This window comes from Spermophilus citellus (genome assembly GCF_964194105.1).
Source record: "Spermophilus citellus genome assembly, chromosome: 10".
Taxonomy (NCBI): Eukaryota; Metazoa; Chordata; class Mammalia; order Rodentia; family Sciuridae; genus Spermophilus; species Spermophilus citellus.
This window is the reverse complement of record NC_138197.1, coordinates 97,690,275-97,978,632: the sequence shown is the minus strand read 5'-3', so window position 1 is coordinate 97,978,632 and position 288,358 is coordinate 97,690,275. Positions and strand designations below refer to the sequence as shown.

Below are 288,358 nucleotides of genomic sequence, written 5' to 3'. Positions count from 1 at the left end.
CCTCCTCATACCTCCTTGTATTTAAACTAATAGATTTTTTTGGGGGGGTGGGGTACTAGGGATTTAATCCAGGAGTACTCAACCCTGAGCCACATCTCCAGCCCTATTTTGTATTTTATTTAGGGACAGGGTCTCACTGAGTTGCTTAGCACCTCACTTTTGCTGAGGCTGGCTTTGAACTCAATATCCTCAGGCTTCAGCCTCCTGACCGATGGGATTATAGGCGTGTGCCACGGTGCCCGGCTTTATTTTTATTTTGAGATAGGGTCTCAATAAGTTGCTTAGGGCCTCGCTAAGTTGCTGAGGCTGGTCTCAAACTTGCAATCCTCCTGCCTCAGCCTCCTGAGTTGCTGTCATTACAGACCTACACCACTGTGCCTGGCCTAACAGATAAGGGCTACATTAAATGGTTCAGACACTAGATGCTGTTCATGAGAATGTTTTTAAGAAAGTTCATGAGAATGTTTTCAAGAAAAGACTGGAAAAAAGAAAGTATTTTTCATAGAAGCAGTAGAACTTGAGCTTGCTCTTTAAGTCTGGGCAGGAAGTTTGGTAGGCTGAGGGAACTGAAAGTGGTACAGTCAAGGGAAACTTTGTGGATGAAGTGAGAATTGGGGAGATGGATTTGGTGTGGTCCAGGTCTGGGATAAGACCACAAAGACTCTAGCTAAAGTTCCTGTTGGAGTGGAGGGAAGTCAGGTAAGACAGGTAATCCAGGAGGAAGGTATGGACAACTCTAAAAAGGAGTATGTAGTTGATGGAGAAGGAAATTTGGAACTGTTGCGAAAATATGGTGTTTTTCACAGATTATTCTGGAGAAAGCATTATTCCATGATTTTTCACTTGCATGGGCCAGTAGATTCCTTTTTCTGCTTCATCCAGTTAAACTAAATTGCACTAACACTTCCCACTGAGGATATAGGAAACTGATTCTTAAACTTTTGGTGCATGGGGCTTGGGTTGTAGCTCAGTGGTACAGCGCTTAACTGGCATGTATGAGGCACTGGGTTCGATCCTCAGCACCACATGAAAATAAATAAAGGTATTGTGTTCATCTAAAACTAAATAATGTACTTTTAAAAAAACTTTTGTTGCTTTAGAATAAACTGAAGGCCTAGTTAAACTGAAGATTGCTGAGCCTCACCTCCACTGTGTCAGATCCAGTACATTTAGGATGGGACCCAAGAATTTTCATTTACAGAAAGTCTCAGGTGATGCTGATGCTGCTGGTCCTTGGGACTCGCACTTTGTGAGTCACTGGGATTAATGTGGGCCTGTGATGAATCCTGTCTAATTTTGGACAAATGAATGAAATGAGAATGAATTCCCTAAATCATATAATAAGAGATTAGATGAAATGGTCTCTGTGGTCTTTCTGAGTCTATTTCTGAGATTCTAAGTAACATAATATCCTTTTCATATTTGGTTCCCATATAGTAAAAAGCTTAGTGTTTACTGACAATACCTTCATCTCATTTTACAGAAGGGGCTCCTGTCATCTAGGTGTGAATCTGAAGGCATGTGATTGGACTCAAGATGCTTTCTTAAGAGGGAAGAAGACCCACTTAACATGGGTCTTCCATATTTCTAGACACAAGGGGAAAAAATGTAGCAACTGATTCAAATCTTTCCCTTACTACTTAAAAGGTAAAAAGAGAAGGGATGAGACATTGTCTCTAAGGAAAAGCACCAGACCCAGCACCAGAAACTTTAGAGAACATTTACTCAAACTATTAGAAAATTTTAGACTAAAGAAAATATTTACTCAATTCAGCTAGATGGCTGACCCAGAGGTCCAGGCTTCCTGGTGGGCTCATTCTCAATCCCTGAGTCCCACGTAGGCCAGTCCAGTCCTGAATTTCATTTTGAGTGATCTTACATCATTTGCATAAATTTCCATCTAAACCCATTATATTGTAAATTGCTTTGAGGTTGGGCTGTATTTTATTCAATTTATTTCCTCTTGACTTCCACACTGTGAGTACATGTCAATAATATTCTCCATACATATCTATATTCTTTTTTCAGAGAGAGAGAGAGAATTTTTTAATATTTATTTTTTAGTTTTTGGCAGACACAACATCTTTGTATGTGGTGCTGAGGACCGAACCCGGGCCGCACGCATGCCAGGCAAGCGTGCTACCACTTGAGCCACATCCCCAGCCCATATATCTATATTCTTTAAATTAAAGAATTAAACCCTGGTACTACTTAATCACTGAGCTACATCTCCAGCCCATTTTATTTTTTATTTTGAGATAGGGTCTCATGTAATTGCTGAGGGTCCTGCTAAGTTTTAGAGGCTGGCCTTAAACTTGTGATCCTCATGTCTCAGCCTCCTGAATTGCTGGAAAATTACAGGCATGTGCCACACCAAACACATACCTATATTCTAAAACAGTGCTGGTAGTTGTAAGCAGAGTTCATAATACCTAAGGTCATAATCTTTTGGAAAGAGAAGAGAGGTGAATTAGAATCATATTATTAACATAAGGTTTTTATTCTATCTTACCCTGTTCATTTTGATCCCATTTGCTTAAAATGGCCTTTAACTATGTCTGCTGATAAATTCTTATTCATTCTCAGAAACCAAGTTCAGTTACTGCCTCCTCTATAAGTTTTTCCTTTTTCTAATTCTGTCCTTTAAGTATCCTTGTAATTATTTAATGAATGAAAAATTGTTTACATATCTGTAAATTATGAGCTACATAAAAGAACAGTCTGTTTTTGAAGTTTGTAACAGAACTGATCACCACAGTGTAGGTGAAGCAGGCAGCTGCTGAGTGGCCCAATGTCACAGGCTCAGAGAGACTCCCCTGTAGTCCCCCGACCCCTTCACTTATTCTTGAAAACAAACTGTTTCAAAGCTCTGATTCCTGTTTGTTCTCCTAGCTCCTTGACAAAGGTCATCCTTGAAGTTTCTAGCAGACATTTATTTTAGTGCTAAGGAATTCAAATCTCTTGCTTTGAGGTTGTTTTGATAGGGAAAGAACTTGAGGGCTAAAGAGGGACAGAAACATGGGAGAGAGAGGAGATAAAGGGTTTATCTTGGGTCACCAAAGATAAACTTTGCCTAGTTTCTAATTTCTCCAAGACTTGAAGTCTCTTAATGAGTTAGTTCACTGAAAAACCTAGTTTATAATGAAGCTCAACTTCAACTCATGGAAGCTGGGGAAGGGAAGGATAACACTATTTTCATCCATCATATGTTGAAAACTAGGTCCAAAATGATTTTAAAATCTTAGATAGTAAAGTGGTGGATGTTAAATCAAACTATGCAATGTATTAAGTTCTAAAAAATGTTAAAATATTTCTGGGCTTTTTTGGGAGAGATCATTAACTAATTTCTGCACCCCATCTCCTGGAAACTGAGCCAGCTGGACATTGATTAGGTCTTGATTTGATGTTACTTGTAACTATTGGCAGCCTCATGAATGACCTTTTGTCCCTAGGCAAGGATCAAAGGATGCTAGTTAGTGAAAAATATTCTTTTTCTTTTAAAAAAAAGGCATTGCTGCCTCTGGTAGTAGCTGAATCTCATCCATCTAGATATAGGAAATCATTTACTTTTAATTGTCTCATTTCTGGGTCTGACTAGAATGAACTTTGTGTTTTGTGTTTGTGATTTTTATATGTGTCACAGTGTCTACTGGCAGAGATAAAATACCTAAGAGAGAAAATTGCTAAACAGTTTTAAGTCTGCTATAGAAATCAGACGTCGGAAGATGGGAAGGAGAGCAAGTCAGTCATCAAATACTTACAGGTCCTGATTATTATTTAATAGTTAGAGATTATTGTATCCAATCTAAATAAGAACCAAATGCTCTATCTTTTGGATATTATGCATGTGTTTTTTACAGACTATAATTTCTTATACTTAGTTTCCCAGATCATCTTGGTGGTCTCATAGGAAGCATTACTTACCTTGTATTGTCTCTCTTCCTTGTTTTTCCACAGAGTGGAGCTGTAGCTGCACTATGGTGAAGCAGACAGGTTTCCAAAGATGAAAGATAGAGCAAATGATAGTGAGAATTGACCAGAAGTTTCTGTTTATCAATTGTCTGGAGAGAAGAAATAATTCATACTGTTTAGTTTGAAGAGCTCAGGATGTTGAAATCAGACTTTTAGATCTTAATCCAGTGGGAATGAAAGATGGATGACCTGTAGTGTCCGCCCATGACAAGTCATTTCTTTACTTTGGGATACAAATCTTATCACACAGTGGCTTGAAATATTCCTTTCAAAGAGATAAGTTGTTTGTTTTCCAAAACAGTGCCTTCCAGGTGTGCCAGTTCTCACAACATTCACATCTAGTATTTGTTAAAGAAGGCTCTTTGGTGGGTATAGGATTCAGTGAGTTGGCAGATGTTTACTGATGTATGCGTTGTGCCAGGAACTGTTCTGGTCCTGAGAAAAGACCTGAGGATCCATCAGCTGAGTCCTTGCCCTTAAAGAGCTTCCACTTTAGTTGAAGGTGGCAGATAATGAAATTGCAACCATGAAAATGATAAATAAGCTGATGTAATAGAGATTGACTTGAGGAGTGACTTCTGAGTTTAGGTCTAAATGCTGGGGGCAAAAAGAAGTCATTTGACAATTTTGAGGGCGTGGGGGGTAAGCTTACATGTTTGATAGAAACAAGGTCAAAAGATTGGGATGTGCTGTGGACAAGGGAGATGAGGGAGAAGGACTACAGAGGAAGTCAGAGCCTGGGACACTGATAGTCTATGGGGAGAAGTCTGAATTTCTTCATATTGCAGTAAATGTCACTGAGTGTTTTATGCAGGGAAGGGATGAGATCTGATGTAATTAGGAAAGTTAATTTGTCCGCTGTGAAGAAGATGGACAAATGGGGGCAAGTGTGATGGCAGGGGACTTGTTAGTTGACTTAAATTAGGGTGATAACAGTGAGGGCGAGACATAGTCAGTTCAGAGATATTTTATTGTAGTCAGAGCTGTCAGGACATATTAATGGACTGGATATAGAATATGAAAGAGAGAATCAGGGATGACTGCTAAGTTTTTATCTGATCAATGAATAGATGGTAGTACTATTGACTAAGGCTTCTGGTGATATTGGGGAGAAAAGGAGGTTTTACAAGGAAATGATTCTTTACATATTTCTTTTCATATTTGTGTAAAGGAATCAGTCATTCTGTGCAAAACTACTCCACTGATGTAACTGTAAAGCTGAATTAATATTTTTAGCTAATGATAGCTATCCAGGACACTTTTAAGTGATAGTTTGTTTCCCAATTTTCAGTGGCCTGTAATTTGTGGCCTGTGTGATGAATTCATATTAATAATATATGATTTCTTTAGTTGATTTTTTTTCAGACTAAAATGGTACTTAGGAAGTGAATTGACATACTCATTAATTCCCTAGTCAGTAGATGACCAGATTACCATTTTATTTTCAATCAAATGGTTTGTTTAGTTGACTCCAGGAGCTTAAGGGTAAAAAAGTAAACATAAGTAAATCTATCATTTTTTTGCATTCAACAACCCCTACTGAAGAGAGCAACCAAATATACAATGCCTGATTGTGTTGGACTTTCAGATAGATAGATTCTTTGTTAGTATCAATACTGATGCGTATATATTAATTTTTCACCAATGAATATGAACTAGCAAAATTTCAATCATAACTGGACAGAATCTTATAAGAATGATGTCTTATTTATTCATTCATTTCTTTGTTCTTTGATTTCAGTGAGTAAGTAAATATCAACTTCTTTTTCTTTTTTTTAAAAGCATCAGCTGTTTTTAAGCATCTCTCAGCCTCCATGGAGAGTTAGACTTAATATAGTGTATTATTTTCCAGAAATTATTATTAACTATTATGCCAGTTAAAATGAGTAATAGTTACTATTGTAATTTGATTAGAATTATCAAGATAAGTTTTGTGCCCAATTCTGAAAAGAGTTAGACATCATGTTGAGGGTAGTCTTGAGGATGGTGGGAGCCATGTGAGAATGACCCAATCTAGACTTGCATCTTAAAGCACTATGGTAAATGTATGGAAATGAAAATTAAGTTAATAGGAGTACCCTTCACCCTCCTGGATCTGAGCCCTCCCTCCCAGGACTCCCCTTTGTGCAGAAGCTTGTGGCTCAGCCACCATTGGTGTCTTCAGTACCTTTTAGGAAAGATAGATTTGGAATATGGGCCTTCCTGAAATTCCATTAAGAAATGCTCTACATCAGAGTAAGAAAATTGCCAAGTAGGTTAGTACTAGTAGCTTTTTGTATCTCATAATTTAATTGCTATATTATAGGATATAATTCGCTATATTTTATGATATTACCTGAGTAATTATGGATATAACCTGAAGTATATGATTGACTATGTACATCACCAGCCCCTTTATTCCTCTAAGCCTTTTCTTATGGGGTCAAGCAAATGCAACTGCAAAGACTTGCAGTCGAGGTCAGGTGAGATTTCCTCCCAGAGTTTAAAGAACCCTGTCCAATTAACTGCATCTATACTAAGAATCTTTCTTTCTTTCTTTCTTTCTTTCTTTCTTTCTTTCTTTCTTTCTTTCTTTCTTTCTTTCTTTCTTTCTTTCTTTCTTCTTTCTTCTTTTTTTTTTGGTTTTGGTTCCTCTTTTTTTTAATCCTAAATAGTTTTCTGGAAATGTCTTGGAAATAGCTTCTGAATTTTCTTTCTGATGGATTGTGAATCTTTTGTTTTTTTTTTTTTTTCCTTTTGGTAGGGTTTATGGACACTATCACTCAGATAGCAGTGAGCCAGAGAGAAAGATTAAAGGAAGATTTAAAAAAATAGGAACAGTTATGTTTCAGATTTGTATTCCACAGTACTTATATACTATCAACAGGTAAAAGAATGAGAACAATATGTTTTAGTAATGGGGCCTCAGCAGCTATTTAGAAAGTGCCTCAGTATGCCAGGCAATGTCAAATGCAGTTCCTACCCTCATAGTTAATTTGGCACAGGCTTGGAAATGGTTTAGAAAGCTCCTTAAAGAAATAATTAGGGCTGGGGATGTGGCTCAAGTGGTAACTTGCTCACCTGGCGTGCCTGGGGCGCTGGGTTCGATCCTCAGCACCACATAAAAATAAAAAATAAAGATGTTGTGTCCACTGAAAACTAAAAAATAAATATTAAAAAATTCTCTCTCTCTCTAAAAAAAAAGAAAGAAATAATTAATTCCTTAAATTTCATTGGTAGGTTTTACTGTGTAAGTTTGTTAAAATACGCCAGCCAAGCCCGCACTGACCCCCGGGCTGAGTACGGGATTTCAGACGGGGAAGGAAGCGATACAGTCCCGTCCCCCACAACGGAAACTCCACCAAGGCAATCAGCGGCCACCATCTTGGAGAGCTGAAGTATCCACCGCCACTCTCCGACAGACTGCAACAATAAAACAGGTCTGTGTCACTCAGCCCATCCCCCATACATCGGGGAATCCGCATAAAACCCCTCCTAGGCTTTCCGGGGGAGGGAGTATCAGAGTGAGCCCGCATAAAGACTAGGGGAAAACTAGAGACACCTGACCTTCAACTCCCCCTCTCATCAGCAGCCAAAATGAAACCTGTCTAGCCAGCGCTGGGGGAGGGGCAAGCAGAAAAAATCAAAACGATAGAGTGCCAGGGATCCCAATAGCCAATTGTGCGACCCTGGGGATCCGGGCTGACTGATTCGCCCGGCCTTCCCCACGGCTACAGAAGGCGGGGCGCTGCAGAGAAGTAATTAATTAGCAAGCAGGGAGAAAAGTGGCTGCAATTCTGTGGAATCCTGCTGGATGAGCCTGCACTGACCCCCGGGCTGAGTATGGGATTTCAGAGGGGGGAGGAAGCGGTACAGTTCTATCCCCCACAACGGGAACAAAACAATAGAGTGCCGGGGTCCCCAATAGACACCCTCCACACCCAACAAACGGCAGTTCCAGAGTACAGTTTGAACTGCCGAGAGCCATCACTCAGGGGAAATCTGGTCTAGCAGGAGAAACTAGGGGACTAGAGGCCAGGCCCTCACGACTGGGTGGCTGGAAACCGCAGGCCCGCCGGCGACAGTTCAACCACTGCCCGCGTAACTGGGCGGTAGGAGAGCGCCCGCCCGCCGGCTACCAACCGCAGGACGGGGTGCCTAGAGATCGCCCGCCCACCGGCGACAGCCGGCCCGCTGCCCGCGGGACTGGGCGGCTGAAGTCCACTCCCCCCGCCGGCAACCGATCACCCTCCCGCTGCCTGAGATACTGGGCTGCTGGAGACTGCCCGCCTGCCTCGAAGGGGACCTGAAACCAAACAGAGACAGTCCAGTCACACAGCCCCATTAGGACACCCCAGCAAGGAGCCTGGGGCCCGTCATAGCAGAGTAGTGATGTCACTGGAGCTCGGCCATCGGAATTCCTTCCCAGCAGAATCCACGTTAGCAGGCACAGTTTAACAGCACAAAGAAGAAACAACAGAGTAATACAGAACCAAAACAAATCTATAGAAGAGAGCAGAAACACGGCAATCAAATAGAGCTGGAAAGTAACGTGGACAACATGAGAAAACAAGGGAAAAAAACAATACAGGACAACTTAATTATACAGGAGGACATAGAAACATCAGAAGCAGGGATAGGGAATGAACTCAAGGCCTACCTAACTCGAATGGAAAGGAATATTAGGGAAGATATGAGACAGCAAGTCCAAGCAATAAAAATATATTTTGAAAACGAATTAAACAAATTCAAATGGCAAAGAATGAGCTCTACCAGGAGATAGAGATCTTAAAAAAAAAAATCAAACAATAATCCTAGAATTGCAGGAAAATATAAACCAAATTAAAAACTCAAACGAGAATATTACAAACAGACTTGATCAAGTAGAAGTCAGAACATCAGATAATGAAGACAAGGTTTATCAACTTGAAAAGAATATAGTCAACACAGAAAAGATGCTTAAATCCCATGAGCAATCTATTCAAGGGATATGGGATGTCATAAAAAAAACAAATTTGAGGGTCATCGGGTTAGAAGAAGGCACAGAGACTCAAACCAAAGGAATGGACAGCATGTTAAATGAAATAATTCTAGAAAACTTCCCAGAGATGAAAGATGAAATGGATTGCCAAATCCTGGAAGCCTACAGGACCCCAAACATTCAAAACCATAATAGACCAACTCCAAGACATATAACTATGAAGATAGCCAACGTACAGAACAAGGAGAGAATATTGAAAGCTACGAGAGAAAAGAGGCAGATTACATTCAGGGGTAAACCAATTAGGTTAACGACTGATTTCTCATCACAGACTTTGAAAGCGAGAAGATCCTGGAACAATGTATTTCAAACACTGAAAAATAATGGATTCCAACCAAGAATACTGTATCCAGCAAAATTAAGCTTCAGATTTGACAATGAAATTAAAATCTTTCACGATAAACAAAAGCTAAAAGAATTCGCAGCAAGAAAACCAGCACTGCAAAGCATTTTGAGCAAAATACTACAAGAAGAGGAATTGAAAAATAGTGCCCAAAACTAACAGCAGGAGGTGTCTCAATAAAGGGGGAGGAAAATAACCAAAAAGTAAAACCAGCCAAACTAAAATAAATAAATAAAGAAGCATGACTGGAAATACAAATCATATCTCAATTGTAACCTTAAATGTTAATGGCCTAAACTCACCAATCAAGAGACATAGGCTAGTAACCTGGATCAAAAAAAAAAAAAAAAAAAAAAAAAAAAAAAAAAAAAAAAAAAACCAAATCCAACAATATGCTGCCTTCAAGAGACTCATATGATAGGAAAAGACATACACAGGCTGAAGGTAAAAGGTTGGGAAAAATCATACCACTCACATGGCCCTCAGAAGCAAGCAGGAGTGGCCATACTCATATCGAATAAAATCAACTTTAAACCTAAGTTAATCAAGAAGGATAAAGAAGGACACTATATCCTGTTAAAAGGAACCATCCACCAACAAGACATAACAATTATCAATTTGTATGCACCAAACAATGGAGCTGCAACATTTATAAAACAAACTCTCTTCAAGTTCAAGAGTCAAATAGACCACAACACAATAATTATGGGTGACTTCAACACACCGCTCTCACCATTAGACAGATCCTCTAGACAAAAACTGAATAAAGAAACTATAGAACTCAACAGCACAATCAATAACCTAGACTTAACCGACATATATAGAATATATCAACCATCATCAAGTGGATACATGTTCTTCTCAGCAGCACATGGATCCTACTCAAAGATAGACCATATATTATGCCATAAGGCAACGCTTAGTAAATATAAAGGCATGGAGATAATACCATGCACCATATCTGATCACAATGGAATGAAATTGGAAATCAATGATAAAAGAAGGAAGGGAAAATCCTACATCACATGGAAAATGAACAATATGTTACTGAATGATCAATGGGTTACAGAAGACATAAAGGAGGAGATAAAAAAATTCTTAGAGACAAATGATAATACAGACACAACATACTGGAATCTATGGGACACAATGAAAGCAGTTTTAAGAGGAAAATTCATTTCTTGGAGTTCTTTCCTCAAAAAAAGAAATAACCAACAAATAAATGAACTCACACTACACCTCAAAAACCTAGAAAAGGAAGAGCAAAACAACAGCAAACGTAGTAGAAGACAAGAAATAATTAAAATTACAGCAGAAATCAACAAAATTGAAACAAAAAAAACCATTGAAAAAATTAATAAAACTAAAAGTTGGTTCTTTGAAAAAATAAATAAGATAGACAGGCCCTTAGCCATGCTAGTGAAGAGAAGGAGAGAGAGAACTCAAATTACCAACATACGGGATGAAAAAGGCAATATCACAACAGACACTACAGAAATACAGAAGATAATTAGAAAGTATTTTGAAACCCTATATTCCAATAAAATAGAAGATAGTGACGATATCGATAAATTTCTTAAGTCATATGATCTGCCCAGATTGAGACAGGAAGACACACACAATTTAAACAGACCAATAACAAAGGAAGAAATAGAAGAAGCCATCAAAAGACTACCAACCAAGAAAAGCCCTGGACCGGATGGGTATACAGCGGAGTTCTACAAAACCTTCAAAGAAGAATTAATACCAATACTTTTCAAGCTATTTCAAGAAATAGAAAAAGAAGGAGCTCTTCCAAATTCATTCTATGAGGCCAACATCACTCTGATCCCAAAACCAGACAAAGACACTTCAATGAAAGAAAACTACAGACCAATATCTCTAATGAACTTGGATGCAAAAATTCTCAATAAAATTCTGGTGAATCGAATACAAAAACATATCAAAAAACTTGTGCACCATGATCAAGTAGGATTCATCCCTGGGATGCAAGGCTGGTTCAATATACGGAAATCAATAAATGCTATTCACCACATCAACAGACTTAAAGACAAGAACCATATGATCATCTCGATAGATGCAGAAAAAGCATTTGACAAAGTACAGCATCCCTTTATGTTCAAAACACTAGAAAAACTAGGGATAACAGGAACTTACCTCAACATTGTAAAAGCTATATATGCTAAACCTCAGGCTAGCATCATCCTAAATGGAGAAAAACTGAAGGCATTCCCTCTAAAATCTGGAACAAGACAGGGATGCCCTCTATCACCAGTTCTATTCAATTTAGTTCTCGAAGTACTAGCCAGAGCAATTAGACAGACAAAAGAAATTAAAGGCATAAAAATAGGAAAAGAAGAAATTAAATTATCGCTATTTGTGGATGACATGATAATATACCTAACAGACCCAAAAGGGTCTACAAAGAAGCTGCTAGAGTTAATAAATGAATTCAGCAAAGTAGCAGGTTATAAAATCAACACGCATAAATCAAAGGCATTCCTGTATATCAGCAACAAAACCTCTGAAATGGAAATAAGGAAAACCACTCCATTCACAATATCCTCAAAGAAAATAAGATACTTGGGAATCAACCTAACAAAAGAGGTGAAAGATCTATAGAATGAAAACTACAGGACCCTAAAGAGAGAGATAGAAGAAGATCTCAGAAGATGGAAAATGTACCCTGTTCATGGATAGGCAGAACTAACATCATCAAAATGGCGATATTACCCAAAGTTCTCTACAGGTTTAATGCGATGCCAATCAAAATCCCAACGGCATTTCTTGTTGAAATAGATAAAGCAATCATGAAATTCATATGGAAAGACAAAAGACCCAGAATAGCAAAAGCAATTCTAAGCAGGAAGAGTGAATCTGGAGGTATAGTGATACCAGAGTTCAAACTGTACTACAAAGCAATAGTAACAAAAACAGCATGGTACTGGTACCAAAACAGGCAGGTGGACCAATGGTACAGAATAGAGGACACAGAGACTAATCCACGAAGTTACAACTATCTTATATTTGATAAAGGAGCTAAAAACATGCAATGGAGGAAGGATAGCATCTTCAACAAATGGTGCTGGGAAAATTGGAAATCCATATGCAACAAAATGAAATTGAATCCCTTTCTCTCGCCATGCACAAAAGTTAACTCAAAATGGATCAAGGAGCTAGATATCAAATCAGAGACACTGTGTCTGATAGAAGAAAAAGTTGGCTCCGATCTACATATAGTGGGGTCAGGCTCCAAATTCCTTAATAGGACGCCCATAGCCCAAGAGTTAATAACAAGAATAAACAAATGGGACTTACTTAAACTAAAATTTTTTTCTCAGCAAGAGAAACAATAAAAGAGGTAAATAGAGAGCCTACATCATGGAAACAAATTTTTACCCCTCACACCTCAGATAGAGCCCTAATATCCAGAATGTACAAAGAACTCAAAAAATTAAACAATAAGATAACAAACAACCCAATCAACAAATGGGCCAAGGACCTGAACAGACACTTCTCAGAGGAGGACATACAATCAATCAACAAATACATGAAAAAATGCTCACCATCTCTAGCAATCAGAGAAATGCAAATCAAAACCACCCTAAGATACCATCTCACTCCAGTAAGATTGGCAGCCATTATGAAGTCAAACAACAATAAGTGTTGGCGGGGATGTGGGGAAAAGGGTACACTTGTACACTGCTTGTGGGACTGCAAAATGGTGAGGCCAATTTGGAAAGCAGTATGGAGATTCCTGGGAAAGCTGGGAATGGATCCACCATTCGACCCAGCTATCGCCCTTCTCGGACTATTCCCTGAGGACCTTAAAAGAGCGCAGTATAGGGATACGGCCACATCAATGATTATAGCAGCACAATTCACAATAGCTAGACTGTGGAACCAACCTAGATGCCCTTCAATAGATGAATGGATAAAAAAAATGTGGCATCTATACACAATGGAGTATTATGCAGCACTAAGAAATGACAAAATCATAGAATTTTCAGGGAAATGGATGGCATTAGAGAAGATTATACTAAGTGAAGCTAGCCAAGCCCTAAAAAACAAATGCCAAATGTCTTCTTTGATATAAAGAGAGCAACTAAGAACAGAACAGGAAGGAAGAGCATGAGGAAAAGACTAATAGTAAACAAAGACGAATGGGGGGAAAGAAAGGGAGAGAGAAGGGAAAGCATATGGAAATGGTAGGAGACCTTCAATGATACACAAAATTATAAGAGGTTACGAGGGGCAAGGGGAGGGGGGGAAAAGGGGAGAGAATTGAACAACAGCAGAGGAGATAGAGAGGGAAGATGGGAGGGGAGGGGAGGGGAGGGGGGGATAGTAGGGGATAGGAAAGGTAGCAGAATACAACAGTCACTAATATGCCATTATGTAATAATGTGAGTATGTAACAGTTGTGATTCTGCAATCTGTATTTGGGGTAAAAATGGGAGTTCAAAACCCAATTGAGTCTAATGTATGAAAGATGATATATCATGAGCTCTGTAATGTTTTCAACAATCAATTAAAAATAAGTTTGTTAAAATATTTATTAATTTCACAAATATATTTATTTTGATTAATTATTGTAGAAAAGATTCTCTAGGCTAAGTTTCATGCTTCATGAAAGAAAATCAAATAAAGATGCAGCTTTCAAAGCACTATGGAGACCACTGCATTTTGATGGTTCCTGTGGCGTCAATAAATGCATCAGTAGAGTTAAATCCAATATAATAACCAGCAGTAGTTTGAAACACTCATTTGAAATGTCCTGGAGCTAGAATAAATAATGAATCATTATTATGAAGTGCTAGGTCCCTGGGGAGTATGATCTTTAGACCAGCCAAAGATGGGATGAAAAGCATTTCTGGTCACTGAAGCCTTGTGAGAATCCAGCAGCTGTAATAAATCCAGTCACGTCTCAGGATACCTGTTAGGAGACTACTACCTCCTCTCGCATGTCTCTGACATTTTTTGTTTCTTATACACTGTGCTTTGCATTTTCTAAACCCTATCGAATTTTCCTTCCTGGCTGTGATAAACATTTCCCTCTAAAAATTTTTGATCACTATCACTCCCAGAGTCGCTGATAGATATCACAAATTTAAGGCCTGCCTGAAATGACAAACCATGTGCAAGTAAAGATGAAAAAAATGTTAATGTCAAATGGCTGTGATCCATCCAACAAAACTTTTGGTTTTGTTAATGTACAAAATAGTGCCACACCTTCAGGATTGTGAAGCTGGGAGGTACTGTTCAACATAAAAGACGTCTCTGTTCAGGTGTCAAGTGTAGAAAGATCTGGAAAATGTGCACAGCCTTTTCTGCACGAATTTTTGAAAAATAGATTGAAGGTAGAAGATGAGGCTGCAAGATTATGACTTTGAGTACCAGAGGACTTGGGGCTATGATTGAAGAAGAGGGTTGTCTCTTTTAACTCTACAAGATAGGTTGTTTAAGATCCTCATTGTATGTACTATTTCCATTTATAAAAGTAGTTGAGGACCAGGTGTGTTGGTATACATCCATAATCCCAGTTACTCAGGAGGCTGAGGCAGGAAGATCACAAGTTTGAGGCCAGCCTGGGCAAGATAGCGTAACCCTAACTCAAAAGATAGTGTAACCCTTTTAAAAAGGGCTGGGATTGTAGCTCAATGGTAGAGCACTTGCCTAGTACCACACATAAACATAAAAAACTAACTGAATTTTTAATGAAGTAAATGATTTAAATTAGATGCATGTGTCTAACAGATACAGTATAATGCTAGGAAAAACACAAACTTTCCCATTAGCTCTTTTTAAAATCATGGCCAAGCTGCTTACTAGAATTATGTGATTATGGTTGAGTTATTTTGTTTTTTGTATCTATGAAACAGACTTAAAAAACCTGTGCTGTTACTGGAGGAAGTTCATCTTATCCTTTGGATAAATGGAAGGAGACTGTTACGACAAAGAGAAAAAGGTTATAAAATCTTTATCTGCCAAAGGTAACAAAAACTGGGCATATATTAATTAAACTGGATATTAGGGATGGTCCTAGAAAGATTTAATAACCTTCCCCCACACCCAACATTTTTTTTCTCAATATAAAATATACATGGTTGATTTAATAATTCAAAACATTCACTAGTGTACAATTCTGTTCACTAATATGATCTCCATTAACAGTCTAATGTACCCTTTCATCTTTTCCCACTTAAATGAAAATGTACAGTTTTTTTAAAAATGGAATCATATTATGTGCATATTTCTAGAACTTGCTTTTTAAAATATATCTTTGTCAGTTTGTTGAGTTCTATCTAGTTTTAATTTTTATTTTGGTAGCTGCATGATATTTCATATTATGATTACATAATGACTTATTTCAGTCTCCTACTGTTTGACTTTTAGATTGTCTCCAGGATTTTTTTTTTCTTGTAATAAAAGATACTGCAATGGACAACATTGTATGTTTTTCTCTAGGATATAGTCTATGAAATTCATATGGCTAGGTCAATACATTTTTAATATTATAATACATTAAAAGACATACTTAATTCAGGTTAGGATTTATTTTAACTTCCTTAAAAATAGACATATATGTTATACATATAAGCATACATATTGTATATGTGTGTATACTTGTTGTGTGTGTGTGTGTTTTATGTGTGTGTGTGAGAGAGAGATATAGTCCTCTTTGACATGGAGGACTAAAAGGTACTGTAGTTAGGCCATTGGTACCTTTTAGTCCTCTGTGCCAAAGAGAGTTGGAGATCCAGTTTGAAGTGTGATCTTGGTTCATATCCCTAAGGAGAATGTCAGGATAACGCAGGCAATTTTCTCTTGTATTTTTAAGAGTGAGATCAGCTTGGAGAAAATTGATGTGGGAGAAATTTAGCATGATTAGTTATCCATCTTGTGTAACTGCTGGTTGTTTTAACAACAGGGAACCAGAGAGTCTGTGTTATCTACATTGTTTGGAGAGAGAACTGTAGCTGAGGGTTTTCTCTTTCTTTGTCCTCCAAGTTCCCTTATCTCTCCCTGTTTTAAACACTTTCACTGCCAAAAGCCTAATCTACCTCTGTACAAAGAGAAAACTACTATAGTAATTTTACAAGGAAAAACATGGAAGCCCTTGGATCTTCTTGGGTGAAAAGCACTTGTATCAACTTGCTGATTTGCCTCAGAAAAATTCCTATTTTCTCCCCAGTTGCCTCCAAAAGAGGAAATTAATATCTAGTTTTGAATTAATTGTTAATACACATTTTAAAAACTTTTATCAAAATAATACATACACATAATTTAAAAACAAAATAGTACAAACAGACTCCTAATAAAAAGCAATATTTACCCACCTCTCCTTCCTCAGCTCTGGTCCCATTATTTATTTATTTATTTTTGGCACCAGGGATTGAACTCAGGGGCACTTGGCTCTGAGCCACTTAGAGACAGGGTCTCACTGAGTTGCTTAGCACTTCTCTTTTGCTGAGGCTGGCTTTGATCTCAAAATCTCCCTGCCTCAGCCTCCTGAGTCACTGGGATTACAGGTGTGTGCACCATGCCCAGCATCCATTATTTTTTTACATATACATACATACATACATATATGTCAATGAGCCTTTATTTTATCTATCTATCTATCTATCTATCTATCTATCTATCTATCTATCTATCTATCTATGGTGCAGAGAATTAAATCCAATGCCTCACACATGTCAGGCAAGTGCCCTACCACTGAGCCACAACCCCAGCCCTGGTCCTATTTTTAACTCATGTTTCTGTTGATCACTACCTCAATCTCTCTAAATAATATTCTTGGACTACCACTTCTTTCTGTTTAAAATCAGTTCATGCATATCATGTACTGACCTTCCACTTTTATACGTGAGAATTTGCTTCCCTTATCTTTTCTCCCCACTTTGATCTCCTTCCTTTCAGTATAGTTAGATCACCATTTTTAACTCTTCATCATATGTTAGGTTGTATTTATTGTCAGTTGTATTTCATTATTTAAGTAGTAAAATAAAAATGTATTTTCTTGAAATAGATGTCCCAAGATGCCAGGCACAGTAGTGCACACCTATCATCCCAGCTACTTTACAAGCTAAGGCAGGAGGATTATAATTTTGAGGTCAGCCTGGACAACTTAGTGTAGACCTTGTTACAAAAATAAAAATTTTAAAAAGCAGGAGAGTGGGGAGGAGGACTGGGGATACAGTTCCCTGGTAGATAGCGCTTGTCTGACATGTTTGAGGCCTTTAATTTAGTCCTTAATACTGGGGGGAAAATGATGTCTCAAGTCAGCTATAAAATCAGTTAACTCACATAATGTCTAAAGGAGGCTGTTTTGATCCCTTCTAGAAAGCCAATGCAGATTCTGCCTCCTGGCTCTGATAAACCAGCAGAATACCCAACTACTTATAACAAGGGTGTGGAATTGTCACAATTTGATTAATGGCAATTTATTCCTGATCATTCTGATCCCAAAGAATAATGTGAACAAATGAATAAAATCTGGGCTTTGCTGGCAAGCAATGGGAAGGGTGGAGAAGAGGTAGCAATAGGGCAGGTGTCGATAATGTTCACTATAATTAACTCTGCAGCTTTAGTTCACTTATACCTTTATTTATTCTTCTCTTGACTCTAAGTACCTTGAGTCCCCAGCCCTTTCCTTAAGCAGTTAGTTTCTCTATCCTTTCCACTCCCAGTATCCTCATCTGTGCTTTCTCATAGTCACTTTTACTAACAGCCACAGGCAGCTCTGTGCTTTTTTTGGAGGTGGGGTGGTGTGGTGTGAGGGTGGGGGACTAGGGATTTAACTAAAGGGCACTTGGCCACTGAGCTACATCCCTAGCCCTGTTTATTTATTTATTTATTTAGCTTTTAAGTTGCTTAGGCCCTCACTAAATTGCTGAGGCTGGCCTTGAACTTGCTATCCTCCTGTCTCAGCCTCCAGAGTTGCTGGGATTATAGGCTTATGCAACTGCACTGGGCCCATTCTGTTTTCTGTATGCATAGATTGATCCTAAAGATTGAAAATTGGTAATCAATGTTTGTATTACTATGATGTATAACTCTTTTTCTGTTTTTGTTTTTGGCAAAGGGGATTGAACCCAGTAGTGCTCAATCACTGAGCCACATCCCCAGCCCCTCCCCCCTTTTTTGTGACAGGGTTTCACTAAGTTGCTTAGGTTGAACTCTTTTTCAACATCATCATTCTTTTTCCTTAAGGGTAGACATGTAGCTCAGTGGTAGAGTGCCTGCTTTGCATGAGTAAGATACTGAGTTCAAACCCTAGTACCCAGAGGGAGAGGGGAAGAGGGAGAGGGAGGAGGAGGGAGGGAAGAAGAAGAGAGCTATTCTTTTTTCTCCAGGGATTTGCTTAAAATCATTGTGCCTGATACATAGCAGGTGCTTATACATATTTGCTAATGAATGAATGTGACTGAGTTATTTATAAATGGATTCTACTATAATGTCATGTTCAGCAGGGTGGAGAGAGGGTGGGAAAGGGTGAGGAAATGGATGTAAGAATATGCCTCAGTTTAGGAACCTGACCTTCTCGTGTTGGGTTCTGATATTAAAATAGTTATAAAAGCTACTACAGAAAAAGAACCTTTGGCAAAAGGGAGGTCTCAAGTTGCATATGTAAATTGCAATGCCATATGATTACTCTTCTCTAAAAATTGGAAGACTTTCTTTCAAAGAAGTGATCGAGCATGTGTTATTTCCTGCTGGTGATTTTTTTTTTTTTAATTCTATACTGGTGCATCCTGATGCAGGGTGCAAAATCATTCCTGAGCTTAGTGCTGACATCAGATTTCATACAGGAGATCATACAGACTTTCAATGGGGATTTCCTCTGTAGGCTACCTTTCTGTGATAAATGACAATGGGGAAAGACAAATGAAGCCTGGCACTGGGCAAGCTGTTCTCTGAGAATAACTGCTCTCCAGGTATTGTCAGTGAGAATTCCTGGTGAGGGGAAATGAATAGTGTTCAAGGAAATTAAAAAACACACACAGGAGGAGTAAGTATTACTGAGGGGACTGTGAGTAAGGAAGAGTCGATAGCAGATGGAGGGAGAGTTAGAAATGTGGGATTTATATAGAAAATCTTTGTCACTCTAATTAGAGGCAGAATATGGATTCAGCTCAGAAAGCAGATCTGAAACACTTGCCACTCTATTTCGCTATTCATGCATTTCACATGATTTAGCTTATCAGCAGGCAGAAACCCTGGTTAGGATGACGCTAATTAGAATGTTGGTACTCACACCTAGTGGACCATTTCTGAGCTTTGCATCTCAAGTAGTGAATGGAAAAGGGAATTTTAATGATGTCCTATTAAGGCAACTAAACAGTGCGACAGATAGTTCTCGGTTACTTGGCTGGCATTGTTAAGAAAATGATTTGTTCTAGTGAATTCTAGTTCTTTAACAATTGGGGGTTATTGTTGGTTCTCAAAGGACCACTGATTCAGATACCTCTTTGGATGGAAGTAAGGGAAAAAGTAAGAAGTGTGTATGTGTGTGTGTGTGTGTGTGTGTGTGTGTGTGTATTTTCTTTCTTTTTTTGGTTCACATAGAGGAGTAATTTTACTCCTCTCTTTGAAATTGTTTCCCTCCCCCTTATGATAATTATTTTGAACTAATTTTCCACCCACCATGTCCCAAATTAGGAATAACTGTGAAAATATATATATTTAGGGAAGTGGTGAGCCAAAATTCCTGCATCAATAAATTTAGTATAAGAATATATGGTTACTGTAGAAAGTAGCCATTTAAGAAGCTACTGCCATTTCAAACCAAAAATGTTTGGTCTAAGTTTAGACTGACCTTAGAGATGCAGGGCTTGTTTGATCTGGTCGTAGGGCTTGTCTGAATAGAACACTGACAACTCCAGTCCCCCTGCAGCCTAAAGGTGAAACCCATGTTAACCCTTTAGATTACTACTTCCAGCCTGGTCATCAACCTCCTGCCTTTCCTGAACTCAAAGACTGTTCTGTGGGTAGGCCACATGCTGGAACTCACTCTGATAGGACATAATATTGGAGAAGCAGGGCTGTGGATAAAGGACACAATCCACCCCAATGCCATGGTATTCACCCTGAGTAGCTAACATTGCTTGCTGTTTGTACCAGTTCCATTGCCCATGTTTCCATCCTTTTTTTTTTGTTGGTTTCCTATGCCTTTCAACATCAAAACATCCATCAAAATAGCTTCTTCCCAGTCATAATGGTGATGTCTTCCTGAAACCAGTAGGGCCCCTGGTTGGCAGGAGGACTGCAGATTTTGCTCCATTTGATGAGGGTTTGAAAGCAATTTCCTTTGTTCTTTCACTGATGGCTGAGTCATCTCTCCTCTTAAGACCCATGCCTGTCATCAGGATTTTAAATCTATCATCCTTCTCTTCTACTTTTTCTTTCTCCCTCTGCTGGCTCCTTTCTTAGACCTAAAAATGTGTTTAGGTTTCCTTTAGAATTAGCCCAAACATATTTATTTCTGTATATATCTATGTTTTTATCTCTGTCTCCCTTTCTCAACCTAATGTCTCACTGAACTATGGCCAGAATTTTGGAGTCAAGCTACATTTATCACCTTCATATTTCATCATCCAGGTCTTCCTTGACCCTTTGCAATCTGTCTTCTACCAGCCATGTTGATCCAAAATGGCTTCCTTCAAAGTAACTAGTGACTCTTTTTTTCCCGCTTTGGTACTAGGGACTGAATCCACTGAGCTACATCCCAGGACCTTTTAATTTTCATTTTGAAACAGGATCTTGCTAAGTTGCTCAGGGCCCTACTAAGCTGCTGAGGCTGGTCTTGAACTTGTGATCTTCCTGCCTCAGTCTCTCAAGTCACTGGGGTTACAGATATACACCACTCTGCCCTGCTGACTCTTTTAATTAAAAATCTTTATTATGGGAAATGTTAAAAGTAGAGATAAAAGTATTCTTCAAATGAATTCCTGGTGATTATAATATTTAAAAAAATAGTCATCACTCCCTCATAGTTACTAGTTGCCCGAATGCCTAGTAACTATAGAGATCAAACTGTACATTACCAGAGAAAGACATTAAATATATCTATATCTGTATCTGTCACCACAGTACACACAACAGTTCCTTGATATCATGTAATTCTCAATTCATGTTCAAGTTTTTCTGATACTAGTTCTCTTGGTTATTTTTTTTTTTTATTTGTTTGGTGCTGGTGATTGAGCCTAGGGCTTTATGCATACTAAGTAGGTACTATATCAGTGAGCTTCATACACTTCCAGATTTTAGTTATCTTTTGATTGTCTAAAATGATCTTTTGTCTTTATTCCTTTGATTTGTTTTAACAGTCTCTGTAGACCTTTTTAGTATAGTCATATTAAATTCTAGATGTACTAATGTCTTTGCCTCTTCTCCCATTGTGGTTGCTTTTCCTTTTCTTAAATGTGGGTTAAGGGCCAAGCATAGTCATTTCAGATGTTTTTTTTCCTCAGAGGATCTAACATCTCAAGGAAACCTTCATCATCTGCCTTCACCTAGCCAGTCCCAATCCAACTGTTTGTCTCCTTGGTTCCCATTATTTAGAGGTTCTTGAAATAGTTCCCATTGGACAGTGAGCTCACATTCATACTTGTACCCTAATGCTTAGTTGAATAGTACTTGAACCACTTAATTTTTAGCATCATTATTACTAATACTGAATATTTATTGAGTGCTTACTCTGTGCTAGGTACATGCTAAGTGCTTCACAATGCTTTGTTTCATTTAATCCTGATAAGTGTAAGTCAATCCCTTTTGTCATATTGCTGTACAGATGAGGAAGCTGAGGCTTAATAGAGTCATCTCTTGACCAAGGTAAGCAGTGGCACAGTGTAGAGAGATTGTATGGCAGAAAGGGAGGCAGAGCCAGATGACCGAGGCTTGAGTTCCTGCCCTGCTGCTCTTCACTCTTAAGATTAGGGACAAACCTTGCTAAACTGCCTGGGTCTCCACTTCCCTATTTGTCATATGAGGATTGAAAAGATAATTGCCATACCAAAAGATTAGGACTAAATGGAATAATGCATTTGTAATAACTTAGAAACTGTGGGGTTTGTGAAAAATCATGCATAACCCTTTCTTATGACCTACTCTTCCAGTTATGAAAATATTATGTTGCTCTATGTTTCTTATTGCTCTATGTTTCTTCTTTTTATTGTTAAGTATATCATATATAGAAGAGTATATGAAATGTACATATGTACATTTTATTTATTTTTTTATATGAATTTTTTGATATTTATTTCTCAGTTTTCCGCGGACACAACATCTTTGTTTGTATGTGGTGCTGAGGATCGAACCCGGGCCACACGCATGCCAGGCGAGCACGCTACCGCTTGAGCCACATCCCCAGTCCACATATGTACATTTTAAAGAATAATCTGAAAATTAAAAGTTATTTGTATGCTAATCAGGTAAAAATATTACCACACTTTGGAAGCAGTTCTGCTGTATATTCTGTATATTATGTATAGCTGTATTGCCTGTGCATGTATCTTTCAACAATATATTGTTTAATTTTAAGCTGAATGGTAATCAGAAACTTATGTGAGGAAGAGGCAATTCTCCCATTATTAGATGGAAATTTCCAAGAAAACCTAGCTTGTACTGAATCACAGGGTCAGAGCCTTCCCTGAGTTTTCCTCAAAGTTTCCAAGATCCATTTTGGGGGAGTCAGGGACATGATCACAAATGCCAAGAAATGGGGTTTGCCACAGCTGGAGTGTCTGGCAGGCATGCAGAGAAGCCAGGTGCTGGTTGTCCAGTAAGAATGAGGGAAAGGCTACCCTTTATTTTTTGCTTATGAGCTCTCTAGGCCTACCTTGAACTTTCAGGTATAGGTCAAAGCAAAATATTTCCCTGGAGACAAAGGGCTATTCTCAGCTGAACCAAGTCAGGTTGTGGAGTAAAGCATCTGCACATGGTTCAAATAAATTAGGTGCCTATGAAATTTGGCAGGGCTCTCCTTGGCCCTTCAGTCCTTAGGCAAAATGATGGCAAAAAGGCAGGAGAATCTCCCTAGTGATATCCTCAATGACAGTCTTTTGAGTAGGCTCTTCTGTACTTATATAGCTGTCATCTTCACATCTTCCTTCACTTCTCTCTGGGGAATTCCATTCTCCTCTTTCTTAACTTACTTCCTATTTTGGTGGAACATATTCATCAGTTTGACTTAATGACAGGTTTTGGAGATAGTTTTTTTTTTTGATGCTATGAATGTCTAAAAATACCTATATTCCACCTTCATGCTTGTTTGATTGATTGAATATAGAATTCTAGGCTGGACATCAATGAAGCCACTTCCACTATCAACTAGTTTCCAGTGTAGCTCTTAAGATGTCCAAAATTCTTCCAGATTCAAATTCTTTGTACAACCACTGCCTTTTCCTTCTCCTCCTTCTCTCTCTGGAAACTTGAGAATCTTCTCTTTATCCCTAATATTTTGAATTTCACCCTAATATGCATCACTCTGGATTTATTTTCATCCTTTGTACTAGCAGTTACTGGATCATTTCAGTATTGGTTTGATTTTTTTTCTAAATTATTTCATTCATAATTATGTCCTCTTTGTTTACTGTTTCTGGAACTCCTACTACTTCAGCATTGAGATTCCTGGATTGGTTTTCATCTTCTTTCTCCTATTTTCCCTGTCTTTCTGCTGTGTATATGTGTCTGTGTACAACTTATAGGAAACTTCTTCAAACCCTACCCCCCCTTTTTTTTTGCTTTTGAAATCACATTTTTCATTTGAAAGCATTTTGTTTATCCTCTGAAAATCCCCTTTAAAAATAGTTAACAAAAATAGTTTTTGTTTTATGAATGCAATATTTTATCTGATTAATAACCTATTGTTTGATGCATACTTTTTTACCCCCCCCCCTCTTTTTTTAGTTTTTCTTTTTACTAAGTTGTTTTTCTACTTTCTGTTCTGGGTCTCTATATTCTATATTCAATGAGCATGTTTTTAAAGATTTAAGGGCATTTGTATTTCCTATTCTGATCACTGTCTAGTGTTTTAAAATTGGCAATCAGTATTGGCATGAATACAGGAAAAAAATCACTCCCCAAAACTCTTGGAATACAAATTTATGACACTATTGTTGCAGACCAGTAGTTAGTATCTCTCAAAATTCGAAAGGTACATACCCTTTGATCAAGAACTCAGCACTAGAGAAATGCAAATTAAAGCATCACAGTTAGTTTTCTGACCAAGATGGAATAAATGGACAAGATTTACCTTCTCACAGTTTAACTAAAAAACTGGATAAAATATACATGAAACAACCATTTTTCAGACATTGGATAATCTTCCTGAGAGAAGGAAAATAAACAAGATTAGCTCTCTGACTATACCAGTTTAGTATCTGAAGGCAGTTTCTAAGCCACAGTACAGGGTAGGGGACCCAAGCAGAACTTCACACTCAGTCAAGTGGGAAGGCAGAGATTGGGGTATGGGAGGCTAAGATGCAAGTATTTGTGGACCAGAGAACCATAAAGAATGGAGTTGCAGATTGGTGCAGCCAATATGGAAAGCAGTATGGAGATTCCTTGGAAATCTGGGAATGGAACACCATTTGACCCAGCTATACCCAAAAGACTCAAATATAATAAAATAATCACTTCAGGGACACAGCCACATCAATGTTTATAGCAGCACAATTCACAATAGCTAAACTGTGGAGCCAACCTAGATGCCCTTCAGTGGATGAATGGACAAAAAAAGTGTGTGTGTGTGTGTGTGTGTGTGTGTGTGTGTATGTGTATATATATATAACTTTACTCAGCAATAAAAGAGAATAAAATCATTGCATTTGCAGGTATATGGATGGCGTTGGAGAAGATAATGCTAAGTGAAGTTAGCCAATCCACCCCCCCAAAATGCCGAATGTTTTCTCTGATATAAGGAGGCTGACTCATAGTGGGCTAGGGAGGGGGAGTATGGGAGGAATAGATGAATTCTAGATAGGGCAGAGGGGTGGGAAGGAAAGAGAGGGCAGGGGATTAGCAAGGATGGTGGAATGTGATATACATCATTATCCAAAGTATATGTATGAAGACACCAATTGGTGTCAACATACTTTATATACAACCAGAGATATGAAAAATTGTGCTATATACATGTAATAAGAATTGTAGTGCATTCTGTCATTTATTTTAAAAAATCAATAAAAACAAAACAAAACAAAGAATGGAGTTGCAGATATGGAGGAAGAGAGGATGGGGACATGGGGGTGAGAGAGGGTGCCAGAGAGATTTAGCAAACTAGCACACCTTGCAGAGGGGTCCTCTTGGGGCTGTGGCTGTGTATTGATTAGTGCACTTGTTTCTCTGAGATCAGAAAAGCAACCATCAGAATGGAATAAGATCAATGACTAGAGCTCTAGTAAGGCTGGGAATAATAGTTCAAGTTCCCACCAGATGCACTGGGACAGGCTTCCTATATAGAACTCATTTGAGTGGAAGCTTCAAAGAGTATTACCTTAGTCCTGGCACTGAATTAGTCCTTGACTAATGACTGCTCTAAATACACCGAACAAAACTTAAAAGTAAACCCTGAGAGCATCTGACTATCTGCATGCCAGAAAAGTTTTAAACTTTATTTAAAGGAATACAACAAACTCCAAAGATGAGGAAATAGCAGAAAAGCATCTATTATAAATATACTCCATATGTTCAAGAAGGTAGAAGAAAATAAGTGCGTTGAGAAATGGAAGATATATATTCACATTTAAGACCTAAAAGGAACTTCTAAAGATGAAAATGCTATATCTGAAACGAACAGAGATTGGATAAGACTAACAGTGGGTAGGATGAGGTGCTAGAGGAGAAAAAAATCAGTGTATTGCCAACAGTAATAGAAACTATCCAAAAGAAAGCACAGGCAGCAAGAAGCCTAAGTGATATCAAACAAGCTTCATGCACCGGGGGACTATATACAGCAGCCTAAACTGTGTGCCATTGGACTTCCAGAAAAAGAGGGAGAAAGGAGAGAAAAATATTTGAAAAAAAAAAAAGAAGGTTCAAGATTTTACAAATTGGATGAAATTATAAACCTACAGATCTAAGAAGCCTGACAAATCCCAAACATAGGAAACATGAATAAACTCATACCAACTCATAATAAAATTGCTAAAAAAGTAGTGGTAATGAGAAAAAAAATATTGAAAGCAACCAGGAAAAAAAAAGAAGAAGCATAGAGAAAGAACAAAGAAGGAGGGGAATCACATAGTAATCTGAAAGGGGAAAACTAGACTAAAACCCACCAAGGACAGGAGCTGCCCTGAGGTGCCACACCTAGATGACACTTCCAGCTCAGGCTGTGTACAGTCATTGAAGGGAGCTTAGAAAATTTCAGTATGGGGTTTCTAGTGCTCATGATCCATGGTGGACCCGGTCCAGGCTTGAAGTGAGCAGAGGATAGCTGTGTCCAGGTGGTTCCAGGTGCTAAATATAGAACATTTCAAGGAAGATGCTCCAAAGAACACGGATACCTGAGGGGCATGATTCAGGACAATGTTCCACTTGTGCTGGTCTGAAGCTGTATCTGCTTCTAACTTCTTTTGTGTTGCAGGGAAATAGCCAGAGTCACAGTATGAAGATGGCAAATGTTCCACTGGCCTGAAGGACAGCTTGCAGCAGCCTTTCTCCTCCCAGCTCCCACACTTGTCCCACTACTGCCTGCATGGGATGCAAGTGGAGGAAATAAATACATATCCTGTTAAGCCAGCAAGTTTGGGAATGTGTCTCTTACATCAGCTACTTAATGATCTCCCCCATTCATCATCCTATTTCCTCCATGTTTTAGTTCCTTATGAACTTGAATACTCAGGAGTGGCGAAGTCATTGCAATGGCCTTTTTCTGCATACTCCTTTGATTTTCCTCCTTCATTCCAGTATAGTATGATTTTTCTACTTCAAGAATGTTATATTATTTCTAGTCTGCTGATGTTGCTTTGTTCTATTTTCTTTATGTAATCCGAGTCATTTTTGGAATTTAGGGTTAAGAGAATAATTAGATTTGTGTGTTTAATCCAGCATCTTGAACCAATCTTCCTGTCACTGTTATTTCAATTTCAATTTTTTTTTGGTTCCTAGTAAGCCTGAATAATTTCCCATATGTGTGTTTACTAATTATTTCCTACTTTGTGAATTTGCCGCTCATGTCCTTTGCTTCTTTATTTATTATAATATTTATGTTTTTAAAGTTAAAAATTACTGCATGGCTGCACTCAAACTTATTATTAATTCCAGAACATGACCTGTGCATTCCTGTTTCTCTGTATTTGCTCATGGTGGTCCATGCTTTCAGCTATTCTCTCTCTTCTATTCACTTAAATCATATCCTTCACAGCATCTCTGTAGTTGCATATCATGCTGTCAGTTATGATTGCTCTAATACTTATTTATCTTGGATAGTATTTACTGCATACTTAACTCTTGCCAAATTCCACAATAAGTTTTTCACATACCTTATCATATTTAACCCTTTCATATTTAAACCTTGTGTTGTAAGTACAATTATTAAATCCATTTTACAGGTGTGGAAACTGAGGCCTAAACAGATTAGGTAACAAAAATAACCTAAATCACAGAAATGGAGCGGGTTAGAACCAGGATTCAAGCCCCTTCTACCTGTTTACAAGGTTCTTAACCACAGTACTTCACTTATTCCTTTGGATTCCTAGAATCCTTTTGGCTGTTACTTGGCTATAACATATTTAAAATCTATGTATCTTTGTTTTTTCCCCTATACTTCCCCTGTATTTCCTATTCAGTTGTAAAGTTTTTAAAGTTACATACTTTTACCATATAAATGTTTTTTCTATCTTCACAGTGTATTAGTGCTAACAAGTAAGAGCACTCAATACAATTTGGTAAATTTATCAATTACTCAGAATCTTTTAGGCCAATTAATTACTTCCCTGAAGGAGATTCTTTTTGCATGCAAAACTGAGAGGCTCCCTCTTTGTAATTTGTCTCAAGTGACTCTTGCCACAGATTGTTACCTCTCTTTGATATCTTTCTCTTTAAGGCAGGTTATTTAGAAGACTTAAGTGACAGCCTTAGCATTCTGTAGAATTCTGTTTATAATTATGAAGAGTAATATGCATGAAAATTTCCAGAATTGGGCTTGATTTCTTTGGCCCTTTTTCAGTCAGGTGAAACTTCCTAAATAAACCTGGATTCTATCTCATCGCTTTTCCACAGCTTAAAAATTTCAAGTCTCTATAGTTACCTCTGAAAATTGCAGGGCAATTTGTAGTAATGGCAATGCAGCCCATCTTTGACAGCACCTCAAGAGTAGTTTGGGTTATTGCCCTTCCATTCCTGTGTAGACTTAAAGAGTTCAGCTGTACCTTTCTTTTCAGGTGGTGAATCTGTGTTAAAAGAAGAAAAAAAGATGACAATGCTATCAAGATGATGATAATACTCAGCAATTGATATCTCCTTCATTTTACCATGTATTTTAGAGCTATCCATTTCCCAGAATTCTCAGGTCCAATCAAGCTGGGACTGGGGCGAAGCCAAATTTTCTGAGCGCCAAGAGAACAAAGTAGAAGTTGAAGAAGACATTTATCTGGATAATGGTATCCCATCCCAAGACTGTGATATTTAAGTGTGGCTATAGTTTTTACAAAAGGTAAAATTCTTACCACAAAATAGTTTTCATTTGTTTCAATCAATGTATAGAAATGTATTACAAACATAATTTATAGGAGGTTACTTCTATAAATTAAGCAAAATGAGCAGATTTAGGTTCTTCAGTTAATATTTAGGTAGACAAATCATTACTGTTCTAGAAAGTTTACAGTGTAAAGCTTATATTGAAAATACCTAGAGTTTTTTTTTTTGTTTGTTTGTTTGTTTGTTTGTTTTTTGTACTAGGGATTGAACTCAGAGACACTGAGCCACATCCCCAGCCCTATTTTGTATTTTATTTAGAGACAGGTTTTCACTAAGTTGCTTAGTGCCTTGCTGTTGCTGAGGTTGGCTTTGAACTTGTGATCCTCCTGTCTCAGCCTCCTGAGCCACTGGGATTACAAGCGTACAACATGGCACCCAGCAAAAATACATAGGTTTTTATAGAATCATTTGTACTCTATCTACTTTCAAGAAGGGCTGGAGGTGATTTTATAATAAAAGTACAAGAATAATAAACCTAAAATGAAGATCTCATTGCAAGATAAAAATTATATGAAATCTGATCTTAAATGTGACCCTTGGTTAGGAGTGTGTTAAAAAGAAACCTTTATGGACAATGGCTTAAATAAGAAAGAATCTTACTTTTTCCAAACAAAAGAAGTTTTATAGCCCAGGCAGACCAGGTGCCTCTCTGGAGGCACCCAGGCTGTTTCCATCTTCCTGCTCCCCTCTCCTTGGAGTATGGCTTTGCATCTCAGGATTCAAGATGCTGTGCCTCAGAAGTAAGGATTGTGTTCCAGATAAGGTAAAGGGAGAGAGGCAAAAGGCTGAGTGGGCACACTGGTGGAATTAGTGCCTTGGAAGTACCATTTCAGGACACTATAACATTTGTTAAAACTTGGTCACCCATCCACAATGGAATCTAAGTTAAGCATGTTCTCAGTGGGCTAAGCATATTTTCACCTTTAGCAAAAAGTGGTTGTTTTGTTAAGGTAGAAAGGAAAGATGATTAAAAAAAAATGTACAATGTCTGCTATTTATCAACTGATTTTAAAAACAAGTTGATCTAAGACCTTTATGTCCAAGTAAACACTTTTTAGAAGAAAATTTAAATTTCACAAGAATATCCTGCCATTATTTTAAAACAATATTTCCAATGTACATTCTATGAGGAAAAAGTAGATATTAAAAAAAGACTTATGAGTCAAAATAGTTTGAGAATCTGGGTTAAGCATAATCAATTAAATAGCAACAGCCATTAGTATGATAAGATTATGCTTTTTAAATCTTCAAAGAGGAAAACTAGGATGATACAGTTCCTAAACTTATTTGGCCACAGAAATTTTTTTGGGGGGGGATAATACAAAAATTGACAAAACAAAAAGCTGGTTCTTTGAAAAAATAAATAAAACTGATAAACCCTTAGCCACCCTAACGAAAAGAAGGACGGAGTAAACTCATTACTAAAATTTGTGATGAAAAAGGAAATATTATGACAGACACTATTGAAATACACAAGACAATTAGAAACTATTTTGGAAATTTATACTCCAGTCAAGTAGAAAAGCTTGAAGACACCGACAAATTTCTAGAGGCATATGATCAACCCAAACTGAGTCAAGAGGACATACACAATTTAAACAGATCAATTTCAAGAAAGGAAACAGAAGATGCCATCAAAAACCTAGCAACCAAGAAAGCCCAGGACCAGATTGATTCAGAGCTGAGTTCTAGAAGACCTACAAGGAAGAATTAATACCAATACTCCTCAAGTTATTCCATGAAATAGAAAAGGAAGGAATCCTTCTAAGCTCATTCTGTGAAGCTAGTATCATCCTGATACTAAAACCAGGCTGAGACACATCAAGGAAAGAAAATTTCAGACCAATATCCCTGATGAACATTGATGCAAAAATTCTCAATAAAATTCTAGCAACTCACATACAAAATATATTTAAAAAATAGTGTACCATGATCAAGTGGTGTTCATTCCAGGGAGGCATGGTTGGTTCAACATGCGGAAATCAATAAATATAATTCATCATATCAATAGATTTAAAAATAAGAATCCTATGATTATATCACTTAATTCAGAGAAATCATTTGACAAAATATAGCACCCTTTCATGTTCAAAGCACTAAGAAAAACTAGAGATAGTAGGAACATACCTCAACATTGTAAAAGCTATCTATGTTAAACCCAAGGCCAATATCATTCTAAATGCTGAAAAATTGGAAGCATTCCCTCTAAAAACTGGAACAAGATAGGGATGCCCCCTTTCACCACTTCTATTCAACACAGTCCTTGAAACTCTAGCCAGAGAAATTAAACAGATGAAAGAAATTAAAGATATACAAATAGGAAAAGAAGAACTCAAACTATTTTTATTTGCTGGTGACATGACTCCATACTTAAAGGATCCAAAAAACTCCACCAGAAAACTTCTAGAATTAATTAATTAATTCAGTAAAGTAACAGGATATAAAATCAATATACATAACTAAAATACATTTGTATACATCAGTGATGAATCCTCTTAAAGAGAAATTAGGAAAACTGTCTCATTCACAATAGCCTCAAAAAAATAAAATACTTGGGAATCAACTTAACAAAATAGGTAAAAGACCTCTATGATGAAAACTACAAAACACTAAAGAAAGAAATTCAAGAAGACCTTAGAAGATGGAAAGATCTCCCATGCTCTTGGATAGGCAAAATTAATATTGTCAAAATGGCCATACTACCCAAAGCACTATACAGATTCAATGCAATTCCAATTAAAATTCCAACATTATTCCTCATAGAAATAAAAAAGCAATCATGAAATTCATTTGGAAAAAATAAGAGATCCAGAATAGCCAAAGAAATCATTAGCAAGAAGCATGAAGCAGGAGGCATCACAATACCAGACCTTAAACTATACTACAAAGCTATAGTAACAAAACAGCATGGTATTGGCACCAAAAAGACATGTAGACCAATGTTACAGAATAGGACATAGAGACAAATCCACATAAATACAGTCATCTCATAATAGACAATGGTGCCAAAAACATAATATTGGAGAAAAGATAGTTTCTTCAACAAATGGTGCTGGGAGAACTGGAAATACATATGCAGCAAAATGAAACTAAACCCCTATCTCTCACCATGTACAAAACTCAACTCAAAGTGGATCAAGGACCTAGGAATTAGACCAGAGACCCTGTGCCTAATAGAGGAAAAAGTAGGCATAAATTTTCATCACATTGGATTAGACCCTGACTTCCTTAAGACTCCTAAAGTGCAAGAAATAAAATTAAGAATAAATGGGATGGACTCAAACTAAAAATCTCTTCTCAGCAAAAGAAACAATGAGGTGAAGAAAGAGCCTACATTTTGAGGGCAAATTTTTGCCACATGCACATCAGATAGAGCACTAATCTCCAGGATATATTAAGAACTCAAAATACTTAACATCAAAGAACAAACAACCCAATAAATAAATGGTCTCAGACACTTCTCAGAAGAGTATATACATTTAATCAACAATTATATGAAAAAATCTTCAATATCTCTAGTAAATTAGAGAAATGAAAATCAAAACTACTCTTCAGAATTCATCTCACTCCAGTCAGAATGGCAGTTATCAAGAATACAGACAATAATAAATGTTGGCAAGGATGTAGGGGAAAAGGCACACTCATACATTGCTGGTGGGACTGCAAATGGTGCAACCACTCTGGAAAGCAGTATGGAGATTCCTTAGAAAACTTGGAAAGGAACCACCATTTGACCCAGCTATCCCACTCCTCTGTCTATACCCAAAGGATTTAAAATCAGCATACTATAGTAATGCAGCCACATCAATATTATAGCAGCTCAATTCACAATAGCTAAACTGTGGAAGCAACCTAGATGCCTTTCAATAGATGAATGGATAAAGAAACTGTGGTCTATATACAAAATGGAATATTACTCAGCTCTAAAAGAGAATAAAATTATGGCATTTGCAGGTAAATGGATGGAGTTGGCTGAATGTTCTCTCTGACAAGTTGATGCTGATTCATAAATGGGGGAGGTAGCATGGAAAAAATGGAGGAACTTTGATAGGGCAAAGGAGAGGGAGGGGTGGAGAGGGAGCATAGGGGCAAGAAAGTTGGTGAAATGAGATGAACATCATTACCCTAGGTACATGTATGCCTGCACATATGGTGCAATGCTACATCGTATACAACCAGAGAAATGAAAAGTTGTGCTGCAATTATTTACAATGAATCAAAATGCATTCTGCTGTCATATATACCTAATTAAAATAAATTAATTAATTAAAAAAAGAGAAATAGAAATCTAGTGAAAACAAAAACTAGTATAAAAAGACCTCTGGCTTGAGAAATATTGAGTAGAATGTAAACATATCCTTAGGGGGAAGGGGGGGGGATTATACTATTACCAAAAGGAATTCCAAAAATGGTTTGAGTAACAGCAAAATCAGTGGACTCCTTTCTTTCTCTCTCCCTGCCTTCCCCCTATAGGTTTTTCTTTTTCTTTAAAGAACTAGCCTTTCTATCTTATCCCATATTATTATTATTTAATAGCACATGCCTTTTCGTTAAGGCTTTCATCAAAGATCTCCATGTTTTCAGCTACAAGGGTCATAAAGAGAGCAATAATAACTCATAGTGAAGACAGTGACTTATAGAGCCACATAGGCTCCTAGATCCCTGAACTGCCCCCCATCCTTTTTGCAGGGAGTTGTTAAAGAGGCTTGTGTTTCTTCTCTGGCAGAGGAGGGTGTGGGAAAGTGTAGGTGAGACTGAAACATTGAATGGAAGAGGAAGGATGGATGAATAGGTAATGCCTCAGGGGATTGGGGGAGAACTGAATAAAGACCCTGGTGCCCAAGGCACTTAGCAATTAGTTAAACCTGTGGTTCCTTTATTCCCCTATACAAAGAAACAAAACACAATCCCTTAACTAGTTTTTGAAACAAATTATATGTCTTTTGTTATAAACTCAGAGCATTACCTAGTTCCTGGTACTTTTAAGCACTTAGTAATTGCTTTCATGAAATTTGACACTGAAAGAAAAGGAAAAAGTCCTTCTCTCAAGGCAGTTTAGAGAATGGCTTTTTCTCTATTTGGAATGTAGTCTGTTGGAGATGAGTAGTATATCAAGAATAACTTTAACACAGGGAGAAAAAAAAAAGAGCATTTAAATACTAGTGTGTTCGGGACTTCATCTGAGTGAATTCCATTTTTGCTTTCCAATAGAGGTATCTTATTATTATCTTGTTATTTTTAATTTTCAAAACAGTTATACATTTTAAAAAAAGCTAAATAAAAATGGAAAAAAATACCCATGAGTTCACATTTCTTCTCAAATCAAACGTAGAAACCTGTTATTATTTATTGGTAAAAACAACTCAATGTTCTAGAGAAAGAAAAGATTTTTAAAAAATTAGGAGAGGAATTTAGAAACCAAATAAGAGAAACTGAAATGTCTGGCAGCTTAAGGTTTTTACTAAATATCTAGAGTGATAATAGAGAAGGTGAGTTTTTTTACTTTCACAATCTTCAAAAACATGTATTGGATGCACATCAAAATTGAGTATCTAATTGGCTACCCATCCCCACCCCCCCAAAAAAAAAATCTGTTTGCAGCCCACTTCTCCCTGTCTACCTTACCCTGCAGAGGCTAAAGAAGCCTAGTACTTGAACACTTCCTTAGGTACTGAGCTGGTCCTGGGACTTCTTACCTTTGAACTTCATGTTATGTAAAAATGAACATCCTTATGTTTTAAGCCTCTTTTTATTGTTGTTTTGTTATTTGCAGACAGAGAATACCTAGCAATATAGAATTTGGATTTTTTTGTTTTCAAGTTATTGGATGGTTTTAAAAACACTCTAAAATTCCATGGAAATGACTATTTTCTCATATACAGAATTCTCACAAATATTTTGGTTTCTTTCTGGACTTTCTCTTTTGTTCCACTGGGGTATCTGCACAGTATGGTCACCATCTAAGTTTTAATATCTGATAGGACAGGAGTTAGTACTGCCTTAACTTATGAGTTGTGCTATTCATTTTCAACTTTGTAATACTCTTCTTAGGTCTAATTTCCCTCCTGTGATTCAATAGGACAGTTTCTTCTACTTTTTTTTTCTTTCTTTAAGGATCATAAAACTACAGTTGGATAAAAATGCAGACATTATTAGGTCAAGAGTTTATAGACAGAAGATGAAGCCTATTGATTAGAAATTTTTTAAAAAATATGATAGTTCTGCATGTCAATAAATAATGTCAAGTGTATTGCAATTTTAAGAAAAATAAAGTAATGGAAGATTGCCCTTTAATGTCTTAAACATCTGGTATTTGTGTAGGCTGAGGAAAAAAAATACATTTTGAAAGTTGAAACCCAAAACTCCAAAAGAATTAGTGAACAGAGTAATAGAGTTGTACAGTAATAAGAAAATACAATGCCCTTGTTCCCATTCTGCATAAATGATAAGCAATTAGTTTGCTCTCTGAGACAGCCTTGAGATGTGACAGCAGCCTGAGCAAAGCAGACCCTTTACTTTGCTAACTGAGGCTGTCAGTTGGGAAGGATGTTTTGCTTGACAGTTGATTAGGGGTTAAATGAACTGAAAAAAATTGGTAATTTTTTCTGCTTTCACATTTATTATAACAGCAATTATCTGCATTTTTTCTTCTGCCAGTTCTAAAGACTAGATTTAAATAATTATCCATGTAAGAAAACCGGATTTTGAATGGCAGAAAGGCAACTAGGATTTGAAATCACTAGCTCTATGAAGGATAAGATCCTTATCAGGAAATTGGCTAACATGGTTGATAGGTCTTGAAAGATGCTTTTGAAAACCTGCCAAAACTAAAAAAAAAAAAAAAAATGCAGTGCTGGGGGAAAAATATTGAACATATGTTTATCTGGCTTTTTCTTAACTATTCAGTAGAACTTTATCATTCCTTTCTGAGTCAAAGAATTTATATATTTATTGCTCAGAATTTATGGAGTTCCTACTATGTTCCAGGCAGTGTTCTAGATGCTGGGGATACAGTAGTGGACAAGCAAATGAAAGGCTTGGTCTCCATGGATACATGTCTTGAAGAAGAAAAACAGGCAATAAACATATAAGCAGGGGAATATTTAGTATGCCTGGTGGTGATGATATTTAATCAAGGACATGGATCAAGTGAAGGAATAAGGTCTGGGGTCTCTGGAGGAGGAAAGTTGGAGTAGAAGGAACAACAGGTGTGACAGGTGCAGAAGCCCTGAGATGGAGCATATGTGGCTGCCTGAGGAACACAGGGAGGCCAGTGTGACTGGAGTGGAGTGGGCCACAGAGAAAGTGGTGGGTAATGAGGTCAGAGTGGTGGCTGGAAGCCCACTGTGTAAGGCCATGTAGAGCACGGTAGGAATCTGACTTCTCTTTCTGAGATGGAAAACCATGGGAAAACTTGAAGATGAGATGTGATCTGTATGTCTTAATATGATCACTTTGGCTGAAAAGGGTAACCACATGACTAGGAAGGTGAGTGGTAGGATACTGATGAAGGGTAAGTGTTCAGTTTGAGACAAATTCCATTCTGATGCCTATTAGACTTCAAAGTGGAGATATTGAGTAGGCTGTTGGATGTATGAGATTATAGTTCAAGGGTGAGGTCTAGGGTAGAGACAAACATTTGGAGCCATTAGCAGTTAACTAGCATTACAGTCATTAGAGTGAGATCATCCAGGATGCCTGTGGGTAGAGGTCTGAGGTCTGAGGCACTTTGAAGTTCTAATACCATTATTGATTTGATCTATAATTCTTGACAAACTTCTTAATCTCTGTTTCTCAATTTATCGTCTAATTTCTGATAGAAATATAATATGAGCCACAAATGGCATTCCTAAACACAATTTAAAACTTTTTTAGTAGCCACATTTAAAAGTTTTAAAAAGTGAAATTAATTTTAATTATATATACACACATACACACATACATACATATGTATATTTGTGGTATTGGGGACTAAATGAACCCAGAGGTGCTCTACCAGCGGGCTACAGATTAGCAGTCCTTTTTATTTTTCATTTTGAGACAGGGTTATTAAATTACTGAGGCTGGCCTTAAACTAGCCATTCTCCTGCCTCAGCATTCCAAAATCATTGAGACTACAGGCATGTACCACCATGCATGACTTAACTATATATTTTGTTTTACCCGATGTGGTAGGAAGAATAATGATCTCAAAGATATCCAAGATCTTTGAAACATGAGTTTTTCTTACTTGGCAAAGGGACTTTGCAGATGTGATTAAGGGTAAAGACCTTGAGATTATGAGAGTATCTGGTATTATCAGAGTGCAACAATTTAGTTATGTGAGTCTTTAAAAATGGAGGACCTGGACTTAGTTGTGGTCAGAGATATGTGTGGATAGAGGAAGGAAGAACTAGAGAAATGAGCACTGATAAATTTGTGTTGTCTTAAGCTACTTAGTTTGTGATAATTTGCATGGCAGCAATAGGAAAATATGACTTTCAGTGTACTCCTAGAATTATCATTTCTAGGAGAAATCAATATACAAAATACTATGATATTTTATATTTTTAAATGTAATTTTTGAAACCTGGTATGTAAATTTACAACTTGGACTAGCCCCATTTTATTTTATTTATTTACAAAAATTTTTATTGGTGTATCATAATTATACAGAAGTGGGTTTCACTACAACATATTCGTAAATGCCCATAACATAATTAGATCAATTTTATTCCCTAGTACCTCCCCTTGCCTGCCCCTCTCCTCCCTGATTCCTTTCCTCCACCTTGCTTGTCTCCTTTCTTATTTTTATGAGTTCTCTTTCCCCTCATTTTCTCTAGCTTCCACATATAAGAGAAAACACAACCATTGACTCCCTCAGTTTTGTTTATTTCACTTAACAGGATGCTCTCTAGTTTTATTCATTTTCCTACAAAGGACATAATTTCATTCTTCTTTATGACTGATTGAATAAAACTTCATTGTGTATATATGCCATAATTTCTTTATCCATTCATCTGCTGATGGACATTAGGCTGGTTTCATCACTTGGCTATTGTGAATTGTGCTATTATAACATGAGAATGTATGTATTTCTATAGCATGCTGACTTCTGTTCTTTTAGGTAAATACCAAGAAGTGCTATAGCTATATATATGTGGTTCCATTCCTAATCTTTTGAGGAATCTCCATGCTGTTTTCCATAGTGGCTGCACTAATCTATGTTCCCACCAACAGTGTATTAAGATTTCCTTTTGGGGCTGGGATTGTGGCTCAGTGGTAGAGCACTCCCCTAGCATATGTGAGGCACTGGGTTCAATTCTCAGCACTGCATATAAATAAATAAAATAAAGGTCAATTGACAACTAAAAAAAATTACAAAAAAGATTTCCTTTTGCTCACATTCTCTCTAGCATTTTATTATTATTATTATTTCTATTCTCTTTTGGGGTGGGTGGCAGTACTGGATCAAACCTAGGGGTACTTTACTTTATGGATCTACATAGTAGATCAATTTTCCCCCCCACTAAATTGGTGAAGCTGGCAATCCACTTGACTCAGCCTCCTGAATAGCTGGAATTACAAGTGTGTACCACTCTACCTGGCTTGTTATTTGTATTTTTGATTATTGCCATTTTAACTCCAATGGAATGAAATCTCAGTATGGATTTGCTTTACATTTTCCTCATTGTGAACTAGCTCCATTTTAAATGTTCAATAACCCCATGTGGTTAGTTTACATTGAAGTTCTACTTAGCTCGTTGAGAAAGGGTAAAATAGTTTAGTATAAGGAAGAAATATGATAGTTTATTTGCCAATTTGGCTGGGGCACAGTGCCCAGATATTTGGTCAAATATTATTCTGGATGATTTTGTGAAAATTTTTAAAAATAATTTTTAAATTAATATTTTTAATTGAAGAGTCATAACATTTATGGGCTACAATATGATGTTTTAATATATAAAGAATATAGAATATTTTAATTAAGCTAATAAGCACATCCATCACCTTGCTTGCTTGTTTTTTGTGGTGAGACATTTGAAATTTGCTCTCTGAGTATATATGGAGATATATTATACATAATTGTTGACTATAGTTGTCCTGATGTATACATTAGGTCTCAAGGTTTATTCTTCCTGCCTGAAACCTTGTATGTAAAAGTGTTTGGGGATGAGATTAAAATTTAAATCAGTGAACTCTGAGTAAAATAGGTTATCTTCCATTGTTTAACTGGGAAGACTGACCTCCCCCCAAAGAGGAATTCTATGTGCAGACTGCCTATAGACTCGAAGTGTAACTCTTCCCTGGGTCTCCATCTTGCTAGCCTACCCCATCGACTGTGGGTTCGGCAAGCCTCCACAATCATGGGAGTCAATTTCTTAAAATCTTTCAATTTTTGTCTCTGTGTCTGTCTCTTTCTCTATATTTAGCCGCTCCACCCCTACCCCATGTCGGTTCTGTTTCACTGAAGAACCCTGACTAATTCAGCTTTCATCTGAGAAAATGAAAGATAAATGCTATATCTGACACCCCCAACCCCCATTTCCAGAGTCTAGAGTTTGTCCAATAGTGGAGAGAAAGCAGTGGATTGGGAGGTGTAAATGGGGCAGGAGAGGAGGGCACTTCAGAATCCAGGGAGTGGAGGAGTGGAGGAGGGGAGGAGGGGAGCATGGCATGTGAGGGACGGGTCTGCTGCTGCTTCTTCTGGCTGACTTTGGAAAAAAGCACATCTGTTTCAAGAGGCCTAGAGATCTGCAGCCCTAGGAAAGCTGCATTCTCTTGGAGAGAAGTATTTTGAGTTCTGTCAGGGTAAAGAGATGGGTCCTATATTGTTTTGCCTTCACAAAATACCACAGCCTGAGTAGCTTAAACAATAGAAATGTATCTTCCCTATAGTTTTGGAGGCCAGAAGTTCAACATCAACTTGATGGAGAGTTGTTTGCCCTGCAGTCTTCTCCTTGGTGCAAAGACAGTTAGTTGCCCTTTGGTTGTCTGTGGATAGGGTCATCCTTCTGTGTACACAGGCTCTTGGTGTCTCTGTGTGTCAAAATTCTTTCTTCTTATGTGGATACCAGTCAGAATGATTAGAATCCACCCTCATGGCCTCATTTCAAACACAGTCACACTTTGAGGCATTGGGGCTTCAATATATGAATTTTGGAGGAACACAATTCAATCTGTAACAGGCCCCAAATGACCCAACTTAAGAGCCTCATAGATCCCCAATCAAGAAACTGGCACTTGGTTCAGAGTATTGAGGAAATAGGTGGAGATGGTGGACCCCTTCCTACCAAACTCTCAGGATGCAAATGGGGCCTGGCTGAGTCTGAAGTCACAGGCTTTCTGGGGCATAGGGAAGCAAAAGGGGCCTCTTGGGGGCTGGGATAGTGGCTCAGCAGTAGAGCGCTGTCCTAGCACATGCGAAGCCTTGGGTTTGATCCTCAGCGCTACATAAAAATAAATAAATAAAATAAAGATATTGCATCTAACTACAACTAAAAAATAAATATTAAAAAAAAAGGAGGCCCTGTGGTGTGCCTTGCCTGGCTACCAGACATAAGCAAGGATTGTCCCGATGAGGGACAGAGTAAAGGTTCACTGATACTCTGTCCCAGACCTGCCTAATTTGGGTCACCTGGATCAGAAAGCCGAGTACTCATGGTTTTAGGGAAATGTGAGAAAATAAGGCAACTATGACAGTGACAGGAAATCAGGGACCTATCTTCCAATTCTGTTTATAAATCATCCTACTGCTGCACATTTGCTGGAGGGAGCAGGGCTAACACATTCTGAAATGTGTTCATTTTCTCCTGAATTCAAAATATTCTTTAATATGCTCAAGGGATGTGGTGAGGTTTACAGGCATTATTGTTCTAAAGGATGTTGCTGTTTGCCTAAGGGACAGTGGCATTTGGGAATACAATGAGCCATTTGTGGGCTAGAACATAGCAAAAATGAACTAGCCTTAAGACCTCAGGTTGTACTTCACAGAGAGAGTGACAACCCTGTGCATTTGGAAACAAACAGCATGTCCCTCTCCTCCCCCAAACTGCCTGTGTATGCCTCTACACCTTCCCTTCCTTCCTACCTTACTCACTCACTAACTTGCAGGATTTTATCAGGAAATGTCAGGTGGAAGGGATGGCACTAGTGTAGGCATGGAGATGTGACATTCAGAGAATTGTTTAGCTAGAAAACAGGAGAGGGCTTGAGAGAGTGTGGGGAATAGTTAATACCTAGGTATCTGGGGCCAGATTTTAACATTCCTTTTTTTGGTGTGTGTCCTTGGGCTTTAACTCCGGGGCACTTTACCACTAAGCCACATCCCCAGCAATTTTTTATTTTGAGACAGGGTCTCACTAAATTGCTTCAGGCCTCACTAAATTCCTGAGGCTGCCCTTGAACTAGCGATCTTCCTGACTCAGCCTCCCAAGCCTCTGGGATTATAGGTGTGCACTATGGTGCTGACCACCCTTTATCAATCTTGCTAAAGAATTTAAATAGAAATCTGTAAGAAACACGGAAGGATTTTGTGTGCACTACGGTGCTGACCACCCTTTATCAATCTTGCTAAAGAATTTAAATAGAAATCTGTAAGAAACACGGAAGGATTTTTTAAAAACACAATGACATGATTTGAATCTAATTACAAACTTACAATGGCCTCTATTTTGTATGGCCTGTGAGTACTAATAGTTTTTATATTTCTTAAATGGCTGGAAAGAAAGGAAGGACAGAAGGATGGACAGATAGATGCAAGGACAGATGAATAGAAGAGAAGATGTGATAGAATTTATTGCCCAAAAGCCTAAATTATTTACTGTCTGATTTTACCAATATTTGTCAAATCCTGGACTAGATTCAGAAAGATAGTAAGTACCATTTATTGAATGATTATTTTATACCAAGTTTTCACGTCCATTATCTTTTATTCTCAAAATTTAGTGATTTGTTCAGGTTTAAGCAGCTAAGTGAATGAACCAGGATTTGGGCCCAGGGCCACTGGTTCTAGAGCTATGGGCTGTCTCTCCCACAGGGCAAACTGGAGCCACCTGAGGCTGGGAAAGGAAAGCCTCTCTTACACTGGGCAGGTGTCAGGCCAGCCTGAATGCGGGTGTGATGGTAGATGTAGAGAGTAGGGAAGGAAGGACCCAAGAACCTTCTCAGTGTGAAGTCTGCAGGACTCCATGTGAAGGTGAGGTGGGGGACCGGCGGGGGTGAGGGGTCCCATTTGGCCCATCTTTGTGATCCTCTCCTTCCTGCTCCTTCTCAGGCTCTCTACCAGTGCCTTTCTTGTATCATTAATCTTTGGGTTTTGAACAAGCTACCTAGAGTAGTGAGGAGGACTGTGGGTCCAGAGTCCAGAGGTTCATATATCTGTCATTACCTAGGCACATGGCCTGGCATAGTGGCATTCATTAAAATTACCATGCCACAGCTGGAAAGCCTGTGGGGAACTAGAACACGTAGTACTAGCAGCAGTGTGTTTTGGTAGAACCTTCTAAAGGACCAAATTTGCAACTGTGAAATGGTCTTCTCCCCAACAATCTTAATTCTGGAAACTCATCCTAAGAAAATGAATAGAAAGTATATTTATGTATCTCTCTGTATCATTTACCTACCTATCTATTCATCTATCTATTGAAGTATCCATTGCAATGTTATTTTTATAAGAAATAAATTACCAACAATTTAAACAACTGATATTATAAAAATGATTGAGTAAGTTTTCTACCTGAAGAAAAGTCAGGTAGCCATAAAAATTAAAATTATAACTATTCTGTAGCAACAAAGAAAAAGTTTGTTTTTCCACATTGAGTGAAAGAAATTGACATTAATTCTGTGAGCACTATGATTGAAACTATTTACAAGGTGGATACACGTGGACCAAAAATGCGAACACATGTGTAAAAGTAAAATTTAGTTAATTGTTATGTAGAGTGATATTTTTCCTTCCTCATTTCCCTTTCTTCCTGTTTTTTATACTAATAAAATTTTCTTATGAATTCAGGAATCTAAAATTGTGCTTATAGCCAGGTGTGCTGTTGCATGCCTGAGATCCCAGCAGCTTGGGGGTCTGAGGCAGGATGATTGTGAGTTCAAAGCCAGCCTCAGCAAAAGCCAGACATTAAGCAACTCAGTGAGACCCTGAGGGCTGGGGGTATGGCTCAATGGTTGAGTGCCCCTGAGTTCAATCCCAGTACCAAAAATAAATAAGTAAATAACTGAAATAAAATTATGCTTGTGTCTCAATGCTTTTTTTTAAAAAAAGCATATATTTAAAATATATAGCAGATTATTAATTTCCCCTTGCTAAGATTAATGAATGTTTTTAGGTAATTAAAAGATGATGCATCTTTTTTTTTTTAGAGAGAGAATTTTTTAATATTTATTTTTTAGTTTTCTGCAGACACAACATCTTTATTTGTATGTGGTGCTGAGGACCAAACCCAGGCTGCACGCATGCCAGGCGAGCACACTACCGCTTGAGCCACATCCCCAGCCCGATGATGCATCTTTTTAAAATTTATTTCTTTCTTTCTTTTCTTTTCTTTTTTCTTTCTTTCTTTCTTTTTTTCTTTTCTTTTTTCTTTTTCTTTCTTTTTTTTTTTTTTTTGTACCAGGGATTGAACTCAGGGGCACTTAACTACTGAGATACAGCACTGCTTCAATTCACAAGGAAGAACATACTGCCTCTGTGGCTGACTTGCTGCCTTTTAGGGATGAGGTGTATAGGGGCCAAGGAATAGATGTATGTTGCTTTTGTCTCCCAGCCTCTACTTTTCTTATTACTAGCAGTCTGGTTTTCCTTTGAAGAACTATCCTTTCTCTGAGACAGGGACAAAGGGAAAATGCACCATGGGACTTTGACTTGTGCACTGAGAGCAGACCCCAGGAGGCTTGATGTGTACCATCCTCAACCAGTGTCAGCTTCGCATCACTGAGGTCAGGCTGCCCACTTGTATTTTACTGAATGACTGCATAGCTCATCTTCAGCATAGGGCAAAATGCCTGAGTCGAATACAACATTCCCACCCCTGCAAGTAACCAGTAAAATGAGCCCACTTCTTTCATTTGGGGAGCCAGTCTGAACCTTTCTTATTGGAGTTGTGTCTCCCTTCACAAGAGTTGCCAGTGAAAACTTGATCTGTGTATTTGTAACCATGTGACTCAATTTCATTTCTATTATCATTGAGTCAAAGTTCTTAGTAACTAGTATCAACCCCATCCATGTGGCTCTGGGTCTAGGGATATGGTATTTTGCCAAAGCAAATACTGTATCATATGGCCACAGTGGTTATTTTAAGAACATCTGACCCAAGCATACAAGCAAGGGATGGGAATTTTGATGTCTTAATTGTGAAAGAAGCACTTTCTGCAAGAATACTACACTGGAAGAATATATATTTGGAGGTGCCAAGGGCCATGAGGTGTTGCCACATGGAGACACAGAAGCTTGGCTATGAAATCAATACTGAGGATTGCAGAGTGTGAGGGTGTGTGTGGGGATTGATGACACTGAGTCCTTGGTCCAACTGTTCCTGAATGTGATCATACTGCATACTTCCTGATTAGGTGTGCTCCCTCTCCTGCCCCTCTCTTTCTCTCTTTTTTTCCTTAATGCAGCTTTTGTTGGGCTTTTGCAACTCAAGTAATCTTCTCCTGAACGGTGTCAACTGTTTGCTGAGCCCCCAATGCAGAGAAGTGGGAAGGTGGCAGAGATAAAGTGGACAGTGGAAAAGGAAGTGAGTTCTAACTTTTTCCACAGAAATGTTTTTTAACCTTGCCTGTGCCCTGCACAGAGGATAGGATTCAATGGCAATGCAGTTACTGTCAAAAGAAGAAGGATGAATGTGGGAACTCCGGAGGCGTGTTTGGCTGGGGAGGGTGAAGAAATCAGGGTGGCTGAAATGTGGATTATAAAATGCAAGGCCAGCCTCAGAACTTCAGTCACACAAATCAGCAGGCTACATGGTGCTTTTGCTACTCTTTTGATGGCTCCTCCTGCATAATTATTACTTTATATCCTCTGAAAAATTTATTTGTACATTTAGTACCAAAATATTTCTCATTGTTATTTTCTTGTTTTCTTACCTTTTGTATTCCAAAGTCACCATCTGACTGTTTAACAGTAGGGATTTGTGTGTGGCATAAACCAGTTGCTAAACATCAAAGAGTCCTGTGCATATGTAATAAAGATGGTTTGCAGAGATGGGGAAACAGCAATCATGGTTGGAATTTTCAAATCCATAAGCATAAAGTCTCTGCATAAATAGAATGAAAAGGTGATTTCTATGCATCTGTTTCATCAGGTGGGGGATAACATGTGTGGTCCAGGAACATATAAATCCTCTGAGAAAAAAACTGCTGCATTTAAAAAATGTATGCAGCTGATCAAATGTTTCCTAATGTGTTGGTCATCTGTTGCTACTGTCAGCCCACTCTCTATGTTCTGTGGTATGCCTGGAGTGGAGTCTTGGTCTTTGAATATTGTTTTATTAGAATCCCTTACCAGTTGCTGATTAGGTTCTGCCAATGACAGGCACCAGTTGAGGTCAAAGGAGGAGAGGAGAAAGGATCTTCTTTCTGCTTCTAGCTCTGTTGGCTTTCCACCAGACATAATGAGCAACTACAGATAGGGGTCTTCTTTCTAGCCTTCCTAGAGCCTTCAAAGCAAAGTCCTCCTTGGCCCCTTCAGCACCTGACAGCTTAGAGTAGTGCTATCTCCATGGGGCCTCCGTGCCACCTTCCCCAAGATTCTACCCCCTCTTATACAGCTCTGGGCTCCCTTCACGCTGCAATCTCCATTTTTTTCTTGTAGCCTTGGGGCTGGTATATACTGATATTTGTGTTGCTCCATTGACCACTTTCTCAGTCCTCCCTATGTGGTCAATTTTCAATATTACTTTTTTGAAGTATCTGAAATGGTTTTCTTTTCCTGACTAGTACGCCTAATAAATATCCTAAGTGTATGTGTATTAGACATATCAGCTTTTTGGACATTGGGAAAAGGATTGTTGATTTTTTTTAAATAATTCATTAAGAAATATTCTTGAAATGATACTGGACCTAATTTTAAGGAATTTTTTTTAAAAAACAGATTCTTTCCATTGACAACCAAACAGTTCTATTTACAATGCTGATGATTTTCTGTTCCTAACTCTTGTATGCCTGAAATTTTTCTTTTCTACCCTTATGTTTAGTACTGTTTCCTACTCCATCCTCACATAGTCAGTAATTAAATGGTATTTCCCATGGGCATCTAAGCAGTTTGGGCTTGGTCCCTATCCTTATTTGGCAGTGATAAATAGCGTTGATTGAAGGAAATATGATGTAGCTAGCCATCAAAGACCTTATTGTAAACAAACTTGTCAAATGACAAATTTTAGAAAAGTTTTGCCCACTCCTACCAGTTCCTCTGGTACTCTCCTCTGCTGTGTTACCTTCTTCAGAAAATTCTTCATGAGATCTGGTCCCCCAAAGACTGTGTTGTAGCGTGGGATTCCCCAGGATACAGACTCTGGCATGGAGCTGTATAGGAAGGGGTTTTATTGGGGAGGGCTCTTGGGAACCACACTGGCAAAGGGATGGGGGAACTGGGATGGGGGAGCTGGGCAGAGGGAGAAATTGAGCTGCAGCACAGTTGCAAAAGCAATTAATGCTACCCTTTGATGTTGCAGAGAAGTTCCAAATCAGTCATGGAATGGGGATTACTCCAGGGAAGAGGTATGAACTCGGGTGAGACAGTGTTCAGCAGTTGAGGGACTTACTGTCAGCGGTAATGCTTCTAGCATCTGCAGGATGAGCACGCAAGTGGATCAGGGTGATATAGCATGGTGTCCACTATGATTGGTCTAGTAAAAGTTCTTGGGGGCCCAATGCCCTTCCTTTTAAGTACACATGGGAGTGCATTGTGATTGTACGTTCATATGTTAGTCTAAGACCAGGCTCCAGCATCCGGAAGAAACATGGTACAGAATAGGCCCTGGATAAATGTTGAAGTTTGTGTAGGAAAGGGGTTTATTTGTTTCTCCTAGCTATTGCAGTAAGCATGGAATTTAATGTGTCCTACTATCCTCCAAAAACGGGGTCAAAACAATTGTTTTCAGTTTTGTTCTGGAGAAGCTGTGTGACTTAAGCTCTGGGGAAAAAAATCTGTGAAGGACACATTTTGGAAAAAGTGGAAAACCTCAAAAAATACCTACCAGGTGCCTTGATCATAAATAGGCACAGAGAAGCAGAGGCCGAGAGGGACAACTGCCCACAGAACTGGACGGTAATGGCCAGATGTCCCAAGACATTGTTTCCCTGCAGTTGCTCACAGGTGTGACTACTTTGGTTGGCACTTAGTGAAAGCTTCCATAGTTACTGCTTTCAAGTATCCCCAAAAGTCAACCAGTTCTTAACTCACCACCAGTCAGGTAAGAAAAAGAGTTGAAAGGCGGCAACATCAACAGGAAATAAAACATTTTTATTGAATATCCAGGTCATATGGTAAGTCATTTTTAACAACGACCAGAAAACTACTGTGGAATTCACTACACAAAGTGAAACAAAATTTAAACCACCTCATCAAAAAATGAAGGTAAAATACAGCTAAAGTAGTGGGCTCGCGGGCCACGAGCCTTATGGCAGAAGAAAACACCCCAACATTTCTACAAGACACAGAAAACCCACACATAGAAACACTCAAGCAGGCAGTAAATATACACAAAGGCAACTAGGATCTTTCTACGGCATCAGATTCTAATACTTTACACAGCTTTGTCAGAAAGGTACATGTGGCTTATCTAAAGATGAATCCTGGTCATAAAGCAGGTTTGGTCACCGACTTATGAGAGATGACATAGTACCAACTAATTCTACGGTGACAATCCCCTGTTGGCAGTGTTGCAAGAGAATGCATTACCAGTACTTTCTTGCAGGAAGTAATGTCTGCTCAGCAGCTTGAACCTGCTCGTTTTAAAGTGTTGTTTCATTGTGCACAACTCAAAGCTGAAGACGGTGAAGTTAAATGTCAGTGTCTGGTATTTAAGGAATTTTTAAAAAGTCATCTCCCCCTCTTTGGTAGGGTTTGGTCCTTTAAATTGGAACAAGTCTCATTTGAATTGTGTTCAAACTGATGTTTGATCTTACATTATGACTTGTGCATTTTCTATTATCTGTGTGTGTGTGTGTGTGTGTGTGTTTTAAAGAAGTATGAACCATCAGCAGAAGGAGATGTCATTCTCCTTTTATCCTTTGTGTCTGTTTCATTAGTTAAGAGTTTGCTGTGATGGGGTAAAAGGTGAAAGGGCTTGCCTCTTCTTTGATGAGGAAAGAAAAATGACAGGGATTCTTATTTTATTGAGAAACAGCCAACCCCATGTTTAAAGTCTACCATCAGCCCTTTTTGAATTCTCTTTGAGTTTTTTACAAAACATGGAGTGATACTCTTGAAGACTGAACATGAGACCAATGCCTGGTTCTCCTCCATTTGATTTTGGTATGTGTGAAGATAAACTCTGGCTTTAGAGCATCACTGTTTTCTATGACCTCAAAGTTCCAACTGGTCACAGAAGCAAGTAAGAGAAAAGACTAGAAGCAGCATGGGATAGATAAAAGGCTGCCCTTCCACAAGTGGCTGTCTACTATAGTGGGGGAAAATATGGAATATTGCACAGTGCTTGACAAAATGCTGTGTGTTCCACCGCAGTCGACGTGTCCTTCTTGTCCTATGCATAGCTTTTCAGTTCTGAATTGGTCCTTTGTAATGAGAACTGTTTGTGCTACACACACCTTGGGCAGTGCAGTAGAAGGGAATGGCAGTATTGTTACAATATCACTACGGAATAAATTGAGTGCTATCCACTGAGGAAACTACGTGTCTAAGCACACACGGCAGTCACAGTGTTACACAGAGCAGTCCTTTAAGACTTGTATGGAATGACTAATAGCTTCATAATAGTGCCAATTACTACATAATAACATTGCAACATTTAAAAACTCCTCCTAAATCAAGCATCTAGTGTACATAAGAGGTTGCTTCAGTTTTCTAGAACTTGTTCTTGGTTTTGTTTCACCTTTGTTTAAAGGACAAATTAAAACTTATTTAAGTAAAAAGAGTATATAAAAAGATCACTAGCTGTCTGTTTTGGCTTAATTGAAGTGCATTCAGAACTATGGCTAATTAGTTTTTTTTTTTCATCTTTGATGGGATTACAATACTGTCTGTTTACCACAAAGTAATTTTGTGTAATAAGCACAGATTGCTGTGTTAAAAATATTCTGCATTCCTTCTAATCTGGTTTTGTATAATAAAATATTTTGTTACAAAGTCTAATGTGCAAACCTTTTGGAATCATTATAGGTGTGAAATCTGGAACAGAATTCACAGGATGCACATTTTGTATAAAGGTGATAATGGAGAGCTATTTTTTCTTTTTAAATAGGCAATATTTCAGAAATTCTGACTTTTCCCCTCAGTTTCTCCTCCCCCACCCATCCCCAAACAAATGTGTGCTCCACACATGCACACAAACACTTACACTCATACGCTCATATACCCTTGCATACTCACTGAACACCATATCCTGTCATTACTCTACATGCAGTAATGTGAATTCATTGACTCCTATTCTGTTGCTTCCTCAAATATAAGAGTGAAGCCATGATTTTAGCTTTGTAGAATGTACAGACAGATGCTTTTCTGGTTTGTGGTTATGCTTCCTTGAGGTCGGCCTGGATGCTGCTCAGATCATGCTATTTTGCCTGTGAAGGAATTCTACAAAATTGGATTCACCCACCGAATATGTGGTGGAAGTGTTTCTTGGTACTCAAATGATTCAATAGAAAGCTCAGGTTTAAGTTGTCCTTTAAGATGTCAGTTTAACTGTACTAGTGCCTTACAAGTTGATATTTTTGCTGGAATGCAGACGATACTATATTTACCATATAATATATTATCAGCTCTCCTATATCTCAGTCAATTTACATAGTTTAAAATAGAACATCTTATTAAAAACATCTAGATATACACATATTAGGAAACACAACATACAAATACACAAACTAGAAATAAATCTTTAGCATACTGGTATATACAACAGTGTGATACAATAAATAATTTCCGTCATGCTCTATCTACACATCATATTGCTTAAAAGAAGAGTAGATTTGGAGGGCAGTGGTATGATGAAGGGCACAGGGGCTCTCTACACTTAAATTTGTGCAAATTAAAACAGGATTTGAAGTACCACTGAATTGTGTTAGGAATGCATGGCTGGAAAGATGAAAGGACCCATATTACTGAGGTATTTACAGATACTGGCTAAAGAGCACTATGTGGGCAAATGCAGAAAGGCTTCTTCTTCCCTTTACTTCTTGACAGCCAGCATGGCATCGACTTCCTCCTCCACCTGTAGGGTGTGCCACTGGGCAATAGGTCGCCTGGGGTTGGCCAGCATGTCTGACCAGTGTCGCAGCTCCGCGCCAGTGCTATTGTAGCCCACAAAGACTTTGCCGATGGCATCGTTCTTGCCAATCTTGTCATAGTCCAAAACAGTTACCACCACTTGCACTTTCTGAAAGAGGGCACAAAATGAATATATATCATCTTGCTGTAGAGAAACAGCCCTATTACAATGCTTCTTTGAGATCTAAGGGAACGAAAATAAGAAGAATCAATCTACAACCACCAGGATGAGACTGAAAATGACCTACCTGCACATGAAAACTTGAGCCCAATATTTATTTTTCCACTACTACCTCATCACCACCACCACCATCATCAGGGCCATAATCTCAATATTTGAATGTTCATTTTTATTATGTGCATTGCATTATCTTGAATCTCATATATATTAACTCAATTATTTCTCTCGGTAGATCCTGTTGACTTACTATTATACAGATAAGGATGTCAAGAGAAGCTATCTAACCTGTCTGAGATTGCATAAGGAATGAGTAAGTTGTTTTCCAGATCCTGGGCTGTAAACTACATGAGCCATGTCACGTCAGCCTCTAAATCTCCTATCTCGTCAGTGAGAATTCCAGTATTAGCAATAGTACATTTTTGCTGTTGCTATTAATTTGATTAAAATTCTCCAAGTAGCCATGTGTTTATTATCCCTTTTCAGGAAGGAATAGCTAGCATTTTATGTGAAATTAATATAGAATATCAGTTAATCATGATTATGAACATAAAATGTGACAATATAGTGAATGTCTTTAAAAAATGGTAACAAAATAAGTTTTTTTCCTCTATCATACATTCTCTCAATAAACAGTTATGAAGTAACTACTGTGTATCTGACATCAAATTGATATTATCTTTTAGGCCACACAGGATTTACCTCAACGATTTAATCAAATTGTAAAGATATATTTAGTTTTTTTGGACTGCCTGAATGATGAAAACAAACCCATATTATTATGGTATAGAAGATACACTTTTTAAAAGCACATTTCAGTTCTGAATTTATTTAGTCAAAATATGTGACAGCTCCTATCTAAAAACTGAGTGTAAAGGAAAAAGGAAGAGTTTAAAGTAAAATAGAACATATAACATTTTGTGGTCAGAGTCTGAGCAGAAAATGTAATTATAAACATCAGGCCCAGATGAAGATCCAACAGAGTAATAGCCCTTTGTGGACTTTGTACAGTGAAGACTGAATTATTGTCCCAATGTACTGAGAGATGACACTGTCGTACATCTTCTGAACAGAGAAAACAATCACTCTGAAAGTGGAATTCAGAATGTAAAATGCAACCCACTGGCAATAAAGGAGACAGTGTTCCTTGTGCTGCCTTGCAGTGATTCTATTGTTGAGAAAATTACTATCTACTGCTGGTACTGAAGCCAAGGACAAGGTGGTATTTGTTGGCTATCGATTCTCTGAACTTGTCCCAAGAAAGTTCATTAGGATGTAATCGTATTTCAGAGAGTGGGGTAGGGGATGTTATGCACAAAGAGTTTTCAGAGTTTGCAGTAAGTCCCGATTATTCCATTGAGTAATAAATTAGTTAGTGGCACTGAAGACAAAATATCCTTCTGATGGTCTTGATTTATTATAGCCTTGAATTATAATTATAATTTATTATAATTATAAAATAATGAAGTTTCTTTTCTTTTTTTTGGTGGAAGGTGAGGGTAACATTTCAAATGATTTTGGAAATTAGCACATTATGCTTTTTTTCATAATATATTTCAGAAGGATTGAGAAAGACAGGATACAGAGAGATAATTTTATACCCCCAGGATCAGAAAAACCTAAAACACTCTTTATCATATGAAAGACTCAATTATTTTCTCTAGGGAAATGCAAAGATTAGGAAAGAGCAATTGGCCCAAGGAGCAGGAAAGGAGAGATGCCCTCAGAAGAGATTTCCTTCTTTCCATGCCTGATGCACTCTCCATTGGGCTCAGGCTCCCCCTCTTTGCTTTAAAATGTTACCTCAAAAACCCAAAATATGTCTTGTTTTTAATATGCTTCAATTTCAATGTATTTGTATTTGCTGAGATTTGCAGTTGAAATTTATTTTTAAAGTACAGAATGTTAAAGTACAGAATGATAAAGGAGAAAAGTTTACAAGAGGAGTTTTCATCTCAGTGACCTGCTTTGTATTGTTTTGTGGAATTAAAAAATAAAGTGCCACAAGGTGTTAGTTTCCATAGGAATAAGGTCTTGGAATGCGAAAGAATTCACTAAACAAATACTGCAAAATAAATTCCTCAAGAAAATTGATGTCTTAGCAGGTTTCCAGTGGGTTCAAAGCAGTGTGGGTTCACAGGTCCAGGCTACTAAGAACCGGTGTCCCTTGTGATGTCATTTATTTATATGAAAACTCTTGAAAGTAAATAATTATGCATAATTTGCCACCATGTGAAAAATGTGTATGAGAAAGCTTATGTAAGTACATGAACTGATTTGAGGATGCCGAGGTTATTCTTATTTTTGGTCATTTAAAACTGCCCTACTTTCTCTTTGGATAATAACACTATGTCAGTTAAAAAGAACTTTTGGGAGTTTTCTATTGTGGTCAATTGTCAATAAACTTTTGCTGATTGTTTATCTTCCTTAAAAAATAAAAAAAAAATAGGGCTGGGATTGTTGCTCAGTGGTAGAGCACTTGCCTAGCATGTGCAAGGCTCTGGATTTGATCGTCAGCACCACATTAAATAAATAAATAAATAAATAAATAAATAAATAAATAAATAAATAAATAAATTGTGTTCAACTACAACTAAAAAATGAATACTAAAGTAAGTAAGTAAATAAATAAATAAATAAAACTGCTCTACTAACCACAGGTAGCTGTTGAAATTTCCTTCTCAATAAGTTGAAATTAAATAACATTCCTCAATTAGTGACTAAGTTGACAGTTGTTGGCCACCATATTGGGCAGCATGGGTCATAAAACATTTCCATCATCACAGAGAGTTCTGTGGGACAGTGATGATTTATATACTTAATCTTATTGTAAAATCCCTTTTTTAAGACAATGTTAATTTGAAAAAGAGATGACATTAATGCAGAATAGTAACAATGATGAAAATTCTTGAGAGTATTCCTATGTGCTAGATTGTTCCAAGTGCTTTTATATGTATAATCTTGCTTTGACATAAATTTTGTTATTATTCCTATATTTATATATGAGAGGGAATTCTAAGCCTCAGTTTGCTTGTCGATACAATTAGGACAGTAATCATATGTGTAAGGTTATCATAAAGATGAGATTATCTATGGAGTGCTTAACTTGGACCTAGGCACATAACATACAATAAATTGAGCTATTGTAGTACCTTTCTTCATTGAATGAAAATGTATTTCATTCATAAGATGCTATATTTTAGGAAAAGATTAAAAGTAAATGAAGATTTACTGATTTTTGTTATTCTGGATATTTAGAAGTTTCCATGTTCTATTCATTTGTGTTTGTTCTTCTCCTTTAAGTTATGGATAAATAAATAAAAACTGCTCTACTAACCACAGGTAGCTGTTGAAATTTCCTTCTCAATAAGTTGAAATTAAATAACATTCCTCAATTAATACCACTGTTAATACCACTGCAAACATAGAAACACATCAATTATTTAATAAAATGTAAAAAAATAGTGTTGTTTTATGCAGTTTGACTTCCTGATACCCATTAAAGACCAGCAAGATAGTCCACAACTATTGAATGTGACCTTTGACCTCTGACAGATGTGAAAATGGGGCAAGAAAATTTAAGTATTTTTTGAAATCCCTAAATAAAAGTATTGTATATTATCATTGTGGCTACAAATAGCATCTTATTTGTATACATTAACTATAAGATCTTTTGGGCTACTTTCTACCATAATTGTTTAAACAATTAAGTCTCCTTTGTTACAAAAATACGTATCTATTCCAAATCAGTCATAGGAAGCCAAATTTAAACAGCTAAGATACAACTTAGCCAATTTTTTTCTCTTGTTAATTATCTTTTAATAAGAATTCAAGTTACTGCATATTTAGCATCACTCAAAATTTCTTCTTATCTCTGCTTTTTTTGTTCTAAAGATGTCATAGGAAGAGTTTCTTTTTATGGCCGGAGAATAAAGACTGAAAACTCATTTTCTCTTGACTTTTAAACTTCACAGATGAACTTTTTGAGTTAGCCAAGCTGTTCTGCTGAGTTTCTTTCTTTCTTCTCTTTTCTTGTTTTTTTTTTTTTTCTTAACCTTGCTTCTGTTGAGCAGAAGGACAGCTGTTTTTGGCTGACAAAGCAGCACATTCTGTACTGTGTATTTTGTCATATATCTCTTGCTGCGGCTCAATCATCGTATGTGCAGGGCAATAGGGATGGAAATGCTAACCACGACATGGACACTGATAACAGTGTGTACCATTTGTGTGGTCTGAAGAAATGAAATTGAATGAGGGAACAAAATTATGTCTGACATTACCTGGATTTGCTCAAAAGGTACTTCAAAGCTGAAAGACTCATTGTAGTAGGGGTTAAGTGTGTTCTTTTTAATTGTTGTCTTTTTCTTCTTCAGCCTCTTGCCATTCTGCATCAGATGAATCTTCACATAAGGATCTGAAAAACAGACACAAAAACTTTAAATGACCAGAGACACAGATCATAATTTAGCTTATAAAAGGACCATGTATTTTCAACAGATAATTAATTGTATTGCATGTATTTGGTATTTTTTTAAAAAACTTCAAGCAAATTTTTATTGAAAGATTTTAAGTAACCTATGGGGTATGCTTTTTGCCATGCTGTATGAATATTTACAATTTTGAAGATGAGAGTAGCGGTGTGCTGGTAAACCAGCTCTTTGGGAAAAAATAGTCTTGACTTAGCAATTTGCAGATTTCTGCGGTATAAGTATGCTTACCAGAGCTGATTTCAAGCCACAAATGGCTTAACAACCAGCTTGTAAAGTCCCTGAAAATTTAACAATTGACTTTTTGAGTTGGCAGAGGGCTTGGCTGCTGCACACGACTGAATGGGAATAGAACTTGACTGAGGAGAGGACAAAGAAGCCATGCCATTTGTTCATTTTCCCATTTATCAACCAATATTAATTGAATGCCTAAGAAGCATTAGGTATTGTTGAGTCCCAGAGGTGCAGCAGTGTTCAGGAAAACCTTTCTCTGTCCTCAGGATGGACTTCAGACTTGTTGGGGGAATAAGAAGCTTGTAAAGAAACTAAATACATACGAATTAGAAGTGGAAGAAAGGAGCAGAGATCTGATAGCAAATATGGAGAATGATACAATGAGTGATAAGTAGGAATGAAGTTGTGAAACTGCTCAGGTAAGGCCTCTGTGCAGGTAACATTTCAGTCCAGATGTTGTGAAGGGGGAGAAGAAGTCAGCATGCTAAGATCTAGACCTCGTTCCCGTCCCCTAACTACTAAGTCCTTTAAATGGAAAAATAAGCACCTAACTGTGATCATACATGTGCTTGTGTTTGAGAGAGAGATAGAGTTAGAGACTGAGAGGAAGACAGAGAGGGATGACTGAACATTCCTAGGGAGGAAAGGGCTTCCTTCAAGTGTGCAAAGAAAAGAGAAGAGGCCACACCGAGGTAACGAGAAGAGGGCTGAAAGACTCTCTGAGCATTTTCCCTGAAGCCTTATTAGGCAAAGGTAATCATAAGCAAGTCCCTGGAGGGATGAGGGAGTTTCCACTGACAACTCTCATTACTGACAGTGGAATGACACCTTCAGGAACCAACACCCAGGATGGAAAGGAAAATTTCCCCACTGTTTTTCTTAAACATTTTTCCATTTCATGTGTAATGCGTGTTCATTATAGAAAACTATCAGAAGGCAATGATAAACAACCAAAAAAAAAAATTCATTTATATCAACCAAAATAACCACTGCTAAGCCTTCCAAATTTTCTCTCTTCTCTCTTGGAACACCAGGAGTTAGGAGAAACATTACAATTTAGTCTAATGTCCACATATTTTTAGAAGAGAAAACTGCAGATAAAAAAGGGCTGTTTTTATCTCCCCCTCCCTACTCATGTTTCCTCAGTAGAACATAACTCCTGAAGGACAGAAACTTTGCCATATTTGCTCTTTGAACTTACAAAAATAGGAACTCACACAAAGGCAGTTTGTTTGTTTGTTTGTTTGGTGGTGGGGAGGGAAGGCAGGGGTTGCAGTAGGGGTGGTGCTGGGGGTTGAACCAAGGGCCTCACACATGCAGGTGGCCCTGATCCCTTGCTTAGTTCATTGGTAACTTTTTTCCTGACATCTAGACCTTGTTCCTGTCTCCCTACCTAATAAGTCCTCTAAATGGAAATATACGCATCTAACTGTGAGTCATACATGTGCTTTGAGGACACAGATTTTTAAAAGCAAAGTTAATCTCTCCTAAAAAGCAGGCCTCAGAATAATTAAATTTGTTCTGTTTTGGGGGCTATTCCGCAAAGCTAGTTCTTGTCAGTTCACAGTTTCTTGGTGGCTTAGAAGTCCTGATGATTGTATAAGATGGCATAATTTTATGGAAATGATAAAATAGGCTGGAATGAGACTCGCTGATGTTGTGGTTACTCTTCCTGAGTATATCTGCCAGTCAACCCTCATGGCACCTCAACACCCTTGGGCTTTTTGAAAAATGTAATAACATGGGGAAGTATGCAAGCTACAAAAGTGTGCTCCTGATCTCAGCACTCAATCTCTGTGGCTTGTGGATTCCTTCTGCTCCTAATATCGAGCACATGGAAACCTTCACCACCTGTGCCCTGACAATACTTTTTCAACACCGTTTAGATAATCCATGTTGCCACCCAAATGATACAAAACCAATGCTTGGGAGAGTTGACTTCTTTCATTTGTTTAATTTATCTTTAAAAAATAGTAGAGTTGTTTTTTAAAATTTGGGTAAAAAGGTCTTTTTTTTTTTTTGATGTCTAAGATGATGACATATGACTGTAAGTTTTCCAAAAAAACATGATAAACTATGATCAGAAAGGAGGCTCTTCATTCCCAAAAGAGCGATGAGTATATTTCCTGGCCTTGTTCTGGGCTGTTTTCAGGCTGTCCCTTGGTTTTGGTATGGATGTGTCATTCCCATCCCTCGCCCACTGTTGTCAGGCTTTTTTTTATTTGTTTATTTGAAATCACATTGGCTGGACTGTGTCTTAATAGCTCTTCTGACTTGGAGGTTTTCAGAATGCAGCACTGACATCATTCTTAAACTTTTGTTATTTGGTAAGCCTTTTTAATATCACAGGTTGAGGTTTTTTTTTTTTTTTTTTTTTTCCTAACATTCACAATTATGGAAGGCAGTTCTCCTAAAGATGCTACATTCTAACCCTCAGAGCCTGGGAATGGGTTATATGGCAAACACAACACAAAACAAAAAAGAACCCACAAAAAACCCCAAAACAAAAACAACAAAAAACAAAACTCCCAAACCTAGATAAACAACAAAAACAAAACAAACAAATGAAAAAAAACAAATCCAAACCTTTGCAAATGTGATCAAGATCAAGGATTTTGGGATGATATCATCCTAGAGTATCTAGGAAGGCCTGATCTAATCTCCTGAGTCCTTGAGAAAAAGAACCTTTCCTGGCTATGCTCAAAAAGAGATATGATAATAGCAGAAGGGTCAGATCTGTGGGTAGGTAGGAAGAGTGGAGGGGGAAAGTGGAATGAGAGTGGTATTGGTCAAATTATATAGTTATATTATGTGCATGTATTAATATATAAAAAATTCCACCATTATGTACAACTATAATGCACCAATAAAAAATGCTTCTGATAAAGCATCAGTTAAAAAAAAAAAGTGTCAGAGGCATGCTATACTGTTAGCTATGAAGATGGAGGAAGGGGCCCATTAGCCAAGAAATGTAGGTGGCCTCTAGAAGCTAAAGACAAGGAAATAGATTCTGCCTTAGAGAATTCCAGAAAGGAATGCAACACTGCTGACATTTTGATTTTATGGCAATGGGACTTATGTCAGATTTCTTTTAAAAAAATAATTTAAAAATGATTTAATCTTTAAATTGACAAATAGAGATTGTCTATATTTATTGTATATAATATTATATTTTGAAAAATATATGGAATAGCTAAATTCAGCTAATGAACATAGGCATATTATCTCACATGCTTATTTTTTTTATGATGTGAATACTTAAAATCCATTCTCTTAGCAATTTTTAAGAATACAATACTTTTTTTCTTCTTTTTTCCTTTGGAGATTGAGTCTAGTACTATACCACTGAAATACATCCCCAGCCCTTTCTATTTTTTATTTTAAAACAGGGTTTTGGTAAGTTGCTTAGGGTCTTGCTAAATGGCTGAGGCTGACCTTGAACTTGGCTCCTCCTGCCTCAGTTTCCCCAGTCCCTGTGATTACAGGTGATTACATGCCTGGTTAATGCTTAGTCACTATGTTGATATGGTGACTATGGTCACCATGTTATACAATAGATGTCTTGAACTTTTTCCTCCTATCTAACTAAAGAACTAAAGATAATAAATATGTGTTGTTTTAAGCCACTGAGTTTGTGATAATTTGTCATGGCAACAATGGAAAACTGATACAGCAACCAAATTTGAAGAAATAATTCTATTGTTTAGCTAAGTGTGAGAAAGAGAGTCAATTTTTAATAGGTCTAGAAAATGATCTTTTGAAACAATTGTCAATATTTCCACTCTTAGAAAAATGATTATTTTGTCCTTCAAAGAAAAATCTTCAAAAAGTTCAAGTCTTTTCAATTAAAAAAGAAAGAAAGGAAAATAACATAGAATGTACCACCCGAAGATGATAGTAATATACTTTTCAAGATTATAGTAAAACAAATGGCATATAAGTTGAGAATGAGTTTTACAAGGCTTATAAATAATAATGTTCCTTTATATTTGTAGAACACTTTATTGGTAGGTATATTTTTAAATGATATCATCTCCTTTAATCCTACAACTGAGCCTTAGAAAAGCTGAATTTTTTGAAGAACTCAACTCCATGTCTTCTGTCTCCAAACCTGGTGTTCTTTGTGCTGTGTTGGGGAGACACTTTAGTATAGAGTGTACAGGTAAAGACTCCAGAGCCACGGCCACTCAGATCTTGGCTCTGCTACTCACTAGCTGTGTGGTCTTGGACAAGTTATTTAACCTTTTTGGGCCATAGTTCCTTCAAATCTAAAGTGGTGAACATGAAAATACCAAGCTCACAGTCGTGAAGATGAAATGGAGTTACTTCATGCAAAGTGCTTGAGAGTGAATCTGGCACATATTCCTGTTGGTTATTCTGATAGTGCGGTGGAAATGAAAACCTCTAAGACAGATGTGTGAATCTGACTCCCCCAACTCACTCTGCTGACCTGGTAGCCACCCTTAGTAAACGGGGGGGTGGGGTGGGGGGGGGGGTGCCTCTTTTCATTTGCTTCACAAATAAGACAAGCTCTGCTAGTGTCAGTTTTTTTTTTTTTTTTCTGGAAAGTAATGTACCCATTCTAAGCAACTGGCTCACTGATGAAGAATTTAATCACGTAGGTGATAAAAGACAGAGAATGTCTTTCTCTACTGCCATATGAGGTAGTTCTGAGGGGTGAGATCTGAAGCAAACTCGACATACTGCACGGTTTCCTCCCACTCTCAGAGTCAAATTACGCATAGCTGAAAAGTTAAGCTTAGAGTTATAAATGGAATCTTATTTTTGAGACTCTTGGACAGTGTGAATCAAAATTATGATTTATTAAGCTTTCTTTCAAGATTTTGAGTCCAGCTTGTGTTGACACATTTGGATATATTATGTATGAACTGTCTACTTTCCTTCTGCGGCTAAACAGGAGGACATGGAGAAAAGGAATTCTTCAGCTTTGAGATTTGTTGTGTTCTCAGGGATGAGGTAATATCCCTTTTGGGGAAGAAGTAATATACATATACTTCTTCTCTTACTTTTCTTGTTAACTCGTTTCTATTGTGAAAAACTTTAGTCTTATTTCTTCTTTCTGGTTTCCATTTAGCCATAGAGTTGATCCATTCATCCTTCCTTCCTTCTTGCTTTCTTCCCTCCCTTTCTTTTTCTTTTTTTTCCCCCACTGTTTCCTACCCAGAGTGAAGGACAGGAAATCACTGGATGAGAACACTGGTCAAATCATTTATAGTACTTCAGCACCAAGACAATGGAAACTTAGAACATTGACTCTGAACCCATGTAAGAGGGCAGCAGAGAATCCAGATAGTGACCAGATAAATGTTGTGGTTTTGCTAACTATTTTCAAGGATTGGAATATAGACCTTGTTTGACAAGTTTTAGAATTGCTTTGTCAACTCTAGCCTATATAAGAAACTCTGAAGATGAAAAGGCAATTTTATGGCTCTGCCTGTTGTGCAGCCCATTCTGAATGTATCATGGGGTGGACAGTGTGTGGTCTAGTGCCATTGTTTTTGTTTATTGTGAATACATTCAAACATTAATTTTGAGTGAAAGACTTCTCACATTTATCCCTCATGTAAATGTAGGAGTTTTCAATGTACTGGTTTCCAATAACCAATTTCTAGAAGGTTGATCTAGCCCTGATGCTCTAATATCTAGCTCCAGGTGGAATGAAATATCACCTCCACATAATCCTTGAAGCATTGCCGTCCATTCCACCCACCTATACCTGTTATGTCCTGGATGCACTATGTCTGCTATCCTATCTTGGTCAGGGAGTAAGAGAGGCCATGACACATATATTCCTCTATTTCTAATTACTCCTGAGTACTGTGCTTCTCAGCCACACAACGAGGTTGTACAAAGGCTTGGTTGGTTTGATGAATTTGTCTTTGGAAGGGGTGGAGCTTGGAAGGAGCTTAGGGTTGGGGATCAAAGGACCTCTCCAGAAGTTCCCTCTCTTGGTAGTTGCCATACTACTCTTCCTGCTAACTCGCCCTTGTTCCTTGATTTCTCTCTTTGAGCACGAGCGGATACCCTTTCATTTCTCCTTTCCTCTTTCCCAATACCCTTAAGGACATATTTTATGAATTTGTCAAACTTGATGTCATTTTAACACATTTAATAGAATTTTTCTCTGCTCTTTTTCTCAGACATTCTACAATACAACCTTATGCTTCCGTTATAATTGCTCCCTCTGTTAAACAAAGTTTCTGACCACAGAATCTGACACTGGAATGCATTGTCTTTACCAACTCTGGTTTACTGGTGCCAGTGTCAACATGTAGGGCTATGTCTCCCCAAAACATATAAAATCAACTCAGAGATAAGTACAAAATTCAGTATAATTAGTTTTATTCAGTTATAGACACCCAATGGGCAAGTTTTGCTGAAACTGAAGTGTCGCCCATGTGCTGTACACATGGCCACAACAGTCTTGGATCTTCTATCCTTTAGTGTAACCACTGAGCCTATTCTCTTTCCTTTAAGCTTATCTAGTGCTATGATTTCAGCTTCCTGGACCACAAAGTTACAAAATATGGGGCTACCTTTTATTCCTTCTCTATCTTCCCCAAATAGCCATCCAATCTCTGTTGTAATTATGTCCTCAATTTCAAAGCATTCTTCACATAACTGTTAAAGCTATGTTTAATCACACCATCCTCTTCATTAAAAATCTTGAGTGGCTTGCATATCCAAACCCCACGATGGCATTCATAGTCCCATCCTGAGTTATGTGTCTCCTCAACTCATGCTAGATACTCATTCTTCCTCACAGGAAATTTTAAATGCTGTGTCTTCGATTGCTATCTGAAATACGTCTCCTTTCCTTTTCCCTTCCCCACTTGAAGTTTGCTTAAGGTTGCCTCTTCCCTGAAGATTTTACTGATGATTTTCTCAATTAGAACTTTCAGACAAATCTTTCTTGGCCCTGAAGCATTTTCTTTTGTACTATATTACTTTTTTGGTATTGGAAAACTTCTGTGGTACTATGATAACTGAAAAATTATATTCCTATAAGAAAATGCATTTTGAATTCAGAACTATGGGCTTCAAGATGAACTTTGGAAGCCCATTTACTTGCAAAATGGGAATGTCCTCCATTACTATTCCCTGCTCTTAGATCCTAGAACAATGTCATCCCCTTCTTCCCTTAGGCAGTACTAATGTCAAATTATACTAACTCCACAGAAATATAGTTGCCAAACAGCTGGCTGTAAGTAAGGATCCTTTTGTGTGAGATATAAAGGAGCCATTAAAGACTTTTTATATTTACAATGAGCGCTAGAAAGCAGCAGTTCAAAGCAGAATAATGCAAGATGCCCACAGTTTTTATCTTTACAATTTTGCATAATGATAGTGTCTTCTTTCATAACCACCACAGTGACCTTGGGCCCTGGTACTCATGGCCTTTCCTTTCCAGCCAAAGATAAGAAATAGACTCATTTCAGCACTGTCTTTCAAACCCTCTGGGCCAGGAAGCAGCTTCTAAGTAACTTCAGGTATTATTCTTTTCATCCTTTCTTCTTTGGGTAATGTTCACTGAATTTCAACTTACAGTATTAGATAAAGAGAGTACTAATTATATCAATTAGGACTCGAAACTTCAATGGACTGAAAGTACATTTCAAACTGGTATAAATTATTGGCTTAGAAGACGGAAAAGTTCAGAAGTGGGGCTTTGTGGAAGAGATAATGAATATCCCCTTAAATCCCCCCCCCCCTTTTTGCAATAGAACCTCTGATGTGTTATCTTGGAGCTAGTTTATCCATTTCACAAAATTTCTCCTAGATTCTCTGGCTCAGCATAGCCAACTGATCTCCTCTGGCTCTTAGATGTGAGCAGAAGTGATGTGTGTAACCTCTGTAACGTATCTTTAAAACAGTTGTTCTCAATGTGGGCATTTGGGGACATTTTTAATTCTCATAACTTGGATGCTGGATGTTATGGAAATCTAGGGGTAGAGGCCAGGAATTCTGCTAAATATCCTACAACATACATAAGAGACCCCAATAGAAAAGAATGATGAGGCCCAGATTGTTAATAGAGCTGAGATCCACAAACTCTACCTTAAAATAAACTCTTGTTCTCCACTCTTCTTTTTTCTTATAACTGAAACAAGGATGTGATAGTAGGGTGGTGAATGAGTTTTTGCCTAGCAATATCAAGACAATACTCTAGGGGACAGCAGAACAGATCCTGGGTCCCTAAATGACCTCCTGGCTCCAAACTGCCTACTAGTCTTGGCTACTCACCCTGTGGGCATGAAGGAGATAAAGAATTTTTTTTTAAAAAATTGTCCTTTTGAGTTCCTGTATTTTGGGGTCTCTTTGTTACACCAGTTCAGACTGTTCCCTATCAAATTTAATAAAATTCAAATTTAATAAAATAAACAAGTTCCAGGTTTGCCTGTATCTCTGCTCTGTTTTCTATAGAATCCTCCTAAAATTCCACACGGTTGCCTTCCCATCTTTCTAGTCTTTCCTCTTCAGAAAGCAAATAACAAATAACAGCACCAACTGCAAAACTCATACCATCACACAATACTATCTAAGGGAAAAGATAGTTCACACCCAGACTTCCCAAGGACAGTCCCTAGTTTACTCTAACTGAATTAACATAGATGAAGTGTTTGCTCTGTATTAATCCCTGTGTCAAAGAGAATGTGATGAGCCAGGTGTGACTGGACCTCAGTTGTGTGTCCATCCTCAGATAGATTAGGGGAGCCAGGAAGACCTACTTTGAGTTTGGGGTATGCTCAACTCTATTTGAAGGTTAAGGCTAAGAGTAGAATAAAAGGAACAGTAATTGGAAGATTTTTACCAAATGAAGCAGGAATGGAAGATAGGAGTCAACCAATTAATGTTTACATAGTTTCTCAACCTACGGTTGCCAGGATTCTATCTCTGCCTAAACTTGAAAATGTGCATATATTTATTTGCCAAGAGACTTTTTTCCCACTTTAAATCAGATTCCTAGAAATGAACCATCAAACACTTATATGTAAGTGGCCAAGCAGTAGCAGAGACAGCTGAGTTAAAACATGGTAGATTTAGGATTCAGTTTCTTTTGCCAACTGTGGTTTTTTTCTTACGCACTTATCCACTAACCCTTATTCCATCAGGAAGCCAATCATTGAACAGTACACAAATAATTAAATAGCAATAAGATTCACAGAGCAAACAATTTCCATTTCTGTCTCTGACAGTTTCAACATATTTACTTGAGGGGATCTTTATAAATAATTTACAAGTACTTAGAGAAGACTACATTAAAGAGTTTATGTGTCTTTATAGTCTAAAATGTCTGTATAGATTAAAATGCTCCATGTTATGCTATAGTAAGGTTGCAGCATTAAAAATATATTCTGGGAAAATTTTCTACATGAGCAAACAATTTAAAACTAAATTTACGTTAGTTAAGTGCAGTGCTCCCTAGAAGAAAAGAACATTACATAAGTGACTACCACAGAGAAAATCAACCCCATTTTAATGAGACAGATCATAAAATAGCAAAGGCTGATTTAGTTCATTAATGGTGGCAGAGGGCTTTGAAGAGACAAAAGACATTAATGCAAAATACTGTTATTATGAACTAAATGGAAAGCATTTCTCATGGTGGTGGGGGAAACCACTAAATTCCAACCATCATTTCTAACATTGTCAAATGGTCTTCATGTGACTGCAAGTCTCTTGGCTAAAAATGTGGGAATAGATGTACAAAAAGTGGAGAATGAGGAGACTCAAAGAAAGGTTTTGCAGACAGGGCGGGCTGATGGACAAACGAGATAGCAGTGTGTGGTTTGAGCTCCTCACTTGGTAGAGGAAGCAGTGTGTTATGTTTACATAATTTGAATTTCTTCTGTCTCAGTTTTAAGGAGAAATTTCTCATCTGTAATTCAAGCTTATTTCTCCTGTACTTTGGAAAATCTCTCAAGAAGGGCAAACATATGAGAGTAGGAACAGTAGTAATTATGTTTAAGGCTTTTTGGATGACTCCAAAGAGTTTGGTGGAACGACCAAGGATAAACTGTTTGCATGAACTGATTAACAAAAACCAAAACCAAACAAAAAAGTCAGATGATTCAGTAAAGCAAGAAAAATTTCAAACAGCAAATTCGACTTGATTTTTATTCCCCCTCTGGTGATTTGAGTTTAGCCTCTTATTTATGCCAGAGGAAAGGTCACCAGTGAGATGGTTCTTAAAATAAATAGATAAATATTTCGATTTGATGAAACAGCCCGGGTAATACTGCAGGATTTTTAAGTACATGTAATAGGACAAATGGCTACCACTCCTGATGCACAGTTTCCAGGAAATTCAACATGAATTCAAAATGAAATGAAAACAATTGAGAACAGAGGTGCTCTCACACATTCATGCCTAACTGAGGCCCATGCTCTTCAAGGAAGTTACCCCAGCCTCACCCAGTTCTTAGGTTGCTTTAGCCAGAATCAGTTGCCTCTCATTAGCTTCCCATTCCTTGCAGGTACTTGCTTCAAAATGTCTACACATCTTGTAGACATTGTGCCATCTAAGCATTAGGAAATTTATGGACAGAAATGATCTTAGGATAATGTTGTCAATACTTTTAGAAGGAGTTTAGGAATCTCTCTTCACTTCTTCATTTTGAATTGTTTCTAGAACTAGTCCTGGTTCTGGGTCAATCTAGGTGGGAGGTAATGGCCTCCAAGTTTTCTTAATTGGAAATCTCTCAGTGCTGCTTTCTTGGCTTAAAAAAGAAAACATATTTATCTTTCAGGGGACTTGTTTGTTTTCCCTTTTCTTCCCTGCTTCCTGTCCTAAAGTGACACTGCTGAGCCTGTGGACCTGAAAGAGGATGAACAATTGCACCTTTGATTTCCCCATTAGAAAAAGAGATGATTTTTTTTTTTAAGATGCATAGGATTATTGATAATGCACACATCCTTCCTTTGGTTTGGGATTTTGCAGTATGAATAATGCATATTCTATGCTAAAAAACAAATTTTGAACACCTTGGTTGGCTTGTTATTAAGTTTTTTTATTTTATTTGAACGCTGATTTCCCTTATCCTTCCAGAGAGATATTTCATTTGGTTCATTGATGGCCAAATATGGTTCTCTTCATAGAAAACTGCAAAACTCTGAAATAAGCTAGCAGTCTGCACATCAAGAAGATAAGTAGCTTTGCAGGAGATATCAACATCTAGAAAATAAAAATAAACTATGGCTTCAATATTATACTGTGTATAGGAAAATTACATGGAATAATACAATTCTGTGGTGATTTTACTGTTTTTCATGAAGCAAATTTGTGATGAAAGTCAATCACCTCACATCAGTATTTCAGATCTCAGTAAAAACTTCAGTAACGTTATTGTATGCACTTATTTCTCTGGAATTGACATTATATAAGGTACTTTGTCCCTGGGTTGTGAGGGTAGGAGTGTTAGTCAAATTCCTTATATAGAAAATTTGGTGTCTACGAATGGTTTAATTCTTGGCAAGACTCACATACTAAATGGCCACAGAGATGGCCCAGAGGAATGAATGTTAGAACAGGTCATATCTTTCCCACATTTTCCACTTCCTTTATCACAGACATCTGCCAGGCTAAGATAGGTTAAATGGTTGTTCCATTTTTCTTGATATTTCCCCTACTTCTGTGGTACAGAGCTAGCTCACTCACTTGTTCACTCATTCAGGGTCCATTATGTGCCAGGTACTTATTTTTTATCCAGTGAATTGGACAGAAATGGTACTGGGGATTGAACCCAGTGGTGTTTAACCACTTAGCCATATCCCCAGGATGTAAAGAAATCAGGATGTAAAGAAGAGTTCAGTTAGTTCTTTAAAAAAAAATAACAAAAACAAACAAACAAACACACACACATACACACACACACACACACACACACACACACACACACACAAAACACTTAGAATTTAGTTGGGAAGAGAAAACATAAATTCCTGAAAACCTAAGCTTAAATTGACCTGCCTATTTATGTAGTAGGAACCATACCCTAGGACAGTGTATATTTCCTTGCTAAATGATTTATACAGCAATAACTGCAAGAAGCATTCAGAGTAGGCAGACCCCTTTCACTCAATGGAAATGCTTAATTTGAATTTGAGGCTCCACATATTGAGAGTCTAAGAAAAATTTCATAAAGAGAGAAGTAATCTTTTGATAATTCTAAAAGTCATCAACTTTCATGTCTACTTCTCCTTCCACCTCCACATAGGGATGTACAATTTTATGAAACATAAATGCAGTGACATTTGGCTAGTGTTTATGCCTAAGGAGGGAGGAACAGAGGTCATGAGATGGAGTGTCTTCCTTTGAACTTGTTTTTCTCTTGGCTTTTCCCATTCTTCCTGTTCATAATAGAAATTTATGATTTACCCTAATGTGATTTTCATGAATAGGAAATCCATACATCTTAAGATAGTTTCAGTGAAATGGGATTTTGTGTGATGATGTGGAATTTCATAAGCTATAGGATCAAACCTGCCTGTAATATTTACCCAAGGCTAAGAATACAAAGGCAAGCCTGTGTGCCACAAGACTAACTCGTTAAAAATCATAAATTAAAGATGCAAACTGTTAAAATGTATATTTTCTATTTTCATATTTTGACAAATAAACATTTATAATGACCAGGGAGTGCAGCTATGCATAGGGAATGCTCAGGCACCTGGGCCACAAAGGCACTTGATGTATGGACAGAGTTCACTGTTGGCCCTGCCTGTCCCTCTTCTCTCAAAGTCAGATCCCGTGTACCCTATAATAAGTTTCACATACATATATGTGGACACGCCAGCCTGCATGTGTCCTCCCCTCTTCCTTAGCCACCCCTGAGATATCTCCGTAGACATGGAGTATGCGTATTCTTGGGCCCTCATGCTCTTCCTTAGGCTTCTACTCAACACCTCTTTAATTAAGCTCAGTTCTAATATCACTTCTTCATGGAAATTCTTTTTTTTTTTTTTTTTTGCTACTGGGGATTGAACCCAGTGGGTTTAACCACTGAGCCATATCCCCAGCCCTTTGTATTTTTAATTTTGAGACAGGGTCTTGCTAAGTTGTTTGGGGCCTCACAAAAAGTTGCTGAGGCTGGCTTTGAATTTGTGATCCTTCTGCCTCAGCCTCCCAAGCTGCTGGGATTACACCTGGCACCACTGCACCTGTCCTTCAGGGAAATTCTTTTGACTGCTCATTCAGCCTCCTCTTTGATAGTCCTCATAAAATCTTACTTCATTCTTGCATCTGTGTGATTTATATTTTTTTCTGCAATAAGCCCTAGGCTTCGTAAGGACAGAGATCATTTCTCCTTTTAATATTTTTCCCCACCATATCTTGGCACAAGCTGTGATCCTTATGGTGCACACATAGGATAGGTCTACAATATACACTTCTTGAGTGAATAAATGGTTTCTGGTTTATCCTTTTCTCGTTTGAGTGAAGGCTCTAAGTATTGTGGGGACTTCTTGAATGCCGTCCCTGGAAACCTGAAATCTCACAGGGATAATTTGTTCACTGGACACTGAAAAGATGGCTGATGGGACTTGATAAAAATAGCTAATAGTCCCCTCCCTGAACTTCTCATTAGGAATACTCTAACAGGTAATTGAATAGACCTTGATGAAAATGACCAGCTGAAATAATTGCAGGGAGTTAATATTTTTAACCAGAAATCTTAAAAAAAATTTTTGTTAGAAACATAAATGTTAATGTTCTGGGAGGTGACTATATTTTTTTCACCTGCCTTATCACTTTCTAGATGGCTTCCTGGAGTGAGCAGTTCTGCAGGTTATCAATATTAGATTACCACCATCATGCAACATCATAAATCATAGAGGGTATCAATAACGTGAATCAGATAACTAGTAGTTAAGGACATTTGCTGTTTAAACAGGAAATAAAACACTGGAATCTTCCAGAAGAAAAGCTGTTCCACCTCATTTTCAGAAGATCATGCCCTATTTGTGAAGCAAATTTATCTAATGAAAGGCTGTGAAATGTGTTTTTTCCCCTTGAATAAGTGCCTGTGGTATGGATGAGGTTAGAACACTCTGTTCACATTCTTCCCAGTTTAGCTTCAGGGTGGGAAGGGTTGCTAGGGCTAAATGCTGAGCAGAGCCATCTCTAGGAGTGAAGATTAGACAAGGAAGAAATATCTAAAGCAAGCTCATGATTAGCCTGGAAAGTTCATCTAAGAGAGCGCAGTGAATTAACTTCATGCAGTTGGGCAGAGGCAGAGGTCTGATTTTGAATCTTTTCTGGAGCTACTCTGGGTGATTGGGATTCCAAGTCTGGTTTCAAAAGGCTAATTTTCACGAGGCAGTGCTGGATGTGGACATACTCCAATAACTTACAACTTGTTACTTAATCTAAAGGCCACTTTAGAAGGACAATTTAAAATCTTTATTGAATAAGTGAATAATACGGTTGACATAATGTTCTAAGAGAAGCTACCATTTATGGGTTCTGAATTACAAGTTCTCTGTTTTTAATGCCACTTTCAGGTAACAATACAAACGAGTCAAAGGCCATATGCAATAAGCATTATTAATGCCTTTTAGGTAAAACAGTTCCTATTCAACTCTGATTGATGGAAGGAAGTCAACATTTTACACAATCAACTTGACCTATTTTGGATAACACTTGGCTAATATTGTTACTTACTGCTTTCTTTGAGCATAATCAAAGAATGGAATTTTAAAAGTGCACATTAAAGCAGCATCAAAAATTTCTTAAAAACAACAACAACAACAACAACAGAAAAGGAAGCGGCTAAAGTATTAATCTCTGTGAAGAACAGAACAGTGATTAATGGAAAACACTTAAAATTTCAAAAAGCCAGATCTACATGTAATCACAAAAACACATTTCCCAGAAAAATAGGAGACCAAATAGAGGTTAAAGTGTAGACATTGTGGAATAATTTTGAGGGGGGAATCAAATAGCTATTGAGTAGTTATAGTTTCTTTATGAAATATTAATGGCCACTTTATAAAACTTGGTCCTCACCAACCACTTGTCAGTCACACTTCAGCACCCTTAGGAAATGCTCAAAATACAGATGCTGAGCAAGGGAAAAAAAAAACCCACCAAAAAACAACTGTGCAAATGGAAAAAATGTTAGCACTGCTGAAAAATCAATATAATCATGGTCATGCATTTAAACTTGCAGGAGAGGAAAGACGTCAATGTATCTATGCCTGGTGTTTTTACTGCCTTTTTTTTTTCTCTTGAAGTGCTTAGAGACAGCTAGAATTTCACAAAAACCTTTGCAAATCCTAATTATGAGCAAATTTACATGCACCCCCCCCCACACACACACAAACTACAGTACAGCTATGGCATTTGTTTGTAAAAGCTTTTTCAGGGAAAGAGTGTGATTCATTTGTAAGGCTCTCTCTGTGGCTAGTTGTTTTCTGGCAATGCAGAAATTCCTCTAAATAGGTCATCATAATACTGATAGTCATCTCTACAGTAACCAGCTTTCAAAGCAACTGGCTGAGGACTGCATTTCTGGAAGGGGGAATTATATTAGAGATATGGTAGTAGCACAAGAAGCTGCAAGCTAGTGTCAAGCAATTCCCTTATAAGCACAGAATTCATCAAATATTCTCTTCATTATTTGAGGCGAGCATAATTTACTTGGTGGGACATTGATAGGTACTGCTCAGTCTTTTACTGTATGATATAAAGGGCACAAGTGTGGTTATTTCCTTTCATGTTTCGCAAATAGATCTAGGTACTTGGGGTTTCCAATGTGAACCCAGGGCCTGAATCTTGGTAGAAGTTTAGGGATAGGATGTGGCTACCAAGTTCTTAGAAGTACTCCAAAGTTTAAGTCCTTGAGCTGTCTTTTAGTCAAGAAAAATCAACTAAGTTTCTAAGTGACACCCTGCATCTCCTAACCCTGATCTCCCTCTCTGACCTCTCTCCCTGCTCTTTGGAGCCTCATTGGTGAATTTATGAAATCTTAAGATCTCACTGTTGCTCTCAAATCTGGAGAAATGCTAACTGAATGACTCTCCTTATTTCCCCCTTCTTATCTGAAGGGAGGTAGATTGGCTACTGGGCAGAAACAGCTCCTTCTTTCTGACATCACATATATCAGAAAAGATTACACATTGAGTAGAGACTCACGGGAAAGGAGAGTTTTGTCTTGTGTGTCTTGTGTGTTGGTGCCTAGAATAAGAATAGTGTCTTGTAGAGGAGAGAGACTCAATAAAAACTTGTTGAATGATTGCAAAAACCTGAACAAAATCAAACCCTAGTATGTTCTCCTTCAGGGTAGTTTGCTGTCCTGATTGAAGAGAGGGGTTAAAAAAAAATAAAAAGGTTCAAAACACCTAACACAATCCAGAGCAGGAACACCATAGTCCTGTCCCTTCCCTCTCGACCTCCTTCTCCATTCCATTCAACTACATCACAGTGGATGGTATACACAACCATGTTCTAGCTTGAGGGAAAACAAGGGAAATGGAATCAACTGAAGTCATCAGAGTTGGGGGCCTGGATAAGAACTTTTCAGGTATGAACCAGCAAGGGGAAAACCCTGACAAATATCCAACATGCCAGGGCAACAATCCCAAACAAAAGCTAACACAGCCAATCAATCCTTAAAAGGAAGGAACATGGTATTCAAAAGAATGACAAAACCCCCACTTTGAAAAAAAACATAATCCCAAGAACAAAACAAAATTCCTCAGAAGTGCTTTGGACCATGATTCAAGTTAATGAGAACACAAACAGAGAAAAATATGACCTCAAAGGTGAGACAATGGATCAACAGGAAGGGTGCAGAACTAAGGGAGGTCGGGGATAAAACCAACATTGCAGAATGAATTAATAAAGTTGATATAGCAAGGAACAAAATAAACAGGGCTGCAAATAAAATCACTGACCTAGAAGAATGGCTTGTAAATACAAGGGATCAAAGGAATTAGAAGGCAATGGATTCGAGTTCAAAGCCTGAAACAGGAGGAAAATTGTTGTCCCTGAAGGGGATTTTATAACTGCAACAGGATGGGCGAATGCTGCATGCCTGTGTTCCTAGTTGCTCAGGAGGCTGAGGCAGGAGGATTACAGGTTTGAGGCTAGCCTCACAACTTGGTGAGGCCCTCAGCAATTTGGTGAGACCCTGTCTCAAAATAAAATGGGTTAGGGGTGTGGCTCAGTGATAGAGGGCCCAGGGTTTAATCCTGTACCGTAAAGCAAGGGGACGCCTTTACAAATCTCATGCAAGGAAATTTCACTAAGGAGGAAGAACAGCCACATTTGTAGACTGAAAGAGCTGACCATGTTTTAGGAAATATCAATAACACAATGCTTAATACTACAAACATCTCTGATTGAAGATATTCCTCTAGCATTTAGGCAGATAAAACAAGTCACATATAAGGAAGCAAAAATTTGGCTGCCTTCAAATATCTCTAAAACATCCAGCATGAGGACCATATGTATGCTAAGCCACATGTCAACACAGACTCTCCATTGTGAAAACAAATTTCAGCCACGGAAGACATATAATTGAGTCTTGGGAATTTCTGGTCACAATGGTTAGGAATAATGATGTAGCCAACCTCAGAATACCTATCCTAGCATTTTCCAAAGTGCATCCTATGAACTCTAATCCTATGAGGTATTCTTTGAAACAGGGAACTGTGGTCAAACAGTTTAGAAACACAGATTCTGTAAAAGCCCTGCCTTAGAGATTTTTTTTTTTTTAAAGAGAGAGTGAGAGAGGAGAGAGAGAGAGAGAGAATTTTTTTTAATATTTGTTTTTTAGTTCTCGGCGGACACAACATCTTTGTTGGTATGTGGTGCTGAGGATCGAACCCGGGCCGCACGCATGGCAGGCGAGCCCGCTACCGCTTGAGCCACATCCCCAGCCCCTGCCTTAGAGATTTAAAAAAACACTTTTAGAAAGAATCTGAGACATTACAGAAACCTTTCTTTTAGACTTTTTTTTTTTTTTAGTACTGAGGATTGAACCCAAGGCCACTGTACCACATTCCCAGCCCTGTTATTTATTTATTTTTATTTTGAGACAGGGTCTTGCTAAACTGCTCAGGATGGTCTTGAACTTACCATCCTTCTGCCTCAGCCTTCAGAGTAGCTAGGATTACAGGCTTGGAACACATTCTTAAACTCGGTACTTTTTCTGGAAGTGACTCTTGATTCCTAGAACACCTGTTCATATCTTGTTGAAAAAGTTACAAACCCCATCTGAAGAAAGTTTTATCTACCGCAATGGAGGGGGAAAGATTTAATAACTCAAAACAGTAACCAATCTAAAAGCAATTCATATTGATGAGTGGTCCCACGCTGCAGGACAGCAATGACATTTTATGATTCATTCATCCATTTGTTGTAAAGGAATGAAATCTTAATCTGATTTCAGGAAGAGAAAAGTACTCCTGACAGAGCGGCTGTTGTAGGACCACTTTAAAATGATTAGCAGCACATTGCCTTCTAAAGCAGCTGTTTCCAATCGTTAAGCTCAGCTCCACTTCACACCTACTTTGTTTAAAGAAATGCAACTTTGAGCTCTTTGCCACCCTGGAACTCTGGGTGTGGCAGAACTTCAGCTTAGTGCAAAATGAGAGAAATTCTAGAAGGTATAATGAAACCAAACTCTTGTTTTCTCTTCCTCAGGGAACCAGGAACAATGTAACTGAGAAGGCAAAGGATTAAATACTTCTTATTCCAGAAGAAAAACAAAGCCACCCCGACTTTGCCATACCTTGCCCTCCTCCTCTGTATTTCTCCGATTTACATAAGCAGTTTATGAGGGTGTGAGGTGCCTTCTAATCAGATTATGTGCCGCTGCCCCAGAATGGTGGAACACTTGGCTGTCGACTCACATCATGTCTCTTTTATGCTACTTTGAACTGGAAAAAGAATTTCAATTCAAGACTGACTTGTCTCTATTTCCCTCCCTTCCTGTTAGAAGACAGAAGTGTGTGAGGAATGTGGAATAGAAAAGTGGGAGGGAATTTTCAGAAAGTGTTATATTCATCTGTCCTTCAACTGCCAGGAACAGACCAAGGTGAGCAAGTGGGCTGAACAGTAACTGACTTAGAAAAGGTCACAGGATTTCCAGGAGCAAAGAGAAGAGGGACCCAGGAGCTGGAATGCAGTGGAAAGGGCAGCAATTGCCAAGATATACTGCCCTCTTCAGGATTTTTAAGGAAAAAACATTTAGCAGTCTGACCACCGAGGTGGCAAGGTTGTGAGCAGTGGGCAGGCTCACATACTTCTGGTCGGGTGTTATTTGCTCAGGTCTAGAAAAGCTGACGATGTGCATATCCTCGGTCCAGCAATCCCACTGGCATGTAAATGTCTTAGAGATGCTCACCCGCATTTACATAAGGAGACAGGGGTCGGAATGTTCTTTGTTACATTTTCTGTGACTGCAAGGAACTGGAAATAGCTCAAATGTCCATAGACAGATCAGACGGGTATTCACCTGCCATAGAATGCTACATAGCAATAAGAAGTAACAAAGTTATATCAGCGCACATGGGCACAGCTCCAGAATATAGTCTGGAGAATATAATTTGGAAAATATAATTTGCAGCATAATATAATGAAACCATTTAGATTAAGTCTGAAAACACACCAAAAAACCCCATAGAGTATATATAATACTATTTATACAGGCAAAAAACGTGAAAAACAAAACAAAACAAAAACCCTGAATGTGTATGTAGTAAAAACAGGCATGGAAGTGACAGACATGATGTGAAAACAGGCCTGAGAATTGCCAATACCAAATTCAAGTTAACAGTTACCTGTGAGGAGCAAATGGGAGCGAGGAGAGAGGGTGAGGTGTGCAGGATATTTTGAGGATATAAGTTGTGTTTGATTTCTTTAGCATGGTGAGTATTCATTTAGTTCACTTTATTATTTAGACTTATGGTATGCATGACCTATTTCATTAAAAAAACTGAGGATCTCCAAGTCAGAGTCAACTAAAATTTGTTAGTGCCTATCATGTGGTCGGCACAGTGCCCGTCTGCATTCTGCAGTGCAGCAGTCATACTGGAGAAGTCTGTGCCTAGCAATGTAACTGAATCCCATTATCTGGAAACTTCCACATCAAACCTTCAGATCCTTTTGCCAATATGATTCCACCTGAGCTGTTGCCGAGCTGCTGTGAGCTCACCACTATGACTGATGGATTTGTGGAGAAAGGAGCAGGTGGAGGAAGAAGGAAAGCAAGGTAGATTATTAAGACTTAGAGGAAATGAAATGAAACTGATTTGGGATTCTCTTTTCTAAGTTAATTCAACTTCTTTCCTCACCTTACATTCTCCCTCAACTTATCAATTTCTCAACATAAGCCATATGATGGGAGATGTGGGTGGAAATAAAGAAATTCTTAGCTAATGCATCATTAGTAGTGCGAGGTCCTGGGTTCAATTCCCAGCATGGCAAAAACAAAACGATATAAAACAAAACAGAAGCATTAGTGTGTGCTGCATGGAGAAAAGGCAAAACTTGCTATTACTTTTATTTGACCTACAGTGATGAGACTCAGGCTGGCTATGAGTGGTTGAGCTAAGGCCATTTATTCTGAGGCACCCATAGGGGACTTGGAGCATCCAGTGAAGTCAATACCTCTATCCATGGCTGTCAACTCTGCCTTTACATTCTGTCTCTACTCACACCTGCTAACATCTTGGAGGTACCAGGTATTGCACAATCTGTCTATTCCTTGTGCTTTGGCTCTTTAGTCTTTTGTGGCAAGGCCAGGTGTTCTGAAAACAAGCAGGGCTGTTCTGTGCAGGGGTAGGTGATGAAGGTACACATGTGGCCACAAAGGTAATTGGGTGGACCGTCTAACAGGCCTGGGCTCTTTTAACTAGGCTCTAAACTTATACTCTGGTAAAAAGAATTAACAAACTGAGTAGCCTCCTTTTCTTCTATTCCACACAATCATAGAAGATACTGGTAATGACTTGGGGGAGGAAACCCCCATGAATTCGGGAGCTAAGAATTTAACTTTCAATTCAGCAGACAACTTTAATAACACCAAGACATGGCCACCTGGGCTTTGTGTGGTTCAGCTTTGTAGTAGGGGAGTTTTCCACAGACGGATGACAGAGTCATGTTTCAGAGACTTTTGTCAATGTGTGTTCCCAGAGTTACCTGCTAGAAATGCAGACCCTCAGGTGCTCTTCTAGACTTGCAGAAGCAGTTGTCATTATAACAAGATCCCCCGGGAAACTGAGATGTACCAGGAGGCCAGAGGAGCACTACTGTAGAGGATGAGCTAGGTTGCACTGGGGGCAGGTGGGGAGCTGGGAGGGGACAACGAAAAGAGCACCAACAATCCCCAAAGCTTTGATCTGTAAAGTTGTTACAGCTTGAGAATAAGTACATGAGGAACAAACAGGCCACTGGAGGGGTGGCCTGGGCCTTGTCATGACGGGGCTTGGAGAGCATTCTAAGGAATTTGGATTTCATCAAAAAGGCAGTGAGAAGCTCATTAAGACCAATCAAACACTTTAGACTGGAATGACATCATGAGATTTTTGGTTTAAGAAGATGTCACTAGCAATAGTGTGGAGGACGGCAGGCAGACGGAGGTGGCAGGGGCCAAGGGGACTGGGCTTCTGGCAGGGGGGGGGCTGCAGCCATCACTGGAGAGGTGGGGAGGGCTTTCACTGAGGCAGGCCCCTGGAAAGGAGACTGAGGTTGAGGAAGATATTTGGGAGGCCTGAGCAACGGGGGCATATTATTACATCACCATTCACATGGCCTTAAAATCCTGTAACAAAAATGTTGTATGTCGTTGGAAAAAGAAAAACCAACCAGTCAACAAAGAAACCTCCCAAACTCTCAAATACAAAGTCTTACATAAAAGTAAAACTTAGATTAGGAGAAAGACACAGGTTTCAATGACAAATTATAGAAGCAGAGAAGACTAAAGGAAAATGTTCATTATTCTACTGTTTTTGTGCTGCTTCAAATTGTCAGAGATACTTTTGATGACTGATGATTGATGCATGTTTTAAAATTTAGATTAAGTTAAAAATATATCACTGTTGGTATCGTAGGAAACTTGAAGAATAGAAGAATTCACACACACACATTCGTATTGAGAGTTTTGTCTCGTTTTTGTTCTTCATGAACTCCGGGTTTCAAACACAAGTTTCTTACCGACCAACAAAGAAGCTAATTCTTTTGTATTTCTTTGAAGGTGTAACCATTTCCAAGAGCATATTTTGCCTTTTATATTTTGTTTCTTCATCAATAGCAGACATTTAATAATAGACTTTATTAGTTCCAAACTTTTCTTTAAAAGCAAAAGCGAATTTCTAATGGATTTCTGTTTAAAATATTAACATGGCTGATTATTTTTTACTCACTCTTTTCGCAAAAAAAAAAAAAAAGAAAGAAAATGGGATTGAATCATTATCTTTCTATTTTTAGATTTTAGTCAATAACATAAATTATGTATGAGAAGGCACAGTACATTATTAGCTTGTTTTTAAAAAGCTATTTGACAAAATATGAAATTGAATTACCAATGACATTTGTTTAACCATCATATTTTTTACATCCTTGAAAATATAGTGATCATCAGTTATTTTAATATAAAAGTCTGAATATAAACCTAAATCCTGTTTAGAAGAGTGTTTTTATACATTCAAAAAGTGAATGTTAATGAAGGTGAAACTGTATGTGTCTGAGAAACATTTAAACATGAGATAAAAAGAGCAAAGGAACTACCCTAGGGGGTTTTCAGGCAAATATCTACCACACCTTTTGCTTCTTGAGACCTAAATGGTCACGTGTCACATAAAGTCCTTGCTTAACTTCCTAACCTCATCTGTCTTGTTTCTTTTTGCCTTCCAGACAGCAGTAGCTCAAAGTTGGCCTTCATAGTTCCCTTCTCTATTAATAAATTTGCTTTCTTATTAGAATTTTCTTTGGCTTTGGAATGGGAACACTTTAAGAACAAAAATGAACACTTCTGAAAGCAAAAACAAATATGGTGACCAATGTAGATGAAACCATGCCAACCCACAGTTCAGTCACATTACCAATGCAACTTGTTTTGAGCTATCAAATACTGAATTTATAAGCATGACTGGGATCCTGGTTGCAAATGGGTAGGCAGAGCATGAGACTGAAGCCAGCAGAACTAGTTCCATGGCAGCATAGCTCAGCACTTCCTATAAGGAAATCTTAAAGGTTGTCTTATGCATCGACTATAATTGGAGATGTTTGGGAGAGCAATTTGGCAACATCTATCAACATGGGAAATGCACATTCCCTTCCACTCAGCAGTTCTACTCCTAGGAATTTATATAATAGGTTCCCTTGCATAAGTATCCAAAGTACAAGGAGATTACAGTGGTAGTGTTTATGAAGACAAAAGCCCTACATTCAATCTGTATGTAGACTATTGGGAATGATCAAAAATATATAGTCCATTCACACAATAGCACTGTAGGAAATTATATATGGGTTATTATACAAAAATGTTGAAGTGATAAAGCCAACAATTGCTTGTTGGGACTTTTCATGTCCCCAAATTTCCAACAACCTCTTTTCTTTGATACAGATGATAGATATCATTTTATATAAGTTTCTTGAAACACACTTCTCTTTTTAGCTAGATTCCTCTCAATGAGTCCCTCCTATATCAATATTATAGCGTTACCACTCTAGCACATAAGTTCATGGGAAAAGTAAAATAGTATGATAGAATTGATACATAATATACATTATGCATATATGTGATAAGAATTTCTGAAAGAACGAACCTAAAACAGTTCAACAGTGGTTATCTCTGAGTGGAAAGGATTGACCCTTCAAGTATAGGGGAGTGGAAAGACAGACTTCATACTTTTAGTCTATTTTTACTTTTTTGTCATGAATGTATATTACTTTTATAGTTTAAAAATGAATTTTAAATAAAAAAATTGAATAATTCTACCTAAAAGGGTAAAAAAAAAAATGGAAAATCGATTAAGGGGGCATTTTCTAAGTCTTTCAGGTACATGTCTCCTAATAAGGCCCTGTAAAACAACATGGCCCTGTGGTGATCCCTGAGACCAGAGCCTTATATGTTTTGCCTGTCTTGTATCCTGACTAAAAATGGCTTCCTGAGTCTTGCTGCCACTCTTAATACTTGAGGACTTTGAAGGTGATGCTTCAAGTATGGCAGGGACAACAGACATCACCTCCTCCCAGAAGCCTCCTGTAATCCTCGAACTCCTCAAGGTCTCTGCCTTCTTCCACTCTTATTAGAAAAAAGATTCATTGCTTTATATTAGCTGCCTTCTGCCCTTTATTTATATTTATCAGATTCCTTATATCTCCAGCTCTAATTACAGCTGCTTTTAGTGTTCCCTTTGTTTCCCTGGAGATCTGCTGATAAGAAATACAGGTTTTACCTCTCTACCAAGATTGCAGATAGAGGACTTTTACGTGCATCAGAGGGGAGAAGATCATGTAGATTGTGCCCATTGGTTAGAGTGGGACATTACTTGACGATATCTGCAATGCTCCTGGGAGATTCATGCTCCAAGATAAAGTTCCATTTTTCGATAGCAGAACATATAAGGGTCTTTACATGCCCCTGCTCTGCCAGCACACTCAGAATTCCCATCTGCTGCCACTTCCTGGTGCACACCCATACTCCAGCTTTACTGAATTGCTTGTCTTTCTGGTATGCACAATGTATTCTTCTACCCACAATAATTTGTACCAACTGTGGCTCAAAATGCAATTAGTCCACATTCATTTTCTCCTTCCTTTGCATTTTGATTTAATGATTCTTGACTCTAAATAGCTTTTCCCATACAGGGAGAAAAATAGACTCCAGCGTGGAGGAGGGGCACATCCTACAATGTTTTACAGCCTTATGGGATTACAGTGTACTGTGTGCTTGCCCACTAAATTTTCACTGGGGTGTGCTCCAAGTGAGTCACTGTAAAAGAACCAGCCTAAAGTATAAACAACAACAAAACATGTGTATCAGTTTTCCTTAAGTATACGGAAAATAATTATTTGACTTACAGAGAAAAAAAATTGTAGTTCACTATTTCATTTTTTATTTTGCAGGTAGAGGTTGATATTTATTGTATTCCTCCTGTTGGCATTTGTACCTTACTATTTAGGTCTGCAATTATTTGAAGTTTTGTCCTTATACTCTAATTGGGAATTATCTTACAGTACTCACACTATTCTTATATCGCCTCTCGATTTACTGCTTAGCTTTTGGGCAAAGAATTAATTACTCCAGAGTAATTTATACCACATAGAAGCAAGACAATATATCCATCCCATTTACACATAGCATGTGCCTAGATATTTGAAATTCTACTTAGCAAACATCAGGAAATGATCCAAATAGCTGTTTGACTGGCATGTTGTGATCTGGATACTTAATGTACATCCCCTTGCCTTCAAATGTAGTGAAACATAACACATCATCAGCTAGTTAAAGGCACAATGTTGTTTTCAGCTGTTACGAATTTAGATGGGAAATAACCCATTTGGCATGAAAGTAGTTGAGCAGACAGATCTTGTGGTTTACTGCTACTTGGATTAAATTGGAGCCTCTTGGAATCTTTTGACTTGCCACTCGGCTGAAGTGAGAGCTTGACAGTCAACTCAAGGGAATAACTGTGCTGGGAGAAAACTCACAAATCAAATATGAAGCCATGTCCTTCAAGTTCAAAAACACATGAGACAAGACCAGGGTGGCGTCTTTCTTAGACCATGGAGAGAAAAGCTGGGCTACTTTCCTTGAAGAGGCCAGGGGCAAATTCGTTGACTGACCCTAGAAATGAAAGAACAAACTCTCCTTTTGAGTTTCCATTCAGTAGTTTGCAAAAGAATGACTTAAGGGCCAAAGACTGGTTTCCACAGCTGAAGTTAGTATTTCCAAATTTGAGCCCATAAGCCCTTTTCTCTCCTCTCATATCTTTTCACAGCAATGAAGACTAAATATAAGGGAGTGGTCGTGGAAATGTTAATGTAATCAAAGACATGCTAAAAATAAGACTGACCTGTTGGTCTATCAAAGTGCTAAGAACTTGAAAAAAAATATACATCATGTTCATTGTTGGTCAAAGGTCAACATACTCAGAAGGGAGGGTGACTATATAAAATATAAATTTTTCCGGGGAAGAAGTGACATGTCAAAAGCCTTAAGACATACATATACTTTGAACAGAGAACTTCCTACTAAGGAAGGTAAATGAGAATATGAGCAAAGTTTAAGTGACAAAAAGATATTAATTATACTATAGAAAAACTTGATGAAATGTTCAACAGTAGGGCATTGGTTAAATACATTATGGGATGATCATATCATGATTTGATCAATAGCAATTTAAAAATAATGTTGAAAAGACAACTGATGCAGAAAGATGGTCACAATATTTTGTTTCTAAAAATAATGTTTTGTATGCTCCAAATTTATTCAGGAAAGCAAATAGATACACATGTGTGCATGAAAACAGTCCTGGAAATATGTACCATAAGAAATGAACCCTTCTTGGGCTGGGTTGTAGCTCAGTGGCAGAGCACTTGCCTAGCATGTGTGAGGCATTGGGTTTGATCCTCAGTATTAAATAAATATGAATAAATAAAATAAAGGTATTGTTTAAGTAAGTCAGAGCCCTAATATCCAGAGTATACAAAGAACTCAAAAAATTAGACAATAAGATAACAAATAACCCAATCAACAGATGGGCCAAGGACCTGAACAGACACTTCTCAGAGGAGGATATACAATCAATCAACAAGTACATGAAAAAATGCTCACCATCTCTAGCAGTCAGAGAAATGCAAATCAAAACCACCCTAAGATACCATCTCACTCCAGTAAGATTGGCAGCCACTATGAAGTCAAACAACAACAAGTGGTGGCGGGGATGTGGAGAAAAGGGTACACTTGTACATTGCTGGTGGGACTGCAAATTGGTGCGGCCAATTTGGAAAGCAGTTTGGAGATTCCTGGGAAAGCTGGAAATGGAACCACCATTTGACCCTGCTATTGCCCTTCTTGGACTATTCCCTGAAGACCTTAAAAGAGCATGCTACAGGGATACTGCCACATCGATGTTCATAGCAGCACAATTCACAATAGCTAGACTGTGGAACCAACTCAAATGCCCTTCAATAGATGAATGGATAAAAAAACGTGGCATTTATACACCATGGAATATTAGGCAGTACTAAAAAACGACAAAATCATGGAATTTGCAGGGAAATGGATGGCACTAGAGCAGATTATGCTTAGTGAAGCTAGCCAATCCCTAAAAAACAAATACCAAATGTCTTCTTTGGTATAATGAGAGCAACTATGAACAGAGTAGGGAGGAAAAGCAGGAAGAAAAGATTAACTTTAAACAGAGACATGAGATGGGAGGGAAAGAGAGAGAAAAGGGAAATTGCATGGAAATGAAGGGAGACCCTCATTGCTATACAAAATTACATATAAGAGGTTGTGAGGGGAATGGGAAAATAAACAAGGAGAGAAATGAATTACAGTAGATGGGATAGAGAGAGAAGATGGGAGGGGAGGGGAGGGGGGATAGTAGGGGATAGGAAAGGTAGCAGAATACAACCGTTACTAATAGGGCATTATGTAAAATTGTGATGTGTAACCAACGTGATTCTGCAATCTGCATTTGGGGTAAAATTGGGAGTTCATAACCCACTTCAATCTAATGTATGAAATATGATATGTCAAGAGCTTTGTAATGTTGTGAACAACCAATAAAAAAAAAAGAAAAATAAATAAAGGTATTGTGTCCATTTACAACAAAAAAAGAATTAACCCTTCTTATCTTTAGGTGGTAAATTTTTATGGTGGCTTAATTTGTTTTCCTAATTATCTGCATATTCAGATTTTCTACAGTTCATATAGATTTATGTTAGTGAAGCAAAATGTTATTTCAAATTTGAATAAACATGACTATGTGTGGAATAGTCAAATCACTCTGTGACCCTGATCATGAGAGCAAATTAAAGAATCAGAGAACCCAACTATGAAGGAGACTACATGTCCCCTACTCCAGTACCCATCTCATCCCTTACCCTTAGTTTGAGGACCCCAGTTTATAGCTGAGTCCTTTGTCCACCCAGAATTAAAGACTATATCTTCCAGCTTTCCTGTAGGTGGTCAGGATTTGATTCTCACCACAGAACTGTAAGTGAAAGTACTATGTGGGGTTTTGAGAATTTTCAAAAGGGGGCATGAATTAACCCTTATGTTTCCCTTTTTCTTTCTCATTTGGCTACACTGACTGGAGGGGCAGCTACCACATGGTCTATGACTTGAAAGTCATGCTTTGAATGGCAGAGAAGCAAGATAGCATCCTTCTGATGGAAACTCTTGTCAGTTTCGGACTGCTTATCTTCACACTAGTTCATATTATAGAGAAGTAAATTTCTTTTTCAATATCCACACTGTTATGTTTGTGTTTTCAATTATTTTCAGGCAATCCTGGCCTTAACTAATACACTAATTGTGTTCGTGGTTGTTGCTAACTAATCAGAATCCTTTATTGAAGAGCTTCTCAAAGTTAGTTTTCCAGAAAAAGGACATATTTGAAGTGTCATTAAAAACTATACTTTTACAAGTATCTGTGTTGAATTTCAAGGATTTCTAATTAATGATTTTCTTTTGATGCAGGAGCAAATAATCTGACCTCAAATGCTGATATAATCAATTTGGAATCCATAGCTGACAAATGTATTTTTTTGTTTATTTGTTTTTTGTGTTGCTGGGGATCAAACTCAGGGCCTCACGAGGGCTGGCCAGTGCTCTGCCACTGAACTACATCTTCAGCCCTGTAAATCTTAACTATATAAAATAATATATTAAATGGGATATGAATAATGATGAAAATAGTGACATTTTGAAAGCAATGCAAATGGATCTTATTAAAGTACAGAGGTGCCTAGTAAATATACCCAGGGAAAAGGAGCCAATTACTAAATAAAAGTTCTTCATCTGGAATACATTGTTTAAGGAATTTCTACCAAATACATATTTCTGAAAAATAATTTATGACCTTTAGAGAAAAACTGTGTTGATCTCTAATCGATACGTGGGTAGGCAATTAAGTAATTTCTTTAGCATTAGTTCATATTGTGACCAAAGAGTGCAATCTGAATAGAATTGCACTGAATAGACAATATGATCTGCCACTCTCTTTCAGAGACATGAAACTTTTCTCCCAGATTCATAATTATATGACTCATTTGTGGGGCCAGGGTGCAGGGTTCTTCAAGGATTGAACCTTGATTATGATAAAAACTTTGTTTTGGTAGAATTGCCTCTGTAAAAACACTCAGACATTTCAAAATGTTTCTTGAAGTGGTTATGAAAAGAAAAGCAATAAAAGAATACAGCATTAATTCTCTCACCCCCCAGAATGAGAAGTATTATATGTGAAAGTGGCCACAAAAGAAAAAGAAAGAAAAATTAAGAGAGATATTTGCTTCTTCCTGTCCTTCATTTTCTTTTTCCTGTATCAATGCAAAGGCTCATGTTTTCATCTCTGTAGGATTCTTTCCTCACTGCATTCCACAAGCCCAAAGAAACTTGCTGGAACTCGTACAAAACCCTCTCCTGCTACCATATTAGGAATCAAAATGTGTAGCAGAAACGCACTGCCAAGTGGAGATAACCAACAAGGAATGTCTATGCCTTCAAGCCAAATGAGTGCAGGAAAATGATCAAGGCAGCAAAATAAATAATTAAACTGAGGACTGGCTTTAGATTATGGTCTTGTTATTTATCCCACTCTCTATTAAGGATGTGCTGGAAATTTCTATGCCTCTTGGCCATCCAGGTATAAGAACCTGGTTAAGTATAATTTTACTATGTATAAAACCTACTCTGGGTCACAAGGGAGCAAAGGGAAATAATCTGTCTTTACCTTATTAACCACATCAACAGTTTTGTGTGGTTTCATGCTCATAAATCTTCTACCATAATACCAGATTGAGTCTGAAATAACTCTTAAGTTTCAGGTATTTTTCCCAATGTTTTAAAAGGGGCTGAGTAGATGGCAGTTACCAGGAAACTTTCTGGTTACATTATTTTTCCTTTAAGTGAAATTGGTTATGATTAATTATATTTTCCTTTTTTTATACACAGCATTTGATCTATCATATACTTGGCTGGAAATAAATTTTTAATTAATACATGAGCCAAATTAATAGATGTTTCAAATCACAATCTCATGGTTTTAGAATCAGAGCAAGGGACAAAATGGTGGTTATATAGTGGAGGCTGAGCAATTATCTAGTGGCTTAAATAGACTCTTGTGGAACTAATGGCCTGCTTTATTAAGACAGTAATGATTACACCTGAGAATGTAATGCTGTAATGATGAGAAATTTGACCTTGCAGCCACATTTTATAAGTTTTAAAGGAGGCAGAGGTAAGAAATGAGATCAGAGAACAGAAGGCTTCATAAATCAAGACAACAGATGACAGGAGCATGGGTGAGTGCATAATTATAGACTCAGGATGAAGCAAAGAATTTAAAGCTATTACAAAGTAATTTGCGTGCCATAACTCTCTGGGAAATTGTAATTATCAGAGTAATAATAGATCCCTGGTCAAACAGCTTCTGGTCATATAACTTGGACCCAAAAAAAAAAAAAAAAAAGAAAGAAAAAAATAAAAAGTTAAAAAAGAAAAACAGTCTAGCAAATGCAGGGACAATTTAGGAAAATACTTTAAAACCAATAAAAATGCCTTCACTGGCATTTTTATAGTATATCATAATTACAAAGTAAGTTTTCCTGGTGGTGGTTGTAGTTATTATTATTATTTTTGAAGACTTCCTTATGCCCTTAATCCCTGTGAGGGTGTGGGCTGAATCACCTTGCTAAATAACTTGCTCATGATCTTGGTAGGTAAGAATGTGCATTGGGTATGAAATCCTTGCTCTTTCCAATAAATCCACTAATGTCGACCTAAGTAATAGCATCTGCTTACTTTCTGTAATGAGACTTAGTTACCGTTCCCCACCTTGTTCACTTGGTTGTTCATCCTTCCCAATTTGTACAATTTCTGATTCTTCAACAGTTGTAAGAATCAACAAGGCTGGGACCTCAGGCATGTTATTTAGCCACCTTGGGCTTTGGTAAGGCAAAGTTGCAGCCCAGAGTTGGCAATCAATGACGGGAAATGCCTTTTGTCAGGACTGGGAAAGAGGCATCCAAATCCTTGGCTGCTACTGCCATCTCCTGTTCAGAGTGGTTCACCCAGAACTGTCTTTACATACATGTGCTTTAAATTCAGTGTAATGGGCCAGGCCAAAATGATTCCAGGTGAAAGGAATATTCCCCATGCATTAGAGGTTCCTTAGTCAACCTCTTCTGGGAGCAGCATCTTTTGGTGGTGATCAGTTTGAACAGGATGGAGGGTGTGAAACTACTGTTTGTAGGAGGAGGGACCTGGAAAGAAGAGGTTGTGATAAGGGTAGAGATGTGGCTAATGACTGAGGAGAACAAGACTGCAGTGTGTTCCTCCTCTGGATATGCTGAATGAAGGATAAACACTTCCACTCTGCAACTAAAATCCTTCCTTGCTTGGGAATTGCAAGGATCATAGAACATTAGACCCTCTTCTGATTTTGAGAGGGACCGTTAATATGCCTCAGAACCACAGACTCTAGGCGGTAGAAAAACGCATCCCACCTAAAGTGAGGTCAAGAATTGGGGGTTACAATAATACACCAAAAAATGGATCTTCTTTGAGCTTAGTATTTGCATTTCTGAGAATATGACAATCGAAGCCACCCTAGTGGTATGGTAGATGGGGGTAACTATTCCAGGACTCAAGCTGTTCTTTGCTGTCACAGTTGCTCAGGGCACTAGGATATGAGGCGGTAAGTGGGTCTGAGAAATGGTAGTACATTTCTGGTGCTAAGGAGTCATGGCAGGTGTCAGTACCCTACCTCTCTCATCATCAAGTCCCTTCCACATTTGCTGGATGGCCTCTTCTCAAAACCATACAATTCGACTCTTATGAACCTATTTTCCTTCCAAGATAGCTCATGATGCTAAATTTAAGTTTGTTTTACTCAAATAATACTAATGGGAGAAGTATACAGAGTATGATTAGTCACAAGTAACAAATCACCCCAAGGGGAATTCCAGTGATAAATCCATAAAAAGAGTGAGTCATAGAAGAGGAAGAAAAAAAAAGACAAATTACCTATTTGTCAGAACCTGTGCTAAGCACTGTCATATGGCATCTTATTTAATATTTGCTGTAGCCCCATAAAGGAGGCATTATCCTCCCCTTTTAATGAATGAAGAAACTATAGCTGGGGATAAGTAATTAATTTGTCTAAGGTCCTTGTAATGGTAAGAGATAAAGTTGAGATTTGAATCAAGATCTTTGTGACTTCTAAAGCAGCGTAATTAGCCTCTGCATAGTATCAAAATGGCAGCCGTCCTAAAAATAGCAGACATTCCATGAGTGTTGACATGTGCCAGGCACTTTTCAAGAACTTTCAAGTATTAACTCACTTTCTTCCTCACCACAATTCTAAGGGTACTGTTGGGGTAACCATTTTACAAAAAGAGTACAGAGTGTGTAAACATTGCCCCAAGTTACCCTCCAGTATATGGCAGAACTGGGACTCAAACCCTTATTCTGACTCTGAAGCCTGCACTAGTTCATGAACATCATCAGAGACCAGAGTCAGTGACACTTAGCTGCTCAGTTAGCGTTTGCAACATGAGTTTTCTGTTTCTTCTATAATGTGGACAGGGCATAAAGAAGTAGCGTGACAGCAAAGATAGCACTGGAACTGGTCCCAGCTTTATCTCCTAGTTTCTTCAAACCTTTTGGCCTAAGTTCATTTCTGCTGCTACCAACTTGGCCATGAGATTGACTTAGGTAACATGGAAATTTTGGAGAGTGTACAGAATAAAGTAGAAATCAGGGCATGTGAGAGAGCATGAGTAAAGATAGATGTAAACTGATACTGTGTTCTGTAGACAGAGATGTGCCTATGTCAGGACTGTAATTTTTTATCCCAGTCTTAATTTTCAGACCTTCTTTTGGGTAGGTTGAGAGTCTGTACTGTGTAATTAATGAGAGCTCATAGGCAAAGTCTTACCCCAAAGACTTCTCTGTGCCATGGATAGTCCTTAACAGGTGGCTGCAGACACAATAGTCATTAGAGTGAGTACAATGTACACTGTTGCTCAGGTAGTGTCTGACCACCTGTCCCTGGTGTTTTTCCTTTCATGAATACCTTACAAACTAAGCTGTCCCCAACATTTCACCTAGACCTTCATGATCCTAATGCCAGAATTATATTAACAATACCCACTTGGTCCTGTAGATTCCTATTTTTCCCTCTTTCAGGGCCCCGTTAATGTTCCAAACCCTTGCTTTCCTATTCCATCTCGTACTTAGGAGCCAGCCATGATTGTCTTGTTTTGGTTTCTCATTTAGCCTTTCCAATAAAAGTGACCCTGTGTCTCTCCAGCTTAGACTCAAGGGAGATGTGAGTGGAATTTCTGGGAAACATTTTGCTTTCTATAAATGGGGAAGACAGGGCTGGAACTGCCATTGTCTTCAGTTGCTGAAGTGAGTGGACGCCCATGGGAGCAGAAGATGGTGTACTGAGGATGGAGATGCTGAAAAGAAAGAAAGAGCACCAGCCCCTGATGGTATCATGGAGACAAATGCCTGCACTCTGACTTGTTATGTCCCAAAGTTGGCTACATTACTGCTTATAGTTGGGTTTTCTGTTACTTGCAGCTTACTGCATTCTTAACTAAAATATATACAATCTACCCTCAATTCTTCCTTGAAGGCAGGAGAGTTAGTGACTGCTTATGACTACAAATGTATTAGTCAAATTCCTGTGTAATACCTGAGATCACAGCAGGGATCATAAATGTTTGTTTAATGGGTCCATATTTTTATTTCCCACAGATGGATCCATATTAGGAATTTATATAATTCTAGTTAAATTGATTGACACTTAAAAAACGAGTCTCTGCTTAAGAAGGTGCTCACTAAAAAGCCCAAGAATCCTAGGGGATATGTACTCTGGCAGGTTTGGAATTTTAGGAATTAAGAATTCTCATGTTAAAGAATACTTCTTTTTCTGTGAAATTTTATGATTAAAAAAAGTGCAAACATTGCAAAAGAATAGGTAGAGTCTTTTGCAGATTGCATTTGATCAGGAAGAAGTAAAAGAAAATTCAGATCAAATATTTCCAATTCCTTAGAAACCTGGTTACAAACATTATCTTTATTTTAAAATGATGGAGCACTGGCTTCCACAAGTGGGACTGCTCTTGTTCATGTGGCAATAGGCATCAACCTTCCGATCGATGGCCTGATGGTATAATTGCTCACTGTGAGAATGCTCTGGGTTCCATCTGGACACAGTTAAATAATGCAACTGGCAAGTAGTTCTGAAGTTTCACTCACAAAGGGCCTGCCCAAATGTATTAATTTCACAGTTGTCATTCTGTGACAGAAAGTCACAAAGAAGGTACAATTAGATTCAAGACCAAATGAGAAGGCTCCCTGACAGTCTTTTTCTTGATAACTGATATAAAAAAATAGGTTTTACAAATAATAATCTTTCATCCTGAAGACCTTGGAAACACTTGACATGTGATTTACATAAATAATCATGAGTCTTAGCTCTAGTTGCGTTATGTAATAAGCTTTAGCATCTTCTCTGCTAAGAACTTTAGGGGTCTACTTTAGTGGCATGTACCTGGTCACCAGGTAGCACATATGCCTTAAATGAAGCTGACTTCTCCAGCTTAGTTGGTCATGTGTACCCTTGTTTGCAGATCTGAATACTCACTGAGGCATGGGAATGACTTACAGGTGAATTAAAACTTTCTTCTCCAATGCTGGATTCTCAAAGGACAGGGGGGAGAGACTTGTTTATTGGTCAGTGAATTGACAGAGGCTAATGTGGTGAGGGTGTTTGGGGGCATAAGATAAGTTTGGTTCTTGCTCAAAAGTGGCCACTCAATAGTTCTATGTCTAGTGTTCCTTTTTAAAGAAGGCGAGTAGAATGCATTTTATAAAGCTCAGCCATTATAATTTAGCCTGCCATTCATGGGGGTTGCATAAGGTAATTGAGGCTTCCAACCAGACAGACAGCAATTAGACTGCTCTGGTATTTGTTAAATTAGCTTTACTGAGTACCCACAGTTTTGCTTTTACCCTGTGAAATCTGTATTCAGAGGCCAAGTTCCTTTGCAGTGTTGTTATGTTGCTTATCCTTGGAGCTCTGGCTTAATTTCCAATTTACAAGAGTAAAGTGGATCCAAGGCCCATTTAGAAAATATGACTCAGTATAGTAGTTAAACCAAAACACAGTTTAAACAATCTTTATACCTATGTGTGTTGGAAATTTTCTCAGGTAATCAAGCAAAGAAATAAGAAATTCTTGTAATCAAGCAACTTCTAAGATGGTTATACTCAAACTTTAGCCTTCTTTGGAATTACCTGGAGGACCTATTAAAATCACATAGCTGGACCCCACTCACAGACTCAGTGAATCTCAGGTGAGGTCTAAGAATTTGCATTTCTAATATTTCCCAGGTAACATTGATGATGTGGGCCTGGAACCATACTTTGAGAATCAGAGCTCCAAGGGAAGAGAAAAAAAAAAAAACAAAACAAAACAAACAAACAAAAAAACGTTACCAAATCACCTCATCTCTCTCTCTTTTTTTTCTAATTTCTAGATCATAATAAAATCCTTTCAGGTATCTTAGGGGCTGAATTATTTCTTTGCAAACTTATATGTTGAAATCCTAATGTGGAGTATTTCAGAATGGGACTTTGGAGATAGGGTCTCTGAAGAGGTAATTAATTTAAAATGATGTCATTAGGGGGACTCATCCAATCAGTTTAAGGCCTCGAGAAAATAAGATAACCCTAAACCCACAGGAGGAGAAAATTCTGCAGCAGATAGACTTGGGATGAACATCAACTCTTCCCTGGGTCTCCAGTCTATTCATTTTTTTTTTTTAAAGAGAGAGAAGGAGAGAGAGAGAGAGAGAGATAGAATTTTTTTTTTAAATATTTATTTCTAGTTCTCGGCGGACACAACATCTTTGTTGGTATGTGGTGCTGAGGATCGAACCCGGGCTGCACGCATGCCAGGCGAGCGCGCCACCGCTTGAGCCACATCCCCAGCCCCTCCAGTCTATTCATTTACTCTGCAAGTTTTGAACTTGCCAACCTCCGTAACTGAGTGCACAAGTTCCTTAAGGTAAATTTCCCTCCAACTGCCTGTCCCCACTCTCTCAATTGCTTATGTTTTTCTTGGGAGCCCTAATACAAATTTTTATTCTCAATCAAGTTCTCATTGAAGCTTGAGTTTTCTTATGAATATTTTCAAGAAAATAAAAGCATTGGGAGAATCATCCCAATAAGGTGGATTTTCTCACACACATCTGCCATTTAGTGATTATCATCTATTCAGGTGCTCTGGTTATTCATGGCATGTGCCACTGCTGTTTCCTCATGAACATGTTCATGGGGCCTCATGAACAGGCCCCAACTGTCTCTTCATCATGGGGACCATGCTTTTTTTTTTAATATTGTTTTTTAGTTGTCAATAGATCTTTTCTTTTATTTTTTTTGTAAGTGGTACTGAGGATTGAACCCAGGGCTTTACACATGCCAGGCAAGTGCTCTACCTCTAAGCTATAACCCCAGCCTGGGGACAAGGCTTTGAATTCTGTGTGTGTGTGTGTGTGTGTGGGTGTGTGTTTTAATGGTTGGTTTGTGCTCAACAATAGGACGAAATTAACTCTGTCTCTCAAGCATCTATGGAAATATTAATGTAGACTAAGGTTTAACCAGAACTAATTCAGACCCATAATATGCTGGAAAGTCATGTGGAATTTCCTTGGGGTATTTTGATCACTGAATATTTTACAAATATGCAGTATGGATAGAGATGGTGTCTTATTATCTTCATTTTGATTTTCCCTAACGCTGTCTCACACACCAAGGATTTAATGAGCTTTCACAGAGATCTAGACATTAAAACAGCTCTTGGGGAGTCATGAGCTTTACTGAGCTTTCTCTCTTCATCTTTTGTTGCAGGCTCCCCCCAACCCCCGCCCTGCCTCCGGCATTGATTTGATTGATCTTAAGGGGCTCCTGAGATTTGCAGCATTGAGGAAAACACCTATGAGAATCTGTTTCTTAGGCTGCCCATCCTAGAGGGTGTTTCTCAGGCTGGTTTGTGTTTAGTTAGATTGAAGGACAGAAATCAGAGCCTTCAGAATTGATCAATCCTAGATAACTACTATGAAAAAGATTTCATCAAACTTGAAACCCAGATTAATTTCCCCCAAAGTTTGAAACCTTGCATTTCTGCTCAGACTGGAAAATGGAGCATGTTTACAGGGCAGCACCTACTGGCCAAGTGGGATATGACAGATCTATAAAGTGGCTGCATTCTGGCATGAAGGGAGTCTGTTCCCGAGGGGCTTGCATTGTAGGTCAATGGAACTTAGGAGAAATTGCTATTGTCTGAGTAAGTGGTGGAATGTAGATCAACTCAAGCTGGAGCATCAACTCCAGTGTCAGAAGGTTCCTGAAGGGCTCCACTGTTGAGAAAGTGTTGCAATAAGCATTTGACTACCAGTGCTGAGGCACCTGTGACCAGTAAGCCCCAGGGAAAGGCTGCCTAGTAAACCACTTCCTCCAGAAGAAGCTTGAGTTTATTATGATTACTTTTAATAGCTTTCCTTTCATGTGGTAATCTCTTATTGGTAAATTAAAGAAGTTGAAAAGTAAAATTCCGTTTACAGAAATCTACTGGCCAAGAAAAGCACTCAGAAAAGACATTTATCCCAATAGTAGCAAGAGGCAAACCCAGATTTTGTCACAGGCTATTATCATCGAGGGGCACACATTCTTAACTTCATGAATGCTAGGAGAAAGCGTTGTGGGGCTATTAGGGCACATTCTCATTCCTTAGTTTATGTGAATGTGATTGACTTGCTTGTGGTTAATATCATTATTCAAGGCTTTTAGAACTTTTTATTTTTCAAAGCATTTTTTTTTCATATAATATAACAATAATGAAAGGTAGATTAGCCAGGTAGCATTGTATCCATCTTACATATGGGGTCACAGACAGGAGAAATTGAGGTTTCTTCAAGATCACATTATTTGATAGAGTCAGCACCCAGATGACCTGTTCCTAACTTCAGGAGAATCATCTTTTGGTACCTGTGGGAGATTGTCCCAAGACCTCACAGATAATCTAAAGATGCTCAAATCCCTTATATAAAATGATGTAGTATTTTCACGTAACCTATACACTTCTTTCTGTATACTTCAAGTCATCTCTACACTACTGATAATGCCAAATACAATGTAAATGTTATGTAAATAATTATTACAGAAATAATGAGAAGGAAAAACTTTTGAGTATCCTCAGCACAGATGTAATCTTCCTCTGCCCCCAGCCCAAGTTTTTGACCCACAGTTGGTTGAATCTGGAGATGTGGAACTTGTGGATACAGAAGGCTAACTATATAGGGTCTCTCAAACTTGGTAGGATTGATTATTTGAATCTGTAGATTATTGTGATTTTGTTTAAAGGAGTAAATGATAATAAGATACTTATTCTACTTTTTCTTTGTTTTCTCGAGTTCATGCATGGACCTCATTTAGATCAAAGCATGAAGCAATATTAGAGACCAGAAGTTCTAGGAGGATGGAAAGGAAGCTCCCCTTTTGCAGGTGATAGGAGAAGAGACCTCTGATGTGCTGGGCATTATGCTTGAGTCTATTCACACCTCATCTCATCTAACCACCCAATAACCCCATGAAAGGTAGGTGTTATAGATTTTTGTACCTACTTCTTTCTGTGATATCATATTATGCCTGTAAGTATAAAGGATAAATAGTTATAGAGGAGGGAGAGAATATGGAGGGGCATTTGCATTTGATGGAGAGAGCATGACTCATGTATTCTTGGAGGAAAAATAGAGAGCCAAGAGGAGCAGGAGAAAGGGAGGGGGTAGCTATGTTCTAGTCATCTTGGCTTCAGAGACAAAAGTCAGATAAACTCTACGGGTTTGCTGTAGTCAATCTGGTGTGTCCATCAGTGCTACTCATGAGCTTGATAAAAGGTCTATAAAGCCTGTAATCCCAGTGATACCTGAGGCTGAAGCAAGAGGATTTCAAGTTCAAGGTCAACCTCAGCATCTTAGCGATTACCTAAGCAACTTAGTGAGACCTTGTCTTAAAATTAAAAAATAAAAAATAAAATGGCTGGGGATATGGCCTGTGGGTTCAATAAACAGTACACTCCCACCCTCCAAAAAGGCTTCTTTTTTTTTTTTTTTTTTTTTTTGGTGGTGCTGGGGATTGAACCCAGGGCCTTGTACAAGCAAGGCAAGCACTCTACCAACAGAGCTATATCCCCAGCCATAAAGGCTTCTTTTAAGTGACATTATTCTTGTGAATATTACTGATTAGTTAAAAAAATTTAGTTCTCAACTAATAAGTGCAAAGTATCCTTTATTCCAGTGGTTCTCAAAATGTGGCACTATATCGGCCACATTGGCTTCCCATGGGGACTTGTTTAGACTTGCACATTTTTGGGTACAACCCATGCCTTGGGACTAGGCCCATAAATCTGCATTTTAGTAAGACCACAAGATGTCCTGAAGCTACACTAAGTTTGAGAGCCTCTTCTTTACTCTGTGATATCTTCCTCACTTATATATGGAAAGCCAACTTTAAAAACAAATCCCTTAGCAGTTATCAAATGTACATGAAAAGACTAGTCTGTCCTCTTTCTTGATTTGTTATGGAATATGAATAAATGTAACAGTGTAGACTGTTCTTGGTACAAACCAACCAATGAAGGTTTTATTTTTTTCCTTTTGGCAATATAGTTGGACACTTTAACTTATAAAGAAAATATTATGTCTAAATAATAAGAATATTACATCTGAAATTTTACTTTCTCTTTTATCATAATATTACTTTCTTTGAGAGTATCTGCTGAAGACAAGGATTGAAATTTTAAAAGAAATTCAAAATACCGCAATTTCTCACAATGTCATGTCATCATCTGCATTTAAGAATAACAATATCAAAAACCCTCTCAAAACTTCAAAAGATCAAAGAAAAGGATAACTATTTTCTCTTCTCTACCCTCCCCTGCTCCAATCCTCCAAGACACAGAAATGGCAAAACTTCAAAGGAGACCAAGTGCAATACTGGACCATGTATTAATGTCAACGTTGACTAATTAAATAGGCAGAAACACAGAGAAGGCAGTCAAGATTACACGCTTTGCTCAAACCTACAGTACTGGTTATTTGTATGATCATGTTGAGCTGGACAGTGATTTGGAATAGAGGTCTGGAGAGAATTGGCTACAAGGGCTATGATAAAAATATTGTAAAGGATTTGCTGTTGAACAGACAAATTGTTTTTTGGTCCCCAATATCAATTCTCTCCTCTCTCCTACTCAAATTGCACTGTTTGTAAAACATGCCCACTCCATATATGAGAACTTTTCTATTTAAAATAGAAATTTAGGTGAGTTCTCCCTGAAACATCCCTATCCAAAAATTATGTTTGTAAATGTTTTAATACATGTTTATTACTAAAAAAATTATGTGTTAATTTATGTAAGATAACATTAGTCATATTGAAAATTTATTAAATATATTAAAATTTATTAAATATATATTATTAAAATTTATTAAATATATATTAATATATTTTTTGTGGGGCAGTAAAGGGATTGAACTCAGGGGCACTTCACCACTGAGCCACATCCTCAGCCCTATTTTGTATTTTATTTAGATACAAGGTCTCACTGAATTGCTTAGCACCTCGCTTTTGCAGAGGCTGGCTTTGAACTCGAAATCCTCCTGCCTCAGCTTCCTGAGCCACTGGAATTACAAGCATGCACCACCATGCAAGGCTTAATGTATGTTTTATCCAACAGCTCTTTACTGTTTTCCTATTACATATTTTATACCACAACAGGCATAAAGATTCCTTGTCACATTAATATCCAGTCTCTGTCATCAGGAAAATTAATGTCAAGTTGGCTGATAGTACAAAGTCAAGGTAAGTTAAGAATTGAACATCATAATTCAAAAGTTAAACACTATTTGTTTAAGAGCTCAATTAATTATTAAACACAATATAGCATCTGGTAGGAACCTGGAACAAAGTTCTTAGTATTCTGTCTACCTCAAAGATGAAATTCACTCAATGATATTTGAACAAGTGTTCTTACTATTTCAGAATACCTCAGACTATCATAGCAAGGCCCTTCCTACCCCACTTTCTTCTCATTTTGTGTACCAACCCAACCTTGCATACTGACGACCCTTTCTGAAATGTAGTAGTAACAAATTTTATATAATTGGTAGAAATATAAAAAAATATTTTGTACTTAAAAATTAATTCAATGAGAAGGTTAACTTTTAGCTTTAAGCACTAATTCAGAATCTAATGTTTGTAGCATGAACATAATAACTTCATTCATAAGCCTGAAATGTTCATCAGAATTTTCTGTGGAAAAATGAAATCTTTAGGGTTTTTAATTATACATAGTAATAAAGAATTTACAGTTGACAGTGGACAACTTAAACTTTTCTTAAACTGGAAGCTCCTTGGATTAGAATATCACATATACTTAGAAAAATATACTGGGACAGGGAATAGTGGTGCATGCCTGTAATCCCAGTGACTAGGAGGCTGAGGCAGGAGGATTACAAGTTGTAGGCCAGGCTTAGCAATTTAGCAAGGCCCTAAACAATTTAGCAAGACCCTGTGTCAAAATAAAAAATAAAAAGGGCTGTGGATGTGGCTTAGTGGTAAAGTGCCTCTGGGTTCAATCCCCAATACCCTCCCCCAAATATGTGGAAGATATCCTTTTACATGAATCATGTCTCCCCTACCTCTACCTTTAAGACTTGAGGTATAGGGGTTTTGACCCCCCCCAAATGATAAAAAGATGGCATGACTTGTATTATTTAGAGAATCAATTAGGATTTTCCCAGTACCATGCCACCATTATCATGCTGCGGTAGGGATCCTGACTCTTAATTTTGACCTCCTTGCCTGGATCATCTGTCCCACAGCACTAGAGGAGCATTGCACAGTGCAGGCACATCCTGTCATCCTTTCATTTATAAACCTCTGATGGCCAGCTCCCCAGTGTTCTGGGAATGTAAGCAGCTTTCCCACGGGTCCTTCCCACCTCTGGGACCTCATTCCTTCCGCTTTCTTAGAGGTGTCTTCGCTCTGGCCACGCGGACTTCTGGGTATTCTCAAACAACATTTCTTCCCATCTCTGGACATCAACACTAACTTTTCTTGTCGTTTAAAAAATTCTTTGGGCTGAGGGATGTAGCTTAATGGAAAGCATCTGCCTTGCATTCACAAAGCCCTGGGATTGACCCCCAGTTCCAAAAAAGACAAAAAAAAAGATTAAAAAAAAAACTTAAAAAAAAAAAAAAGAAAAAATTCTTCCTCCAGGTTTTGAAATGTTGTCCTTTTGAAGAAACCTCTCTGTTCATCAGAGATAAGTCCACACCCTGCACTCACCCTGTTAACTCTGCTTGTCTTCTTCATAGCACCCCCAGCATCCAAAATCATTTTTTCATGCTTATTATCTCCCTTTATGGGAATATAAATTCCCTAAAGGTATACTATCACATAAACCTCCCTATTCTCAGAGTTGATAGTGCTTGGCACTAAATAAATGCTCAATAAATATTTGTTATATACTATCTGAAAAATATCCATCAACTAACCACACAAAGTATCTGAGTCAGAATTTTCTCCACTTAACTTATGATATGTCCCCTTAGTCTGGACATACATCTTGTAAAACTTCCATTCTTTGAATAACAAAGCTCTATTCATTTACCTTCAATCAGAAAAGAATAAGATAATTTCATTTAACACAATTTTATACTGGATTAGCATCACTTGGGGAAACTGCAAAAAAAAAAAAAATGTTGCTTCCTGTGGACTTCAGCCAACTTGGATGGAGCTCTGGTATCTGAATAAAAACCACCCAAGGTGATTTGATGTACTAAGAATGTTGAAAAACACTAGACTAACATTTAAATTAATGTACAAACATTTAATATTTAAATTAATATTTACTTTCAATATGCTGTAGGATTATCAAATATATTCTCCTAAATTTATATTCAAGTGAAATAGAAAGTCTCAATTTAGGGCAGAAATCACATCAAGCAGTCTTCCTGCTTTGAGGGTGGTGACCTCCAAAGTGGTCAACATACTACATATTTCACTAAGTTTCTAAAATATTACAGCATTCAGTTTGTAAATGGTTATATATAACTTCATGTCTAAGTATCAGGCAATTAAAATGATTTTTTATGTATAGTAACACTTAAGATACAGAATATTACTGAATATTTTGCAACCACAATATGATAATGAAAATAGTTGGGCTAGGATACTGAGTGACAGAGCACTTGGTCTAATGCTGCCCCATGAATTTAAGTGTCTTTAAATTTCTTAAAGATTAATTTAGAAAATTGTGAAATTTGGGTAATGCTTTACTAAATGTGCTATCACAATTTACATTTAATGTTATTTTTGATAAATATATCAGTTTAAATTAATCTTTCTCTTTGGTATGATCTCTGAATTCTTATTCCCCGTTCATTATACTCTTTGAGTAAGGTATATACTACACATAGGATCAAGTAGACTCACATCAAAGTCTGTAGTAAGTGCTGAGTTGTTTATTTCATTCATCTATAAATAAGAGAAATGTTTGAATTACAAACATGGTTGGTTCATGTCTCTTCCATAAAGTCTTCTTTCTTCCTCTTTTTCTTTCTTCTCTTCTCCCTCTCATTTATTTCACAAATATGTTTAATGCCTGATATGTTTCAGATCGTTTACAATTACCTTGGCATTAAAATATACAAATATAATAAAACAATGTGGTGTTTAAAAGGTTTCAAATTCTGGGATTCTCAGGAGAGTCATCTGCTTAACTTAATTCCATTCATAATGAATGGAATTAAGCATAATTAGGGAAATAATTTTAGGTGGACAAGGTAATCCATCTAATGGCCACATAGCCTTGAGAGCAAAACAACTTTCTTGTTCAGATATGTTACCAGTAAGATTAAATTTATAGACCAGATGTTTTAGCACTTGAAAGATTAATAAGAATGAACACATCTTCTTGTTTTTTGAAATGTTGTGATGGAAACCTGTTGTGGTGGATCATAGTTAGGCATTACATTTTATTGATGTGAGTTGAAATAAGTTTTCTTTAATGTAAAAAAAGCCAAGAGGATCAATTCCTATCCCAACAGTCAAGCATCTACAAATGTATGAATTCTGAGGTGCCAACCTTTAAGATGAGAATAAAGGTTGGGCGATGTGTCATCAACTTCTCTTGGGTATTGATCTCTATGAGTTTAAATGGGTTCATATTTGGATACTGAATCATCTTGCAGTCTCTGTTTTGTGTATTGTCATAGCAATCTGTCTTTATCAGTGTTTATCAATTGCCCACACAGGTTAAGCCTGTCACACTGTTTGAGATTCTGCCTGTATTTTTTTCCTAGCTGCCTCGTCACTGTTGTCAATTTTTCCTTCCCAGTAAAAGCAGTATGTCCATTTTTATGTCCATTCCACTCAAGTATATCCCACACCATGCTCATTATCTGCTGGTCTATTGGAATTCAAGGTAATATCTAGCTACACACCTTTAGCACTTACCAGGTGCTTATCACCAAGTTCTCTGGGCTACAGGAACAGTGTATGCATTTGTCTGATTTTAAATAATACACACGGCCAGATGTTAAACCACTAGAGCAAATTACAGTCAAATACATGGTAATATATTACCTCTTCAATGCAGTCTTTGCCATAGCCTCCAGGTTTGTCAGAAACAAGGAACAACACATTGACATGGTGGCATTTCTGGCCCTTCCTCTCCAGAAATGGAAGAGTATGGAGGATATAAGGGGTGAGCAAGGGAACATGTCAATGGAGTTGCTCAGAATCCATTTCTTTCCCATAGAGCAGAAGAAATCAGAAAGAGGGATGGGGTGGGAGAAGGTAGAGTGAGGCAGACAGAGAGTCTAAAGAAATGCTTTTAGAATTGCCTATACACAGGTTAGAACAGATAAATTGCTTTCTGTATTAACTGGGCCCCAATAATTGTAACTGACTGAATTATTAATTTCTTTTTGACAATAAGTATACCAGACATAAATATTTCTTTTAAAAAATGTTTGTATTAGCCTAAATTGATTTATCTATTTTGATTTTTTATGTACCCCTTTTCTTTCTCTTTTATTCTTCATATCAATTGTATACCAAACACAGGGTTAAATGGGGAGTAAAAAAGTATCTTCCATCTTCCTGGGCTCATTTACTATAAAGATCAGTGTATATAAGTGTATCAGTGTATCAACAATCTGTAGTATTGGATATATTCTTATATAATCTTTATTCAGTGGAAAATCTTATGCAAATTATGATGTATCATTACTTACTTCTTACTACATGTAGTTTTTAATATGGCAAAATGTTCATGTGGTTTTTGTAGATGTTGCTGGGAAAAGAAAAAATATTTTTTAGAAAATGGTTTGCAATTATTAGTTTATTTTCAATTTGTTGTCCAAAGTATACTTCCAAGAAACATGCCTATTTAGAATATATCAATCATATATTTTAAAAAGACTGAAATGTGGCAGTCACTGAGATACTCTCACAAAAGAATATCCAAAGTGTTCTTTGAAGACACAATGATTAATAGCAGGTGCCTATTGGTATCCACTCATCCTCAAAGAACATTAATTTTTGTGGGGATATGTGCTATTTGTGTGGTATGAATGTGGCACATTTTTTGGTAAGAGTTTAAAATATACATGGAGAACTCTCAGTAATGGAATAATATTTGCTATGTAGCTTGAAAAACTGCTGTCGTGATAGCCTCATTTTTAGTTATGACATCTAGCATTCATCCCATTGTCTCCTAAACCTTGCGTGCAGGTTTGCATTCCTTGGTATTTTAAAATTCCTTGGTTTCTAATCACAACAAATCAGCCATCGTGAATAAAAATAAATCCATTTATTTCTTTCTATGGCTTTCCCAAGAAGTATAATCATGTGTAATTCTTACTGTCTAACTGTTGGAGGATCAACTAAAGAGTCTATTTCAATGAATACAAAAGATGATGTCTCTCTCTCTCTCTTTTTTTCCCCTTTGCTTTTGGCAAAATCTTTTCCAAATTCAGAGAATAATGAAAATGGGCCACTTTAGCTCTTGGCCATCTCCCTGATACATCCTTTAGAGTTAATGACCTATGGATGATGTGTCATTCTTTATTAAATTAAGTTTTTCCATTTCTAGGGAGCTTTTCAAAAATTTTAAGTATTATGATTCTGATATCTCAAATGTGTACATTTTGGAACTGGGAAGGAAGATTTGAAGCTTCTTTAACTATTGGCTTTGAAAACCACTGTTGTCTTCCCGCCCCCCACAGGTCTTTAAACTGGTATTTCTCCTTTCCATAGAATTACCAGGAGTTATTAATATGCAGATACCTAAAGCCCTATCTCAGAGCTGCTGGGTCAGAATCACTCTGGTGGGCCTGGGCACCTGCATTTTAAACAAATATCCCAGGAACATATAATGCACTGTATTGATTAAAAACAACAGCTTTATCTACTGGGCTTAGCGACTATAACTGATCTTGAAAGCAGGAATGTATTACTTTGCTCTTGATGACATAGTTTGTATTGGGTAGCTGGAGTGAAACACATTGCATACTTAGAATTCACCTTAAAGAACTTGGAAATTAAGCTAAATGCTCTTAAATGCCACTACAATTTCATTTAAAAATGCATGTGATTACTCGTGTTTGAACTGAGTTGAATCCCTTCAACCATTAAGATGAGGTGGTAGCATTTTATGGGAAGATAGCAAAAGAAACCTGAACATAAATATGCAGCTAGGGTGTAGTGTAGAATAATGATCTGGGATTCAGGAGAAGTGGATTTGAATTCTAATTCCACTTAAAATTATGGGCACATTATTTAAGCTCTCTAGGTTTGATATTCTCATATGTATTGTGTAGGGTGTCTACTTCATAGGATTAAAAGAGAGAGCTCCTAGATCCTTATGCTGACCTAGATTTTCTTATGCATGGGGCCCCAAGGAGGCTGAAAGTGGCATGTTCTCTGGCTGGCTGAATCTACTTGTGTGTATCAGCTGATTTTCGTTTCTAGAAATTGTAACAGCTCCTGTGGGACCCATAGAGAAGCAATTTAGTGCTTTCCCCCAGTTGGATCAAATTGCATAAAATTCATTTTCCCTTTTTCTATCATTTGCCTATTTCTTATGCAGGTGAGTAGTGAATTCAGCCAGGGTACCTTGGCTTGGTTGCCAGTGATTAGGTTACTGTGGGGATTAGATGGACTATTTTATATATTCTCTATAAAATACTTAGCACAGCACTTGATTCATATGAAGTACTTCCCCAATGGGAGTATCTTAAATTTCTTTCTTAACAGAATGTTCTCAGTTTCATTGGCTATATTATTTATTTTGGGGCTTATTAAATAGGATACAATACTGTGAAAAGTATAGAAGCTCATGCTAAAATTTTTACAATGGGATATGGGTTCAGTGTCTTTATACAAATAGTTGACATATGTGTTGCCAAAAGAAACAATTAGTAAGATATCCTATAGTCCACTGAGAATGTCCCTTGAGTCTGAATTGATAGTCTACATTTTAATTTCTCATAAGGATTTGTAAATATGAATGAGAACAACTTGATTACATAGAATTCTGTTGTAAGGAGAGAAAGAAAACACCTATGGAGAGTAACAGACAAACTAGCTGACTTATTGAGCATACTTTTTTTTTTTTTTAAAGAGAGAGTGAGAGGCTTAGCTATCACCAGGCCCACAGAGAGTCCTTCACAGTCAAATGAGCAGTGCACACCTGTAAGCCAAGTGATGCAGGAGGCTGAGGCAAGAGGAGCACAAATTCAAGGCTTGAAAACTTTGTGAGGCCCAAGCAACTTAGTGAGAATAAAAAATAAATAATAGGGAGCGTGAGCCAGAAAAACACGGACCGGGACGCGGCGCGGCTGGCTAGAAGCCGGAACGCCGGGGGCGGAGAGAGCGACCAGGGCAGCGCTGGCTGTGGAGGCCGTGGAGGAGAGAGGCGTGGGAGCTCGAGGCAGAGACATATCGGAGAGAGCGAGCCAGCACCCCGCCATCATCCCGAAATAGCGAGAAGAGGAAGATGGCGGCGGGAAGTGAGTAAGCCGCTCCGCGCCCCGCACCGCCGCATCTGAAAAGCTGAGACTGACAGCTGCGACTCAGCATTAAGCCATCCAGCCGAGGCGGCTGGTCAGCCCTTCTCATCCTGCGGAGGTGGATGCCTGCCGGGCCTTAGTGGGTAGTGGCCGCAGGGTCCAGGCGGGGTTTGGGAGACAGTGGGGACCTGCCCGTGGCGTTGGTCGCCCGGCAGGGGGAGGCGAACTGTCGCCGTTTGCGGAGGACACCACTGTGGCAGAGGGCTGGAGTCGCAGGGCTGCAGCGCAGGAGATAACTTCATTGAAGCCTGCTGCTACAGGTGTGTGGACACCTGGCTTTCCCTCTCCACGCATCGGGGAAAACTTAAGAGCCCCTCCCAGCTCTCCCGTGAGTGCTACAGCCAGCCCGAGGGAGTCAGAGGTGGTGCGGGACTGCCGCTCCCGCCAGGGCTGACTGCTGAGGTCTCTTGCACCAGCTACGGGGGTGTGGCTACCGGAGGGCAAGTAAAATTCGCTGAGGATTCTCAGCACCAAGCTCTACAAAATTAGGGTCTGAGGGAATGGCAATCTGGAGGAGTGAGCCTAGTTGTTCATGAAAACAGGGCTCCCGGGAGCAGCAGACCTGGCCTGTAGCCAGTACTGTGGTGAGAGGGGCCTGGCTAGAGGAAAAGTGGAAGGGATTGGACACAAGAGGAGGCCCTAGGCACTCAGGTTTGGAGACTCGCCCAGTCTGGGAGGAGCTGCTGCACAGTGATTGGTTCCTGCGTACTGACGGGAAAGACTTGACCTGGTGGGCACAGCGCCACCTAGTGGAAGAGAAGTTAATCAAACTCTAAGACGGCATTTATTAGGTTTTTGTTTTTTTTTTTTTTTTTTCTTGATTGGGGTTTTTCTTTCATCTTCATTTTTCTATCTTGTTTTTTTTTTCTTTTCTCTTTTTTTTCTTCTTTCTCTTCTAATCTTAATTTTAATTTTTTTAATTATTAATATTTTTTTAAAATTTTTGTTCTTTTTTAGTTCCTATTTCTTTCTTCTTTTGTCTGTTCATTTTTCTTATCCCCCTTCCTTGAATTCTACCTGCCTACTCTCATTCTCCTTAGTGACTTCTTCCCTTCCCTTCTAATACCTTTCCTCCCTAGCATCAAATAAATTTATAGGAATAAACAGTAACTCAGCAGTCAATCAGAACAAGAAGCAAAATGAGCAGCTTCAAGAAACAAGGAAGAAAAGGAGTACAAACAATGCAGGATAGCCTAAATATTCAGGACGACCTAGAGTCATCAGAAAAATGGTCATATAAAGACCTCAAGGAACACCTTAGACAGATGGAATGGAACATCAAAGAGGATACAAGACAGCAAATTCAAGCAGCGAAAGAACACATTGAGAATGAGTTACATAAACACCTAAAAGAAGAAGTTAAGCATCTTTATCAGGAGATAGAGATTATAAAGAATAATCAAACAATAATTCTAGAAGTGAAGGAAACGATAAACCAGATTAAAAACTCAATTGAGAGTATCACTAACAGAGTGGAACAAGTAGAAACCAGAACGTCAGATAATGAAGACAAAATATACCATCTTGAAAAGAGTCTAGCCAACTCAGAAAGGCTGGTAAAAAATCACGAGAAAAACATCCAAGAGATTTGGGATAACATGAAGAAACCAAACTTACGAGTCATCGGGATAGAAGAAGGTACAGAGATTCACACCAAGGGAATGAGAAACCTGCTGAATGAAATAATTACAGAAAACTTTCCAGAAATAAAAAAGGAAACAGATATACAAATTGAAGATGCATACAGGACACCGAGCACACAAAATCACAGTAGACCAACGCCAAGACACATTGTTATGAAGATATCCAATATACAGAACAAAGAGAAAATATTAAAAGCTACAAGAGAAAGGAGACAGATTACATTTAGGGGTAAACCAATACGGTTAACAACAGACTTTTCATCACAGACACTGAAAGCAAGAAGGTCATGGAACAATGTATTTCAAACACTGAAAGACAATGGATGCCAACCAAGAATTCTGTATCCAGCAAAATTAAGCTTCAGGTATGACAACGAAATAAAGATCTTTCATGATAAACAAAAGTTAAAAGAATTTGCAGCCAGAAAACCTGCATTGCAAAGCATTTTGAGCAAAACACTACACGAGGAAGAAATGAAAAACAATAACCAAAACCGTCAGTGGGAAGTGCCTCAGTAAAGACAGAGGGCGAGGGGAAACATAATCACGGAGAAACAAACTAAATATTTTTAAAAAAAAAAAAAAAAAGGATAAACAATCAAACATGGATGGAAGTTCAAACCATATATCAATAGTAACTCTGAATGTTAATGGCCTAAACTCTCCAATAAAGCGACATAGGCTGGTATCATGGATTAAAAAAACAAATCCAACAATATGCTGCCTCCAGGAGACACATCTGATTGGAAAAGATATACACAGGCTGAAGGTGAAAGGATGGGAAAAAATATACCACACACACAGTTCTCGTAAGCAAGCAGGAGTGGCCATCCTCATATCGAATAAAATCGACTTCAAGACTAAGTTAATCAAAAGGGATAAGGAAGGACATTATATACTGTTAAAAGGAACCATTCACCAACAAGACATAACAATTATCAATATTTATGCACCAAACAATGGTGCTGCAACATTCATAAAACAAATTCTCCTCAAGTTCAAGAATCAAATAGACCACAACACAATAATTATGGGTGACTTCAACACACCGCTCTCACCATTGGACAGATCCTCCAAACAAAAATTGAATAAAGAAACTATAGAACTCAATATCACAATCAACAACCTAGACTTAACTGACATATATAGAATATATCAACCATCATCAAATGGATATACTTTTTTCTCAGCAGCACATGGATCCTTCTCAAAAATAGACCATATATTATGCCATAGGGCAACCCTCAGTAAATATAAAGGGGTGGAGATAATACCATGCATTTTATCTGATCATAATGGAATGAAATTGGAAATCAATGATAAAAGAAGGAAGGAAAAATCCTACATCACATGGAAAATGAACAATATGTTACTGAATGATCAATGGGTTACAGAAGACATAAAGGAGGAAATTAAAAAATTCTTAGAGATAAATGAAAATACAGACACAACATATCGGAATCTATGGGACACAATGAAAGCAGTTTTAAGAGGAAAATTCATCGCCTGGTGGTCATTCCTCAAAAAAAGAAAAAACCAACAAATAAATGAGCTCACACTTCATCTCAAAGCCCTAGAAAAGGAAGAGCAAAACAACAGCAAATGTAGCAGAAGGCTAGAAATAATTAAAATTAGAGCAGAAATCAATGAAATCGAAACAAAAGAAACTATTGAAAAAATTAACAAAACTAAAAGTTGGTTTTTCGAAAAAATAAATAAGATCGACAGACCTTTAGCTATGCTAACGAAGAGAAGAAGAGAGAGAACTCAAATTACTAACATACGGGATGAAAAAGGCAATATCACAACAGATGCTACAGAAATACAGAAGACAATAAGAAATTATTTTGAAAACCTATATTCCAACAAAATAGGAGATAGTGAAGACATCGATAAATTTCTTAAGTCATATGATTTTCCCAGACTGAGTCAGGAGGATACACACAATTTGAACAGACCAATATCAATGGATGAAATTGAAGAAGCCATCAAAAGACTACCAACCAAGAAAAGCCCAGGACCGGATGGGTATACAGCGGAGTTTTACAAAACCTTTAAAGAAGAATTAAAACCAATACTTTTCAAGTTATTTCAGGAAATAGAAAAAGAGGGAGCTCTTCCAAATTCATTCTATGAGGCCAACATCACCCTGATTCCGAAACCAGACAAAGACACCTCAAAGAAAGAAAACTACAGACCAATATCTCTAATGAACCTAGATGCAAAAATCCTCAATAAAATTCTGGCGAATCGAATACAAAAACACATCAAAAAAATTGTGCACCATAACCAAGTAGGATTCATCCCTGGGATGCAAGGATGGTTCAACATACGGAAATCAATAAATGTTATTCACCACATCAATAGACTTAAAGATAAGAACCATATGATCATCTCGATAGATGCAGAGAAAGCATTTGACAAAGTACAGCATCCCTTTATGTTCAAAACATTAGAAAAATTAGGGATAACAGGAACTTACCTTGACATTGTAAAAGCTATCTATGCTAAGCCGCAGGCTAGCATCATTCTGAATGGACAAAAGTTGAAGGCATTCCCTCTAAAATCCGGAACAAGACAGGGATGCCCTCTATCTCCACTTCTATTCAATATAGTTCTCGAAACACTGGCCAGAGCAATTAGACAGACGAAAGAAATTAAAGGCATAAAAATTGGAAAAGAATAACTTAAATTATCACTATTTGCAGATGACATGATTCTATACCTAGAAGACCCAAAAGGGTCTACAAAGAAACTACTAGAACTAATAAATGAATTCAGCAAAGTGGCAGGATATAAAATCAACACGCATAAATCAAAGGCATTTCTGTATATCAGCGACAAAACTTCTGAAACGGAAATGAGGAAAAACACTCCATTCACGATATCCTCAAAAAAAATAAAATACTTGGGAATTAACCTAACAAAAGAGGTGAAAGATTTATATAATGAAAACTACCGAACCCTAAAGAGAGAAGTAGATGAAGATCTTAGAAGATGGAAAAACATACCCTGTTCATGGATAGGCAGAACTAACATCATCAAAATGGCGATATTACCAAAAGTTCTCTATAGGTTTAATGCAATGCCAATCAAAATCCCAATGGCATTTCTTGTAGAAATTGATAAAGCAATCATGAAATTCATATGGAAAAATAAAAGACCCAGAATAGCAAAAGCAATTCTAAACAGGAAGTGTGAATCAGGTGGTATAGCGATACCAGATTTCAAACTATATTACAGAGCAATAGTGACAAAAACAGCATGGTACTTGTACCAAAACAGGCGGGTGGACCAATGGTATAGAATAGAGGACACAGAGACTAATCCACAAAGTTACAACTATCTTATATTTGATAAAGCGGCTAAAAGCATGCAATGGAGGAAGGATAGCATCTTCAACAAATGGTGTTGGGAAAACTGGAAATCCATATGCAACAAAATGAAACTGAATCCCTTTCTCTCGCCTTGCACAAAAGTTAATTCAAAATGGATCAGGGAACTTGATATCAAACCAGAGACTCTGCGTCTGATAGAAGAAAAAGTTGGATCCGATCTACAGATTGTGAGGTCGGGCTCCAAATTCCTTAATAGGACACCCATAGCACAAGAGTTAACAACAAGAATCAACAAATGGGACTTAATTAAACTTAAAAGTTTTTTCTCAGCAAGAGAAACAATAAGAGAGGTAAACAGGGAGCCTACATCCTGGGAACAAATCTTTACTCCTCACACTTCAGATAGAGCCCTAATATCCAGAGTATACAAAGAACTCAACAAATTATACAATAAGATAACAAATAACCCAATCAACAAATGGGCAAAGGACCTGAACAGACACCTCTCAGAGGAAGATATACAATCAATCAATAAGTACATGAAAAAATGCTCACCATCTCTAGCAGTCAGAGAAATGCAAATCAAAACCACCCTAAGATACCATCTCACTCCAGTAAGATTGGCAGCCACTATGAAGTCAAACAACAACAAGTGCTGGAGAGGTTGTGGAGAAAAGGGTACACTTGTACATTGCTGGTGGGACTGCAAATTGGTGCGGCCAATTTGGAAAGCAGTTTGGAGATTCCTGGGAAAGATGGGAATGGAACCACCACTTGACCCTGCTATTGCCCTTCTTGGACTATTCCCTGAAGACCTTAAAAGAGCATGCTACAGGGATACTGCCACATCGATGTTCATAGCAGCACAATTCACAATTGCTAGACTGTGGAACCAACCCAGATGCCCCTCAGTAGATGAATGGATAAAAAAAATGTGGCATCTATACACAATGGAGTACTATGCAGCAATAAAAAATGACAAAATCATAGAATTTGCAGGGAAATGGACAGCACTAGAGCAGATTATGCTTAGTGAAGCTAGCCAATCCCTAAAAAACAAGTGCCAAATGTCTTCTTTGATATAATGAGAGCAAATATGAACAGAGCAGGGAGGAAGAGTAGGAAGAAAAGAGTAACATTAATCAGTGACATGAGATGGGAGGGAAAGGGAGAGATGAGGAAAAGTGCATGGAAATGAAGGGAGACCCTCATTGCTATACAAAATTACATATAAGAGGCTGGGTGGGGAATGGGAAAATAAATAAGGAGGGAGATGGATTACAGTAGATGGGGTAGAGAGAGTAAAAGGGAGGGGAGGGGAGTGGGGATAGTGGGGGATAGGAAAGGGAGCAGAGTACAACAATTACCAATAGGGCATTATGTAAAATTGTGGATGTGTAACCGATGTGACTCTGCAATCTGCATTTGGGGTAAAATTGGGAGTTCATAACTCACTTCAGTCTAATGTATGAAGTATGATATGTCAAGTGCTTTGTAACGTTGTGAACAACCAATAAAAAAAAAAGAAAAAATAAATAAATAAATAAATAATAAAGGAAAAAAAAAGAGAGAGTGAGAGAGGAGAGAGAGTGAGAGAGAGAGAGAATTTTTAATATTTATTTTTTTTTAGTTCTCGGCGGACACAACATCTTTGTTGGTATGTGGTGCTGAGGATCGAACCCGGGCCGCATGCATGCCAGGCGAGCGCGCTACCGCTTGAGCCACATCCCCAGCCCCAAGTATACTTTTCTAAACATGATGGGGTGACAAAAAAAAAGTGTAGATATGCACTTTTTTTTTTGTAACAGGAATTGAACCCAGGGGCACTTAACCACTGAGTTACATCCTTTTTAATGTTTTATTTAGAGTCAGGGTCTTGCTCCGTTGCTTATGGCCTTGCTAAGTTGCTGAGGCTGGTTTTGAACTAGCAATCCTCCTGCTGACATACTCTTAAAGGTAGTCAAAGATAGATTCCTTTGGAGTTTGTTAAGCAGCAAGGTTTAGGCACATGCTACAGGCTTAAAAAAAGAGGACTGGAACTGTGTAAGATGTGCACAATGTGGATCATGTCCTATGCAATTTTCATGGCATATTTAGCCTAGGAATTAGGATTCCTAGGTATTTGCTTCTTTCATAAGTCTTCCTATAAGTAGAACATGGAAGTGCCTTCTTAGAAATTTCTACCACTACAAAATTCATAGATTTTCAAAGATATAATCTTTCCCCTGAATTAGTAGTGGATTTTTTTTTTAGCTTGGAAAAAAGCAGGACCACAGGTGTGTATATATGTTGAAGAGAAAAGGGACAGAGGTAAAGTCACTAGTGTTTCAGCTGGTGAACAGAGAACTAGAAAAACATTACAAGGGAACAGCAGATATTTTCTGGCTTAGCATCACCTCTAGCCTCCTGCAGCTATGCACACATATTAAACTATTTGTTTAGTTCAGTAGAAGAAAATGTAAGTGTGCACAGAATGTATAGACCCTTGTTTTATTATAACAGAATGACATTTATGTGTTTATGACACACTGATAGTCTTTGTGAGACAGTAATATTTTTGGATTAAATATGTTTTCTAAAAACATTCATGCAACAACGTCCCCAGCTTACTAAGAAAACAGTTAAAATATGTCCACTTAATTGCATGTATTGTTCAAACCATTTTAATTCCCAGAAATTATTATAATTATTATGTTTTTTTGTCAACAATGAATAGTCTGGATCTATAAGTAATTAGATACCATAGAAATTTTAAGACTATTTACTGGGCATTTTAACCTTTTAACTATAGTTTGGGTATTTTTAAAGAATATATCTACATTATAACAACTTCTAAAGTAAGTGAAGAGTTCTTGTTATCCCCAATGGAATGCATAAAAGCGGTAATTTTGTATACCATCTTTACTCAAATGCTTATAGAAAGAAAGAATAAGAAAACAATGAGTATGAATTAGCCAGAAATATTTTAAAAAATCCATACAATTGATATATTTGAAAAGTTTTTTTAGGTACAATTTTTATTCCTTAAAGTAAATTTATTTGGTAGGCCAGCATTCTATTCTAAATATCATTTGGTATTATTTAAAAAAGTAAAGTCATTGATTGAAACATGAAAGGGACCTTGGGAATCAAATATTTTATTTTTTCCATTGAGAGACAAGATGCCCAGACAAGTTTGGTGACGTGCCCATGGTTATGATTCTAAATAAGTTAGAACTGAGATTAGAACAGTTTGGTTCCCTCTCCATTAAATTTAACTAAGGTAGAAAACAAAGAGACCTATCTTGACTTGTGAATTATCACTAGGTTTCCCATCTATTTTCTGGGTCTCTGCTGCCTCAAGGAATTACTATCACTTCATGCAAAAATGTATAATATGTGCAAAAATGTTCCTCTTATGACAGAGACCAGTTAGATACAATATGCAAATATCTAAGGTGGGCAGGAGAGGGAAGTGCTGAAATGGAGGTAAATTGAGATAAATTAGGATAAAGACAGGTTAAGATATTAGTCATGGTTGTGGTTTGCAATGATATGTGTATCTATGATCTCAAGCTCATTTCCTTTATCCCCAATAGGCAGGGGACTGGGCAGACATCTTTATGTCAGGTGTGCTCAGAAAGACTATTAAATACAGGGATAGGTTATTATTCTAGCAGAATGTCTTTCACATATGTGAGGTTCAGATGGCAGGACTGAAGAAACTTTGGCCAGGTACAGCATTGCTGGAAAAGGGAGGTAGGAGGTGACGGGGAGTTGGAGAAGCTGTGAGAATGCTCCAATCAGAGCCAGGGCTGCATCAGGCTCTAAGTGGAGGATGCTTAGAAACGACTCACTTCAGGAAAGGGCACCAAGCACCTCTACAAAGCATTGTTAGGTTACAGAAATTATAGTCAACATAGATATTTAAAGACCTAAACACTGGGCCAGAGTTATTATTATTTTTTAAATAAAAGAATAATAGGCATGGAGGACAGTTTATGCAATAGACAGCAAGGTAGGGGAACCTCAAAAAACATCTATGGAGAATTTTGTTGACATTTATTGCTCATATAAATTTCTTTAAGAAATAAATTACTTCTTTTCTGAAGGGAGATGTGGTAGCTTTCTTTGTGAATGGTTGAAAGCAATCATAGCAGGGTAGTGATACATCCCCCCTTTAAGAGACAATCTAAGATCCAGGATGAGCCAAAATTGATTGCAAATTGCAGTTCTGTAGCACCAGCAGTGACAGAGTCAAGGCAATGACATTCACCATCACTGCTATGCTTCACCTTCCATTTTGGGCCAGGATGAATATCCCTGGAAAAGTTTGATTTCATTTTGACTGTAGGATTTTCTAGCCTATTTATATAATGCTAAACCACTTTATCCTAGTTTGACAAAAGTAATCTTGGTGAGTTATGAATTTTGGTATGTTTTCATTTAAGATACCAGTGGCACATTCTATTCTTGGCCTTTTCTTTGTTTGGTATGCTCTTAGGCAAAAACTTGCATAAAAGAAAGAAAGAAAGAAAAAAAACAGTTGACTGATATTCCCCCAGTTAGTAACTTCAATTCACTATACCAATTTATCCTAAAGCTTATAATAGCCTGCATATACAAAATGGGTTTAGTTTATAACTTTGCCCAGACACCATTTTGAATTGCAAGACCTAACATGTGGTGAGCTATTTTGCTGTGCTGCCTTGTGTGGGCGTGAGCCTAATTCTTGGGCTGAGACCCAGTTCTTTGTTTTCAGCCACTCCCTAGAATGGAATGTATCAATTGTCCAGCTCCTGGAACAAACTGTTTTCAAGAAGTGCTTGTTGTTTTGCACAAGCTGGAACTGGGTGTCTCTTGCCTTGTGTGCAAGTGCTGGGTCTATCATTCTATTGGCTGCTGCTGTGTTGCTATGCGCTCTTTGTCCAATGGTGTATGAGCAGGGCCGCAGTTGAAGTATATAAGGGGTGGTTTTTTCGGGCTCAGGGTCTTTCCTCTCATCTATACCTAATGGATGCTCCCAATAAAGCGTGTTAAAGAAGAATCCTGTTGTTGTCGTCATTCCTGCTGGCGGGTAGACGCGACAAGTGGTGCCGAAATCCCGGGAATTGTCATCTGTCGGCTACGAGGGGACCCCCGATATTTTGCGGGAGGATTCAGAACTTTACACGCAGAGAGGTGGCGCCGGTAAGTAATCCCCTGATCCGGTGGCTCTGGCTTAGTATAGTGCTCTATCATGGGTCAATATCAGTCTGTTTTCCTGAAACCACTAAAAGGGGACAGGAGATTTTGGTGGAGCATCAGGATACTGGGTCAGAGTCAGAGGAATCTAAGCAAGAAAGACATGAAACAAAACAAAAAAGGGGATCTAATGCAAAGTTAAGTGAAAGTGCACTCAAGGAACAAAAGGACGTGACTCCAGCGTTAGGAGCACGCCCGAAACTCTATCCAGATTTATCTGCCTTCCGCAAATTAAAGATAGTTGATTCAGATGAGTCTGAGTCGGAAGGTGAGTCAGAAGGCTTTACCCCAGAAGAAGAACAAAGCTTAGAGAAAATGGTGGCTGAATATGAGCATGGCCGCTATGACGCGGCAATGGCCGCCGCCCTTCTTCCTCCGAAGCCTCCGGCATATTCTGTAGCTAAACAACTGTTGCCACGTAAAGGGTCTCCACCCACTGCTCCAGGCGGAGCTTGTGGCTTTATAAAACGCAGTACTTGGAGGAAGCTGGAGGAGGAGGGGGCATATCCTGTTGGTTCATATCCTGTCTTTGAGGATGCACAGGGACAGAGATATTTTGAGCCCATTCCTTATAAATTAGTTAAAGACATAGCTGAATCTGTCAGGACTAATGGTGTCACAGCATCTTTTACAATTGCATTGCTTGAACGCTTATATCTTAATGCTGTGGCACCAATGGATTGGTATCATTTAGCAAAGGCTTGTCTCTCCATGGGACAATATCTTGATTTTAAGGCATTATACTTGGATGCCGCTATACAACAGGCTCATGCGAATGCGGCTGATGGTCAACAAGCCTGGGATGTGGAGATGCTGACCGGGACAGGTCAGTGGGCCCAAAATCAAAATGTTTATCCATTAGTAGTATATCAACAAATTAATATTTTGGCCTTACGTGCCTGGAAGGCTCTCCCCAATAGAGGTGAAACATCAGGGAATCTTACAAAAGTCATACAGGGCCCAGCTGAGCCATTTTCAGATTTTGTCGCCCAAATGCTTCAAGCAGCTTCAAAAATTTTTGGGGATACGGAGCAGGCGATGCCCCTAGTGAAGCAGTTAGTGTATGAACAATGTGTTAATCATACTGACAATTCTACTATAGTTAATTGTACTGTAAAAGAGTGTTATTTAACCCAGTGTTGGAATACTTCCTTGTCATTGGCTTTGGTGGTAAAGATTCCGACCTTTGTGCCCATGCCAGTTGAGGCCGATCCTAGTTCTTTTCCCCTGGTACAGTTGGTCAGGGAAAGGAGAGATTTCGGCATTACAGCTGCTATAGTTACAGCTATTGTGGCGTCTGCCGCAGCAGCTACCACTGCAGCCATAGCTATGGCCTCTCAGGTACAAACAGCTCAAGTCATTAATAGTGTAGTAGATCAAACAGCTAAAGCCTTAACTACGGTGGAAGAAATCAATAGACATCTTACTGCTGGTATCTACTTGCTTAATCAAAGAGTAGATATAATACAAGAACAAGTAGAGGAAGTTTATAAAATTACTCAGTTAGGATGTGTATCTCATTATAAGTATGTGTGTGTTACTCCTTTATATTACAATATGACTGCTTCCATGGAACAGAGTAATAGATTGTCTAGATTTTTACAGGGAAACTGGACCCAGGAAGGAGAGCGACTCACTCAAGAACTGCTGTCTCAGATTGCCAACTTAAATGGAACACGCGTGGAACCTCTTTCTGTTGCAGACTTCGCCTCCTGGGCTTCTTCTATATTTTCCTACTTTAAAGAGTGGGTAGGGGTTGGGTTATTTAGTGCTATGCTTCTTTGTGGCCTTGTCTTATGCCTTTGGATGATTTGTCGTATGCGACGCACGCAGCAGAGTGATAGAGTCAAGGTAGTTCAGGCGCTCGCTGCACTGGAACCTGGGGCCTCCCCACAAATTTGGCTAGCCAGCTTGGCAAAATCCTAAAACCCCTGTTTTGATGTGGATGGCCTTTGCACACCAAGTGACCTTGTTGTCATTGCACCTTGGAAGGCTTCCATGTCTTAGGAAGACAGCCTTTGCACTCTGAAGGGTAAATGTTGCCCATTGCACTCAGAAAGGTGACTTCCTTGTTTGGCCTTTGAATGCCACCCTTGATCGGAGGGGTCATCATGAGGACACTTCCTGGATCGGGAGAATTTCAAATGGCTCGAACAAAACTAAAAAGGGGGAACTGTGGTGAGCTATTTTGCTGTGCTGCCTTGTGTGGGCGTGAGCCTAATTCTTGGGCTGAGACCCAGTTCTTTGTTTTCAGCCACTCCCTAGAATGGAATGTATCAATTGTCCAGCTCCTGGAACAAACTGTTTTCAAGAAGTGCTTGTTGTTTTGCACAAGCTGGAACTGGGTGTCTCTTGCCTTGTGTGCAAGTGCTGGGTCTATCATTCTATTGGCTGCTGCTGTGTTGCTATGCGCTCTTTGTCCAATGGTGTACGAGCAGGGCCGCAGTTGAAGTATATAAGGGGTGGTTTTTTCGGGCTCAGGGTCTTTCCTCTCATCTATACCTAATGGATGCTCCCAATAAAGCGTGTTAAAGAAGAATCCTGTTGTTGTCGTCATTCCTGCTGGCGGGTAGACGCGACACTAACACTGTCACTAGTAATTTCAGTATCATGACTGTAATTTTACTTGTAGGTGATATTTGAGGGGGGATGTGCATAAAGGTTTGTTATGTTTTTAAGGATGATCAGACTTGAAAAAATCAATGAATATACATAAACCTTGATTGGGCCTCTACAAATAGAAAACAAATTGTATGTATAAACAATCCTGAAAATTCATTCCTCGTAACTGATTATGTTTTCCTTGTCTTTGTAGAGTTTGGGGGAAAAATTGTTTTCAACAGCAGCATGTTCTACATTAAAAACCAGTTGTCCCCCCTTTCCCAAATTAGCTCTTTATTATAAATTGCTTGGTGGGAATAACCATTGCCAAACAAGAGTAAACAACAAAACAATAATTCAGAGATTTGGGCATTACACACCTGTATATAAACAGATTAGGAACATAACGTCTATGTCATTCCAGAGGAAGCCAATTAAACCTACCAGAGAATAAGGAGTGATATTTCCCCTTATCTGACAGCACTGCAGAATCAACTTTCACTCTTGTTTGTTGATATAATTCTACTCAAAACTTGAAATGATGGCTCTATAACTTAAAATCACTGTGGCTCTTAGTGTATGGTACTCCGGATCTCCCAGGATAGAGCATCGGTCAAAATATTTGTCAACTGTGCTCATTCATCTCAGTGCCATAGCTTCATGTCTTTAACCCACTCAGTCTATAAATGCAAAACTGTTTCAAAATTATTTTGTGTAAAATTTGCATACATTTTATATGTCAGAGTTAAGCTGAATTTTAACCATTCTTATACTTTAGTCGGTCTGGTTACATGTCCCTACAAGTTTCTACCTATATTAATACTAAATTGTTTAATTAGTCTTTTTTTTTGACATCCAAGAATTAGAGAAGTGTATGTTGTCTCAAGATTCTTTTGGCATTAAAATCTAGTCATATAATATTTGGTTTCTGTTTTGGGTGTAAATGTTATATAAACTTTTACACAAAAGACTTCCTATTAGCAATTGCCAAGAGCATATGTTTAAGAGGAGGTTAGAGCAAATAATAATAATACTTAAATCTGCTGGATATTTTCAAAGCTGGAACTTTCCTTCAGTTGCTGTTTATTGTATGGTTCAGCAGTTAGTAAAATACAAAAACAAGGGGCATATGGGCATACAAAAAATGCTTAACATTACTTTTCAGAAACATGGAGAATTTGCTCTAACTACTAAAACTCAATTTCCTTTATTTATGAAAAATTCTCCAGATTAAAAGGATCAGTCCACAATCTACCCTCAATATAACATTTTCTAGAAGAGGGGGGAACACTGCACTTGAATAATAAGTAGGGCACAAATATTTCCGTCAGATCCTACCTTCTCCAAAGAACTTCCAGATAATAGGTATGATCAAGGACAGGTGATATGCTTGCAGGCCATTTTTCACATTTTATTGTTTATAGTGTCTTTAGAGATAAATTCATCTTGTTAGTACATCAACATAATAAAGAAGATTTTGCATCTCTTAGGCACAGGTGCTTCACATGATTAAGAACTGAGAAATGCAATGCACAGATTGCTCTCTGTAGTTGTTTTTCATTGTCATGTGTCTGTGAGCAATCTAGGGATTCACTTCTTTCTAAGATGAAAGGATGTGAAAGCTGTTGCAACAACAAATAAACCTAATTAAATTCCAATTATTCCACCATGTGCTTCGTTTAATATTTTAAATTCTGCAAGGGACAATGTCAAAATATATGTAAAGTGTAGTTAGAGAAGCAAAAGGAATTTTTTTGTTTTGTTTTTAGGAAAAACACTTTTTATTAAAAAAAAAAACCTCATAGATCTTGAATAGCCATCTGTCTGAGTTTATTTTGCTCTTGCACCATATTGAACAGGGTGATCTTATCTCTGTTTTCTCTCATCTGTCAACACTATGGAATCAACTTTCATTCTTTGTTGATATGCTTCTACTAAAAACTTCATGGTTATTAGGGAGGAAAAGGAAATCTGTCTGCTCTGTAAGGCATCGGAAGGGCTTCTATTATATACCAGGAATAAATATTTCAACAGCTGTGTTCAGGTAGGTAACCTTCCTTTAGAGCATCTGTAGGAGATGTGGCAAACAATTTTAGATTTATTATCTAGGATCCCAAATACCATACCACCTACTTGGGAGAAAATTTTACATTTAGGAACAGTTGAGAAATACCTGCAATTTTATGACATCCAAGTTTCTTCTAGCAGGGTAGATTGGGAACTGCAGTATGTTTTTATAGTTCATCAAATATTCAAAATTTCTCCTCAGTACTTGGAGCACATTTCACCTGCCATTATTTGAAAGTGATAAAACTATTGTCTCTCTGATCTCCCATACATGTAGTGAAACTAAAAGGTAAGCATTCAAATGGTATCATTTAAATAAGATGAATCATTTCAGAAGGGCAGTGTTTTATACTATCAGATTTTTGCTAAAGGTTTATTTAAGCTTCTTTAACAATTATTGTTATTTGAACTGAAAGATAAGATTGTTTATATTTACATTTCTGAAAAAAATGTACAAACAGCCAATAAGTATATGAAAAAATGCTTAACATCACTTTTCAGAAACATCTTTTGCCCATTTTTAAATCAGGTTGTTTGCTTTCTTGCCACTGAATTATTTGAGTTCCTTGCATATTTTGTTAGTCCCTTATCAGATGTATACTTTGAAAATATCTTTTTCTATTCTATAGGCTGTCTCTTCACTGTTGTTTCTTTCCTGTGCAGAAGCCTCTTGGTTGTAATTAGTTCCATTTGTCCATTTTTGCTTTTGTTGACTGGGCTTTTTGGGGTTATGTCCAAAATGGCACTACTGGATTAAAGTCATGGAGCTTTCCCCCTGTGTTTTCTTCTAGTAGTTTCATAGTTTAGGGTCTCACATTTAAGTTTGAGTTGATTTTTTAGATGGTGAGAGATAGGAGTCTCCTTTCATTCTTTTGCATGTGGATATTCAGTTTTCTCAATACCTTTTACTGAAGAGATTGTTCTTTCACCATTTTCTGTTTTGAGCACCTTTGTTGAAAATAATTGTCTCTAAATGTGTTGGTTTACTTCTGGGATCTTTATTGTGTTCTATTGGGGTATGTGTGTGTTTTAATGACAGTGTCTTGCTGTTTTGATTACTATAGATTTGTAGTATATTCTGAAGTCAGGTATTGTAAAGTCTTCAGCTTTGTATTTTTTCTCAAGATTGCTTTGGCTGTTTGGGTCTTTTGTGGTTACATAGGAATTTTAGGATTATTTTTTCCATCTATGAAGAATGTCCTCTGGATTTTGAGAAAGGTTGTATTGAGTCCATTCATTGCTTTGGGTAATATGGAAATCTAACAATACTTATTTTTCCAATCTGTGAACATAGGATACCTTACCAATTACTTTCTTTCATTAATAGCGTTCAGTGCACAGATATTTAATCTCTTGTCTTTTTTTTTTTTTTTTTTTTTTTTTTTTTTACTACTTACTTTGAACTACCTTCTGCATATCAGAGAAAAAATTGGCTTTCTGAGTCTGGCTTATTTAATTTGGAAATGCTACTAATTTTTACATGTCAAAATTTTTTAAATATCAAAACTGCTAAATTTGTTTATCAAATCTAACAAATTTTTTGGTGGAGTCTTCAGAGTTTTGTATATGATTATGTTTTCTGCAAAAGGGACAATCTAACTTCTTCCAGTTTAAGTGCCTTTTTTTCCTTCTCTTGCCTAAATGCTCTGGCTAGGACTTCAAGCATTATGTTGAATAGAATTGGTAAAAGTGGGTATTCTTGTTCTGGATCTTAGAGAAAAAGTTAAAACCTTTCTCCTGTTGACTATGATGTTAGGTATGGGTATGTTACATATGGTCTTTATTATTTTGAAGTGTATTCCATCTAAACAATTTATTAAGAGTTTGTATCATTCAACAGTGTTGAATTTTGTCAAATGCATTTTCTGCATCTTTTGAAATAGTCATATTTTTTCCTTAATTCTCTTAATGTGATGTATCACATTTATTGATTTGCATATGTGGAACAACTGTCTTTGCATCCCTGGAATAAATCCCATTTGATCATGGTGAATGATCTTTTAAATGTGCTATTGAATTTGATTAACTATTACTTTGCTGAAGATTTCTGCATCAATGTTCAGCAGGCATATTGACCTGTAGTTTTCCTTTTGAGTTGTGTTCTTGTCTGATTTTGTCAAGGTAACATTTGCTCATGGCATGAGTTTGGATGTATACTGTTCTCTTCAAATTTTGGGGAGTAATTTTTTTGAGAATGATATTAATTCTTCTTTAAATGTTTGGTAGATTTCAGTGGAGCTATCAGTTCCCAGGCTTTTCTTTGATTGGAAACTTTTTATTACTAATTTAATTTCCTTACTCATTATCAGTTTGTTTAGATTTCATTATTCAATCTCAGAAGATTATATGTGTCCATAAATTCATCCTATTTTCCAGGTTATTCTTCTAGTTTATCCATTTCTTTCCATATAATTATTTATAATAGTATCTCATGATCATTTATATTTCTTTGCATCAGTTTTTTTTTTTTTTTGGTATTGGGTATTGAACTCATGGGTGCTCAACCACTGAGCCACATCCCCTGCCCTTTTATTATATTTTACTTAGAAACAGGGTTGCTCTGCATTGCTAAGTGCCTCACTAAGTTGCTGAGACTGTCTTTGAACTCACGATCCTTCTGCCTCAGCCTCCTAAGCCACTGGGATTATAGGTGTTCACCATGCCTGGAATTTTGCATCAGTTTTAATGTCTCCTTTTTCATTTCTCAGTTTTGAGTCTTTTCTTTTTCTCTTGGTCCAGCTAAAGGCTTGTCAATTTTGTTCTCAAAAGAATACCTTTTCATTTCTTTGATCATTCATATTGTTTTTCAAGTTTGTATTTCACTTATTGCTGCTCTGATCTTTATTATTTCCTTTCTTCTAATTTTGGATGAGTTTGTTCTAATTTTTCTTGTTCTTTGAGGTATAAAGTTAGGTTGTTTATTCAAGATCTTTTTTTGAGTAGGTGTTTAGTGTTATTAGGACTGTTTTTGCTATATCCCATAAATTTTGATGTTTCCATTTTAATTTATCTCAAGAAATTTGAAAATATTTCTCTTTATTTCTTCATCAACACATTGGTTATTTAGAAGCACATTGTTTAATTTCCATAAATTTGTAAATTTCCTAAGTTCTTCTTGCTATTAATTGCTGGTCTTATACCACTGTGGTCAGAAAAGATACTTGAGAGAATTTAAATCCTCTTGAATTTGTTTAAACTTGTTTTTGGCCTAATGTATGCTCTATCCTTGAGAATGTTCCATGTGAAGTTGAGAAGAATGTGTATTCTGTGACTGTTGAGTAGAATGTTCTGCAAATGTCTTATGTCTATTTGGTCAAGGGTGTAGTTTAAATCTGATTTTTATTTTGTTATTGTCAATTTCTGTCTTGATGATCTGCCCACTGCTGAAGGTGTGGTGTTGAAATCCCTATTCTCATTGTATTACAGTCCATCTCTGCTTAGATTACTATGTTTGCTTTATATAACCACTTCAAGGTTGGATGCATATATTTATAATTGTGATATCCTCTTGCTGAATTGACCTCTATATCACCCTGTATCTTTTAATGGAGAAGTTAAGCCATTTGCATTCAAGGTGATTATTGATAGGTAAAGAGTTACATTGCCATTTTGTTACTTATTTTCTAGTTTTTTTGTAAACTCTTTCTTTCTTTCATCCTCTGTCTTCCCTTGTTTGTGTTTAAGTGATTTTCTGTAGTGGTATATTTTAATTTCTTGTTAGGCATATAGGAACTCCCTTCTATGTTATTTGCTTCTTTTTTGGTTGCAGCTTTCAGGATCCTCTTTGTCTATAATCTACCACAGTATGATTGTAATATGTCATAGTGTAATCTTATTTGGATTGAATCTGAATGGAGATCTTTTATTTTTTTGTACCTGGATATTTATAAAGTTTTCCAGATTTGGAAAGTTTTCTGCTACTATTTCTTTAAATAAGTCCTCTATCCCATGTCTTCCTGTACTCCCTCTTTTATGCCAATGACTTATACATTTGCTCTTTGATGTTCTCCCATAAATTCTGTAGCTTTCTTCATTCCTTTTTATTCTTTTCCTCCTCTGATTATGTTTTTTTAAATAACCTGTTTTTGAGTTCATAGATTCTTTCTTTTGTTAGAAAATTCTGTTCTTGATGCTTTCCACTACATTTTCCATTCATTCATTATATTTTTCACTTCTAAGACTTCTGTTTGATTTCTTAAAATTATTATTTCTATTTATTAAAATTACAATTTCAATCTTTGTTAAGTTTCTCTGATAAGTGTCTGAGTTGTTTCTCTGTATTTTCTTATAGTTTGTAGAGCTTTCTTAAAGCAGCTATTATTAATACTTTGTGGGACAGTTTATACATCCCCATTTCTTCAGGGTCAGTCACTGGCACTATAGTTTCTACTTGGTGATATACTATTTTCCTGATTATTCTTGATCTTCATGTTCATTCATCAATATTTTTGCACTGAATAAGTAAGTACTTATCTCAGTCTTTGCAATATAACTCTCAGTGTCTGCACTTCAACAGTAAACCTGTCTAGTGATTCTGGGAAGATGGCCCTTGCTCCCAAAATCTATAACCATTGCAGTGCTAAGGGTTATTCTAAGCCAAGGTCTGTGATGGTTGGTGCAACTTAAGCTGGAATCCTCTGATCTCTATGGTTGACTTAATTCTGGACTGGAATCCTGCATCTTCCAAGGCTGGCACAGTAAAGGGGGGCACCTGAATCATGGCTGCTGAGGTTTGTCTGCAAACTAAGGCCACTGAAGACAGGCTCAAACTCAAGTTTACTTTACAGAGACCATGAATTTATGTCTGTTACCGGGGCAGGTCTAGAGACAGTCTGCTGGTACCAGCCTGAAGTCAGGAGCGATATGAATCTGCCAGATATTGGGTTTTACTCTGGTGGCCCTGGTATTGGGGAACAATTCGAAGTCCTATGTTTATTTCTCTTTTCTTTCCCCAAGTGGACAGTGTCTCTCTCCATACTGTGCTGCCCAAAGTTGGGAAAAATGTGATGTTGGTAATGTAAAACTGCCTTTCCCACCCTCTTCAACACATTTTTTTTTAATTATTAAGTTATAAACAAGTGCTGTCATCTCTTACCTAATGTATTAGATTTTCATCAAGATGCATGAGATAAACAACTTAAATTAGGAAGAGCTTATTATGGTTTATATTTTCAGAGATTCAGTTCATGGTTGGCCAGCTCCATTGCTTTGGGCCTGAGATGAGGCAGAGCAACATAGTAGAAGGGAGTGGTGGCGGTGAGCTGCTCAGCAAGATAGCCAGGAAGTAGGGTAGGGAGGGAACATTGTGGGATAAGAAATATCCTTCCAGGGAATGCCCCAGTAACCTACTCCAACCATGGCCCACTGCTTATGGTTTCCACCACTTCCTATAGTCCATTCAGCTATTAATGGATTAATCCACTGATAATGAGAGCCCTCATGATCAAACCACTTCTCCAAAGACCTACCATTGAATATTACTGCATTGGGGACTGAGTCCCCAGAGGCTCAACACAGGAGTCTCTGGGGGACATTCTATATCTAAACAATAAAACTCAGTCTCATTAGTTCTTGTGAAAGCATTTTCATATATGGAGAGTTCAAATTGATTTCTATGAGGGGACTATCACTAGAGAGTCCTGTTCTGCCCTCTTGCTATGCCTTCTTCCTCTGTTTAGTTTTCTTTCACTTCCTTTCTTCTCTGAGTCCTCCATTTTTTGTCCTCCCCCAAGAAATTTTTCTGCAAATAACAATGAGAAAGAATTACTGCCCCCTTTTTTTCCTGGAAAATTCAATTAGGGTCTAGGGGAAGAAAGCAAAGCACATACATGCATTTTAGTCCTTTTGTAAATAATCCCCTGAGGGAGGTCAGTATACCTCTTAAACATTATCCAGAATCACATAGGAACTTGACTCTCAATCGTAGGAAAAATAATCTCTCAGGGAACTTGAGTGCAGTAAAGAAACTGACCCTCTCACATCAGGAATAGCCATTATAGCATTATAGGCAAAGGCATCATATATTTAAAAATGCCTTCCACTTCAACCTGAGAAGCCATTTAGTTACTTCCCTGAAGTAACAGATTCCATGGCAGAGAATCACTGTGTCATTTTCACATTCAGCACTTCTTTATCTAGGGATGGGTACCTTGACAACTGATTGAAATGCACGTTGACTAAAATGGTCTTAATAAGCATGCCCCATGACCCTCCTCCCCTGTGGTCTCATCAGCAGGCAATAGACTAGGCTCATCACCCTCCATTCTCACATAAAAACCTATCTGTCAGAGAAGTAATTACCTACCCAGAGGTACGCCCCTCTGAGGCGAAGCCCAGAAATCATTATAATACTCTGTAATTAGTGTTTATTATTTTATCTGTTCATGTCAGTTGAAGTACAAAAAAATGTGCCCCTCAGCTGGACAATTCTATCATAACAAGATGTAGAAAGTACTAATGTAAAAGCTTTTCATTGTCTGCATTTTCTTTGCCATGGCAACTTAAAATCAGCTTGCTTCCAAGCAATTTGTAGCTCAACCACACTCCTACCCCTCGCACAGCAGACCCGGTGTTTCTAAGTCTTTAGCCTAACAACAGGTGTAGGTATAATCTTGACAAAGACCTGAATGATAAGCTCCTCATTTTCCTCTGTAGGGATGAGTAGTACATTTGGGGATTGTTCTTGGCAGATGTTATTTTAACAGAAATTCAGAATTCAAATCCTTCAACCCCTTGCTATGCTGTGTACTAAGATGGGGAGCAAATACACAGGGGTGCTTCCTGCATTTCTTGACACGCTGTTAACTGGACCACGGCTTTTGTTGTTCTGTACTTTGTAACCATGGTGGTCTATTTATCATCTTCAAGGAGATCTGATAAGAATTATCTGATCCCATAGGAACTTGAGACCAGCATCAGCTACAGTTTTACAAAATTTAGGTATACAATTTTACTTTCAAACAAAATACAGGTTCCTTTGGGGTGAGCAAAAGAAATGCATATAAAATCTTTAGAAAAACTGAAACTGTTGTGTTTTGAACTAGGAATCAGGGAATTTGCTTAATAAAGGCCATTGATCATCAATGTTTCCAGAAATAAAAGTGATTACATGATAGGAGAAAGTTTAGCAAAATAGCTAAAGGCATGGACTTGAGATTCCTTAGGTCTTTAAGCCATAGTTATCTCAGCTACAATAATTGGTAATGATGGAATTACCAAGAATTGTCATAAAAATTAAATGAGGCAAGGATTTTCAAATGTTTAACACAGTGCCTAGTGTATAGTGAGCTCTGAATTCAGGTAGCTGTTACCTCTACTCTAAGAAACCACCAAGTATCATGTGTGGTGCTAATCTTATTCTTTGGTGGGCTTGGCATTCTACACCTATCTGATTCATTTTACATATAGGACTTCCATAGCTTAAGCAGCCCCTCAGGAAATCCCCAGGGGTTGCAGGAAGTAAGACAACATTTTATAGGTATTTCTAGGAGGTAGTGGTATTGAAGGGAAGAACATACCTGGGAATCACAAGGGAAGTGTTTTCTGGTCCTAGTAAACATATCTTCACTTTTCTGTTTTGGGGGGTAGGCGGGTATTGGGGATTGAATCCAGGGGCATTTACCACTGAGCTACATTTTTAGTTCTTTTTATTTTTTATTTTGAGATAGGGTCTTGCTAAGCTGCCAAGGCTGGCCTCAAACTTGCAATCCTCCTGCTTCAGCCTCTTAAGTCACTGGGATTACAATTGTGTGCCACTGTGCCTAGCAAACCTTCACTTTTAGGAGAGAACTTGCTTGACACTCCGCAGAGGCAGAGGTGTAATACAAATTTGCTGACCGACTGATTGAATAAGACATAAATATGAACAAACATGCTCAAGGAACACATTTCATATGGCATCTTTGTCAAAGAGTCTCAACTGTTAGCCTTATTTGTCTTTCAGTGTATGTTATTTAGTTCTTGCTGTTAATATTTCTTCAAAAGATCTAAATGACAGGTGCTGTTATTTCCTCTTTTTTTGGAGGTTGGGTGGGTATATGGAAGGAATGTTGAAAAAAAGTCCAAGATTAGAGTTAAAATTTTGGGTCAATCTTCATAGAAAATGGAATCTTTTTAAGTAAAATAATTGGTCAATTCTAAAAGTTTTCAAAAAAAACACCAGATTGTTTCTGGAAAGGAGGTTTTAGACTCACAAATCAGAAAACAGTACTCAAAACTGGAGATATATAGCATGAATTGAATATTTACTCTCTGGCATGGCCTTTGTCAAGTTATTGAGCTTTCTTAGCCCTGTTTCCTCACCTACCCAAAAGAATAAATTATGCCTACTTCAGGTTTTTTGTGAAGAGAAAGTTTGATGGTGCTTGTGAAGTATTAAGCACATGTAAATAAATCCTTGGCACTATCTCTTGTTATTTTTATTGCCATATTCTCTTTTGGATGATTCTAGTATTCTCTTAGTAAACATATTCATCAAAGTTAGAGTCTATTAGATGATGATTTTGTAGAAAAACATAGATATGATTACTATATTAAGAGGTAAAGCACGTAAGAGAGGGTTATTTGAAATCACAGTTTTCCAGGGGTTTGCTACTGAGCTTGGAAATAAAAGATCTAAACCAATCCAAAAGCTTGGGCTAACTAGGACTTTCCATAAAACATCAGGAAGCCTTAGGTGGATTTAGTGTATTATTGTGTAGACTGCTCTTTGAAATGTTAAGATGATTAACAAAGCCCATATGTATTTTCAGGGTTCTCAGAGGGCTCCTTGGAATGGTACACAGCTGGTACTTTTTGGTAACCTTCAAAAAGGTCAATTTTTGCATTCTTTGAAACATTACCCAGAAATACTTTCAACTGAAGTTTTTTAAAAAAATGACAGTTTCATTTTGTGGCAGTCTTGCTAACCTAATTAAGTAATCAAGTGATTTGTTATTTCAAGCATATCCTATTGTCTTTCTTGCATTTTGATTAACGCACTAAAATATTCTCTGCTGATATGCTTATTGGTTCTGAGGACCATTTACAAAACCATAGTCTCAGAACTGAAAATTAGGATGTAAATTGTCAGAAACATGACAGGAACACTAGAATTAAATGCATTTCATTTCTCAAGAGAAAATTGCTATGGAAGGATTTAGAGGGTAGCAGATCCCCAACTCCCACCCCTATTTTGAAAAGAAATTCTTGGACCCAAACCCAGTTTTTGAACATGCATTTATTTTGGTATTTATTTTGGAAGTAAGTATCGTGGCTTCTGTAAATTTCCTAGGCTCTCTTTGCAAGTAACTGATAAAAGAACTTTCCCAATTTGGGCTATAAATTCATCTAATGACCATTTTTAGTTATGATGTTTAGTGCTCCCTCAAGTACTGTCTGTATGTTGAGTCTGCATCTGGGCATTCCAGCATGTTCCTTGAGTTAATCCCTACTGATCCAGATTCCAATCTTGGTACTTTTGTTCTTGGCAAGAATTAGTGATTTAACACTAGTGTCTCGTTAAAAACATTTGCCCAACTGTGGGTCACGTTTTATTTGTTTTTATAACCAATGAGGCTGATAAATTGTGTTTTGACCTTTACAAGTGGTTCTTGGATCAGAATAGTAGGAAGATCACAGCCAAATCAGGATCCAGACTTAGCTTGCTCTTGGTGAAAGTGCATATGAGGCCACCAAACTAACCTCTGTTTGGTTGATGCTTCATGACAATTTTTTCTTTACCAGTTAATTTCTCTAAACTGGCTCAGTAGGCTATGTAATCTAGCCTATTTGGTAGTAAGAATATCAAAACAGTTATTTCTAATGGACTACTTTCTTTCAGGTTTTAAGAGTTTGCCTTTCTATCACAGCTTACATAACAAGCATCAATAGTTTTTCTAACTAGGTCATACTTGTGATATTTCTGAAGGTTTCTAGATTTGTCCTGGTAATGGCATGTGTCAGTAAACGGGTGAGGTTGGAAGGATTTCATGAAAGAAATCAAAAGGGAAGGGGATTTGAGTTTGCTAATCTGACACGTAAGCATTTTAAGTATGTTGTGTGGCATAAAGAAGGAATGCAAATTAAGGATGAGGATTAAATGTGACATGTTTTATAGGCTGTGTTTTTTAAGACTAAAACCCTTAAGAATTATGTAATATGAAGAGTAAGCAATAAAGATACCTTTGTTGACAACTTCCAAATGTGGTGGAATGGAAAAGATAAGGAAACATTTCCATGGAAGTTTAAAAACTTAAATGAAGTAAGAAGTACATTAGATATCTCCATTAGTTATCTGATTTTCCTAACTAAGACATATTTCCAGCTCTCCCTGAACCTGGACTATTGCAGATTTCTGCACCGCAGAGTTTGGCAATTCCGTCCCTCCAGTTGCTTAGGCCAGAATGAGTATACTTGTCCTTGGCTCCTCACTCTTTCATGAAGCAAATTCTATTGGTTCTTCTTTCAAAATATACCCAGAATCTGACCACGTTTCCTTAATATTCCCAGCTTTGATCTTCTCTTAAGCACTTATTATTGAACTGACTTTGTAATTCTCTTTTCACCTAGAATGTCATCCTTATGAGAGAGGATTTTTGCCTGTTTTATGCACTGCTGTATTCTTAGCCTCTCAAACTGCCTAGCATTCATATTAAGTGTTCAAAAAACACTTTCTGAGTTGAGTGAATAAAATCCTTAGAAGAGAAAGAAGGGACAACAAATACTAAATTGGATTTACCCTTCATTGATTAATTCAATAGCTAACAGTGTACCAAGTACCTACTTGAATATTGATTTTAAAAATCTTGTATGTACTGCGTACATTTCACCAAAGGACTAAATTATTCTTAGTATTTTTGATGAAATAATTCTAGAATACATATTATATAACATAAAAGCATAAAATATGTATACATGGCATTCAATAAATAGATATATCTCTGATATTTGGTTCAACAAATTAGTAAATGAAAATTAAAAATTCAAAACTTCCAGAGCTCTTGTTACATTTAGACAGTTTTATTAGAAATGAAATTTTCAGATATATGTTTAAACTGTTTCCTCATATAGACTGTAGACTTTTCTGTTTAATTTTAATCAAAATTGGCATGATGACAAAATGTGTAAGTATAAGAACTTCTTAGAAAAAACAGGATTTTCCTAAATAATGGATTTCAGATTTTGACTACATTGTATATCATTTTAGTATCCTTGATGTTTTCAATTTATAATTAGTGTTAAAGAATTCTAGAATTAAAAGGAAGGAAGAGAAACTAAGTTGTTGATACAAAAGATAATATGGACAAAGTCTGAATTTTCAAAAGCAGGTCTCATACGTAAATGAGGTTAATTTTGGGATGCAGTTATGTTCCTTTGAAAAAAGAAGGCTAACAGAAACTCAGTATGGTGCTTCTTAAAATCTGTGTGCAATTTAAATAGCCCTGCAAACTTTATATCTTACCATATCACTAGAATAGTTTGGCTTTTTCTTTTGCTATCTAGGTCATGGTTACCCATACATACAATAGGAAAAACTAATTGATGATGAAGATTTAAGCTATTTAGAAGGTAAACATGTTATAAAACATACATATATCCAAAGGGAAAGGTTTAACAGAGCCTGGTACATAGTAGGTATTCAATAGATATTTATTGAATAAATGAATGTACTTCAACAATAAGGAACAATTTGAGTTAAAATTCAACAGGAATTTTATTGCTTTCTGGTTTGTACTGCAACAAAAGTCCTGAAATTGACATATATTTATAATTTATGATGTGATGTGATGTTGGGTGGTGAAATATGAAGTCTTTTGGCAATTTACATAAGGAGACATATGTACAATAGTAGATCATTTATGAAATGAGCAACTTATCTTTGAGTTTAAATTAAAAAGTTAGCCTGATGAATTGTGTATTGGAAGGATTTTGTTTCACTTCAAGTTTAATGCAATATAAACTAGAAAACTGCCCTTTTAGATTAAGAAAATTTCTTGAAGGAAATGCAATCTCAGTGGGAGGGGGCAAAAGCCATGTATCCGATTAAAATGTAATTAGAACTTGCTCAAGAATATAAACTTATTATGGATAAGGTAGTTGAATAGAGAATGAGTCATCATTTTTTTCTGAATACCTTTGTTTCATATTTTAAATAAAATGATGCAACGTATTTATCCTTGTAAAGAGGAAGCAAGTACAGATAGTGATAGAATAAGATGGGAGAATGTTGGCTTCATATCTGCTTTTTTTCCCATTTATTCATGCACTATTTTTGAGTCATGCTAGGCACTAGGTAAATATCGATGATGATACAGTCCTGCAATCTATCAATCTGGTGCAACAACAGAGGATAGCTGACAATGCAGAAGGGATTATCTTTGGTTTTCAAATGAAAGAATTGAGATTTGGAAAAGATAAGAAATAGGTTTGAGGTTATATGCTAGCTGAGTGTCAGAAATGGAAACTCAAGTAAGGCTGATTCTACAGCTGGTATTACTGTCATAGAATCCTAGATGCTGACCATTCTGAGACACACTTCCCACTTATACCCATCTGCCACCAGAGCATAAGTTTCAATTCCTTAATTGGGCCCTGGTATCTCTCTCTTCATTTCTCAGTTGTTCTGTACTCCCCAGTCTGTTTCATACAATGCATCTCTCATGCTGTCCTTGAAGCCTTGACCTACATAATGCCTCCACTCAGCTGTTTCTCCAGGAAGTGACCATGACATTCTCGGAGGGGGTTGAGTATCCTTCCTCTGATCTCCTGTAAAATGCTGCTAGTCAGCAAATGGCTGCCAGGGAACCTGATCTATCTGCTGCATGTAGGATATAAGCTAAGAAGGTTTTCATATCTTAGAAAGGTTGAAAAAATATCTAAAGAAGATTGATATTTCATAAAATGAAATTCATAACAGTGTCCATAAATAAAGTCTTATTCAAACACGGCCTTGCTTATTTGTTACATACTGTCTGCGGCTGTTTCTGTGTTTCAGTAATAGAGTTGGAGAGTTCCAAGAGACCATATGGCCTGGTTTTCTGCAGAACAAGTTTGTCAACTTCTAGTCTAAGCCATGCACAATTTTTTTTTTTTTTTAAAGTGTATCTCTCCAAGCTAGCTCCAAGCTCTTTGTAGGTAGGCCCCACATTGTACTCCTCTCAGCAACTCCTGCTCCTAGCCCATGGTGGCATGTAGCAGGGAGACATTTAATACATATTTGCTGAAATTGTGATTCCATTCTTTTGTCCCTAAGACAATTCAAATACCTGTGAACAGTCATTCTATTACCCACCCATTTTTCTCCTTTGTGAGTTCAACATTCAGCCTTTCTAGTCCTTTTGTGACACAGTTCTGAGAGTAATCTGGTTTAGTACCTTTTTACCTGTGATTTTCCTTTTGAAACATTATTTCTAAAATTTATGAAAGACTTGCCTTTTTTTTAGATTGTGTACATTTTAATGAGAAAATCAGGCATTGTTTTTTTCTGATTGAATAAGTAATTGATTTTTAAAGGAAAAAATTGAAGCAATATGATATATTTTTCTGTCTGTAGTAAGAAAAAAAATTGGTACTGCTGATAGATTTTTGGTTTATAAGCTAGAAACTTTCAGTGTGTTCTGCAGTGTGGATACATGCTCTCCTTTGAGGTGTAGGAGGAAGATATTAGAATTTCAGCTCTATTCTTCTAAAAATGAGGAAGGATTGGACATTGACTAAGATTTGATGGAGCCCTACTCACATGCAGTACTCATGGGCTCCTGAGAATGGTATAGGGGATGGGTGTGGAGGAGGGCCCTTACTTTATTTACTTGCTTTTGGCATTTGGCTATGAACTGTACTTTATGGGAGTCCAGTTAAATTGATTTATGAATTTTATTATTTAATTATAACAAAACTGATCCTCACAAAATGAGTTTGTTACTTAAAATGATTCCTGAAAAACAACTGTGCTTGAAGAAAAGTTGATAATGCACCACACCCTTGAAAAGATAGAGCACAGATGGAACTCTTCTTCCTCAGTTGAGCTGTACCAATCACACTTGGATGTGGAAATGAGGATCTATTTTAGGTTGGAAAAATGGACTAAGGTTAAGAAAAAACAAACTTCAGTCAATGTGGAATACTAGCTTATATTTACTAGACATCTCAAACTAAGTCCATATTAGATATATTGTTCATTTGGGAGGTATTTTTTCACATGTGACCTTTAAAACTAAGCAAAATAAATGAAATCTAATTGCCATGTCACAAAGTAAAATAGGTTAAAATGATGATGCATATTTACTAAAATAATAGTAATTACTAGTAATGTTTTAGGTCAGGTGTGGTGGGGCATGCCTGTATTCCCCCTACTAGGGAGGCTGAGGCAGGAAAATCACAAGTCTGAAGCCAGCCTTGGCAACTTAGCAAGACCCTGTCTTAAAATTAAAAAAAAAAAAAAAAAGAAGAAGAAGAAGAACTGGACTGGGATATAGCTTGGTGGTAAAGTGTCTCTGTGTTCAATTCCCAGTACAAAAAAAAAAAAAAAAAAAAAAAAAAAAGAAAAAAAAAGAAAAGAAAAGAAAGAGAAACTTCTGTTGCTAATAAGCCAAATAAAATGATTGTACAATATTTATTTCACTTTTGTTTTATCCTTTACATTTTCTACTTTTAAATGAGTTACTAATGTTTACTTGATGCTACTATAGTAGTAAATATACTACACTTATAAGCCAACAAGTAGACAGATAAAGGGGAAGTCCTCGAAAGACTTTAATGATGGGTAAATATCATCAATATTTGAAGATACCTGATCCTATGAAACAAACCTATGTTAGTAATACAAGCATAGGTTTTGGGAAGGGATAGTCTCCTTCTCAAAATCATTTTCATTTTAATAAAATGTTTCTTTTGACATGGTATAAATAATTTCTTTTTTGATGAGGGGATATTAGAAAAGAATGGTCTGTGATCCTAAGTCAGAGTCTGCAAGCTGGGGGCCAGGCCTTCATCTTTCCTTTACAAGTCCTGACAATTTTTTCAATGCAGTTTGTGGCCTTGGTTTTCTTTTGTACTTGTTTATGATTGTTTTTCTTTTTTGAGACTTTAGGCTCCAAAAATAAATGCCCATTTTACTGATAGATGCTCCAGTGCCTTGCAGGGGACTTTGCCCAGATGGGATGCACAGTGTGCACAGATTGGGTGGTGTTAAGAAGCTGGAGATGGTGAGGAGAGATGAGTGAGGGGCTCTGCTGATCTGGCTTCTCCCACTGAATCATGGCAGGTCTTGGACCAAGAATTTGATTTAGCTTGGAAATGAAACTTCAGATCTATCTGTTTGGGGGATCCTCCTGTATAACCAATGGTGTCAGTTCATATTACTTAACACATTATTTACTTTTTGGGAAATATTGTAAACTTTCCAGAGTTTCCCAGCCACTCTTTTAATACTTGGTGATTTTGACTGTGTCAACCACTGGGGCCTCAGTTTAAAAATCCCCCTATAGTATTAGACCTAAAAGTTGTTCTCCTTTCCACGGCAAGAGCATTCACAACATTATAACCAGGCTGTTAATTTATTTGTCTATGAATTAATACAATCTGGATGTTACTCTGACATCATAATGATTTGCTATATTCAATTCAGTTCATTTTGATCTGATTCTAGTTCAATCCACTTCAGTTTATACTATGTGCTTTACACTGGGATAAAATGAACTATTGACATCTTAATTGTATTTCCTTGTGGGGGCCTGTATATGCTTAGCACTGCTAGATGATGGCCACGTGAAAGTGAATTCAGTAGAGTCTCTGGATAAAGGAGTTTATAAAGTAAGAGCCACTGAGATCTGCAGTGTGGGAAAAGGCATGGGAAGAAATAACTCCAGCATGCCCTGGGAGCCCAGAAAAAAGAATATGAGGGTGCTTGGCAACCCTGATGATGAAAGAACTCTGGTCTCATGAGTGAGAAAAGGCCTTTATAGGACAAAATCAGAGAAAGACAACAGCCAGCGTTCATTATGGATAGTACTAAGACAAAGGATAATAGGGACAGGGCTAGGATATCTATGGAAGTTTCCTGGAGAAGTAGATACTTGAGTTGAGACTTTTTTTAAATTTATTTTTTTTGCTACTTTATGCCAAATTTAAAAAGGAAGGGCAAAATAAGAAAAAAGACAAAAATGCTATGTGCCTTTCAGCTCATACCTCTGAGGCATGACTTCTGAAATGATTAAAAGTCAATTAAAACTGCCCAGGAACTCGCTGGCTATATGTGATGTCTTCCCACCAGGAAGCTGCAGCTTGGGGTTTCATGGCTGCTCCTCCTGTGTTATGTAAACTTGCGAACCCTAGCTTTTCCTTTCTTTCCTTTATTATTTTTGTCTTTGGAAAGAATGCAAATTCCTTCTAGACATTTTTCCAGAAGAAACAAGAAACATCCTTTAAAACATGAATAAAGAGCAGTTGTTTTTTGCTCATTAGGGCATTTGCTGTTTATCTATGAAGTCACAGGGATTTGCATGTGTTGGCATTTGCAGGCACAGTTGGATAGTGTTACTTTGTCAAAATAATCTATAGAGGGTATTAATTGTGAGTCAACTGATGATCACTTTGTGGCTCAAAAGCGTTTATCATCTTCTAGAGCTGAGGTTTCTAGGTTTAGGGATTAGAGCCAATTGAAATTACCATGTGCACAGTCTAGACAGTGGGATGTTGTGGGTAAGCGGGCAGGCTGGTACTGCTGGTGCTTGGAGCTGGGACCTGCCATTTCTTCACTCTGTGACCTTGAGCATGTCACTAAACTTTTCCAAACCTTCGTTTTCTCATTTATATATGGGATAATTGAGACGGAGCTCATGGAGTTATGGTTAGGATTAAATAAACCAAATTAGTAAATACTTAGCATTGTCTGGATTCTAGTTATTATTTTATTAACAGTACTAGTCTTTCATTCTTATTTTAAGGAAAAAAAAGCTCATTCTCGATAGAGGTAATTGTTTTTAATAGACATGTTCTTTCTTGTGCTTTAAGCCAGGTGTGGTCTTTTAGAGCTTTAATTCTCATGCAGAACACAACTGTTTTAGGAGATTTAGCAAGTTAGCATCCTAACCTGTGGCAGGTGGGCAGGTTACCCCATCCCTAACCCTAACCATTTTCTTTTTTAAATTTTTTTTAAATTGTAGATGGACACAATATGTTTATTTTATTTGCTTTTATTTTAATATGGTGCCGGGGATCAAACTTGGTGTCTCATGTATGAGTGGCAAGCGCTCTACCACTGAGCCACAACCCCAGCCCCAGTATTTCTTTTTATTTCTTTTTTGGTGGTACTGGAAATGGAAACCAGAGCCTTGTATATGCTAGGCAAGTGCTCTACCACTGAGCTGTACCCCCAGCCCTCCTAACTAGTATTTGTGACACTCACTGCTACCCTTTGCCTAGCAACTAATAATGAAAGATCCAAGAATGGATTGCCATTGTGTACACGTATTGATCCCAGTATAGATCTTTATAGCTAGCAAGAGTAAATTCAGTTCTTTTCAGACATATTTCCAGGCAGGTATGGTGTCTGCTCTAAGTCTTTTCTTTTGGAGTTTGCACATCTGCAGTTCCTTGAATCATTTCTTAACTATGATTGTATCTGTCCTCTGCATGACCCTGGTTTCCTGCTTGATTTGCTTCAGAAAATTAATGTCCCTCCTCTTCTGTGTGTTTCCAGAAATGAATATAATGTTCCAGGACTTCAGTATAGAGTGTAGGAGCTCTGTTGCTGGAGTCTCATCTTTGAAATGAATAATCTGAGTTGGTAATAAGATCTCACTCTTGTTTTACATTTCAGATGAAATAATTTTGGAATTTAAATGGAAAGTTAGAGAGGCAATGTCAAGAACAACCCATATCAAGAGTTTTTTTTTTTTTTTTTTTAAAAAGGATCTTTTTGCTGACTCACCCAAGATAAAAATTCCATTCCTGAAATCTTACTTGCAAGCAAATATTAAATCCTTGCAACTTGAGTAACTAGTTCCTTCTGTAGCATTAAAGATCGCTAGACTAATTCAGATTTGACAAAAACCACAAAGTTGCAAGAATCAAATCTGTATATGCTGTAATAGTAGGTGGGCAAGTTCTTAAGGATCTCTCTCTCTCATATATAGGCCAGGTGTGGTCTTTTAGAGCTTTAATTCTCATGCAGAACGCAACTGTTTTAGGAGATTTAGCAAGTTAGCATCCTAACCTGTGGCAGGTGCGTAGGTTACCCCACCCTAACCCTAACCATTTTCTTTAAAATTTTTTTTTTAATTGTAGATGGACACAATATATATAATATATATATATATATATTATATATAATACATATGAAATGACATAGTATTTATATATATATATATATATATATATATATATATATATATATATATAAAATCTGGTTTGAGGTTAGTATGTTTTTCTTTAGCTTGGGGTAAAATTACTTAGTTTTTAATCATATTGAATTGATTCCTCTTGTATGAATGCTAAAGACATCTTCATTTAAAAACGCATTCCTTATTGTAATATGTTTGTAAAGAATTTTTCACTTAGGCTGATTCATACCTCATACTTTCATTTTTATATCTTAACATCCTGTGGAGCTTTGACACTTTCATCCCTGGAGTCTGAAATATAGGGTCTTTAGGTGCATGGCTTCACAAAAAATACTGGCTTTGCAATTGGCTTAACCTTGGGGCCAGCTGGCTAGTTGTTTGAGACAGGCACAGTTTAACACTACTGATGTGGGCAGATTTAGCACTTAGTCAACCCCCAAAACAAAACACAACAAAGCAAAAATCCAACAACCACCCACCCCTCAAAATACAAATCAGAGTAGCCCAAGGGAATCATTTCTATTGTAAGACTAATGCACAACAAAAATTTTATGGTTTTTTAAAATTATTATTTTTATTTTTTTTCTTAATTGTAGTTGGACACAATACCTTTATTTTATTTATATATTTTTATGTGGTGCTGGGGATTGAACCCAGCGCCTCGAATGTGCTCTACCGCTGAGCTACAACCCCAGCCCCAGTTTTCATGGTTCTTACCTAGATTCTTAGTAAATAGTTTAATGAGCTGCTTTTCCTATTGGGAAGTTGAGCAATTCATTTAAGGTGAAGGCTAGAGAGCAGGTGCATAGTCCAACCAGAGTTTTCTCCTTTTTTTTTGAGATGTCAGTATGGGCCCAGACTGAGAATGTGCTTGATATAGAAAATGAAATTTCAGCTAGAGAAAAATAAGCTGAAGAGGGTCAAAGGGTCTTGTAAGGATGTAGAAGTTTACATGGGTATTTTCCTTGTTTTTGGTGTTGATTTTGCTTGTGGAGATTTGAGAATTGTGGAGATTAAGTGTGAGTTGAAGTTTTGACCACTCAATTATGCATCAACAATAAGCAATGACTGTGGATTCATATTGTATCCAATTAGGTACTTATTAGTTAGGGTACAATTATTAGGCAAGACAACAGGGAATTGCTCTGGGACCAGGCTCTGCCACTTCTAGTCAAATTAACATAGCAACTGCAGGTTCCATCTCGTGGTATTTCATTTTAGAGAGGAGTTTGTCCAGCAACCAGGCAAGAACTTGATAATTAGAATGACAGAGGTTCTATTCTTCCTCTTTGTTCCTACTTGTTGGCCTAATTAGCTGTGTTTGTCTTGGACCCATTATCATAAAAAAAAGCACTTGAAAGAAAACTCTGCTATCTTAAATAATTCAAATTATTAGCTTTTTAAGAACCCGAAGGTCCAAATAAACTAGTCAGCCCTTTATATCCATGGATTCAACCAGCTGTGGATTGAAACTATTTTAAAAAATTACATCTGTACTGAACATGTACAGACTTTTCTTGTCATTATTCCCTAAACAATAGAGTATAACAACTACTTGCATGGCATTTATATTGAATTAGGAATTACAAGTAATCCAGAGATGATGTAAAATATAAAGGAGGCTATGCATAGGTTATATATGCAAATACTATGTCATTTCATATAAGGTGGGGAGGATGGAGGAGCTTGGAACCAATTCTCCAAAGAAACATACTACTGATTTTATTTCATATCTCCTGGGAACTGTGGCCAAATAGTAACAGGAGAGGGGAGGAGAATTTTCTGGTTAGCATTTGGATGTCCTCATAGGTAATTTTAAGTGGATAACTGCCATTCAAATAGGGAAGAGGAATCCGTTAAAGACACGCACACATAGTGTATTTATATCAGCCATATAGAAAAACAGGTTATCCAAGAACCAGGATACAGTGAGGAAAAAATAGGTGTTAACCAAGAATTGTGCTTTGCTTAGAAATAACCAAAATGTATATGATACTTTCCTTTCAGCTTCCACCTAATGTTATTTCATTTGTTTATCAGCCACATGGGCTGTCTTTCATACCCCAGTTTTATAAATGAACAGACTGAGGATCAGAAAGATTAAGGGCTTCAGTCCCAGTTTTTGCAATTCCAGTTGCTGTTCCCTTTCCATGCATCCTGCTCTCAGGAGAGGATGTGTTTATGGCTGAGTTACAACTCCACTGGAGACCAAGGAGGCAAGGACAAATGCTGGCATTTTCTGATAGGTATTTATTATTAGGCTTTGCCCTGTAATACTTGCTAAATCATGCCTTAGGTATGGCTCTTGGCAAGGTCAGGGCACATATAAAGCATTCTATAAAGTTAAATTCCTGTTGGGAGGCTTTTAAGGTTTTTATATTTTAATGAAGTTATTAAAATGAAAGTTCAGACTTGCATAATTCATAAGCATTCACTGCCTCTTTTAAAATCTCTGCCAGTAAACATTTTTTTTGAAATTTTAATATAAAATATGAACACGTATTTTGGTGAAGAGTAAAATAGATGTCTAGTTGTAGTAAACTGGAGCTTACTATCATATAACCCTTTTAGCTAGTTTCATTTACAGTATTTTTCCTGCATTAAAGATGGGGTTGTAAAATTCAAGATGTTTTTTATATAAACACCTTGAATTGGCAAGCGTTAGTAAAAGCAGATTAAAAATGTTCAAGTGGTTTGGTAAAGTCTAGAAATTGGGAGATTCTTTGAAAAATGCTGGTTTTGCCTTTTGTAAGGGCATATAATTTTACAAGTTTTAATGACTGTCATAGGTATCTTCAAGTTGCTATCGTAACAATGCTGCTGGATTGAATGTTTGAATGGATTCAAACTCTGACAAATATAGCTGATGACAGTCTGAAAATCTACAAGCTAATGACCTGATTTTCTTCTTCTTTTTTTTTGTACTCTTTGCAATCAATCCAGGTTGTCTTTTTAAGCAACACATTTTTAGGTTTTGAACTTAGGGTAATTGCATTTTACTTTAAAATCCTTTCTTATTTAGATGCATGATGAGACTGGATAAATGTAACATTTACTTCTCAACAACAGAACCCAGTAGTAGAAGCAATAGCTAGTAAATTTTAGGATCTTTAAAATAACGAAAACTTCCCCCATTATTTTTCTTTTTCCTATTGATATGTAGGAACTCTTTGTATCAGGAATATTAGTATTGTGTATATTTATGGAGGGGAAGCCTTTCTTCAATCTGTTATTTGTGTTTTAATTTAATTTTTGGATTTAACATTTGTGAGAAACTGACATCTTCATTATATGATTTCCCTGTACAAGAGCACATATTCTTCTCTTCTGGTCTTGAGTCCTTTGGTGAAATTAATTAAATTTTCCTCATTAAGTTATATTGATAAGGAACTACTAATCATATGATGATATATGCAAAGAGATGTTATGTAACTAGTAGATACAGTGCAAGATCAATATATGTTGGCCTGAAAGATCTCTATTATGTATTGTTATAGGTGAAAAAAAATTTCAGAATGTTTTTATTATCCCATTTTTAAAATGCACATATACTTGTATGTATATATGTGTGGTTAATCAATATAGTTAGAAAAGAAAATCTGGAAGAAGATAAAATTTCAAATAGCTTCTTTGTCAGTAGATAACCATGGGATCTTGTAGTTCTATATATCTGTATCATAGTTTGGCAAGTGCACTATCACTAAATATGCATTCAGCTCTTTTTTCTGGGAATAATTCTTTTATCTGGGAATAATTTGTGAATTAATAATACTTTCATGTTGTTGGCTGACATCAATAGTTTGAAATCTATACATCTCTAAAGTCAATCAATTCTGTTATTTTCCTTTTGGGTAAAAGTTGTTTCAAAATGTTTCAGAAGTTATAAAAGAAATATCATATTTTTAAGTTAAAAAGCCAATTTCCTAAGTAAACACTTGAAATCATTTATTTTTGGAAGAAAAAAGTGATGGAAGCCTTCCTAGTTTTCCAGCAATCACTGAGAATAATGTGCATCAAAAGTTAGGCCATTAGTAATTCAAAAAGGCAACCAGCTGCTATGGTCTTTTGACTTCCTTTTATAAAGAGCTAGTCTATAAAGCAATGGACAAGGAAGATTCTGAGTCATTGCCTTATCTATTCATTCTGGGCAAAAGATGTGACCAGGGGATCATTCACTGTCTTTACTTCTTCTCTGGAAAATGTCTTTATGACAGCCATTGAGGTATAACTACAGTAATGTGTGCATTTCTGTGTCACTCTCTCCTTTTATCTTTTGAAGACAGTCTGCTACATTTTTTTTAAACCACTAAAGGAGGTGGTGGAAGGGGCTCCTAAAGGGAAGAATGAGGTAAAATCTCCTGATAATGCTAGCTAAAATGACCAATAAATTTCAAGAATTATGTTTTCTGATTTTATTTATTTCCCAACTGCTATTTCTATTATAATAAGATTAATACTGTGTGATGCCAAAAGAACTTCATTGAATGGAAACAAGTCAGATCAGTTGGAAGATGAAGACAAAATAAGCAGTTAGATTGGTAGAGCTTAAAAATTCATAACTGGATGCTCAGGCAAGGTATGTGAGGTTAATTTCTCCACATATATGCTCTAGGCTCTGAGAATGAAAACAAATTGACACAATCCTTGTTCTCAAAGTAGTTATTAGTACAGCAGGTGGCAGACTATGGAGAAGAGGGAAGAGAGTATGCATTTGTAACTGAGATTAGGTATAAAGGATTAAGGGGCCAAATATAAGAGTATAACCTTTCAGACATGAAATGACTATAATAAAGTACAATTGTTAAAAAGATTGTTTTTGATGTTTCTTCTTCTCTGAGCATTATGACAGTGTTTGCAACTCAGAACTTTGCATGTTTTGGTCACGTAACTATTGTAGCTTTATTAGCAGAAATCCTATAGCTTCATAAAAGGAAGAGAAAAATGGTATAGACTTTCATATGTTTTAAATAGTTTTTTTTTTAAGGAAAAACTCTTTGCCAAACATGGACAACGTATCTTGTAAGAACCTGCTTAAATTTTTTTTTTTTAAATGAGAGTATTTGGGGTACTATTTCTGTTCACCCAGTGATCTATTAGAATTGTGACCCTCTCTGTTCCTTTTCTGTGTACTGAATGGAGAAGGGTTGAGGTTGTGGCTCAGAGGTAAAGCTCTTGCCTAGCATGTGTGAGGCACTGGGTTAGAAGGGGACAGGCATGTCCCCTTGGCTCAGGATGCAAATGCAGCCATTCTAGGTTGAATTAGTGCGATGCACAGCTGTGGGGCTGTTTCAGATGGTCTCATGTGAAAGCACAGGAGGTTCCTTCGGTACAGCACAAAGTAAAGGTTCAGAGTTGTCCCTTTTTAAGTTTATAGCACAGGACACACTCATACATTTATTTTCTGTCTTATATTTCAATCTCTTTCAGCTCCTAGAGCAACACCTCTTTACTACCCAACTGCAAAGTAGCAAAGAAAATTTGACAAAGAATTGTCGAGTAGAAAAGTACCTTTGAGATCATCCTGAATGGCCCTCCCTTTTATCTGTTCCCTTTCAAACATCAAGGTCACTTCCTAAGCCTGGTATTGTGGCTGATGATGAACAGGTAGGTATTACTCTAGCTTTACCTTTCATGATTTTTAGACTTTAATCATATCTCTGCTCAGCCTTCCTTTTCCAGACTACAAAGTCCCAAACTTCTTAGCCTGTCCTCACAAACAGCTCCTTCATCCTTCTATTTTAGTTGCTCTTCTCTGGCAGCAGGTTCTCTAACACCTCTGTCCTTCCTGAGGTGAGCAACCATAATCCCTGGGCAAACTCAAGTCTTCAACAAGGGTAGGATATTCCCCAGCTACCTGCCCTTATTTATAAAATATTCTAGGACAACATCTCCCTTTTTTGGGGGTAGAAGTACACATGGAGAAGGTCTCCCATGTATGTGCTATGTGACCTTTTTTTCCATTGAAAATGGACCCTCTTATTCTACACTCTAATTTGGATCGTCTTTTTCTTTCAATGTATTAATTGGAAGCTTGCCCACCATAAAGCTGGTGCCAGCTTTCTGTTACTGACAAAATACCTGAGACAAACAACTTAGAGGGAAGAAAGGCTGATCCTGGCTCACAGTTTGAGTGGGTCGTCAGCTAGTTCTGTTGCTTTTGGGCTTGGGGTGAGCAGAACATCATGGCAGGGACACAGTCACTCAGCTCAAAGCAGGCAGGAAGCAAAGAGAGAAATTGGAAGGGGTTGGGTCCCAGTATGTCCTTCACACAGCTCAATGAGCTAACTTTCTTCCACCAGCCCTACCTTCTAAAGTTCCCCCACCTCTCAATAGCACCACATGCTGATTACCTTTGGGGACCATTTTCAGATCCAAACTGCAGCAAAGCTCATCTACTACATTTTAGCTTGCTCCGCCTCGTAAGATGTTTTCATTTGCCTACTGAGCTTGGCATTTCAATGCCTTGAAACATTTATGTCACCTCCAGAATCAGGAGTTTCAAGGTGACTTGAAAAATGTCCCAGTACAGATCTCTTTGGAATTCGCTATTTCTACTTCTCCATCTGTGGATTTCTCTTGTTAATATATTCCAGCTGAGCTCTATTTCCCCAGGAAGTTGTCTATTGCAAGTCTGATTTATTCTTGTTTGTTTTCAGTCCAACATATTCAATTTTTACATTTAAATATGTAGCTTTGACTCACAAAATCCTATAGCAATTTATAGGGGTCGTAGGCATTTGAAGTCTCATATCATATTGTCACTTCTTCCTAGGGCAAACACACACAACCTTCTGGAATTAGCCTGTGTTAACACACAGTGGGAGGTCAAGTTCTTCATCAGTATCTTTCTTCCACATGAAAGGCATCCAGATTCCTTAGACTTGAACCCTTTCGCCTCATGTTCAGCAACATCTCTTCCCCTTTACCACTAACTCAAACAGCTGGAACATCATTGTCTTGTATCTCATCCTCTTTAGTGTACAAGGTACCAGTCACTAAAACAACACATCAATCTCTACCCAAGGAATAAAGAGAGAAGATCCTTTTCAGCTTGGAAATAATATATTAATATTCCAGTCTTAAGCACCGATTGATCCTGCTTTTACTGTCTAACCAAATAATTTTAAGTGACTATTTGTGACTTTTACAATGGAATTTTAGTTTGGATATAAAGGATATTTGGAGTCAGGTAGGCTCCTTGGACAGCTTCCAAACTATAGCATATAGTTAGCCACCTGCTCTTTAGGTTGACCCCCATGAGAAAGAATAAGGACTTACAATCATGTTTTATTCATGTAGCCTGAAGACAGACTATTGGGTCTGACATCTCAGCTTTGCCAAATACTAATTCTATGACCTTGGGCAAGTTATTTACTTCTTTGTGCTTCAGTTCCATCAATAGAGTAGCCTAAAAAATAGTCTGTACTTCATAGATTTATAATGTGGATTAAATCAGTTAGCATTTGTAGGGAATTTAGAACAGTTTGTTCTTACATTGTGCTATGTAAGGGTCTGCTATGAATTTCATTCCTACACCTAAGGATGGGCATGGTGCCTGGCACAGAACAGGTATCACTCTTATTGACCCCAGGTATAGTGAAGGATAGATATCAATCATCTGCTGGCCAGAGGACTGAAGAGGCTTTGCACAAACTGTTCTCAACTAATACATTTCAGCTTGTCACTTGTTTCTTTTATTTATCTGCTTTTCTCATTTCTTTAAAATGACTATGCCTAAACTTCCTTTAGACAGTCTATCTCTCCGTATGGTAGCACCAGTATATGTGTCTGGCTTGACTATAACCTTTAAAATATCTCACTGTTTAGAACAATGCAGTGTCAAGAGCTGTCATTTCTTTTTTAGATCAATATGTTCAGATTTTAGGGATTCAGATTATTTTATCAATATCGTAATTAAGCACTTTTGAAGTGTCCCAGAATTAATTTTATATTGTAACATTCAAGGCTAAAATCATGGTGAAGCTTCTGACATCATGGCCAACTTATTATGCATATTCCTGCCCCATTAGCTCAATAAGATGCCAGTTTATTTGCATATTATTGCTTGACCCCGATATCATGGCCAATTAATTTGCATATCCCTATCTAATTGGCTCAAATAAGATTTTGCCATTTTATTTATTGGCCTAGCTCCCAGACTAGTGGCTTTTAGTTCAAATCAATTGAATTTGGAGTGGTTTTCTTTGTTATGCTTTCTGCACCAATGGAAGGACAGATAAGGGTGGTGGTCAAGGGCATTAGGGAATGACTTCAGAATGTGTAGAGGAAACATCTGCTTTTATCTTCTCTTTCAGAGGAAGAGACTGAAGGGGGAAAAAAAAGAATGATTTAGACAGGTAGGCAAAGTATTTTTCAGGGAGGAGGATGCTGGAACTGATAAAGAAAACAGGACTTGTTATTTGAGAAAATTCCAGTATATAAGGCAGAGGATGTATTCTATATCACTGACAACAAAATTCTGACTTAGAACTCGGTTGATCTGGCTCTCTGCTAAAATTATGATATAGCATTCAAGCCTCTAGAGGGTAGTTTTAAATTTAAGGCACATGAGAATAACAGAACTGGGAGGGGGAGGCTTGTTTGAAATCTTTGAAATCTTAAATTTTAACATGTCCCCTGGGCGATTTTAATGGAGGTAGGCAAAATATCACATCTTCATAAATATTGCTTAAGGGAATGATCTGCCTCTGCTGATTGATGGTTTCTATGTGGAATCCAGTGGTTTAGGTGAGTTCTTTCCTAAATGACTTCAAATGTTTAAATCTGGCTGTATTTCCCAAATTAGATTTTCTGCAACAGTAGAAAGGTAGCTAGAAGAAAGACAAATCCTTGAGCAACTTATTAAAACAAAAAAACGTTTCATTTTAGAGAAAGGAGAGAGTAATTGTGGGAAAGGGGGAGGGAGACAGGGTGGTCTGTCTCTGCATACTGACAGTCTGACATATGCTGACTCCTAGGTCTTCCTCCCTACATCCTTTCCTTCAAGAAGTTGCTGTCATTTTTGAATTTCACTGTCCCTTTCATTTGGAGATGCTTTGGGAAACCTCTCCTATAGTCCCTCCCTTTGTTTTTTACAGTACATATTTCATAGTGGTAAGGCAGGACTAAGCTTGGCCAGAAGAAGTCTGGGGTTAAGCACAGGACATAGGGAAAGAAAGATGACAAAGGGGAATACTTCCAGCCACACTCTCTCAACCCCTATTGCTCCCCAGCCCTCGGGTGTCCCTGACCTGATTCCTCCTCATAGCCACCTCTTCAGCTCCTTGATGTGCAGGAGGCTGATGGAATAAATGCATATGGTGATTTCAGTCCATTACATATGCTTTCTCAGCACCCTCTTGACCCCATTCTTGACATACTTTTATTTAATTTTATTTTTCTTACAATTTAGGTGATTACAAACCTTATCAAGTGGACAGGAGTGCAAACTTTTTGCCCTTGTTGATTTGCTTTGGTTCTTAGTAGTGTAAACACTTGGAAAAATCTGTAAAGAATTGTGTGCTGGCTTCTGGGAACAGGGGAAGTAGAATAGGTCTATGAGGCAGCATTCTGCTTCATATTGACCCAGGCAAGAAGGGCAATATGCCAAAGGCACAAGGGAGGTGAGAAAGGCAATTTGTGATTCTGAGAAGACTAGGAAGGGGGTGCCCTGGAGTTGTTAGGATTATTCATAGAGGTTTATATGCAGGAACATTTCCCAGTTTCTAAGAATGCCTCAATTTCCAACAATCTTTGCAGCCTCCATTTCTAGCCTTACCTACCTTGAGAACTCATCTTGGTATTTCAGCTCCAGGTAGAGGAGGCACCTTTAGTAAGCAAGACACTTGATTTTATTAGGCAGAAGATTTGATTTTCCTTTAAGTTCCAGGCAAAAAACAAACAAAAACAAAGCTTACTCATATTACTCTGTATTAACTTGCCCCTGAAAAACAGTATTGTTGTCCTAACTTGATGTGGGTAGGAGGTTGTGGGGAAAGTCAGATGGTACAGTGGAAAATGTTCTGCATTGGGTATCAGGGGACATGAACTTCAGTTGTACCTACAAATCTTTTAACTTTGAATGTTAGCTAATTGCAAGTATTTAGTTTCAGTCTATGTGCCACATGGAGCGAGATGTTTATACACATCATCTAAAATCATCAAGTTTTAATTTTCTCACTGGTAAAATTGATTATAATACCTTCATAAACTACCTAACAGGTCTATCATGAGAACCACAGGAAGAAAACAAAGAAAAGGAATTTTACATTAGAAAGCATTCTATAATTAATAATGTGATTTTTAATAGTTAAAAGTATTATCTGATTTCAGTTGTAAAATAGAACTTCTACTTAATTGTGTCCATTTTGCAGATTTAGAACTTTACCTTTTTCTTTATTAAATAAAAAGCTTGGATAATTTAATTTTAATAGTAGGAACCGAACTTATAGATCTCAGATTTCTCATTAAGATTGTATTTAGAAATCTCAAATTTCTGAGATAACCAAAAAAAAAAAAAAAAAAAAAGAAAAAGAAAAAGAAAAACCCCAAATCAAAACAGAACTTGAGGAACGTAATTCCTGTGACATCAATAGGAACAAAAAATTCAATTAGGAGCAAAGTGTCTGATTACTTTCTGATGTGGGAATCCGCACAGGTACAAATTGAATCTTAAAAACCAGTAAAACTTGAAACTATGAGACATACAATCTCAAGCCTTTGGGAATTCTCAACTTTTCTAAAGGCTTCACTTTCTTAGACCTCTTAAGTTTCTTTCACAATTTTCCCTAATAGAAGAGAGTTATAATTTTTAAAAATCATTTTCTGAGAGATTTATTCCTAACAGACAGGTATATAAAAGGCAGTGAAGATCATGAGAGACTAGATATTTATTAGGCAGAAGACTTGATTTTCCTCTAAGTACCAGCCAAAAACAAAACAAAATAACAAAACAAAACGTACTCACATCCTTCGGTACTAATTTCCCCTGAAAAACAGCCTTTGTAGTTTGTAAGATCTAATATGAACAGTTAGATTTAGATATCTCCTCCTCCTCCTCCTCCTCTTCCTCCTCCTCCTCCTCCTCCTCCTCCTCCTCCTCTTCTTCTTTTTTTCTTACAAGTTCTTGAGAATTGGAATGCAAAGGATTCAAAGTAAGGATCTACAGTAGAGAAGCTACTAGTTCCATTAGGCTTGTCCCTGTGAGGTAGGAAGGCCTGAGATTTGTATCATTTGCTTCATGGATATATAAGATAGAGGTATAATCTTTGTGCAGTGCATTTTGAATTCACTACATAGGAGGAAAATAAACTGACCCTATCAGAGAGTAGTAAGAAAAATTACTTTAAAAAGGTTTTCTTGGATCCTCCAAGTATAGAATCATGTCCTCAGCAATTAATGATAGTTTGAGTTCTTCTTTTTCTATTTGTATCCCTTTAATTTCTTTTGTCTGTCTAATTGCTCTGGCTACAGTTTCAAGGACTATGTTGAATAGAAGTGGTACAAGAGGGTATCCCTGTCTTGTTCCAGTTTTTTTTTTTTTTATGCCATTTAGAATGATGTTGGCCTTGGGTTTAGCTTTTACAATGTTGTTTTACATAGATAGCTTTTACAATGTTGAGGTATGTTCCTACTATTCCTAGTTTTTCTAGTGTTTTGAACTTGAAAGGGTGCTGTATTTTGTCAAATGCTTTCTCTGTGTCAATTGATATAATCACAGGATTCTTATCTTTAAGTCTATTGATGTGACGAATTATATTTATTGATTTCTGTATGTTGAACCAACCTTGCCTCCCTGGAATGAACCCCACTTGATCATGCTGCACTATTTTTTAAAATGTTTTTTGTATGTGATTTGCCAGAATTTTATTGAGAATTTTTGCAGCAATGTTCATCAGGGATATTGGTCTGAAATTTTCCTTTCTTGATATGTCTCTGTCTGGTTTTGGTATCAGAATGATAACTAGCTTTGTAGAATGATCTTAGAAGGATTCCTTCCTTTTCTATTTCATGGAATAATTTGAGGAGTATTGGTATTAATTCTTCCTTGTAGGTCTTCTAGAACTCAGCTCTGAATCCATCTGATTCTGGGCTTTTCTTGGTTGGTAGGCTTTTGATGGCATCTTCTATTTCCTAGCTTGAAATTCTATACTTAGAAGATTAAAAAACTTCCACTAGAAAACTTTTAGAATTAATTAATGAAGTCAGCAAAGTAGCAGGATATAAAATCAATATCCATAAATCAAATGCATTTCTGTACATCAGTGATGACTCCTTGAAAGAGGTATTAAGAAAACTGCCCCATTCACAATAGCCTCAAAAAACATAAAATACTTGGGAATTAACAAAAGAGGTAAAAGACCTTTACAGTGAAAACCACAGAATACTAAAGAAAGAAATTAGACTTGGTCGGCGGACCGCCCCGTGGATGGAGTCTGGGACGCGCCCGAGTTAATTAGCCGCGAGTTACCAGAGAGGGATTACAGCGAAGCGGATTCTGCAGGCTCCTGCCAGTGGCACACTAGCCGCGCTGAGTGCTGAATTCCAGCTTTGAAATACAGGAGAGAATCGGTCCAGTTCGTTTCCCGACACCGGTCGGAACACGCAGGAGAACTGCAGCCGCCATCATGGAGAGCTGACGCAATCATCCCTGTTTTCTACTGATCTCAGCTCATTCAACTACAGAACAGGTGATTCCAGGCTGGTATTTGCCTGCGTCGCGCAGACAGATCGCTCAGGCTCGGGATTGGAAACTCTGAGGAGAATACTCTTCAGGCCTCACCCCTGGCAAGGCGGGCGCCGGGCTTTGAGCAGCCAGATTCTAGTTCCCCGGGTTGCTTTGGCCCAGGGCGGGAGATCCTTCTTGGCCCGGGGCTACGGAACCCGCGGCGACTGTGTCTTTGACCCTGCCCCTGTCTGAGCGTACACTGAGCTGGGAGAGGTTGGAGCTGCCAGGCCCGGGCGGGGGCCGCCTGGGCCTGAGGCTGGGGTACCTCTGTGGACCCTGCTCCGGAGCAGAGTGTGGCAGGGATCGGAGAGGCTGGGTTCTGGCCCTCGTGGCTGCTTGAGCCCAGGGCCACGGAGCCTGCGGGGACCGCGAGCTGAGGCCAGCCACAAGTGAAACTTGCGACGAGGAGCAGCGGGACTCTGTCTCCTGGAACAGTTTTGACCCGGAGCTGGAGAGCCCGCGGGAAGTGCGTCTTAGACTCTGCTCCAAGAGGAGCATACACCGAGCAGGGAGAGTTTGGTGCGGCCAGGCTTGGGCACCTAGCAGGGAGAGTCTGGTGTGGCCAGGCTTGGGCTCCCGGGGCGGCTCTGGCCTGGGTTTGGGGAACCCGCGGCGGTTGCCCTGAGGAGCCTGCTCCTAGCAGAAAGTGGCGGGGATCGGAGAGACCGGCTCCTGGCTCCCGAAGCGGCTCTGGCTCAGGGTTGGGGATCCTACAGGGACTGCTTCTTGGTCCGGGTCCTGCTGGGTACTGCGGGGGCCTGGAGGGCAGAGTAGAGCTGCCTCCTGTGCCCAGAGCAGGCTAAGGGTCCCGCCGGTGTGGTATCGCGACACCCCAACTGCAGCTGGGGCCGAGGAGAGTAGCCGCCCACGCCTGGAACAGGACCAGCGACCCTACGGCAGGGTAGCCAAGTCAACCCACTTGGAGTAGAGGCCGTGAAGAGCTGCCGTCTGACCCTGCAAGGTAGGCAGTCCTGCGTCCCACTGGCAGGACAGGCTCGGCAGCCGGCCAGTGTAGTGGACGAGTAGCATTGAGGCAGTCACGTCACACTGGTTGGAGTGGGGGTTGAACAGAGCCGCCGCCAGCGTCCGGAAGGAGCCCAGAGACCCGTTGGAGAGGCAGTTAGGTACCCCCACTGGGAGTGGGGGTTGAGCAGAACTGCAGCCCAGGCCCGCAGGGTGGGCAGATCTGAGACCCACCGGCGGAACAGGCTTGGAGGCCGACCAGCGTGGTAGACACGTCACATCAATTGGAGTAGGGGTGGAGAAGAGCTGCTGCCCACGTCCGGATCAGGACCAACGATCCGAGGACGTGGTAGGAACGTCACCGCAATTGGAGTGGGGGCAGAGTAGAGCAGCCACCTGTGCCCGCAGGGCGGGCAGACCTACGACCAACCAGCGTAGTATATAGATCACCCTGATTAGAGGAGGATCACAGCCACTACCCGCCCTACAAGAGAGATATCCCAAATATACAAGAGCAACAAAAATAAACAGGGGGAAAAATTTCAAAAACACAACAGTTTCACGAAGCAGAAAGAAACGCAAGCAACATGAAAAGACAAGGAAAGAAAGGACCACAAGCAATGCAGGTGAACTCAACCCTAGAAGAGGTAATAGCTGCAACAGATGGAATTTCAGATAAAGAGTTCAGGATATACATGCTTCAGATGATCTGGACTCTCAAGGAAGACATGAGACAGCAAAATCAGACAATGAAAGATCACATTGACAAGGAACTACAGAAACAAATCCAGGAAGTAAAAGATCAATTTCACAGGGAGCTAGAAGTAATAAAGAACAAACAAATAGAAATCCTAGAAATGCAGGAAGCAATAAACCAACTTAAAACCTCAATTGACAACACTACCAGCAGAATAGATCACTTAGAAGATAGAACATCAGACAATGAAGACAAAGTATTTCAACTTGAGAAGAACATAGACAGTTCAGCAAGACTGCTAAGAAACCATGAGCAGAACATCCAAGAGATATGGGATAACATTAAAAGGCCAAACTTAAGAGTCATTGGGATACAGGAGGGCACAGAGCTCCAAACCAGAGGAATGAACAATCTATTCAATGAAATAATACGAGAAAACTTCCCAGACTTGAAGAATGAAACAGAATCCCATATCCTAGAAGCCTACAGGACGCCAAAAGTGCAAAATCATAAGAGATCCACACCTAGACACATTATAATGAAGATGCCCAACATATAGAATAAGGAGAGAATTTTAAAAGCTACAAGAGAAAGAAAGCAGATTACATTTAGGGGCAAACCAATCAGGATAACAGCTGATCTCTGAACACAGACTCTGAAAGCTAGAAGATCCTGGAATAACATATTTCAAACACTGAAAGAAAATGGGCTCCAACCAAGAATCGTGTATCCGGCGAAATTAAGCTTCAGGATGGAAGATGAAATTAAAACCTTTCACGATAAACAAAAGTTAAAAGAATTCGCAGCTAGAAAACCATCTCTTCAAAAAATCCTTGGCAAAACATTACAGGAAGAGGAAACTGAAAATAACATTGAAAACCATCAGTGGGAGATAGGACAGTAAAGGGGGGAAAGTAACCAAAGAGGAAAACTAATCAGGTTTAGTAACATAAATAAACAAATATGACTGGAGGAACAAACCTAATCTCAATAATAACCCTAAATGTTAATGGCTTAAACTCACCAATTAAGAGACACAGGCTAGTCGAATGGATCACAAAACAAGATCCAACAATATGTTGCCTACAGGAGACGCATTTGATAGGAAAAGATATACATAGACTGAAGGTGAAAGGCTGGGAAAAATCATTCCACTCATATGGACTGCGGAAACAAGCAGGAGTGTCCATACTCATATCAAACAAAATAGATTTCAAGCCAAAATTAATCAAAAAGGATAAAGAGGGACACTGCATACTGCTCAAGGGAACCATACACCAACAAGACATAACAATCATAAATATATATGCCCCAAACAATGGTGCACCTACGTTCATCAAGCAAACTCTTCTCAAGTACAAGAGTCTGATAGACCACCATACAATAATCATGGGAGACTTCAACACACCTCTCTCACCACTGGACAGATCTTCCAAACAAAAGTTAAATAAGGAAACTATAGAACTCAACAACACAATTAACAACCTAGACTTAATTGACATATATAGAATATACCACCCAACATCAAGTAGTTACACATTTTTCTCAGCAGCACATGGATCCTTCACAAAAATAGATCATATATTATGTCACAGGGCAACTCTTAGACAATATAAAGGAGTAGAAATAATACCATGCATCCTATCTGATCATAATGGAATGAAACTGAAAATCAATGATAAAAGAAGGAAGGAAAAATCATGCACCACGTGGAGAATGAACAATAGGTTACTGAATGACCAATGGGTCATAGAAGACATCAAGGAGGAAATTAAAAAATTCTTAGAGATAAATGAAAACACTGACACAACATATCGGAATCTATGGGACACATTGAAAGCAGTTTTAAGAGGAAAATTCATTGCTTGGAGTTCATTCCTTAAAAAAAGAAAAAACCAACAAATAAATGATCTCATACTTCATCTCAAAATCCTAGAAAAAGAAGAGCAAAATAACAGCAAAAGAAGTAGAAGGCAAGAAATAATTAAAATCAGAGCTGAAATTAATGAAATTGAAACAAAAGAAACAATTGAAAAAATTGACAAAACCAAAAGTTGGTTCTTTGAAAAAATAAATAAAATTGACAGACCCTTAGCCATGCTAACGAAGAGAAGAAGAGAGAGAACCCAAATTACTAGCATACGGGATGAAAAAGGCAATATCACAACAGACACTTCAGAATTACAGAAGATAATCAGAAATTACTTTGAATCCTTATACTCCAATAAAATAGAAGATAGTGAAGGCATGGATAAATTTCTTAAGTCATATGATCTGCCCAGATTGAGTCAGGAAGATACAGACAACCTAAACAGACCAATAACAATAGAGGAAATAGAAGAAACCATCAAAAGACTACCAACTAAGAAAAGCCCAGGACCGGATGGGTATACAGCAGAGTTTTACAAAACCTTTAAAGAGGAACTAACACCAATACTTTTCAAGCTATTTCAGGAAATAGAAAAAGAGGGAGAACTTCCAAATACATTCTACGAGGCTAACATCACCCTGATGCCTAAACGAGACAAAGACACTTCAAAGAAAGAAAACTACAGACCAATATCTCTAATGAACCTGGATGCAAAAATCCTCAATAAAATTCTGGCGAATCGGATTCAAAAACATATCAAAAAAATTATACACGATGATCAAGTAGGATTCATCCCTGGGATGCAAGGCTGGTTCAATATACGGAAATCAATAAATGTTATTCACCACATCAATAGACTTAAAAATAAGAACCATATGATCATCTCGATAGATGCAGAAAAGGCATTCGACAAAGTACAGCATCCCTTTATGTTCAAAACTCTAGAAAAATTAGGGATAACAGGATCATTCCTCAACATTGTTAAAGCAATCTATGATAAGCCACAGGCCAGCATCATCCTGAATGGAGAAAAATTGAAGGCATTCCCTCTAAGATCTGGTACAAGACAGGGATGCCCTCTCTCACCACTTCTGTTCAACATAGTCCTCGAAACACTGGCCAGAGCAATTAGACAGACGAAAGAAATTAAAGGCATAAAAATAGGAAAAGAAGAACTTAAATTATCACTATTTGCAGACGATATGATTCTATACCTAACAGACCCAAAAGGGTCTACAAAGAAACTATTAGAGTTAATAAATGAATTCAGCAAAGTGGCGGGATATAAAATCAACACGCATAAATCAAATGCATTCCTGTATATCAGCGACAAATCCTCTGAAACAGAAATGAGGACAACTACTCCATTCACAATATCCCCCCAAAAAATAAAATACCTGGGAATCAATCTAACAAAAGAGGTGAAAGACCTATACAATGAAAACTACAGAACCCTAAAAAGAGACATAGAAGAAGACCTCAGAAGATGGAAAAATATACCCTGCTCATGGATAGGCAGAACTAACATCATCAAAATGGCGATATTACCAAAAGTTCTCTATAAGTTCAATGCTATCCCAATCAAAATCCCAACAGCATTTCTTGTAGAAATAGATAAAACAATCAGGAAATTCATATGGAATAATAAAAGACCCAGAATAGCAAAAACAATGCTAAGCAGGAAGTGTGAATCAGGCGGTATAGCGATACCAGACTTCAAACTATACTACAGAGCAATAGTAAAAAAAACAGCATGGTACTGGTACCAAAACAGGCGAGTGGACCAATGGTACAGAATAGAAGACACAGTAACCAATCCGCAAAACTACAACTATCTTATATTTGATAAAGGGGCTAAAAGCATGCAATGGAGGAGGATAGCATCTTCAACAAATGGTGCTGGGAAAACTGGAAATCCATTTGCATCAAAATGAAACTGAATCCCTTTCTCTCGCCATGCACAAAAGTTAACTCAAAATGGATCAAGGAGCTCGATATTAAATCAGAGACACGGCGTCTGATAGAAGAAAAAGTCGGCTATGATCTACATACTGTGGGGTCAGGCCCCAAATTCCTCAATAGGACACCCATAGCGCAAGAGTTAACAACCAGAATCAACAAATGGGACTTACTCAAACTAAGAAGTTTTCTCTCAACAAAAGAAACAATAAGAGAGATAAACAGGGAGCCTACATCCTGGGAACAAATCTTTACCCCACACACTTCAGATAGAGCCCTAATATCCAGAGTATACAAAGAACTAAAAAAATTAGATAATAAGATAACAAATAACCCAATCAACAAATGGGCCAAGGACCTGAACAGACACTTCTCAGAGGAGGACATACAATCAATCAACAAGTACATGAAAAAATGCTCAACATCGCTAGCAGTCAGAGAAATGCAAATCAAAACCACCCTAAGATACCATCTCACTCCAGTAAGATTGGCAGCCATTAAGAAATCCAACAACAACAAGTGCTGGCGAGGATGCGGGGAAATGGGTACACTTGTTCATTGTTGGTGGGACTGCAAAATGGTGCAGCCAATTTGGAAAGAAGTATGGAGATTTCTTGGAAAGTTGGGAATGGAACCACCATTTGACCCAGCTATTCCCCTCCTCGGTCTATTCCCTAAAGACCTAACAAGAGCATGCTACAGGGACACTGCTATATCGATGTTCATAGCAGCACAATTCACGATAGCAAGATTGTGGAACCAACCTAGAAGCCCTTCAATAGATGAATGGATTAAAAAAATGTGGCATTTATACACAATGGAGTATTACTCTGCAATAAGAAATGACAAAATCATAGAATTTGGAGGGAAATGGATGGCATTAGAGCAGATTATGCTAAGTAAAGCTAGCCAATCCTTAAAAAACAAATGTCAAATGTCTTCTTTGATATAAGGGGAGTAACCAAGGACAGGGTAGAGACGAAGAGCTGGAGAAGAAGAATAACATTAAACAGGGATGATAGGCGGGAGGGAAAGTGAGAGTTAAGGGAAATTGCATGGAACTGGAAGGTGAGCCTCAGGGTTATACACAATTACATATAAGAGGAAAGGAGGAGTAGGAGAAAAATTATATAAGTGGAAGAAATGATTTATAGTAGAGGGGATGGAGAGAGAGGAGGGGAGGGGAGGGGAGAGGAGGGGTGAGGGGACAGTGGAGAATGGGATAGACAGCAGAATACATCAGTCACTAGAAAGGCAATTTGTAAATCAATGGAAATGTAACTGATGTGACACAGCAATCTGTATACGGGGTAAAAATGGGAGTTCATAACCCACTTGAATCAATCTGTGAAATATGGTATAATAAGAACTATGTAATGTTTTGAACAACCAACAATAAAATAATTAAAAAAAAAAAGAAAGAAATTAAAGAAGACCTTAGAAAATGGAAAGATCTCCCATGCTCTTGGATAGTCAAAATTAATATTGTCAAGTTTTAATTTTAAAATGGCCATACTACCCAAAGCACTATACAGATTCAATGCAAATTAAATTAAAATCCCAATGTCATTCCTTATAGAAATAGAAAAAGCAATCATGAAATTCATTTGGAAAAATAAGAGACCCAGAATAGCCAACGCAATCTTTAGCAAGAAGAAAGAAGCAGGAGGCATCATAATACCAGACCTTAAGCTATATTATAAAGCTATAGTAACAAAAATGGCATGATATTGGTACCAAAATAGACATGTAGACCAGTGGTATAGAATAGAAGTCACAGAGACAAACCCACATAAATACAATTATCTCATACTAGACAATGGTGCCAAATACATACATTGGAGAAAAGATAGCCTCTTCAACAAATGGTGAGGGGAGAACTGGAAACCTTTATTGCAGCAAAATGAAACTAAACCCCTATCTCTTGCCATGCATAAAATTCAACTCAAAGTGGATCAAGCAAGGACCTAGAAATTAGACAAGAGATCCTGTGCCTAATAGAGGAAAAAGCAGGCCCAAATCTACATCATGTCATATTAGGCTTTGACTTCCTTAACAAGACTTCTAAAGAGCAAGAAATAAAATCAAGAATTAATGAATGGGATGGTCTAAAACTAAAAAGCTTCTTCTCAGCAAAAGAAACAATGAGGTGAAGAGAGACCCTACATTTGGGGAGCAAATTTTTGCCACACACATGTCATATAGAGCACTAATCTCCAGGGTATGTAAAAACTCAAAAAACTTAAAGGCACACTCATACATTGCTGGTGGGACTGCAAATGGTGCAACCACTTTGGAAAGCAGTATGGAGATTCCTTAGAAAACCACCATTTGACCCAGCTATCCCATTCCTCGATCTATACCCAAAGGACTTAAAATCAGCATACTGTAGTAACACAGCCACATCAATGTTCATAGCTACTCAATTCACAATAGCTAAACTGTGAAAGCAACCTAGATACCCTTCAGTAGATGAATGGATAAAGAAACTGTGGTATATATACACCCCAGCATTAAAAGACAGTAAAATCATGGCATTTGCAGGTAAATGGATGGAGTTGGAGAATATCATGCTAAGTGAAGTTAGTTAGTGCCCAAAATACCAAATGCCGAATGTTCTCTCTGATAAGTGGATGCTGATCCCAAACGGGGAGGAGGGAGGCATGGGAAAATGGAAGAACTTTGGGCAAAGGGGAGGGAGGTTGAGGAGGGTACATGGGGGCAGAAAAGAGATGGACATCATTACCCTAGGTACATGTGAGACTGCACATAGGGTGTGACACTACATGTGTAAAACCAGAGAAATGAAAAGTTGTGCTGCAATTGTGTACAATGAATCAAAATACATTCTGCTGTTCTATAAACCTAATTTAAATAAATAAATACATAAGTTTTCTTATTTTCTTCAATGTATTGCTGATTAATTCCTTATCTTGTCTTAATTCACTACTGGGTCTATTCAAAACATAGGCTTACTGATTTGCCTGAATTGATGGGACAATTCTATCAAATGGATGAATTGTTTTTTTCCCCATTGAATCAAGCAAGTTTTTAAACCATCTGTTGTTTTCACATTTTGCATAGTTATCCCAAGATTTGATAAAGTCAGTAATAGAAATAATTACAGAAATATTTAATGAGCACTTAGTTGTTTCAGGTTCTGTGCTGTCACTTAGTTCTCAAAATAAACTTATCTGCAGTGTCCCCTTATCACTCTGCTTCATGGATAATGCAAGTGAGGTTTAGAAGAGCTATATAATTTGTTCAATGTTAAATTGCTAGTAGTGGCAGAGTGGGATGTAAACATGGGAAAAACATCCCACTTTGGTTCCAATTAACTAGCCATTTCCAGTAAATGCAGTTTGGCGTTTGGATTACCTGAAATGATCTTATTATATAATTTTGGTCTCCTTGTACGTAGGTCAGCTTACTTTGAGACAGACCATCCAAATGCTTAAAGTTGTTTTAATGGTAAGTAGGTTAAACAAATTTGAAATGCAGGACTTGTTTTTTCAGGCCATACCTCCTTTGTAAATAATTCATTATTCATTCAGCAGCTATGCTCAGTGCTACCAGTCAGTGAGAGCATTGTGAGAGACATAAATACAGAACGCAGCCTAGTGAGAGAGAAGTGCGATGTTACAGAGGTGTGAACAAACTGCTAGTGGCATTTTAAAAAGACAAAGATTTATTTTAGTGGGATGGATCAGAAAAGGCTTTACAGAGTCCCACCACCTAAAACTTTCTCTCTCCCCACGCGATCCCATGCTTTGCTTCTGCTCCTCTTCCAGGTTGTTTCCAAAATGTCACCTACTCATCAGGCCTTCCCTTACCACCCTATTTACATAACTTCCAACATTCTTTACCATCTTACCTGCTTTACTTCTCCATAGTACTGGTCATCTCACTATATACTTTTTCATTTATTGACTTCTTATCTGTCTCCCCACGTTAAAATACAAGCTGTAGGAGGGCAGAGCCTTTTGTTGGTTTTGTCCACTAAAGTGAATCTCGTGCTTGCACAATGAAAGAAATAATACTTCAACTGGACCTGCAGAATGGGTAGCATTGAGCTAGACATTGGTTGAAGAGAGGGAATTCCAGGTAAAGGAAACCTCCTAAGCAAAGAAAGGTAGCAAGTCGCACTGTGAATTTGGAGAAGAGTGTGATTGTCCATTTGGTTGCAGTGAGATATGGTATGACATAGTCTGAAATTACCTACATTATGTGGTTACAGTGGTTATGATTTAATTCAGCAGGCAGCAGGAAGCCCTTAAAATTTGACCTCTTTAAGGGTATTTGCACTTTAAGTATCTTCATTTATTATCTAATAATTAAACAAAATCATTCCAGGTAATTCAAGTGTCAGGGTGGAGCTAGGTTGTGTGGGTTCTGAAACTAATAAAGTTTTGATGATTTTCTTTAGAGAAAAGGATACAAAAGTTTGAATCTTAAATTAGATCTGACCTCTGAGTGTATCCCTTTCCTGTCACACTGGTGTGTTAGTACAGTGGGTGGTAGGAGCCATCCCGGATTTCCTTCCTTTGTTGGGCTTGTTAGCAGTAAGAAATATATGTAATATATGGCTATGAATGGAAGCCATGTACATATAGCCTGCTAGACCCAGGTTTCCTTAGCCAAATCCTGAAAATGCCTGCAGCTTCTCTGATATAATGGAATAAGAAGGGATGGATGATGAAGGAAAAGTCATGTGGAAAGAGACAGCAAATTGTGATTAAAAATGGCAGCTGAAATGTCTGTGACCATGGGAACTTTATGAACTTGAGAGAAGCCAGTACAAGTAAGGGGCCCTGAATCTTTACTGCCTTCATGGAAACACTGCTGTGGAACTCTGCTGAAGGACCCAGGATAAACTAGGAAGACTAAGGGAGTACTGGATGTGGTGATGAGAGGGTGGTTGGCATGGAAGTTAGGAAAGGAGTCTATGAGGAACCATTACTGGAACCATTAATGGCACGTGGCTATTGAACCAGAAGAGCTGGAAAGGTCAAGGTATGTGAAGACCTTAGGATACTAAGTAGTAATCTGAGAGCACACACTGTAATTGTAGTAAAAAAATTTCTCTGCATGTTTTTCACTAGGCATATTAAATATTCTTCATATTTTCAGAGGAAACGGCGCTCATTGCTCCAAATTTGCTTTGTCATGCTGTTAAGGCAATGAAAACAGGACATTATTTAGTAGGGTCTTGGTGATAGGAAAGAATTAGTGTATCTTCCCCAGGTGGCTTATTTACAAAGAGAAGTAAACTTAGGTACAAGGGGAAATTGGTTGACAAATTAGTGGGTTAGTAAGTGGAAATTAAACTTTAGCATTTTTTAGCTGTTGTGCTTTAGAATATAAGATCACCATGCCGTATTAGTGTGACCTTTTGAAGTTTGCAATACTTTTATTAGAGAAAGTGTTGAGTAACAAGTAGTATCCATTGTAAATCTGTGGACAGAATCAATGTCAACTGTAGTCTACTTATGATGACCTTGTGGTGTATCAGGAAAATTCTTCACACTTTAATGATTTACTGGAACATTAAAAATATAATTGATTTAATCATACAGAGGAGAAAAAAATTATGTTCAACCATGAAAATGACAAGTCCTTGACTTGACTTTGCTTTGGAACAAGAATGTATTTCATCCACTCTTTATTATTATGGTTGGGTTGTATATACTTTAAACCCCAAAGCCCCCCTATTTATTCTAAGCTATAGTACTGAATGCATTACCATGGGAGTTCACTTTCAAACAGATGATGTATATATATGTATGTGTGTGTGTGTGTGTGTGTGTGTGTGTGTGTGTGTATATATATATATATATATATATATATATATGGCCAAGCCTTTAATAAAATGATATTATAAAAATTATGTTAGACTATCAAATACCTAATAAACAAGTCTCTGATGAATACTATATATATATATATATATATATATATATATATATATATATATATATATATATATATATATCTTGGGTGAATTTTGAGCCAAAACCAAAAACAAAACCCCTCAAACTACAATCTGTCACAGTAGGGTCTTTCAGAAGGGAAACAGACATTTTTAGCTTTCAATGCCATAGAAATGACAATTGATACTTTGGCTATGAAGAAGGAAAATAGATTTTATGTTTGGTGCCAATTCCAATAAATTGAGAGTGGCTTCCTGGGGCACAGCGTTAGGATGGATTCTGAGACTGCTTCCAGGCTCAGTAGGAAAGAGGACTGTGATCAATTAAGGAATAGGGAGTCACAGCAGGTGTGCAATGCATTTGGTATCCGTGATGAAAGAGCATTTAAAAAAAATCAATAATCACCAGGACTTACCAGATAAGCCACCCACATCCATCTTCTTCAGATTCTTTGCCTCCAGAATGACGACAGTCAGTTTACCAGCAGTAGGTACATAGCGGAGGGAGAAGCAGATGTCACCCAATTTCTCTTGCTATGAAAACCAGTAAAAGAGGTATTAACAATTTTTCAGATAAAGGTGAATGAATACAGTTTGTATGTACATATTGTAAATCCCTTGAGAGAAGAGGGTTATGACAATTAGAATCTGAAAACTTTTAGGACCATGGGTACACAGTGGTTCTTTTATTCATTAAGGAATCATCAAGAATGATACCAGTTTTTAAAAAAGCACATTTATACTTTAAAATCCATCAAAATATATTTATAATTCAGTGGTACTGGAAATGATACCCAAATGAGCACTGCAAAATGCTCAACAAAAATTTAGAACTTTATAAAAAAGCTTTGAAAAGGGCTTGTTTAGTAGAATCAACCTACCTCGATTTTTTTTTACATATCAAATAGGATTATGTCTAACATTTCATGTTTATGGTTTTGGGAGTAAAGACTTCCATTTGTGTTTTATTAAATTACTATTTATTGGTGAAAATTCTGAATTCCTAATAACTGAACTGAAATGAAATATGTTTTATACTTTTAGTTTTATTCATTTCAAATGAAGAAGTCTGACTTTCTTTGTCCTTATCTTAAAATTTGTAAAAAAAAATTGATATGTGTAGTTATACAATATGAAGAATCTCATAGCTCTTCATGTTATTATTCATTACATCATATTTTAGACACACAAAAAATTCACCGATGCTGTACTAAGGCATTTTTAAACAACTAATGCTGCATGTAAAATGATTAAACTACCCTCCACCCTGCTCCAGAAAGAACTCCTATCAATTCCCCCATTTTAAGTGAGACTCTGGGATTCTGTAGGATTACATATTATTCTGTAGGATTACTGGTTAAGAACCATGCTGTTGCTCAACAGAGTAGAATTTGCATTCACGTGTGTGTGTGTGTGTGTGTGTGTGTGTGTGTGTGTGTGAGAGAGAGAGAGAGAGAGAGAGAGAGAGAGAGAGAGAGAGAGAGAAGTATGCTGTGCCCTTCTTAGATCCAGGAGGCTCCCTGCTGCTTTGTAACACAAGGAATTAGCTTTATGTCAAATCAGAGTTGTTCCTTAGTGTTTTCCCTTACAAAATGAGAATTCTGATACAGAAGAAGGCAACAGTTGTGTCAGACTTCTGCAGATAAACTTTTAACATAGGAATGAGGTACAGAGGGAATGAGGTACAGAAGCCTATATACTCAGATGAGGATTATATTTGGCCTTATCTATATATAATCTGACATGTATGCGACACCAGCCAGTGTTCAATGTAGAAATAACTGCCTAGAGGTAATTTAACAATGTAAGGAAGTATAACTACTTATTTTGGGATACTCATTATATTCATCTTTCAAGAAAGAAAAGGTATGATTTATCTGTAGGTAAGATGTAGGGAGAGAAGGAGAAAAGGTAATACTTTCTGCTGAAGTAATGCCTCTATTGGAAACAATACCACATGTGTTTATGGTCTCTATTCTTTCATTTCTCAAATTTCTCAAGTCCCCATAGCATCTTACATCTTACCACTCTATGTTAATAAGAGCTGGTTTTTTTTTTTTTTTTTTTTTTTTTTTTTTTTTTTTTTTTTTTTTTGGTACCAGGGCACTTAACCACTGAGCCTATCCCCAGCCCTTTTTATTTTTTATTTTGAGTCATGGTCTCATTAAGTTGCTGAGGACCTTGATAAATTGCTGAGGCTGGATTTGAACTTTCGATCCTCCTGCCTCAGCCTGGCTACCCTCTGGGATTACCAGTATACACCACTCATTCTGGCAGAAAAGTTTGTATTTCTATTGTTGTTTGCATGTCTTAATTCTCCCACATGACTGTACCCTCCCTGAAGGCTGGGTCCTTGACTGGATATCACTTCCCATACATTTTCAAGTGTAAATAGGTGGAAACTTTAGATAATACACCTGTTTGAAATTACTGAGGTCATAACTCCCTTTCATTAGAATAAAACAATAGGGAGTTTCTTGTAATGTGCCAAGTTCACCTGATGTGCCCACTCACCCTTAGGAATTAATTGACACACCAGGAGAGTCTAGTGGAATATATTACTTTTTATAATCTCTGAAAATAAGAGAGGGAGTTAATATGGAAATTAACGCAAAGTGTGGCAAATTCATCTGAACTTTATGAGACAAGAGAAATGAAAATGAACAAAATTGCTGTTCAAAATGCTCTTTAGGTGGAGGGTTCTTTGTGGTGGAATCTGCCTGTTTTCCTGGACAGCCTCCTTGGGGAGCTGTCTGTGCTGCAAGGTTGGGTTACTCTAACCCTTGCAATAGGCAAGTCAGACATGAACACTCTCTGATATCATACCCCTCTCTCTGGCTCGTTGGTACCAATATATAAACATCAATTTACAACACTTTATTACTACAAAGTTCTAGAAACTAAGATTTTCTAAATTGTTAAAAAAAAAAAAAGTTTCCTTTCAGGTTATGATGATGGGGGAAGGGATTTTCTTGGAAAAAAGATAACCAAATCTAAATAGCAGATCCTACTACTTCCTAACAATTCCATCTAGTTTTCTGCACAACACCGTGGAGGGTGCTGATATGTCCACTTATAAGTGAAGACTTCGTGACTCAGAAGTTACAGTTTTCATAATATCCCAGTAAGGAAGTGAAGCAAGGTCTTTTGACACAAAATCATGTTTTCTTTACTACTAAGTGGCCATGTTGAATGATAAAAATTAATAGTGCAACCCATCATCCACTTGGATATTCCACTCTCACTTTAAATTAATTATGCTAAAGTACTCCCCTTGAGTGTTCTCCTTTCCAACATCCCTTCCTGTCAGGGTCACTAATTAATCTGTTTTCAGTGGCCAATTCCCCTTCTCTCTGTTTTCCTGTATTCATTTAACTCACAAGTCTTTTTTTTTTTTTTTTTTTGGTAAATATGTTATAGACTCCATTTTCTTTCATTTCCTTTTTCTTTTATAATCAGTGTAAGCTTTACCTTAACCACCTCAACTATCTCCACCTCCAGCATGACCTCCACCTCCATATGATGTTGCCCCTATCACCACTGCTACCCAACACCATGAGCTCAGCACCGCCATCCCCACCACCTCCATTCTCACCATCAGCTCCACAGTGTTTGAGATCAAGCCCTAACCACTTCTGTCATATTTTTTAAAAATACTCTCATGAAACACCTCTTTAGTTTTAGTGTTTCCAAAGTCCAATGCAGGCTGCAAACTAATGCCATATGAATGTTCGAAAGGTTCAACCCTCTTGTCCTGACTTTTAAGAAGCTCTGTGTTTTGCCTCTGCCCTAACTATCCAAACCTTTTTCTCTGCCTCCTCAACATTTAGAATATATCTTGAATGTATTCTCTCCTCATTTATAACATAGTTGATATTAGGTGACCAACTGTCCCCATTTGCTCAAGACTGCAGGGAAAGGCCTCAGTCCCAGGAAAACCATGACAAGTGGTAACCTTAAATCAATGTCGTCAATATTCTTGGCTTAAACTCCTTTAACAGTCTTCTAATAGCTTCTCCATACCTACTCTTGCTCCTTTCCAATATTTTCCTTATATAAGAAGCGATATATAAGAAGGATCCTTATATAAGGATCCTTTCAAAATGGGATTATGATCATGGGACCATTCTATTCAAAGCCCTTCAATATTTTCTCATTTCACTTAGAATAACATGTATTGCTTACATTAAAATATGATCTGACCCTTCCATCTCTTAACACTATTCTGATCTAATTTCTTCTTCCCCAAACATGCCCAGACCAATTCTGTAACAGGGTCTTCTACATTTACTGTTCACTCTGTCTGCAATATTCTCCCCCAGATGCCATTATGAATCATTCTGTTATTTGGCTTTATACTCATGTCCCCTCTTTAGAGAGCCTTTTTATGGAAAGGTATCTAAGTAATCTAATGCACTCTTAAGCACACATTCTACCTGTGTCCTAGCACCTGTCATCACTTGATATTCTGTTTCTTTAGGTTTACCCCACCAAAACATCAGACCTATGCGAGAAGAGACTTGTTTTTCTCGCTGCCATGTTCCCAGAACAGTGCCTGGTACAGAATAGAGTTCCATATGTGCCTGTCAAATAAATAATGCAGGTTCTCTACAATTGAATGCAGTCAGAATGGTCTTCTCAGTATCTGCTTTTTCACAACTTGGGTTCTCTAGAGAAGCAAACTTAGAATTCTTAAAGGAAGGTTTATTGGAGTATGTCCATTTGATCAACACTTATGGCACAGGGCAGGAGGGGAGAGAAGCAGGATTGCACAAGTGAAGAACTTGGGCTGTGACATAATCACATCGAAGGCCTCAGCCAGTGCTCTGGGGATACTCTGGAGCTCAGATAGCTCTTCAGAGATGTTCTGAATTGGGGCATCAGAGATAAGACTTTACAATCCTGAATCAGCTAAACACTGGGTATGGGCTGCCCCCATATCTAGTGTCAGGATCTCTTCAGCTTAGGATAATGTTGAGAACTTAGTTATGAGCTGTCAGTCATCAACACTCTTGACAACCAGGACAATAAATACCTTAGTCATAATGGTGGTTTGCACCACCATTGGGAGTTCACCACGGCAATCACTACTTCTCTTTAAGCTATATACTTTCCCACTACCATTTTTTTTTTTTTGCTTAGTTAATAAATCCACCTGAAATATCTCTATTCCCTTCTGCCTAATTAAATTACTCCTACACATGAAGGCCTAATACAATTTTGTATTTTTAATGAAGTGCCTCCTTATGCATGGCTTTCTGGTAGAAATTTATTTGTAGCCGATATTATGGTGCCCAGAGATGATTTTTCCCCCTATTTACTTTGCATATTTTATGGTTTGGGTATGAAGTGTTCCATGAGATGCTCATATGATAATGCAAGAATGTTCAGAGGTAAAATGATTAGATCATGAAAGCTGTAGCTTCATCAGTGGATTAATCTTTTTAATAGGTTGATGGATTACTGGGTGTTAACTAGGCAGGGTATGGCTATAGGAAGTAGTTCACTGAGGGTGTGCCCTTGGGGATTATATATTTTTCCCCTGGCTCCTCCTGTTTTCCAGTAGCCATGAGCAACAGCTTTCCTCCATTATACCCTTCCATTATGATGCTCCACCTCATCTCAGGCCCAGAGCAATGGAATCAGCTGGCCACAAACTGAAACCTCTGAAACTGTGAGCCCAAAATAATCTTTTCCCTTCTCAAAGTTGTTCTGATTTTGTATTTTGCTCACAGAGAAGAAAAGCTAACTAACAAAGCTTACGTGAGTTCAACTTGTTATGGGACAGACAGATGTGAATGGTTGGAACACAAGATTGAGAAAATAATTCTATAAAATGGACCCACTCTGTTGATCCCTACATACTTTCTTTTCCAAGAAGCAATTTATCTGTAGCCCTGCCTGGCCTAAATGGACAGGATATGTCACATTTCTTAGCAAACTACCTGTTATCTGCAGGAGAAATGTAGGTCCAAAATAAATGTCCATGGGAGAAACCCAGGAGGCTTTTGTGACCAGATCCTGAAACACTGGGAGATAAGGATAGTTCCTCCTAACTATCAAATCTGTAAGAATGTATGGTTAAGAATCCAATTAGAACCAGTCAGCATGGGCCAAGGTGACCTAGAATTGCCATGAATGATCTTTTTTTTTTTTTTTTTTTTTGGCAGGAGATGGGGAGAGGGGGTAGAGAGTGGGCTGTGCAGTTTGCCAAGGATTGAACTCAGGGATATTTGGCTACTGAGCACATCCCCAGCCCTAGTTTGTGTTTTATTTAGAGACAGGGTCTCACTGAGTTGCTTAGCACTGCGCTTTTCCTGAGGCTGGCTTTGAGCTCAAGATCCTCCTGCCTTAGCATCCTCCCTCCCCTAGCCACTGGGATTACAGGTCTGCACCACCAAGCCTGGCTTGATAGTGCATACTTGAAAGTCTGATGTCGTCTTGCTGTCAGTCAAAAGTGAAGAGGTGGATCTGGGCAGGACTGTCTGGAAACTTTTCTGGGATCCTCAATAAAACTGGAGTATAGGAGGGGTACATTGTCCCTCTCCTCTCTGAGAGGACCCACTCTCTCTCGAGAGTGTTCCTTTTTCCTTTTTTATCCCTTCAATAAACTCATTCCTATTACTCTGAGCAACGTGTCTGAAATTTTTCTGACTTGATAACAAGAATCGGGGTTTGAAGGGAGTCTTCATTCTGCCTCAGTTTCTCAGAAAGCCGTAATTCTGTAACAAACTCATACTCCAGAGGAGCAGGAATTTCACTTTATACTACCTCTATACCAAGCTCCAGGTACATAATGAGAGCTTCTATATAATTGTGGGCTGTTTGTATTAAAATGAGAACCTCACCAGTCTTTTGCTTTGCAAACAGCACTGATGCTAGTGTTCTATCAACAGTGTCTCCAGTTTAATCAACAAGTCAACTAATGGATTTATTTGAAGCTCCTCCTTTGTGCCTAGTACTATGAACACTGCCACATTAGCTCTGACATGAGCCTAGAAACAAAAACATTTCTGGAGGTGTTGCTTTTATAAGATAATTTCAAGACCCTGTAGAGTTGTAGCCAACAGATGAGTGCTTTTGCGGGTGTGATTATCTCATGAAGGGGTCTTATTACTATTAGGAATTTCAGCTTTATGTATAATTTATTTTAGTCAATTGCCTGATCACTAGGTGGAAACTGCCAGTTAGTGTTAGAGAGTTCCAACTGTGAGATTCAGAGAAATTAACCTGCTCTTTTAGAATATGGAGCTGACAATCAGAAGGTACTTTTGTTCTGAGCAGCTTGATAATTCCATTGTTTTCTTTTAAAAAGCATTTCACTGAATAGAGTAGATGCAAATTAATGATTTTGTAGACAACTATAGCAATACCTTTCATTTTTGAAAAGCATTATAGATATTAGAATAAAGGTCATCTCTAATGGATAAAAAGAAGCTTGATTTAAAAATGAATATTTACTTGATGGCTTCTATAGCACCATCTATCATTTTATGTATAAAAAGAAGGGTTTACTTTAGTGGCCTTTGAAAATGGGGCTAAGTTCATAGATTTGTTGGGAACACTGTACCTTTGAATGAGTTTTAAAAAGGTACCTGAATTGACATAGTGCCATGACATTTTAAAAGGACATATTCTATTTATGTTAATTGTAAGAAGATTCTCCTATGTGTTAAATTGGCAATAGATTTTCTGATGAGTGGATGTTTTTTTTTCCTAAGGTTGGGAGTCTATTTAGAGGTGACAAATAAATGGAGGTCTAATGGTAATGCAGACCATTTGCATATTCTCCATTTTACAAATGCTAAAACGTCCTTTTAAGAAGGACAATGTCATGGTTTTAATTTTAATAAGAGATGGGTGGCTTTAAATATATCCTTTGGGTGATAATATTTTTGAACTTCATTTTATTCCCACAACTATGCTTATACCCCCAAAGTATCTGCCAAATCGGTATTTACATCTAATGGACCAGATGGTCACAGTGTGAAATGTTGCTTTGAAATGTACCCAGGCTAAAAAGACTAAATCTGGCCTAGTGTGCAAATGTACAGCAAAATTTCCAGGTGAATGAGGCAGTGTGTTTTGTCTTTGTACATTTATTTTGTGGGGATATTATATAATCCATTATTTTGTATTCATTCTATTAATCATTTTTTAATTAAAAAGTAATTATTGAATTCCACCATAGACTTCCTAGCTCATGTCTTGACTCTATGAATACTCTGATGAGGGATAATATAATATGTTGACTGAACCTCAAAGGTAGCAGAGATGCTTTGGGAGGAGAAGATGGAAACACTCCAGAATCCAGCAACAGAACCAAGGAGAAGGTGGTTTACTCTGGAGATTTATTCTTCAATAAATAAAAATTTCTCCAAGCTATCTCAAATGTACTCTCTATGCAAATGGAACTTTATGGCATATCTCCCCTTTTAACTAGAGCTAGGGGTGTGTGTGTGTGTGTGTGTGTGTGTGTGTGTGTGTGTATTGGTGGGTGGCATATCAAGTGTCCTAAAAGAGAGAGTATTGGGCTCAGATGTGAGTTTTAGCAGAAAAAGGTTTGGACAAACCTTCTCCAAAAGAGGGCAAGAATATTCTAGGCACAGAAATGCGCAAAATCATTGATTCCTTTGGCATCTTAAAATATGCTATTCTTCTAGAAGTGCAAAATTCATAAAATTTAATTGTAAATGGATTCCTACTTGATAGTTTAGAAATCCCAAATTTTATCATGATCTCTTTAGATTTTGATCAAGAGATGGACTTGTCCCATTAGAAATAATAATGAACAATGGAAAAGAAGATATTCTGATGTGATCAAAATAAGGATTGTGAAAATAGAAAATCAAAATACCTATGAAGAGTAATAGCAATAAGGATTAGAAGAGAGTGGTAGAAAGAGCACTCGACTACTGTGGGCATCAGTTTGGTATTCACTTATTCAATAGGTATTTATTGGGTATTTCCTATGTGCCAGGCACTATTGTAGGCACTGGGACCCAGCAGTCAATAAAACATGCAAAATCAATGAACGAAATAAACACGGTAAAATATATGTTTGCTAGTAGTATATGCTATGGAAAAGTACAAACCAGTAGGGGAAGAAGGAGCATAATTTGAAATCAAATTACATACAGGAGAAAACCAATTCAGATCTCAGCTGATTTCTCAACCCAAACCCTCAAAGCTAGGAGATCCTGGAAGAACATATTTGTAACTCTGAAAGAAAAGGGATGCCAACCAAGAATTTTATATCCAGCAAAATTAAGCTTAAGATTTGAAGATGAAATAAAAACCTGCAATGATAAATAAAAGTTAAAAGAATTCACAACTAGAAAACCTGAACTATAGAACATTCTCAACAAAATATACCATGAGGATGAAATGAAAAAAAAAAGTAAAAACTGGCTAAGGGAGGAACTACACTAAAGAAATAGTCAATCAAAGGAGAAACTAAGTCAAATTAAAAACCAGAAATAAACCAAAATGACTGGGAATACAAATCACATCTCAATAATAACCTTGAATTTTTAAAGACTGAAGCTCATCAATCAAAAGACATAGACTGACAGATTAGATTAAAAAAAATATGCTGTCTTCAAGAGACTCACCTCATAGGCAAGACGTCCACAGACTGGAGGTGAAAGGATGAGAAAAAATATTACTCACATGGATTGGGTAAAGAAGTAGGGGTTTCCATCCTCATATTACATAAAGTGGACTTCAAGCCAAAGTTAATCATAAGGGACAAAGAAGGACATTTCATACTGCCTAAGGGAATTATATATCAGCAAGGCATAACCATCGTAAATATTTAGGCCCCAAACAATAAAGCATCTATATATATCAAACAAACCCTTCCAAATTTCAAGAATCAAATCGACCACAACACAATAATACTGGGTGACTTTAACACACCTCTCTCACTACTGGAGAGGTCTTCCAAACAAAAACTAAATAAAAAATCTATAGAACTACATAAAACAATCAATAATTTATACTTAACAGACATATATAGAATATTTTATCCATCCATGAGCGAATATACTTTCTTCTTGGCAGCACATGGGTCCTTCTCTAAAATAGACCATATCTGATGCCACAAAGCAACTCTTAGTAAATACAAAAAAAAAAAAAAAGGAAATAATACCCCACATTCTATCAAGTTTTAATGGAATGAAATTAGGAATCAATGAAAAGAAATAAAAGCTACTTTAACATCTGGAGACTACCTTATACACTATTGAATGATGAATGAATAGCAGAAGAAATCAAGGATGAGATAAAAAAAACTTAGAGGTATATGAGAATAGTGATACAATATATCAAGATGTGGTGGTGCACACTGGTATTCTCAGTGGCTTGGAAGGCTGAGGCAGGAGGATCACAAATTCAGCCTCAGCAATTACCAAGGTATTTAACAACTCAGTGAGACCCTGTAAAGGCTGGGAATGTGGCTCAGTGGTTAAGCATCCCTGGTTCAATCCCTAGTATTAAAAAAAAATTCTTTGGGACACAATAAAGGCAGCACTAAGAGGAAAGTTTGTTGCATTGAGCTCATTCATTAAAAGAATAATAAGTCAATGAATAAATGTCTTAACATTAAATCTCAAAGCCCTAGAAAAAAAGGAACAAATCAAAGTCAAAAGCAGTAGAAGACAGGAAATAATTAAAATCAGAACTGAAATCAATGAAATAAAAGAAATAATTCAAAAATAAATAAAATTGATAAACCCCTAGCCATGCTAATGAAGAGAGAGAAAACTCAAATTACTAAAACATGTAATGAAAAGGAAATATCAAAATGGACACTACTAAAATACAGAAGATAATTAGAAACTATTTTAAAAATATATACTCCAATTAAATAGAAAACTTTGAAGATATCAACAAATTTCTAGAGACATATGAACTACCCAAACTGAATCAGAAGGACATATATGATTTAAACAGATCAATTTCAAGCAATGAAATTGATCAAAAGCCTACCAATCAAAAAAAGCTCAGGACCAGATGGAATCTCAGCTGAGTTCTATAAGACCTTCAAAGACAAATTAACACCAATACTCCTCATATTATTCCATGAAATAGAAAAGGAGGGAACCTTTCCAAACTAATTCTAAGGCTAATGTCACCCTGATACCCAAACCAGACAAGGACACATCAAGGAAAGAAAACTTCAGACCAATATCCCTAGTGAACATAGATATAAAATTTTTCAATAAAATTCTGGAAAATTGTATAAAAACATATTAAAAAGATAGTGCACCATGATCAAGGGGGGTTCATCCCAGGAATGCAAGGATGGTTCCACATACGGAAATCAATAAATGTAATTCATCACATCAATACACTTAAAGACAAGACTCATATGATCATCTCAATAGATGCAGAAAAATCATTTGACAAAATATAGCATCCCATCATGTTCAAAACACTAGAAAAACCAGGGACAGTAGGAACACACCACAACATTGTAAAAGTCATATATGCTAAGCCCATGGCCAACATCATTCTAAATGGAGAAAAATTGAAAGCATTCCCTCTAAAAACTGGAACAAGACAAGGATGCCCTATTTCACCACTTCCATTCAATATTGTCCTTGAAACTCTAACCAGAGCAATTAGAGAGGAGAAAAAAATTAAAGGGATATGAATAGAAAAAGAAGAACTCAAACTATCTCTATTTGCTGATGACATGATTCTATACTTAGAAGATCCAAAAAATTCCACCAGAAAACTTCCAGAACTAATTAATGAATTCAGCAAAATAGCAGGATATAGAATCAACACCCATAAATCAAACACATTCTTATACATCAGTAATGAATCTACTGAAAGAGAAATTAGGAAAACTGCCCCATTCACAATAGCCTCAAAAAAAAAAAAAAACAAAAAACCATGGGAATGATCCAACAAAAGAGGCAAAAGACATCTACAAAGAAAAATACAGAACACTAAAAGAAATTGAAGAAGACCTTAGAAGAGGAAATGGCCCCTCATGCTCCTGGATAGGCAGAATTAATATTGTCAAAATGGCTGTACTACCAAAAGTGCAATACAGATTTAATGCAATTCCTATTAAAATCCCAATGACATTCTTCATAGAACTAGAAAAAGCAATCATGAAATTCATTTGGAAAAATAAGACCCAGAATTGCCAAAGTAATCCTTAATAAGAAGAATGAAGCAAGAAGCATCACAATACCAGATCTTAAACTATACTACAGAGCCATAGTAACAAAAACAGCATGGTATTGGCACCTAAATAGACATGTAGACCAATGATACAGAATAGAAGATACAGAGACAAAGCAACATGAATATAGTTATTTCATACTATACAAAGACACCAAAAACATTCATTGGAGGAAAAATAGCCTATTCAACAAATGGTGCTGGAAAACTGGAAATCCCCATGTAACAAAATGAAATTAAACCACCATCTCTCATCCTTCATGAATCTCAACTCAAAGTGGATTAAAGAGTTAGGCACTAAAACAGAAATCCTGTGCCTAAAAGAAGAAAAAGTAGGCCCAAATCTTCACAATATTGGCTTAGGATCAGGCCTAAAGTGCAAGAAGTAAAATAAAAAATCAATAAATGGGATAGATTCAAACTAAAAAGCTTTTTCTCAGCAAAGGAGATAATCAATAATGTGAAAAGAGAGCCTACAGAATGGGAGAAAAATATTTCCCACGTGCACCTCAGATAGAGCATTAATCTCCAGGATATATAAAGAACTCAAAAAACTTAACACCAAAAAAACCCAAATGAGCCAATCAATAAATGGGCTAAGGAACTGAATAGACACTTCACAGAAGAAGAAATACAATCAATCAACAAATATATGAAAAAATGTTCAACATCTCTAGCAATTAGAGAAATGCAAATCAAAACCAAGATTTCATCTCACTTCAGTCAGATTGGCAATTGAAATGGATTTTCTAAGGCTTCAAATGATATTCATTTTACTGAGCCAAAATATGTTTTTTCAAGTCTCTTTACCATGAGCTCTCATCAGAATTCATTGACTTCCTTCCCGGATTCTGTAATACAAAGCTTTTCTGATGAATTTTTCTGCCTCTCTGGTCACTTATTTCTGGTCTCCTTTCTCAAGGCTTGGTTCTAGCTTTCTTTTCTTTATAAGCAAATCTTATTGCAGCTTTTGACTTTAGTTATAATATAGAAATAACTCCCAGGTTGATATATACAGTGTAGATCTTTTTCTACACTTCAGAGTCATAGATCCAACAGCCTACTTGTGGTTGAATATTTCATACACATCTTACTCATATGCTAAAATCTGAATTTATGTTTGGTTGATATCAATTCACCATATGGCACCAAACCTGGCTCATTCAATTTCAAAATTATATGAAAGGCTGTCATATTGCCCAGTGGGTGACACAGCATTCATGATGGCATTAAAATTTAGTTGAGAGTAATGAAAAAGGAAATATCAAAATGGATACCTGCCATCATCCCTTATCTAAGGTAAATGTGAAAAGGAGCAAAAATGAGGAAGATGGCAGGTGTGCCCCGTAGCTTGGGATTCTGCTTTAGTTGGTAAAAGTTTGAATGGAATCCTAGCAAATGTTTAATTGTCTAAGAATATGTGAAAAGAAGGGAAAATAGTGAACAGCCTGTGGAAGGCATCCAAAGACAAACCATTATCAAGTTGCTTTGTTCCTTTAACATTTTCCTGCTGTCAACTATGTGTCCTTGATTTCCTGAGTCAAACTCAACTTTAAATGTTTTATTTTCTTATTCTCACCTGAATTAAAAGCTTGGGGAGAAGTAGCCTTTTCCAAACAACAATCCGGATTATGAGAACCAGGGTTATCTACCATTCAAATATAGATACCAAGTAGTTTTGAAACATAGAAACATATACTTGTAAATAACAATGAGGAGTTGGCCTATGCAGCTCTAAAGGAATTATTTAACAGAGATATGCCTGAATGTAAGCCATTAATCTTGGGACTTTCATGAAAACCCAATACCAGATAATCTTGAAAGGCATTATTTGGCACTTTGACCCTGAAGTGTCATTTCTAGTGGCAGAGGCATGAATTTGAATGATTTATACATTAGGCTTACCGCCAGGGCAACAATGAATTTTTGCTATGTGTATTTAACAACTGTAAGCTTTGTATTTCAAGTTTTCTTGCTCTGTAGCTACTTTTAATGGTGCACCCTTATGAACTTAGGAAATATTATGGGAGAACAGGGTCTTCCCGGAGAAGGCTCAGAAGCGAGGGAACTGTTCTATCCAAAGAACACTTTTCCCTTTTTAGTTTTAGGACTTTGGTAACCAAGAGGAAACCATGTGAGAGGAATGGAAATGACCACACAGTTTAGAGATACCAGCACAAAGGTGTTCCTTCTCCATGTCAGGGGCAGTGGGGGTGGAGGTAAATGAGCAGCAAGCCCTCAGCAGACCAGAGTTCTGTCACCAACCAGCTCATGGGGACACAGTAAGCAAGTGCCTCCCCTGCCAAATAAGATGGATAAGCAATGTTTGTTTATCTGTGAATATTATGTGGAGTCCATCTGTATTCAATGGTACCCGAAAATCCAAGAAGAAGGGGACAAAACGAACCTGGTGTAGATGAACGCAAGTCACACAGAGATGATAAGGAGAGAAAAGCTATTTAACAACAGGCCTGCTTCCTCTTTGGCTTCATCTGGCCTTTGGGCCAATCCATTATAAATGGGAGTCTTGTAGTTTAAAAGAAGACAGGGGGAAAAAATACTCAAGAATTGATCTGGGAAGGGAAGAAGGTAGGAAGAAATAAAAAAAGGAATGGAGGGGAGAAAAAATTTGAGAAAAGAGAGTAAAGGAAAAAAAGTGCTGGGTTCTATATTTTATCTTCCATTAAAAAGAAGCAAGGAGATAAGGAAAATCAACAGCTGGCAATTATGGGGAAAGCAATACAAGATTTTCAAAGGTGTCCGTGTGGATTCACTTCCTAAGGGATGAGAATTGGTACCTGGCCAGGAACTTTGTGGTGGGACTGTCATTATTCAATAGGGAAGAATCCAGGACATGTATTCAGTCATTCACATCCACAGAAATGAGTTTGATATGGACCTTAGATGACAGAGAATATGGACGTATCTTGTAGACTATATTGGGAGGAGAAGTTTGAGGTGCTGTGGTGATTTCCCTGGTAATCTACGCTGAAGACTTTTAGTTCTCCTTAAGATGCAACTAGGCAGAGTGTAGGGCATGTGGCAATTTCATTGAAAAAACAACAAAAAATAAAAGCAACACAAACTATGGCCCAGTGAAGTTCTATTACCACCAGAAGAGATATTTGGTCCTATAATAGAAAAATATAAGTATGAATTTGAAAACTGCTGAGGCAAACATGTGAACTCTATCTTCCAGTCGCTCTTAATCCAGAGCAGAGACAAGTCCCAGTATAATTGTGATGACCAGAAATTTCCATTGCATGTTTGGTGACAAATCACATGAGCAGAAAGTACTTGGGGGGGATCCAACATGGCCGCCGGCGAGGAAGCAGCAATTCCAATGTCTCCACATTAACGGGATCAGAAAGACCCATTGGAACAGCGGCAGTCTACCTACTGAGGAACTTCTAGCAAAATTCCATTAAGAGGGGACCTGCCGGGAATTGGTAGGTTTATTAGAAGTGTCAGTTTGTCCCAGACAAGTGGATCTTGGCCGGCCACGCGGGCGCGGAGGTCCAGTCCTGCAGCCACCAGCCACTTCTGCAAGCGGCCAGCGGCCCAGAGCGGCGCGGCCCGCCTGAACCCGCAGATGGCACCCGCCATACCGCCGTCCCGGGGAGGCCCTGCTCTCGCTCTGTGAACCGCCACCACGCCTGCCAGGCTCGTAGCCACGCGGCCGCAGCTGCCCGGCTCTACAGGTGGCCCCCCAGTGGGTGCAGAGGTACAACCCCGCGGCCACCAGCTGCTTCAGAAAGCGGCCGGCGGCTCCGAGCAGCACGGCCCGCCCGAACCCGCAGACGGCACCCGCCATTTCACCATCCCGGGGAGGCCCTGCTCTCGCTCAGCAAACGGCCACCCCACCCGCCCGGATCTTAGCCACGTGGCCGCAGCTGCCCGGCTCTACAGGCAGCCCCCGGCGGCCTGGCCCAGTGAGAAGTGTCCCCGCCTGGCCCAGCAGACAGCCCGTGCCCTCCCGGCTCTACTAACAGCCCCGCCCACCCGGCGAACGGCTCCCCGCCCTGAGACAGCATGAAGGGAATCTAACCAACCCTTTACGAAATAGCGAACTGGGAACTAAAACCAGAGATTGTGTCAGACCAGAGACAAGCCAGTTCCACCCCTCCCTTCGGACACTCCGGCAAGGAGCCAGGGGCCCGCCATAGCAGAGAGGGGAAGTCACCAAAGTTCGGCCAAAGAGATTCCTTCCCAGCGGAATCTACTTTAGCAGGTATGTGACTCCCACCCACACCAGATACAAACAACCGGGAAACTTCAAAATCTCTCCGTGGGCGTGACCGTAAGGGCCAAAGGACTCTCGACCCCCAACTCCCCCTACTGCCAGTGACGAGGGCGTGCCTGTAGGGGCAGAGGGAAGCAGAGAAGACTCCCCACCCCCAAATCCCCCAACCGCGAACTGAGAGGGTGTGACGGTAGGGGCGGAGGGAAACAGAGGACACTCCAGACCCCCAACTCCTCCTACCACCAGCAGTGTGGTTGTGACTGTAGGGGCTGAGGGAAGTAGAGGGAATCCTTGACCCCCAACTCCTATTACCACCAGCAGCGACACCAATGGTCTTAGTTCCAGATTCCGAAGGTGTGCCCACCAAAGGGGTCTGGAAAAATTAAACAATTGACTCCCAGACCACAGCTCCACAGCACTGGGGCTTAGATGAATGACAGCGAGAGTGCTCAGTAGTTAGGGAAATAGAGCACTCGGTGGGGCTGAAAGTGTAACCAAATCCTTGGGGAACTGCCTCCGGTGAGCAGGACCTGGCTGGCTGGCAGGAGGAAGGGGAGGAGGGGCCGTAGAAGTGAAATGGCTCTGGACCAACAGGATTGAGAGACTCCCAGGAACCGCCTTACAGGGATTGCTGTTGACACATTGAGGGCAAAACTCAGCCCGGAGGGCACAGCTTTGCCTACGGGAAGAGAAGAAAATGGATCTCTAAGACCTAATTTTATTTCCTATTTCATTTTAATTTTTTCTCTCCCTTTTCCCTCTCTCTCTCCCCTTCCAAGGTTTACTGCTCTTTCCATTCTCCTCTATGCTATCTATCTCCCTCTCCTTCTTTCTTTTCAAGAGCACCTACCTTCCCCTTCCCCCCAATCTTCCTCCCAAGCATTACGTCCTCCATTTCGAGTAACTGCCTAAATACAAATAGGTGTGCGCCCTCCCCCCGCGCCTGCAAGGTAGCCGGACCTGCAACCCACCAGCAGGTCAGGCCCAGCATCCTTGGAGTGGCAGAGCCGCCCCACGCGCCTGGAAGGTAGGCGCACCTGCTACCAACCAGCAGAACAGGCCCAGCGGCCTGCTGATGTAGTAGGCACAGTGCCCCAATTGGAGGAGGAGCAGAGCCCCTGCCCGCGCCTGCGCGGGAGACTCTGCAACTATACAAGAGTAATACAAATATATAGGGGGAAAATTCAACAACACAACAGTCTCAGTAAGCAGAAAGAAACGCGAACAGTATGAAGAGACAAGGAAAGAAAGGACTACAAGCAATGCAGGTCAACTCAACGTTAGAAGAGGTAATATCTGCAGCAGATGGAATGTCAGATAAAGAATTCAGGATATACATGCTTCAGATGATCTGGAGTCTCAAGGAAGACATTAGACAACAAAATCAGACAATGAAAGATCTCTTCAACAATGAAATACATAAACAAATCCAGGAAGCAAAAGATCAACTATACAGGGAGATAGAAGTTATAAAAAACAAACAAACAGAAATCCTAGAAAGGCAGGAAGCAATAAACCAACTTAAAAACTCAATTGAGAATACTACCAGCAGAGTAGAACACTTAGAAGATAGAACATCAGACAATGAAGACAAAGTATTTCAACTTGAAAAGAACATAGACAGCTCAGCAAGACTGTTAAGAAACCATGAGCAGAACATCCAAGAAATATGGGATAACATTAAAAGACCAAACTTAAGAGTCATTGGGATACAAGAAGGCACAGAGCTCCAAACCAAAGGAATAAACAATCTATTCAATGAAATAATTTGAGAAAACTTCCCAGAATTGAAGAACGAGACAGAATCCCAAAAACTAGAAGCCTACAGGACGCCGAATGTGCATAATTATAAGAGATCCACACCTAAACACATTATAATGAAGATGCCCAACATACAGAATAAGGAGAGAATCTTAAAAGCTACAAGAGAAAGGAAGCAGATCACATTTAGGGGTAAACCAATCAGGATAACAGCTGATCTCTCAACACAGACTTTGAAAGCTAGAAGATCCTGGAATAACATATTTCAAACACTGAAAGAAAATGGGTTCCAACCAAGAATCGTGTATCCGGCGAAATTAAGCTTCAGGATGGAAGATGAAATTAAAACCCTCCACAATAAACAAAACTTAAAAGAATTCGCAGCTAGAAAACCATCTCTCCAAAAAATCCTCAGCAAAACATTACAGGAAGAGGAAATGGAAAATAACAATGAAAACCAACAGTGGGAGGTAGGACAGTAAAGGGGGGGGAAATAATCAAAGAGGAAAACAAACCATATTCAGTAACATAAATAAACAAATATGGCTGGAAGGATAACCCATATCTCAATAATAACCCTAAATGTTAATGGCTTAAACTCACCAATTAAGAGACACAGGCTAGTAGAATGGATCACAAAACATGACCCAACAATATGCTGCCTACAGGAGACGCATTTGATAGGAAAAGACATACATAGACTGAAGGTGAAAGGTTGGGAAAAATCATATCACTCATACGGACTTCGGAAACAAGCAGGAGTGTCCATACTCATATCAAATAAAATAGATTTCAAGCCAAAGTTAATCAAAAGGGATAAAGAGGGACACTACCTACTGCTCAAGGGAACCATATACCAACAAGACATAACAATCATAAATATATATGCCCCAAACAATGGTGCAGCTACATTCATCAAACAAACTCTTCTCAAGTTCAAGAGTCTAATAGACCACCATACAATAATCATGGGAGACTTCAACACACCTCTCTCACCACTGGACAGATCTTCCAAACAAAAGTTAAATAAGGAAACTATAGAACTCAATAACACAATTAACAACCTAGACTTAATTGACATATATAGAATATACCACCCAACATCAAGCAGTTACACTTTTTTCTCAGCAGCACATGGATCCTTCTCAAAAATAGATCATATATTATGTCACAGGGCAACTCTTAGACAATATAAAGGAGTAGAGATAATACCATGCATCTTATCTGACCATAATGGATTGAAACTGAAAATCAATGATAAAAGAAGAAAGGAAAAATCATGCATCACTTGGAGAATGAACAATAGGTTACTGAATGATCAATGGGTTATAGAAGACATTAAGGAGGAAATTAAAAAATTCTTAGAGATAAATGAAAACACAGACACAACATATTGGAATCTATGGGACACATTGAAAGCAGTTCTAAGAGGAAAATTCATTGCATGGAGTTCATTCCTTAAAAAAAGAAAAAACCAACCAATAAATGATCTCATACTTCATCTCAAAATCCTAGAAAAAGAAGAGCAAAATAACAGCAAAAGTAGTAGAAGGCAAGAAATAATTAAAATCAGAGCTGAAATTAATGAAACTGAAACAAAAGAAACAATTGAAAAAATTGATAAAACTAAAAGTTGGTTCTTTGAAAAAATAAATAAGATCGACAGACCCTTAGCCATGCTAACGAAGAGAAGAAGAGAGAGAACTCAAATTACTAGCATACAGGATGAAAAAGGCAATATCACAACAGACACTTCAGAAATACAGAAGATAATCAGAAATTATTTTGAATCCTTATACTCCAATAAAATAGAAGATAGTGAAGGCATCGATAAATTTCTTAAATCATATGATCTGCCCAGATTGAGACAGGAGGATATAGACAACCTAAACAGACCAATATCAATTGAGGAAATAGAAGAAACCATCAAAAGACTACCAACTAAGAAAAGCCCAGGACCGGATGGGTATACAGCAGAGTTTTACAAAACCTTTAAAGAGGAACTAATACCAATACTTTTCAAGCTATTTCAGGAAATAGAAAAAGAGGGAGAACTTCCAAATTCATTCTACGAGGCCAACATCACACTGATTCCTAAACCAAAGATACTTCAAAGAAAGAAAACTACAGACCTATATCTCTAATGAACCTAGATGCAAAAATCCTCAAATATCAAAAAAATTGTACACCATGATCAAGTAGGATTCATCCCTGGGATGCAAGGCTGGTTCAATATACGGAAATCAATAAATGTTATTCACCACATCAATAGACTTAAAAATAAGAACCACATGATGATCTCGATAGATGCTGAAAAAGCATTCGACAAAGTAAAGCATCCCTTTTTGTTCAAAACTCTCGAAAAAATAGGGATAACAGGAACATACCTCAACATTGTAAAAGCAATCTATGCTAAGCCCCAGGCTAGCATCATTCTGAATGGAGAAAAATTGAAGGCATTCCCTCTAAAATCTGGAACAAGACAGGGATGCCCTCTCTCACCACTTCTGTTCAACATAGTTCTTGAAACACTGACCAGAGCAATTAGACAGACGAAAGAAATTAAAGGCATAAAAATAGGAAAAGAAGAACTTAAACTATCACTATTTGCAGATGACATGATTCTATACCTAGCAGACCCAAAAGGGTCTACAAAGAAACTATTAGAGCTAATAAATGAATTCAGCAAAGTGGCAGGCTATAAAATCAACACGCATAAATCAAAGGCATTCCTGTATATCAGCGACAAACCCTCTGAAATGGAAATGAGGACAATCACTCCATTCACAATATCCTCAAAAATAATAAAATACTTGGGAATCAACCTAACAAAAGAGGTAAAAGACTTATACAATGAAAACTACAGAACCCTAAAGAGAGAAATTGAAGAAGATCTTAGAAGATGGAAAAATATACCCTGTTCATGGATAGGCAGAACTAACATCATCAAAATGGCGATATTACCAAAAGTTCTCTATAGGTTTAATGCAATGCCAATCAAAATCCCAATGGCATTTCTTGTAGAAATAGAGAAAGCAATCATGAAATTCATATGGAAAAATAAAAGACCCAGAATAGCAAAAACAATGCTAAGCAGGAAGTGTGAATCAGGTGGTATAGCGATACCAGACTTCAAACTATACTACAGAGCAATAGTAACAAAAACAGCATGGTATTGGTACCAAAACAGGCGGGTGGACCAATGGTACAGAATAGAGGACACAGAAACCAACCCACAAAACTACAACTTTCTTATATTTGATAAAGGGGCTAAAAGCATGCAATGGAGGAAGGATAGCACCTTCAACAAATGGTGCTGGGAAAACTGGAAATCCATTTGCATCAAAATGAAACTGAATCCCTTTCTCTCGCCATGCAGAAAAGTTAACTCAAAATGGATCAAGGAGCTTGATATCAAACCAGAGACAAGGCATCTGATAGAAGAAAAAGTTGGCTACGACCTACACACTGTGGGGTCAGGCTCCAAATTCCTCAATAGGACACCCATAGCACAAGAATTAATATCTAGAATCAACAAATGGGACTTGCTCAAACTAAAAAGTTTTTTCTCAGCAAAAGAAACAATAAGAGAGGTAAATAGGGAGCCTACATCATGGGAACAAATCTTTACTCTTCACACTTCAGATAGAGCCCTAATATCCAGAGTATATAAAGAACTCAAAAAATTAGACAATAAGATAACAAATAACCCAATCAACAAATGGGCAAAGGACCTAAACAGACACTTCTCAGAGGAGGACATACAATCAATCAACAAGTACATGAAAAAATGCTCACCATCGCTAGCAGTCAGAGAAATGCAAATCAAAACCACCCTAAGATATCATCTCACTCCAGTAAGATTGGCAGCCATTAGGAAGTCAAACAAGAACAAGTGCTGGCGAGGATGTGGCGAAAAAGGTACACTTGTACATTGTTGGTGGGACTGCAAATTGGTGCAACCAATTTGGAAAGCAGTATGGAGATTTCTTGGAAAGCTGGGAATGGAACCACCATTTGATTCAGCTATTCCCCTTCTGGGTCTATTCCCTAAAGACCTAAAAAGAGCATGCTACAGGGACACTGCTACATCGATGTTCATAGCAGTACAATTCACAATAGCAAGACTGTGGAAGCAACCTAGATGCCCTTCAATAGACAAATGGATAAAAAAAAATGTGGCATTTATACACAATGGAGTATTACTCTGCATTAAAAAATGATAAAATTATAGAATTTGGAGGGAAATGGATGGCATTAGAGCAGATTATGCTAAGTGAAGCTAGCCAATCCTTAAAAAACAAATGCCAAATGTCTTCTTTGATATAAGGGGAGTAACCAAGGACAGAGTAGGGAAGAAGAGCATGAGAAGATGACTAACATTAAACAGGGATGAGAGGTGGGAGGGATAGGGAGAGAGAAGGGAAATTGCTTGGAAATGGAAGGAGACCCTTAGGGTTATACAAAATTACATACAAGAGGAAGTGAGGGGAAAGGGAAAAATAATACAAGGGGGAGAAATGAAATACAGTAGAGGGGGTAGAGAGAGAAGAGGGGAGGGGAGGGGAGGGGAGGGGGGATAGTAGAGGATAGGAAAGCAGCAAAATACAACAGACATGAGTATGTCAATATGTAAATCAGTGGAAGTGCAACTGATGTGACTCTGCAATCTGTATACGGGGTAAAAATGGGAGTTCATAACCCACTTGAATCAAAGTGTGAAATATGATATATCAAGAACTATGTAATGTTTTGAACAACCAATAAAAAAAAAAAGAAAGTACTTGGAAAAAGTCTTAGGTAAGCACAAGTTTGCACAGGGGCAATTGAGAAAGGAAAGCAAATGTTTTGGGTAGGTATCCCCTAAAAATGTTTCTACTGGGTACTTCGGGGTGAAGGTGCAGGGAGGAAACCATTTTTGATTGAATGAAGGTAAATATTAATGATGTTACATGTTATTTATGTGTCTTTCAAAATAGATTTGAAGGCACAGCAGGAATTTAGATAAACTAGTCAGGGTGAGAACTAAGATAAAAATGCCTGGAGAAGATGGTACTTACAGGGGAAAAATCACTACCCCAAAGGAGGCCTGTATTTGAAGTCCCCAGAGCAATAAAGAAGGAATAAGGAATAAATAAATGGCTTCGGACCATCCAAGGAAAGTCATACAAGAAAATAAAAACAAATACAAAGAAAGGGAAAAAAAAAGACATAAATAACAGGCAAAAGGACTCGGAGGCCTAAATAACATCACATAGGTAAAGAGAAAGCACTGCTTTCAGTAAAACTGTGTGATACAATAGACAAAGAGTGCTGAGGCTTAGCAGCAGAATCCATTTTACAACAAAGCACTTTACAATAAATGGGGAGATTACCCACTGCAAGGAAGTGGTTTGGGGTTTCTTGGTACTCAATAAGAGGAGAATGCCAGTTAGAGCCAGGGGATGGATTGTGGGAAAGGGAAAATGTGGGATAGAGGTGTGAGAGTGAATGTGTGATGAGAGGGAAAAGACCAGCTTTGTGAATGCTCCTTGCTGTCCTCATCTTCATGAGCAAGAAGAATCGTGACAGAAGATGTGAAAGGGTCCGGGTTAAACTCAATCACCCTTTTAACAGATTCTAGGAAAGTGTGGTCTCCTTTGAAAGGATATTTGAACACACAAAGAGCAATCTATGAAGATAATGCCAGAGTACAGGATAAAGCCTCTAGACATTAAAAGGAAGTCATAGCAGTATCAAAGGAGATGTACACTTACACATCAGAGATGTTACGACATGAAAGGAAATTCACATGGTGGGGGGGGGCGTGGGGTGTTGAAGAAATAGGACAAGGAGAAACAGGACTTGCACGTTCTCAAGCCGCACACTGTTTTCTTGTGTTGCAGGCCTCTGAATGCGCCACTTCCTCTGCCTGGTAGAACTTCCCTCCTTCTGTTTTCCTTCTGGACTCCCACTTACTTCTCAACTGACATCTCTTTAGTGAGTCTTTCCCTGATCATGTTCAGCAGAATCTGGCCTCTCTCTGCTTTTCTAGAACACCTTTCCAAACTCTCAGCATAGCACTTGCAATATTGTACTGCAGTTGTCTATTCACTTATCTCCCATTTTCCTCAAACAAGTCCTGTATGTTAATTGGTTTAGTGTCAACTGATGGCTAAAGGTCAATACAGAGTCACAGGTCCAGAGAGACTGTGTCTTACTGTAGGCAAGCTAGAGAAAATGGTAACTCTTTGTTTTTGTGCTATAGTAAGAAAATGGAATTAGTTGGATAGGACTACAAGGTAAAAAATGAAAAGCTGTTATTTGTAGCAGTCATATAGTAAAATGGAGGTGTCTAGGGCATAGCTGATAATTTTTTTTGAGTTAAAATATCTTTATGTTTCTTATTAAAGCAAAGCAAATCAAACCAAACCGAATAACAACTAAAAACGTGGAACAACAGGATTTGGGGACTTACGCTTCCTGGGAGAGTAGAAATGCCAGCCATACTGAATAATGCTCATTAAGGGAATAATTAGGCTGAGTAAAAATGTAAAAAAGTAAAGGAGAAAACCAAGACAACTTAGGAAGACTGACTAGGTTTGAAAAATGGTACTAGAATAATAGTGGAAATTTGGCGGTTCAGTGGAAAGAAATTATACTCGATAAATGAATGAAATATGAAGTAAAATGAAACCAAAATATAAAAAAATCCTTGAAAGTATTAAACCTATTCTAATGATAAAATATTCAGCATTTTTCTTTCTAGTTCAATGTCAGTAGAATAACCATTTTTAAGAAAAACTTGCCTTGTTTTTTTGCTTCATTATTTTGTTTTAGACATTGAACAGCTGGATCTTGTAGAGATCTGTCATTACTTGATGACGTGGAGCTGAAGATAGAATATTTGAAACCTGAGTAGGTGTTCTCTGGTCTGAATGTGTTGCCACAAATGATTTTGTTGAAATCCTAACTCCTGAGTAATGGTATTAGGTGACAGGGACTTCGGGAGGTGATGGTCATAAGGCTAAGCCCTCAAGGGTAGATTAAGTGTCCCTGAATAATGAGCCTGAGGGAGCTTCTTTTCCTTTTTTCATGTTAGGACCAGCAAAAAGATCAGGAGCCAGGAAGCAGATCCTCACTAGATACTGAATTTACCAGTAAATAGGTTTCTGCTGTTTGTAGGCCACTCAGGTTATGCTAGACTCTTATGGTAGCCTGACAGTTGACTAAGACAAGGTATAAAACCTAATTGTGACTTGGCATTTTAGTCACAGCTAAGGGAATTACAACCTTCTAGATAAAACACTAAGGATTTTTTTTTCTTGCTAATAAAGAAGAAAGCACAGCCCTTCTTTGGTGCCACAGCCTTGCTGCATAGAACTCAATATTTCTCTAGCATCAGTATGAAAACAGTATAGTCAGATCATTGGTAATCAAATCCTTCTAACACACAATTCATTTCATTCAGTTTGCAGGTATAGATAAGGGTATGTGGAGCAGCAATTTAGGTATCTAGATTAGGAATTTGAATTCAGATTTTCATCTTGGGTATATAACTGACTTGAAGCAATGTGAAGAAATTTGCTAAATCTTTAGATACTTCCTTCACAAAATAGGTTAAAGAGAACCAATTCAAAGGCTGCAAGTGAGCACCTTATCCAACGTCTACCTTAATCACATGTTTCTTGGTGAAATCTCATCCAGAAATTACTTCTTTTTCCACAGTTTCTGACTTTTGTCTGTTCAGTGGTGATCTTCTGTTCTCATTCATTTCCGCTTAAAGGTTATGCAGCTAATTAGTGTCATTCCCATGTAGGCCTTAAATGCACTGCATGTTGTGGCAGAATTACAGAGAAAGTCAAATTCATCTCTGAGTATATTTGGAATTCATTTTGCCAAGATTTCACAAATTGTTCATCTTGCAGAAACAATTTAGTTTCCATCTGGTTTGCCTAGGGGAAAGTTCACTGGTGTTCATTGTTAAGAAAATTACAACGTCATTAGGGAATTCAATGGGTTCTTGCATGAAAACGTGATGTCACCAAACCACCTGGTACAAAAATATAGTTGATCTGCAAATGACTATGATGTAAATTTGAATGAAAAGATTCTCTTTTGACAAAGAAAGCACATCAGTATGTTTTTTTTTTGCCTCATTTTGCATGTATTCAGACTGACAGTTGGAATAACCCTGATGAGATGTCAGGAATTTTTGGGTTATGTAAAGTACATCACAGATTTTTATGAGAAGTAATACTAGAAGATATATTTAAAAAAACAGAATATGTTATGTAATTGTATCTTATTTTAAACTATGATAATTTTTCTTTTTTTGTAAAGGCATTCTGATTTTAAACTTATGAATATCATACTTTCACAAAGGAAAATTAGTAAGTTTCTAGAATCTGCAAGTGAGAAAACTGACCCATAATTTTCTGGTAATTTCATCAGATGAATATTATCATTTTTTAATGATTTTTATCCTACTCAATGGAGAATAATGCTAAATTTTTTAAAAAGATACATATATATTTTTCCACACAGTAAATCCAGTAAAAATCCAGTGAAGGCATGTTTATCAACACTGCCCCTTAAGGACATTTGCAGATTTTCATTGAAATGTACCTCATAAAAGCAGTATTGTTCACAAATTCAGCAAAAGGATTAAAAATATTCTGCAAAGGGACAAAAGCTTGAGGTAATCTTTATTTCCAGTGTTTTAATATGCATATAAATTCTTGGTAAATAAATGAAGTAAAAAGAACTTAAAATGACATCCATTTTTAAAATCACTGCAGATATTTCACATGGCACCTCAAGTTTTTCAACTAAGAGAAAAAAATATGAGAAGTCTAAGGCAGAACATTTTGAATTTAAAGCTGAAAAGAGTACATACACAGTTGGGTTATCTGAAAAAATCCTTCAGGCAGTTGGAATCCTTGAATATTTGAGAACACATGGTTGACAGAGATGAATCATAAATGCATATGACTACTTTTGGAGATGCTAAGACAAGTAAGACTCTTCTAGATTGAAGTTTATGGAAAAAAAATCACCCAAAGAAAGGAAAATAAAATTTGTTACATTGTAAAAGGTTATTTCTAAATGTACTCAGAATGAATTAAAGGTAGAGAAATGACATAATGGTGCTCATAGGAGAGAGTAGTACAGTTAGGTGGTGGAAGCTCTCTGGAAATTGCATCCATTGTAAAGTAAGAACACCCCTCAGTTGTGTGTGAGGATAAAACCAAGCAGGCTAGAGAGGTGAGCTGGGACAACTTTCCCTGGGTCCCTTGAAAAAATAGTTTCCCAGTTAGTGAGGAACATCAAGAAAGAAAAATGGACTAGAGGCTAACTTTAAATTCTTAAGATTAGGTTCTTAAAAGTCAGTCAGCACCATGAGTAAGACTTCAGTTGGGTGACTGAGTTCAAATATTGTGTTTTCATTTACTAGCTGTGTGAACTGAGAATATTTTCAACCTTTATGATCCTTTGTATCCTCATCAGTGAAATGAGAATGATAATACCTAAATCTAGCCACTGTGAGGATTAAATAAGTTAATACACATGAAGCACAGCTAACAGAATGTGGCACAGAGGGAGCACTAGATAAATGTCAGTCATTATTAGGAATAGGTTGTCACTTATAGAATAGCTCTATACATTGTCACACTTATTATCTCCATGAATGGAGAAATTGAGACTGTCCTATGAAGTCACTTTCCTAAGAAAATATTATTATTAGAATTCTGTTAAGTACCAAATCCATGCTCCTTTTTTTCTATACAGTAAACATTTCTGAAACTTCAATTTTCTTTTTATATAGGATCATTATTCAGTAGCATTCAACACTACACCAGAAATATACTGTTAATACAAAGTGCTGAACTGGAAAGAAAAAAAAAATCACATGGCAGGATTTCCCTGGTGGAACTGCTCACAGCCAGCGACTTCATCTCTAATATTATGCATCATCTGTTAAGCAATTTGTAATTGCTTTCATGTCTTCCTGAATGCACAGGATTCAGCAGGCTACAATTCCTAAACGACTGTCTCAAGGTCTTCCACAGAAACCGGTAGACGGTTGAGGTGAAAGGGTTTCTCAGAGGACCAGAAGCATGTCCAAACACAGTCTCCCGATTTTCCTTTATGTTCCCGAAGTTGCCTGAGTTAAACTGATTGACTAAAAGGAGATGGATTACATTGCCTTGAATCAGAAGGGATAATAAAATCCATTCCTCTTTCCTCACGGGGATTTAATGAGGTCAAATAAGATAAAATAGGTGGAAGGATAAGCTTTCCACAAAAGACCGACAAAAATAAATGCAAGAAAGAGATTATTTTAAGCTGTGAATTAGAAAATTAGAAACCTGGTTGGCCAATTACATGCTACGTGACCTTGAGAAGATTGTTTCTCTCCCTACTCAGTATTCTGCTATATAAAATGGGGATAATAATGAGCCTGATATCAATTGGTTGTTGGGAGGATTAACTGAGGGAGGACATGGAGAGTGGTTAGAACACTTCCTAGACTATAGTAGACTATACCTGCATGGTAGTTATTTCATTATCACTCCAAGTACAGTAGCATTTCCATCCATATGCAATTAAGACTAAATTAAAAACAAATAACGTTCTATCTGTTCTTGTGCATTCCCTACTCAGCTAGTGCTAGTACAATGCTGGGCATATAGCAGATGTATTTTTGTTGTATTAATGGAAGGATTATGTCACATATTTATACAATTTATACAGACATGTCATCCTAAATTGGCCCTCTTACTAGGTTGGTTCTTGGACACAAAAAAGAGCATGTGGATTACCAGGAGGGGGCCTGATATGTATAAGGAGACCTGTATCTCTCCATGGTTGGGCTCTACCCAGGGTTTTCCTCTCCCTGCAGTATGCTCAGGGTGTCCTCACATGGTGAGTCTTTCAGAGTTGATGTCCACTGAATCCTGTCCTTGGATAGGGAATAGTTTAGATTTCATCCTTCACTAGAACCCTCAGCAGCCCTGAGCTTGGATCAGCACAGAAGGAGCAGGTGGCTGTAGTGTTTTATGACACTTGGCTGCTGACTGTGATGAGTTGAAATGGAAACCACAAAGTCCATGAGGAAAATTGAAAGTATACCAGCCTAAGATGCAAGGATGAAAGCCAGGCCTGTCATTCTTCAGGGAAATTTTTCTTTTGGAGACTTTTTAAAAAGGAAGACCGTAGCTTCTGGATTTACTTATGAGCAATTTTACAAAAATATTAGACCGGTTAGGCGAAGACATTAATTTGTTTCTCAGATTCTACTAAAGGATTGTGATACTATTTAGAAGAATATTAAATACTATATTTCAATCAAATAAATTGTGAGGGAGGAAGGGGTATTAACATGATCTTAGATGGAAATGAACTCTCAACACGTCCAAGATAGAACTTATTTTTTCCTTTAAAATTAGTGTATCTTTCTGCAATTTCACTAATTGCTCTGTTTGCTCATTTTCCTGTCAATCAAACTAGGATTGGAATACTTTTTAATAGTTCTCTCCCCTTCACTCCTCAACCAATAACAAAATTCCATAAATTCTAGTTCTTAACCACTTTTTCAGCTTTGAGTTCTTATTTCTATATTCACAGCCATATATAGGCTCTGCAATAACCTCCTAATGTGGGCAGAGCCTTGAATCCATTCATCATCACACTGGATTAGCTTTCTAAATCACAGAACTGATAGGACCACTGGCACTTTAATATCCCCCACCTAGCTCCTAACAGTGAAAATAAAATGCAAACTCCCATTTGCAAGACCCTAAAATGTTACCTACGTTGATTTTCCTGGCTTTGCCCTCCTCCTGATCAGTTCTTGATTTTTTATCATTTCCTAAACATTCCAGATGCTCACTGGGCTTCCTGTCCTTGGAAGTCCTATTCTCAAGCTGTTGAATTTCTGATCTTCCTTTATAACTTGTTTCAAAGTCCCATTCTGATCATCTCATCTGAATTCCTTTCTTCTTGACTGTATCATTGCTCTCTCAATGGCTACAAGCTCTGTGAATATAGAAACAAGGTCTGATTCATCTTTAGATCACCAGGGCCCTGCATCATATGATTTGCACTTGGATGTTGGCTGAATTAAATCAGATGATGAATGAAAAATCTTCCACAGAGGAGCCATTTCCTTGGCTGGTGTCTTTTCATCTGAGCTAGTTCACTGTAGAAGGTACAGAGCATAGTTGCCTACCAAAGGAGGCACAGTGGATTGGCTGCTTGAGAGGAAGGGGCCAGGGTGTTTGTGGTCATGTATCACCTAGACCATAGGCTCTGGAGTGAGAGTGAGGAGAGTTACAATATCTGTGGCTTAACCACCCCTTTGAAGGAATTCTTTCACTTTTTCTTCGAAAAACGAGGATAACAATTCTTCCATATCATGTAATAAGGCTATAGATACTAAACAGTATGTATAACCTGCAATATGATGCTCTTAATTTATTCAAATAACAGAGCATTTATAGACACATTTAAAAATAGGGCAATATATTAGAAATACTTCTGAATAGGCAAAAATGTTGTGCTATCAGATTTATGAAGGAAATGTTAGAGATTTCTTCCTATGGGATATCGCTTAAATTAAATTGTCAAGCTCATAGTATAAAGAGGCACAGAACCTCTAGTTCTTATCTACTGTGACCCCTTAATAAGGAAATCTCCATTTCCCTCATAATTTGATTTCTGGTTCAATTGAAATATTAGCACTCACAAGAAAAAGCCAAGACAAGACACCAAACATTTTGGTCATCTGATCTCTGAGTCATCCTAAGATATTTTCATTCTAGGCTCATCATGTATCTTTTAACTGATTATGGACAACATTATTTATCTGTTCCATGGGTAGGGAGGGTGTAGGAAATCCAAAATCTTGGAAGAAAACACAATCCGTAGGACTTTCAAATGCTGCTTTTGGGACATCATCTTAAAAGCTGTCACCAATCAGCTGTAGCTGGCTCTTGCAGGCTGAAAACAACAACAAACCAAACCAAACAAACAAACAAAAAAAAAACCTATATGGGTTGAAAGACACTTGAACTTGAAATCAGAAATTAGCAGGAAGATGGTCTTTCATTTCCAAACATGGAGCCAGGATGTCAAATATTTCTTGTTTTCGTCCCTAAAGACAAAGTCAAGGAATTTCTTTTAAAGGCAAAATGATCTATAACAACACCCCTTAAGTTTGCTGTAACAACATCTGCATTTCTTCGCCTGTGCTCACAAGCGCTCGCAGCCACCTTCTCTGCTCTGATGGCCGCATCTCATTCTGCCTTGGCACTTGGCTCCTTCCAGCTCCTGCCTGATCATATTTCGAAGTGTCATTCACATTTATGCAGGCCAGTGCACAAAACAAAATTAATTTAACTCACAATGGCATGTTAATATTATTACTTTTGACACCATGGAAAACTTATTAACTATAGCTTGTCATAGACCTCTCAGAGTGCAGAGCCCCAACTATCATGTTGAGAGGAAAAGGAACGTGAGGGAAAGAATATTTGGGATCACCAGATATTAGAAAAAGTCAAAGTAGCCGAGTTTTCCTATAATTGTGTGAAAATTAACTGTCTTTCTCTGAGCAGAAGGAAAATCTGTTCCATTTTGTGGAACTGGCCTTTACAAATATTTTATGGCACAGGATTTTGGCTCTCTCTATTTTTTTTCTCTCTCAAAAATTAAATAGTTTTTGTATTTTAAAGAGGTAATAGGAAAGTTAAGTAGCACAATCTATTTGTTATTAAGCAACTGATAAGATCCCAAAAGCCTTGAAGAAGGACAGATGGAAAAGGGAGCTAGTAACTGTTGTATTCTGCTACCTTTCCTATGGATGTGTAACCGATGTGATTCTGCAATCTGTATTTGGGGTAAAATTGGGAGTTAATAACCAACTTGAATCTAATGTATGAAATATGATATGTCAAGAGCTTTGTAATGTTTGGAACAACCAATAAAAAAAAAAGAAAAGGGAGCTAGTATTCATTGCAAGCTTGCTGGTCTGGGGAGTTTTAACATGCAGTGTCTCATTTAAACCTTACAAAAGCCAGTGAAGAGGTTTCTTATTTGCCATTTGATGTACAAGGCAATTAAAACACAGAGAGGTTAGCTGTTCTCTTTGTGTTTGCACAGCTCATGAAAGGCAGAGACCGGAATACTGGTCTGTTTGATTACAAGGACCCTTCTTATTCCATGAATCCTTTCTCCAGTCAAAATAAATCCATGTGTAAGAAAAAGAAAGAAGTCATAGACTCTACATGAAATGGGCAACATTTTCTCTATCCTCTATAAACTGTTGGATTCGTAGAAATTATTTTATATAAATTTTTTAAATTAACTCAAACCTGGCATTTATAAGGAGACTTGAGTTTGACATCTAAAAAGCGTAGGAAGCTTAAAAATAAATGTTATGATTTTTTTGGTATGAAATTAAGTATAGAGCAGTATTTATTTTCCTAGTTCAATATCTGGTTGTTTATTTTTGCACACCCACCAGGGATGAGATTATATGCTTCTTTTCAGCCATAAAGCAGTTTTTTCCAACCTAGGAAGGTATACTTGTCACCCCGTGAAACTGTGATTTAAAAAGTGACACAGTAAATACTGGGAAGTCTCACTCTGAGCTTCTGGAAGGCCAGCCAGGGAGTCAAATCTCCTTAGTTGTCAGAAGCAGGCCAAAGGTCTTGTGGAAATGAATGGATGATTTGGCCTCTCCCCAAACCCCAGGTTCTCCCTGGGAAGACACTCTCTTAAGTGGGACTCAGATATTACAGCAGAACATCCAAAGGTTACTAAATTTTATTGCTATAGAATAACTTGGCAACCACTAAAGAGTTTCCTGCCGTGGCCAGGAAAAAGGAACAAACATTTGATAGCTACTTATAATAGAGCTCAGCTGGCATTAAAAAACACAAGGCTTTAAAGTGTATGCTTCAAGAAAGTATTTTGGATCAATATGATTATGTGATGTTTCTCAAAGTTGTTGAAAGCCTTTTTAACAATACATTTCCTGCTGCATTAACCCAGGCTATGAATCTTTATCTATTCTGCCCATTCCTTTTCTTTCCCACCAAGATGTAATTTTATTTCAGCCACACAGATTTCTCAGCTCTTTCTAAAATCCTCCATTTCCCAGTGAGAAGAGTCATTCCATGCTGCAGATCTCAAACCCCCTGAAAGCAGCACAAGGGTGTGCTAGGTCTTATTTTAAAGTCCCTTTTAACCTTATTTTTGAATTTCCTATTTTTTCCTAAGGGCAAATACTAAATGCTTTTCTGGGATAATCTGGATAGTTTCTGCTGCAAATTAATTGGGATAAAAGAAGGAAACTCACTAACTGGATCTCAGTTAAAATGGAAACCTGCTCAGCCTATGTGCATTGCTGCTGGAAGGGGTCTTGGAAGGAGAGAAGGAAAGAAAGGAAAGATCATGTAGATTTTCATCTCTCTTTTTTAAAAATAACTCATGGTAAAGAACTTAAAATAGATCTGTTCTGAACCAGAATATGCTAGGTTGAATTTTGAAAGGACAGTCCTTTGTTATGTCAAATGGACATCTTTGCGTGTATGCATGCATTTATATTTTTTTATGTTCTTCAAAAATAGGACCAAAAATACCAAAATCTTAATATCCTAAGGCAGTTATTATTATCTTGGAGATCACTGAGTTATCATTACATATACACAAATAGTTTAAAAAATCTACTACAAAAGCATATTCATAAATACTGTGTTTCTGTAATTTTATATTTGTTTTCTACTTAACATACTAAAACATTTTCCATACAGTTATGTCTCATGGCTACCTACTCTTTCATTTTCATAGTACAGGTAACCGTATTCTTATTGCTGAACACTATAAAATTGAGTAAGTATCAATGAATGTAAATACCTGTCGTAGTTTAGATACGGTAGCCAGAGGCTCAACTCATTGGTACTTCTGTTTATAAGAACTATTTATAATGTGAAATTTCACATCTCTAGACTGAAATTTTTGATTTTATCAAGCAACCCTCATTAAAATAAAAAAATTCTATATTTCTTAAACTTGCTACCTTTTTTATAATGTACTCCCTGGTAGGAAAGTCACTGTGATATGACTTTTGTTTTTATTACATTCATCTAACCTTCCACTGAGAGTGCACTGCCTCTGGGCACTTGCCCAAGGAAGTTAGCCAGAGGCAGATATATAGAAACCCACTCTGCTAGATTAGCTCCCCAATATATCATTGTACACCATAGTTTCAGAAATCAGTTTCCGATATTTTTCACTGTCAAAAATGGATTACTTTGGAAGAGACTAAAACCCCAAGCACTGTTGTCATTGTTTGTCAAAGTAATTGGAGAGGGTATGTCTTACTGTGATAGGTCTTATGAAAATGCAGGCAGAGATTAGGAATGAAAAACAAAGAGAACCTGCACGTAAATCTTGATTTAGATTGATGCTACAGCTCTTTCTCCTAGGGCTTTGCTTTCAAAATACCTTCTTTGATGAATCACAGGGCTGCTAGATCCCACAAGAGATCACCTTGTCTACTCACTTACCTTGAAGTGGGACTAAAAATGCATGCCCCAATTCTTACTTTTAAAAGCCCTCCAGAGAGTTAGGTACTTTTGGATACCTGTTTCAGCAATTGACACTTTCAGGAGGGTCTTCTTGGGTTCAGTTTTTCGTACCACATTTGTATGCCTTTCTTTTTATTTGGACTTAAGTGTCTTCAGAAAGTCATTCCACTCTGCCTAAAATGGATGTTTGACCTCTACTTAATGGATGATTATCAGTAAGTTCTCTCATTTCAAGAACAAGATTCTGGTTCATCTATTTTTATGAGTCCAAATCAAATTGGAAAATATCATAGATGACACAGTGGAGATTGGAAGAAGTAGCCAATTTGGTTCAGAAACACAGGACTGGGTCCCTAGGGCTTCACGAGCGCCTGAAAGTGTCATGCAGATGTGACGATATTACCAATACTGATACTCCAACAAAGATAATGGAAATCTTAAATTCATCATTTTTAAAATGATCTGAAATTTGGGGGACAAATGTAAACTAAGAAAAGTTGAAATATATGGAACTTGAGAAACAGACTTTAAAGTAAGAAATTGAAGATTTTTCATAGAAAGGATGAAACAGAAGCTGTTGCACTTCCCATTTGGGCCCAGAGGGCTCCTCAATTTTCATAGCCTCAGAATATGTTTGAATAATTTATATCTTAAATTGAAATCTTTGGGAGATTTTAACTTACTATTTACAAAGCCTTTGTTTAGGGATGCCAGAAGTTGCATTTAGGAAGGACCATCTCTGTTTTTATTTCTGAGGCCAGGTGCGTGTGATTTCTTTTGAAAGGAGGCATGCTGAAACATTTTCTTAGGGAGTATTGGGCAGGCTAGTATACTGAGAGTGGGAGGGATGGGGGAAGATCACCACAGCAGGGTCATGAGAGAAGCAGTGGACATCACCCTTCCTGTCAGGCCCCCGGCTCCTGCTACCCTCCTCTCCTCTAGGCACTCACCAGTGACCTGGTGAGCAGCTGTGTGCTCACTTAGAGGAAATCACGCAATGTCTCAGGCATCATCTTCCTGTAGAAATGACACATGATGAACCAGTTTCTGCTCTCACTTACTTAAGTTTTAGCCTAGGGCACTGAATTTCTTATGTGCTGAACATGAGGATTTGAAAGAAGGTTTGATCCTTGTGATTGTGCATTAGGTTTTTCTACAAATACATCCCCTGGTGACTTGTACAACATATCCTGGTAAATACTTATTTCAGACTCAAACCAAAGGCCCCAAACGGCAGATCTGGCCTAAATCAGCCTTGTTAAAATTCAGCTATGTCCCATGCCTGTTCTATCCTTGGTTCAGTTCTGCTGTATGGAGAGCAGCAGTCACTGGGTAAACACTTTCCTTTCCTGCATCACACCAAGAAGAAAGAATTCAAACTGGAAACATGTTATTTAAACAGGCATCTTTTTGATCCTAATTAATTCTTCAGGAAAACTCTTAATCTATTTACTAAAGGAGAAAAGGCCACCACATTTTTACATTGTGTTTCTTTGATAAGCTAATAATCACCAGGCTATCTTAGGTTTACTTGAACATTTCCTGAATTCCCAAATCTAGGAATTTGATGAAGTTCCTGCTCTAGAGGAATTTAGAAGTAGAAAAAATCAGTAATAAATGTGAACTCTGAAATTAGGTGAACTTTAGATTTAAATATGGCCATGGTTTTGCATGATTTCAGACTAGTTTTTTTTTTTTTTAGCTTGTATGAGTGTTTCCTCATTTGCAATTTTGGCTAAGTAATATCTATAATGGGGTTTGTGAGATTTCATAGAGCTAAAGTATGTATTTCAGATTTAAGTTAAATTTATTAAATTGTTTTTACTCCTAAGTGAATTGATCAGTAATTAGAATCACAAAATTTGGAAAGCTTTGAATAGGGAACAGCCAGCAGGTAGAGGAGGCTGGGTTTGGGGAATGTGGTACTGGTGACAACCAAGTCCTTTAGACATCCCTTGATAAGAGTTGCTGATGTAGAAAACAAGGTCTAGCTCCAACTGATGCAAAACCTTGAAAGCTGTAATTGAAAATAACAACAACCACTCCTCACTTAGGAAAAGTGATACTGCTAAAATTCAGACCTGACATAAAAAGTATTTAAAAATTAGCTAAGTTATATGTGAAGTTGGCCAAATGAATTCCTACAAAGATGACATGAAAACATCAAGGCAGTGATGGTAATTTATTCTTCAAACTACTAAATATTTGGTTTTGAAAAAAGGATAGATTGGGAACCAAATGACATGCATTTAGCAATCATCTGGGTCTTGTGAGATGTAATGCATACTTTTTCTCTCTGTCTCATTAGAGGAGGGTTTTGAAAAAGGAACCTTAAGACACTGGTCAGTACCATATTTCAAATTATAGCACTTTAGAGGGGAACTTCTCATTTTTTGGCAACTTTATTGCTCATTATTTTCATAATGACCAAGAATTTGACAATTCTTCTGAGCTTGATGTCTTGTCTTTGCTAGACAATGTTAATAAGGAGCTTCTATTGCATTATGAAACATGGGCTTAGTAAACTTTAAGATTACAAAATATTTTGATTTGTAAAAAAATTATATTCAAATATATCTAATTAAATGCTATTTGCAGAATGTTAAATGACTCATTTATCTTTTTTGGGGGGTCTGGGGATTGAACTCAGGGGCACTATACCACTGAGCCACATCCCCAGCCCTATTTTATGTTTTTATTTAGAGACAGGGTCTCACCGAGTTTCTTAGCAACTCACCATTGCTGAGGCTGGCTTTTAATTTGAGATCCTCCTACCTCAGCCTCCCAAGCCTCTGGGATTTCAGGCATGTGCCACCATGCCTGGCTGGTTCATTGACCTTTGATGTTTTGGGTATTATTTCAAGGTAGGATGTTCTATATTGTGTTCATCATCATGGCTGGTATGAGAAAATGTGATGAAAGAGATAGGTGAGATTTTTTTTTTCTGTTTCCTGAGATTTGTAGTTTAGTAATAAACCAGGGGATGGAATAAACCAGAAGATGAGGAATAGAGGGACTTGAAAAAGGAAACGTCTGAATCCTACCTATGTGGGATTCACACAGATCTGTCATGCAAAGATGACCCAGAAGGTTGGGGAGCAGCTAAGGGACTTGGGGACAAGAGTGGTGTGAATGAAGGTGGGCTGTTGCTGTTCTCCCTTTGCACAGTGTGGTTGTGGCCTTGTGGTGGGGAGAATGGCAATGAGGAAAACAAGCCATCAGGCATGAGCAGAGTGTGTGTTTGCAGACTAAGACATCATACTTAGCACAGGCCCTGTAACCCCTTTCTCAGTGGCAACTGAGCATGATGGACAAGTGCCTTTGGAGTCAGACCAAAGACTGAATCTCAGCTCTCCCTCTTTGAGTTTCATGACTGATGGAATTCCAACTTCTCTGAGTTTCAGTGTCTGTAAGTTGGGGAGAATAAAGATGCCTACCCCATAGTGTTGCGGTGAGGATTAAATGAACAAAGTCACTCTGTGATTTTTATACAGCCACTCAGTAAATTTAAGTTCCGTTAAACCAAATATAATGCAAATTTACATTTTTCAGGTAACAGACCTTTGGAAGCATTGTTTACAAAAAAGAAACATTTTTTTTTTTTTTAAAACCACAATTAGGCAATCCCACCAGGACACTTAGGTTCCACAGTCTTTATGCCACTTTCAAATATGGACTCAATGTAAATAAAGCATCAGCATGACATTGCTTGGAAAGTTAAAGAGAAGCAAGTATCTCTCCACTCCTCCTCTTGGATTCTAGGTTAAACATCAATATTGATTTTATACCAGGAAGGCACTTCAAAGGCTGCTTTCTGCCCGCCCTATTTGTGACTTAAGCTATCCACAAATATGTTTTAAAATCAAAACATAAAACTCCAGACTTTTTACCCATTTTAATATTCTAATCTCACTCTATTTTTGTTTTTTGACACTGAGACACAATTAAGAATAGATTATTCCTGACATTCTGCTGGTTTCTGAAAGACATTTTTTTTCCCCTCCTGTCTTTACATACTGGCAGAAAGTGAAAATACCAAGAAGCACCTTGTCAGAATATTGATTTACTCATGTAGAAATAACAGCTTAAACTAAAGAGCAGCTTGTTAATTATTGGTAAACAGCAGTCTCCAGCCACATTCCATAGTGTTTGCAATTTAATGAATGAGAAGACTGTGATTAGAGGTATTTTCAAATTTTGCTTTCTGGTCTCTGCTAGAATTGTACCTGGGGTCTTCCTTTCACTCACTAATACCCCTGTTTTATCTGGGTCCTCAAATTTGTTTTTGCATATGTACATATGTGCATATGGGGCCCTTCCATTTAAAGAGCACTGATGTGGAAAGTGCTTTCGGAAAGGATGTTGAAAGCAGGCTAGAATGGAAGGAATTCCACCTGTCCACATTGCCATGTATGCATGGCAAGTGGTAAGTAGGTGACTTGGCCTGGGCTGGTTTTTCTGATCTCTGACATCTCCACCATCCATGCTCCACTGTGTTTTCTAAGTCAGGAGTCTGTCAGCTCCTGAAGTCCAGGAGCAAGACACCCCAGAGAGGACCCTGCTATACAATTCTGGTTCTCAATCTTTCTGTGGTCTGCCTCAGGAGGAAAAGAACTGCATATAATTAGTGTTTTGGGAGACATTTAAAGTGGAGCAAAATGTGAGAAGAGATGAGAGAGGAGAGATGGCTATCAGGGAGATAGGTGAGAGTCATAAATTATTTTGAATGAATTGAGTTGGGGAGAATTCTTCTATCAGCTCTACCAGAAAAGCTTAGGTGCCACTCAACTTTGCTTTCAGGCATTTGAAATCTGGAGAGGGTGGAGAGAAGTAATAATAAAGATACCCAGACTGTCACTGGCTCTACAGGGAGATGTCCCTTCCCACCATACAACAGAGAAAGTGAAGAGCTGCTCCATATATCTAATTGTTTGTTTTAGGAATTCATTTCATATTTGAAGTGTGTTTGAAAAATAATTTTTAAATTTCAAACACATATTTATATAATATATTCTATATTTCTCAACAGCATTTTACATATGAGGAAAAGAAGCTCAGAGAATTTATGGAATTTGGAGTCATAGTTCATACCATACTTATTTGATTTGTGCCACACAGTCTCCTAAGAGTTAAGTATTGTGATGTATAAGATGATTTTTTTAACCTTTGGAGACAATAAAACAGGTAAGGAGGGCATCTTTTTTTTGTTTTAGAGCATCATGTGGCTGGCTAGGTACCTAATATAGAGACTAAGAGTGTATGTAATAAGGTGCTAAGTGTATGGTCCAGTATAGACAATATACTGTCAAGATCAAGGTCAAGGTGATGCTCAGCATCATCAGGGAGGCTGGTGAGAAGACATGATAGAATTCCACTAAGTAAATATCACAATACATCCCTACATAGATGATTACCTGGTGTCCTGATCATTTTAGGTTTAGAGAAGCATTATACATATACCTGCCCATGACCCAAAAATTCTTGTAGAAATGAAAACATGTCCTCCCATTTTTACCCCGTATACATATTGCAGATTCACATGGGTTCCATATCCACTTTTTTTACATACTGCCATACTAGTGTCTGATTGAATCAAATGTATGAAATATGATATGTCAAGAGCTTTGTAATGTTTTGAACAACTAATAATAAAAAAAAGAAAAAAAAGAAATGAAAACATGTCTACAAGAAGCTGTATAAGTACATTTAAAACAACCCCCCCCATAAAAATTCTAACCTGGAAACAATTTAGTTGTACATCAACAGGAAAATGGCTAAACAAATTTTGATACATGCATCTGATAGAATATGACTCAACAAAAAGGAGTGAAAAACTATTGTATGCAACTATATGAAGGAGCTCAAAGTCATCCCATTGAGTAAAGGAAGCTAGACAGAATAGTGTGATTCCACTTAAATGTCATTCGAGAAGAAGCAAGCTAATTTGTCGTGATGAAATTGAAACAGGTTTTCTCTAGGTGCTTGGACTAGGGATTGACTGGAGAGAGCCATGAGAAACTTTTTTGATGGTAAATAGTGTTCTATAACTTGAGTGGAGTAGTGGCTACATTGGTGTATACAATTGTCAAGACTCAATGTGCTTAATGTCAGGGCACTTTATTATATGTCAATTTTTTTTCTCAATTTACAACATTTTATTGTTAGACAAAGGTCCATAAAATAGCAATTAAGTGACTTGGGAAATATTTGAGAAGACAAAGGATGAAGACAGGCTGAAAAAAGGATGACTTCTAATATTTAGAACAATTCTTCTACATTGGAAGAATGAAGCCTAGAACTTCTTACCCTAAAGAAGATTGGGGTAGTAGAAAAAGGCTTTGGGACCACAAAAACCTGGTGCTTTGAGTCTGGAGTTCTCACTGACTAACCTTATGATCTAACCCTGGGTTTATCATCTGCAAAAGGAGAGTCTTAGTATGACCTTGTATCAGGAGCCTGGGAATAAAGAAAGCATCCTAATTGAAATAGAGACTAGAATATTTCAGGGAAAATTTCTAAACTTTTGAAACAGTATCAGGAAGGACATTCCCAACCTACCTAATAACTTTTTCAAATGGGCCCTTGCCAATATGGAACATCATGCTTCCATGTTTGGAGTTTTAATGCCTGAAACCCTTTAAAAAATAGCTTTATTGAAATATAATTTACATATCATAAAATTCACCTGCTTAAAGTATATAATTCAGTAGATTTTCGTATATTCACATGGTTGTACAATAATTACCACTAATTTTAGAATATTTTCGTCAAAGCCCCTTATCAACTATCTATTGTTCTCCATCTCCCTGCCATGCTACCTTCCTCTTGTAGCCTTACAAAACCAATGATCAACCTTTTGTCTGTGGATGTGCTTATTCTGGTGAATCAATGTGTAGCATGTATCATCACTTCATTCCTTTTTATGGCTGAATAATCTTGTGGGGTGATAACCTATTTTCTTTACCTACTCATTTGCTGATGGACATTTGGTTTGCTTCTATTTTGGTCTATTATGAAACATGCTGCTATGAACATTCATGCATCATTTTTGTAGGTATGTACATCCATTTATCTTAGGTATATATGTAGATGTGGAATTGCTTGGTTACATGGTGACTCTATTTAACATTTTGAGGAAAGATAAGACCATTTCCCCAAGTGGCTACATCATTTTACATTTCCACTGTCAATGGATGGGGTTTTAGTTTCTCTATACTCTTATCAACACCTATGATTGTCCATGTTTTTGATTTTTAGCAGAGCCTAAAAGCTTGAGTTCCTGTGTGTGGTGTTAAAGCTTAGAGGAGCTCACTGGGAAACACCATGTTAGTACCATCTTCCAATCACATCCACTGAGCCTAGCCTTGGGTTGGCCTTTGTGACTACTTTTCACACCCAAAGACTTGCACATGAGATCAGGCATGGACGTTCCCCCTTTTACTACAGTGTCTGACAATCTTCTGAATTCTTGGGCTTGTCTGAGTCTACTCATAAAAGGAAGGATGTAGGTACAATGGTCACAGCACTGCTTTTTTAGCTGGCCAGAAAATGACAGCTCTGATTAGTGTTTGCAATCACAAAAACAACCAATATTTACTGAGTTTATCTGATGCCAAGAACTGTTTTAAGTACTTTGTATAAATTCTCTAATTTAGAATGTAATTCAGCTCAAGGAGAGGAGTAATATTTTTTTTATTGTTGGTCATTCAAAACATTACATAGTTCTTAATATATCATATTGCACAGTTTGATTCAAGTGGGTTATGAACTCCCATTTTTACCGGGTATACAGATTGCTGTATCACATCAGTTACACTTCCATTGATTTACATATTGCCAATCTAGTGTCTGATGTATTCTGCTGTCTATCCTATTCTCTACTATCCCCGCCTCCCCTCCCCTCCCCTCCCCTCCCCATTTCTCTCTCTACCCCCTCTACTGTAAATCCTTTCTTCCACTTGTATTATTCTTCTCTTACCCCTCATTTCCTCTTATATGTAATTTTGTAAAACCCTGAGGATCACCTTCCATTTCCATGCGATTACCCTTCTCACTCCCTTTCCCTCCCACCTCTCATCCCTGTTTAATGTTAATCTTCTTCTCAAGCTCTTCGTCCCTACCCTGTCCTTGGTTACTCCCCTTATATCAAAGCAGTCATTTGGCATTTGTTTTTTAAGGATTGGCTAGCTTCACTTAGCATAATCTGCTCTAATGCCATCCATTTCCCTCCAAATTCTATGATTTTGTCATTTTTTAATGCAGAGTAATACTCCATCGTGTATAAATGCCACTTTTTTTATCCATTCATCTATTGAAGGGCATCTAGGTTGGTTCCACAATCTTGCTAGAGTGAATTTTGCTGCTATGAACATCGATGTAGCAGTGTCCCTGTAGCATGCTCTTATTAGGTCTTTAGGGAATAGACCGAGAAGGGGAATAGCTGGGTCAAATGGTGGTTCCATTCCCAGCTTTCCAAGAAATCTCCATACTGCTTTCCAAATTGGCTGCACCAATTTGCAGTCCCACCAACAATGAACAAGTGTACCCTTTTCCCCGCATCCTCTCCAGCACTTGTTGTTGTTGGACTTCATAATGGCTGCCAATCTTACTGGAGTGAGATGGAATCTTAGGGTGGTTTTGATTTGCATTTCTCTGACTGCTAGCGATGGTGAGCATTTTTTCATGTACTTATTAATTGATTGTATGTCCTCCTCTGAGAAGTGTCTGTTCAGGTCCTTGGCCCATTTGTTGATTGGGTTATTTGTTATCTTATTGTCTAATTTTTTGAGTTCTTTGTATACTCTGGATATTAGGGCTCTATCTGAAGTGTGTGGAGTAAAGATTTGTTCCCAGGATGTAGGCTCCCTGTTTACCTCTCTTATTGTTTCTTTTGCTGAGAAAAAACTTTTTAGTTTGAGTAAGTCCCATTTGTTGATTCTAGTTGTTAACTCTTGTGCTATGGGTGACCTATTGAGGAATTTGGAGCCCGACCGAACAGTATGTAGATCATAGCCAACTTTTTCATCTATCAGACGCCGTGTCTCTGATTTAATATCAAGCTCCTTGATCCATTTTGAGTTAACTTTTCTGCATGGCGAGAGAAAGGGATTCAGTTTCATTTTGATGCAAATGGATTTCCAGTTTTCCCAGCACCATTTGTTGAAGATGCTATCCTTCCTCCATTGCATGCTTTTAGCCCCTTTATCAAATATAAGATAGTTGTAGTTTTGTGGATTGGTTACTGTGTCCTCTATTCTGTACCATTGGTCCACCCGCCTGTTTTGGTACCAGTACCATGCTGTTTTTGTTACTATTGCTCTGTAGTATAGTTTGAAGTCTGGTATCGCTATACCGCCTGATTCACACTTCCTGCTTAGCATTGTTTTTGCTATTCTGGCTCTTTTATTATTCCATATGAATTTCATGATTGTTTTATCTATTTCTACAAGAAATGCTATTGGGATTTTGATTGGCATTGCATTGAACTTATAGAGAACTTTTGGTAATATCGCCATTTTGATGATGTTAGTTCTGCCTATCCATGAACAGGGTATATTTTTCCATCTTCTAAGGTTTTCTTCGATATCTCTCTTTAGGGTTCTGTAGTTTTCATTGTATAAGTCTTTCACCTCTTTTGTTAGGTTGATTCCCAAGTATTTTATTTTTTGGGGGGATATTGTGAATGGAGTAGTTGTCCTCATTTCCGTTTCAGAGGGTTTGTCGCTGATATACAGGAATGCATTTGATTTATGCGTGTTGATTTTATATCCTGCCACTTTGCTGAATTCATTTATTAGCTCTAATAGTTTCTTTGTAGACCCTTTTGGGTCTGCTAGGTATAGAATCATGTCATCTGCAAATAGTGATAATTTAAGTTCTTCTTTTCCTATTTTTATGCCTTTAATTCTTTCGTCTGTCTAATTGCTCTGGCCAGTGTTTCGAGGACTATGTTGAACAGAAGTGGTGAGAGAGGGCATCCCTGTCTTGTTCCAGATCTTAGAGGGAATGCCTTCAATTTTTCTCCATTCAGAATGATGCTGGCCTGTGGCTTATCATAGATTGCTTTTACAATGTTGAGGTATGATCCTGTTATCCCTAATTTTTCTAGAGTTTTGAACATAAAGGGATGCTGTACTTTGTCGAATGCTTTTTCCGCATCTATCGAGATGATCATATGGTTCTTATTTTTAAGTCTATTGATGTGGTGAATAACATTTATTGATTTCCGTATATTGAACCAGCCTTGCATCCCAGGGATGAATCCTACTTGATCATGGTGTATAATTTTTTTGATATGTTTTTGAATCCGATTCGCCAGAATTTTATTGAGGATTTTTGCATCCAGGTTCATTAGAGATATTGGTCTGTAGTTTTCTTTCTTTGAGGTGTCTTTGTCTGGTTTAGGCATCAGGGTGATGTTAGCCTCGTAGAATGCATTTGGAAGTTCTCCCTCTTTTTCTATTTCCTGAAATAGCTTGAAAAGTATTGGTGTTAGTTCCTCTTTAAAGGTTTTGTATAACTCTGCTGTATACCCATCTGGTCCTGGGCTTTTCTTAGTTGGTAATCTTTTGATGGTTTCTTCTATTTCCTCTATTGTTATTGGTCTATTTAGGTTGTCTATATCCTCCTGACTCAATCTGGGCAGATCATATGACTTAAGAAATTTATCGATGCCTTCACTATCTTCTATTTTATTGGAGTATAAGGATTCAAAATAATTTCTGATTATCTTCTGTATTTCTGAAGTGTCTGTTGTGATATTGCCTTTTTCATCCCGTATGCTAGTAATTTGAGTTCTCTCTCTTCTTCTCTTCGTTAGCATGGCTAAGGGTCTGTCGATTTTATTTATTTTTTCAAAGAACCAACTTTTAGTTTTGTCAATTTTTTCAATTGTTTCTTTTGTTTCAATTTCATTAATTTCAGCTCTGATTTTAATTATTTCTTGCCTTCTACTTCTTTTGCTGTTGTTTTGCTCTTCTTTTTCTAGGATTTTGAGATGAAGTATGAGATCATTTATTTGTTGGTTTTTTTCTTTTTTTAAGGAATGAACTCCAAGCAATGAATTTTCCTCTTAGAACTGCTTTCAATGTGTCCCATAGATTCCGATATGTTGTGTCTGTGTTTTCATTTAACTCTAAGAAGTTTTTAATTTCCTCCTTGATGTCTTCTAAAACCCATTGATCATTCAGTAACCTATTGTTCATTCTCCAAGTGATGCATGATTTTTCCTTCCTTCTTTTATCGTTGATTTTCAGTTTCATTCCATTATGATCAGATAGGATGCATGGTATTATCTCTACTCCTTTATATTGTCTAAGAGTTGCCCTGTGACATAATATATGATCTATTTTTGAGAAGGATCCATGTGCTTCTGAGAAAAAAGTGTAACTGCTTGATGTTGGGTGGTATATTCTATATATGTCAATTAAGTCTAGGTTGTTAATTGTGTTATTGAGTTCTATAGTTTCCTTATTCAACTTTTGTTTGGAAGATCTGTCCAGTGGTGAGAGAGGTGTGTTGAAGTCTCCCATGATTATTGTATGGTGGTCTATTAGACTCTTGAACTTGAGAAGAGTTTGCTTGACGAACATAGCTGCACCATTGTTTGGGGCATATATATTTATGATTGTTATGTCTTGTTGGTGTATGGTTCTCTTGAGCAGTATGCAGTGTCCCTCTTTATCCCTTTTGATTAACTTTGGCTTGAAATCTATTTTATTAGATATGAGTATGGACACTCCTGCTTGTTTCCACAGTCCATATGGGTGGTATGATTTTTCCCAACCTTTCACCTTCAGTCTATGTATATCTTTTCCTATCAAATGCGTCTCCTGTAGGCAGCATATTGTTGGGTCTTGTTTTGTGATCCATTCGACTAGCCTGTGTCTCTTAATTGGTGAGTTTAAGCCATTAATATTTAGGGTTATTATTGAGATATGGTTTGTTCTTCCAGACATATTTGTTTATTAATGTTACTAAACCTGATTTGTTTTCCTCTTTGATTACTTTCCCCCCTTTACTGTCCTACCTCCCACTGTTGGTTTTCATTGTTATTTTCCATTTCCTCTTCCTGTAATGTTTTGCCAAGGATTTTTTGAAGAGATGGTTTTCTAGCTGCGAATTCTTTTAACTTTTGTTTATCGTGGAAGGTTTTAATTTCATCTTCCATCCTGAAGCTTAATTTCGCCGGATACACGATTCTTGGTTGGAACCCATTTTCTTTCAGTGTTTGAAATATGTTATTCCAGGATCTTCTAGCTTTCAAAGTCTGTGTTGAGAGATCAGCTGTTATCCTGATTGGTTTACCCCTAAATGTAATCTGCTTCCTTTCTCTTGTAGCTTTTAAAATTCTCTCCTTATTCTGTATGTTAGACATCTTCATTATGATGTGTCTAGGTGTGGATCTCTTATGATTTTGCACATTCGGCGTCCTGTAGGCTTCTAGGATTTGGGATTCCGTCTCATTCTTCAAGTCTGGGAAGTTTTCTCGAATTATTTCATTGAATAAATTGTTTATTCCTTTGGTTTGGAGCTCTGTGCCTTCTGTATCCCAATGACTCTTAAGTTTGGTCTTTTAATGTTATCCCATATTTCTTGGATGTTCTGCTCATGGTTTCTTAGCAGTCTTGCTGAGCTATGTTCTTTTCAAGTTGAAATACTTTGTCTTCATTGTCTGATGTTCTATCTTCTAAGTGATCTACTCTGCTGGTAGTATTCTCAATTGAGTTTTTCAGTTGGTTTATTGCTTCCTGCATTTCTAGGATTTCTATTTGTTTGTTTTTTATTACCTCTATCTCCCTCTGTAATTGATCTTTTACTTCCTGGATTTGTTTATGTAGTTCCTTGTCAAAGTGATCTTTCATTGTCTGATTTTGCTGTCTCATGTCTTCCTTGAGACTCCAGATCATCTGAAGCATGTATATCCTGAACTCTTTTTCTGACATTCCATCTGTTGCAGCTATTACCTCTTCTAAAGTTGAGTTGACCTGCATTGCTTGTGGTCCTCTCTTTCCTTGTCTTTTCATACTGCTCGCATTTCTTTCTGCTTGGTGAAACTGTTGTGTTTTTGAAATTTTCCCCCTATTTATTTATATTGCTCTTGTATAGTTGGAAAATCTCCCTTGCAGGGCAGGTAGTGGCTGTGTTCCTCCTCTAATTAGGGTGATCTGTCTACCACTCTGGTCGGTCGCAGGTCTGCCCACCCTGCGGCTGCGGGTGACGGCTCTGCTCTGCCCGCACTCCAGTTGTGGTGACGTAACTACCACGCCCTCGGGTTGTTGGTCCTGATCTGGATGTGGGCGGCGGCTCTGCTCGGCCCCTACTCCAATTGGTGTGATGTGTCTACCATGCTGGCAGGCCTCTAGGCCTGTTCCGCAGGTGGGTCGCAGGTCTGCCTACCTTGCGGGCTCGGGTGGCAGTTCTGCTCAGCCCCCACTACCAATGGGGGTACCTGACTGCCTCTCCAATGGGTCGCTGGGCGCTGGGCCTTTTCCGGACACGGGTGGCGGCTCTGCTCCACCCCCGCTCCAACCAGTGTGACGTGACTGCCTCGGTGCTACGTGTCCACCACGCTGGCAGGCTACCGGGCCTGTCCTGCCAGTGGGACGCAGGTCTGCTTACCTTGCAGGCTCAGAGGGCTGCTCTGCACAGCCCCTACTCCAAATGAGGTGACTTGGCTACCACGCCATCGGGTTGCTGGTCCTGTTCTAGGCGTGGGTGGCTACTCTCTTCGGCCCCAGCTGCAGTTGGGGTGTCGTGATACCACGCCGGCGGGTCACTTGGCCTGCTCTGGGCGCAGGCGGCAGCTCCACTCTGCCCCCCTGGCCCCCACAGCACCCAGCAGGACCCGGACCGAGAAGCAGTCACTGCAGGTTCCCCAACCCTGGGCCAAAGCAGATTCGAGAGCCAGAACCCGGCCTCTCCGGTCCCAGCTCACGCTCCGCTAGGAGCAGGCTCCAAGAAGCGACCCCCGCGGGTTCCCCTGCCCCAGGCCAAAGCAACTCCGGGAGCCAGAGCCCGGCAGCTCCAAGCTCTCCGAGCTCGGTGCACGCTCCACTGGGAGCAGGCTCAAAGACGCAGTCCCCGCGGGTTCCCCAGCCCCGGGCCAAAACTGTTCCAGGAGTCAGAACCCAGCCGCCCCCAGCTCAGCGCACGTTCCACTTGGAGCTGGCCTCAACAAGCAGTCTCCGCAGGTTCCCCATCCCTGGGCCAAAGCAGCCCCGGGAACCAGATTCCGGCTGCTCAGAGCCCGGCGCATGCCTTGCCAGGAGCGAGCCCCTAGGAGTGTTCTCCACTGGTTCTCTAGCCCCGAGCCTGAGCGATCTGTCTGTGAGACGCAGGCAAATACCAGCCTGAAATCACCTGTTCCGTAGCTGAATGAGCTGAGATCAGTAGAAAACAGGGATGATTACATCAGTTCTCCAAGATGGTGGCTGCTGTCCTCCTCCGTGGTCCAACCGGTGTCGAGAACCGAACTGGACTGCTTCTCTCCTCCGTCTCAAAGCCGGAACTCAGCACTAAGCACGGCCATTGCACCACTGGCAGGAGCCCTCAGAATCCGCATCGCTGCACCCCCGCTCCGGCAGTGGGCGCTGCAGACTCCAGCTGCGGGGCGCGACCCTCTATGCGGAGAAATCGCCCCTGACCGAGCCCCCGCAGCCGAACCTCGTGCGATGGAAATCCGTCCACTAGATTCTGGAGCACCTCAATTTCACTGGAAATTCCCAACAAGATAGCCTTCAGCTGTTTCACCTCGTCTTTCTCCCGCACAGTGACGCGGCGCACTGGGGTGATGCACTCCCTTCGCCGCCATCTTCTCGAGATCTACAATCCCAGCTCGGTCATGCCGTCCATGAACTCCTTCCTGCTGAATTCGCACTGAGTGGCAGCCCTGAACTTCCATGCTATGACCAGAACGCTGATGCTGGTCGGGGTCCAGCCTCAGATCATCACAGAATTGCTGAATCCCATCAATCCCGATTCTGTCTCCATCTTGCGGGTCATGCTCGCCGGCGCCGCAGCCCCGGAGTAATATTTTTTTAAAATGCTTTCATTAGTGTATTATAGTTATACATAATAATTGGGTTCATTTTAACATAATCATACATGCATGGAATTAAATTTGCTCCATTTCAGTTTCTTGTGTCTCTTCGTCCCCTCTCCTCCTCCCTCCCCCATTCTCCTTCCTCTATTCTACTGGTCTTCTATTTATTTATTTATTTATTTATTTATTTATTTATGATCAGTGCTTTTAATTACATGCACATAGGGAAATTCTGTCAAATTCATTCTGCATTCTCTCCCTTTTCCGGTTCCCTCTCCTTCCCCCTCAATCTCCTTCTACTTCGCTGATTTTCCCTCTCTTCTTATGATATCTAACTTCCTTTTCCCTCCATTATTTTGCTGTAGAAAACATTTGGCCCTTGATTTTCGATTCTGCTTTATTTTACTTAGCATGCTGTTCTCCATCATTTATTGGCAAATGCCACAATTTCATTCTTCTTTATGGCTGAATACAACCTCATGGTGTATATATATCATATTTTCTTAATCTTTTGAGATGGGTAATATTAACCCATTTTTTAATATTTATTTTTAGCTTTAGGTGGACACAATATCTTTATTTTATCTTTATGTGGTGCTGAGGATCAATCCCAGTGCCTCACGCATGCTAGGCGAGCGCACCACCACTTGAGCCATATCCCTAGCCCCAATATTAACCCATTTTATGGAAGGATTAAGTCACAAACCCAACAATACCCCATTAGCAAATGGAATCATGGTTGGAATTACATAGGTTGAGTACAGACACAGAGGTTTAAGCTATTCTTCCGTTCTGCTCACCATTAATTTTTAATTGACTAAATTTAATGCATTTATCTTATTCACCATGATTGCCCAGATATCAGCATAATCCCTGGCCTATAAAAGGGGCTTAATAAATATATGTTGAATAAACAAAAGGATAAATGCATAAAATTAATTTGCAGTATTTCAGAGCTCTTGTGGATAACTGGAAAGAATTTAGTCATGTGTGTAAGTTTGAGTGTGTGTATGTGCTTTGTCTCTCTTCCTTTAATTATTTAAGCTCTTGTTTGTCATCAAGTCCTCATCCTCCTCCTTTATTCTGAATTACAACTGGCACTACTCAATAACTGACATTTCCTCTAATTGTGGAGCAACAGATTGTAATGGATTAAAGATTTCACAATACAAACATTTGGCCCGCTCAAAAATAGGTGGGAGTGAGACAGAAGGTAAAAACATTTAATTTGAAGACTCACAAACAAGATAATAAAAAACCTGTTCTAAAACATATGATGAGTTTATCAGAAAAAATTACATTTTAAAAGGTTGGATGTGTGGAAGATGGTACAAGACATTCTCCTGTATTGCTTCCTACTCAGAATCCTCCACATTGTCTCAGTAATATGGAAAGTCAGATGTAGAAGCGATTGTTTGTATCACTTTTCTTGTTCTTTCTATTTGTTCCCATTTCAACTCCCACTCCTCATTTTCTTCTCTGCCAGCCTACATACATGAAACCCAGGCTTCCAAGCCGTTCTGCTCTGCTTTATTTAAAATTCAACTGATAACTCTCTCTCCTTTTATTCTTTGGATTAAAAAGAAAAACTAACACCTACACTGGTTTCTATTTAAAAAATTAGATTTCGTTGGCACTACATGTATTAGAACTTAAATCTCCCAATGAGAATTTCCTGCATGGTAACCCATTTGAGACACCATGGAAATGATGCTAAGCTCAGAACATTTCAGTCAGAGTCAGAATATAGTCCTTAAAAGAACATCCACCTACCTCTTCACTTTTTCATATTAATTAAAACGGTTTCACCCAATTTAATCATCATCTATGCTTGACCCTAAGCAGTTTCTGACCATTTCAATGGAATTTACCATTTAAAGATAAAGACAAGTCACTATTAAATAGGACAGACAAAAGAATGTATTGAACACTGGGAGAGTTTATTTAGAGATGGGGCTGGAATTTGAAAGTATTTTGGGCTTTTGTATAAGGAGTAAGACTGAAATAGTTGGGTATCCTTCACAGACAATTTTCTTGAACGTGATGTGACTTATGGTATGTGTTTGTAAGAGAAAATTCTCATTTCATTTTAATTTGTTCAGTTGATTTACTTGAAAATATTTGAGCACTTTGTGTGTTGTAGGCGTAGGGCTACTGAGGACAAAAAGGAACACCAAGTAGATAATCTCCTTGCACTTACTGAGTGTTGATCAACTCTGGCAATATGGCATTGTGGAGAGAAAAAAGGATTTGGGAGTCAGACAGACCTGGGTCTACATCCTTGTTATGTTGTTTATCTTGTGGGTGGCACCAGGCAATTGTGTTATATAACATGCAAAATGATCTAATATGAAGAGTGACTCTATATGGTTGCTGCAAGAACTCTACAAGATGACATGTGTAGAGCACTTAGAATGGTGGGCCTGGCTTTCATGTTCCAACTCTAGTCCTCAGGAAGAACCAAGATTTATAATATTTTCTCTGTTCTAAGTTGAGATTTATCAGTCTGCTATTTAAGGAAAAAATTGTCATTAGATTACTGCATTCAGTCTTATTTCACTAGATAAAAATTCAAACTCTTGCAATTATTATTAACATACTTTAAAAAGGGAGTTTGGAAATATTTCTCACAGTACAAAAAATACCTCTCTCCATTCATTTATTCAAAAATATTTTGCACCCCTAGTGTGTGCTTGCTTCTGTAATCAAACTTGGTTTTGCAGTGGAGAACAACATTCATGGCTGCCATCTGGAAGGAGCTTACAGTCCGATGGGGGAAGACATACCATGAAAAAGTAAAAAAAAAAAAAAAAAAAAAAAAAAAAAAAGCAAACCTTCCTGACATGCTATGGATGTGTTTGTTGCATTTCTCAAGTATTATAGACTGTGAGTGACATGGAAGGAAGGAAGGTTCTTATTGGTATCATGCTTAAAGTTAGAACAATTAACCTTTTATAACTATTTCCAATCAGAATATTGATTTGTTGGGTGGAGATTCCCTGAGAGCATGAGTTGCCTTCTAACTATAGGAACGGCATCAGTTGCTTCAAGATCCTTGGGTGTAAAGATACCGACACCATAAGAAATAATAGCTTTGACCCATTCCAAAGAAGTATCAAGTAACTGACCACTGGAAACTAAAAAACTTCTGCCTTTTGATTGAATATGTATTCTCCAAATGCTTCTCTGTGAAGTAAATGTTTTTCTAATTAGGCTTAAAAATGTGAAATTTTCTTGCAAAATTGATTTTTCCATTAAGGCACTAAAGTAGTTTCTCTTCTGCTTGGGTACTAATTAAATTATGTCCCAACTTGTTTTAATTCAGCAATCAATTTTTTTTCCATTTGCACTGGATTACAGAATTTCATTTAAAAATCACAGTTTAATGAATTCCACACAAAGCAGAGGTGATAGACTTATTCTCTAAATGGAAACAAAACAGTACTGGTCAAGACCTGAGAGCTTGCAGCCTATCAGGGCAGAATACTGAAAAAAAAAAAAAAAGCCAAAACCCCAAAAGCAAACAAAAAGGCTCAGTCCTCTGGTGGTGTCTATGTCTTGTGCTGTTTTTAGAGATAAGAGACAGTAGTGCAAAAGGCATGGGGATGTGAGGGGGGAAAAAAGAAACAAAATGCTAAAATAAAAAGGATCTAAATTATTTGAGGATGTACTTGATGCTGGGTCCAGAACTGAGACAATTTCTAAGGTAGTCATAAATTTATAAAAAGAAAAAAATTGAGTCATGACAATATTTAAAATAAGTAAAAAAATAAGAATGGATTATTATTCTTAAGAATAATAATTTAGGTTTAACAATTCTAGATAATAATTTAATGATTCTAAATTATAATAATTCAGATTTAACCTGTGAGTGTATGAATAATTATTTTGAATGATTTAAAATATCTCCAAAAGTCAACATAGCTTGAAAACATACATATTGAAAATCTTTTGGAAATGAAGGAATATGCTGATTATATAGGATGATTTTGAGGTCTTATACTGAGAAAGAAAAAATTGATACGACAAATAGTTTTCTATGTAAAACTCAGGATTCACATTTCTGTCTAAACCCCCCCCCAAAACCAAAACCAACAACAAAAACACCCCAAAAGAGAATAATTGAGCTGTCCATGGTCAAATTCCACCTTCATCTATTAGAAGGTGGGGAAGTCACAAGAGGGAGTAGTCAATCATGTAACATTAAAACAAAAAAACAACAAAACAAAACAAAAAAAGCAAGTAAATGTAAGCCAGTAAGGTGGCTTTCATTGTGTTAATTTAAGACACATTAACAAGCCAAATGGAAGCTTCACCTGCATGGAAAATCTAACAGCATGAGCTGTGCTTATTGAGGTTTCTTCTCTATCTCCTCCTTTTTAAAACATGCTCAGTCAAGTCCAAATGTGATCCTTACACTGTCCATGCTCTATCCTATTCCTTTCTAAACAACTTGCACATTAACAGATCACTGAAATAACACACAATTCTTTAACTTAAACAATTGCTTCATCAACTCATGGCTTTTATAGTTCTCATCTTCCTGGCAACCAAATTTTACCCTTTTTAAATCCAAGACTAACTGAACAGCCTACTGTGGTTAATAGTGCTGTTTCCAGATTCCAAAATTGTTCCTTGAGTTCTTTTTTTCTCACTTTCTTTGTATCCTTTCAACTCATGATGACATTAAAAATAACAGTTAATGCTGTTAGATGAAAGGCATTGTGGAGAGAAAAATTTTAGAAAAACTAAAATTGTGAACAAAATTGCTCATGTAAAATGGAAAAACAATTTCTTTAAAATCATGAGAGCTAAGCCTTCAATTTATTCATTCAATTATAATTTTCTATGGTTAATGGACAGTAGCATGAAAAGATGGAGCACATATCAGTGAGAATAAGTAATTCTTCAGATATGAAATGTATTTGGAATCTTATTTCTTTTGTAAGGAGCAAGTACTGTTCTGGGTCTGGTCATCCAGGAATACTTTGCAAGCTAGATATCTGTTGTATGAGGTCTCCTGTATCATGACAAAGGGCAAAAGCCCCTCAACTGAAAACCAAAAATCACTATTCTGGAGAAGATAGCAAAGAAGAATGTTTCTAGAGTTTAAAATGTAATAGTAGAGTTACTATTTTTTATTGAAAACTTCAAGAGTCATTCAATAAGTGCAACAGTGCTGAGGAAAGAATAAAGAAACAGACACAGATAGAAGGAAAATAATAGAACAATTAGGGAAATGAAAACACAAAAAGGAGAAAGAGAACACAAAAAACATGGTAGGTCACAGAAAGAGAATAGGAAATCTCTCTTTTATTGAACGATATACAGACTCAGTATTAGGTATTCCAGATTCCTCCTGATTTAATCTATACATAAGAGCAAGGACAGATGATGGTAGTTTACTTAATTTTTTTTTTTAGATTTTGATGGACCTTTATTTTATTCATTTATTTATATGTAGTGCTGAGAATCGAACCCAGTGCCTCGAACATGCTAGGCAAGCGCTCTGCCACTGAACCACAGCCCTAGCTCCGATAGGATACTTTCTAGATTAAAAATCCTGAATTTTAGAGTGCTTAAGTGGCTTGTCCCAGAGATACTAAATAGATCAGTTAGGACCAAACCCCAGAAGTGTTTGATCTTAAGGACAGATCTTGCCCAGAAATCTGTGTAGATGAAAATAAGCAAGATAGAGATTGAAGTTAAGATGATGAGTCAACCCCAAATTTCATGAAAACATAGTGCCTATTATTTGTCCCTTAAAGATAAAACCACTTAGCACAGATTCAGGAAGATAGTAATGCATAATAAGAATTTTCACCAAGAACATGTATATATCCTAATCTGTATCTATATCTATCTGTATCATCTATATCTATACACATATATTTAGGATTGAACTCAGGAGTGCTTTACCACTGAGCTAGATCCTCAGTCCTCTTTAATTTTTTTAAAAAATTTTGAGACAGGGTCCCTCTAAGTTGCTGAGGGGCTGGCCTTGAACTTGAGATCCTTCTGCCTCAACCTTCCAAATAGCTGGGATTACAGGTGTGTGACTCTATGCTCAGCTAGAATAATTTGGATGATAAAAGTCTTAGGGAACGAAGACAAAGAGAGAAATAAGGGGGCAAATAAGATGGGGAGAACAAAAATAATATTGTTTGGGGGTGTCTACCTAACCTTTCAGATTCTAGAGTCAAACCTGTCAAATTCTGTCCCATACTTAAAGGATTTTTGAAAGAGGAGAATTGCTCGCTGATCTATATACCCTTAACTCAGGCAAAAATATTTTTCACCTTTTCAAAAACCCATTGGGTTTGATCTTGAAATCCCATATCACTGGTGATAAGAGTAACTATATACACTTAAGAGTAACTATATATCCTGGACATAGCCTTGTGAAGTCCACATGGTCATATGCTGATAATTAATCAATGAACCAACCACAACCATTTAACTAAAAACCAATCAGCTAATAAATATTTATTATGGTCCCACTTTATCTCCAACTCAAGGAATTCACAGTCAAACCTTTCAATATAATATAAAAGTTCAATGAAGCATATTACTATTTTGTTAAATATTTAGAAACATCATGTTCAAAGGATTGAATATTTCTTTTTATACAGATGTTAAGCTTAATGTCAATATTACCTAACTCATATGGAAGAACTACTTATAAAAAATCATAAAATTTAGAAAGGCAGTATTTTTCCTATGTTATTTTTGAGGGATGAAAAGTAGGGCCAAGTCTATTTCAATATTTAGGATGTCAATTTTGACTAATCTACTGGGAAATATGTATGTATGTATCTCTTTCTAAAAGAGAGCAAAGTTTTCTTTTGATTACTCAAGTTACTCAAGCAATTTTGCTTCCTTTTTTTTATAACCAAATAATAATTTTAGAGCACAAACAAAATCCAATTTCAGCATAGCAATTAATAAGCCTATTCTGAGACCTTACCTCACGAAAGTGGTGTCAAGTTAGCAGCTTGAGATGGCTCAGAGAAAACCTCAGGCTGAGAAGTTTCCCAGGTAAAGGGCTTGATTGAGTTTTTTCTCTGAAGGCTTGGGCAACTCTGATTTCTCTGATAGCCCCAATGTGACTATATCTTACCAAATTTTAGGGAGATATAAGTCCTAAATGATAGGCTTTTTGCATTATAGTCAATTGTCAGGACTCCGGGAAGTGGCTGGAAAGGAGTTGGTTTAGGGCTTTGGAGAAGCTGAGAGTTGTTTGCTGTTCTGGTGGTGGTTTGCTGAGACATCCATACAGAAAAAATGCTAGTGCCAGGCAGGAGGAGCATAATCAAATGGAATTGATTATTATGGCACTGCTTCAATGTACTAAGGATATTGAACTTCCCTTTTTAAATCACAGAAAAATACTGGTCTCAACTATTAAAGCTGGGGAAAAAACAATGTGAAGACTACTATAAAAATGTGAGTCATTTAAAAAATGGATTTAATATTGGCCTTTGTGAATTATATTTGATGTTTCACCCATCAGGCTCTGATATCTTTGGGAGAAACAATGAACTGTCTGTAATATACAGAAATAATCAAAGAAAAAGTGCCATTTTATTTCTTTATAGCTATATAACCCACATAGAAAACCAGAAAAATCATTGTGGAAAAATACAAAGAATAATAAGATGATTTTTCTCTGTCCCTTTAAAGAAGTGTGTGTGTGTGTGTGTGTGTGTGTGTGTGTGTGTCCAGAGGAGTTGGTTATAGATCCAGTGCATGAATTTCTCCCTTTTCTTTTGAACAGCACACAGAAGACCTGTATACTTTTAACCAGGTTATACAACCCCTTGACCCTGTTTTGCCAGCTGTCAACATCTAGAAGCCCACATCACCTTTGGTCAAAAGCATCTTACAGTAGGTTATTGTATGAGCAGCAAATGAAGCTATAGCTTGTCACATCAGAAATGCTAATGATTTTCTTACCTCTTCCTTCTCAGCACTTTGCAGATCACGCCATTCCTCAGTTACGTGACCGAAATCCACCGTGTTCATGGGGACTTTGAATTCTCCAATGATGTCATGCTTGGAGAAACGATCAAAATCATACACAGCCATCACCAGAGTTTTGCCGCCTAGTTCCGAGTAAGGGACCTACACAGAAAGAAATGAGGATAAATATCTGCTCACAAAAAATACTTAAAATCTGCTACTACTTTATGGCATTAATTTAATAGTTATGTTGGACAAACAGACCAGGGAGATAATTTCTTTTTTTTTTTTTTAATTGAGTCTTTTAACTAACTGAAGTTGAATCTACCTGAGGAAAAAACTGGAACTTGCCATAGATTTTTCAACTTATTTTAAAGGTCTAAAGCTATTAGTATTATTAATAATGGGTCCAAAGATTAATAAAAGAATAACTAAGCCCCAGGCACAGTGGTGCATGGCCCGATTCCCAGTGACTCAGGAGGCTGAGGCAGGAGGATCATGAGTTCAAAGTCAGCCTCAGCAACTTAGTGAGACCCTATCTCAAAATAAAAAAGGGTTTGGGGATGTGGCTTAGTGGTAAAGTGCCCCTGGGTTCAATCCTCAGTAAAAAAAAAAAAAGAATAAATAAGCCAATTACATTTGACTATTGTATTCATTTCTCTTGCAGTATGTATGTATGTATGTGTGTGTGTGTGTGTGTGTGTATGTGTGTGCATTTATTTATTTATTTATTTTTGGTGCTGAGGTTGGAACCCAGGGCTTGGTGCATGTGAGGGAAGCACACTACCAACTGACTATATCCCCAGTCCTCTCCTACATTATATTTTTTTTGTCATTGTTGTAAGTTATATCAGCAGGATCTAACTTATTCGGAAGTCGAAAATGTGTTTCAAAAGTTCCATTAACTCTTTCAAGGCATTTGAATACTGCAGCTTAATGGAGCAGCGACATACTAAAAGGCATGCTAGGAGCCAAAAAAAAAATTTAAATGAAATTCATAAGGTGCCTCACCTACTCTCTAAAATAATTTACTGATTGACATGCACTGACTAGAAAATTGATGTTTTGAATATCAGAGATTCAATATAATATGGATCTTGAAGTTCACTCATAGGTATGACACTCTTTAGGATGAATAGTGGCAAAAGGCCAAGAACTGATGAATTCTCCAGCTGTTCAAATATATCTGGGACAGATGCTCTGGGTTGGGAAGTTTATTAGTGACATTTTTAATATTCAGGGAAAAGCAGTGCAATTCAAGTGAGCTACACTTCAGTAACTGGGTAGAAATGTCTAATTAAGAAATTGTTTAGACTTGTATTAAAGGTTTGATCAATTTTCATACACTTCATATTTTATCAGTGTAAATGGTTGTCGTATGCTCCAGCAAACATTTCTCAATTAACTCTGTACATTAAGAAGGGAAGGAGAGGAAAGAATACTTGACCATAAATGTACAAGTAATCTTAGTTTACCAGGAGTACTTTCTGTCATTTATTTATCATGTTTGGAATCTGATTATATTATTAAAACACTGTGATTAAAGATTAGGCATAATGCTTTTCAATTTTAGAAGGAATCTAAAATAAACTCAAAGAGCCATATTTTTAAGGAAAAAATAAATTTTAGAATAATTATAGATAAAACTTTGAAATTGTCATTGTATTTCTAAAACCTTTCTATAATTTTGATGATGATACTAAAACAGCAATGATCAAAAACCTGGGTTTGGGGTCAGAGAGACCTGGGCTTCCCAACTTTCTGTCTGAAGGACTTGGGGCAAATGAATAGACTTCAGCTTCTTCATCTATCAAAATGAGAAAATAATAGAATCTACTTCTTGGGGCCATTTTAAGGATGAATGAATATATGTGTACCACCTAGCATACAGTAGACACTTAAATGGTTGTTACTGATTAATACTTCCTTCAGGTGGGAGTTTGTTTTGGAAGAAAAAATTATAACATTAGTTTGGGGCAAGATGAGTTCATTGAAGTTCAGTAGATTTTGACTCAATTCTAGAGCCAACTTTCTAACTTCTTATGTCTCCCTTCCTATATCATATTGCCCTTGTCATTTCAAGAAATGTAGTCTACAAATGTCTACTGGAAAACTTAGCTGGTTCTCTTTTACATTGGCATATATACTAAATGTATCAAAATATACTTTGAATCTCTTTATGGCTTGCTCAACCTTGCCAAAATTTAATAAAATAGAATTTATAAAAGTTTATAGACAATTAAAATGTTCATTATACTTTTTGGAGTCATAGATATTACTAATAAAATTGTATTATTCTGTTTTTTTGGGGTACCAGAGATTGAACTTAGGGGCACTCAACCACTGAGCCACATCCCCAGACCATTTTCATATTTTATTAGAGACAGAGTCTCACTGAATTGCTTAGAGGCTTGCCATTTCTGAGGCTGGCTTTGAACTCGAATCCTCCTGCCTCAGTCTCCCGAGTTGCTGGGATTACAGGTGTGTGCCACCGTACCTGACTTGTATTATTCTTACTATGAACAATTACAAAATTATTTTAAAAGAAATAATATATAGGAAAGTCAAAGGAAAGCCTTACAATATTATTTCAAATAATTTAAGATTCTGCTTACTAAATTCTATTTAGAAAGAGCCGACCTAAATAAAATGAATATATAGACAAATAAAATGCTTTTGATGACTACTTGCAGTATTTCAAGAATTCATTTTATGTTTTGTGGTGTGTTGACTACCATGATTAGCTCTTCATAGGTTGATAATTTTCAGATTTTTTTTTACTGCTACTTTAACTCTCTAGATACAGAAAAAATGATGGATTTTAAATAACATCGATCACAATAAAACTTTTGTCTTAAACCTCAAAAATTTTAGGGTGAATGGAAAGACACTGCTCCTTCACAATATTGTAAACACATTTTGAGAAAATGGCTCATGCCCTCAACTCCATCAAGTTATGTCAGACCAGAATGTCTGCCAACAGAGGCACAGCAGCCACTACTAAGCCTGACTGATGGACGGGGTGATTTTGCGTCAGCTTGCTGGTATATTCACAAGCATTTCATTTTTCAGAGATGTATTGTTCTAAGTAATGCATTTAAAAAAAATTCACACATCCACCAAAAGAATTGTTTTTGTGAATGACCTCAAGTGAAGAGCTACAAAGATCCCTGCAGCCTGCAGGGCTGGTTTTCTGGATGAATTATTTGATCAAAATCTCTCTTGGTTATTGTTTGTCAACTGAGGTATCTTAAGAAGGTGAAGAATATCAGAAGAGCGTAGAGTAGAGGAAAAAATACAAGAAATGCCGAAAACAATGTGTTCATATTCTTTTCATTGATAAGAAGAATGGGTCTAGAGTTTTCAAGTTGCCCCTGTACATTAAGAGCTTTCAACAAGAGTCATATCTATTTGTACTATTTAAGCATGGAACATAGATTTCCTTTGTTCTGATTGCAACAGGGTTTACCTATTTTTAGGAACTTGGAATTCAGGGGAATAATGATTTCTTTCTTTTGCCTTTATTCTGGGTGTGTGTGTTTGAGCCTATTAGCACATTTGAAGTTGACCTCACTTTTCAGATGTGACCATGACATCATAGTCATGTTATCAGTCTATATTCCATTCTGAAAAGTGATGGGCAACTCCTACCTTGACCACACTTAAGCATAATATAGACCAAAGAGAAAAACTGAAAATATTCTGAATACAATCATTTTAAGTCCTTGAATATGTGTTCATGTGTATGTCTGTTTCAGGATAAAATCAGTATTAAAACAACAAACGAAAAGTTATAAGTACATAAGAAAAAATACCTTGAAAGTAAATTGCTCATTGAAGACAGGATTAAGGGTTTTTCGGTGGACTTTTGTCTCAAATTTCTTCTTTTTATCAGGCAGCAGAAACACTTTCACGTAAGGGTCAGATGTGCCTCCCATGTCTAAGGCGGGCAGTTCGGCAGCCTGGATGATCCCTACCAGCAGCTGAAATGAATGACAGGAAGCAACAAGCACAAAGTTGGTGATACTTTGGAAAAGATTGATTTGTTCACAGTGATGCATATTGTGATTCTCCCCATTCCTCTTTGCTTTCAATAAACTTTTATTCTCATGTGAATCTGAACACGGAAGGCAAATGAAATGAGCTCTCTAGACTTCAGAACCCCAATTATGACAGATGCAGGCTCTAGGAAGCCAAGTTTTAAGCACAAAAGAGGCTTTTAAAAGGTTGCTGATTATAGTTAAATATGAAATTCATATTTGCAAAAGGGTTGCAATCAAATAACTTTTCAGTTGCTAAAAGCTCTTGTGCATTGTTTTTCTTTCCCAGGCATGATTTGTAAGTGGAAATAAATTGTTAAACAATCACAAGTCTGTAATTACAAGTAGAACATTTTTATTCTTTACCAAAGTCTCAGACCAGCTAAGTAGAATTTTTTTTATTTCTGTTTAGCAATAGAAATATTTTAGAAATCAGGTAATATTTTGAGATTAAAGAAATAAGATATTCAAGTTTCTGTCATCCTTGACCTTCACTATGTGCCAGCTACTTTTTACTTTAACTTGTAGTAGAATGATTATTATCCAATAATTCTTGTATCTAAATATAAGACATTGAAATAAAGAATTATAATTTAAGCTTCATAGAAAGGGAGGGGAGATGACAGATATAGTTTTAATGTTAAATAACAATGTTACTGATTTTTTTCCAAATACAACAGATATCTCTGCATTTGTTAAACACTGTTTTCTTACTCATATAAGACTAAATCCCAATGAATATTAGAAATTATGGCATTGTTACCATTTTAAAAAGAAAAAAGGTGTATGTGGACTATTCCAGCAGTTCTGCCACTGGAGAGTTATGTCAGCAGACTGATTTAAATCCACATGGGAAACAAAAGTAGATCTTTTGTGATTCAAGGGACATACTATTCAGTAAATGCAGTCATGCCATAGGCTTTCACTTAAGAGCCTGAACATTTGGTTCTGTGGATTTTTAATTAGTAGAATGAAAAAGCAAATTTACCTCCTTAAAAAATTACATCCATTTTCTGAAAAACTTACCTATCATAGTCTTAAGTGCATTTTGGCTAGCTGTCTCAATTTTTAACCTGGATCATACCCTGAATGAGTATGCTGTTTCCATTTTAAGTTTCAGTATGTGTTTTGTGGCATCATCTTACAACAGCAGCAATGGCTGCTGGATTGTGGGTACACAAAACAGAGAAAGATGGTCCAAGAATAGCTAAAGTGGCATTAGATTATAAAGACATGATTGGTGAAGCAAACAATATGACTCTTGTTTTGCTAAATTGGTATTTGGTATTTGCCTTTATGTGGCAGTGTGAAAAAGCAAGAATTTATTTCTTCATTGCTGCTTTTTATAACCCGTTTTCCTTTTTTTCAATTTTCAGTTAGAAATAGAACTGAAATTCCTTTAAAGTAGATCATTTTTAGTTTAGATTTTTAGATATTTGTTAATAAGAAATGGAGTTACTTCTTCTAACCTCCCTTTGACTTCTGCCTAACAAATAAATATTACATTTCTTTCCACCTTGACAGCTTCACAATTAGGATATTTTTAGATGATCTTTTAGTTTTGATAACATAAGTTGACTTTAGCTTTCCTGGAATATATAGATAATAGAAGATTTTGTTCCTAATCAAGTCCTGGTGCTCAAATTTTGGTAGAAGACATAGAAATGACCTTGACTGCCATATTTAATTGACTGTAAATGGTATAACTATAAATCTTTATAAATCTATACCTATAATCAATATGCAGATTTCTAGAAAGTATTACAAAATAACTAGCCAGGGCTGTAATGGAGCTGATCAAATAAAAATATTTTTTCATATGACAGTATATTCCACACATCCCTCAGGGGGAACCCTCAAAGGTTGAAAGCATTATTTAAACTGTCCATTCCTAAATAAAACACGGAATTTCTACAACTACTCAGAATTTTGATTTTGAATATTGGTCATCAAAGCTGAACATGGGTGTTTGATTTATTGATCATTTATTGCTCATCAAACTGGATATCATTAGCACATGCTGGATTGTTAGCAATTGTATTTATAGATATTTGTTCTTCATCCCCTGAAATGATGGGTGAAGAAGCAAACTGTGCCAGAGAGATTTGAGCTCCCCTCACTAGAGAATGGCTATGTTATAAAGATTTTTAACAACCTGATTTTGAACTTAGCTTCTTCCACTAATTCTTATCTAGCTTGTTAATTTTCTTTTTTCTTTGCAGTGCCAGAGATCAACATCCCCAACTGCTTGTTAATTTCTTTAACAATTCAGAACATTTAGGATTATGTCTGTCAAGATCATGGGTCCTAGAAATCCTTCAGAGAGATATTTTTAACTGTTATCTTTGAGATACCTTGATAATAGGCAGTGGATAAATGATATCATTCATCTAAATGACCCTTTCCTACTTTTCGAGAAATTGAAGTAGAAATGTCTGTTTTGTGATTTTTTTTTTCACTTTTGGGCCACATTCAAGGGCACTAAAATAAAGTTGTGGGTCTTTCTACTTTTCTAGAATTGCAATCCCATTAGCACTGGACATTATATAAGGCATTTGTACTTGTAAGATTCATGGACCAGTGTCAATTTTCCTTCTGTGATTCCTTATCAAGCTGTTTTACTATTTCAAATGGTAGCCCAACCCAAAGGCCCCTAGTTTGGATCTTGAACCCACAACATCCAAGGAACGTTTTTCTAGCTCAGGCTGAGGGACCCATCAGGACAAGAGTGACTGGGAGCTCTCGGTAGCAGACTGGACTGCTTCAAGTTAATTTGTATTCTGCCTGCTTGCTGGAAGTGTCATAAGTAGATGTAATCGGTTGAATACTGTGAATTCTAATTACCAGAAGTTAAATTAGCAAGTAGGGGACTGCCTGTACTTAGAAATTATTTCATCAATAGCTTTGATAATTGCATTTCCCTCACAGCAAATGAAATGTTTTAAGAAGTATCTTGCTTCAATTTCTACTTGGTAATTTCAGAAAATGTAATGGAATTAGAAGACATTTTTCCCCTCAGACCTGGTTATTCTGGAAATCATAATCCAGTGAGTATTGAAGTTTTCCCAGTTTCTCCTCTTCTTTGGGTTCTTCTTTTTCTTCCCCATCAGTCAAACCAGTTTCAGCATCATCGTCCTTAAGGGCCTAGGAGTCGGAAAAGGGATCATATGTGAATTCGAAGGAATTTTCACCAAAATCCAAATTAAACTCGTCCTATAGTCATACTTCCAAGCTGTTAGAAAGCAAGCACTAAGATGCTAGAAACCTGTTTGTCTGACACACATTCACATTTGCTGCTTACATATTTTTTAAAATTCCACTAGTGCACGGAATTTTTTCCCCCCAATCAGCAAGCAACATGGAAGCAATGGAAGAAGCCCCTCAGAATATTGCAAGCAAAAAATGTAAAATTGTTGCAAAGAAAATGTCAACTTGGTACTGTATTTGGCTCTGATAGAACTGCTTCTTTCTTTCTACTATGATAAACATGCTATTAACCAGGCCAATTTTCACATTCTTGTGGTTTAAAAAAGATGCTCAGCATCATGTAAAACATTATTGTTACATGCAGTGGAATAATTGATATGAAATGCATGGTCTTTTCTTGCCTTACTTCCTATGGAAAAGATAAGTAGGTGACCTTTAGATAACTTTCATTCCCTTTGTTTCATATATACATTTGTAATTGTTAAGGAGAAAGAGGGAAAAAACATGCCATCAGCAAATGCATGTTTAGAGAAAAGTTTACTTCCAGTCGAAGTTTACTATTTTATTTTCATAACAGCTCCACAGAAAGCTAGGCTGAATTAAATTGATTTAAGAGTCCATTTGATATCAAAAGTTAAAAAATATGTTTGCAATTTTGTCAAAAACTCAAATGGTATAAAATTTATTTTGCATTAAGAAAGAATCATGGTAGTAAACCCCCAAAATTCAGTCAGGCCAATGAAATATCTTTAGTATCCCAAACTTAAGGGCAATATAAATTGAAATACTAGAAAGCCCATGATCACATAAAATGTGTCCAAATGCTCCTTTCTTTTTAAAAATCAAAATGTAGAATGTATTTTCCTAAAATTTGCCCAAATTTTACCCAAATTTTTATTTGGTTATTAATATTCAAAGGTTTGGGGGGATATATACTCATTGCTATAAAGAAATTAGAACAATTAGAAATCTATGGTTATTTAAAATTAAAAATTATGAAGTTATATTTCCCTGATCACTAGTGTGGTTGAAAAAATTAAAAATTCTTTTATCAGCAATTTGAATTTTATGAGATTGCCTATACATAATTTTTGGTAATTTTTTTCCATTGGGCTGTTTGCTTTTTTCTTATTGCTTTGTAGAAGTTCTTTTTAGTTTAGTGGTGTTGATACTGTTGTTGCTATATGTAGCAAATATTGTCCCTAGTTTTTGGTTATGGTATTTTCATTGCTTGTGTGCATGCACACATGGGTATGTATTAGATGTATATGTATTACTGTAGGATCTCAAAAGAAATCAGAGTGAGAGATGAGTGATAGATTGCTTTTTATCTCTGACAACGCAAAGGAATCTTAACTATTGTCAGCTCTTAAATTGAATCTAAGAATTCTTACAGAACTCAAATGCAAAAAGTATAACCAGGCTTCACATAGCCATCAGAGTTGTCAGACTATGGCTTCACCACCTTGCTACACCCATCTGCAAGACTACAGGGTCTTTTTCTCTGCTATGCTCATCATTATCAGAAGATAGATTTTTTTTCTGCTCTCACCCACTTGCACAGAGACTCTCCGTGGAAGCAGTCACTAAATTTACCAGATTTCCCCATTTGCTTCCTTCCACCTAATTAAAAAGCAAAGAGTTAGATGCTTCCTAGATTAATAAAATTCATTAGTTCCTCTCTTAGGTGAGAAGATCATATAAGCAGACAATTGAGCTATTGTCAGAGATGCCTCCTTATTGTGCTTGTTGAAATTTCTCGGTGGCCTACAATGAGTGTGGAAATTGAAAATTACCATTAATATATATTCACACTTGTTTAGAAATCTTTTCAAATAGGGTCAGCCACACCCCATTTAATTTAGTAAGTTTAATTTATACTTGGATAGTTCCTTGCATATTAAGATACTGTTTTACTGATAGCCAAAAGCAGAAAACAATTTAAAATTTAAGAATTTTATACTAATCTTCTAACCTTGAGAGGTGGTGATGGGAAGCCAGTAAAAGAATCTAGAGAAGTGACAAGAAAAAAACTACTGAATTAATTAGAGAACTTTAGGAAGTGGATTCCTTTGTAAACTTTGTAAACTTGCTGTTTATGTCTTCAGCAGTGTCAAAGAAAATGTGCTTAGAAAATTGAAGTTAATGTAATGTGCCTCCTGGTAGATTTTAATTTTTTAAAATAATAGCAAAATAATAAATGCATACCTCTGTTGAAAAATCTGTTACTCTATCATCACAACAAAAAGTTCAGAATTAAAATACTTTTTCAAAAGTCTCTTCAAAATTGACAATTTATATATCATCTTTCAGCCCAGTACAATTTGAAAATAGTTGAGATATTAAATCTCCTTCTCCCTAGTGGTTTTTACTAAAATAGAAGGTGCAGAACCATCTCTGCAATTATTCTCCATGAAATAGGACTAGATTTTTGATAATTTCTCAGTGCTACTGTTCATCACTGAAGTGATTAAGTCCATTCCTGTCCCAAAGGCTGAGCTTAAGGAAGACATTTTCTGTACTGTTGTATTAAATTCTGACCTATTAAATCAGCAGCTATTATAATATCTCCAGAGCAATATTCCCCACCCCCATGGGGCAAAATTTGGAAGAAAAAGCTTGTAAACCCAGCAATTCTGAGGTCTGATAAACTGCAATAGCAAAAGCTGTGCTGGGAACATTAGGACTTTTAAATTTCAAAAGTTTACTGCACCTGCTTATGGTTTGCATTGACATTTACAAGGTGCTTAGTTCACAACCATCAGAAGGAGCATTTGTTCATTCTACGTTAACATTGTTCTGATTGGGATTTGATAAGGTTCGCTAAGAAGGTAGTACAAGCGACTGAATTTTCATTCTAAGCCAACAATTTAAAAGTTGAGCTTTCTAATACTGTTGTATTTAATCTATGTCAGAGATGTTTAAAATGAAAACACTTTATCTCTAAAAAATCAGTTTAGTTCAGCCTCTTGATGTGTGTCAGAATGGTACGCCCTCAGCTGTGGAGCCTCAGCTGCCAGGCCACAAATGTACCTCAGCATTGACTAGGGTTGTCTAAGTAGCAGAGGAAACCTACCGCAAGGGACAGTCCAGAACAGTCATGAGACACAACACAGATAAGGAGGACATAGAAGGAAGAAATAAAAATTAAAATATCCACACACATTAGTGAGCACTATGGAGAAATGACCTTCCCAGACCTATCACTACACAAGGGCCCTTCCCTCTGCATGTTGAGTGTTCTCAAGATTCAAGACACATGCATGTGTCTTACGCCATGTACATGATTTATCTACAGTTAATTTTGCAGTCATTGCTGAATGTTTTAAAATTTTTCATGGTTATAAAACTGTACTCTAGAGACATGTAGCTACGAATACTGCAATTTGAATTTCTGTCAGTTTGATATGGATTGAAATGGGAAATACTTATTGCCTTAAAGCCTAACTAGCATAAGAAATAACTAGAAACCACTCAGATTTGTACTGCTTTGAAGTTAAGAAGGTAATAACTATCTTCATTTGTCTCCCCCATGGTCACTCAATATCCTGCTGAAAATATTTTGAAAATGTAATTTTTAAAAAATAATTTAAATTTGTGTTAATGCTGTTTTGAATTCAGATCATCCAATGATCACCATGTTACATATGATCCTCCTAAAATCTGTACATTCTATTTTTCTTCTTTAGCCTTCTTCTTTATAGAATGTTAGACTCCATTATTAACTATTTTGGTCAGACTCAAATAGTAGCATAAGCTACTGTTATACAATTGCTTATCATTGAGACCTATTCTCACTTATCCAAATTATGTTTCATTTGTGTACTTAATTGTTCTCAACTTAGAAATAATACCTGCAGTCCTAAGTGGACTTAAAATGAATAAAAATACCTTTTTGAGTGTTCAAAATTCTAACTACTTTGCAACAACATGTTATTAAAAACTATCATTTCTTCATTTGACTAGTTTTTCTCTGTTCCTCCTTCTAAAGCAATAGGTGATTGATGAAAGATTTAGCATCATTAAATCCTTATTTGAGGTCTTGGTCATTTATCCAGGTCATAACAGGGGTAATAAACACCACCACTATGCTATAAATTATAATCTTATGTTATACAGAACAAATTCCAAAAATAAAAATAGAGATGTATTACCCTACAAAGAAATGCCATAGTTATAATTTAATATTATATAGTGCTTTTTTTTGTTCCTTTTAAATCCCGGGACACAAGGAAATCACATTTAAATTTTATGGTAATTATGAAAATAATAGTGTTGCATATGCAAATTATTGTTTTCCCAGATATTGCTAAAATAACGTACGTACATTTTTTTCAGTCCCATTTCCATCTGGGAGATTATTTCTATAATTAATGTCCTAATAAAATGTTTAAAGAAATCTGTATCTAATTCTGCTTGTTGAAGTAAAGCAAGACATGATTCAAAACTTCAGTTTCTATTTAACAAATTAACCAATGAGAAAAATCCTTATTAGACATCTGTATTTGAACACATGTGTTTGAGCTTCTGTAACTATGATTAGAAACTGTGAGGAAAAAATTGACCTCTTGTTATTTCGAGCTTGGGCCAAAGCTCTCTGCAGCCTTCCCATGGCTCTGAAGGCAAGCAGAAATGCACAGAGTGAAAAACATGCCTCATGAAATCCTTGTTAAGAGATATCACAGTATCTTGAAGAAAAATTGTGTAAACTCAAACTGAGTATGTGGCTAAGTAGAAAAGGATGCAAATGTTTTTAAAATGCTTGTCCTAACATTGGATCAGACTGTTTTTAAGGAGTTACACATATTTACAAGTTCTATTGATAGTAATTAAAACCATAAGATGAATTGATAAAACTGCCATAGAGTTTGCTATGGGAATCGATTGCTTTGAATTATCTGATGGGAAACACTGGTAACTGCAAATGTCATTTCTATTACAAAATCTCTTCATTTACATTTTTATACAAATTAAATATACTTTAGAAATATTCAGTATGAGTATTTTCAAAATGAAGAGGCTCATTTAATAATTATCATTATTAATAGAAGACTTTATCTTGAACTGACTTGTTCAGTTAATTTGGTTTAAAATAGCAACATAAAGGGAATCCAAACAGCTTCCTTAGACTTGGGAAGACAATCCAGCCAGATGGATTTTATATCAATCAGCATTGTGGTTTTAACTGGTCATAAGTGAGGAGACAAGAATTTTGTCTTCAAATTCTGTTCTGTTCTTTGGTACTGGCTCATATTTCCCTTCCCCCAATAACTCATTGCTCTTGAGCACCAGTTACCTGGCTAGATGGATATGTAAGAATGGTACTTTTCACCAATGCTGAACAGCTATGGAACCTAGTTATTTAACAGTCACTATGAACTCAGAGAAAGCTGGAAAAATCCCTTTCCCAAGAGGGAAAGCATTGCAGTACTCTTTATTCTGTTTTTGCAAGACTGTTAATATTGCTAAACAGATGAAATAAAATATCCAGACATCATTTCATATGCTGCACCCATGGGGAGGTGTCCTGTGGTGGTAGATGCTCTCCTCTCCTGTCTATGCTCAAGGACAAGAGAAAAACCTCCCAAATGTTTCCTTGACACGTTGAGATGTTGAGCAGACCGAAGGAATTGTGAAGCCTCATTATGACAATGACATGCAGCCATAAGTTGTTTCTATAATCACCTGGTACAAAATAGTAAACCATTTATTAATCTCTGACAGTGTCCACGAATAAATAACAGATATGTACATTACCTGGTCTTTCATGGTCTTCCCTAAGTCTTTCACATCTTTCATGTTAATGGCATTCTTTCCTCCCTTTTCCTTTCCCTTCTTCTTGTTTTTCTTTTTGAACAAACATTTCTTACAGATACAAAAGCAGCAGGTCAGGACTAAAAGGACCGCAACTATGGCTATGGCAATTAAGGCCCACGGTGGCACTGAAAGAAAAAGAACAACAGGCACATAAAGCATTAGTCATAGCACTAGAAGTACAAAACCTTCTAACCCATGAACTATAAGGATGTCCGTTCCTTAATTTGTATTTATTGAGCACTTACTGTGCTCCAGGTGCATCTCTGTGGCATTTTATCCCCATTATTTCCTGTGCCTGAAGTGCTTCTATCTTTTCTGCTTTGCTTGTCTATATATTTTCTACTGTCATTTCCTTTGGATTGTTTACCTGATGCTCCAAGATAGATTTTCAATAATTAAACCCTTCATTTACTCAGAGCATAGCTCTGTGGCTTGATCATTGAGTTTAGATCCTGCCCTTAGTATTTACCAGTTGAGTTATCTTAGGTAAGGCATCAAACTCTCTCCGCCTCAGTTTCCTCTTCTGTTTAGTGGAGGTAAATTAGCAGAAACCCTAGAGAGTCCTTAGGAGGGCGAAATAATAAGGCATAGTACCTGGCTTGGCAAAAGCTTGATAAATGTTAGCTGCTATTACTCATCTATGAAATACTAGGTAGTATATTAATATGTTCTGGCAAATAGGAGGAACAGATGCTAATCATATAAACAGAAAAACAATCATAATGGTAGTGAAGCTGAGGTATAAGTTCTTAGCGCTCTGAAGGTCCATCATGGGCAATGTACAGTAGGGGTCTCCGGAGGTAGGGGAGTAGGAATATGTTTGGAGCTCTTAAGCCAGGCTCAGCCGTGGCCACTATGTGATTCTGGTAGATTGTTTAACTGTTCTGAGTTTCTGTTTCCTCCATTATAAAGTGAAGATTATAGTGGTGCCCCTTTTATCTGGCTTATCACCTTTATAAAGGAGCTAATAATCCCCCCAAAATTTAGAATGGTAAACAGCACATAGCAAGAGCACAATTAATGTTAGATATTATTTTTTGTAGGTATTTGTAAATTTATTTATTTATTTTTATGTATGACAGTGGAATGCATTACAATTAATATTCCACATACAGAGCACAATTTTTCATATCTCTGGTTGTATAAAATATATATTCACACCAATTTGTGTCTTCATACATATACTTTGGATAATGATGTCCATCACATTCCACCAACATTTCTAACCCCCTGCCTGCTCTCTTCCCCTCTCACCCATCTGCCCTATCTAGAGTTTGTCTAATCCTCCCATGTTCTCCCTCTCTACCCCACTATGAGTCAGACTCCTTATATCAGAGAAAACATTGGGCATTTGTTTTTTGGGATTGGATAACTTCACTTAGCCTTATCTTCTCCAACTCCATCCATTTATCTGCAAATGCCATGATTTTATTCTCTTTTATTGCTGAGTAATATTCCATTGTGTTCTTCACAATGGATAAAAAAATGTGGCATATATACACAATGGAATATTACTTAGCTATTATTTCTTTATCTTCAAGGCACAGGACTCAGTACTGTGGGGAGTGCCAAGGGTATATGATGAGGGCATATAAAATATGCACACTAGTAAAAATATATATATATATATATATATATATAATGGATACACTGAGAGGCATTCAGTGACTTGAAAGAGATGTTAATCAGACAAGAGGAGAGAGATCAGATTTATAAGCTCTGTTTAAAATAGTAAAGCATATATAATAAATATGTTCAAATAAACCTTTAGTTCCCTATTCAGTTGTCCATCTTCTAAAAATTAATATATTTTCTTATTTGGCATCTCTACACAATGTGCTTATGAAAAATAAAGTTTCTTTGAAATCTTTAGGGTTTTGCTTTGACTAGAAAGGAATTATTCATGATTCAAATCAGTGCTATTGAGATTAATCAGAAGAAGTAATTAGATTTGTCTGCTGTAATAAAAAAAGATATTGGGCACTGAAATGATAAGAAAAAGTGTAATTTTCTTCAAGCCACATAAACATCATTAGTGCCAATGATTGTTGAACACAAGTCGGGAGTACTTTGATAAAGTAAAAGCACTTAAAATTAACCTCTCTTCAAAATTGAGAAAACCCACTCTTGCTTGTTCTTCTGCATTTAGCTTTACAGTGTTGAATATTCACTCTGCATACTATCCTGCTGATGACTGGATATATGATATTAACCTAAGGACATATGAAATTACAGCTTCTAACAATGTGCTTTCAGCCACAGAAACAATTATGTGAATAGACTTACAGATAAGTCCATACCCAAAGACATGCTTCTTTATAGTTCTCCAATCTCATTAAACAATGCACGTTTTTTAAAAAAAATGCAAATTAAAGTAAGCTCATGTAACTCAATGATATTATTCATAATACTTCATTTAAAAGCTTCTACCTCTACTCCTGTAGTTAAAATCCTGCCATGCATGAACGAGAGAGTCCATGTATTCATCGTGGGCAAGACAGCATTAATTATGACCCTTCATTTTGAACCTTGCAAATTTTTCTCCCAGTTGGACTTTTGTGATAGTCTCTCAGAAAACTACATAAAAGTCTCTTAAATTACACAAGACAAGATGGAAAGATCTGACGGGTTCACAAAAAGAAAATAGGCAGTCAACGCAAAGGAACATTGTTTAATCAAAAGAAGTTAAAGAGATAGGAACATGGAATTACAGGAAGAAATTTGAAATGGTGCAACCTGAGACAATTTAAAACCACTGGAAAACTTTTATTTTGTTACTTTTATTTTTTTTTAAAGTGCTCTTGCTTTCCAGATATTTGTTCAGGGGATCTTCTGAATAGCTTAATTTTAATTTAGAATATGCTATGTTGAATAATTGACAGAATTTTCCTCACAATTTACTGACATCTCTAGATAGAATAAAATAACCCCTGCCAGGTGTGGTGGCGGTGCACACCTGTGATCCCAGCTACTTGGGAGGCTGAGGAGGGGGGATCTCAAGGTCAGCTGGGCTACTTGGTGAGATCGTCTCAAAAACAAAAATCCCCTTAATGTGACTATTTTGTATTCTCATAGGAAAACCTGAATAGTTGGAATGATGTGCATTGAATGTTCATGTTAAAAAAATTCACTTTATAGAATAAAAAATATTTAAAATTTGGTAAATGTATTATGAAACAACATTTACAGTGTTATTCATTTGCAGTACATGCAGAAATGTATTAGTGAGCAAATCTCTCAAAATGTATTTTGGATTAGGCTAAAAATTTATTGAAGCCTATTTATTACATACCAACCACTGTGCTACATTATTTCATTTAATCTTTACAGCAGTTTTGTTCATTATCACCTCAGTTTTACAGAGGAAAACCTCTATAGATTGAATAGTTCCAGAAATTCAAATATGTCTTTAGGTTGTCAGGTTAAAATTTTGTATCATAAATGTACATGAGGGAAAAAGTCCTTATCTAGTTTTGAAGTTCTGAACAGAATATTTTATATTAAATCCAGCGAAGCAAATAAATAACAGTATATGATGGTGGCAAGAGTGATTTAATATAAAATATAGTTTCATCAAAATACTGCTAGTGGCGGAAAGGTTTCATCTGATTGTTATTGCTACCCAACCATCATTAAATGGAATTTTATAATAGGAATTTTAACATTTAACTTTAAGGCTTTACAGTGGAAAATAACAGACTAGTATAAAAACTTTTTATTAAAAATGGTTTTATTTTTGCATTAATAAATCAATCTCACATATATTATTGAACCAAAAGCTAAGTTGATGCCTAAGAATTAAGTCAAAGGAAAGTTAATCCAAAATTGTTTCTGGGTTTTAATTTAGACCGGGGGATAGGCAGAATGATTGCCACTTTGCATTTCCTAAAAATGCCTGACTCAGTGCTCAGTGAGTATTAGCTTGAGGGAAAACCAGGTAGCCAAGTTCTTGAGCTTGCAGATAGTTCTTAGCAAGACCATCTCCAGGGGCATTTCCTTAGGTCTGTTAGTCCTAGTCCTTAGCTCTGATTCCCTCTTCCTCTTCCCCATTCAGTCAGCTTCTGCTGTCTCCTAGGCTAGCAAACATTTGGTGGGCTACTGCTTGGGGACTTGGTTTGATCCAGGCAATAACTCACCGGTGTTTTGGTCCAGATTTGGCTTTTAAGGGCTCTACATTGTATTTTAGATGCATCCTCATTCATCATATTCAAAAACAACCTTAAATTCACATCTCATTCACAGCTGCTATATTTTCCTCTCTGAGAAACATAAGCTTATACTTCTGCATCCACCTTAGATATTTCAACCCAGGACTTTAAGACAACATAGGTAATACCGTTGCTATGGTCACTACAAAAACCAGTGACTTCAAGCACTTTCTACCTTGACATATCTCTATTTTGTCAAATGAATGCCTCATCACGGCATAAACATCTGTGGAATGAATTTTATGAATAATCTCCATATGTTTTCATTCTTGTATTTGCCAAAGCGTTTTGCCAACTTCTAGTTTTCACCCCCCAAATTCATCATCTTTTTATAAAACAGTGGTTCTTCAAGATTCAGAATACAATATGAAAATAATTATTGTGCTATTAAGTAGTAGGAAAACTAATCTCTGTTTCAAAGCCTTACTTTTGAGGCTGTTTATGAATAATTTTCTAAAACACACAAGGATAATAATTTCCTAAATATTGGCAGAATACAATAAGCTTTGTGTTTTGAAGCATTTTCTAAATTATAGAATGCAAATAAAAAAAGAAGCTCTGGAAATATGTGGATTAATATACTCATTAGTCACCTCTGGAGACAGAACATTAAATGCAAATTTGTAAAAATATACAAAGTCATGTAGAATATAGCTTAAGGTTAAACCAACCAGTCAGAAGTCAGAGAGAAGAATTTCTCATTATAGGCTAAAATGGCTTCAAACACTACCAATTTTTGGCTCTTGAGTATTTGACAAACTAATCTTTCCTCACTCTTCAGATTGGGAGTTCTAAATCTCTGGAATCATATGCCCTTTGAAAAATATGATAAAAACGGTGAAATCCTCATGGGAAAATACATGAGCTTGTGTGTATAAGTTTTCGCAAAGTTGGTAGCTTGTGGTCCTCCAGTCATAATCTAAGTCTTCATGTCTAGGAGGCCACTTGTTTCCAAGATAAAAACTCCTCTCCTAGGACCTCCATCTGGCTAAAGGAATGAGGTTGGCTCATTCCTTCAGCTGTGCAGGGGTGTGGGTGGGAGAAGAGAGAACAAGAGAGAAGAAAGATCTTCTCCTGGGAGCTTAGAAACAGCAACTCTTGAGAAGAAACTAGAAAGAGATAGGAGGCAAGGCCGACTTCATGTTTGGTGGAGAAGAAAGGTATATGGGTAGCCGGGGAGGCAAGATGAGGTTGGAGTGTGCTTTGAAGCCCTGCCTCCTGCAGTGAAAACAGTCTTTTGGGACTCTAAATTCTTTTCCTCTTGGCCTCTCTTATGCCCACCTTTTTTCCTTTTAATTTTTTTTTTCTTTTTAACTGTAGTAAATGAAAAGAAGTTTTCTTGTAGTAAACCCATGTAGCTTTCTCCAAATAGCCTTCAGGATTCCTTTTTTTCAAGGAGACATCTCCCCTCACATAGTTCTGTTTCCCTCTCCACTTTGTGTTTCTGACAGAAACCAAACTGGAAAATGTGCCTTGGCAAGTCGGCTGTAAAGGTGATTCAAGCCATTGATGGCTCAGCAACAGACCTGTGGCACTCCAGGGTAGATGACTGGTTAATTGTCATGAAGGAGAGACCCATTCAGTCATCCCTGTGGGTCTCTGTTTTAATGTGTGGAGGCCATGGATTCGATCCTCAGCACCACATATAAATAAATAAAATAAAGGTATTGTGTGCACCTACAACTAAAAAAATAATAATAATTTTAAAAAGAGTTTAAAGTCCACTTGGGCAGATTTGACCAGTACAGGAACCAAATTACGAACAATACTACACAGTATTTACATGTCAAATTAAATGGGGTTTCTTGCTAGATTCTGATTCTGGGTAGTCACAGCAACCTTATTCTGCATGTCAAATGAGGGCTTGTTTAGATTTTAAAAAAAATCTTAAAATTAAATAAAATGGGAGATTGACCCTTCTTTTCCCTAAACTCTTAAAAAATCTGTCCATAAACAAATATTTCAGCAAATTATACAACATTACTTTATGTGCACAAAGTTGTAACTTAAGCTTTGATAATTTTTATTTTTTACCAGAATCTATGTCTCTTAATCTGATTGCAGTATTTCCTGTACCATTGAAAAATTCCTATCCCCTGCTGAATAACATTAAAGTTACTGACGTTTCTCACTGATAACAAAAGTTAGTTGACTGAAGGGCATTTTGTCTGCACAGGTATTAATCAAGTAATTAATTTTATAGAATGTCTATAATAATAATGGACTGCTTTAAACGATAAGGCTAAGTCACCCATATCTTCACAGTATTGGAAAGTCTGAATTTGACATGGAAAATGATGTTGGTCTTTGGGCAGAGATAAACCCCAGCACAACTTCCCGAGGATTTAGATAAGGCTCACAGTCAGCCCAGGAGCGTGCTCAGCTGCCCTCCACAGGGAGCAGTGCGTTGGTAAACACAGAGGGGTGCCAGGTAGGTTGGCAGAGGTGAAGGGGATTCACCAGCTAATCAGTTCCCAAGCCTTTGGAGGTTTGTCACAGTTTTTCAATCATGCTGTGGACAACACAATTTCGTGGTTAAAGGGAAATCCATTTATCCAATGAAATTTGCAGCATGTCTCTCTTGAGTTTTGATTTCTAATTTCAAGACTAAAAACAAGTTATGATTCAGGTTTTTTTCCCCCCTCATGGAAGCTAACTTTCTTCTCAACTTTTATATGAGAAATCTTCCAAATAAGCAGCTCTCAAGATTTTGATCCCATTCATATTGGCTTTATTTTGATGCTTTGAACTGGTTAAAGGTTTCTTTAATCTTTTTTCATCTTTGGTGAAGATGCCCAAGGAAAAAAGTGTATTCAGAGAAAACATGCCCTCCTGTTGGTAACTTTTGGGTAATTCAATATTTGAGTATCTACTTGTTTCTTTTCTAAGCAATTTAATCTTATTAAGATTAAATTCAGTTATGATAAAAGCACATTTGCTAAAAGGGTGGATATATTCCCTGCTATTTTACAATTTAAGGCCCTGGTTATAAGCAATAAACAAACAAAAGTGCCACTTAGGCTTATTATCTGCTTTTTGGGAGGATTTTCCCCTTAGTACATTCTGTTTATTATTCTAGAAACGAGTGGGTGCATTTTTAGAATTCCTCATAAGTTGGAGAGATTTGATTGCACTGACAGGAGAATTGTGTGGCTGCTGTGCATGAGTGGAGAACAGGATGTTTGAATCTTTCTAGTCATGAAAAGGACGAGTCAGGCTCATTAATTTCATTACTATACAAAGTGACAGGTAGACAACAGTGAAAACAAAGCTCCATGCTTGTCTTGCTATCCACAGGACATTTTTCCTTGATTATCCAATGGATCCCTACTGCTATAGACCAAACATCAATTTTCCTCTCCAACTGTTGTTTTCTATGTTTATCTCAATTTATTTTTCTCCACGGCAATTTCATCTGTCCATTTTCCAATTTATAGCACCATTTCTTCTTTTGGTTTCCTGGTTCTTGGATTTGAACTTTCATCTTCATTCTACAATGCCTGTGATTCTGGGTTTCCTTTCTGATCCTGTTTTGCAGGAGCTTCTCTATGCCAGTCAATCTCATATCCAGTAAAATTTTCTTGATGATTTTTTTTTTAAACTATCCTTTTGTTTAGAGTTTGTATTGATAAGCAAGGTCACCGTGAGAACGTGACCTCAAGATCCTGCATGACTCCTGCTTATTTTCAGAAGCACATATAGGTCCTCACTAAGAATGTTGATTTCATTTGGCTTTCTCTTCTTGGCCAGAATCAGAATACTTCTTCTGACAGATCCTCCCGAATGTCTGCCTGAGTCGTCACACACATGACCCTTGATTTCTTTTCTCATCCAAATTTATTCATGCCTTTGCCAGCCACCATCATATATCAATGCATGTTTTCTAGTGGCTTTGTGACTCATCCTAACACAGGATGGCCACCCCCCAGAGTGGTACTGTTATCTCCCTTTTCTCTGCTTATGTGAAACAAGACTTAGGCTGGGCATATGGTAATTCTTCAGCAAATGCTAATTGAAGATATTAAAGTATAATTAGAAGCAGAGAAAGCCTTCTTTAAGTATTGTATACATACAGCTAAGGCGTGGCTCCATTGAACACCTTATTAAAGTTAAATGGTACACTTAAAAATATCTATATGTATAGATACATATACATACACATACTTGGATCAAATTCTGATGAAGTTTCCGAGATGCACCAATTTTTCCAGATCATTTAGAAAATTTACAAGTATTCCTTGCTTTTTGTTTTAGATGGACAATGGAAATAGCAATAGGTTCAGTTTTTTCTTCTGTTGACTATTTTTCCTAAATAATTTTTCTGTTATCTGACCTATTAAAAAGATTCTCTTAAATTGTATTACTAATGCTAATATGGCTCCCCCTTCTTGCACGAAGGACTTGCAGTGTTTATACTTTTGTCTTTTGTTTGCATGGTTCTTTCACTTTATAAGACTCTCTCAAATTATTTCAACCTGTTTGACCTTAGAATATAAATGGTAACATAGCTAGGGTGGATTGCATCATCTGCACTCTATGAAGATCTGAAATGTGGCCTCCATAATGGGACTCTGAGAGTTGGGAATCATACTTAGGTCTTTGTAGTTCAGCTTTCATGCTCCTTTCATATTCTCTAGCACCTTTTTGTGTCTGTGCTGAAAATTGACCAAATACTAATTATATTACTGATAAGAAGACTTTACTTTTAAAAATATATTAGATGGCATATTTGTATCAGATTTATGTAACTAAAATAATTTAAAATTATTTATTCCAAGTCAGTGAAAATAATTCATCTTAAAGTATAATCGATAATAATCATAACAATGGGACAATGGCAAATATAAAAAAAATCATAGATTTTAACTTCAAACTCTGCTGCTTAAATTCCTGAATAAATTTGATCACTTTCTTTAAACTTCTTGAATCCCAGTTTCACCATCTGGGGACAGAGGGGTTAATCAAGTCCTATGATTGTGATATGCAGATTTATAATATGTAGAATACTTACTATAGTGGATAACATGAAGCAGAATTTTAAAAATGTCTAGTATCTTTGCCAGCAATTCCTATTAAGCTTTATAACTTGAAAATGCTGAAAAACTTGCCCCCAAAAAGTGAACTCTAAAACTTACCTAGATAAAAGATGGAATACAAGGAATTTTATATGTATTATACAACTCCCAATGTATTCAACATGTTCTGACTTAATGATATATCAGAATGTCAGGGTAACATTATAAAATAAAGACTGCTGTCAGGAACCTGAAAAGTAAGATATTTTGGTAGTATTCACGCTATTCACTGGTAAATAATAGAAATAATAAATCAAACTTTTGGAAGGATAAAGAATAGTCCTTTGAAGCACAGTGGCCAACAACAGTTTATGTTATTCAAGTAATGCAAGCAGCATTAGAATAATAATAATTTTGTACTAATGGAAATAAACAACATGCATTACTTAGTATTTTTGATAATTAGTCAACTCAGACAACAATTCCCAAGGTAAATGTTTTAACACAGCAGTAAAGATATTAATGGTAAGATTTTTTCACTTTCTGTTGGCAAAATGATAGGTTTAGCTTGAACACACTCTCAATTGTATAGCGGATATGCATTAACAACAACATACTCTTAGGTACTGCTCTTTTCTTTTTCCCCTTCAAAATTGGCTAAGTACTTTAAGTGACTTGAGAAAGCTACCTTGAATTCAGCATTTATTATTCAATAATTATTTACAGACACTTAAATTATAAGGATCATTTTTATTAAGACAAACTTTAGATTTCAACCATGTTTCCACTGAGTAATTTATAAAATAGTTAGGCTTTTTATTTCATTTAGTCAGTATTATCTCCCTTCATAGATGTTTTTTTTTTAAAAGTAAGTTACCAAAAAAAAAAAATGACTTTTGAAGTTCCTTAGAAAACATTATGTCCAGTCTCAAGCTCAGTTCTTTGAACTCTCCTGCTTTTAAAATTAATCCAATATCTGATAATTCCTGTTTCAAATCAATCAGTGATGATGATAAGATTTAAATTTAATTTAGGACTAGTTTTTCGTCCTTCATCATCTACATTGTTTCAATGTAAATGCCATATTTATTTACAGAAAAACTTATTTCCTTCTATCTCTATTAGTATTTTCCAGAAAACAAAGTTAGAAGCCTATAATTTTCTTTTGGTGGTTTTGACTAATAATTGTAACATTACCTGAAATTTACATTCTCCTATAATTTACTAAAATAGTGAAATAGCCATATTTTCTTAAGGGATTGAAAGCCGTAAGACTTACTGGAAAGCATAACTGTTTTAAAAATTTTCTTCAGTATCTTATTTATATGTAACCACCAAAGTCAAGAAGGTCATCACTAAACAAATATTATAATGTTTATGTCCTTATAGGATGATTACATCCTAATCATCTCACTATACTGTGGCCACTTAAAATTCTTTGAAAAGCTATAGTAGATATGTATTAAATATACTGAGGCAAATGCCTTTCAAGAAATGTAAAGTTTTGTAACTGAAGTTCATCTAAATGCTTTTCAATGAAATTATGCAACATGGGGATTCCAGTGAGCAGACATGGTTAAGGGTCAAATTATCATCTCTGAAAAAGATGTATTCATTTCAAATTAAATATTGCTGTGCATAAAAGAAGCAAAGAGCAGAGTACTGGATATAAAATCACCAAAAGTAGGATCTTCAGAAAACAACAACAAGAACAAAGAAATTAATGGTCTGTGTTAGTTCTTATTGAAAAATCTAGTCACTCACTGCAGAAGGGTAGCTCACTGCCCTGCAAGTGATAATTGATTGCACTAAATAACTTCTTTGATTAGTACTCTGTGAAGTGTTCACATGCATTTGAGGCAAATGGAATGAAACTGAGGAATGTATTCAATGTAATTTGCAAAAGGGGGCACAGAATGACTGTATGCTTATGTCAACCTGTCAGCTCCCTCCTGAACCTGTGTTCCAGACTTCCCTCCTGATTCTTCTTGAAGCACATGGTGCCTTGGTTTTCTCTTTCCATGCATTCAACTACTTCTTTGAGCTACTTTATGCCTATGTAAGGTAGACAAGAGAAATGAGAATATAGTACAGAGCTAGGGGAAGATATTTGGAGCTATTTTGCTCTTTGGCACTTTTTCTGATTGTCTCTAAGTGGCACAACTTGTGAAATAGGGAGGGGAGGTGGTAAGTAGATCAAGAGCTGCAGTACGTTTCCAAGAGAAGAGCTGAAGAGCTATTTGAACTTCCACAGTGCTCAGGAGGTGGCAGAGAGTGTTGGCACCCCCAGGATCCCACATCGTGAAAAGGAGGCTGGCTGCTTTATTTAAGGGTGGCAAGGGTGAGAATCTCAGGTACAGTATCAAGAATGCAAATGCAAAAATGATTAAGATGAGCATCAAGATGTACACTCTTTCAGAAAGTTCCAGTAATCTGCGGAATTGGACATGTGGCATGATTGTATAATATTTACTGGAAAAAGTGATCTTGGCTCCATTCCTCACCTAAGTCCCCACCAAGCAGCACTAAAGATTTTACAACAGCAGATGCTAACACCTACGACTGGAAAAATATCAGAGAGGAGTCATGAGGTTGGAGATAGATAGGAGAAGTTTCCACTTCTTCAAAAAGTTAAGATAACTACTATTTATTCTGAGATATTTTGTAATTTTCTAGGCAAAATTCCAATTATGCATGAAACAAAATAGGCTGTTTGGAAAAAAGCAAAGTACAAGGAGATAAAGACTTGTCAACCACAATTATCAGAATCTTGATGAATAGACAGCCCAGGAAAACAAGCTCCTGAAACAATTTAAAACATGATGATTGAGAGCTTTGTTACTGCTGTATAACGAAGCAATGCAACAAGGATTTATCTTTCTAGAATAGACTTGGATTAATTGACCTGATACAGGAGTTATTTTGGAATGGTGTTAGTATAATATGATTTGAAACTGAATGAATGTTTTATGGATGAATTTTAATAAGTGTGAAATTTAATAAGGAAAATAGGAAAATTAATTATAATGTTAAATATTACTTTAATTCTTTATGATAAACTAGAAGTTGCTCAAACTTTGGAATTAGAGAATCCTGAGTTTAAAACTCAGGGAGTCCTTTTCTTCTCTGAGCCTTTATTTCTTTATATGGAAAGTAGAAGTAATGATACCATAAGAATAATTGTGGGAATTAAATGATATGATATATGTGAATACCTGACACAGAGATAGAATTTAATAAATGCTAGTTCTTTTTTTCCCATTTTAAATAATAAGAAATATATACCAAATTCTGTTCTAAAATTTAATATTTTTATCTTAAAAGTATTCCTTGGTTACACTTAAAATGGTTAGATCCAAACAATAAAATTATATGAGATCTTTGGAGTGTTCTCTAAAGACTTGGTTCTGTTTGCCACTCTTAAAAGTTAAAAGAAAATGAAAATTGGCCCAGTGTAATTTCTAGAAAGGAATATGAATAATTTGGAGTTAATCCAGCATAAAATGAAGACACTTAAATTTTAGACAGTGGAAACTACTAGATTTTCTGAGAATGAAAAGGCAAATTCTCTATTTTTCAAGAAGGGAGGGAGAGAAGAAATAAACATAGTGTAACAAAAGAGATTGAAACTCTTGGGAGTAGAGAGGTAGAAATTGCTAAAGAATTGATACTTTCTGACAGAACTTGAGAAAACAATGGATGTGGCACAGATCATTATGTAGGCAATAAGGTTAGTTAGTAGGCTGATCTGGTTTTGCCTGGCCATCATTTACAGAGTTGTACTTTTATTTTACTCTTGGGTTTTAAGCCCATGATTCTGAAGAATCTGAACTGATGCTGCTACTTCTGCTTGAGACATCTCCATGCTAGAGTGAGACTTATTTTTTTTCCTTTTTTATTTTTGTACCTGGAATTGAACCCTATGTACTTAACCTCTGAGCCCCACCCCCAGCCCTTTTTATATTTTATTTGGAGATGGGGTCTCTCTAAGTTGCTTAGGGCCTCACTAAATTGCTGAGGCTGGCTTTGAACTTGTGATCCTCCTGCCTCAGCCTTCTGGCCGCTGGGATTACAGACGCGTATCACCATGCCTGGCTAGAGTGAGACTTCTGAGCACTTAATGAACTTTACACCTCTAAAGAACAGTGACAGGTTGGTGGGAAGCAGTGTGGACTGAGGGACTATGTGTGATGGCTGAAGTTCCCGTTGTGAGAACATTCTGGCCATACTCAGCAGTTCACAGTGACTAAGTTATACACAGCTTCTCCAGGAAGAGTGGGACAAATGAGATGATCCTCAAAATAAGTCTTTCCCACTTTGGTCTTATGGTGTGGTCAGATAATTTAATATAATACAATTACTTCTCTTCCTTTTTAATAGAATGACTGGAGACCAAGTCTACTAAAAATGAGATTTTTCAAAAACAAACAGAAATTTGTTTTTATTTAGAAAACAATGTAACAGCACACATATAAAGATTCTGACTTCTGGCTTTTGAGTAGATTTTGATCATTGGATGAGGGATGTGGAGTGGAGAAAAACAATCAGATTTGGGAGCCATAAGAAGGGTTTTTAGCTACTTGAGAAAGTTGAAACCTGGCAAAGGTGAGATCTTCAGTGCTTCATACCACCCAAGGCACAAGACATAGTCTCGGTTCAGAAAGATAGTTTTACTAGAACACAATGGTTTTATCTTACAGCAGATGTCAACTGGCCCAGAGTTACTGAAGCATGGGGAGTGGCTGTCATGTTCTAGGCATTAGGGCACATTTGAAAATGCTTGTTATTACAGTCATTTTGAGTCTATAAATCTGTACTTCTTGTTAAAATAGCATTATGTCATCATGGAACTTTTATGGTAGTGCGGTCCTCTGAGGAAGCATCTAATGCTTCTGTTTCTGAAGGCATTTTGGGGAGTGTGTACATGTGAAGTTAGCCACCCATGAAAATTTCTTCTCTGAAAGAAGAGTTCTGTAATATTATGACTGTCTGTACTGTCAAGGGCCAGAAATTCTTTCTTTTATTTTACTCTTGTCTCATTCTATATGCTTAACTTAAGCTTTACAATGAAAGCTGTTCGATTAGGTCAAATTCAGAATATGGAATAAATAGGAAATTCAGTTTAATGTCAAGTATCCTGTTTGTAACATTTAAAATCTATGAATGTAGTTCCTCCCTGTTCTAAGTTTAGATCTCTGTAGGCCATTATCTGGTAGAATTATGAATATCAACTCCAACATGCATACAAAAGAAAGTATTTACTATAATCAGAAAAAATGTAAAATGATTTGGTGACTATAGGGAGAGGATGGAGAGAAAGTCCAGGTTCAAATTGGTAAAATTGTTTTATGCTGAACATTTCCTTAGTTTTATATGAAAGAAGCTTCAGTTTAAACTTAGGTTATATATTCCCTTTCTTGTTTACCAAAACTTCAAATCATTTCTCTTGTCTACTACTGTCCAAAATTTTCATAATTCTACCTCAATAAATCACTTCTTTTTATTTTCTCTTCTTGTCATTTATACACAAACATTGACAGTTGCCTTCATAGCACAAGCAATTTTGTATTCAGCTTTTTTTCTTTTTAAAATAACTTTATTTTAAATAATTATTTATTTTTATGTGGTGCTGATTTGAACCAAGTGCTTCACACGTGCAAGGCAAGCACTCTACCACTGAAGCATAAACCCAGCCCGTATTCAGCTTTTTACATTATGAATTTTTATATTACTTTATGAACTTCTCTGATTCTCTTAAACATTATTAAAATTCAAATCAAGCAAAAAGGAAAAATGTATGACATCTATTGACCCACACACAGATGAAGAACTGAAAGACTATGGGCACTGCTGAGGCCATGTCTTACCACAACGGGTTGCATCTCTTTCTCTGTTGCCAAGAGAACAGAGAAACTAGTGTTTTTCACTTCCAGATATTGGTGTAGGCAATGATTTCTTAGGAAAGACCCCAAAAGCACAGACAACAAAAATAAAAATAGACAAATGGGATTATATGAAACACAGAAACTTTTGCATAGCTGAGAAGATAATCAGCAGAATTAAGAGACAATCTATAGAATGGGAGAGAATATTTCCAAATTATTCATCTGATAATAGATTAATATATAAACTATACAAGGAATTAAAAAAGCTGAACACCAAAACAAAATCTAAAAGTAAAAAAAAAAACCAAACAAAACCCCCAAATAATCCAGTTAAAAGTGGGCTAGCAGAACCTAAGTGCTTTTCAAAAAAAGGCATACAAAAAATGATCGAAAAGTAGATGAAAAAATGTTCAATCTCACTAATCAGTGGAGAAATAAAAACCAAAACAATGAGATAGCATATCATCCTGGTTTAAATGGCTATCATCAAAAAAGGTGAAAAATAGCAAAAGTTATCTAGGACACACAGAATGTGGAACTCCCTTACACTCTTGGTGGGAATCTAAATTAGTATAGCTGTTATGGAAAATAGCATAGAGATGTGTTAGTCAGCTTTTTGTTGCTGTGACCAAAATATCCTACAAGAACAACTTAGAGGAAGAAAAGTTTATTTTGGTTCATGGTTTCAGAGTTTTAGTCTACGGTGGGCTGACTCCATTGCTCTAGGCCCAAGGTGAGGTAGAACATCATGGCAGAAAAGCATAGTGGAAGAAAACTACTCAGCTCAGGGAAACTGGGGAGCAGAGAGAGAAAGGGGAAGGGGCTACAAGGAAGATGCACCCTTCCAGGACACATCCCCAGGGACCCACCTCTTCTAGCCATGCCCCACCTGCCTAACGTTACCACTCGGTCCCTTCAAACTAGGGTGGACTGGTTAGGTTACAGCTCTTGTATTCCAATCATTTCAACTTCCTGCATTAAGACAGGAACTTTAGGGGGACACCTCATATCTAAACAATAAAAGGAGGTCCCACAAAAAAGTAAACAGAAATATCATGTGATCCTTCAATTCCACTACTGGGTATATATATCTCCAAAGAAGATAAAATAATTATACTGAACAAACACTTGCCTTCCCATGTTTATTGCAGTATTATTCACAGTAGATAAAATATGAAATCAACCTAGGCTTCTGTTGATGGAAAAATGGATAAAGAAAATGTGGCATATATACACAATGGAATATTATTCAGCCATAAGGAGAATGAAATCGTGTCATTTGCAGCAACAGGGTTGGAACTAGAAGTTATTTCTTTAGGGGAAATAAGCCAGTTTCAGAAAAATACCCTGTTCGCACTCATTTGTGGAAACTAATAAGTGGCTTTGGAGAAGAATGCAATACAATAGAGGTCACTAGAGACTGGGAAGGGCTAAGGGTAGGAGGAAGAGAAATTTCAATGAGGGACAGCAAAATAGAGGGGGGGATTATTTATTTTTTTAAAATAACATGGTAGGATAATTTGATTAAAATAATCGATCACATATTTCAAGATGTCTCAAATAATATGAATTTCCCAGCATATAAAAATGATTAATATTTGAAGAGATGGAAATGGTTATTACCTTTTGATCATCACACATTGTATAAATGTACTGAACTACCAGAATGTACCCCATAAAGATGTACAAATATTATGTCTCAATAAATGAAAACAAGAATAAAAACCCTAGTGTTTTTATCCTATATGCTTTCCCTAGGCTTTTACTGCATACAGGTGTCATCTTAGGAACTTTTTAGACTTACTGTTCTATTCCTAAGTAAACCTAGCACACATTACAGTGAAGTCTTAGCTCTTTGAACTTTCATGTGTTAGAGTTGAAATCACTTAACTTCAAAAACCATAGCAGAGTGGAAAAATGCACATAATTTGCCTCTCAAATTACCGAAAGGCATCCCACACACCCGCAATCCTACTCTCCACCTCTGCGGGCCCAGCATAGTCTACCACAGTGCTGCATACAGATGGTTTTCCATCTTCCCTTCTCTAATTGGTACTTCCATTTCCTGTGGCCATGTGAAAGTTAGAGAGGATGCTAAGTCAGAAAAACAAAGAAAGGAAACATAAAACCCCGCCTTCAAATGGCTGCAACCATTTTGAAATAAAACATATCAGTTATTATTTTTTTAAATATATTCCATAGGGATACATAGGTCTGCTTTAAGTTGATTTTCTTTGATGTCTTGTTTATTTTCATAACAAAAACAAAAGAATCTCTCTTTACGTTAACTGTATAATTTTGTTTTTTTATGTAAGGAGTTGATCTTTTTCTCCTTTTAGTAACCTTGTCCATTGGGAAATAAAATGCCCACCATCAGAAGGACAGTCTCAGCTGTCGCTGTGATATAGCTTAAAACATTGCAGTTAGCTGTCATCCTTTTTTTGACCCACTACATCCAGCAGAGAATTTTTACCTCTAAGGCCATAACTCAGTGTATTAGAGGGGTCTGGGCAGTAACATCCATTTCTAAAAGTATGTGAGGTTAATAGTTAGATGCTTTTTTTCTTTCCTTCTTGGTTTACTTAACAGTAATGTCAGAGTGAAATAATGATGACAAATTCTTGGTTTCTGCTTGTGCTGCACCAAAAGTGTGAACTCATTGAAGTAACACTGGCAACAAGATACATAGATTCAGATAGTATTAGCTGTGAAAGCAACACATCACTTAACCTCAATTCTTGACTGCTAATCATCAAAAACAAGCTTCTAGTGATCATACATGCTGATCTATAATATTAGAAGGATATGAGTTGACTATTTTCCACATGTCGATTGGTATCACCTTTATCTACAAGTCTGGAAGTGAGTTATTGTCTTATTATAACATTGAATGTTTTATTCAGTTTCACATATAATTGTGTTTTGATAAATGCTGTCAGAAATCTGTTAAGGCTAAAGTCCACAAAATTGTCTTTGGTACTCTAAATCTTCAAGGTCGTTTATCATGGTGTGACCCCCACAGATTCTCCTAGCAAGTTGCTAAGAGCAATTTTTTTTAAATTTTATTTTTTAGTTATCGGTGGACACAACATCTTTGTTTGTATGTGGCGCTGAGGATAGAACCCGGGCCGCACGCATGCCAGGCGAGCGCGCTACCGCTGAGCCACATCTCCAGCCCCTAGGAGCAATTTTTGTTAGTAACATGAACTCTACTGCAAATGGGGCCAAAGATTATATTAGCACAGTTTGATTTGAGATTTCCCAAAGTTTATTTAAAGGTGAATCATGGAATACACAGGGAAAAATTAAGTGTCATCATATTGTATAAATAAATAGTGTATTATTGTTCATTACTCAGATAAAATTCAAGTGTAGAACAAGCAAACAAGAAATGTGGACTAATTAACATAGGTAAACTGTTCTCTCCTCTGTCCCTGTTTTAAGCAGAGTAATTGGCAGTAAAATTTTAAGATTTGTATTGTTAGTAAACTTTTGGAAGGATACCTGCCATTAATAGTATTTCTTTCTTGATCCAAAAGAAATAGTTTAGGGTTACTGACCATCCTGTGTTAGAAATCTTAAAATACAGCATTAGAAAAATATGTTTTCATCACTGGAATTAATCAAAATATTCAGCAGAACTTATAATTTTGGCACAAGTAATTTGGAAATCACAAGGGTTGGCAAAACATTTGTGCTTGAGAGGGTAATGGTTTGCTAATTTAAATGCCATTCTAAAGCAAGCACAACAAAGAGTTTAAAAAAATATTTCTGTGGATGTGTGAACATCAGTCTATAGCTCCAAGATTTTGCAGGACAACAAAGCCTGAGATTCATTTTAGGACTCCTGTTTTCAACACTTTATGGGGCTTGAATTGCAATATTTAGAGGCAATTAAATACAACAGTGCTATTAAAAATGGAATTGCAAATATTAATAAGGAAAATATGTGCTACAAGGTAGAATTTGTTTTGCTGTTTCTCTCATTATCTGCATGATCACATTATGGGAAGACACGGAAGTTGCCTGCTTTTAACTTTATACTGGAATTCATGCTTTAATGCAAATTGTGTCCATAAGAGGATGGCAAAGCAGATCATCTTCACTCTCTGGTAAGATCTTTTCTTTCCACAGCCCTTACCTTTGAACAAGGTAAGCCACTATGCATTTTGTACTCTAATCATGTATTCTAATTCAAGAACTGCTTAACATTGGGATAATGATAATCTTAGTAATTAATTAATGATCACACATTCTCCCTATTAACATACTTTAGTGTACATTAAATTATTAGGTGTCTGCCTAATAATGTAGCTAAGCAAATCTATTTAGAAATCCACATTATCCACTGTAATATGCAGAGAGATTTTACCAGCACACCTCAGTCTCTTCTAAGTAGTTCTAAAAATTCTCTGCTGAGACCAAGTGCATATACAACAAGCACAGGGGAACCTTATTTTAAGAAATCCTCTTTTGGGGCTAGGGTTGTGGCTCAGCAGTAGAGTGTATGCTTAGTGTATGTGGGGCCCTGGGTTTGATTGTCAGCACCACATATAAATAAATAAAATAAAGGTATTGTGTCCAACTACAACTAAAAAATAAATATATATAAAAAAAGAAGTCCTCTTTTGATTCTCCCTATAGAAGGCCATTCCTCTTGTAAAAGATGCTTCTGATTGCTCAGCCATTATTCTTCTTTATTCTTTGCTTAAGGAAATGCTGATTTTATTCAGCCATCTTGCAGGGATTAGTGTACTCAAGAACAGTAGGCCTCTTCCCCAGATACATGGAGTGAAATATGATAGGATTAAATCAGTTTTGGAATTCCTTTTTTTTTTTATTAGGGGGTCCCTGATTGGTCTAGGATTGGGCATAAGATGCAGTACTGTCAATAAGATGTAAGAAATCTGCAAGGGACTTCTGGAGAGTATCCCTGAGAAAAGATAGAGCATTGAGGGGAAAAGATGTCTTTTGTCCTTGCTCCCCACCATCTTGCTTTCTAGTTAAATTGCTATGTGAGAATATGATGTTTGGAGGCATTGCTGCTATCTTTTAATTATGCAGAGAAGGCTCAGAATTGCTGGATTAACTTAACTAGCTCTGGAACTGCATTTCCCAAGTCTTTATCTGAAATAGTTATATTCTTTATTGTCTAAGTTGGCTGCTTTAGTCAGGAAAAGTTAGGTGAAGCAGCAGTAACAAGCATCCAAAGTTCCAGGAGCTTAACACAACAAAGGCTTATTTTTCACTCATGCTCTATGTCTACCCCATGGGTCCACAGGGCTTCTGCTTATTGCAAACACTTAGGGATCTGGATTGGGCAGGAACATCTTCAAAAATTGCTCGTTTGTATTCTTGAAGGAAGAGTGAATTCTGGATATTCTCATATCTGCAATCAAATGCTCTAACCCAGAAGTGACACATATCATGTCTACTCACAATCCACCTCCCAGAACTAATATGCAGCTGTATACCCAAGAGGGTAAAGAAGTACAATTATGCTATGTGCCTCTAGGCAGGGCTAAGGCAGATATCCTTGTTGAATAGTACTAATGACCACTATGACAACTTCAGGTGAAAATCTTGTTACTTGCAGTGAAGCTATTCTGAATATGGTGATGGTAATTTGATGGTGATGATAATGCTTAAATTATTGTTACCAATATATCAGTTATTGTTTCATTTTAATGTATGCTAATGCATTTAATATGTACACTAATCTTACAATGTGAGTAATGTTATTATTCTTATTTTGCTGATGAAAAACTGTCTCAGAGAAGTTTCCTCCTTAGGATCATTTAGAAGCTTAATGTCAGAGTCATAATTTTAACTTAGGCAGTTTGACTGCAAAATTTATATTCTTAACTACTATGTTGTAAATCTTCAATATTGCTTTTTAAATTTATATTTATAAAGATATATAGAATACATATATGTTTAAGAAAAAAATAAATATCTGCAAATACCACAACACCATTGTTGGAAAAAATAAGATAAAGCCTCATTAAAATATACTTATCAGTTACTATCTGCTTAGCTGAAGTTAGCATTTTTAGTAAATTTGAATCAATTTTCCCAAAGCATTTTTGAAGCAATTTTCCTTCTATCATACCGAGAAGGAAAAGTAGTTTTTGTAAATTACCAAACCTGAGGCCTCAATCACAAATAGTTTGAGCTCTACTCACTTGAGGATGACACAGACTGCTTACAGTTTTCACTATACATGGCAAGAAGCAAGTATCTGTAGCCTAGAGCTATTTACTTGGTGGGTGCCCAAATTCGACACACAGATAAACCCTGGGCAATGCATTCAGACAATGACTGCAGACAGCTGTTATCCACAGAGGCACCTGTGACTACATCCAACTTACTATTTATTGGAAGACTATTTTCCTACCCATGCTTGTTGACTAAAGGTGTGTACATTCAGATTTGGTGATTCTAGGACATTACTGGACTCAACTTTTCATGGTTTTACTGTTTGATCAAATTCCATTTGTTTTCTGGGACAATTTCTGCATTTATCCTTTCTGAATTTGGATTTTGGAGTCTTTTTTCTTTTTAATATAAATTTTCTTCTTTCCAGGCTCATACCCATTGTTCTCTAAAACCTCTGGAAACAACTACTTCCTTGTTCTCCATCAAGGTAACTTGGGAAGTACTGATTCTGTACTCCCTTCCTTAAGGATGGGTGTGAATATCAGGTCTGGTGAATCAGAACATTCTATTCCCCCTGGGAATAATGATTGGTTCATGAACAGATGCATGACCCAATTCAGTGTAATAGTACTCAGGCTTGGGACTATTGTGACAAATGTTGGATATGGAAAAGTCAACAGAAGAGTAGAGATATTTCTGTTGTCTTTACTGAGCTGTCTTCACACTGAGAACACTGCTGGCAGGTGGTAAGCACTCAATATACATTTGCTCAGTGAATGCAAAAGAAGTCACTTTATGCTGAACTGCAATGCTGCCTGCACGCAAACCCTGAGCTGCCAGGCAACCATGATGTGGAGAACTCCTGCCTGTAACAGAAGTCAAAACTGAAGAAATCCAAGCCAACATGTGGACAGAGAGAAAACTGAATTCTAATGACATCATTTGAGCTTTAGGCTCCAACTACATGGAAACTATATTCATTTGTATCTATAACATCCCTCAAAAGCTCATGTGTGGAAGGCTTGATCCCTAATGCAGCAATGTTCAGAGGTAGAACTTTTGGAAGTGCTTGGATCATGATAGCTTTGATCTCCATAGATTAGTTTATTGACAGATTTGTAGCTGAAGGGACTATTGGAAGGTAGTAGTTTCTGCAGGAGGTGAGGCCTAGTTGGAAGAGGTAGGTAGGTCACTGAAAGCAGGCACTGAAATCTTACATCCTGTCTTTGGTCCCTTACTATCCTCTCTTTCTGCTTCTTGGCTGCCATGAGATTGGCAGCTTTGTTCTGCCATGGCTTCTCTGCCATGATGTGCTGCCTTACCATAGCAATGGAACCAGCCAACAACAGACTGAAACCTCTGAAATCATGTGCCAAAATAAATATTTTCTCCTTTAAGTTGATTTTCTGAGGAGTTTTGTCATAGTGACAGAAAGCTAACACACCAGGGTAGAGAGATTCTTCTGAGTTCTAAGAACCAAACAATTTCCACTAACACTTATTCAAGTGGAAGTTAGGTTTCACCAAAAGAATGTCAATTCAAAGGTCCGCCATTTTGTTGTGTTGAAGGCTCTTTTAGCTCTGAGCTATTATGTTAGAATGACTAAAATTTTATCATCCTAAAATTACAGGATTAAACATTTCACTCACATATATTTTTATCATTGCTGCAGTCTACAATCTATACTGCTGCAGTAAAAACATCTCCAGAGATTTCTCCAAAATCTCTGGAAATAATGGTAATATTCATTTTATAAGACTGCATGAAGGTTAAATAAGATAATATAGGTAAAGTACTTGGTTACTAAATTAATTATCAGGCTTCAGATCTCAACCTGATTTTTTTTTTAATATGAGTACTTTAAGAAAGTTCTAGCTTTCTAAATTCTCTTTATTCTGACTTACAAATTCACCTCTAGGATTTGGGATTCAAAAACCATGATCTTTTACATTCTAGTCTAATTTCTAGAATGGGGCATTAATCTACTAAACTGCTGTTGGGATAAACACCTACTTTTCCCAAGACTGGGTACCTAACCTGCCCTTGTTGCTCTATATAAAGGAGCAAACTCAACTTCATGGTCGGGCTCCTGCTATTGGCATCCCCCATGACCTGTCTGGTTAGTTCTAAATTATCACATTTTAGTTTCTACTTCTTTCCTAGAGATATTCACCATTTACCTTTGACTCAAAATGTTATGCTGTCACTTGCCCAAAAAACAAGCAAAGAAACAATAGGCAGAAAAAACAAACAAACAAACAAACAAACACCCTCAAAACTACAGTGGCCTTTCTCCATCTCCCTGATTGGATAACTAGTGCATTTTTATAGTTCCAAATGTCTTCCAGAGTCCATTTCCTCTGAATGGATTTGTTTTCTCACCATTTACACTTTAACTCTTTGGATGGAATACTGGACAGAGGAGAGGAAAAGGGGAGTAAATTACACAGTGATTGCCCTTCAACATCTCTATTCTCAAATAGCCATACACTGGAGAGATGGAACATGCTTGAGAGAACAAAAATAGCTAAAATAACCGAAAAATAAAATTGGTTGACCTGTGAAGGGTCTCCTACCTCTAAAGAGAGAGGCTTAATGAATATCATGAATTTTTGATGGGTCAGTGATCTCAGATTTTCTATACAGCCATCTATGTGTTTGAATTGATCTCATCAATTACTTCTTTTAGTGGAACTGTTAGCTGTGATTTCCTTTCTCCAAGGGTCTCCAGTTGACTCCAGTTTCTGGCCAAAAGGTATTAATGTCAGCAACATCTGAAACCCAGTGTACTCCAGAATCAATACAGTCTTGCCTACCCATTTCTTAACTAAACTGCCTTGTCAACTATATTTGCTAAACTTGTTTGCTAAGCAAACAAGTTTAGCAAATATCCTTCTAGTTTTAGTTGTGAGTTAATTTATCCTTCTTTGAATTCTTTTCACCTCATTATACCCAATCCTCTGCCAAGTCCCTCTTGATGGCATTTCTAGACTCATCCTCTTTGCTTTTAGAACCACCACCGCACTTCTCCATGCTTTGGATGTTTCTTTGCCTGAATTGTTATGATGGATTCTAAGCAAGAATGCAAGAGAAAAGCTCTGGCTTTCACATTATGTTAAATTTTTTTTCCAAATATGTTTATTTCCCCCCCTGAAGAATATCAGGAATAACAGGAGTTCTCAATCAAATGTTCAACCTAATCTTTCCTTTTATTGATTCCTGATTTTTAAAAAATAACATTCTTTTTTTATGAGCAATCTAATCCTGTTATGTTATCCATCCACCTGACTCATTCTACTTACTATTAAATCCTGTCTTTTGGGTGTAAAAATACTGTTCTCAGCTCTCCACTGATGGAGGATTCACTTTAAGTATTTTCTCGGAAATGTCACTGGTATGCATCAGTCTTTATGTCACTAGTTTGCCAACTTCAGTGTGGCTCATCCTCATTTGGATTAAAATGGACTATGATGTTAACATGGTAAAATGGTCTTAGTTCTGTCTCAGTGAACCTAATCCCCTCAGTGGACTTAACAACCTTGAAGATTCTTTGCTATTTTTTTTTTTAAATCTGGGTTTTATTAACCTTCTTTTTCTGAAAACCCAATTCAAGATATGCTCTCTTGAGAGAAATACTTTTATGCTCCAAGATAGTTCTTATTTTTATTTATCCTTTGTGTGTTTGTTCCCTGTGCATTTCCCTAGATATTTATTCTTGTTTTCTGTGCTTTTTGATCTCCTACTCTGGAAAGTGTTCTTCAACTCTTTGAATGTGGTTTCTTTTTTCGTGTATAAGCATGAGCCTTTAGAGTATCTAGGTGCTATAAGCATATATCCATTGCTGTGTATTCTAGAAGGTTGTTTAGTACACAGCAGGCACCCATTAAATGCTGAATAATCTACTGCCACTATGTGGGTGGATGCAAAATGATCTATTGTGTGTGAAAGGAATATGTTTTTATTATTTTTAATTGCTAGTGGGATGTTGATAAGCCTAGTGTATTTAATAATTCTTCATAAATTGTGCCTCTCATAGCATAGAGTTATGAATCATTGATTTTGCTTGTGATATTTTGTGCTATGGCCCATCTATATCAGTGGTAGTATATTAGTTCTAAACCCATGTTTAAGAATAGTATTACAAGGTCTAATTATGGGAAAAACCATCCCTATCTTATCTATTGTATCTATTAGATGGTTTGAAATTTTTGACATTAGTGAATTAGAAGTGCTGGTAGGTGGCAGAAATGAGAATACATTTTGCATATAGGTGTACAAAGATACCTTATTATCCCTGACTTTTGAACATCTTTCGTGAGGTCTCAATATCTATTCTATAAAAACCATACACTGGAAGGTCACAGGAAGTAATCTACCTACTAAACTCAATGATCTTCACTTTCCTTGGCCTCTTATAACACTTGGAATTACAGGAAGATTTAAACATTTTAAACAAAATAATCCTTCTTTCTTTGAAACTTTTTCTTATATTCTATGACTTCCCAGTATGTGTTTAGTTCTGTTACTTTATCCTTGTAATGCTCCCAACAAATACCTTCTCTGTCATCCTTATACAGAACACTGATATTCTAGACATTGGGCTCCATAAGGGTGATTAAAAGACACTAAAGTATTGTCTCAGAATCTTCTAGTGGTTGACAAAAGAGATAAAGGATTATAATGTCAAACAGAATTAATGATAACTGCCTCAGAGACGTGTGTGCTGTGAATGTGTCTCCCTAAATTTATATGTTGAAACTTAATCACCAGGGTGATAGTAATAAGAGGTGAGGTCTTTGAGAGGTGATTTAATCATGGATACCCTTTCCTTGTAAATAGGATTAAGGTCTTATAAAAGATACAGCTAAACAAATAGAGCAGATAGAGGGATAGAGAGGGAGGAGTTGGAGAAGTACTGGGGAGAAAAAATCTACTCGATTATGTTATGTCCATGAACAATAGGCCACCATGAATCCTGCTTATAGATGTAATTATAAAGCATTAATTGAAATAATAATAATACTAACAACCACAACAATAATAATAGAAGGCAGATCAGTAGAGTAGAATGAATAGGTTCAGGAAGGGAGGAAGGGACAGATACTGGGGGATGAGATTGATAAAATTATATTATGTGAATGTACATATACGGCATAATCAATCCCACTTTTATGTATAATTGTAATGCACCAATATAAGTATTTAAAAAATTAAGTACCAGTTGGGGATGTAGCTCAGTGGTTGGGTACCTGTCTAGCACAAGTGAGGCCCCGGTTTAATTCCCAGCACCACCACACAAAAGTCTCTTACATAGATTTCCTTATTTTTTGGAATTGATCCTAGTATGTCTTCTGGTTTTTAGAATCTCTCTTTGTCTTTTGTGTAATAGCCATAAAATATCATTTTTATACTTTTGTAAAAACCCTAGTAACAATCCTCAACAATTCCCCATTTCTTTTAAAACGGGAGAAACAACATGCTTTTTTTTTTGGTACCAGGGATGAATTCAGAGGCACTCAACCACTGAGCCACATCCCCAGCCCTTTTTTGTATTTTATTTAGAGACAGGGTCTCACAGAGTATCTTAGCACCTCACTTTTGCTGAGGCTGGCTTTGAACTTGAAATCCCCTTGTCTCAGAGCCTCCTGAGCCTCTGGTATTACAGGTATGCACCACTGTGCCCGGCAACAGCATGCTTTTAATGGACGATAAAAATATCTTATGATTGGAGGCTCAATATAAGTTCTACACTATGGTGCAGGAAATTATTTTCTATAACTTCAGTAAATTTCTACATTTCTCAATTATGCCATGTTAAGGCCATAGCTCTGCATGTGCTGCTATGGTTTCCTGAAGGAAAAAAAGTCTTTGTTAGTCTGTAGGTTTATAGCCTTACTTTTCATGAAATCTCCTTAGACTGCCTGTCACAATGCTTCCAGAACTAAAGGAACCACACTTCGTGTTTATTTGATAACTCACCTGTATTTATCCTCCTACGTGGTCGGTAAGAAATCATGCTAAAGTTAATTAGAGAGAGATAGAATTTCATCTAAGGGAATTCTCATGCATTGCTCCTCTGAAAAGCTTGTAGATTCAGTAAGAATTGGCAAAATTGCAAAAGATTATTTTCTGTATTATTTTTCTTCTTTTTGTCATAATTCTTTGTTTGTATTTTTCATCTCATGAACGCTGCCACTCATAAAATTCTGCACAAAAATATGATGTTCTCTTTATGAAGTCAAAGCAAGGTGAGATATTATTTACTTACATTTGAGTTTTCAAGTAACAAGTAAGGCAATATTTTTAAAAGCACGGCCTCTGCACAGAGTCATGACAATTTCAGAGTCACTCCTTTGGTAAGAAAACTCATCACTCATGCTAGACCTTGCAGCCATAATAGTCATTGTTCCAGAGGAAACAATTTCCAGGAATTGCATTTACTTGCTGTAACCACCACCTACTTCATCAGACTGTTTTAGAATAACTTTTAAAGTGCTCTTTCCATTCTTGCCATGTCAGAATAGAAACTAAGGAAAGAAATCACTGTAGGGAAAAAACTGCTCAAAAGTAAAACTAGCTCAGTAAGTACCAAATTGAAATGTGGAAACTTAGGAGAAAAGGTTAATATAGTATGCATCCCTTTAGCTTTATGATCCAATATTGATGGTTTTCTGCAGGAATATGGAGAGGCGAGTTTCTACATAGAGAAGGGCGAGGGGTAGACACACAAAATATTATGAGGGAAATCATGTGTAAAGGAACAAGATTACAAAACAGAAAAAATTTTAGCAAATTGTAAAAGTATTGCATTTCTAGCAATGTGCAAAGCCAGTCATGTCATAGGTATTGATTAAGTCACCTTAATTTTAGGCCAGGAAAAGGGCAGAGAAAAGAACATGGTAATTATTAGTACACAGGGCTTCATGGCAGTACTTTAAAATGCATAGAATGGAATCAAGATTAATTGATCAATTGTTTTAATACATTTGAAAACATGGTGTCTGAGTATATTGCAAAACTGGGTAAAATATATAATCAATTTCTTCTTCCCTATGATGGTGCATATAGGGATTATGCTTTTCTGTCATAAATTTTATAGCACATTCTGAGCATTAGAAAGTGTGATTTTACTACCTCCTCTCTGCCTTGCATTTCCTCCCTGTCCTCCTTCTTTGCATGCTACCTACATTCTTAATGTTGCTTTTTGTCCTTTGATGGCCCTGTTAATTTTGTTTTCCATTTGTGAGATAAGGATACTTGGCACATTTATGGAGAAATTTAAATTTAACACTTTTAATTAAAGTCTGTCATTAGAAGCCACCAGTTTGCCACTGGAGGGCAAGAGGCTTGACTTCAGAGCCCTCCTGCTGGCCAGTAACAAGGCTTCAGGATCCTTGAGTTTGGAAACAGAAAAGGAATATTTTCTGCAGTGCCTCTATGGTTTTAGAAGCAAGGCCCTAGAATTGATTGTTGCTGCACTGATTCTGTTTCTTGATTTAAAAAAAAGCACAAAAGGGATCCAGCAAATATTCTTCTCTTAATTTACCATCAAAATTGCATCAGTGTGGAAAGAAAAAATGCCCCTCTGTCTTATGTTTTGCTTGGCACTGAAATGTGAGAAAGTATGTGGTTATACTTGAGTAATTTAAGAAATTTTATCTAACAAGTCGTGGAGGAAAAAATATCATGAAAATATTGAAGACATGGGAAATGATTCTAAGTTTAGAGATCATTTTAGGAGGAAATTATATGTTACTTTTTCCATGTAAGTTACATACAAATTACATGCAATATAAATTACATATGAAGGAAGTACAGTACAGAGTCTTACTATAGGCTACTGGAGGGAGGAGGTAACATCTCCAAACAGCTTGTTTGGATCTGGGACCACCAGGCTTACTTTTGAATTGTGTTCTGTTACTTATTAATTGAATGAAATTTGTTAATAAATATCCTTAATCTTCAATTCCTTGTTTGTGAGCTGGGGATAATGATAGCATCTCTCTCAAAGGGTTGTTGTGAGGAATAAAGGATATAACTATGCATTACTAGGTATATTCTCAGAAAATGGTCTTCCACGACAAGCAAGTCATGATCCCCAAATTGATTCTCTAATAAGTGGACAGGGGAGGGATCCCTTGGGGCAAAAGTGCCTCTGACCATTGTTTTGTCTTCACACCTTTGGAAGTAGACCTAAGTGGCCAGAGAGAAGATCATGGAGCAGATGAAGTCTCTGGCTTCCCTTTTTTCTGTAAAGGGCATTTTTTCTCCTCTAGGAGAGGGAACTGGGAATGACCCTGGACAGAGTGATCTCAGGATTAGTTCACAAGGATCCAGGTGATTCAGGCAACTGTTCATTGCATGAGTTCCTTGAGGCTGCTATAACAAATTAACACAAACTCAGTGGCTTAAAACCACAGACATTTATTATTTTATTGTTTTGGAGGCCAGAAATCTGAAATCAAGGCAATGGCTGGGCCATGTTCTCTGAAGGCTCTAAGGGAGAATCTTCCACTCTATGCCTTTCTCTTAGCCTCTGGGGTTGCCAGTGATCCTAGAGTTCTTCAGCTAGTACCTACTTCACTCTAATCTCTACCACCATTGCCACATGTGTTCTCCCTGTGTGTGTCTGTCTCTGTGTCTCTGCTATTAGGATGCTACTCATATTGGGTTAAGGACCATCCTATTCCAATATGAACTCAATTTAATGAGAGCTTCAAAGACCCTATTTCCAAATAAGGTCATATTCACAGATAGGTTCCATAGGTTAGGACTTGAACATATCTTTTGGGGGGACACAGTTCAAATTAAAACACCCACTATGTCCTTTTGAATTTAAGTAATACATTCCTAACCTCTCAATGTGAATGTTATTTGTTTCTCCATTTTACCACCACCACTTATATTCTACTTAGTCATTTTTCTATGTTTACTAAAAATATGACTTTTTATGTTTTGGGAAACATATTTAAAACTTGCCAATGTAGAAAAAATTCCTCATTAAGCAAATCTTTTTTTTTTTTTTTTCTAGAATCTTTCCTCATAGGATTTTTCTCACCATTCTGTTATTATCAGTATAGGAAGCCCCGAGTAGGAACGTGAGGCATGTAGCAGATAGGGCAGCTGAAGATCAATGTAAAAGTCTTAGAGATTTGGTGGATGTTGTTATGGTTTATGTTTTTTTTAAACAAGTAAACAACTAGTTTCCCTTTCTAGGTGTATAGCTATGGTTTTCATTATTAAATTTTCAAAATGTTACTTTGTTATGCTAAAATTCTGAATATTTTTAAAAATTCATTTAGCCAAAGGGATGTCAATTTTAGGAACGGTAAGAGAGAGTCTCAGCATGTTTGGAATGGTTTTAATCATATGAGGTTTGTTGAGTCCAAACTTCATACTTTTCTTTTGTAGGTTCCTTATATTATTTTTTTTTAACATATTTTTTTAGTTGTCAATGGACCTTTATTTTATTTATTTATATGTGGTGCTGAGAATTGAACTCAGTGCCTCACACATGCTAGGCAAGCGCTCCACCACTGAGCTACAACCCCAGCCCCATTTACAAGCTTTTTAAAATAAAGCATTCCTCTCCACATTTTTGTTTCTTCATATGCAAATTTCTTATAAAGGAGAGTGTCAGGACCTTGCAAGATGTAACCATTTAAAAACATTAAAGTGGGCTGGGGATGTGGCTCAGCGGAAAGAGTGCTCACTTAGCATGTGCGGGGCCCTGGGTTCGATCCTCAGCATCTCATAAAAATAAACAAAATAAAGGTATTGTGTCCAACTACAACTAAAAAACAAATATTAAAAAATAAATAAAAACACTAAAGTGCTAAATTTAAAATTTCTAATCATCAAGTTGACCCCACACCTCACGGTCAATGTGAACTGATTACTATCACCAAAATCTGACCTCAACAGGATTTGCTATACAGGGAGTAACTGATAGTAAATTGACACAGTTTTCACAGTCCTTTAAATGTTGCTCAGGAATCTGCATGGGGACATTTAACCTCTGTAAATAAGCTGATGCTAACTCTGGAAATATACTACCTTAGTGGCTATAGCTGAATGCCTCCCAAAAGAGCAAAAGAACAAAATGAGAATGAGAATACTGCTTTCCATTTGGAAGCCTTTTAATTGTGTAAGAAATTAAAAGTATATGGTGCACATTAACGTTAGAGAAAAGTCTCTATTGTCTTTTCATAAAGTAAAATTCTTTGGCTCTCACTTGCTGCTGTCTTGCTCTGCTGTTATGGTAAACAGAACTCTACCGGCTTTTAAGACCCCACCCTCCCCTGTGAACATGCTGCACTACAAGGGTACACTCCATGGTAAGGGGCAGGGAGCTTGCGGTTGTAATTAAGATCCCAAGTTGGTTGCATTTAAATTAATGGAAAGGGACATTATTCTGGGAGGTCCTGAATTCAAGCCCTTAAGGCAGGACTGGGCACTTCCTCAGGTGAGAGAGATGTTCTCTTATGGCCCAGAAGAAGCAAATGCTGTAAACCACCTATGGAAGGGGGTAGCTTTAGGAACCAAGGATTTCAGTCCCACAGCTATTAGGACTTGAATTTTTGCCATAAATGAGAAAGACTTTGGAAAAGGACCCAGAGTTCCTCTTCCGTACTCCGGTTGACACCCAGTACCTTGTGAGACCCTCTGCACTGGACCCAGTGAAACTGTGCCTGGATTCTTGATCCATAACAACTGTGAGATTAAGAAATGTGTGTTATTTTAAGCCATTAAGTTTGTGGTAAACTTTCACGCAGCGATAGAAAACTAACACATTTCTCTATAAACCATTTTTTTTTGCATTTATGTATAATAGTAAACCACAATCTCTTTAGTTCAATTCAATAAATAATTATTTAGTGTCCATTCTATAAGAGCAACATACACAAGAACATTCATCTTTGCCTCCAAATAATTTAGAATAATTTGAAGAATAAGACAAACAGAATACAAGAATGCAACTGGCAAGTGCCAAGAGCATGAGGCCCAAGGAGAAAACAAGATAGAAAGATCTGGTCAAAGGAAGCAGGAAAAGTAGTACAAGTGTGTTGGTGTATGGTCACAGCAACTCTTGGGTAGTCCAAGCGAATTAGGCAGGTGAATGAATCAGAAAGGACTTCTCACACTCAAGGTATCAGTAGACTATCACCAACTTTTCTGTCCTATGTTCACAAGCAATTTCTGTTCCAAAATATAGGAGGGCTTAGTACCGGGAATGCAGATATGTGGTGGCATTTGGAAAGCAGTCAAAAGACATCAGCTCTGACTATGGTAATGTGATCCATTTTCTTTTATCTGATTGTATTTACTTATTTAACACCCAGTTTCCCCTCATCTGTTAAATGTGTGGGCTGTCATGCTGTTAGGGCTCTTATGGGTGAAAAGGGCCCATGCTCCAAGCTTTTAGTCCCCCCCCCCCCACTTCTTAATTCCTTACTCAAACCCTGCTAGCCAACTTCTGATTCCAGCTTTCCCATGATCTATTTGCAGCATTTGTTATGCCTGGATGCTGATAAATTTAATTATTTTTTTCTTCTCATTATCAAAAAGTTAAAAAAAAAGAGAGAAATTAAATTGGTTCACACTCTATTCTTGAAAGTCCACAGATGCTCGTGGTTTGCAGAATAGAGCTGACCTGCTTAGCAAAGTGCTAAATGTTTTTTAAAAAATGGGGGTCCCATTCTTTCTCCTCCACCCACACCACTCAACGCATCTTACAGTCTAATCACACCAGCCTCACCAGTAACCACAAAATTCTGTCATGGTACTCGCTCTGTTCAGAATGCAATGCCTTTCTATCAGTTCTCTGGTTATGCAAATCCTTCTTTGTTGCAAGGCAAAATTCAAAGGCTTCCTCTCCTCTCTCTCATCTCCTTTTCTCTAAAGGTTTTCTTTTCTTTCTTTCTGTCTTTCTGTGTGTGTGTGTGTGTATGCATATGTGCACGCACATTCAGGATTAAACTCAGAACCTTGAGCATTATCTCTTTTTCTTATTCCCAAACCATTTCTCCTTCATTGGTGCTAGCTTTACTTGTGTACCTCTCTTTAATACTTATTTTATTTGCCCTACTATTAAAATTTATTTTACTTAACATCTTTGAGACTTTTTTCTCCCTTATAAAATGGAGATCATAAATGTATACTTCACAGGGTTGTTATGAGTAATACTTGGTCAAATTATAACTAAATATATACATGAGGGACTGGACCAAGCACTCAGAAAATGTAGGTGACGCTGCTTCTCCGCCCCACTAGACTAAATCCACTGCAAAGGCAGATTGCATGCTTCATTCCTTTTCTGTTTATCCCAAACTATCAAGAAGTACATTTAAAAAATTTCCTTTGAATTGAATTGACTATTGTTTCTCAGAAATTCTCCCTGTAATAGCCTCCATGACACTTCATCGTTCTTTACTCACGACTTTCTCACAGCTCATTGATCTCTTCATCAACCTCTCTGCGTATCTGTGAGTTTTGTATTTTAAGAATTTATTATTGGCTTGCTCTCTCTGCGGCTCCCGGACACAGCCCCTCTAATGACAAGTATCCACATTTACAACTTGAACTTGTATGTGATCCACCCCCAGATCTGTTTTCTAGGGCTGGGCTCTCTCCCTGTATCGCCCACTTTTTCCAGGGCACAATGTGGCCTGGTTATTCAGCTTCTCTGGAATTACTTTTCATTTTCTCTCTCCTTCACACCCTCAGACCCGGTTTCAGTGCCTGTCAACAGCACGTTCACATAGTCTGTCACATCTGTACTTTCTTTTCCCTGGCTTTCATTATCTCATGCTAGTGTTCCTTCCGTTGCCTTGCTCCCGTCTGCCCCTCTCTCCGGGTTCTTCCCTTGCAAGCTCTCCACCCCACACACTGCTGCCAGATTGATGTTCCCCAAACAAGACTATAATTATGTTACTTCCATGCTTAACTATCTTGAATGGTTTCTGGCTTCTCTTTAACCGGATATTGATGGTCCTCTCTAACCTAATTCCAAATTACTCTTTGATGGCCTTCTACACATCTCTTAAGTTTCTCATGTTGTTATATTATTGTTTCCCTGCACGTCCTGCTTCTCCTATTAGATTACAAGAATGATAACAGTCTATTTTGTATCTCACTACCAAGATATCCATCCATCCCAAACACTTTTATTCACTGCTAACTCTTCATAGGACATACAGAGTATTGTGTGGAGTATGAAATAATAGGACAGACTCTGAAATTATCTTCTCAGAACTTGAAGTCTAATAAGGAAGCTATGAGCACAATAAAACTATTTGGTAGAGACAATAAGTATATTGAGTAATACTGATATTCAGAAGTAGCTTCTGTAGAAGAGCTAGGATTTGAAGTGAGCCTTTCTCTTCTAGGAGAGGGAGATCTGAATATGCAGAGACTGGGTGATGGCATTATGTGAGCACATCCTAGACTAAGGCAAACAGACAGGAAATGGAAGCACCTATCTATGGAATAGTGCCTAGTTCAGTTCACCTACAGTATTAGGTACAAACAAGACAAAAAGAGGTTGGAAAGGTAGATTGGGGTTAGACTATAGTGAGGCTTGCATGCCAAATAAAGGAGTTTAAAATTTAGTGAAGGGGAGCTATTAAATGTTTCTGAATGAAGGACAGATGTCCTGAGCAAGACCTGAAGAAGATTTATGTAAAATGGACTGGCTATGAGTAGAAAATAGTTGTGGGAAGACCTCTTAGGAGACTTTAACCATTGTAATATACATGAGAGCCCAAACCAGAGCAATAATAGTGGAAAAGGAGAAAGAGAGAGAACAGGAAATATGAATTATTAACTGGTGGTACAATGGAGACACAAAGCATCAAGAATCAGTGATACAAAGGTTTTGAAATTCAAGGTAAAAGGTACACAAATATGTGTGTTCTTCTGGAGAAAAATGTTATTCATTTTGGATATACTGACTTCTAATTGCTAAGGGGATATACAGATGAATGGATCTAAAAGAGAACTCTATTTCCTGAAGACCTTAAAAGAGCACACTACAGGGATACTGCCACATCGATGTTCATAGCAGCACAATTCACAATTGCTAGACTGTGGAATCAACCCAGATGCCCTTCAATAGATGAATGGATAAAAAAAATGTGGCATTTATATACCATGGAGTATTACACAGCACTAAAAAATGACAAAATCACGGAATTTGCAGGGAAATGGATGGCACTAGAGCAGATTATGCTTAGTGAAGCTAGCCAATCCCTAAAAAACAAATACCAAATGTCTTCTTTGATATAATGAGAGCAACTAAGAGCAGAACAGTGAGGCTGAGCAGGAAGAAAAGATTAGCATTAAACAGAGACATGAGGCGGGAGGGAAAGGGAGAAAAAAAAAAGGGGAAATCACATGGAAATGGAGGGAGACCCTCATTGTTATACAAAATTATATATAAGAGTTTACGAGGGGAATGGGATAACAAACATGGAGGGAAATGAATTTCAATAGATGGGGTAGAGAGAGAAGATGGGAGGGAAGGGGAGGGGGGATATTAGAGGATAGTAAAGGTAGCAGAATACAACAGTCACTAATATGGCAGTATGTAAAAATGTGATGTGTAGCCGATGTGATTCTGCAATCTGTATTTGGGGTAAAAATGGGAGTTCATAACCCAATTGATTCTAATCTATGAAATATGATTTGTCATGAGCTTTGTAATGTTGTGAACATCCAATAAAAAAAAATAAAAAAGAACTCTAAAAAAATCATTTCATTATTTTATCTTGCATTTTTTCTACTGATAAAGAATATTGAGCAATTTTTCATGATCCTATCATCCATTCATTGTCTACTCAAATCTTTTGTTCATTTTTGTATTGGGTAGAAAAAGTTTTTTTAAAAAAATATATGAGCACTAATATCTAGGGTATATTAAGAATTCAAAAAACTAAGCATTGAAAAAAAAAACAACAAATAACCCAATCAACAAATGGGCCAAGGACCTGAACAGACACTTCTCAGAAGATGATATACAATCAATCAACAAATATATGAAAAAATGCTCATCATCTCTAGCAATCAGAGAAATGCAACAAAGCTATTCTAAGATATCATCTCACTCCAGTCACAATGGCAGCTATTATGTTGACAAACAACAATAAGTGTTGGCGAGGATGTGGGGAAAAAGGTACGCTCATCCATTGCTGGTGGGACTGCAAATTGGTGCAGCCAATATGGAAAGCAGTATGGAGATTTCTTGGAAATCTGGGAATGGAACCACCATTTGACCCAGCTATCCCTCTCCTCAGACTATACCCAAAGGATTTAAAAACAGCATACTATAGGGACATAGCCACAACAATGTTTATAGCAGCACAATTCATAATAGTTAAACTGTGGAGCCAACCTAGATGCCCTTCAATGGATGAATGGATAAATAAAGTGGCATGTATATGCAATGGAATTTTACTCAGCAATAAAAGAGAATAAAATCATGCCATTTGCAGGTAAATGGATGGCGTTGGAGAAGATAATGCTAAATGAAGTTAGCCAATCCAAAAAAAGAAATGCTGAATGTTTTCTCTGATATAAGGAGGCTGACTCATAGTGGGGTAGGGAGGGGGAGCATGGGAGGAATAGATGAACTCTAAATAGGGCAGAGGGGTGGGAGGGGAAGGGAGGAGGCAGGGAATTAGCAAGGATGGTGGAATGTGATGGACATTATTATCCAAAGTACATGTATGAAGACACAAATTGGTGTGAATATACATTTTATACAACCAGAGATATGAAAATTGTGGTATATATGTGTAATAAAAACTGTAATGCAAAAAACCCCCCAAAGACATGAATTGGCATGAACATACTTTATATACAAAGATATGAAAAATTGTGCTCTGTATGTATAATAAGAATTGTAATGCATTTCACTGTCATGTATTTAAAAAAATAAAATCAATTAAATAAAAAAAGAGAATCTTGAAAAAAAATATATTCTGGAAACAACTTTGGCAGATATATGCACTTTGGATATTCCCTCACAGTCCATGACTTTTCTTTGTGTTGACTTTTCTTTTTCTTTCATATTTATGATATACTTAGGGAAACAGAAGTCTTTACCTTTGAAAAAGTCTGACTTATGAAGTTTTCCTTTTATGGCTAACACTTTTGGTTTATTTTTTAAGACAATCTTTGCTCAAATCCAGGTCATGAAATTATCTTCTATACTTTCTTCTAGAAGTTTTACAGTCTTAATGTTTACATTTCATTTTACAATCCATTTTAGTTACCATGTAATTGTACATTTTCATCACAAGAACCTACTCTATACAACCAGTGAAATAACTAAAATGAAAAAGACTGACAATTGCAAGTGCTGACAAGGATGTAGAGGGCTGGGAGACTCAGACATTGCTGATGGGGTTATAAATAATACATTCCGCTTAGAAAACAAAGTGTAAGCTTTTATAAAGTAAAATAAGTAGTATACTATCAAGCAATTCCATACTTAGGTATTTCCTAAGAGAAACGAAAACACAAGACATATGCCCCACTCAAAGATTTGCACAATTCTATGTATAGCACATTTAATTTTCAGAGACCCAAACTGAAAACACTCAAAATGTCTGTCAACAAATAAATGGTTAAGAAAACAGTGAAAATCCATACAATGGAATATTACTCCAGTATAAGAAGAAAAGAACTACTTAGCTATGCAAGGACATGGGTGAATCAGATACAAAAGACAACATGATTTCATTTTAGTGAGACACTGAAAAATTATAACTAGTTGATAGTGACAGAAAACAAGCAGATCAACCACAGTCTAAAGCTAGAGATGGTGGAACAGAATTTGCTGGAAGGGATCTAGGGGCAATTTTGTGGTATGACAATTTCAATGCATACAAAGTTCAGATGCACAGAACTTTGTATGTGCAATGGGTGTGACTTATTGTATGTAAACTGTACTTTAGTAAAGTTAAGAGAAGTGGGGAATTTAACAGAGACATCTAAGCTATAAGATGGAATTGAAAGTTCTGAAATGATGAAGAAATCACAGAGGTAGAAGAATGCTAGAGGATGATCTTTGGAGAGTATTACCTGGAGGCATTTTGAGGCAGCAGCATACTATAGGAAGAAAGAGAGAGTATTTTCAGAAAAAAAAAGAGAATTAGAGAATAATACATCAGAAGGGTAAGGTACCTGGCATCGTGTGCCTGTACATGTGTGTCCAACTCTCCTGGTCTGAGTGAATGGCCAGATCAAGTCATCCCGATAGATACAAAGCTGCACCAATCTCCAAAAGGAGACAGAAGCAGCAGAACAGTGAGGAACTACCTATATGTTTTCCTATAACTGAAGTCCCAGTGAAATCTCAAGTGCTCAAATTTGAGAAAGATTATTAAACTCAAACCCTTACGTAAGTACCTGGCTTTCAATCAGTACCACTGGCATTATAGCTTAAGACTACTTAATGCAAAATAGCAAAACAGATTTGCTACTGATGAGGACCTGGAAGGCAGCCAGTTAAATCGCATTAGAGCCACATTAGCAGATCTGGAAAGTAAGGTGGATGGATGACAGCAGCCGTGGAAAGGTTAGGTGACGTGGAATAGTTCCAATCAGTGTGGGCCGAAGATGGCAGGCAAGGCCACATTGAAGCACCACTTCAAATGGCATCTACTCTTGTGGAGTTATCATCAACAACAGTAGCTGAAAGACTCAAAGGCTGGGCTTTGTGTGCCTCATAGTGTGAGACAGGGACACTCACAAAGTTCCTATAGACAGGTACTCACCAAGGCAAACCTCACAAAGGTGCCCATTGCAAGAAAAGCCACTGTAACAATATTTCCAGCTGTCTTCCAAATTCTCTTAGTGAAAGCAAAGGAAATTAGGCTGTTACATAGCAGTTGTCATATAAAAGGGGCTTATCTTGTTTCCTGGGCATTCTGATACATTATTTTTAAAATGAAAAGTTGAAACTAGAACTGTATCCTAGACTTCCACTTGAATATAAATGCTTGGGAGGAGAACCATTTACCCAGAGGACCAATTTGATGACTGCTTGTATCTTGTCTCTGAATCCAACAGGGATGTCACTCGGCCCAAGAGAATAAAACAAACAAGGAACATTTTTAATCAGTGCAGGCAAAGAGGATAGAAAACAGGACAGAAAATGACAATGTTAAAGGAAAATAAAAAGGTTCAGGAAAGGAAGATAAAAATAAAAGGAGAGAGAGAAAAAAAGGAAATGCTGAGCTGTAGAGTGTGGTGCGATCAAGGACAAAGAAAAAATAGGGTGGAAAGGTGTTTATCTTGGGTCCAGAATTTGATTATCATGTCCTCTTTCACCCTGCTGGAAGTCCTTTTCTCAATAACTCAACAGGATTATCAGACTCCTTTGAGGTAAAGGAGAATGATTCTGCCTACTATTGAGTCAGATTTTTTGCTGAAACTGGACACACAGAGATGACAAGACAAGTCCCTAACCCCAAGTAGATTGCATAGGTTAAGAGACACAAACGCAAACAGGTAAGTACAATATAAAGTAAAAATTGCAAGTATATGCAAACAACAACAACAACAACAACAACAAAAAACTTGGTGCAATGGGATAATTGCTGGTGCATATTACTAGTAGATGAGGAGGTTGGAAGAGGGGACAGGGAGATCTTGAACAGGAGTAGAGTTCAGAAGGGTATGGAGGAATAGCCAGGAAGACAAGCAGTGGCAAACCGGGACTTTCAGGCACAAAAGACAGTCTATAGGAAGGTCTGGAATCATGAAGCTCCATGGATATGAATTGATATGAAATGAGGTTTCTGTCCTGCTGGAGTCACCTGCAAGGGCAGATAGCTGGAGAAAAGGCTGAAACAGGCAAGAGCTGTCTTCGAATACATCCTATAAAGCTGTCAATGACTTGCTAAGGTGTTTTAATTTAGAAGTCCTTCCAGCTGAAAAAATGGAGTCGGTAATGCCACTGAGGCCCCGGACATGTAGAGCTGGTGTTCTCTGACTTGGTTCTGTAGCCTGGCATTCATAGTGTGGCACACATCAGCATGCTGTGTCAACAGGCAGTAGAGGCTTAGGCACTAGGAATATGGCCAACACTATATTCTAGAAATTGGTTTCAGCCCTTTATGTATATTGATACTTCACTACTCACACCTTCCCAGCAGAAAATAGAATTCTTATTATTCTTATTTTACATGGAGACTAAATGATTTGCTCAAGGTCATACACTAATAATAGCAAACCCAGGATTTTGAACCCAGACAGACCTTGCTATAGACCACCTTGCTACATAGCTCTCACGGGAGCCAACAGTGCCCACCTGACCTGGGCTACTCAGCCATGGGGGGACAGCGTCTCTGAGTGATTAGCACAGCATTATAGACCAAGTGCTAATGAACTTGGACAACTGAAGCACACCAAAGAATTTAGAGAATATGGTTATGATGGCAGTGTTTTTAATCCACTTCCATAGTTTATTTACTGTTGACCCAAATCCTTATGAAATGAAATGATTTTAATAAAATTTTATTTTCAAGGCATTGGCCAGTGTAGTTCTGTCAACTACAGTTTATTACCCGGAGGTCATGGTTCTTTTCTATAGTTCTTTGTTCAAATAATGGCATATCTATCAGCCATTAAATATATTTCTATTATTTGTAATCTATTATTGCCTCTCCCCCACTCCCTTTCCTTGTTTTCTTCCTTCAACTTGGATGTGTGAAAAACAGGTTGAAAATGAAGAGCGAAAGGGAGGGCTGAAAGTGTTTTTCAAATTTCTCCAGGGCAGCAATTTCAATGTAAGTGTTGCCTGGTGGGGAAATCTTTAAATGGGCCAATATTTTCTTAATCTTTACTTCAAAGTTATCCAAGTTCACTCAAAAGACAGGCAGAGAGGCATATGGACTCAGAAGATAGGAAAGTTTAAATCCTTTTATTATGGGATTCTCATGAATGAAAATCAAAACGAAGAAAAATAAAGGCGAGTGCTAAAAATAGAATGGTACATCACATAATTTTCCTCTGGTTTCTGCTCCTAAATTCTTTATTCAATTTAAGAGGAAACTGGCACAAAGCTGACAGGTCAGCAATGTAATATAAAAGATCTACATAGTCATTAGAGGGAGGAAAAATACAGCAGTTGCCCAGTTTTTCTCATTTGGCTGTTTTCTTGATAGATTTGCTTTTGTGGTCGGGTTTTATTGAGTGACAATTTTTTTTTTTCCTTTCAACATAACTGTTATGTGATAAGGAAAGACTTTTGGAGCTATTTTAAAATATACATGTATATTTTTTAAGCATTTCAGCAAGGTTTTTCCTGAGATATTTTAAATATATGTCCAAAATATTATTAACATCCTTTATTTTCCTTGGGCATGTTTACTTAATATCTTTGAAATGCTAATAGAATGTAGCTAAATAAGGTTTTGCAACTTAGCTGAGATCTTAATTCACTTGGTGGCTTTATGTGTTTCCCATCACTCCATAGTACCTATGCTTTGGAAGTTTATAAAATCCCTCAACACTAGTTCTTTTTAAAGGCATGAATTTCTTAGGGGAATTGTTTGCATAATAGGATTCCTAGAGGGAAACCACAAGGATACATATAAACAAACTTCCTGAAATGTACCATCAGTAGTATGTACTTCTGTTAGGATTTTACCTTGATGTCGATAGAGTTACTTTGCACACTTGTGTAAGATCAGTATTATACACAATGTTCCAGTTTATAACAAATTTTTCCTAATATTCTATCTACTGTCTCAGGAGGAAAATAATACATAATACCACATAACTACATATATAATTAATAACAGTATGTTGCTCCATATAATATAAAGGAGAAATAAAAATATAGTAACTTATAATAAGGTCATTTGTATTTCAACACAAAAATCCTCCAGGTACAACTTCATAGGCAGACAATGAAGTAATAAAATGCTTGCAACTTCATTTAGAGAAATGAGACAATCAAGTTTTTTTTTTTAATACATCAGAAGCAAATCAAAGATTAGCATTTAGGTGGTTATTGTAATAAAAGGTAGAGTATTCAGTACATATGAGAGATATGAAAAAATACTTAACATTTGTATGTAAAATAGTTCCAGGTTCAGATACATATAAAACATTTCCTTTTATATGTATGTCCTATGGGGATTTTGAAATTTGTGTAGAATCCAGAACAATTATTTACTGTATGAGGTTGTCCTCAAAGTTACAGATGAATCAGCTCCTGGGCACATGCCCTCTAAATGCCAGGAGCTGCCCCCATGTTTACTTTTTAGCGTTCTAAAATGGCCCAATAAATACCCACTATCTCCTGTAGGGGGCAGTGCCAACTTTGCTAAAAACCACTGCTTTAAGGGAAGTAGACCTGTCTGCCCCAGGATTAAATTTTTAATGGTTATTCCACATGCACACACAGAATATTCACATCCTTAAGTATATTTCCTATATTTTAATGAGATTTAAACTAAAATAAAGAGTTAAATAAGATGATGAAATAAGCTAGGTTGAAATAAAATACATGTTTATTGAATGGAAGCATGAATCACTATATTGAGGTGTGATGAATTACAACTCCTATCTCTAAGTGTCTCATTCCAAAAAGATTCCTTCAGCGTTGTGCTGATGAAGTCACTTAATATTGCCAAGCACTTGCTCTGAGAATAATGCTTTGTCAGAAATGTACCTTTTTCTTATAGACATTTCTATGTAGTAGAGGTTAACAATGAATAATTTCACACATTGTAAGAAGAGCTATTTCTGAAGTGTGATAAGTGAGTCACAGATTACAGGTGATGCTGAGTTGTAGACAAAGAGTTTATTTACACAATGAAATAAAAATCTATTACTGCTCAGTGAGTAATCAGTTATTAACATGACAATCTATCTGAATGAGGACAGTAATAGAACTATAAGAAACAAAGTAAATAACTTCTGCTTTTTAAGCCAGATAATGCCATGACAAACTCTGAACTGTATTAAACTTGTGTTCCATATATTTAGTCATTTAAAACAATTATCAAAAGATGAATAGCAAATGTCAACCTTTACCTCCAAATGGGCACAAGGAAGACCAGTGGCTTCCAATCCTGGTTGTAGGAAGTGATGGTTGTGGTGATGTGTAGCCTGCATAATATTCTCTTATGGCTTAATCATAAAACTGGAAAATTTTCCTGACCACACCCTGCACCTACAACCTGTCCTATATGCAATTTACTTGGAAAACTCACATACATTACTAAGCCTCTGTTTTTATCTATGAAGTGGGAATAATTATTTTATCTACTAGACTTTTTACATGGCTTAATGGAATCTTATTTCATAGAATGCACAATACACACATACATGCTAAATGCTCCATAAACACTGGTGATTTTTACAGTAATTATTGAAATTCATATGCTGTGTATCACTGTAGTATGTTCCTAAAGGTTCTTTTCGTCTGTTTCTTGAAATTAATTTATTGACATAAATTTCATGTTCATGACATTGAACAATGATGTCATACTCATTCTGTAGCCACATGAGGGAAAAATTAAGTTATGGGACTGCATTTTTTTTTTCTGTGTTGACAAATATTTGCTTGTACTATATTTAACCAACTACATCATTACCCGTTGTTTAGTTTAGTGGCTGCTGCTTTGAGAGTTAACACTGATCTACCTGCTACTTCTGAAGGCCAGTGCTTTCAAATTGTGTTCCTGGCAGCCTGATGCCCTTTCTGCTGACCCAAGTGCCTCGGGGGGATGAGTGAGGAAGACAGCTCAAGCTTACAGCAGTGGTTCTGCTTTATCTGTCTTATAAATTTTAGCATTTATAATGTATTTCCTTTGAAAAAAGGATCCTTGGCTGAAAAGTTTCATAATCTATTGCTTTCTAGATCCCAGTTTCTCCAAGTATGGTACAAGGACCACATTGCTTGGTATAATATTAATTTTTGTAATATGTTTACTCTAGAAATTGTTTCCAGCAAGAATTGATTTATTCTCAAATAAAATATCCTCTGGCCTTTGTTTGACTCCTGCACTGGATAAGAGCTTTGTTCCTGGATATAACCTCAACATGGTGCCCCGCAGATCCCAATTTTACTACTGCCTATGGTGTCAGAAACTTCAAAGTATGGGGGATACAAAGCTGTGTAAGAAATGGTCCCTTGGCCCTGAAAAATTTACCTGTAGTGAGAAAGACAAGCAGAAAACCCAGATCACTGAGACAGTGAGAGATTTAAATGAAGAACTTTGAAAGGTTATCTGGCCTTGAGAAATGAGGGAACTTCCCATCTTGGTGGTGACATGGGCACTGGCTTTTGAATGACAAAAAAAAAAAAAAAAAATGTGTCAGGAAAGAGCCATGAGAAGAAATGCTGGAGTAGGGAAGTGCTGACTGGGTTTGGGTTGTTTCCAGATTAACATTCACATGACTTGAATGCAGGGGGAGGTGGCTGAGAGAATAATAGTGAGAATTCTTATGTGAATGGCTAAGTGAATGGGATTAGCCAGGGAAAACATGTAGAATAAGAATGAATGAAGGTTAAAACTGAAACCTTAGAAAACAAGATTCTCTACCACTTGAGGATAGAAAGGGCACCAATAAAGGACCAGGCAGAGAAGAGAATAAGGGAGGAGGGGAGGGAGAAAGAGCAGGAAAGGAGAGTGGAGTCCTAGAGTTTTCAGAGGATGGTGGCTAATAGTGACAATGATGCAGAAATATCTAACCAAGTGAAGAATGATACCACACCTCAAAATCTTGTATCAGTAAATTCCCTGTGACATGAGGGAAAACAATTTTAGTAGAACGTGAAGGATGAAAATAAGAGCAGAGGACATTGTATCACTAATGGGAGATGAAGAAATAGATGTCAGGACCTGGATATATATTTTTATCAGTTTTGGTGGAGCTGTGAAAGAGGAGGATAGAATGGGAGTTTGATCAGTGAAGGGAGGTCAAGGGAAGAAAGTTTTAGAGCATGAGAGAAGGAAATTTTATTTCTTCAGCACCCGCTGTGTAGGTAATTTTCTGGGCACTTTCTGATCTGTGAACCATGAACCATGAGCACACATGTGGGCTAAAGGGAGTGAGGGAGCGAGATAGAGAAATTAAAGAAGGAAAGAAAAGGAAAATGGGAGATGATAGGGCGAGGAAACACCAAGAGGAAATTCACCTTTCCTAGCACGGGTGTCGCGGCAGCGGGCCTAAAGAAGGCAAGGCACACATACTGGAGGGCAAAGTTTCTGGAATTTTCTCAGTTGGGGTGACTGACCTGAAGACAGGGATTTTCTCAAATAGGAGTGGACTTATTAAAATGATAGCTTGACTTCAATAATCACTAACATCTAAAGAATGCTTACTCGGTTAGACATCTGCCAAGCACTTCACATACATTGATACTTTTATACAATGATCCTAAGATGGGGCAAGATTTTCACCCCCATTTTATACAGGAGGAAACGGATACACGGAAGGATGAATTAATATGCCCAAGGCCAGATAGCTAGTGAAGGGGAACTAGGATTTGAACTCATGCAGAATGCACTCAGAGCTTGTGCTTTTAATTCCTGTATCAATCTGTCTGTCCCAAAACTTTCTATATGAATTACACAATGATCCTAGTCCACTTGCTCTTATTCTGGACCAAGAGTCAGGATTTGGCTATTTGGCTTTCTGCTGTGCTTAAGGAAAGGTGCACTATACTTCAAGAAGCTCATGAATATCAAAACCTTAATCACAGCTATTTGGATGACATGAGTTCATGCTTTACAAACCAACCATGGCCCCAGTCATATTAAAATCAAAGTTGCAAAATAAAGAAACATTCTCCCAAACCTTGTCTGCTTCATTTAGATAACAGTGTGCAGAATGAATTCAAAGATAAAAATGCTTAGCATTACCATTTCCTTTCCTTTTAATTTTTTCTAAGCTCTGTGGTGTTATGGATGATATCATCAGGCAATTTGGTTTGAATATGTTCCACGCTGGACTGTGCAGATTACCTCACTAATAACATGCACACTCCGTGCCATTGTGACACCTCTCTTCTTACAAGTGGGAATTTCAAGTGACAGACTAAAGCTGTTTGCTATCAATTTTGCAAAAAACACATCTGCCAGATAGCCAGGATTTAGTTCAGAGACCAAAATCGATTAATATTCTAATTTGTTACCTGTCATTAGTGTCACACTATATTATGCCAAGCCAAAAGTGATAACCTTTATATAACATATGCTCCTAAAGGAATTTGATTTTAGGGATATGTTTTATTTTTGCTTAGTGTTGTTCCTTGTATACAAATCCCATTAGAAATTTCAATTACACAGGCAGTAAAAATTGTGATGGATTAAAATGAAAGTGTAAAATATGCACTGTTACAATCTTTTATTAAAACTGCATGACTGTATTTATGATATGGTTTTTCTAACACCTATTTTACTCTACAACCATACGATTTTAGGTATTTTGCTTGTTCTTTTCTATCATAGTAAGGAGAGTGGTAGCAACATAATATTTTTCTTAGGTGTTACTCAGGTCCTCTAGTATTCTAGTATGTTAGGTAGCTGGTCAAAAGCAAATCTCCACCAAGGGGGAGACTTATTATCTGGTCTGATTTCTAGTACCTAATAAAGGGACACAAGGATGGGGCAATGACTTGGCAAAAAATGAGATAAGATTAGCTAAGGTAACAAAAGAAAAGAGAATTTCATATACAATTTTTTTTCCAGCTGATGGTTTTCATACTGATAGACAGGAAGGAAAAAAAATAGTAGCTGGATCTAAGTTTAAAAAGGCTAAGAGATGCAGGAGCGGCCATAATAAAATGGAAACATTTTGCTTTTTCAATGTGACAACATAGCTTAGTGCTGAAATGATGTTTTCCTTAGTGCTTGAAATATAACATTTATATTTTAATAATAGGCTTTAATTTTTCAGAATCTTAAAGCCTCAAAGTCTAAGAAGGATGGTTTGGGATATGTTAAATCGACATTCACTCATTCATCCATTCATCAAATTCATATTGAGTGCCTTGTGTATACTTGGCACCAGCACCCAGCAACTGGACTATGTATGAAACAGACCCACCCTCTTGCCATCATAGGATTTACATTAGTTTTGGAGGGATCTGGAAAAATTTTAAATCAAATAATAAAACACATAGCATAGAGTGTGGTTCTAAGTAATGTAGTAAGAAATAGACCAAGGACTAGAGACAGGACATGCTCTCAAGGATGGGGATACAATTTTAAGTGTGTAGTTGGAGAAGTCCCAAGTAAGAAGCCGACACTGGGCAAGACCTAAAGGAGAGGAGTAAATAAGTTGTGCTGATAAATGGAGAATATTTCCATCGCATGGTTATCAGCCTTGCCATGTGCCTCACTGTTTACTCTTCCAGAGGAGGAGAGTGTGTTGAAGAAAGATAGGTTATGCATTTGATTTGGTATTATTAATTACTTTCTCTGCTTCCCTATAACACATTTCTCTCACAGCTGATAGTTTAATAAAATATTCTATAAGTGGGAGTTTGTACCAATAACACATGCATTTGGCTTCTATCTGGTTGTTGTGACCTCAAAATACCTGGAGTTTATATATCAGTCCATTAACTCAGCAGCAGAGCAAAGAAGGGAACTGAGATCTTGCTTTTCTCACCATAGGGCTCATTTAATGGACCATCTCCAGCCCTTCTCTATTATAGATCTTCCTGCAGAGGATGATAGTTATTGACAACTCTGTCAAGAGTGTGTCTCAGATGAACCTGAACTTGTTAAAAGTGGATGGAGAAATGAATGTCTCTAATGACTGAGGGATAAGAAGTTGATTCCTCTTATTTTTTTTATTTGGTCTTTCAGTATTCTTATAATATACTCCTATAAAATTTAAAAAATCTCTCATCTAAATTATTGCAACAACATGCTTTATCTTTTGTCCCTATGTAAGCCATTTTCAATACTTGAGCAGGAATGATCTTTTAAAAACCTAAGTTAGAACAGGGGATACTTCTGCTCAAAAATGCTCAAAAAACCCTGCATTTTATTTCACTTGGTAAAATCCAAGTTCCTTAAATACTTCACAAGGCCCCACATGATATGGCTTTTGCTATAGACGAATTCAACTTCTGCCACACTCTGCCTTGTTCATTCTACTTAAGACAACTCAGACTTCTTGATAATTCCAGACAAAAGTTTGTCTAAGTGCTTTTGTCTTATTTTCTAGATTTTTTGATAGCTTTCTCCTTTACTCCCTTTTGGTCTTTTTATGAAGGAAATTGGTCCTGATAATTGGGAAAAGGCAGTCTCTTCAATAAGTGGTATTGAGAAATCTGAATATCAATATACAGAAGAATGAAATTAGACCCTTATCTCACACCATACAAAAATCAACTAAAAATGGACTAAAGACATAAATATAAGATCCTAAACTATGAAATGACTAGGAGAAAACATAGGGGAAAAATTTCATTACATTGGTTTGGGTCATGACTTTCTGGTTTTGACCCTCAAAGCACAAGTAACATGACAAAAATGAAGCTGGGTGTGGTGGTACATCCTTGTAATCCAATCTACTCTGGAGAATAAGGTAGGAAGATCAGAAGCTCAAGGTCACCTCTGCAATTTAGGGAGGCTCTAAGCAACTTTAAAAAAAAAGGCACCCCCCCAAAAAAAAACCCACCACAAACCAAAAATGGATAGAGGATATTTTATCAAACTAAAAAGCTTCTTCACAGAAAAAAAATCAAAGAGTGAAGAAATAACATACAGAATGGTAAAAATATATGCCAACTATTTATCTGATAAGCGGTTAATATCTAAAATATACAAGGAACATAAACAAACTGAATAGCAATCAAACCACTCAGTTAAAAAAGGACAAAGACCTGAATAGATATATCTCAGAAGAAGACATACAAATGGAAAACAGGTATATGGAAAAAATGTTCAACATCACTATTATCAAGTAAATACAAAATAAAACCATAAGGAGGTATCACCTATTATCAAAAAGACACAAGATAAGAAATTCCAGTGAGGTTTTTAAAAGGAATTATATTAGTATGCTGAGGAGATGTCATGACTTCCATGTTTACTGCAACACTATTCCCCATAGCCAAGATATGGAATCAACCTTACTTTGTATCATTGGATGAGTGGCCAAAGAAAATGTGGTATGTTTACACAATAGAGTACTATTTAGCTATAAAAATAAGAATCCTCCCATTTGAAATAACAAGAATGAACTTGGAGGACATTATGTTAAGAGACATTAGTCAGACACAGAAAGAACAAATATCAAATGGTCTCACTTATATGTGAAATCTCAGAAGTTTCTCATAGAAGGGGGGTTATACATCTGAATGAGAAGCCTAATACAGAGGCTGTGGAGTAGGGGTAGGGAGAAATGGTGAAAGGTTGATTGATGGGTACTGAGCAATAGTTAGATAGAAGCAAGAAGTTCTGGCTGGCTGTTGCACAGTAGAGTGACTTTTTAATGATAATATACTTTGCATTTCAAAAAGCTAGAATAAAAAATTTTGAGTGTTTTCTATGAAGATATAATGTTTGAGGAGACAGATAAGTTAACCCAATTTAGACATTATACAATGTATAAATGTATCAAAACATTCCATACTACTCTATTCATATGTACAATTTTATGTATCAGTTAAAAATTTAACTGTGAAAAGAACTGGATCTCATGGTTACTTATGGCTGGGAATGTTGAAAGGTAGGTTGGGAAGATGTTCAAATGATACAAAATCTCAGTTAGATGGGGAGAGTGAGTTCAAGAGATATATCTTACAACATGGTGACTGTAGTTAGTAATATATTGTTGTCTTGAACAGTATTGAGTGAATGCAAAGTGTTCTCTGCACAAAGATGATAAGTATGTGAATTGATGCATTTGTCAGATTTGGTCAATTAGTCAGATTTGGCCAATCCACAATATATATATATATATATATATATATATATATATATATATATATACACTTCAAAACATGTTGTACAAGATGATTTTCTCTGTCAATACAAAATATAAAATTAAGAAAATTAAAAGCCACTGATTGGATTTAGTGGTAAAACTTATACAGATAAATTTAACGTTCAGATTTTTGCTTTTACCTGATGATGACAAAAATTTCAAAATTGGACAAAAGATTTTTAAAATGTTGAAAAAATGGGAAAAAACCCAAACTTGCAATACTGAGAAAGTAAATATTAGCTATAGTTTAGGAATACTTTTTATAATGAAATAATTTCATGAATGCAAATCCAAAATATATATAGCACAACCTATAGCACAACATTCATATTCTTGAGAGAAACAGACATAAAAGACATTAAACACAACATACCAATTTTAAAAATACACTGGATTGTCATTGATACAGTATACTTAAAGACAATAAAGATGGAATAGTAAGATTATTCCATTATATGATTGGAATACTACCTTAAACATTCAAATATTAAGAGTTCTGCTTTTTTAACCAATGAGTAAGGTAATTTTCAACCCTTTATTTTTACTCTGATAATAGTATGGGATACTCACGTGGAATTTTATGCAGCTCATTCATGAATTTCTCCTTCAGCTTAGAAAAGGCATCTTCTTTTCCCTCTCCAGGACTGGCGGGCTCGGTGGCATTACTGGGTAGAATAGTCGCAACTGTGGTGACTGGCGGGGCTGCCAGGGCCTCATGATGACTCTCGCTCACCATTTTAGTTTCAGAGAAACTGTGAGGGGAGGGAAGCAAAAAAAAGCAATTCAAAATGGCTCACCTGACCCCACATCAAAGGTATATCCGAGATGAAAACATCACAGGTCCCACCTGCTCACCGGCTAAATAGTCTGTCATTAGCATATTACTTTATGTTGGTGCATGAAATATTTATGGGACCACAGTGAGTGGAGCGTTCTTTCCCAGAGGGTAAGACCAGATACAGCTAGTGAATGGCATTCTCTCCCAACCATACTACGCAAACTGTCAAATCTCTTAGTAATTTATTTATACAGCCCATGTGTAGATTTAACTTCTAACCTGTATCTTAGTGAAATGTGTATGAAACAATTGTTGACAATATGCACACTCTACCCTCTAAACACACTGTATCTTCTCAAAGGAAAAAAGAGATATTTGTATTAGAAATGGTGATGAGTCATAGCATACTTTCAAAATGGTAGTGACTTCTTAAATGGTTATAAATAACACTATTATAACATTGAGAGTCTCAGATATCATGAACATGATGCAGAAATTAGTTCTTGATTTCACTTATGGATATCAATTTTTTTTTCCCAATCTTTTAAAACACTTTTTACATTTACTGTAGGCAATACTCTGATCAATAATTCACTTGTCTTGCTGGGTGATTTCTTTAGGTCACTGCAAATGTGGCATGATTGGCTACATTGACTATCAAGACACTGATGATGAAACATGACTTGTCTGTGTAATTATTTTAATTTATTTAGGTTGATCATGTCATTGAATTATTTTATTAAGTTAATTTATTCAATTATCTTAAGTGCTTGTTTAATCTTCAAACTACTAAAAAACAATCCTAAGATAGGCAACGAAAATATCTTAGTCTTGAATTCTGAAGACATCAGGTCTAGTCCTCTTCACTAGCTAAATTAATTCTGACAAGGACCCACGTCTTAATTTGTACCCCTTCTGAAATGTGAAACTGAACCTTGCCCTTTCCAGATTTTTTTTTTAAGTATAGCACATGTGAGGTGTTATATAAATGTAGGAAAAATATTCTAAAGGAGTAGAAATAAACTCATATTCTGCAAACCAAAAAATATTTTGGGCTTTAAAATTTAACTGTGTGATTTAAAATTTTGGGCCATGCTGATGAAAAAGGAGACATGACTTTGAGCAGAGATAGATAAATGTAAACAGGTCAGGGCAGGAATAACTTCACAGTCACAACAGGAAATTTGATGGGCAGGTAGAGACCTTTTGATTTGCCAGGAAATGCAGGTAACAGGCAAACACATAAAGGAGTTTTATAGAATGCAATCCTTTTATGAATTAATTATGGATACTTACATATTTACTGAAAGAATAACTGAAATAGAATAATCTTAGGTGGATGGCATTATTAAAATCTTAATCAAAATCCAGAGATTTTAGATCTCCTGGAAGGAGATCATGGCTAAGGTTAATGTATACAAAGATAATCAATTTTTAATCCATAATTGGTTAGTTCTCTTTTCTAAGCCTTTAGTTTTTTGGTGTTAGCTAGTAATATATTCCTAAAGGATAGAATCAGAAAGATACAAATCCAGATCTCTTCTTTCATTTTCTTCATTTGGAAAAATGAGTATAATCAGGCCAACTACTTAAGGATTTTGAGTATAAAATGAGATAATCTACGCAAAGATTAAGCTCAGCAGGTATCTGTCATATAAATTTGTTCCATTGATCCACCCATCCATGTCTCCATGAATTATCTTTAATAGCATTTAGCAGCCCAGAATTTCCCAAAGTGTGGAAACTTTTCGTTTCTCAAAAGCTTTTCCTGATCCTGTTTAGCTCAGGAACCTGTGTCCCTGAAAAACTTGCAAGTCCCATCTGTACTCTTGGTACAACTTGGATAAAATTATTGATACTGATGAGGTCATGACTTTATATTTTATGAGTCAGACCAAAATTATAATATTCAAATATATGTATGAAATATTAGTATGTATATATTAAAAATACATGTATGAAATATTAGTATGTATATATTAAAAATGAACTTCTTCCTCTGCCTTGAGAATCACCAATTGTGATTCATTTTATTTCTTATCTATACAGTATTATTGAGGATATTTGAGGAATTATGGTTTCCTATAGAATTTAAAGGAAATAATGAAGGTCAAGAAAATATAGCCAAATACAATAGTGACATCGATTTTGCATATTGCTCCAACATATTATGGAATATAAGACATTTCTGCATATATTTGGAATATTATAGAGCTATGGAAACAATAACACTTTTGCTTAATAGAGTTAACATTTAGAAAATGTGCTTGAAGTTAACTCATCTTTTTAAGAAAACAAAATAATTGTTTCCATGATTACCAATTACATTCTTTGTAGACATAAGTGTCTTTGGAAGGTATTGAACATAGAAGTAAAAGCAGTAAACTTTTAACGCTTGCCATCCAGTTATCCCTAACATTTCTAATTTGTTGTAAATTAAGAAATGATTATAGGAAATATAGACAACGCTCTTATCAGTGCAGATCACTGTGAAATTTAAAAATGTATTCATAAAATATAAAAATATGGTAAGAAGTTAAGGATCAAATATATCGACAAAGGAAAACTAATTGTTGTTTAATACATTATTTTTATTCTTTTGTATGTTGAAATATAAGATAGATAATACTGCTCATAAATAATAAAGCTAACAATAGTTATGTGGTTATTAAAAATTCATATTATGGAAATAAGGTGTTTATCAAGAAGCATTTTATGAATAGAAAAACTAGTTTTGACTATAGTGACAATTTTATTTTCTTTTATATTTGTTAGTGCATGTAGGATTGCCTGATTATTCAGAAAAAATATTTTATTCAAGTTTTGATAAAATAAAACTAATAGTCATTGAGTACTTGTAGAGCGACTTAGAAATATTAAAGCATAGTTCTTATACTACCCCCATGAAATAATTAATTACAACCCATTTCATAGGTGAGGAAACTAAGGTATAGGGAGGTTATGCATGTGGTTGGAAGTTGTACAATAGTAATTACTGGAATTGGGATTTGTAGTATTAAGGGAATTGTACTCAATAAGATAAATATCTAATAATATCATGTTTTGTTGAAGGAGCTCTTAAATACAACTCATAATAAGAACTACATTTTACAATGTGATCTAGTATACGCTCTCTGCCTGCATGTTATATACTGAACAATTTAATATAAACAAATTTACTATTGTAAAATACCCTGACACATTCAATTTTACTCTATTTTTCACTAAAAATTTTAGTTGTACCTCCACATGGTGTTCCTTAGTTTCATAATTCACTAATGGTTTCAAACATACAATTTGAAAAATCATGACAGAATGAACATTCTTAAGCTACAATAGCACTGATGGGGCTAATAACTAAAGATGTCATTAGGTACCTACTAGGTGTCAAAATACTATCATTAATATTTAAGTATAGTAACTTCAATTACCATATTGCCCTGAAAAGTGACTTATTCCTTTTTTAAAAAAAATAGTTTTTAAATTGTAAATGGACCTTGTATTTTATTTATGTATATGTAGTACTGAGAATCAAACCCAGAGCCTCACACATGCTAGGCAAGTGCTCTACCACTGAGCCACTTATTCTTAATTTATGAAAAAGACTGATACGTGACTCTCCAGACAAATGATCCGTCCTTCACAGATTTTTGACAGATCCCAGGTTCTTTCAATTGGTCTACTCTAATAACACCACTTAAGTATTATCAAACAATTAAATTAATACTAAAGAAGTATTTATGATTTTCATTTTAATTAACTTACCAGTAAATAGAAAATATACTTCCTCTTACTAATAGGAAACAGATAACTTAATTTTAGAGGTATAGATGTTTGGTTTGTTAAAGTGGAATTTAGCATTCTCAAATATGCCCCCCTCCCCCCTAAAAAAGCTCACTATTGGATGGAAACATACATTCTCTTCTAAAAGTAAATTCAGCAGAAAGCATGTGATTAAGCAATTTCCAAAGAAATACAAATTCCCCTCCCTCTTTATAAAAACAAAAAGCAAAAATTAGTAAAAGTGTTTAATTTCACAAAATTATCAAAAAAACTAAAGATTAAAATAACTAGTATCTTTATTTAAAATTTTGCCTAATGAAAGATCATAAGTGAAGGTGAGAGTACAAGGAACTGGATAACTGAGGAGGAGGAGAAATTAGTAAAAACTCCAAAGACAGCTAAGTAAAAGACCAAAATCTTTAACAGTGCTCATTCTTATTGTAGGAATTCTTGATAAAGAGTTAATCTTGGATGTACAAATTATTCAGTATAGAGATATTTATAGTAAAATTATAATATTAGAAGTACCAGAAATTACCTAACAGAGAGGTTTCTTAATTATGGTAATCTAGAAAATGATGTTATTAAAATTACCCTAAAGATTAATATCTACAATCTGAAAACACATGGGAGTTAAATGAAAAGTACAAATTATGAGACTTTATAGAATATTTCGTTTTTCTAAACAACAACAAAAAATCTTTTGTAGAAAAGATGCTGGAAAGATACATTTAAAAATGTCGACCTTACCGTAGAATATCCACTTCCCTCATGTTACATTTTCCATATATTATAAACCTGAATAATTTTAAATTACAAAAAGCCCCAAAACAAACAAATAAAAATAACAAACAAACTCCTGTCTTTAGCATTCATTGTTCTGATCTTGAGAAAACTGGATCTTGCAGAATGGGTTTAATTAAAAAAAATAATTAAAAAAAAACTTTAAAATGTAATCAAGAAGCTAAATTTCAAGTATGAATAATGCAGCTACATATTTAACAAGTATTGTATATAAAATGGTCAGTGATTAGAATACAATGTACAAAAAATGTTAAGGCATCATAAAGGTTAATACTTTTGTGGTATAAAATGAGGAAAATCAAGATTTTTGTTGCCATGACAACTCCCTACTGGCCCCTTATATTTATTCTTCCTCCTAGGACTTTAATTATGTCCATCTCTAGATCTACAAATTGATATAGATTTCTCAGATTGTATAGTGAGATAGACTACTCTAATGCATAAACATAATGATTTCTAGAAAAAGCACTGTTTCTACCTCTATTTAAGTATTGTATTTTGTAATAATAGAATGCAAAATTAAAGAGCAATCAGGAGAAGGTCAAAGAAATATTGAAAAAAAATATTCTTACTCAAACAAAAGAATTCTGCGCACAAAAGCTCCAAACTGAAAGTAACTCTTGGAGTAGTTATTAAAAACAGTCGGGGAAATTTTGTGGAATGTGTTAAATTGTATTTTAAGGTAGAGGGTAGGATGTAGTGATTTTCTTTCATCAGCTTGTCATAGTGGTCGATGGAAACTGTAAGTGGATGCCACATGCATCCTTGC

At 37.1% G+C, this 288,358-nt stretch overlaps 1 protein-coding gene across 1 annotated transcript; it reads right to left on the bottom strand.

The window, feature by feature from the left end:
* Positions 1-49,575: 49,575 nt before the first annotated feature.
* Positions 49,576-282,960, bottom strand: SYT1 (synaptotagmin 1; the record flags this gene model as incomplete). The annotated part of the gene is made up of 8 exons (XM_081310896.1): positions 49,576-50,587; positions 54,937-55,070; positions 161,549-161,666; positions 218,914-219,081; positions 222,735-222,902; positions 225,981-226,103; positions 231,924-232,108; positions 282,795-282,960. 8 exons carry the CDS (start codon positions 282,958-282,960, stop codon positions 50,381-50,383), a joined length of 1,269 nt encoding a protein of 422 aa, XP_081167022.1. The 3' UTR covers positions 49,576-50,380.
* Between the last annotated feature and the right edge of the window lie 5,398 nt (positions 282,961-288,358).